The sequence below is a fragment of the Callithrix jacchus genome, chromosome 9 (genome assembly GCF_049354715.1).
Source record: "Callithrix jacchus isolate 240 chromosome 9, calJac240_pri, whole genome shotgun sequence".
NCBI classification, from domain to species: domain Eukaryota; kingdom Metazoa; phylum Chordata; class Mammalia; order Primates; family Cebidae; genus Callithrix; species Callithrix jacchus.
The window spans coordinates 135967286-136246581 of NC_133510.1; the positions used below are offsets into that span (position 1 = coordinate 135967286).

Here is a 279296-nt window from a genome sequence, read left to right on the forward strand (position 1 = left end):
CAGCAAGCTAATTTTTGTTTAGTAGAGGTTGGGTTTCACCATGTTGGCCAGGCTGGTCTTGAACTCCTGACCTCAGGTGACCCACCCCCTCAGCCTCCTGAAGTGCTGGAGTTACAGGCGTAAGCCCGTGCCTGGCTACGCCTGGTTAATTCTTATTGATCAAAATCAAAGTACGGATGACAAAGACAAGAGAATCTGGGAAGTCACATTGCTGAGGTGTGAGAGTCATGACCCACTGTCCCCAGGGAGGCCCAGAAGAGGCCAGCACCTGGAGGATGAGGCCTAGTTCAGGAGGTGCTGCACAGAGTGGCCACCCTCCATCCCCGGGTTCACCAGGAAGCTCTCTTCCCTCCGTTTCTACTCCTGGCTGATGGCTACAAGTGAAGTGGGGGCTGAGGGGGAGGAGGCGGTACCATCTTCTGCCATGGCCACTAGTCACAGGCTTCCCGCGCTGCCTGAAACTGGCAGGACAGGAGAATCTGATTTTAAAGAAAAGAGTTGAACAGAGTGTGTAGTAACATGAGATTAAAAGGTTACTCCCAAAATGACAAAATATAAATATTAAAATGAACTTTCCAATGAATATGAACATCTTTACCAAAAAATAGTTTATTGCACAAAATTTAAGGAATTCCCAAGCACACTTAATTTGTAAAAAATCAACGTGCTTTTTAAAGTTACACTGTCAGACATGGTGACCCCTTTCTCCAGAACCGCCACAACTTGAGAACTCTCTTTAGTGAGGAATTTTTAATACAAATGAGTAACTCAAAAGCAGTGCATTTTCCAGACCCTCTAAAGCATCTCCCTCAGGACCTCTCAGAGCCTGAGACCACGGCAAGGTGAGACTTGCCGGGACCTTCTGGTCAGTGAGCTTGCGGGAACCAGGCTCAGAACGTCTCACCCCACAGAGGCTCCTCGAAGGGAGGCCCCGGGACGTTCCTCTCAGATCTGCTGGTCCCCTCAGGCCCTCCTAGAATCTTTACACACAACATTCTGTTTTTGTTTAAAAACCTCGTGAAAGTGGGAGTCGATGTGGTGGTGACTACAGGCCCATGGCTTTGGTGGTATCCTTGTGCCAAGGAAGAGAGTTGAGGCAAGCTCGCTAGGGCAGCCCAGTGCCCCACAGGCCGTGTTCTGGTGGACCCAGCCTGAGGAGAGTCAGTTTCACATCCTGTCAAAAACACTGCCTGATCCACATTCCAAAGACTGGGAAGACACCCGTGGCATCAGTCTCACACACACCATGGAAAAATACATGAAAACCACGTTACATTTTTTTGGGGGAACATAAGAAAAACAAGAAATGACATTATGAAGTGCCCAAGCCAACATTCCCGGCGAGGCTGTGACACTCGGCGTGGGGATGAACACGCTGCATAATTCGATGGGGACCCTGTTCTATAAGCAACACGCCCAACTTGACTGCTTTTTCCATGAGGCTATCATCATTTCCACAACAACAATTCAAACTTTACTCACAGAAGAATCTAACTCTGGGAGGTAGAAGTGCCAGGCGAGTCCCTTGGAGAGAAGAACATAAAAATCCTCAACAATAAAGAAGGCAATTTAAAAATCCAACTTTGGCCAGGGGTGGTGGCTCACTCCTGTAATCCCACCACTTTGGGAGGCCCAGCTGGGTGGATCACCTGAGGTCAGGAGTTGGAGACCAGCCTGGCCAACATGGTGAAACTCCACCTCTCTAAAAATGCAAACATTAGCCAGGCGTGGTGGCGGGCGCCTGTAAAACCAGCTAGTTGCGAGACGGCCACAGGAGAATCAATTGAACCCAGGAGGCGGAGGATGCGGGCAGCGGAGACTGCGCCACTGCACTCCAGCCTGAGAGAGAGTGAGACTCCGTCTCCAAAATAAAAAAAATTCAAAAAAAATCCAACTTCCTCTAGCCTGAAGGCAGTATCTGCATGAACACAAGAGGCCTCTGATCCAGAACCACCAGCCGTGCATGAAAACACCAACAGAAAACAGAAGATTCACAGCAGGGAACAAAGGCAGCCAGGCCCCGCCAAATTGGAGGGGGCCCTGGCACGGGTGGCGACAGAGCGCCGGGGGAGGCACTGCGCCGGAGGGCACACACAGGAAAGCCGGCGTGAGAAACGTGGAGCTGCCTTCACTGAGTATTTTCAGAATTAGTTTGTCCTCAGAGAAAACAAACACATGGTGAACACCACTCACTTGGGGACTTTCCACAAGCAAGAAGTCGCTCCCCACCGAATGTCTGTGTGATTTCTTGATTTTATTTATTTTTGTCTAGACAGACTCTCGCTCTGTCACCCAGGCTGGAGTGCAGTGGTGCAATCTCGGCTCCCCACAACCTCCGCCTCCCGGGTGCGAGCAATTCTCCTGCCTCAGCCTCCGAACAGCTGGGATGACAGGCTCGTGCCACCACGCCTGGCTAATTTTTTGTATTTTTAGTAGAGACGGTATTTTGCCACGTTGGCCAGGCTGGTCTGGAACTCCTGACCTCAGGTGATCTGCCCACCTTGGCCTCCCAAAGTGCTGGGATTACAGGCATGAGCCACCACGCCCAACCCGATTTCTTGATTTTAAAATTAAAACAAAGAGGCAGTACAGCCAAAATAAATAAGAACGTAAATTACCATATTTTTTCTCTCATAATACATGAACAATTTAGTAAATAACATCTTTAACTTAAGATAAAAAGTAGGATATGTTTATAATGAACTTTTCAAGTATTATTTCAAAATTAACCCTGTACAAGTGATATATCTATTTTGGAAGTTCCAATACTTGCTAGAGAATATTTTTTAAATACCAAACATCTTTGCGGTTGATGCTACCTTAAGCTTACCAATTAACCTTCTAAAAGTATATGACAACAGAACAGTAATAGCTTAAAAACTCCATACCATTTTCTCCACAAAACAGACACATCTGGACTTGCCAGTGACACTCAGAACCTCATTCAGACCAGCACAACTGCAAAGAGGCCATGTGGACCCATTCTCTCTCTCTGTCTACTAACTCAGACAATAAATTATTTTAGATTTTCTTAGCAAACTAGGGGACAACTTACAGACCTCAGCTCTCCCGGCCAGCCAGTGTATACAATGTTTCAGGACTTGGAGTTGGAAACAGAAGATCTCACACACTAAGCGCTGATTTTAAATAAGGCATCTGTTTCTGAGACACCTTGGGAGACCACAGCCACCTTCCTCATGGTGCTGACCTGTGTCTTCCAGAAAGTGTCTCTGCTCTGCAGACGATGCTGGTACAGCCACAAAGGACCCAGGACTTCTCTCGATGACTGCACCAACACAGGCATTCCTACACACCCTGGTAAAGATTTTCACTTGGGGCATAGAAGTTCGAGGCCTGCAGAAAGGCTTGTTACCACCTGTGGTCTATGCCTGGCTGTGGCTCCAGGGGAAACCGCAGGAGTCCCTGCCAGCTCTCCTCCTCCTCCATCCTCCTTCCTCTCCCTTTGGCCTCTCCCTGTGCCCCCCAAATGCCAGGTCAGACACGGGGCCTCAGTGTCTTTGTGTCTCTGGATGGCCATCAGGTCTGATCAAGGGTCTGAGCTGCCCCTTCCCAATGGCCAGTGACCTGAGAGGAAGAGACTGACAGGAAGGAAAGGCCCTCAGCAACAAAGTAAAACCACAACAACAAAGGACCCTTCCTGGGTAAGAATATTTGGCTTTAGAAGGTAAATAAATTATCGTTCTTAGAATTTTCTGACTGATATCCCTACATCCTACAGGTACATATTCCCAACAACAAATTTTCAAAAGGCAATCAATAAGAAAACAAGTAGGTTCACCTTAAATACTATGAACATTTGCTTCTTAAAGACTGGGTTACAGGCCAGGCACGGTGGCTCAGCCTGTAATCCCAGCACTTTGGAGGCCAAGGTGGGCATATCACTTGAGGTCAGGAGTTTGTGACCAAGCCTGGCCAATGTGGTGAAACCCGTCTCTACTAAAAATACAAAAATTAGCTCGGCGTGATGGTGTGTGCCCGTAATCCCAGCTACTCAGGAGGCTGAAGCAGGAGAATCATTTGAACCTGGGAGGCAGAGGTTGCAGTGAGCTGAGACTGTGCCACTGCCCTCTAGCCTGGTGACAGAGCAAGACTCTGTCGCAAAAGAAAAAGCTTGGCTTACGATCTTCAGTGTCAGTGTACACATCCTATGGTGGGATGGGTATCAAAAAAACCAATAAAGTAAAAAGCCAAAGGTGCAAATAAAATTTCATCTGCAGAGAAGTAAAGCCCTTGCTGAAGGGACAGGGAAGTGTGCGGGTGCTGGTGCCAGACCCCGTCATTCAGAGCTTCTCCCAGCCACCGGCTGCGGCACCCCGCAGAGAGCAGCGACCCAGGCAGAGATTCTCTCCTCCCAGCCACCGACCGGCACCCACCGAGAGAGCAGCAGCAGCTGCTACTCAGAAGACAGGTCCTTCGGCAAATAACCTTCACACACGTTAGAAACTCTTCACCGAGAGCCTCCTGGGCTTGGTCATTCCATGGGAAAAGCTAATTGTGATCTTCGAGTGTGTTTCTAATCCTCGGCTCTCATTCTGTTATATACTTTACTCCTTGTTAAATTCCATCTCTCAGAAAAACATGGATCACACAATCAAATAAATAACATTGCTAAGAGCATTCCTGGGCAGCAGCAGTCACTGTCCTGGCCCTTCTTTGGAAACCCTGCTCTGGCTGTGTCTCTGAGTGTCACCCCGGGGGTTGGCATGATCCCCATGGGGTGCAGGGCTGGCAGTGGCAGGCTCTGCGAGTCGGCCTTCCACCTGGGTCCATGAGGACAGGGACTCATGCACTGTGAGGGTGTGCTCCTCCATCTGGCGCTGCAGACTGTCCATCTCCTGCCTGGGAGACAGAGGCAAAGAAGGCACAGGTCACACGAGTACCAGGTCTCAAAACACACCAGCAACAAGCCTGACCCCGACATGCCCTTGCTCGCTAGCATCTGAGTGGACATGGTGCCTTCAGGGACCCACACACCAACCGAGGCCACAGAAGCTCAGCGTCCATGGCACTGTTCTCTACACTGTGCACAGGACAACACATGTGGCTCTGGCTTCTGCTTCCACGGGGTGTGTGCAGAGGACACAGGCTCAAGGACCAGTCCTGACCAGGCCGCCACAGAGCTGAAGCTGTCACCGAGGCCAAGCACAGACTTCTACTCCCTGTTAACCTGCCCTCGGGATGCCACCTGGCCCCGCCCTATACACACTGCCTCAGCCTCAGGCTTCCAGGTGTGCAGGATGTGGCCTTCCAGCTCCCAAGGGCCTGTCAGGGTAGTTTAACGGCAAGCAGTTTCCGCCTTGCCATCTGAGTTCAGAGACTGCATGAGTTACCCCCCACTCTACATAAACCTGCTCAAACTCTGCTGGGCATTCAATCAATGCTGGCATGAGGAGAGTCCTCCCAGCTCAACAGGGCATGAATCTTGAAGACTAGCTGAAGCACAGCATGGAACATGGTCATACTTGAGCTGCTGGAGGCAGCTGTTCAGGTTCTTGAGGGGCTCCTTGCTCACAGCGGGTGGTGGCCGCAGCAGCTCCTCCAGCAGTGAGGCCGGGACAGGGCAGTCAGGGATCTTGATGGGCGTGGCGGGGCTGGAGGAGCTGGCCTCGCCTTTTGGCTCCTTCCTCTGTTTTTAAAAGCACATGGTTAGACTTCCCACCATCCCCTCCCTCATCCCGTCCCTCAGGTCAGACACTCTAGCACAGCATGTGGCAGACGGGCTTCCCTAGCTGGATGGATGCGGGGCCTCTGGGAAGGGGACAGTCCTGGCCGCCACAGCAGCACAGCCTGACAGTCCCTGGAGCTCCCGAAGAGCTGGCTGAGTAAACACCTTTATTCTTAAGGCACAAAACCATAGCAAAGCAGAGACAACCTGAGTCCTGGGTCTGCAGGAGGGCGGAGCCCAGCCGTAAACTACAACTCTCTCAGAAGCTTCCCATCAGAGACACAAGGCCTTGACTTGAAATTTTCCTCAAAATTAAATAAATTTCCAGCTTAGGCTCCCTTTTCTCGGACTTAAAACTTTTTCCACTGGGCACGGTGACTCACATGCCTATAATCCTAGCACTTTGGGAGGCTGAGGCAGGAGGATCACGAGGTCAAGAGATCGAGACCAGCCTGGCCAACATGGTGAAACCTCGTCTCTAACAAAAATTGAAAAATCAGCTGGGTGTGGTGGCACATGCCTGTAGTCCCAGCTACTCGGGAGGCTGAGGCAGGAGAATCGCTTGAACCTGGGAGGCGGAGGTTGCAGTGAGCCGAGATCGAGCTAATGCACGATCAGCCTGGCGACAGAGCGAGACTCCATCTAAAAGAAACCCAAAAACAAAAACAAAACTTTTCCACAGATAGACACAGGACACTAAGTGGCCTCTGAATCCCAGCGCTGCCCTCCCTCCTGCCTCCTGGGAAGCATGGATGTGGACCGAGCACAGAAGCCACCAGGCACCTGGGCACTATTCCCGGGCCCCAGCCCTTCACACACAGCAGGGACTGCCTAACATACACAGCCAAGTCACAGAGCAGCCTCTCATCTGCTTTACAAAGCACGTGATAGCAACGTGGCATTGAATTCACGGGATGAGGCAAACATTGTCGGGAAAGGAACCAGAGTGAAATGATTTCGTTTGTCGTCCAAGCAGGGTTCTCCATTACCATTTACCTTACACAGCAGCTGCTCAGTGCTGGTTCGACATATCCATTTACGTCTGAATGACTACGACCTCTGCCAGCCTCGCCTCCCAACCAATCTACAGCACACGGTCCCCAGAAGGGACGCGGGCCTGAGCAAACGAATCTACAGCACACGGTCCCCAGAAGGGACGCGGGCCTGAGCAAATGAATCTACAGCACACAGTCACCAGAAGGGACGCGGGCCTGAGCAAATGAATCTACAGCACACGGTCCCCAGAAGGGACGTGGGCCTGAGCAAACAAATCTACAGCACACGTCAGCCACCCCGGAAGGGACGCGGGCCTGAGCAAACGAATCTACAGCATACGTAAGCCACCCCGGAAGGGACGCGGGCCTGAGCAAACGAATCTACAGTACACGTCAGCCACCCCGGAAGGGACGCGGGCCTGAGCAAACGAATCTACAGCATACGTCAGCCACCACGGAAGGGACGCGGGCCTCAGCAAACGAATCTACGGCATATGTCAGCCACCCCGGAAGGGACGCGGGCCTCAGCAAATGAATCTACGGCATATGTCAGCCACCCCGGAAGGGGCGCGGGCCTGAATACCGTCTTTGCTGTGCCACGGCGCAGATCCAGCTTGAGCTGCTGGTTTTGCTGGAGCAGGGTCTTCATGTTGTTCTTTAACTCCGACACTTTCGCCTGGAGCATAAATTTATCCTTCTGGGTCATAGACAGATCTTCCTGGGCCAGCTCCAGCTCAGACTTGACGTTCTATGGAAAATGAAGTCAGACATTTAAAAGATCCAAGTTGGTATTTTCACAGGTCAAGTGCACACGTGTCCTCCTCGTAGCCATCTAGACAGTGCCAGTCCAGCTGTGATCACACCCTTCACATTCTCACCCACAGTCCACGGCCCAGGCCTAGGAGCCTGCAGTGTCCCCATGACCACATTCTACACAAACTCCAAAGTCTCCTGTTCAAATTCCAGCCTTCCTACTAGAATAAGCCTCACTATGAGTAGGGCATACAGGCTGAGCGGCCCTGATCCAAAGTGCCAGAAGTGTTTCAAATGCTGGGTTTCTGAACATTTGTATTACACCCACCTAATGCCTTGAATAGCCCTAATCCAAAATCTGAAATGCTCCAATGAGCATTTCCTCTGCCATGTTGATATTCAGAAAGTTTCAGACTTTGGATTTTCGTTTCTGTTTTGTTTTTTAGGACAGGGTCTCACTCTCACCCAGGGCGGAGTGCAGTGGTGCCACCACAGCTCACTGCAGGGCTCGAGTGACCCTCCGGCCTCGGCCTCCCAAAGTGCTGGGACTACAGGCATGAGCCACTGCATCTGGCTGGATTTTGGATGATGGACACTCCTCTGCCTGTGTCTGTAAGTAAATTCTCACGGTGACTCAAGCCCCTCATTTACAAGGAGGACTCAGCAATTAGGCTCCTTTCCCAAGCGCTCAAGACCAAACCCTGAGCTCTCCATAGAGAAGCTTATGGCAAATCGGCAACCTTTTCACACGCACCCTCCCATTGCTGGACTCCATGAAATCACGTTCTTGGTCCATGTCACATAGCGCAGCCACGGGGTGGGAGCCAGACCAGCCCTTCCCCTGTCCTGCCGCATGATGTGGACCAGATGACTCTGTGAGGGTGCCGGCGAGCCGAGAGCACCACCTGGCCTCAGGCTGCACAGCGCAGGAACCAGGGGCCACCTGGGGAGGTGCTGCTCCCACCGCGCCACAGCCTTGCATGCAGGTACCTGCAGCAGCTGCTGGAGCCCTTCCAGTTCCTTTCGGCCCTGCTGCTCTGTCAAGTCCAGCTGCTGCTTCAAGGACTGGATTTCTCTCTCTTTCTGATCCACCTCCCATTTGAGATCTTCCATCTAAAAAGGGGAAAGCCACATGACCAAAAGAATGTTAATGGGGCTTCACTGCACTAGAAAATGGCTCTAGCTGTGTTTCGGCTTATCTTTTAACGTCATAGTAAGAAAACCATCAAGACGGAGAGAAGTCACCCAGGCCACCCCACACAGGCTGGCCCTGAGAGCCGTCACCTCTTGGTTTCCCACGGGCTGTTTGTTGAGCTGCTCGTCCAGCTGCTTCTGTAGGAGCTGGAGCTGCGCCCGGGCCTCGGCCAGCTCTGCCTGGAACTGTGCAATCTCCTGGGAATGTTTCCCCTCCCGAATCCTAGCGTAAAAAAACAAGGAAGAAGGGAACTGCCGCACTCCTCCAGCGTGCTGTGCCCTCCCGCTGGGAAACACTCTCCATGGAAGGCGTCTGCCCTGGCAGACATTCTGCTGTGCGCCCTGTGCTGCAGCCAAACTTGGCTCCCCTGACATACACTTGGGCACTCCTCACAGAGCCTCTGAGGCCCACATTTCACCAGCACCCCTCAGAGTCTAGAGGGTGCCGGCCGCGAGACCACCTCACATGGGGGCCCCATAGAGCCATAGCATCAGCCCCGCACCAGCACCTTACCTGAAGCTGAGCACGCATCCTGGGCGCTTGTTTTGGGGAAGGACAGGCAAGGTGGGGAGTGGACACAGGGCAGTGAGTGAAGCTCAGGCTTCTGGAGACAGAAGCCGGGTATCTTCTACCCCTATGATTTACACTCAGGTACTCAGTAATTTGCAAAATGCAGGGGACACTCGCTGTGCTGAAGGTGCTGTCAGACCCCACCCGCTGCCAGCACAGCCATGTGTGAGCCCTTGTGTGGCCAGGGACCCGCTGTGCATGGCCCAGGACTCACTGAAGGCCGTCAGCCTCGGCCTGCAGCTTCTGCACCAGGTGTTCCTTGGCCTGCAGCTCCTTCTTCACCTCACTCAGCTCCAAGGAGGCCGCCTTAAAGTGGCGGCGGTTGTGCCCGGCTTCCACCTTGGCAGCAGCCACCTAGGAGGAAGGAAGCCATGTTGTCCATTCCCAGAGTGTCCTGCATGACACCTGGAGCTTTACGAGGTGCCAGGCCCAGAGGGCAAAGCCACTCCTGGCCCCACACACATCCTGCTGCTGGCGTGTGCTTCTGCACAGGCCTGGCATATTCCTTGTAAAGATTGAAGCACCTGACTCGGAGCTCGGCACACATGCATGTGGTATGGCTGCTGCCATCTGTTGAATGAACATGTTTATTTGGGATTTCTTGGCCTAAATAGATTTTGTAGTTTTCTTCCAGTGTGTCCACAGCCTGGACAACATAGCAAGACCCTGTCTCCACAAAAATAAATAAATTAGCAGGGCACGGTGGTCCCGGCTACTCGGGAGGCTGAGGCAGGAGGGTCACTTGAGCTCAGGAGTTCCAGGCTGCAAGGAGCTGTGATCACGCCACTGCACTCCAGCCCGGGTGACACAGTGAGACCTGGTCTCAAAAATAAACCTAAGCACAGAGTGAAAGCTAGAGAGCTGGGGGACTGTGTGAGCCAAGCCTGAACCATGGGCCTAGAACCACAGCCCAGCAGGTCCCAGGCAAGGGGTGCTGGGCAGATGAGGGCTGTAGGGCCAAGAGCAAGCTGTTAACTGCTCGGATTACAGTGCTCCCGCCACATCTTAAAATTAATTCTATTTATAAAGAAGCTTTATTGTCTCACCCCCCAAAGAAATCAAAAAACTTTTTCATCTCAATTACATTACCATAGAGAAGTTCTTAAAGGATGTGGCAAAGCCAGGTCATAGGAACTAAAGGAGCTTTGCTGTTAGGCTAAAAGGTCTGAACTGTGAAGCAATTATAACCTGTTTTTACAAGTTCAATTCCGATGAGATTTAAAGGAAAAGTGATGTGTTCTTTCCTACCTTTCTCCAGAGACAACCACAGTTATTTCTTGTGTTCCTCCTAGAAATTTTTTTTTTGAAACAGAATCTTGCTTTGTTGCCAGGATGGAGTGAAGTGGTGTGATCTCGGCTCACTGCAACCTCTGTTTCCTGGGTTCAAGCAATTCTCCTACCTCAGCCTCCCAAGTAGCTGGGACTACATGCACCCAACACCATGTGTGGCTAATTTTTTGTATTTTAGTAGACACGGGGTTTCATCAGGCTGGTCTCGAACGCCTGACCTCATGATTGAGGCCTCAGCCTCAATGGAGACCTCGGCCTCCCAAAGCACTGGGATTATAGGCGTGAGCCACTGTGCTCAACAGAAATGTTCTACATATACATAAGCATCAGCTGCACGCACACACATCACACTGTAGGCACACAAATGCACGGACACACCACAGCCCTTGCACGCATATCCACCTGCGCACAAAGCCACATCACACCCCAGGTGCACACACGTGTGCAGACATCACGACTCTTGTACACACCCATGTGCACACACACAACCCTCGCATGCACATCCCCCATGCACACACACCACACCCCAGGCACACACCTGTGTACACACACCACAGCCATTGCACACACACCCCATGCACAAATACCCCACCCCAGGCACACCTGTGTGCACACACCAAAGCCCTTGCACACCCCATGCACACACACCACACCCCAAACACCTGTGCGCACACACTACAGCCCTTGCACACATCCCCCATACACACACATCACACCTCAGGCACACACCTGTGCACACACACCACAGCCCTTGCACACATATCCCCATGCACGTACACATCACACCTCAGGCACACACCTGTGTGCACACACCACAGCCCTTGCACACACACCCCCATGTGCGCACACACCATACCCCAGGCACACACCTGTGCACACACCACAGCCCTTACACACATACCCCCATGTGCACACACGCCATACCCCAGGCACACACCTGTGCGCACACCACAGCCCTTGCATGCACATCCCCCATGCACACACATCACACCCTAGGCACACACGTGTGCAAACATCACGACCCCTGCACACACAGCTCCATGTGCACACACACCACAGCACACGTGTCCATGCACACAGACCACAGCCTATGCACACACACCCATGTGCACACAACCCAGGCACATGTTGCATGCACACATACCACAGCCTATGCACACACACACATGCACACCACACCTCCAGACACTCAAGCACGTGCACATACCACAGCCTATGCATGCAAACCCCCACATGCACACACAGACCCCAGGCACATGTGTGCGCACATTCATACCAAAGCCTATGTACGCACGTACCACCCAGGCACACGTGTGCACATTCGTACCAGAGCCTATGTACCCACACTCCCCCATGTGAACACACACCCCAGGCACAAGTGTGTGCACATTCATACCAGAGCCTATGTACTCACACCCCACGTGCACACACACCACACCCCAGGCACATGTGTGCGCATTCATCCAGAGCCTATGTATGCACACCCCACGTGCACACACACACCACAGGCACACGTGTGCACACATACCAAAGCCTATGTATGCACACCCCATATGCACACACCCCCCAGGCACACGTGTACGCACATACCAAAGACTGCACACTCCATGTGTACACGCACCACACCCCAGGCACACGTGTGCACATTCATACCAGAGACTATGCACACCCCATGTGCACACACACCACACCCCAGGCACACGTGTGCACACATACCAGAGCCTATGTATGCACACCCTCCATGTGCACACACACCCTAGGTACACGTGTGTGCGCATTCATACCAGAGACTATGCACATCCCTCCACATGCACACACATGGCAAGCATGCTCTGTGCCTGGCATGGGGAGGTGGCCAGCAAGCAGCGTTCTAACGGAGGAGCAGGCCCGGACAGGGCATGTGAAGGTCAGGATGGGCCTTTGCTGACAACCTGACCAGTGTGACAGTGAACACCTAAGGCAGGGAAGGAGCCGGCCATGAAGACAAGTCTCTACACAGCTCTCTCCTGTCTGCCAAACACAAATGGGATCATATGCTATCGTAAAGTTTGCTTTCACAATAAAACACTACATACAGGGCACAGTGTCTAGCACAGTATGAACACACATGCATGCACAGCTCATCAGCCCCAGGCCCCCATGGCTGCGTCACCATTTAATCTAACACCACCTTCTAAGGACCAGACAATGTGCTCTGCAGCTTCAGTCACTGACAAGTGCAAAGCACCTCTGCTCTCAGTGCCTAGAAGGAGATTTCTAGGCACTGGAGTGCACTCTGGAGGGCTCTGTGAGCCAGAAGGCGGCACGCACCTGCTCCTTAAGACTGTTCACCTTCTCCTTCTCTTTCTCTAGTGAGGCCTGCAGGGCCTGGACAAGCTGCTTCATCTGGCGATCCTCCTCTTCTTTGCGCTGCAAAACTGCCTGCACCTAGATGGTATTGTAGGAGGATAGGTAAGGAAGAACGTCAAATTCGACACACAAGGCTGCTACAGCCAGCAACATAACACAGCAAACCACAGATGGCACAAACAGGGAGGCAGAGGAAACTCCACTTCTGAAGGATCTGTGATTAAAAACAATCTGAGGTATCGGGAGCACCATCACAGGGCCGCATTCAAGATCGCGCCACACCTGTGGGCCCCACTGCTCCAGAGGCCGAGGCAGCAGTGAACTATGATGGTGCCACTGCACTCCACTCCACTATGGGCAATGGAGCCTGACCCTGTCTCAAAAAATAATAATAATGTGGCTGGGAACCCAAAAGATATACATAAATCAGGGGTCACAGCCAGGTACAAGAAGAACAGAAGTGGTGGGAACTAGAACAAATATGGAACTCTCTAGGACGGGAGTGTCAACACCAGCAGCTCGATTTGGCCCCTGGCTGCCACCTAAAAGGTTTCCCTGAAATGCCCAGCCTGGTCCGCAATCCACAGAGGCTGTGGCCTGAGCAGCTGAGCGAGACCCAGGCCAGGGTTCGAGTCCCTGTTCTGCACTGCATGAGCCTCCTGTTAAGTGCCCCTACATACAATGTCACTGCCTGGGACTGAAGTCAGAGCAGCTGCATGGAAGTAAGCAGGTGAACTGAGCAAATGCAGCTGCTCCGGCCTCACCTCAGAGAGCCCAGCCCTGTAGCCACAGCTGGGGACCCAGTCTTGTGGGTCACCCCAACACCTGAGCCGTTCCTCACCCTCGAGAGCCCAGCCCTGCACCCACAGCTGGGGACCAAGGCTTGTCGGTCACCCTGTCCCCTGAGCCTGTTTTCTGCTGCAGGCCAGTGGGGCTAGGAGTCAGCACAGGTAACTGAATCTGTGTGAGATTCTTAGAGCACACGCAACCTCAGCAACTCTCACACTGCTGCTGGCAGACGAGTTTGAATACCTGAAGGTTCAGCTGAACTAGGTCTGCCTCCCTCTTGGCCAAAGCTGTTTCTAAGACACTGTTGTGTTCCCGCAGAGCTGCGTTGGACTGTCCGAGGCCTGTAAGCTTCCCTTTCTCGTGCTCTAATTCGAGAGCCAACTTCTTGTTTGACTCTTCGAGGCGTTTTATCTTCTTCCTGAAGCCTCTGGATTCTTGAAGCTGAAATATACCAACGTCGCTGTGAAATTACACACACTGGTGAGTGGAGTTCACACACCCCAGAAACAGGTGAATTTTCAACAAGGAACAGCAAAAACTTAGGCTGGGCGCAATGGCTCAAGCCTGTAATCCCAGCACTTTGGGAGGCCAAGACAGGTGGATCACTTGAGGTCAGGAGTTCGAGACCAGCCTGACCAACATGACAAAACCCCGTCTCTACTAAAAATACAAAAATTAGCTGGCATCGTGACGCACGCCTGTAGCCACTGCACTCCAGCCTGTACAACAGAGCGAGACTCTGTCTTACAAAAAAAAAAAAAAACAGTGAAAACTAAAACATAGCAATGAATGGGCTGGGTGTGGTAACTCATGCCTGTAATCCCAACACTTTGGGAGGCTGAGGTAGGTGGATCACTTGAGGTCAGGAGTTCGAGACCAGCCTGGCCAACATGATGAAACTCCATCTCTACCAAAAATACAAAAATTATCCAGGTGTGGTGGTGGGCACCTGTAGTTCCAGCTATCCGAGAAATTGAGGTGGGAGAATCACTTGAACCTGGGAAGTGGAGGCTGCAGTGAGATGAGATCATGCCACTGCACTCCAGCCTGGGTGACAGAGTGAGACTGTCCCCAAAAACCAAACACAACACAGCAATGAATGCCACACAACCATGCTTGCTTCATGATCTGAAGTAGTTGTGGTCGTGGTCAGTTGCTTCCCCAGGCCCCTCTCCTTCCTCCTCGTAGCCAAGAGCCTCTAGAGAAGTCTGTCCAGTGACTGAGCCCTGGCCAAGCCACTCAGCAGGGTGGGCATGAGCAAAACCATTTCAGGACAGAAGAAGGATGGTGAGTAGAACAGGCAGCCCCTGGGTGACGGAGCTCCCCAGGGCCGGGCTGAGGAGGCAGAGGTGGGCCGGGACACTACTGGTGGGCCAGAGAGCACTACCAGCACCACTGAAGCAAGAAAGCTCTCACTGAAACTGGGAGTTCTGAGTTCTTTCAAAGGCTTACATTGGGTTTTTATGTTTTGTTTTTGAGACAGAGTCTCGCTCTGTCACCCAGGCTGGAATGCACTGGCACGATCTCCACTCACTCCAACCTCTGTCTCTCGGGGTTCAAGCAATTCTCCTGCCTCAGCCTCCTGAGTAGCTGGGATTACAGGTGCTGCCCACCACCACACCTGGCTAATTTTTGTATTTTTAGTAGAGACGGGTTTCACCATGTTGGCCAGGCTGGTCTCAAACTCTTGACCTCAGGTGATCTGCCCACCTTGGCCTCTCAAAGTGCTGGGATTACAGGCGTGAGGTGCCTGGCCTTTCTTGTTTGCAACCAAAGCATTCAAACTGAGAAGGGTTCCCCTATGAATTCCATAATCATTCTGCCACAGAGGCTGTAAACACAATGGTCCTCCCCAAGGGCTGGAGTCAGAGTCTGTGCCCAGCAGAGCCAGAGGCCACCAGGTCAGAAGGAATGATCCTCCCCAGAGGGCTGGAATCAGGGCCTGCCCCACCAAATACAATGGTCCTCCCTGAGGTCTGGAATCAGAGCCGTTGCCGCACCCTACCCCGACCCCCGCTGCCACAGCCAGAGGCCCGTGGTCAGAGGTGGCAACAGCAAGCAGCATTGCTGGGCTCATGTGAAGTTTTGACAGTGTGGCCAGGGCTCATGTGACTGGCCCATGCTGCCACGACAGCAGATGCCCAGACCTCACCTCGTCCTCCAGCTCCAGCACCTTCTCCCGGGACTCCTCTAGCTCCTGGCTGGTCAGTGCAATGACCTCTTGCAGCTCTTTCTCCAGCAGCATCTTGCTATGGCCGACAGTCTGCAGCTCCGCCTCTAGGGCCTGGATCCTCTCCTAAGGGCCAAGACGGAGCGGGGCCTTGGTCAGAGGACAGGCCCTGACCCCCACTTCCCGTGGCACTTGCAGGCGTGCAGCTGTGCGGCTGCACAAACCAGACGGCGGCTGTCGGATGCAGTCTCACGATACTTCCCTTCTGTTAAAGAAGATGAATTAACCAACCACAGCATGCACCTGGCGACACACCAGTATAATCAGGACAAACAAGATCATCTCTTCAGCTCAACGCTTCAAAAACACAGAAGAAAATCTTACCTGCAGACAACCATCTGTGGCAAGCACGCAGCACCAGGCATAATAAACACTACAAGTGTGTTCACGCACCACACTTCACATACACACACACGTATCACATAGCACACGCATACCAGGCATGCTGATGTACCACACACATGCTTAGGTAACACACACCACACATGGTATGTGCTCACACCCCACACACTGCACGCACATCCTCACACCTCATACATATGTCCCACACACTGTGCACATGCACTCCACACACCACGCAGACACCCACACTACGCACATGCACTCACACCCCACAACACGCACACACGTGTTCACACACCACATACACATGCTCCACAAAGTGCACCCACGCACACACCCCACACCGTGCACACACATGCTCACACCCCACACCATGCACACACTTCACACCGCTCACACTCCACACTGCACACACACGTATTCATGCCCTACACACCATGCACACATGCTCCACACCACGGACACACCACACTGTGCACATACACCCCACACCACGCACACACGTGCTCACACCCACACCACACTGCTCCACACCGTGCACACACATGCTCATGTCCTACACACCATGCACACACACCCCACACTGCACACACACGCTCACACCCCACACGTGCAGGAATACACGCAGGCACAGGCGTGCTCTCAGACGCCACCACTTGCTGCCGATGGTCCCAGCCCTTCCCAAGCACATTCCAGTGCCACTTAACCCTCACATGAGGAGGTTCTCATTCACCTCATTTTGGCTTAATTTCGCCGAGGATTAAAAAGGTGAGCAATTTGCCAAAAGCCACCACTTGCAAGTGCTAAAGCCCAGACAACGCAGACATTGGCTGGCGGCTGCACTACTCCTCAGCTGCAACAGTGCGGCGAGGGGCTGGCTCTGCTGCCTTTGCACCCTCCCCACCCCAGCCGTTCATGAGCCCAAGGAAAACGGCGTCTAAATCAAACTCCCCAACATTTTACAAAGCAACCAGGTGAGAAGGAGCATTTATTTGTTTCATTTTAAACACAGAGTCTCACTCTGCTGCCCAGGCTGGAGTGCAGTGGCAAAATCACGGCTCACTGCAGTTTCTGCCTCCCATCCTGGGCTGAGGCCATCCTCCCACCTCAACCTTTCAAGTAGCTCGGACCACAGGCACATGCCACCATGCCCAGGTAACTTTTTTTGTATTCTTCATAGAAATGGGGTCTCATTATGTTGCCCAGGCTGCTCTCAAACTCCTGGGCTCAAGTGATCCTCCCGCCTCAGCCTCCCAAAGTGCTGGGATTACAGGTGTGAGCCACCATGCCTGGCCTAGTTGGTTTGACAAGAAAACCCCATGTTATGATACATTCTCTTCCTCCCCATAAACTCTTAAATGGACAAGAGACAGAAACAAACTACACATAAGAAATACTAAGTTGTCAGTGCAAGGACACAAATTGGAGGATAACAAAATGAGGATGAACTCAGAGAGAATTTTATGCCTACTATGGAAAGTAAGAGAGTGTGGCAGGCCGCGGCCTCCACAGAAGGCCCTGCTCAGAGAGCCCTCCAGCGAAGCCACCCTGAACCCTGCCAAATGTGGACCCCCACACCCTCACTCCAGCTTCTAAGTGAATGTGGAGGCTGCTTTTCCTCCTGAGATGCGAGGAGGTGCAGAGGAAGCCGGAACGTGGTGGACCAGGGCAGGCCCTGCATCTGCCCCTTGGGAGCAGCTAAACTTCTTTGAGCCAAGAAGGTTTCTTGAGGAAAATGGGGTGAATGCCACAGACCCCAGACTGTGTGGGGTTCACAAGGCAATGCTCAGCCACTGCGGGTTCCCAGCAACCGACGCTGAGCGGCAGTTGAGAAAGATGCCACTTCACGTAAGCTCGGCCCCACTAGCCTTTAGGGGACAATCACTGACAGAGAGCCCTTCCCCGCATTGAGGGGCTGGCGCTGACGAAGGAGGGCACCGTGTTACCTACTTGTAGAGCCAGGCTGCTATCAGTGCTGCCGCCCTGGGCTCGGAGCTGGCCCAGCTCTGCATCTGCAGCCTCCTTGGCCGCAAGGGCCTCCTGCAGGCGGCGGCTAAGAATGCCCACGGCGCTCTCGTAGGCCTTGTGCTTGGTCTTCATCTCCTTCTGGGCGCTGGTCAGGTCTGAGCCCAGCCGCCTCATCTTCTGCTTCTGTTCCGTGATGGCTCTGGGGTGTTAGGAGGGAGACACGGGAGAAGCTGAATCACCCTCTGACGCGACCCTCCGGCATTCTGGTTTGCAACATCGGGCAACAGGAAGTGCGTTTTGGTGGCTGAGACCCTGGGCTCCTGGAGGCTGCCTCTGCTGAAGCCCCACCCTGTTTCCCCAGAACCCAGCCGCCCCTAGGAAAGCCAGGTGAGTTTGGGCCTGTCCTGCGGGGGGCTCATGCAGCAATGGGTCAGGCTGCGCCAGCTGCTCCCGCAGAGCCAGGCCAGTGGAAGCACTCAGTGAATTTAACCATTTCCACCACCAGCATCAGACCTGCCCTCCTCTAGGAGCAGCTTATAATCGACCCTGTGAATGCAGAGAAACAGTCTGCTCCTACCAGAAACGTTCTTGAGTATCAGTAAGAATTCCAACCATCAGATTCTGAGTAAACCACCAGCTGATCAAAGCAAAGCAGTACAGGCACTCACGCCTGCGATCCCAGCACTCTGGGAGGCCCAGAGCACGAGACCAGCCTGGGCAACATACTGAGACCCCATCTTGACAAAAAATAAAACAAAATTAGCCAGGCATGGTGGTACACACCTGTGGTTCCAGTTACTCCAGAGGCTGAGCTGGGGATCACTTAAGCCCAGGAGGTTGAGGCTGCAGTGAGCTCGGATGGCACCACTGCACTCACTCTAGCCTGGGCAACAGAATGAGACCATTTCAAAAACAAAACAAAAAAACCCCAAAACTCTGCATTTAGGTGGGCATGGTGGTTCACATCTATCATCCCAGCATGTTGAGAGGCTGAGACAGGAGGACTGCTTGGGCCCAGGAGTTCAAGACCAGCCTGGGCAACATGGTGACTCCCTATCTCTACAAAAATAACAAAGCAGCAAAGGGCATAGCACTGGAGAAGGAAGAAGACTCCCACGGCGTCTGCACACAAGTACCACGGGCGTGTGCGGGCAAAAGGCTCCTACGGCGTCTGCACACAAGTACCACGGGCGTGTGCAGGCAAAAGGCTCCTACGGCGTCTGCACACAAGTACCACGGGCGTGTGCGGGCAAAAGGCTCCTACGGCATCTCCATACAAGTATCATGGGCGTGTGCGGACGAAGTCTGTGTGTCCGTGTTTATGTGAGCATGAGATGTGAGGATGAAGCTACCACAGGCATGTACGGGCAAGGCCTGTGTCCACGTTTATGTGAGTGTGAGGAGGTGTGAGGATGAAGCACACATGTACCACGGGCATGTGCGGGTGAGGCCTGTGTCCACGTTTTATGTGAGCGTGAGGAGGTGTGAGGACGAACATGGGAGCATCTTTCAGGGGAGGGAGCTGGAACAGAGAGGGTGCTGCACAGAAAGTCAACCATAGAAACGCACAGGACCTTCTGTTACAGGAGCTTTAGCAAGTCCACGATAAACTCAGATTATTTTGCAGATAAGCCACCAAACCACACGGCCTCCACACCTGAGCCTTAACATTCCAAGCCGCTATGCTACCTCCCAAAGAGGGTGTCCCCCACAACCCCAGCAGACCCCAAGGCTCTCCTGCCTCCGCCAGGCACACGCAGACTTACTTCCGTGCTTCTTGCTGCAACTCTTCAATTTGTTTCTTCAGCGCCTCGTTGGCCTCTGTGACCGCGACCATCTGGTCCTTATCGAACTGCAAAGACTTCAGAAGGGAGGGAGGGAGGGAGTGCGTGAGGAGCAGCACCACCGTCCCAGCCCCGCTCCCCTCCGCAGCTCCAGCCCATCACCCCCGCCAATGGCACTGCTCAGGCCTGCCCTGGAAGACTTGGACCTTGAGAAAAACCCTGAGAGGGTATCTGCCTTCTTACAAACCATCCTTGACTGAGGCCAGCACGTGTTTCCAGACACTGTCCAAAGCATCAGAGGCACAACAGAGCATGACTGGGTCACAAGAAAGCCTGTGGACCCAGGACCCCTCCCTCAAATCCCCTGGACCCAAGATCCCTCCCCAGGGCCCCAGGACCCCTCCCCTCAGAGCCCCCAGGACCCCTTCCCCAGAGCCCCCAGGACTCCTCCCCCAAGTTCCCGGGTCCCCTCCCCTGGAAACCCCAGGACCTTCCTGAGCCCCCAGGATCCTTCCCTGGACATCACAGGACCCCTCCCCGGAGCCCCCCAGATGCCCTCTCCAGGCTCAACTGTGATTGCTGAGGGCCAGATCCCCCACCTGCTCCTGCCCTCACAGCCTTTCCCCAGCTCCTGTGTGCTAGGCGAGTCCCCAGAACCAGCCCAGGCCTGCAGCAGTGGGGTCTGAACATGCTGTGACTGCATTGCTGAGTCCTCCAGCCTTCTGCAGCCTCAGCTGCCGGCCTCCCTGCCCCACCCCGGCGTTCCATCAACCCCTGGCCCACCCACCTCACCAACCCAGCACTTCCCCATCAGCCCCCAGCCCACCTCCCCACCCTACCCCACGCTCCTCCATCAGCCCCTACTTTCCCACACTGATGGCACCTGCCTCACCACTTCAGCACCAGCTACTCACAGGCCTCAGCCTGGCTCCTACTGAGCCAGACACGCCGACCGATCTGGGACCTTGGCTTGGTCCTCTCGGGCAACTTCAGAAACATCATGGCGCCCTTGGTCTAATGTCCGTCCAACCACCCTCCCCAACTTACTGCTGCTCTCCTGATTCCTCATCTCACACCCCTTCCCCTCACCTCCCGCTCACCCACTCTGCCACCTGCATCCGAGAAACCATCACCAGCATCCCCAGTACCCACTGCGTGCAGAAGCCACACCAGGCTCAGTTTCCACAGGAATGTGACTGGCTCTGGCCAGTCCCAGCTCTGCACCCACAAGGGACTCCCAGGGTCCCCGGGCCCCAGTGTTCTGCCCTGACGTGGGGTCTCCACAGAACCCTCACCCTTGCTCTCTGCATAGCGGTCACTCTCCTCTCACACACTGGATCCCGGGGGCCCGTGGCAATGGAGGGAAGCCAGGTACCTCACGGAGCCTCCTTACTCCCTCCCTTCTTGCAATGTCACCACCTGGACCTAACAGGCCTTACCAGACTGCCCCTCCAGGACCTACCGAGCCTCACCGGACTGCCCCTCCAGGACCTACCAACGAGGCCTCACCAGCTCCCCTTCCAGGACCTACTGAGCCTCACTGGAATGGCCCTCCAAGACCTACCAACCAGGCCTCACCGGCTCCCCCTCCAGGATCTACCAGGCCTCACTGGCTGCCCCTCCAGGACCTACCAACCAGACCTCACCGGCTCCCCCTCCAGGACCTACCAGGCCTCACCAACTGCCCCACCAGGACCTACCAGGCCTCACTGGCTGCCCCTCCAGGACCTACCAACCAGGCCTCACTGGTTCCCCCTCCAGGACCTACTGGGCCTCACCAGCTGCCCCTCCAGGACCTACCAACCAGGCCTCACTGGTTCCCCCTCCAGGACCTACTGGGCCTCACCGGCTGCCCCTCCAGGACCTACTAACCAGGCCTCACTGGCTGCCCCTCCAGGACCTACCAACCAGGCCTCACCGGTTCCCCCTCCAGGACCTACCAGGCCTCACCGGCTCCCCCTCCAGGACCTACCAGGCCTCACCAGTTCCCCCTCCAGGACCTACTGGGCCTCACCGGCTGCCCCTCCAGGACCTACCAACCAGGCCTCACTGGTTCCCCCTCCAGGACCTACTGGGCCTCACCGGCTGCCCCTCCAGGACCTACCAGGCCTCACCAACTGCCCCACCAGGACCTACCAGGCCTCACCGGCTGCCCCTCCAGGACCTACCAACCAGGCCTCACTGGTTCCCCCTCCAGGATCTACTGGGCCTCACCGGCTGCCCCTCCAGGACCTATGCTCCAGGTGGGCCTTGTTCTGGGCTGTTCCTCCAAAAGCCTCTCCTCACCTTGCCCCCGCCCCGCCCCAGACACAGTGGGCCCCCAAGTGCTTTGGCTGAATCCTCCCCAGCGAGTGAGTCAATCTGACACTGGCAGACCTGCAGGTGTGTCTCCATCTCGTCTCGCTCCTTCTGTGCGGCCTGGAGATGCCCTTCAAGGTCCGCCATCTGCTGCTGGGCCTGGGACGCCTCCCTGTGCAGGCGTGAGAGCTCCGCCTCCGCAGCCCGCTTCTCCCCCTGCACGTGCATTAGCTCCTGCCGCAGCTCTTTCAGCTCCGAGTCCAGCCTCTTCCTGGTGGCCTTCAGCTCACTGATGAGCTGGTCTTTGGAGGTGGTGTCGCGCCGGTAGGCCTCCACCATCACCTGCCAGAAAGACCAAGCTGTGAGCCTGCATTTGGGGGCCTTCCTGGGGGTCAAGGTGGCTTCAACAGAAATGTTTACCACTTATCGGAGGCATAACTTTTTTGAGGTAAAGATACATTTCATCAAATCTAAGACTTCACCGACTGAGACACATCATTATTTATTCACAGGTGACATCAGTGCCCAATCAAGAGTCTGTGATGCACGTGGCAGGCACACCGGCCTGCTAGGCATCTCCTTTATCACAGGGAATCGCTCTCTCCTGCCTTCAGTGCACTGCTTTGCTTCCAACAGGTCCTCCCCTTGCTTGGGGCTTGGTAATAAAACAAAATTAAAGCAGCACTCACAACACCGCCTCAGGGGTCGCCCTCGCTCAGAAATAAAATACAGCAGGCTGGGTGCGGTGGCTCATGCTTGTAATCTCAGCACTTTGGGAGGCCGGGTCACGACGTCAGGAGTTTGAGACTAGCCTGGCCAATATGGCGAAACCCCATCTCTACTAAAAATACAAAAATTAGCTAGGTATGGGGCATGTGCCTGTAGTCCCAACTACTTGGGAGGCTGAGGCAGGAGAATCACTTGATCCCAGCAGGCGGAGGTTGCAGTAACAGGGACAGCACTACTGCATGCCAGCCTCAGTGACAGAGCCAGACTCCATCTCAAAAACAAAACACCAGCACTCACACCGCTGCTTTGGGGTGGCCCTCGCTCAGTAATAAAACACGGCAGCACTCACGATACAGATCCAGGGGTGGTCCTAACTCAGAACCCATAAACTCCAACAAGAGGGAGAGTTCAACAGCAGGTTTCCAAGATGCCGCCCAAAGGAAAAAGTGTGGTTCTGGAAAAGCAGGGAAAGGAGGAGCAGCCTCTTGGAGTGACAGTGCTGACAAGAAGGCTCAAGGTCCCAAAGGTGGTGGCAATGCAGGAAAGGTCAGACACATTCTACGTGAAAAGCACGGCAAAATCATGGAAACCGTGGAAAAGTTAAAGGGTGGGGTGGCTGCACGATGTAGTGAAGACAAAGCCAGGCGAGGGGGTGACTTGGGTTGGGTGACCAGGGTCCCTCCATGGTGGGACCATTTCAAAAAGCAGCATTTGCCTTGCCTGTAAGTGGGATGGATAAGTCTGTGTTTACACACCCACCAGTTAAGACAAAATTTGGATATATTACTATGGCTGAAGTAAGAAAAAAAATCATATGAAAGACTGAAAAAAAAATCCAACAAGAGGTATTGGCTTCACCGACACAAAATTTACATATTCCGTTTCTTTTTGGGTGACCATAATTTGTTTCAACGCTGGAACTCCATGTAAATTTTTCAAAGACATTTTAAACGGCAAACCCAACCTGCATGGTAACACCACCACACAACACATACAGCTCCGTGGAGCAAGCAACATCTGCTCCAATAACAGCCGATCCTGGAGATCTGAGGGCCAAGACTCCCACCCTGCTGTGGAAGTGTGTCTTGACTTTGGAGATTAAGTTTCTTTAAAAAAGTTAAAGAGATCTGATGAGGCCAAAAAAGAAATCATCTAATGAGGCCAAAAAAAAAAAAAAAAAAAAAAAAACTTAAAGAGAATCTGAGATGTTAGATTCTCAATTTCAATTAAATTGGAATTGCTAAGCAATTAAACCACACAAAACTGTTCATATGCTTGCTTCAAGAAATCAACAACACATTTTTACCTTTTGTTGAATAAACTGTTCCTTTATTTTTTGCGTCTGTTTTTTCAGAGCGGCAGTCTCCTGCTGCAGGTGTTCCACCTATGGGGGACATGTGAATAGATGTTACACTGAGGGCTCCAGGAGGTGACACATCTGCAGAGAAGTTACACTGAAGGCTCCAGGAGGGACACGTCTGCAGAGAAGTTACACTGAGGGCTCCAGGAGGGAATTGTGTCTGCAGAGAAGTGACTAAGGGCTCCAGGAAGGGGGGCACATCTGCAGAGACTTTACACTGAGGGCTCCAGTAGGGGACATGTCTGCAGAGAAGTTACACTGAGGGATCCAGAAGGGGGTGGTCACATCTGCAGAGACTTTATACTGAGGGCTCCAGGAGGGGAATGTGTCTGCAAAGATGTTACACTGAAGTCTCCAGAAGAGGAACACATCTGCAGAGACATTACACTGAAGACCCCAGGAGGAGGACACACCTGCAGAGATGTTATACAGAGGGCTCCAGGAAAGGAATGTGTGATACACTGAAGGCTCCAGGAGGGGAATACATCTGTGCAAATGTTACAGAGGGCTCCAGGAGGGGACACATCTGCACAGATGTTACCCTGAGGGCTCTAGAAGGGGACACATCTGCACAGATGTTCCACTGATGGCTCCAGGAAAGGACACATCTGCAGAGATGTTATATGGAAGGCTCCAGGAGGGTAACATGTCTGCACAGACGTTACACTGAGGTCTCCAGGAGGGGGGCACATCTGCAGAGACATTACACTGAGGGCTCCAGGAAAGGACACATCTACAGAATTGTTACACTTAAGGGCTATAGGAGGGGAATGTGTCTGAGGGCTCCAGGAGAAGGATGCATGTGCATAAATATTACACTGAGGGCTCCAACAAGGGGACATATCTACATAGATGTTACACTGAGGGCTCCAGGAGGGTAAGTCATCTACACAGACATTACACTGATGGCTCCAGAAGGGGACACATCTGCGCAGATGTTATAGGAAGAAGTGTTTGTGACCTGATGGGAACTGGTGATTCCTAAGGTCTGGGCTCTCCCTCCTCACCACTGAGAGCATGAAGCTGCGGTGATGGGGAAGGAGGTGGGAGAAGGGATGAGGCCAGGGGACACTCCAGCCCAGGGCTTGGCAAACCTTTCTTGGAGACACCTGATAGGAAACGACTGCTCAGCAATGCTCTTGCAGCACAGGAGCAGCTCCAGGCCACCCACAGGCAAACGAGCAGGGTTGTTCCAGTGACAGTTTACAAAACCGTGCTGGGCTGTGTCCACAGGCTAAAGGTGCTGACCCTAGGCTCTGGTCCTCGTACTGCAAAGTCTATCAAGCCTATCTCATTCAGCACGGGAGCTTGTGAGAAATGCAGAGCCTCGAGTGCAGACCCACCACACAGGATGCGTACTTAGAGGGCCCCACACAGACCCTCCACACATGACGCGTGCTTAAACTGTCCCACACAGACCCACCACACAGGACGTGTACTCAGAGGGTCTCACAAAGACACACCACACAGGACGCGTACTCAGAGGGCCCCACACAGACACACCACACAGGACCTGTACTCCAAGGGCCCTACACAGACCCACCACACAGGACCTACACTCACAGGGTCCCACAGAGACCCCACTGCACAGGACCTATACTCCGAGGCTCCCAAACAGAGCCACCACACAGGACCTACACTCACAGGGTCCCACAAACAGACCCACAACGCAGGACCTATACTCAGAGGGTCCCACACAGAGCCACCGCACAGGATCTACCCTTGGAGGGTCCCACACAGACCCACCACATAGGACCTACACTCAGAGGGTCCCACACAGACCCATCGCACAGGATCTACACTCACAGGGTCCCATAGAGACCCACCGCACAGGACCTACATTCACAGGGTCCCACACAGACCCATCGCACAGGATCTACACTTGGAGGGTCCCACACAGACCCACCGCACAGGACCTGCACTCACAGGATCCCACACAGACCCACCGCACAGGACCTGCACTCACAGGATCCCACACAGACCCACCGCACAGGACCTACACTCACAGGCTCCCACACAGACCCACCGCACAGGACCTACACTCGGAGGCTCCCACACAGACCCACCACACAGGATCTACACTCACAGGGTCCCACAGAGACCCACCGCACAGGACCTACATTCACAGGGTCCCACACAGACCCATCGCACAGGATCTACACTTGGAGGGTCCCACACAGACCCACCGCACAGGACCTACACTCACAGGATCCCACACAGACCCACCGCACAGGACCTACACTCGGAGGCTCCCACACAGACCCACCGCACAGGACCTACACTCACAGGATCCCACACAGACCCACCGCACAGGACCTACACTCACAGGGTCCCACACAGACCCACCACACAGGACCTACACTCACAGGGTCCCACACAGACCCACTGCACAGGACCTACACTCACAGGGTCCCACACAGACCCACCGCACAGGACCTACACTCACAGGATCCCACACAGACCCACCACACAGGACCTACACTCGGAGGCTCCCACACAGACCCACCGCACAGGACCTACACTCACAGGATCCCACACAGACCCACCGCACAGGACCTACACTCACAGGGTCCCACACAGACCCACCACACAGGACCTACACTCACAGGGTCCCACACAGACCCACCGCACAGGACCTACACTCACAGGATCCCACACAGACCCACCGCACAGGACCTACACTCGGAGGCTCCCACACAGACCCACCGCACAGGACCTACACTCACAGGATCCCACACAGACCCACCACACAGGACCTACACTCGGAGGCTCCCACACAGACCCACCGCACAGGACCTACACTCGGAGGCTCCCACACAGACCTACCACACAGGACCTACACTCACAGGATCCCACACAGACCCACCGCACAGGACCTACACTCACAGGATCCCACACAGACCCACTGCACAGGACCTACACTCGGAGGCTCCCACACAGACCCACCACACAGGACCTACACTCACAGGGTCCCACACAGACCCACCACACAGGACCTACACTCACAGGGTCCCACACAGACCCACCACACAGGACCTACACTCACAGGACCTACACTCACAGGGTCCCACACAGACCCACCACACAGGATCTACACTCACAGGCTCCCACACAGACCCACCACACAGGACCTACACTCACAGGGTCCCACACAGACCCACCACACAGGACCTACACTCACAGGGTCCCACACAGACCCACCACACAGGACCTACACTCACAGGCTCCCACACAGACCCACCACACAGGATCTACACTCACAGGGTCCCACACAGACCCACCGCACAGGACCTACACTCACAGGGTCCCACACAGACCCACCGCACAGGACCTACACTCACAGGATCCCACACAGACCCACCGCACAGGACCTACACTCACAGGGTCCCACACAGACCCACCGCACAGGACCTACACTCACAGAATCCCACACAGACCCACCGCACAGGACCTACACTCGGAGGCTCCCACACAGACCCACCGCACAGGACCTACACTCACAGGATCCCACACAGACCCACCGCACAGGACCTACACTCACAGGCTCCCACACAGACCCACCGCACAGGACCTACACTCACAGGATCCCACACAGACCCACCGCACAGGACCTACACTCGGAGGCTCCCACACAGACCCACCGCACAGGACCTACACTCGGAGGCTCCCACACAGACCCACCGCACAGGACCTACACTCGGAGGCTCCCACACAGACCCACCGCACAGGACCTACACTCGGAGGCTCCCACACAGACCCACCGCACAGGATCTACACTCACAGGGTCCCACACAGACCCACCGCACAGGACCTACACTCACAGGATCCCACACAGACCCACCGCACAGGACCTACACTCGGAGGCTCCCACACAGACCCACCGCACAGGACCTACACTCGGAGGCTCCCACACAGACCCACCGCACAGGACCTACACTCGGAGGCTCCCACACAGACCCACCGCACAGGACCTACACTCACAGGATCCCACACAGACCCACCGCACAGGACCTACACTCGGAGGCTCCCACACAGACCCACCGCACAGGACCTACACTCGGAGGCTCCCACACAGACCCACCGCACATGACCTACACTCGGAGGCTCCCACACAGACCCACCGCACAGGACCTACACTCGGAGGCTCCCACACAGACCCACCGCACAGGACCTACACTCACAGGATCCCACACAGACCCACCGCACAGGACCTACACTCGGAGGCTCCCACACAGACCCACCGCACAGGACCTACACTCGGAGGCTCCCACACAGACCCACCGCACAGGACCTACACTCGGAGGCTCCCACACAGACCCACCGCACAGGACCTACACTCACAGGGTCCCACACAGACCCACTGCACAGGACCTACACTCACAGGGTCCCACACAGACCCACTGCACAGGACCTACACTCACAGGGTCCCACACAGACCCACCGCACAGGACCTACACTCACAGGATCCCACACAGACCCACCGCACAGGACCTACACTCGGAGGCTCCCACACAGACCCACCGCACAGGACCTACACTCACAGGATCCCACACAGACCCACCGCACAGGACCTACACTCACAGGGTCCCACAGAGACCCACTGCACAGGACCTACACTCACAGGATCCCACACAGACCCACCACACAGGACCTACACTCACAGGGTCCCACAGAGACCCACTGCACAGGATCTACACTCACAGGGTCCCACAGAGACCCACTGCACAGGACTTACACTCACAGGCTCCCACACAGACCCACCACACAGGACCTGCACTCGGAGGGTCCCACACAGACCCACCACACAGGACCTACACTCACAGGGTCCCACACGGACCCACCACACATGATATACACTCACAGGGTCCCACACAGACCCACCACACAGGACCTACACTCACAGGGTCCCACACAGACCCACCACACAGGACCTACACTCACAGGGTCCCACACAGACCCACTGCACAGGACTTACACTCACAGGCTCCCACACAGACCCACCACACAGGACCTACACTCACAGGGTCCCACACGGACCCACCACACAGGATCTACACTCACAGGGTCCCACAGAGACCCACTGCACAGGACTTACACTCACAGGCTCCCACACAGACCCACCACACAGGACCTACACTCACAGGGTCCCACAGAGACCCACTGCACAGGACCTACACTCACAGGCTCCCACACAGACCCACCAACAGGACCTACACTCACAGGGTCAGCAAAACCTCTGCCCCCACATGGATACTGCCGTGTCAAGATGCCTAGGAACCGAGTGGCTAATGCCTGTAATCCCAGCACTTTGCAGGGGCTGAGGCAGGCAATTTACTTGAAACAAGTGTTTGAGACCAGCCTTGGCTACACGGCAAAACCCGTGTGTATTAAAAAAAAAGATGGCCAGGGACACATGCACATTCCACAAGGCCAGGTGGAGTAGCCAACACCAGGCAGGCGGTGACCAGGAGGCCATCCATCTCCCAGCTGGGCTGACTGTGGTCCCCAGGGCAGGAAAACAGACTTCAAGCTGGGAAAGCAGCTTCCAAGACGAGGTCACCACTGCCACCACCTTCATCTGTCCTGGGGAAACAGCCTAACCCAAGGTTAACTTGGATTAAATAACTACCAGCAATGACAACATGGGTAAAATTCCAATACGAGAAGTAACACCTGCTCGTTCCACCAGCCTCTCCCACAGTCTTCCAGGTATCAGCTGATGTTTCTTACTGAGCTAACGGTCAGTAAAATCAAGTTCAAATTCATCAAAAGAATTTGGACAGTTCCTCTAAACTAACTCCCCCAACACTGCAAACAGCAATGACCTGTCGGAATGCATGTTTCCCAGAAAAACCACTTTGTAGAGTTCAGTATCTGTAGGGACAGCTTCCTTAGGAAAGAGGGAAAATACTAGGGATTTCCTCTTGCCCTTGATCCTTATACAGTGGGATTTAAAGACAGAATAATTCTCTGATACTCTGCTTCTCCCGTATCCTTCTTCCATTTTCCCATTCTGTGTATATTTTTCAACAGTTCTGCCTACATCAAAGCCACATCAGAAGGGCTTTCCCCAGGTCTGACATGCCTGTAGGTGACGCTCTGATGCAGCAGGACCCGAGGCATGTTGCCCTCAGGCCACGCCGGGCTGCTCCCCTGTGCACTGGCCCCCACGACCGTGCAGCCAAATGCCCAGTGGGTGCCACATGCAGGCAGGCACACATAAAGGATGGCAAAAGGAAAACCCACGTTTCCTGCAGCTTCTCCTAAATGTGAGCTCCACATCATCAGTGAACAGAAACCGATGTTTCTTGGTAGATTACTTTCAAAAGTCCCCAAAAGAACTCTAGTTTCCCACCCAGCAGCCAGTGCAGGGCCAGGAGCGCAGCACAGCTTGTGTAGTTCTGTCCTCCACAAAGCCCCAAGCCCTGCCCTGAAAGTATTCTTCCTCAGGTCACACAGTTACAAAATAACACGTCCAAAGAAAAGACCCAACGCCCAGGCAAGGTGGCTCATGCCTGTAATCCCAGCACTGTTTAGGCCAAGGCAGTTCAATCACTTTAGGTCAGGAGTTCAAGATTAGCCTGGCCAACATGGCGAAAGCCCGTCTCTACTACGAATACAAAAATTAGCCTGGCATGGTGGCACACACCTGTAATGCCAGCTACTCGGGAGGCATGAGAACCACTTGAATCTGAACCTGGGAGGTGGAGGCTGCAGTGAGCAGAGAACATGCCACTGCACTCCAGCCTGGGCGAAAGAGGGAGACTGTTTCAAAAAAAAAAAAAAAAAAGACAGGACCAAACAATCAGCATCATTCCTGCACGAAAGGTTCTGATTCAAATCAAAACACACGGACTGCATTACCTGGCTGGACTTGATGGCAAGTTCTTCTCTTAACTTCTCTAAAGTTTCTGCCGTTTCCTCGGTACCTTCCCCCAAGCGCCTTGCTCCTTGGTCGAGCTCCTCCTTGCCACTCTTGGCTGCCTGCAGAGCTGCCTCCAAGATGATCTTCTCATTCTGCAGGAGGCAGATCGTGTCCTCCCTGGAGGCGGCCTCACCCTGCAGCTCCCCCAGCCTGGCCTGCAGCTCGTCGTACTGTGTCTGCAGGGCATCGAGAGACTGCTCCCTGCTCTGCAGACCCTCCTGAGTCAAGGTGAGCTGCTTCATCAGGTTCAGGTGCTCCTGCTGCAGAGCCTCCAGCTGTTGGTCTCGGTGGAGCAAGGTCAGCTTCACCTGGAGAAGGAATGAGGTGCACATGGCTGCGCCGAACCCTGCTCCGAGAACGTATGCCCTCCTCCTGCTCAATTTCCCTATCTGGGAACGTGTGCCCTCCTCCTGTTCAATTTCCCTATCCGAGAACATATGCCCTACTCCGAGAATGTGTGCCCTTCTGTTCAGATTTCCCTATCCGAGAACGTTATACTTTACACTGAGAATGTGTGCCCTTCTGTTCCGATCTCCCTATCCGAGAACGTATCCCCTTCTCCTGTTCAGATCTCCCTATCCGAGAACATATGCCCTTCTCCGAGAATGTATGCCCTTTTTCTGTTGAGGTTTCAAATAATTTTTACGGACACTTCGGAGTGTCTTTTTGTAATGCAAGATCCTGGTGAAGAACCAGCAGGGCAAACACCTGGTCAGGTCCGCAGCAGCAGCAGCAGCATGTCACCGACAACCCAACTCCCGCCTGTTCTGACGAGGCCCCACAGCAGAGGACTGCCTGGGCTCTCTGTGTGTGGACCTGGGTGCTCGGGAGAGCCTGGGGCCTGGGTCCAGCCTGAAGGGCCGCAGGGACTTGCCTGCTCCAGCTGCTGCTCTAGGGATGCCGCTGAGTCCACCATCCTCTGCAGCCGCTCCCTCTCGCCTTCAAACTCTTCCAGCCGCCTCTGGAGGTCCTCCTCCACCATTGTCTTTGCCTCCTGAATCTGCATGAAGGCTGCTTCCTGATCCAACATGTCAGCCTGGGCCCAGGAAAGAACGTGTTTTTATAAGGCAGGAAACCTTAACAGTGAAGAGCAGCCTCCAAGCCCCGTGTTCTGTGGAGAAACCCACCACCCTGGCAAGAGGCCCCCATCCACTTACCCACCCTGTCTACCAACTGCAGACTGAGGGCCCAGGGTGGACTGCTGGGCTACCCACCAACCAGGAGACAGAGCCCAGGCCCAGCCCAGGCCAACCACCCTGTGAGAGGGACCTGGATCCCCTGATGAGCAGAGCTTCCCTGGCCATTTCTCGTGTGACGACGGGTGGGCAGCAGGTACCTTCTTTCAGGTGTGAGACTCCGACATGTTTTCACAAGAGCAGTGCTTGGCACCGCTGGGTAAGATGGGTAAGAGACCAGAGGACCCTGCAGCAAACACGGCCTGCATTCTGGCTATGGATGAGCCCTCACATTTGGGTGTACTTCTTGGGGAAAACACAAACTCGTAACTTGAAAGTCTTTTCACTGCTTCTCTACTAAGCCCTGAAGCATGATGACTGACACAACACAACTCTTGTCCATCATCCCAGCCAGGCACCCACCTACTGCCACACAGGTGGGAGCAGTCGCAGGAGAGAGAAACCAAGTGAGGCTGCGTAGAGCTCCCTACACGCCTAGAAAGGTTGGTAAGGAGACTGGCCCAGCAGCCTCCAGGACAGAACCTCCCTTCATACACTGTCTTGGCGTTCTACGCCATTTCTTCTTCTTTAATTTTTCCATAAGGTTATTGAGTAGGTGGTACTACCTCCATTTTATAAAGATGAGGTTCATGCCTATAGTCCCAGAACTTTGGGAGGCCAAGGTGGGTGGATCACCTGAGGTCAGGAGTTTGAGACCAGCCTGGTCAACATGGCAAAACCCCATCTCTACTAAAATTTTAAAAAATTAGTCAGATGTGGTGGCGGGCACCTGTAATCCTAGCTTCTCTGGAGGCTGAGGCAGGAGAATCACTTGAACTTAAGAGGTGGAGGTTGTAGTAAGCTGAGATTGCATCATTGCACTCCAGCCTGGGCAACAAGAGGGAAATTCCATCTCAAAAAAAAAAAAAAAAAAAAGGAAGATGAAGCTCAGAGAGGTAAGAAATTGTTTGTCCAGGGCCCCACAGCTAAAGGAGAACAGCTACCAAGGCTGCTGTGTTTCCATCCTCTGGAGATGGCCTGTGCAGGCAGCGCCTGTCACCGGGACTGCGTGTGTTTGCTGGAGGATTAAACAGCAACACAGGCTGAGTGCTCAGAAGCAAAGAAAATGCTATCACAGCCAGGCTTCGATAGGCTGTCAGGCCCAAAGCACTGGCCCTTCCTCCTTACCCACTCTGCCAGCACCATCCCTGACTGGCATTGACTGACGGCCTCTGCCCAGCACCATCCCTGACTGGCATTGACTGGCGGCCTCTGCCCAGCACCATCCCTGACTGGTAATGACTGACGGCCTCTGCCCAGCACCATCCCTGACTGGTAATGACTGGCAGCCAGGGGCCCAGGCCCAAGGTGGGGCTTGGAGAAGAACCGCAAGTGCCCACTGCACTAAGCCCCCACAGATGAGGAGGGGCAGTCCCAACGCCTTCACAAGCAGTCACTGCAGGCCATCCGTGGGAACATTTAAGAGAGACACTCAGAGAAGTACAACATGCAGAAAAAACACATGGTCTGTGGGTGTGTTCTCTTCACCTTACATGGCCCCGGCCGCAGCCTCACCTCAATGCCCTGCAGCTGTGCTGCAATGCGCCCTTTCTCCTTCATGGACCTGTGCTGAGTTTCCGTCAGCTGCTGGGACAGGGACACATTCTCGAGTTTCAGGTGCTCCAGGAGACCTGCCTGGGTCATCTGTCCAACCTTAAAAAAAAAAAAAAAAAAAAAAAAAGACGCAAAAGGTAAAAAGTTGCTCAGTTTCAAGGAAGAAATGCAGACTAGCCTGTCTGAGTCACTGGCTGACCCCTTAGTATCTCCAACACAGGCCCCACGACCCACCACACCCCCTCAGTGTCTCCCACACAAGCCCCACGACCCACCCCCCCCCCCCACCGTCTTCCCTCCTAGAAATGCGGGCCATCTAGCAAGGCTGACAGGCCATTAGCAAGGGCTCACCCTGCAGCTTGCAGCTCATCAGACTGCAGTTTGCAGCAGGACCTACCCAAAGTCCCCACTGATAGGGCACCTGTGAGCCTCTGTGGCTGAGGAGCCCTTTCTTTTCTTTTTTTTTTTTTTGAGAAGGAGTCTCACTCTGTCACCCAGGCTGGAGTGCAGTGGTGCCATCTCGTCTCATTGCAACCTCCGCCTCCCAGGTTCAAGCAATTATCTGCCTCAACCTCCCAAGTAGCTGGGATTACAGGCGCCCGCCACCACGCCCAGCTAATTTTTGTATTTTAGTAGAGATGAGGTTTCACCATCTTGGCCAGGCTGGTCTTGAACTCCTGACCTTGTGATCCACCCACCTCAGGCTCCCAAAGTGCTGAAATTACAGGTGTGAGCCACCACACCCAGCCGAGGAACCTTATCTTAACTGACCAAATCCAGCCAGACACACACCAGGGCCTGCCCTCAGCTTGAAGCACAGCCAGGGCCCGGCCCAGACCCACAGGTGGTCAGGCCCACCCTGGCCAATGGTCTTGTGGAAAAGCCCCAGTGCCACAGCCCGGAGGAGGATGGCGTCAGCCAAGGGAAGTAAGAACTGGAAAGGAGGCACGTGGACAGCCTGGGATCTGCGGCTGGACCTGCCCACATGGCCACTAGTTGCAGGCTGCTTCCTGGAGTCCACAGTGCCTGAGATGACAGAAGCCACGGGCTCTGGGACCTCCACGGAAGGTGCACAGAGCAAGGGAGACAGCCTTTGTGGGGTCCAAGCCTCAAGACCATGAAAGAAGACAGAATGCCTGGAACTATCCTCCTTTCTGAATGTTACTGGGAATGTTTAGGTACCAAAAAAATGTTTTAAAAACTCTGATTAAGGAATGCTGAAACTGGTTCCAGAAGCATTTGAAAAAAGCAGGGAGGGCCTGGTGCAGTGGCTCATGCCTATAATCCCAGCACATTGCGGGCAGGACAATCACTTGAGCTGAGGAGTTCAAAACCTGCTCAGGCAACATAGCGAGACCCTGTCCTCACAGAAAACTTTTAACTTTTTTTTTTTGAGACAGAGTCTCACGCAGCTGTTGCCCAGGCTGGAATGCAGTGGCACAATCTCAGCTGACTGCAATCTCCGCCTCCCACATTCAAGCTATTCTCCTGCCTTAGCCTCTTGAGTAGCTGGGATTACAGGCACGTGCCACCACACCCAGCTGATTTTTCTGTCTTTTTTTTAGTAGAGACAGGGTTTCACCATGTTGGTCTGGTTGGTCTCGAACTCCTGATCTCGTGATCTGCCTGCCTCAGCCTCCCAAAGTGCTGGGATTATAGGCGTGAGCCACTGCACCCAGCTTTTCTCACAGAAAAATTTTAAACAATTAGCCAGGTGTGATGGTGTTCACCTTACCCCAGCTACTTGGGGGGCTGTTTGAGCCCAAGAGGTCAAGGCTGCAGGGAGCTGTGATCGTACCACAGAATTCCAGCAGCCTGGGTGACAGCACAAGACCCTATCTCCAAAAACAAATGCTGTTAGAGCTCCAGAGCCACCATCACTTTGAACCTTCCTCTCTTTGTTGTCCAAGCTACAGCACCACACTTCCTTTCTGTTTTTTTGAGACACAGTCTGGCTCTGTTGCCCAGGCTAGAGTGTAGAGTGCAGTGATGCGATCTCAGCTCACTACAACCTCTGCCTCCTGGATTCAAGCACTTCTTGTGCCTCAGTCTCCCAAGTAGCTGGGACTACAGACACTCGCCACCACGCTTGGCTAACTTTCACATTTGTAGCAGAGATGGGGTTTCACCATCTCAGCCAGGCTGGTCTTAAACTCCTGTCCTCAAATGATCTGCCCGCCTCGGCCTCCCAAAGTGCTGGGATTATGAGCTACCACACCTGGCCCAAACTATACTTCTAAAATACACCTGGCTTACTTCTTTAAATATTGCCTCATATAAATGCACTGTAGCTTTTAAAAAGCATATTAATTTGTATACTGATTTGTTTCCAAGTTATGTTGTAAGTAGAACAAATGGTTTTCTGCACGGTTCTTTGGCTTAAAAAATATATAAAAGGCCAGGCGCAGTGGCTCAAGCCTGTAATTCCAGCACTTTGGGAGGTCAAGGCAGGTGGATCACAAGGTCAGGAGTTCGAGACTAGCCTGGCCAATATGGTGAAACCCTATCTATACTAAAAATACAAAAATTAGCTGGGTGTGGTAGCGGGCACCTGTAGTCCCAGCTACTTGGAAGGCTGAGGCAGGAGAATCACCTGAACCCATAAGGTGGAGGTTGCAGTGAGCCAAGATCATGCCACTGTACACCAACAGAGAGAGACTTCGTCTCCAAAAAAAAAAAATGGTAATAAAAATTGAAGAAAACTTCTGTGTATATTTGTAAACTCTAGGTATAAAAGGAACATATGGTGGAATTAGTATTTCACATTCCTCTCTGGACAAATAGTTTTAATAAATCAATAATATTTTATCTAGAAACAAAAATCTCACAGCTAATAAAAAAGTAACAGGCCAGGCACAGTGGCTCAGGCCTATAATCGCAGCACTTTGGGAGGCTGAGGCAGGCATCACTTGAGCCCAGGAGTTCAAGACCAGCCTGGGCAACATGGCAAAACCCCATCTCTGCAAATACAAAAATTAGCTGGGCATGGTTGCCCATGCCTGTAATCCCAGCTACTTAGGAGGCTGAGGTAGGAGGTTCACGCAAGCCTGGGAGGTTGTGGCTACAGTGAGCTGAGATTGCACCACTGCTCTCCAGTCTGGTGACGGAGTGAGACACAGTCTCAGAAACCCGAAAAACGAAAACATGGAGGCTGACCAAAGGTGCTCTTCAGTATCTTCAAGGTTGACCTCTAAATTAGTCCAGGTGCTGGGATTCAGATCAAGGTGCTCCTGAGCCACCTGCCAGTCGGTCTGGGCATCTCCAGTACACTAAGCAGCTGCTGTAGGCAAAGGGGCAGGCCTGGACCCACACATGCTCCCACATATGCAGGACCAAGGTGGACACAGGCTGTGGCCACTAACGGGTGGAGGGGCAAGGAATGTGTTTCCTATAGGATGCAGAAAATGCAAGCCACGCTGGAAAGATGCACCTGTGTGTCACTTGGAGCTCATACAGCAGAGAAAGGAAAAGCTCCAATCAGGAAGAGAAGCCCTGTGGCGCCGCATGCCTGTGAGATGTCACAGCAGAGTGGGATGCAGAGTGGGGAGGCTGGGGTGAGATAGGGGGATTTACAGGCATGCACCACCGTGCCCAGAGAGACAGGCTTTGGAATTGAAAATGTCAGCAGAGGCTGTGGGATGCCCGTGTCAGAAGGTCGTGCAGGAGGCCATGGGACATGTCCTGCATGGGACATGGGGTGGGCTAGATAGCAGGTTAAAAGCGAAAACACATGTGTGAACTCTAAAAACAGAAACATCTTGGGAAAAAGCCCCATTCCACAAGAAGACAGGAAGCATGGCCTGTCCTGGAAGGTAGACTGCAGCCATACCTGGATGTGGGCCATCTCGCCTTGTAGCCTGACGCGGGCCTCCTGTGCCAGGGCAAGCTGCTGCTGGTACCACTGCCGGACACTCTGCAGGGACGAGATTTCTGCCTGCGAGGCCTTCAGCTTGCTGGTCAGTGTTGCACGCTCCAGCTGCACCTGCTGCAGCTGGCTCTGCAAGGCTGTCATCTGCTGTCGCAGGTCGTGCACTGAAAGGGGGCAAGCATAATGGCTCAGGCCAGCAGAAGCGAACAGGGGAGTCCACAGCTCTGCACACATGGGACACAAAGCAGGACTCCCAGGAGACCAGTCCATTCCGGTTATTCCCGTAGTTTGCCCCATGTGGTCACCGTGAACGCTGCATGAGTGGACGCTGAGAGACACTGCTCCTGGGAGAAGTGCAGGTGAGGCTCCTGCGAGCCTCTGTGCACAGCCTCTTCACCAGCCAATCAACACATTACCTGGGAGAAGTGCAGGTGAGGCTCCTGCGAGCCTCTGTGCACAGCCTCTTCACCAGCCAATCAACACATTACCTGGGAGAAGTGCAGGTGAGGCTCCTGCCAGCTTCTGTGCACAGCCTCTTCACCAGCCAATCAAGACATTACCTCTGTGCAGTGTTTCTGTTTCAAGACACCGATTCCATACATTTTGTCAACTCATTAACCCTGAGCTCATGACCAACAGCAACTCGGCCAACGAGCCTGAGCAAAGCTTCTCTAAGAAATAACAATGGCAGGCCATGGGGTACAGGGGGCATGGGGGTGCAGTCCCAGGAGATCCAGACCAGCCTGAGCAACACAGCAAGACCCCAAAAAGAAAAATATAAAATTAGCCGGGCGGGGTGGTATGCACCTGTGGTTCCGGCTACTTGGGAGGCTGAGGCAGGCAGATCCCATGAGCCCAGGAGTTTGAGGCTGCAGTGAGCCATGACTGCACCACTGCACTCCAGCCTGGGCGACAGAGTGCGGGTAGCACCCCCCCATGGACACCGAGGAAGGAGAACTGTGCAGACCCCAGGCACAATTAGTGCCTCAAGTATAACTCACTGCTTACTTATATCTGGCTTATACATATAATCATACTTAGTCCCATATAATCTTTCTATATAATCGTATAACGGATGTAGTCGGAGCTGTACCGACACATTTAGTGTGATTTATACAATCCTTCCATAGAACCATATAGCAGTCTGTAGTAGGAGGAATGTCCAGAGCAGTCACAGAACAGAAGCAGCACATGGGAAAACAGCCAGACCAGGACGAGAACCAAAGCCCCAGGCGGTGGCGTCCCTGCCTGAAAGGGCAACGCTGTATGGCAGGCTTGGAGCAAGAGCCTCTCCTCCTGAGAGAGGAGCTGTAGCACCTGCATCCAGTTCCTGTGGCAAGTCGGCCTCAGGCCTGAGATCCCGGAAGTAACCGAGGGAGAAGAACCCCTCTGATGTGGCCAGTCACAGCGGCTGTTCACCCTGTCAGTCTTTTCTCACTTCTGTGCTAGCTCAAAGAATCATCCCATAAATATCTTAAGAGGAGAGCACAAGTCTGTCAGCTCCCACTGCACTGGCTTACAGTATCCTTCTATTAGAAATCCGTTGAGGTCTCCAGCCCTCAGATAAGAAGTGTTATGCCCGACACCTGTTGCACACAGCCCACCTCCTTGCCTCGGTGACCTAATGAGGGTGGACCCCTTTTCTGTACACGACCCTCTACTACTGCGCACGGCACGGCCCCCTACTGTGCACAGCCCACCTCTCTGCCCAGGTGACATAACGGGGTGGCCCTTTCACTTGTGACTCACACGATTATTACCCTATCACTAAGCCTACAGATGATGACCTCACTTACGATCCTTTCCCCTACTTGTACCTAATAAATGCAGACGCTTCTGGGCATTCAGGACCTCGCCTGTCTCTGCTCATAGGTGGCATGGCCCCCCTAGTCCAACTGCTCTTCTCCAGTTCTTCAGTGTCCTGTCTCTTTACTTCTCAGATCCTGCACCTCAGCACAGCATAAGGGACACCCCACGACCCTGTGGGGCCAACAGCCCTACAACAGAGCAACCCATCTCAAAGACAAATGAATTTTTAAAAACAGAAATAAAATTTGAAAAAAATAAAAACAGGATGAATTGAAAACAATAAAAGAAAAAAATGAAGTATATCTGGCCAGGTGCGGTGGCTCACACCTGTAATCCCAGCACTTTGGGAGGCTGAGGTAGGCGGATCACAGGGTCAAGAGATCGAGACCATCCTGGCCAACATGGTGAAACCTCATCTCTACTAAATATAGAAAAATTAGCTAGGTGCAGTGGTGCATGCCTGTAATCCCAGCTACTCGGGAAGCTGAGGCAGAAAAATCACTTGAACCTGGGAGGCAGAGGTTGCAGTGAGCTGAAATGGCGCCACTGCATTCCAGCCTGGGCAACAACAGCAAGATTCTGTCTTAAAAAAAAAAAAAAGGTATTTGGTGCCATGTTAAATTGCAAAATTACCCCCAAAAGCACAAAAATACAAACATGCCGTGGCCTGCCTGCAGCCCGGCTGAGCACAAAGGCTGGCAGAGTGTCCTGTCCTCCTCAGCGGGCACCTAGGGTGACTCGCTTGCTCTGCTGCTATGCACGTGTCTATGAATACTGAGTCTGGGGTTCAAAGAGATTTAAGCAAGTCAGCAAATTCACACATGAAATCTCTGAGCGCCGAGGATCAGGTGCGGGTCCGTAAAACCGTCGTGGATGCCGAGGCTCTCGCCTCTGACCCAATGATGTCTACAGCCATCACCAAACAGCAAGGTTTTCTGTGCGGCTACTTCCACCTGAAACCCACCAGCCAGGACCAGGCAGCCTCACCAAAGTTCAGGTTGCTTTTGCCGCCCAGCGAGCACTGGTCAGATGGAAGCTGGCAACCCACAGGGGTCCCCAAACGACTTCAGTGTTGAGAGGTTTCTGAGTCTCATAGTTTTTCCTAAGGGACGGGGTATCACAAAGTGCTCAAGGACTAAAATATGAAAGCGATTACAAGAGTGCTACTGCCTCTCAGCCAGCTTTCTCTTTCCTGGTATTAGAATGCAGCCCCTGTGACGCTGGCTTGTCACCTTCCTCTGTGTCATCAGATCCAAGAGCCAGTCTCACAGCCTTACCAGCAAACTGGCTCACACAGACTTGGCCCTCACGCTGGCTGCCCCCCTCACTCAGGCAGTCCCAAGTCCTGAGAGATGAGCCCACCAAGCAGCCTCCTTGGTCCTCTGGACCCAGGTCACTGCACACCCCTCAGGCTTTATGCTTAATCTTCCCACCCTGCTTCACCCTCTCTTTCCCACTCCTGTCCATGCTTGCTCTGAGCAGGCCAACCAGGGTCTTCTCTGTGCCTGTTGGAAGCTGGAGTATCAGCTCTGGGACTGGCCCAGGCAGGGACTGAGGGGGCCCCGGAAGGCATGCTGCCAAGCCACATGGAGCCCCACTGCCCCACTCATACTCACTGGGTGCAGGAAGGCAGCTGGACCAACACACTGCGTTCAAGGAGAAAAAGTTGCCAGACCAACAGTCAAGGAGCTACTCTTGGCCAGGCGCGGTGGCTCAGGCCTGTAATCCCAGCGCTGTGGTAGGCCAAAGTGGGCAGATCACAAGTTCAGGAGATCAAGACCAGCCTGGCCAACATGGTGATACCCTCTCTCTACTAAAAATACAAAAATTAGCTGGGCATAGTGGCAGACACCTGTAATCCTAGCACTCTGGGAGGCCAAGGTGGGTGGATCATGAGATCAGGAGATCAGGACCATCCTAGCCAGCATGGTGAAACCCCCGTCTCTACAAAAATACAAAAATTAGCTAGGGATGGTGGCAGACGCCTGTAATCCCAGCACTTTGGGAGGCTGAGGCAAACAGATCTTGAGGTCAGGGGATCAAGACCATCCTGGTCAACACTGTGAAACCCCATCTCTACTAAAAATGCAAAAATTGGCCGGGTGCGGTGGCTCAAGCCTGTAAACCCAGCACTTTGGGAGGCTAAGGCGGGTGGATCACGTGGTCAAGAGATCCAGACCATCCTGGCCAACATGGTGAAACCCCGTCTCTACTAAAGATACCAAAAATTAGCTGGGCATGGTGGTACGTGCCTGTAATCCCAGCTACTCAGGAGGCTGAGGCAGGAGAATTGCCTGAACCCAGGAGGTGGAGGTTGCGGTGAGCCAAGATCGTGACATTGCACTCCAGCCTGGGTAACAAGAGCGAAACTCCATCTCAAAAAAAAAAAAAAAAGCAAAAATTAGCCAGGTATGGTGACGGATGCCTGTAATCCCAGCTACTCAGGGGGCTGAGGCAGGAGAATCTCTTGAACCAGAGAGTCAGAGGTTGCAGTGAGCCAAGACTGCACCACAGCACTCCAGCAGGGGCAACAGAGAGAGACTCTGTCTCAAAAGAAAAAAAAGGAACTGCTCCTGTAATCTGCAATTCTGTGGAAGAAGCGGGCAGCTCGACACCATCATGTAATCCTGGACTTCTGAGGCAGAATATGTGGAAATGATCACCACAGGTAGTCCAGAGTCCAAGACTTAATTAATTCCCTGGATGTGCACACAAATGTATACGATTCCAAAAGTTCAACTAAAAATTATATTTCCTTTAGAAAAGCAGCCTCCTTATGTTTAAGTTACAAACCAATGAAACCCGGACAGCCACAGGCCGACACAGCTGTCAGCACTACCCACCAGCAAAGCGGCTTCTGGACTGGGGTGGGGAAGGAGAGCGTGGCCTGGAAAGGAGGGGGCGTGGCAGGTTAGGAAGGGGCGTGGCCGGGGAAGGAGGGGGCGTGGCCGGGGCCCAGCCTCACCTGTGTTGTCCTTGCTGAGCATGCTTTTCTGCATGTCCTCCACTTTCGCCATGAGCCTCTGGTACTGCTCCTCCGCCACCTGCAAGTCATTGTTGGACGACGCCAGGCTGGCATTTTTGGCCTCCAGCATGTTCTGCAGGTCGGTCATGGCTCGCTCCAGGTCCCAGCACGACTGCTTCAAGGTGTCCACCTCTGAGCTGAGTGAATCCTGCCGCTGCTGGCTGCTGTGGCTGCACTCCACCTGTGCCTGCAGCTTCGTGCTGAGGGCAGCCAGCTGGGCCTGCAGCTCAGCCTTCTCTTTAAGTGCCTGAAAGATCCCGACAACCAACTTTCAGAAAACCAGTCACTTCCGTCCAGTGTATTCACAGGAACACACCAGTGAGTCAGTGAGGGGCCTGACAGGGGGCCCTGCACCAAAGCCCCGTGTTCCACACCTCCGGACACTCTCCCAGCACGGCTGTCCCAGAAGGCGACCTTCTAACAGGCCCAGGACGCACACAAGAGCCTGCACTGGTTTTGAGCCAGCTGCAGCTGTGCAGGGCTGCGCTCAAGCAGGGCTAGGAGGCACCCTTCTCCTACGAGGATGCTGGAAACGTGAACATGGGTGCACACACAGAATTCCAGATGTGTAGAGGGACCCCGAATTAAAAGCAGATTCAGATCTGGGGGGAAATGGGCAGAAAACGCAGGCAAGGAAAGGCAGCTGCTTCTGCAGTGTAGCTCCAGGGGCTCCAGCCAGGGCCACAGGACACAGCGCAGTCCTGAGTGCCCACGGCGTGCTGTGTGGCCCCGGGGCAGCAGAGAGTTGCCACTGGAAATCGCCCCACCACGCGCCACCCACGCTAAGACCTATGCGGGTGAGGATCCAGTTCACACGTCACCAGGACAACGAACACCCAGAGCAATCGAGGAACTCCACAAACTCAAGAAGACCCCAGAGCAAGGGGCCAGCAACCACCACATGAAACAATCCACTCAGACAAAGCACCAATCTGATCCCAGGAGGACAAGGAGACAGTGCAGCGAGAGCAAGATACCCTTCGCAGAGTGGCTGCAGAAGAAGGGAAACGCATCTGATGGGAGGCTCATGCTCTAACACTGTGGAAGTGACGACTGTACAGCCACAATTGGCCTCAACACCCCAAATCACCTCTTCCGTAGACACCCCTTTAGATGTCACAAACTGCTTGGTTTGTGTCCAAAGACCATCTGGTATAAGAAAATCGTCTTAAACATGAGATGAGCATTAGTAAGGCAAGCTCCCGGTGTGGGAACATCCCGAGGCAAGCTCCTGGTGCGAGACTGGCTCCGGCCCTGCTCTGTGGCCTTGCTCACTGGAGAAAGCTCCCTCAGCTGTCACCTCAGGGTGACATTCTCACGCTCCATGCCAGAAGCACACAGCTGAATCCCACTGAACAGATTTACTCAACTGTCGACAGAAGAGCTATCCTAGCTCTTCACTATGGATGACAGGTCAACTTACTCTGATAGAGATGGAGGGAGAAAAGGACCCAGGCACGATCAGATGGAAACTCACACCTCTTTCTAAGGCTGACAGGTCAAGTAGACAAAGAACGTGAAGATGCAGAGCACTTGGCTGCCATGGATGTGGCAGGTGATTCCCAGGATCTCTGAAACTGCACCCAACAGAGAGGCCACACATGCTTTCCGAATTCACTGCATGCTACGACGTCAATCCAAAGTCCATTACCTGACTCGCCTCCAGTGACAAGGCTTCCAGCTGTCCTTCGAGCCTCATTTTCTCTTTGAGCACCTGCAGCATCTCATCCTGTGTTTCTGTAGCAGAGCTCTCCAAGGACACACTGGGGACAAAGGCATGGGTCAGACCTGTACGGCCCATCCTTATTTTTCCCTTCACACTCCTCCACACTCACCAAGTCCCACACAGTCCTGCTGCTCTCTCCCCAATTTTAATTAAGAGATTTAAGTAGAGAGCTAAGGCTCGCATGAATGCATGGATGAACGCTCCTGCACCTCACACAGTGGGAACACTGCTGTGGAAATGTGAGACATCCAAGCGTCGTGCAGCTTAGTGATAAGCCTACATAAACATGGGAGTAGGCATTTTAATAACAAAGACGACTGCTAATTAGATCTAATTCTGTTAAAAAGCAGCAGAGTTGTGTATGAATGAAATGTTCATGTCAAGACTAAGGACAGTTAGGAAGAAAAGCCGAGTATTGCTGTTCCAGCATGGAGAGCCGTGTGTCCCAGGGAAGCCCTCTGCCTGCCCTGCCCACTTCTACCCGCCCCACCCACCGCTGCCGTGGGCCCCCACCTGCTGCAGAAGCTGTCTCTGCGGCTCCGCACCTCCCCATTGACCTCCTGCCCCTGGTCTTGGTGCTCAGCAGCTGCGGCCTGGAGGACATCCTTAATGGAGGGGAACTGGCCCAGGGTATCCGCAGCAATCTCCTGGCCGTTAACCACATAGGAGGCGTCCTGCATGCCCGCCGTCTTCAACAGAACGCCGTAGGTCCCTCGGATGGAGACGCTGCTATATGAAGAACTGTCGCTGTCATTTCCATCTGCCTCAGACACACTGTCTCCAGTCAGGGAGGCGTTCTCCAGACGGTCGTCAGTGTCAGGGGACAAGCTGATCTCAGACACAACAGACGCTGCGCTGCTTCTGTTCTGCTTCAAGGAACCCTTGGTAGAATCGGGAGCTGGCACATTTCCCCCAGAATTCCCAGCATTTGAATCTTCAGTTCTGTAATCAGCCAGAGACCGGATTTTGCTTGATTTGGAATTTTTCTTCTCCTTAGGATGTGCTGGAAGCCCCAGGCTGCCCACCTTAGGCCCCCGAGGGACACTCGTGCGCAGGAAGGAATATTCTTTAGTCAAAGCTACGGTACTGGCCCTTGGTAAGTTTTCTGGGTTTAACATGAGCTCAGGATCAAGTGTGCTAGAAAGTCTCGTTTTGGCTGCAGGTTGACTGGACTGAGAAGAAAACAAAAGTACAAAACTTACATTTAAAATTCACAAGCAACATTCTTAAAACTGCCATTCAGAAAGGTTGCACAAATTATTATTCCCTCCGCTGACAACCAGAGAGTGAGGCGTCCCCAGGCCCTCGCCACACAGGGTGCGGCCAGGCCTCCGGTCCTTGGTCTCACTGCCGCAAGGCCCCACTCTAGTGACCACATGACCACCCCTGGCCTAAAGCACTCTCTCCAGTGAATGTGACCTCAATATGTACAGACACACCTCACAGCAAGTACCTCCTCATCAGACTTCCTCAACAAAACTTTCCTGCCTACTCTCCAGTTTATTTATTTTGGAACAGAAATTTTCTTCAAGGCCACGCACGGTGGCTCACACGTGTAATCCCAGCACTCTGGGAGGCCGAGGCAGGCAGATCATTTGAGATCAGGAGTTCAAGACTGGGCTGGCCAACATGGTGAAACCCTTCCTCTATTAAAAACACAAAAAAATTAGCTGGGCATGGTGGTGGGTGTCTGTAATCTCAGCTACTCAGGAGGCTGAGGCAGGAGAATCACTTGAACCCAGGATGTGGAGGTTGCAGTGAGTTGAGATTGCACCACTGCACTCCAGCCTGGGTGACAGAGTGAAACCCTATCTCCAAAAATAAAAATAAAATAAAAAGAAGAAATTTTCTTCAAGAAGAAAGAACATTCTGTTAAACCATAACCACCTTAAATCCATAATTTCCTCCGACTGCCCACATCCACTTCGAGCCCTTCACAGAGTAGCCACGCCACGCCCCCTCTAGAGCCTGAGCCCCTCTGCTGCCATTCTGACTTCTCAGTTTATCCTTTTTGTTATAAACGTTGTATTTCCCTTTAATCTTATAACTGTTAGAAAAACTCTTGATTTTTCATACTTAAATCTTTATTTTTCTTTCTTTATTTTGAGATGGAATCTTGCTCTGTCACCCAGGCTGGAGTGCAGTGGTGCGATCTCGGCTCACTGCAACCTCTATGGGTTCAGCGATTCTCCTGTATCAGGCTCCTGAGTAGCTGGGATTATAGGTGTGTGCCACCATGTCCGGCTAATTTGTTGTATTTTTAGTAGAGATGGGGGTCTCACTGCATTGGCCAGGCTGGTCTCGAATTCCTGACCTCAAGCAATCGGCCTGCCCCAGCCTTCCAAAGTGCTGGGATTACAGGTGTGAGTCACTGTACCCAGCCAGATTAAAGTATTTAAAAACATATCCCTAACGGAACAGAACAAAACAAAACAAAACAAAAACATAACCCTTTAAATCATAACATGCTGGTGATTTTACTGATCTTCTTCTACTGAAGAGATTCTTCTGAAATATGACACAGGCTGGGCGCAGTGGCTCACACCTGTATAGTCCCAGCTACTCAGGAGGCTGAGGCAGGAGAATCACTTGAACCCAGGAGGTGGAAGTTACAGTGAACTGAGATCACTCCAGCCTGGGCGACAGAGACTCTGTCTTTTAAATTTGCCAAGTATGTTGGTGGCACTTGCTTTTAATTCCAGCTACTCAGGAGGCTGAAGCAGGAGATTCGCTTAAACCTGGGAGGCAGAGGTTGCAATGGGCCAAGACCACAGCATCACACTCCTGCTTGGGTGACAAAGTAAGATTCTGTCTCAAAATACACACACACACACACACATGCACGCACACATATATATATATATAACTGCTCACTGACAGTGGACCTGGTCCCATGAGCTCTGATGGAGGGGTACAAGGAGGTGAATGCTGCTTTCCTGCCCGCGGACACATCCATTCTGCAGCCCATGGAGGAGTAATTTTGACTTTCAAGTCTTTATTACTTAAGAAATACCTTTTGTAAGGCTACAACTGCCACAGTCATGGTGACTCCTCTCATGGATCTAGGCAAAGTAAAGTGAAAACCTTCCGGAACGGATTCACCGTTCTAGATGTCATTAAGAACAGTTGTGAGTCATGGGAGGAGGGGTCAAAATATCAACATTAGCAGGAGTGTGGAAGAAGCTGATCTACCCTCACGGACAACTGTGAGGGATTCCAAACATCTGTGGAGAACCTGACTGCAGATGTGGCAAAAACAGCAAGAGAACTAGAATTAGTAGTGGAGCCTGAAGATGGGATACAAAAATGGAATGGGTAAAATGCTATCACATAGCACTGCGTGTTACAGAGAAACCTTGCATACAAGCGTGAATCGCCATGGCAAACTTCAGTGCTGTTTGAAGAAACTCCACAGCCACCCCAATCTTCAACAACCACCACCCTCATGAGTAAGCAGCCTTCAAACTTGAGGCAAGATCCTCCAACAGCAAAGAGACTACAACTTGCTGAAGGCTCAGGTGACTGTTAGCACTTTTTGGCAGCGAAGGATTTTTAAATTAAGCTGGGTACAAGAGTTTTACTTAAGACACGGTGCTACTGCACTACTGCACACTTAGTAAACCACAGTAGAGCATACATACAACTTCTTTATGCACTTGCTTTATTGCAATATTTGCATTGCTGTGGTGGTCTGGGACTGAACCCACAGGATCTCTGAGGTGACCTGTGTTTGCTTTATTTGCTTTTCAATTGGCAGATTTAGAAATAAAATGTGCTTGTTCCAAAAGCAGCAGGAGCAGGCAGGGGGCACGAGCCAGGCTCCTGCTGGACTCCCCTAGAGGTGGAACCCCCACGACGGGAGCAGAGCCGCTGCAGAAGCCCTTGAGCCCATCCCAGCTCAGAGAACCCAATGGCAGGCAGGTCCCAGGGTTATGTGGGACCAGCAGCTCTCTCTGGCACAGGAAGCTTTCAAGGACCGTGTTCGGGAGAGGGAGACTCACTCTCTCTTGCTGGCGCTTCACCCTGTACTGCTTGAGCTGCTCTTCCAGCCGCTTCCGAGCCTGAAGTCGGACCTGCTCCTCCTTCTCCAGGGGCAGGGAAGACTCTGTAGAGCCTGCAGTGGGAAAATGCCCATTTGGAAACTCATAAAATACCAGGACACAGAACAATCAGGCACAAGAACTTGGTCATTTTGCACTTAATCACCCGTACGTTTTACAACTAAATGTTGCCCAGCCATCTTGTTTGGAAGGACAATTTCCAGATCAAGAGAAAACTGTGAACCCTGGACTCAGAGCATAGGCAGAATATACCTCACAAGAGACACACTGGCCGGGTGCTGGGCCTGTGTCTCCATGACGGGCACACCACTGCCTGAGGCATGCCACTGCTAAAACAGGAAACCACAGCAAGTGCCATTTTGTTTTTTTTGAGATGGAGTTTTGCTTTGGTCACCCAGGCTGGAGTGCAACAGCGCAATCTTCACTCACTACAACCTCCACCTCCGGGTTCAAGCTCTTCTGCCTCAGCCTTCTGAGTAGCTGGGACTACAGGCATACGCCACCACACCCACCTAATTTTGTATTTTTTAGCAGAGACGGGGTTTCTCCATGTTGGTCAGGCTGGTCTCGAACTCCCAACCTCTGGTGATCTACCCACCTCAGCCTCCCAAAGTGCTGGAATTATAGGCATGAGCCACTGCAGCCAGCAGCAAGTGCCGTTTAACAACAGAAAAAACTGGGTTCAAAGCTGGAGCCACGCTGAGCACTGTGAGGCAGGCTCAGCTCTCACCATGATGCAACTCTGTGCTGGCTTCACAGCAGGTTCTCATGACCTTGCTGTGAGGAGCATGTGAAAAGTTGGCATTGTGGAGTTACAGGCCCCGGGGTTACAGGCAGTGCTGAGCAATAGCTCAGCCGTCACAGGGTCATGAGACCCCAAGAGCATTTTCTTTATGCAGTTCTATTTGGGGGTCCACTTTGAACCACAGCTCGTCTCAGTTCCTGCAATAACAAGTCATGTTATGACAAGGCTTCATATAATCACGAGTACCTGTATAAGCTAGAGGTACTCAAATGGCTGAAGCCTAGCAGAGTAAAGACTGCACAGGCATCTGCCCTCCAGGGCTGGGAACTCGTCACCTCAGTTTCCAGACAGACCAATCCGAGGTCATGCTCCAGGACAGGAGGGTAAAAGTACAACTTTTTTGCCAAAACCAGAATTTAAAATATCTTGTAAGATTTTTTTTTTTTTTTTTTTTTGAGATGGAGTTTCGCTCTTGTTACCCAGGCTGGAGTGCAATGGCTCGATCTCGGCTCACCGCAACCTCCACCTCCTGGGTTCAGGCAATTCTCCTGCGTCAGCCTCCCAAGTAGCTGGGATTACAGGCACGCACCACCGTGCCCAGCTGATTTTTTGTATTTTTGGTAGAGACAGGGTTTTACCATGTTGACCAGGATGGTCTCGATCTCTCAACCTCATGATCCACCCGTCTCGGCCTCCCAAAGTGCTGGGATTACAGGCGTGAGCCACCGTGCCCGGCCCCAGAATTTAAAATATCTAAAAGCCAGATCTTTCATTTTGGGTGATGAGAGGGTTGGATGGTGTGTGCTAATTCAGCCCTTGCATCACCCAAATGAAAGGCCTGGGTTACAGTTACAGTTACAGACCCAGGGCACCACTCCCCGGGGCTGAGTGTGTGGGCTTGTCCTTCCTAACCCATCAGCAGATGTGGCCAGATGGCTGGGTGCTGACCAGGGCAGGGAGGTGTGATCACACAGCAACGCTTCACACATGGCTGCTGCAGAGATGGGCAGCTACTGTCCTGAATCATCCTTAAAATCTGAGCAGTCACTAAGAATTCACCGTCAATGTACCATTGTCATTATTAGTTTGTACATTTTGTCACTGAAAAGATCTCTAGTCCTTTTCACAAGGCAAAGTGGTCCAGATGGCTAAACCCTACCTGGCAAATTCAGGCCTACGGCCATCAGGCAGATACATAAGCTGTCAAAATGAGCAGTGTTTCAACTAAACACCAACGCAGGAGACAGGCTCAGGGCCAGGCGCCAGCAGGAACAGGTGAGGGGACGTCTCACAAAGGCGTGCACGCAGACCCAGCACTGCTGCCACACAGGCACCTGAGCCAGAGCTCACACATCTGTAACTTTGGGAACCCAAAAGTAAACAAATAAACTAAGCTGAAAAAAATCAGGACTCTAGGCTTTTTTACATGCTACTTCCCAGCTTAAATGCTGGCAGCGCGTTTTCAGAATTTTTTAAAACACATGTGAAATACAATTTGATTTCAGTAATTTTTTGGGGGGGGGTTGTTGTTTTTATTTAGCTTTAAGAAATTTTTAAAAACACACTGCAGGCCAGGCGGGGCGGCTCAAGCTTATAATCTCAGCACTTTGGGAGGCTGAGGTATGAGGATCACTTGAGCCCAGGGGTTCTAGACCAGCCTGGGCAACATGGTGAGATTCCATTTCTACAAAACAAATTAAAATTAGCCAGGCACCTGCGGTCCCAGCTACCTAAAGGCTGAGGTGGGAAGATCCCTTGAGCCTGGGAGGTAGAGGCTGCAGTGAGCTCTGACTGTGCCACTGGACTCCAGCCTGGGCGACAGCAACATCCTAACTCTAAGAAAGAACAAAAACAGACAGATGCCTCCGGTCTGCTTACCAAGCCCCTGGGTGACACAGGACAGGCAGGCTGGCCTTTAACATGAGAGCGTCAGCCCTGCTACCAGTCAGACCGCAGCGCAACCCCGGCTCCAGGCTGGCCTTTTACACGAGAGCGTCAGCCCTGCTGCCAGTCAGACCGCAGCGCAGCCCCGGCTCCAGGCTGGCCTTTACATGAGAGCGTCAACCCTGCTACCAGTCAGACCGCAGCACAGCCCTGGCTCCAGGCTGGCCTTTACATGAGAGCGTCAACCCTGCTACCAGTCAGACCGCAGCACAGCCCCGGCTCCAGGCTGGCCTTTACATGAGAGCGTCAACCCTGCTACCAGTCAGACCGCAGCGCAGCCCCAGCTCCAGGCTGGCCTTTTACACGAGAGTGTCAGCACCGCTGCCAGTCAAATCATAGCACAGCCTCAACTCCAGCTGCATCTTCACTCTCTCAAGTGAAGCTCTCCTTGCCAAACACACCGCCCTGCCTGGGACGAGGAGGGCACACAGTAGGCACAGGGACACAGCCGCTCAGACAGCGAGTGTGGAGGCACCTGCTCCTGAGGTGCTGAGTGATGCGGATGTGGAGGGGTGGGAAAAGCGGTGGGAAGGGATGCTTACACAGTTGCGTTTCTTGCATAGGAAGACTGAGTCTGAGAGACTGCAAAGCTTCTTTTCTAACACTGCCCTCAGCACTAGTTCCCTGAGACTTCCTTAGGTTGTCATGGAAACCAGCCACACCTGGAGAGGCATCAGGGCCCACTGGGCTTGTGATCGGACCGAGAGACAATGGAGCGTCTGGGAACTGTGGCGTTGGCCCGTTCTGACAGAGGCCTCCCTGGCCAGCTCCATCCGGGCTTTCTCCTTCCGTGGAAGCTCTGTTTACCTCGGCACCTAGAAAGACAGAGCACGCTGGACCATGATGACTTTAACGACACGATGACATCATTTTTCAGACACGCAGCCGGAGTAGGAGAGAAGAGGATCCTAACTCATGAGCACCACACTTTCTCATCCCACAAAGACATTCACTGAGAAGTGCAGGCCATGGGCCCCTTCCCATAGGCAGGGTGGCCAGGAAAAGGCCCACAGCCCCCTCTGGTGTCAACGTTCCCCTATAAGGTGAACTCACCCTCCGTGCCGTCACACTCGGGCTGTAGAATTTACATAATAACGATAGTAACGTTTCCTTTTTTGTTGTTGTTTTTTTTTTTTTTGAGACGCCCGCCTTGGCCTCCCAAAAGTGCTGGGATTACAGATATGAGCCACGGTGCCCAGCCTCCTTTTCTTTCTGAGATGGAGTCTCGCTCTGTTGCCCAAGCTAGAGTGCAGATGCACAATCTCAGCTCACTGCAACCTCCACCCACCAATTCAAACAACTCTCCTACCTCAGCCTCCCGAGTAGCTGGGATTACAGGCACCCACCACCACGCCTCGGCAGGGAGGCAAGTGGAGGTCACACCCTGCACTCTAGCTTGTGTCAAAGAGCAAGACGAGACCCAGTCTCAATAAAAGAAGTTAACTGGGTTAATACCACTTTCCAATGAATTTATAGGTCCAGGAAAGTTTCTAAACCTTGCAGTTTATATAACAAAATAGGTTTTTGAACATCACACTGCACTTAAAAAAAAAAATCTAGAAGTAAAAAGGTCCAACAAACAGTGAAACTATACTGTTCCAAACACAAGTCTAATGATGGATAAATCACCATGATGACAACGAAAGTAACCACCGGCACCCCAGACATCCACCAAGCACCTGTGCTTGCTATGCACCATTTCTTTAAACCCTCACGACCACCCTATGATGCAGGGCAAAGTCATCTGTTTTATTTAGAAAAGAGGGCCAGACGCAATGGCTCACGCCTGTAATCCAGCACTTTGGGAGGCTACGGTGGGCGGATCACTTGAGGCCAGGAGTTCAAGACCAGCCTGGCCAATGGTGAAACCCCATCTCTACTAAAAACACAAAAATCAGCTGGGTGTGGTGGTGGGCGCCTGTAATCCCAGCACTTTGGGAGGCCAAGGTGGGCAGATCACGAGGTAAAGAGATCGAGACCATCCTGGCCAACATGGTGAAACCCTGTCTCTACGAAAAATACAAAAATCAGCTGGACGTGGTGGCAAGCGCCAGTAGTCCCAGCTACTAGGGAGGCTGAGGCAGGAGAGTCACCTGAACCCAGGAGGCAGAGGTTGCAGTGAGCTGAGATTGTGCCACTATACTCCAGCCGGGGCAGAAGAGCAGGGCACCATCTCAAAAAGAAAAAAAAGGTGGAATTTGAAGCAGGAACATGACAAAGACGCACAGATGCCTACAGGGAAACACTGCTGCTGCCCCACAGGTGTCTAATGGAGTCTGTCTAGTAGGAATGGTGCCTGACTTAAAGGCAGCATCATCAAGTGACTAAAACACACGCTGAATCATGTGAAAAGGTAACGAGTGTCTCCTCCTGTGACCAGAACACAGAGGAACCTGACGACTTACGCTGGGCTTTGTCCTGCTGGTCAGGTGGCACCAGTGGGCCCGAGGACTTCTGGTGAACCTCGGGGAGAGCCGAGGGGCCACTGTGGGATCTGTCCTCCTGGAGGCCATCTTGCTCGGCCGACGCGCCATCCATGGTCGGGACGCCGCCGGCTGAGCGGACGCTGCAGGGCTATAAGTGAACCTGAGGCAAGCTTGGTTTCTGCCATCAGCACCAGCCAAGAGCTCCTGGGAGGGGCCCCACTGTGCCTCCCATTTTCAGAAGATCTAATGACTCACAAATGGCTTGAGGTCAAACCAGCTAATATCATGATACCTGGCAGGAGAGAAAGAGAAAAAATGTGTTATAAAACTTTACTCATCAGATTTCAAGTATCAGTTACAAAATTAACATTTGGTTCCCAATTTGCATAAGTACAAGAAACACATACAGACATTTTCATTCAGCAAAATAATCCATGAGCACCCATAACATCCTAGGTTTTGGGGATAAATGTTGACCCTGCCTCACTGGGCCCTTTCTTGAAGGTGCTTAGTGTCTGTGTTGGTGCCAACTAAAGACCATTCTGCCAGGACAGTGCCACTCTGTATCTGCTGTAGCTGACACACAGCGCAACCAAGGAACTGAGATTTAAATTTTATTTAAACTTAATTAATTTGGGCCAGGCATGGTGCCTCGCCCCTGTAATCCCAGCACCTAGGGAGGCTGAGGCAGGCAGACCACGTGAGGTCAGGAGTTCAAGACCACCCTGGCCAACATGGTGAAACCCAGTCTGTACTAAAAAGACAAAAAACAACTGGGTGGCCGGGCATGGTGGCTCACGCCTGTAATCTAAGCACTTTGGAGGCCAAGGCAGGCTGATCACCTGAGGTTGGGAGTTCAAGACCAGCCTGACCAACATGGTGAAACCCCGTCTTTAAATAAATAAATAAATAAATAAACAACTGGGCATGGTGGCAGACACCTGTAGTCCCAGCTAGTTGGGAGGCTGAGGCAGGACAGTAGCTTGAACCTGGGAGGCAGAGGTTGCAGTGTGCCAAGATCATGCCACTGCACTCCAGCGTGGGTAATGGAGACTCCATCTCAAGAAAATTTTTTTAATTCAAAAATTAAGGCCAGGTGTGGTCGCTCATGCCTGTAGTCCCAGCTACTCAGGAGGCTGAGGCAGGAGAATTGCTTGAACCCAGGAGGCGGAGGTTACAGTGAGCTGAGATTGTGCCCCTGCACTCCAGCCTGGGCAACAGAGCAAGACTCCATCTCAAAATAAAAGAAGATAAATAAAAAATTAAAATAAACGTAATTAATTTGAATTTGAACAGCTACATGCGGCGGGTGGCCACATGATGTAGACATCAGGCTGGCAGGCCTAGGTGTGCCCAGGGCAAGAGACCCTCCTTCGCCTTGTGAAGTGACAGTACCAAGGCCATGGCTCCTGCAGGCAGCCCCACCCTTCAGGCTGGACAGCTCCAATCTGGAGAAACAACTTAAAAAGCGGATGCCTCGGGATGTGGTAACTGTACACAGGAGGTACAAGGACACCAGGGAAGGCGGCGGCCTTGGAGTCGGGGTGCAGCAAGGGCATCCTGCAGCAGGCCCCCGTTCATGTTCTTCTCTAGTTGGGTTAGCTCTCTCTCAGCTTGCCCTGCTGGGCTACATTCAGGGGAGAACTTTGCCCAACATTTGGCAACTGACTATCCACCTTGAAATGTACTGGTGATATTATTAACTCACTTCTTTATCAACAGATATGATTCTAGCATGAGCTTCTATTCATTTTGCAGAAATCCTGGCATGTATTCCTTTAAAACCAGTTTCCTGTTAACCTACACTATGTTCCGTGTTTAACACTTTTCATGACAAACATTATACAGCCTTCACTTCTAGCTTACAGATTCCTCACAGAAGGTACATGCCTATAATCCCAGCACTTTGGGAGGCCAAGGCAGGTAGATCACCTGAGGTCAGGAGTTCCAGACCAGCCTTGCCAACATGGTGAAACCCCATCTCTACTAAAAATACAAAAAACTAGCTGGGTGTGGTGGCAGGCACCTATAATCCCAGCTACTCAGGAGGCTGAGGCAGGACAATCACTTGAACCCAGGAGGCATGAGCCAAGATTGCATCATTACAGTCCAGCCTGGGGAGTAAGAGTGGAAACTCTGCCTCAAAAAAAAAAGAGGGGGAGGGGTCAGGCACCGTGGCTCACGCCTGTAATCCCAGCACTTTGGGAGGCCAAGGCAGGCGGATCACTTGAGGTCAGAAGTTCGAGACCAGCCTGATCAACATATTGAAACCCTGTTTCAACTAAAAAGAAAAAAATTAGCCAGGCATGGTGGCCCATGCCTGTAATCCCAACTCGGGAGGTTGAGGCAGGAAAATTGCTTGAACCCAGGAGGCAGAGGCTGCGGTAAGCCGAGATTGCACCATTGCACTCCAGCCTAGGCAACGACAACAAAAAAAGCTACTCCTGTGTGCTGAATTCTCAATCTCATTTTTGTCTCTTCAATCATTAGTAACATCTTTCATACCTGGATTTTCCAGGTGGGTGGGTGATAAGTGGGCCTTAGAGCCTGGGCAGGATGTGAGCTACACACCTGTCCTAACACACAGCACAGAACTCTCTGAAAACCACTTCTCAGGAAAACCACTTCACTGCCCACCGAGCCTGCCCCTCAGCTACAATCCCTGACACCCCCCGGGAGAGCTGGGGTCAGTCAGCCACGCCCACTTGGGAATGATGGAGAAGACACCACAAAGCAAGGGGAGGAGAATCAGTGAAATGACGGCCACGGCGGCCCCTCAGCACAGCCCTGACATTACACACAGCTCGGAGGGCGAAACACGGTGGAACGTGGCCTCTACTGCACCACTGAATACTGGTACACTGTAAATCTGGTCCTCCTGAAAATTTCCTAGCAAAAGAAGACTCGCACTTTGCTTTGTTATGTCTTTGCTTCTGCCTTGTGGGGGTGGGGTGATGATATGGAAACCACCATGTGTGCCCACGTGTGCATAGTCTTTCCTAGCCGCTCAGGTAAAAAGTGCCTCTTCCACCTCCCCTCATCATCCCTACACCTCATGTGGCCTCCACCACAGCACGTCATGTCTGCCACTGTGTGTGTGCCCATTACATGGCGAGATCCTTGAAGGCAGAGACCTGTTTCACATCTGCCTCCTACCAGCTCAAACACTCCCAACTCCTGGAGTGCCAGTGTGGGTTTAATATGCCCAATTAAATCTTCACTTCTGCTGAGTACATTCCTCGGCTACAAAGCTAATGATTCCAAAACAAAGTGATAAAGCATTTGACTCCTTGAGCATCAACACTGTCTTTTAAAGTACAGAAAATTCTTAACTATTCCAGCTGAAAACATCTGAGAGCTTCAGCTCCAATGAGGGAGTCCAGGGAGTTAGAAACGGGATGAGCAGCATCACAGTCACAGCCCAGACAGGCACCACCACCAGAACAGAAGGAAGGATGGGACGACCAGCAGGCCCAGCTCAGCCATTACAGACAGAACATGCAGAGGACTGCTGCGGAGCCCACAGGGATAATGCCTCAGCGTCACACTGACCAGGAAAGAAGCATCAGCCAAGGACGTTCAGGTTCCACCGAGAAGGCACGCCAACACACCAAGCTCTCCGAGCCCAATGTAATCACAGATTCTGCTTACTTAATTCCCCTTCTGATACAGTCCTACCCTCCAGAATGGAGACCCTGTAACTGTGACTGTAAGGCTCCTGTTTATATGTGGCTTCTCCTGAAGCGGGACCAGAGACAGAATTCACTGACTGCCTGAAGCGGAGTTTGGTGACAGCGCTACTTCTCCCTGCAGGGCCATAAGCTGGCAATGTCAGTCTATCCTCAGTCTTGGTTGATTTTTAGTTAAAATTTAGAATGACTCAGTCATTCAGGACGTCATAACCACAGACTACCAACAAAAGCCGATCTCCAGGCTGCAAGGAGGAGGGCCAGAGAGTTGCCCGTGCATCACAGAAAGCTGTTATTAGGAACATGACTCCATTTTGTGATTTTACTTTTTAAATAAAGAGATCAGTCTAATCAGAGTCTCACTTATGATCACTTGCACATCTATGTCTCTAGAGAGAAGAGACAGGACAAAGCTACCATTTAGAGCTTCGAAAGGTACACACAACCATAGGTTCACAACTGGCTAACATCAAGGGACTTCATACTAAGAAACCACCACTCCAGGCACCACAGGACTTTTTGCTTCCCCCACACCTGAATTCCGTCTACTACCGAGTTCCGTGGGTTCTGCAGTTCCTATTGGCAATTAGAACAACAGAGCATAGTCAAAGATAAAGCAGGATTTCCTCTGGAAGATAATACCTGGTTGAGGCAACATCCAAAAGTAAACAGATCTATATACCAAGTGAAAACCAAAAGAAAGCCTCCTGTCATTGCGGAGATGTGTAGGGCAGGCTTGGAAGTCGGGACTCCGGCCTCAGCTCCTGACTCTCCACCACTGAGCTGTGAGATCTTGGACTAAAGATTTCTTTTCTTTTTTTTTTTTTTAGAGACGGGGTTTCACCATGTTGACCAGGATGGTCTCGATCTCTCGACCTCGTGATCCACCCGCCTCAGCCTCCCAAAGTGCTGGGATTACAGGCTTGAGCCACCGTGCCCGGCCGGACTAAAGATTTCTTAACCATTTTTAGCCTGTTTCCTCGCCAGTAAAAAAAAGGAGAAAATAAAGACAAAATTCTGTCAGGATTAAATACAACAAGGCACAGGGCGTGTCCCGTGTCCTCAGTAAAACGGCAGCAATTATCGCTATTATCTCCCTTTTAGTTGTTGCTTGTCAAATTGCTAGGTAAAAGCCAACTGAAGGCACTCTCACTTGAGAAAGTACACTACCACTTCTTAAGGCAATTGGTCAAAAAGAAAAAAAAAAGCTCCTCGTGAATCTGAGTAATGTCAGATGATTTATTTCCTTCTTGCTATTTCAAGTATACTGCCCGGAAAGCTATTAGAGGGTTGTAAAGGGCTACGTTCATGTCGTTTAAAAGACAATTCAAAATAATCCATGACGACAGGTGTGGCTGCTCACGCCCTTAACCCCCAGCACTTTGGGAGGCTGGGGCAGGAGGACTGCTTGAGGCCAGGAGTTCCACACCACGGGACAACACGGCAACACGGCGACACCCAGCAACACCCAGTCTCTTTAAAAGGAAGGAAGGAAGGAAGGAAGGAAGCAAAAAAGGAAGGAAGGAAGGAAAAAAGGAAGGAAGGAAGGAAGGAGAGAGAGAGAGACAGAGAAAGAAAGAAACCCATGAGTCACCTGTAAATGGCTTACACTGTCCCACTGACAATAAACTCCAACCTCTCAGCAATCCAGCACCTGCCTACACCGACACCCTTACCTCCGCTGCTTTCCTCCTTTTCCATTACACTCTAGTCACATTCTCTGCCTGAAAACGCCAAACTTCCACCTCCCTCAGGGGCTTCAAACTTTCTGTTCATTCTGCCTGAAACGCTCTGTTCCCACAATTTTGCCGGGCTTGCTTCTCGTCATAGAAGCCTCAGCACGGAAGTCGCCCGCCCCACAGGCCTTCCCACACAACTTGAAGGAGGGGACCCCACCCAACCACCGCCCAGTACCCTCGCGGTGGCGACCTCTGTGCCCTGTGCTGGGTGAGCTCGGCGAGGGGAGGGACCCAGGCACGGCTGCGCCCTTCGTAGCCCAGTGACAGGGACCCGCCATACGACTGACGTTCCCCGGGTTCATACCCGGGACAACGCCCGGCCCCACTCGGTCCAGGCACCGGGAACCGAGACGAGTCTGCCAGGGGCAGAGGCAAACAAGGAAGGACCCCGACTCCTGAAACCCCGGCTTCCCACGAACCACGCCACACCATGTCACGCTTGTCAGCTGCAAAGGGCCAAACTAAAGACAAGCACCGCTCGGGGGTGGCAGTGGACAGCTTCGGGACAGGCCACGCTCGCCGGGCGCAGACAGCATTGGGAGGGCCCACGGGCACGCGGGTTTACAGAGCCAGCTCCGCCGCAGCCGAGGGCGGGCGCCCAGGCCCGAGGCCACCGCAGCGAGGTGACTGGAAAGCGGCCGTCCCGCATCGCTGCAGGGACGCGCCCAGCCCCGCCGCCCCCGCCCGGCCTCCACGGCCGCCCCTCGGGCCTCCCCGGCCCACGCAAGGCGGGGGCCCGAGCCCCGAGGCGCGCAGCCCCCGCAACCCTCACCCTGCTGCTGCGGCAGCCCGGGAGGCAGCCCGGATACTCCGGCGGAGACGTGGCCGTGCGGGGGGGCGGGGCGAGCGGTGTAGCGGCCTCAGGTTCCCCGGAAAAAGCCTGCACGCGCTGCTTTCGTTCCGGAACCGAGAAAGTTCGCCTCTTCTGCCAGCGGCCACTCTATGGCCGGGGACACTCTGGCCGCAGGGTCCGGATCGAGCTCACCTCAGACTGGCCTGAGGCAGGTTTCAGAAAGTGACTTTAAGACTTTGCGGACCTTTCCCTGGAAACGCAACTTCCGGATTGCAGGACCAAACCCTTCAGGAAGCTGAACTGAGCTTCCGGCGGAAGTGGCGTGGCCGGGGCTCGGCGTGGGTGCGGCCGGGCTCGGTGTGGGCGTGACCTCTCCGCCCGCTCTCGTCTGGGGCGGCTCGCAGAAGGCGGAGGGTCCCGCCCCAACCTCGCGCCTCCACCTGTCCGGCTCCCTTCGCGCTTCAGATGGCAGTTCAGTTCTATTTGCTTCCTCTTTAAAAAGCAAAGTGGGATGGCGTAGGGCTCAAGGAGAGGGGTCGGGTGGGGCCGGCCGCTGGGGAACCGCTTTCCACCTTCCCTCCTCCGCCAGGCCGCTCTTCCAGCTGTCAGGAAGGTGGCGGCTTGGAGGGCGCCTCACGTCCTCTGTGATGTTGCGCTCTTCCCTGCGGATTTCAGAATAAGCTTGGCTACGAATCTTTCTGGGATTTTGATGGGAACTATAGGAAACCTGCAGATCGTTTGGGAACACGACATCGCTGACTGGATCCTTCATCTGCGTCCGTAGTGGCCCCTCCATTTATTTAGGTCTTTTGATTTCTTCCACCAGTATTTTGTAATTTCAGCATACGGAATCTGCACCTGTTAAGTTTATAGTATTTCACGTTGAGCGACTATGACATTGGGTCTTTGACGTTGTTTTCCACATATTCGCTGTTGGTCTACACAAATATGATGAATTCTATGTTGATGTATCCTGAGACCTCGCTAAACTCATTAGTTTGAGGGTTTATATGGTGTGTGGTTTTTTTGTTGTAAAATCTTTGTATTTTCTACATGGCCCATCATGTTATCTGAAAATCCAAATTCTAACTCAAAATGATCACAGACTGAAGTGTAAAATGTATAAATAAAACTACACAACTTTTAGAAGAAAACAACTTCTGACATCTAGCGCTTGGAAAGAGTTCTTAGATCTGACCAAAAAAAGCACAATGCACAAAAGAAATTGACAGAATAAACTTCATGAAAATTAGAAACTTTTCACTGGACGTGGTGGCTCACACCTGTAATCCCAACACTTTGGGAAGCCAAGGTGGGCAAATCAACTGAGATGAGGAGTTCAAGACCAGCCTGGCCAACATAGTGAAATCGGTCTCCACTAAAAATAGAATAATTAGCCAGGCGTGGTGGTGCACGCCTGTAATCCCAGCTACTCAGGAGGCTGAAGGAGAATGGCTTGAATCCAGGAGGCGGAGGTTGCAGTGAGCCGAGATAGTGCCACTGCACTCCAGCCCGGACAACAGAGTGAGACTGTCTCAAAACAAACAAAACTTCTGAGAAAGACCACATTGAAAGGATGAAAAGATGAGTTACAGACTGTGAGAAAATATTTTCAAACCACGTTTGTAGAAGAACAAGTAGCTTAGAATATATAAAAAAACTCTCAAAACTTGACGTTAAAAAAAAAATACAATTAGGCCAGGAACAGTGGCTCACGCCTGTAATCTTAGCCCTTTGGGAGGCTGAGGGGGCAAATCACTTGAGGCCAGGAGTTCAAGACCAGCCTGGACAACATACAGAAGCCCTGTCTCTACTAAAAATACAAGAATTGGGGCCCAGCGCGGTGGCTCACGCCTCTAATCCCAGCACTTTGGGAGGCCGGGGCAGACAGATCACGAGGACAAGAGATAAAGACCATCCTGACCAACATGGTGAAACCCTGTCTCTACTAAAAATACAAAAATTAGTTGGGTGTGGTGGCACATGCCTGTAGTCCCAGCTACTCGGGAGGCTGAGGCAAGAGAATCGCTTGAACCTTAGAGGTGGAGATTGCAGTGAGCCAAGATCATGCCACTATACTCCAGCCTGGGTGAGAGTGACAATCTGTCTCCCAAAAAAAAAAAAAAAATTAGCTAGGCCTGGTGGCACACGCCTGTAGCACCAGCTACTTGGGTGGCTGAGGCACAAGAATTGCTTGAACCTGGGAGGCAGAGGTTACAATGAGCTGAGATTGTGTCACTGCACTCCATCCAGCCTGGGTGGTAGAATGAGATGCCATCACACACACACACACACACACACACACACACAAAAAACAGAAAAGACAAGCAAAGGACATGAAAAGGATATATGAATGGCAAGCCTCACTAGCCATTACAGAAATGCACATTAAGACTTGAGGCCAGGTGTGGCGGCTCACACCTGTAATCCCAGCACTTCGGGAGGCCAAGGAGAGTGGATCACCTGAGGTCAGGAATTCGAGACCAGCCTGACCAACATGGTGAAATCCAATCTCTACTAAAAATACAAAAATTAGCTGGGTGTGGTGGTGGGTACCTGTAATCCCAACTACTTGGGAGGCTGGGGCAGGAGAATTGCTTGAACTCAGGAGGCAGAGTTTGTAGTAAGCCAAGATTGAACCATTTCCAGCCTGGGTGACACAGCAAGACTGTCTCAAAAAAAAACCAAAAAAAACTACCTTGGGATATCACTATACACCTATTAGAACAGCTGAAATAATATACAGCAATATCAAATGTGGGGAATAATGTGGGAAATGCTGGGAATAATCTAGTTTCAGAGTAACTAGATCTCTCACACGCTGCTCATGGTTTACTAATAGTGCAGCCACTCTGGAATACAGTTTGACAGTTTAAGAATTTTATGACTCGGCAACTGCATTCCTAAACATTTATCTTAGAGAGATAAAGGTATATCCACACAAAAGCCTGTACATGACTAAACCAAACTGGAAACAACCAAATGTCCTATGATACATGAATGGTTAAACAAATCGTGGTTCAGCCATGCCATGGAACAGTACTCAGCAATAGAAAGGACAGTACTCAGTACTAAGCACTGACATGTGCAATAACCTGGATGAACCCAAAGGCATTAACTACACCAGGGAGGAAAACATCTCCAAAGGAGGACACTGTACCAACTGTTCGATGTACGTCCACTTACGTCACAGAATGACCGAATCACAGAGTGGTTGTGGGAGTCACATGACTAAAAAGGGATAGAAAGAAGGAGAGAGAGTCTTGTGCTGGAGCTATTCTGTATTTCAATTGTGATGGTGGTTACATGAATGTCTTCATGTGATAAAATGACCCCAGACCAAGGCCAGTTTCGTGGTTTTCACATTGCACTGTCCTAGGGTGTAGAAATAGGGAAAGCATTTAATTAGCATAAATAAGACCTAGTGTTTGCCAGCACAATGGGTGAATATAGTTAATAATAGTGTATTGTATGTTTTTAATCACAAAAAGAGTAGAATTGGAATGCTCCTAACAAATAACAAAGGCTTGAGGGGATGACTACCCTAGTCACTGAGAGTAATGATACACGGTACGTCTGCATTAAAACATCAGCGTACCCCATAAATAGATACACCTTTTATGTACCCACAATAATTAAACATTAAAAAAATTTAATTAGCAAGCAAAATGTGACAAACGCTGAATACAGGCAGAAACAAAGGAATCAAATATTAAATTGACGGCACAGTGTGGCAAAGTGCTCATTAAGTGAAATTCTTGACAGCTTTATTAAGATACAATTTATATGCAGTAAAATAAACCCATCTTGCGTATGCACTTCAGTGATTCTAGTACATATGCAGAGCTGTGCACCCATCACTACAATCCAGTTCCCGCATAGTCCATGCCTCAGAAAGATCCTTCTGGCATTCAGTCCCCGCCGCCCAGCCAGCCCCTGACCACCACTTATCTACCAATGTGATATAGCTGGCCTAGAATGAGAACCAGTACAGTGCCATTTTAAAATGGGAAAACTGTTTCCATTCTCCTCACAATGACTGCTAGCCATGGCTTCTGTAAACTACTAAGATTACCTTGCAAAATGCAAAGAGAGGAAAAGCTGCACACTTTCTCTTATCTGTAACTGCCAGAATTGCTGGCCTTTGTTTACCAAAGTAAGCACCCCCAGATAATTCCATCCTGGCGCTAAGTAACCTAAAATTATGTGGACCCCACACCTGTCCAAATAATGTATAAACTAATGTTTATCTTGACCTCTGTAAACCACTTAAGTGGCAATCGGAATGACAAAAGTCCCCTGGCCCTTGGAATGTCTGGAGCCCCCTCACCCTCGTCTCAGCCTAGGAGGTGACTGACAGCTTTCATTCCCATCTCCGCTCCTCACCCCCACTCCCAAGGTGGTTTTGTGGGTATAAAAAGGTCTTGTCACTCTTCTTTCTCTGCCACGGGTTGGAGAGACGTGAGTCCTCCGTGGTCGCCGGCAATAAACCCTGCAATTTGGCATCCTTTTGTTCTGGTGTTGACTTTCTGTGCTCAGTTCGATGCAACACCTTCTGTCTGTATGCCTCCTCGGGCCGTGTCATATGAATGGGATCATATAGAACGTGGCCTTTGGTGGCTGCCTTTTCACTTAGCCAGCTGTCCTCAAAGTCCATCCACACTGGAGCATGTTCCTGGCTGCACAGTACTCCAGGGTCTGGATACACCCATTTTGTTTGTCTGTTCATCAGTTGATGGACACATGCAGGTAAGCCAGCCCAGCACTAGTCTACGTGCAGAAAGCCCTTGCTTTGGCCCCGCTTCGTGTGTGTGTGTGTGTGGAGACCTTCAGAACGCAGTAACCGATGTAAAGGAAAGAAAACTGGGTGGCGTGTTGGAGTGGGAGGGGCTGCCCTGTGCATTGGGCTGCCACTCATACCTATCGTGGCTTACTCTATTCCACGTACTATTCTAGACACTGCCCAAATTCTTGCCCTTACAGAACGTATATTCTAGTGGGGACCGGACAACAGTCACCGAATATTGAGTTGAGAGACAGAGGCAACCATGGGGAGGCGCGTTGCTATTACCTCTCAGGTGAATCTGAGCCAAGAAAGAAAGAGGCGAGTCCCCAGGCACGGTGGCTCACGCCTGGAATCACGGCACTGTGGGAAAAGGGGGCGGGCAGCTCGCTTGAACTCAGGAGTTCAAAACCAGCCCGGGCAACATGGTGAACCCTATCTTTATTAAAAGTAGAAAAATTAGCTAAGCATGGTGGTGTGTAGCTATAATCCCTGCTTCTCAGGAGGCTGAGGTGGGAGGATCATCTGAGTCCAGGAGGTGGAGGCTACAGTGAGCCAAGATTGCACCACTGCCCTCCAGTCTGGACAACAGAGCAAGACCCTGTCTCAAATGAAAAAAAAAAAAAGGAAAAGAAAGAAAGGGAGTCGTACAGGTACCGGTGGGAACGGTGTCCCAGGAGAGGGAAAGGCAAGGAGAGCGGGCAGTCAAAGCTACCTCTGAGGAAATAATCTTAGAGCTGAACTTGCATAACGAGGAGGAGCCGGGCACACACAGATCCGGGAGACCACTGAGGCGAGGGGGCAACAATCAGAGCCACATGAAGACCCTGAAGGGAAGCCTGGGAACTGAGGACCGCCAACAGGGATGACTCCTGGGGTTTGGCCTGAACCACAGGGAGGCCCTGCCACTTTCCGATAGTGGAGAGGGCAGGGCTGTGGGGCATATGTGGCGGGCCTAGGGTCCCGCCGGAAACAGCTCTCTTTGCCAACATGAATCTGTTTGAACACCAAATGGAAATATCAGGCCAGCAGTTAGAGCTGAGTGTCTGCCACATGCAGACCTAGAGCTACAGGGTGGAGGAACATGCAGGGGAGCGAGAAGAGGGTGTCATTCCCTGGTGCAGCACCTGGCCAGAGTGGGTGCTCAGCCACGCCTCACTCCACCTCCTACCACAGCACCTCTGAGAACAGACTGGACCCTTCCTGAAACAAAAAACAAAGGGGAAGAGAGTGTGGGGGTGGCGAGCTTCCCGCAGCTGCCTTAACAAGTCACCACCCACTCTGCTGCTTAAACTACATTTATTCTCTTGCAGTTCTGCAGCTCAGAAGTCCAAAATGAAGGGATGGGCAGGGATGGTTCCTTCTGGAGGCCCTGCAGGGAGGTCTGCTTTATCAGTTTCAACACCTGCTCACCTCTCCTGGCTAGAAGCCTTTGCTCCCTCTGCGAAGCACATCCCTCCGGCCTCTGCTGTGCCACCAAACCTCCAGCCTCTGCTCTGCCACCAAACCTCCGGCCTCTGCTCTGCCACCAAACCTCCGGCCTCTGCTCTGCCACCAAACCTCCGGCCTCTGCTCTGCCACCATCCCTCCGGCCTCTGCTCTGCCACCAAACCTCCGGCCTCTGCTCTGCCACCAAACCTCCGGCCTCTGCTCTGCCACCAAACCTCCGGCCTCTGCTCTGCCACCAAACCTCCGGCCTCTGCTCTGCCACCATCCCTCCGGCCTCTGCTCTGCCACCAAACCTCCGGCCTCTGCTCTGCCACCAAACCTCCGGCCTCTGCTCTGCCACCAAACCTCCGGCCTCTGCTGTGCCACCAAGCCTCCGGCCTCTGCTGTGCCACTAAACCTCCGGCCTCTGCTCTGCCACCAAGCCTCCGGCCTCTGCTGTGCCACCAAGCCTCAGGCCTCTGCTGTGCCACCAAACCTCCAGCCTCTGCTCTGTCACCAAACCTCCGGCCTCTGCTCTGTCACCATCCCTCCGGCCTCTGCTCTGCCACCAAACCTCCAGCCTCTGCTGTGCCACCAAACCTCCGGCCTCTGCTGTGCCACCAAGCCTCCAGCCTCTGCTGTGCCACCAAACCTCCGGCCTCTGCTCTGCCACTAAACCTCCGGCCTCTGCTATGCCACTAAACCTCCGGCCTCTGCTCTGTCACCATCCCTCCGGCCTCTGCTCTGTCACCATCCCTCCGGCCTCTGCTCTGCCACCAAACCTCCAGCCTCTGCTGTGCCACCAAGCCTCCAGCCTCTGCTGTGCCACCAAGCCTCCGGCCTCTGCTCTGTCACCATCCCTCCGGCCTCTGCTCTGTCACCAAACCTCCAGCCTCTGCTGTGCCACCAAACCTCCGGCCTCTGCTCTGCCACCATCCCTCTGGCCTCTGCTCTGCCACCATCCCTCCGGCCTCTGCTCTGCCACCAAACCTCCAGCCTCTGCTGTGCCACCAAGCCTCCGGCCTCTGCTCTGTCACCAAACCTCCGGCCTCTGCTCTGCCACCAAACCTCCAGCCTCTGCTGTGCCACCAAGCCTCCGGCCTCTGCTCTGTCACCAAACCTCCAGCCTCTGCTGTGCCACCAAACCTCCAGCCTCTGCTGTGCCACCATCCCTCCGGCCTCTGCTCTGCCACCAAACCTCCAGCCTCTGCTGTGCCACCAAGCCTCCGGCCTCTGCTCTGTCACTGGCAACTTCTCCTGCCTTTGACCTTCTTGCTTCCCTCTTATAAGGACTCCTGCAATTGCACAGAGGGCCCACACGATAATCCAGGACCTCCCCTCATCTACAGGTCTTTAATTCCACTTCGGCACAACCCCTTTTACTGTGCAAGGTGACACGATCACAGGCTCAAGCGATCAGGACACGGACATCTGTGCTGGCAGGACAGGGAGGCGTGACTCAGGCCACCACAGGGTGTAAACGGTATCCAGGATGTGGAGTTTGCCAAACAGCAACAAGCCACCCAATTCTTATAAAACCCTGTGGTGTGCGATGTTTGATGGCAGAGTCATGACCTGTTCAAGTCTTAAATCCCAGAAGGCACTGCATCTGCAGACATGTTTGCGTGTCACGCCTGCACGGGGGCCACACTAATCTCTGCGTTGGTCCAGTTCTAGTACAAGTGGTCTTTAAGGAGGGGATGAAGAGAAAATGAGGCCACTGGGTTGAGCCCTAATCCTACTCTGGTGTCCTCGCAGGAAGAGATTAGGACACAGACGCGTGTGAAGAGAAGATGATGTGAGGACTCCGGGGGAAGATGCCGTCCAGGAGCCAAGGTGAGAGACCAGAGAGGACCCAGCCCCGCTGACACCCTCGCCTCAGAGTTCCAGGCCATGTAACTGAGAAGATACTCTGATGTTTAAGTCGCCCGTTCTGCCGCATTTTGATCTGGCGGCCAAGCCCTTCCTGGGCGAGGTGTGGCTCATAAAGCTCGAGCTCACAGCACGGCGTATGGCTCTCACTCCTGGTCTGACTGGCCATCAACATTCCTTCCTGCATCCATTCCTTCCACAGACACGCATGACCAAGTGTCTGCTCTGTGTGAGGAACAAGTCACGGAGATAAAAGACCCCGTCCAGACACACTGCCTGGAAAGGAGACAACCATGAACGCTGAGTGACAGGGAGGAGCAGCTGTCTGTGCCACGGGAAACAGCTCATCAGGGCCTTCACCTTCAGCCAGTCACAGCCATCCGTAGATGCTGCCCTGGGGCCAAGCATTTCAGCCAAATAAACCACAGACAAGATCCTGCTCTATCTTTTGAAGGGAGGACACAAACAATAAACAGCTATTTTATTTCTGATAGTGACAGGTGCTGGGGGGGCGGGCAGCTAGACTGGCTGGTGGCGGGGGTAGCCATGTAGGAGCCGGGCTGAGCTGGGACCCCAATGTGACAGGCGGCAGAGGGAGAGACCAGCGCCTGAGGGGCTGGTGTGGGAATTAGCTGGCTGGATGCAGAAGCAGAGGAACACCCCAGGGACTCCCGGAGGAGCAGGGAGGGAGAAAAGGTTTTCTGAGGGGTGGAGGCAGGGGTCACCTGTGCTGGGCCTTCACGGGCCTTGAAATGGTTACTGATTGCTGTGTTATAAACCCCCTCAAAAGCAGTGGTTTCAACGGCTACTCATTGTTTCTCAGGACTATACTGGCTGCCTGGTGCAGCACTGTGCTGGTGTTATACTACCTTCTCTACAGAAAAAAAACAAAAACAAAATTAAAAACCACCCTGATTTGAAGCGTTTACCAATTTCCACAGTGAAGACACTCCTCCCAGGGCCTGTTCCGACCAGATGACCAACTGAGCTGAGTGGGTGAGGCTGGAAGGCAGCAGCGCACACCACAGGCATGCAGGTAAGAGGCAGGTGCGCTGATCTAACCGGAAGGCCATGTGTCCCGAGCACTCGTCACCTTTGTTTTAAATGTAACTCAATTCTAAGTTGATACGATGCTTGAATAATGGCCGTGTCTACCTGTTACCAGCTTGAGGCGCTCCTGGAGGTGGCTCCCCGGAAGATCACCTGGCTCCGTGGTGCTGCCGGTCAGCACATGGATCTGCAGGGCTGGGCTGCGCTCTGCATACAGCCCTCCATCCTCGGGGGGGCACAGCCGGCTTCTATACACAGCTACAGCCCACGTGGAGCCCACGCAGAGGGAGGCAGAGGGCAGGGATGGCCGGGGACAGCGTTTTGTTTCCCCATCAAGCCCAGCCTCCTAAAGCACCTCCATTCTCATACTTCCCTTCCCTTCCCGGTGCGGTGAGGGGCTCCCAGTGACCTAGTGGTCCTGGTAGTGACGTTGTCGGGGCCTCTTCGGGGAGCCGGCTGCAGCTGCCTCGGGGCCAGCACTGCTCCTCTCTCTAGGCTGCCAGCCCAAAGCTGGGGGCTGTCACTAGGGAGCCCTCGCCAGCACGGGCCCCTTCCAGACCCAGCTGCCTCTCTGCTTTGGGCACATGCCTGGGGTGAAAGCCACGCTGTGCTGGGAGCAGCCCTGGACCCCTGCCTCTTTCAGACCTGGGCCCGACCACTGCCTTCCCACAGGCCCGAGGGCATTAAGATGACTTAAAGCAGATTTAACAGTCTTTGTAGCTGACCTTAGGAGGAGGGTTGGCCTGAATCCCCAGTGTCTGTTTTAAGCCAATCTTCCCTGCTTTCCTGGCTGCAGTCAGGAACCCTGACAGAGGCCATCCCAGTGAGGCATCAGAACCCGAGGCGCCCTTCCCCAGCTTGGAGCCTCGGAGCTGATGGGTGGGCAGGGCTGACCCCCACTTCTGAGGGGCACCAGGAGGATGAGGTGCCCTTCACTGCACCAGGGAGCACAGAAGGAGCCGTGGGTGGGTAGCGCGTGGGGAGACGGTCAGTGGGGCCAGCGGGCAGCAACAGCCCTGCCCTGGGTGTCACTGGGGCCAAGGTGCCAGGCAGAAGCAGTGGGATCTGTGGCTGCTGCCAGGCTGTCCTCCAGGAAGCCTGTAAATGACCCAGACAGCCACTCCACGGGGAGAGCAGGGCTCTAAAACAGCCACAGGGTGTGGGTCCTTCTGGCTGGGATGGCTGGGTATTGCGGAACAGGAAGTACAGAAGCTCATGAAACATGGCATGAGTTCACAGCCACCTCCTTCCATAACGCACAGCTCCTTACCACGCCTGGGGAGTAACTACTCAGGTCCTTGCTTCCATAACACAAGGCTCCTTACCACGCCTGGGGAGTAACTGCCCTGATCCCTGGTTCCATAAAACACGGCTCCTTACCACGCCTGGGGAGTAACTGCCCTGATCCCTGGTTCCATAAAACACGGCTCCTTACCACACCTGGGGAGTAACTGCCCTGATCCCTGGTTCCACAGCACAGGGCTCCTTACCACGCCTGGGGAGTAACTGCCCTGATCCCTGGTTCCATAAAACACGGCTCCTTACCACGCCTGGGGAGTAACTGCCCTGATCCCTGGTTCCACAGCACAGGGCTCCTTACCACGCCTGGGGAGTAACTGCCCTGATCCCTGGTTCCACAGCACAGGGCTCCTTACCACACCTGGGGAGTAACTGCCCTGATCCCTGGTTCCATAAAACACGGCTCCTTACCACGCCTGGGGAGTAACTGCCCTGATCCCTGGTTCCATAACACACGGCTCCTTACCACGCCTGGGGAGTAACTGCCCTGATCCCTGGTTCCACAGCACAGGGCTCCTTACCACGCCTGGGGAGTAACTGCCCTGATCCCTGGTTCCACAGCACAGGGCTCCTTACCACGCCTGGGGAGTAACTGCCCTGATCCCTGGTTCCACAGCACAGGGCTCCTTACCACGCCTGGGGAGTAACTGCCCTGATCCCTGGTTCCATAAAACACGGCTCCTTACCACGCCTGGGGAGTAACTGCCCTGATCCCTGGTTCCACAGCACAGGGCTCCTTACCACGCCTGGGGAGTAACTGCCCTGATCCCTGGTTCCACAGCACAGGGCTCCTTACCACGCCTGGGGAGTAACTGCCCTGATCCCTGGTTCCATAAAACACGGCTCCTTACCACGCCTGGGGAGTAACTGCCCTGATCCCTGGTTCCACAGCACAGGGCTCCTTACCACGCCTGGGGAGTAACTGCCCTGATCCCTGGTTCCATAAAACACGGCTCCTTACCACACCTGGGGAGTAACTGCCCTGATCCCTGGTTCCATAAAACACGGCTCCTTACCACGCCTGGGGAGTAACTGCCCTGATCCCTGGTTCCATAACACATAGCTCCTTACCACGCCTGGGGAGTAATTGCCCTGATCCCTGGTTCCACAGCACAGGGCTCCTTACCATGCCTGGGGAGTAACTGCCCTGATCCCTGGTTCCACAGCACAGGGCTCCTTACCACACCTGGGGAGTAACTGCCCTGATCCCTGGTTCCACAGCACAGGGCTCCTTACCACACCTGGGGAGTAACTGCCCTGATCCCTGGTTCCATAACACACGGCTCCTTACCACGCCTGGGGAGTAACTGCCCTGATCCCTGGTTCCACAGCACAGGGCTCCTTACCATGCCTGGGGAGTAACTGCCCTGATCCCTGGTTCCACAGCACAGGGCTCCTTACCATGCCTGGGGAACTGCCCTGATCTCTGGTTCCATAACACACGGCTCCTTATCACACTCAGGAAGTCACTGCCCTGATCCCAAGGCCTCCTCCCTTACATCAGAGCCAAACCCAAGCTCTGTTCCAATTGCTCCACACAGAAATGCCCTTCTCGGTGAGGCAGGTGTTGGATTTCTCTGAAGGACTGAGGAAGTAGGAGTGAGTCCCCAGGACACCTGGAGCCCCTGGGCTCTGTGAGCTGCCCTGGCCTCCCTGGACAGGTGCAGCTGGTCCTGAGAAAAGCTCTGCATCCTCTATGTTCTTGGAGATGGGAGCAGGGAGAGTGCTCATCTCTCTAAGACACACTCACAGGGCCGCTCCAGCTCACTTTATGGGCAAATGCTGGCCTCCCCCTCTCAGCCTCACCCCTGCAAAAACTCAGGACCTACCCTCTCAGCCTCACCCCTGTACCAACATGGGACCTCCCCTCTTGGCCTCACACCTCCACAAACTTGGGAGCTCTCCTCTTGGCCTTACCCCTGCATAAACTCGGGACCTCCTCTGTGGGCCTGGGCACTGCACAAACTCAGGACCTCCCCTCTCAGTCTCACCCCTGCATAAACTCGAGACCTTCCCTCTTAGCCTCACCCATGAACAACCTCAAGACCTCCCCCTCTCGGCCTCACCCCTGCACAAACTCGAGACCTCTCCTCTAAGCCTCACCCCTGCACAAACCTGGGACCTCCCTCTCTGCCTCACCCTTGCACAAACTCGAGACCTCTCCTCTAAGCCTCACCCCTGCACAAACTCGAGACCTCTCCTCTAAGCCTCACCCCTGCACAAACTCGAGACCTCTCCTCTAAGCCTCACCCCTGCACAAACTCGAGACCTCTCCTCTAAGCCTCACCCCTGCACAAACCTGGGACCTCCCTCTCTGCCTCACCCTTGCACAAACTCAGGGTTTCTGTATGGCAGCTTCATCTGGTGGTCTGCCAAAGACAAGGCCTCCACGTTGAATGAACAGGTTGTGGCTTTCCAGAATTGGCGGAATGAAGAGACACTGAGTAGGTTTCACCAGATGCTGAGACTTCAGGCCCCAAACCCCGATCAGGCATGACTCCATGGAGTCACTGAGGGACAGCAGGCGAGAGTAGCCATCACTAGCATGAGGCTCTCGGAGCTCCCCCTGCATGGGGCCTGGCTCCCTGACGTGGGAAGTGAGGCAGCTCCACACACGAGCCCAACACGAGGGGGAGGAGCAAACGCGGCTCATTTATTACAATGCAAAAGAGAGGACTTTCCTCCACAAATACAGAGTGCTGCTTCTCAGTTTCTATCAAGAGCAAGACAGTTGAAAATTATATTCCTGAGAAGAAGCAAAAAAGTGATCAGTTTGCAAACAAGGGTAACAGGTGACTTCAACAAAAGATAAAAATCTTTTTTTGCCCCAGAAACCAAAATTTCAAGTATTATTCCAGATGACACAGAAAACTTAGCGCAGAAGGAAGCCAAGGTGCCCTCAGGCTCTGCAGAGTCTCAGAGGAAACGCCCGGGAAGCATGAGGGAGCGGCATGTCCTGCGGCCAGTCCCAGGCTCGGGACCGAGGTCACTCACAGGAGGGAGCGGCGTGTCCCGGGACCTCAGGGTCGGGACCGTGGTCACTCACATGAGGGAGCGGCGTGTCCCGGGACCTCAGGGTCGGGACCGTGGTCACTCACACGAGGGAGCGGCGTGTACCGGGACCTCAGGCTGGGGACCGTGGTCACTCACACGAGGGAGCGGCGTGTCCCGGGACCTCAGGGTCGGGACCGTGGTCACTCACACGAGGGAGCGGCGTGTACCGGGACCTCAGGCTGGGGACCGTGGTCACTCACACGAGGGAGCGGCGTGTCCCGGGACCTCAGGGTCGGGACCGTGGTCACTCACACGAGGGAGCGGCGTGTCCCGGGACCTCAGGGTTGGGACCGTGGTCACTCACACGAGGGAGCGGCGTGTCGCGGGACCTCAGGCTCGGGACCGTGGTCACTCACACGAGGGAGCGGCGTGTACCGGGACCTCAGGCTGGGGACCGTGGTCACTCACAGGAGGGAGCAGCGTGTCCCGGGACCTCAGGGTCGGGACTGTGGTCACTCACACAAGGGAGCGGCGTGTCCTGGGACCTGTGCCCAGCCCCAGCTTGGGACCATGGTTGCTCACACATTAGCAAGGAGATGCTAACCTGACGGCCACATCAAGAGTTAACAGTTTTGGACGTTTGAAGTTTTTTTTTTTTTTTTTTTTTAATAAACAGAAGCATATGTTTATTCTTTCAAATACCATACTATACCCAGTTTTAGTGAATTTGTAAATTATAAATTATATTATTTGTGCTACAGTTTGTGATATTTAAATCTTATTAGAAGATAAGCACCAAACCTATTCAAATAAAAAATATATAAAATGCTGTGGTTTTCCCAGCAGCAGAACATTCTGCACATCTGGTAGGCTGTAAACTTGCGCTCCTTCTCCTGAACCAACAGTTCTGATAAACGTTCCCCTTTCTCCCTTGACACTTTCACTTTTCCTGAAAAGAGATTTCTGCTTTAACTGTAGCGACAGAAAAGGTAAGGAAGAGCAAACCTGCGCTGCCCCTCTCGGCAGGATGGCTGTGTGCAGCGGGAAGGGCTTCGTCTCCGTTCACACAAGGACGAGCCCTGCCCTGTGCTCACCAGGAGGACGGGTTGTGGCCCCCAGGGCTGTGAGGGAGGGTCTCACTCAGAGGATAAAGCTCCACAGAAGAAAGAGTCACCCCAGAGCACCTGCTAGAGACCCTGCACCCCTCAGGGGACCGTGGAAGCGCCCTGACATGTTTGTCTCTGTATTTTAAAAACACGCTCTCTCCAGCTCCAGTGCTGAAAGCTGCTCGGGACCTCTGGATCTTAGTTTTTGAACCTTGTCTGTTCACAGATATGATTGAATTTCCTGCAGGGAGAAAATGGCCAAATTACACAAGAGAGTACCAGAGACACATTCAAATAAATTATGCAAGAGAACATGAGAGAGGCATTCAAATAAGCCCATGCTGAAACCATACACTGGAAGAGATCCTGAGAAAGAGTGTCTGTGTTTTTTATAACATCAAAGAAACTAACCCCCAAAGGCAAACTTATTTTTCTTTTGAAAATTTTGAAACAGAAGTGAACACATCTGGCTGGGTGCAGTGGCTCATGCCTGTAATCCAGCACTTTGGGAGGCCAAGGCAGGCAGATCACTCGAGATCAGGAGATCGAGACCAGCCTGGCCAACATGGTGAAACCCTGTCTCTACTAAAAATACAAAAATTAGCCAGGGGTGGTGGCAACCGCCTATAATCCCAGCTACTCGAAAGGCTGAGATAGGAGAATTGCTTGAACCCGGGAGGCAGGAGTTGCAGTGAGCCGAGATCATGCCACTGTACTCCAGTCAGGGAGACAGAAAGAGACTCCATCTCAAAAAAAAAAAAAAGAAGTACGCCAGGGGCAGTGGGGCATGCCTGCAGTCCCAGCTACTCGGAAGGCTGAGGCAGGAGTTCTGCACTGCAGTGCACTATGTCGATCAGGTGTCCGCACTAAGTTCAGCATCAATATGTTGACCTCCCAGGAGCGGGGGACCACCAGGTTGCCTCTATGGAAGGGTGAACTGGCCCAGGTCGGAAACAGAGCAGGTCAAAACTCCAGTGCTGATTGGTAGTGGGATCGCACCTGTGAATAGCCACTGCACTCTAGCCTGGGCAACATAGCGAGACCCTAACTCTAAAAAATAAAAATACACCAAGCTGGATGGCCTGTGGCCACCTTCCCTCTCCACACCCGTGGGCAAGGAGGACCAGCGCGGCTCTGCTCTCCCAATGCACACTTCTTCTGGAAAGCGTCTGCCAGTCAACAGTGAAATCATTTTTTGTAACAACACAGTCACTTCCATGTGCTGTGTGTGCTGAAACAGAAAGCAACATTTTTATTCCACAAAATCTCAGAGAGGGAGGCGCCTTTATCTGAGTCCTCACAACATCCTCGTCCTGAGGGTCCCATCTCCATCACTTACATCTGAACTCCTCAGCCACACCTAACCTAAGAGAGGCCTCCGGACCTACGCCTCCCAGGGCAATGCAGATGGTGCCGTGAACCTCCTTTAGAGACCAGGGAAAGACACCACGTGACAGTGACAAGGTGACAGTGATCACAAATGCCTGCTCAAGGCAGGGACGAAAACCCAGCTGTGCAGTGCTACACGAGGAGGGGGCCTGAGGCTTGGGATGAAGTTCTCAGTGACCGCAGCCTCTGACTTAGACACTGCAAAGCCTCAAACAATGGGTGTGCCGCAGATGCCTCGGGCGACACATCAAGCAACTCCAGCCAGGAAGACACAGAGGTGAGAGATGGGGGCAAAGTGCATGAAATGAAGGGATGAAGGACGAGCAAGATTTCTAAATGAAGACGCCGGTTCATAAAAGACACAGCTTGGCTGGGTGCGGTGGCTCACACCTGTAATCCCAGCACTTTGGGAGGCAGAGGCTGGCAGATCACAAGGTCGAGAGATCCAGACCATCCTGGCCAACATGATGAAACCCCGTCTCTACTAAAAAATACAAAAATTAGCTGGGTGTGGTAACGCATACCTGTAGTCCCAGCTACTCAGGAGGCTGAGGCAGAAGATTCACTTGAACCCAGGAGGCAGAGGTTGCAGTGAGCAGAGATCATGCCACTGCACTCCAGCTTGGGTGATATAGCAAGGCTCTGTCTCAAAAAAAAAAAAAACTAAAAGATACAACGCAACAGAAGCATAATGACCACATCAGCATGTTTATAAGCAGACGGTTAACTCATTCACTGCCTTGCAGCTGATGCCTATGCTCCCAGCTGCACTCACATGGCGTGGTGAGCCTTCACCTGAGTGCGGCAGTTACGGCCCCAGTAGCAGTCAGGACGGGACGTTACAGCCACTGGAAAAAGAAAAGTTACGCATCTATTAGATGTATCGCACATACCCAGCAGAGATCCAAAAAGAGAAAATGTGGCTGTAATGCACGGCCTCTGGTCTCTCTCTATAACTAGTTTCCTTGGACCATTCTAAGACTTCAGGAAAGGAAACATGTTTAACTAAAAACCCAACTGAGGGTCAGGCAGGGTGGCTCACCCCTGTGATGCCAGCACTTTGGGAGGCCGAAGTGGGCAGATCACTTGAGGTTGGCAGTTTGAGACCAGCCTGGGCAACATGGTGAAACCCCATCTCTAATAAAAATACAAAAAATGAGCCAGGTGTGATGGTGGGCGCCTTAATCCCAGCTACTCGGGAACCTGAGGCAGGAGAATCGTTTGAACCTGAGAGAGAGAGGTTATAGTGAGCCAAGATTGTGCCACTGTACTCCAGCCTAGGAAATAAGAGCAAGAAACTCTGTCTCAAAAATAAATAAATAAATAAAAATTAAAAAATAAGGGCCCAATTGAGGAAGTGAAACAACCCCAGCTGTCTACTGGATGTCTTTATGTATCTCTGTTTTACAAACCCACATTACACTCATGAGTAATCGCAAACAGACCTATGGCTTAAGACAACCAAGGCCCTGCGTGGCCTGCCTGTCCTGCGGGCTCTGGACTGAGGCCAACTTCTGCTGAGAACACAGAGGAAAGGGCAAACTGGGTGTCTGTTAAGAAGAGAGTGCAGGCAGGGCATGGGGGCTCACACCTGTAATCCCAGCACTTTGGGAGGCCAAGGCAGGTGGATCTCCTAAGGTCAGGAGTTAAGAGACCAGCGTGGCCAACATGGTGAAACCCCGTCTCTACTAAAGATACAAAAAATTAGCCAAGCATGATAGCGGGTGTCTGTAATCCCAGCTACTTGGGGGGCCGAGGCAGGAAAATTGTTGGAACCCACGAGGCGGAGGTTGCAGTGCGTCGAGATTGCGCCATTGAACTCCAGCCTTGGCAACAAGAGTGAAACTCTTGTTTCAAAAAAAAAAATTTTAAAAGCGAGTAAAGAAGCCAATCCAGACAGAACTAGAGACATAGGGGTCCTCACCTGGCAATTCGGAAGCAGGAATGTTCTGCCGATACTGATAGGTCAGCTCGCGGAAGCTGCGCAGGCCACAGCAGTAACACAGCACGGTGTTCCCAGTGACTCTGTAATCTGGAAGGAAACAGCCTCATGCAGACAGAGCCAGCTACCCAGCAACCACCTCCTTCTAACAGCAGAACACACATGGACTTCACAGCAGGGGGAAACGAATGCGCTGATCGTGAATGGGGCAGAGAAAACAGGCTAAACATCCGGAAAGCAAGAACAAAGCCAATCTCAACACAAAACAATCCCACGTGGATACAGCATTTATTTATTTATTTATTTTGAGAGCACGTCTTGCTCTGTCACCCAGGCTGGAGTGCAGTGGCACAATCTTGGCTCACTGCAACCTCCACCTACTGGGTTCAAGGAAGTCTCCTGAGTAGCTGGGACTACTGGCGTTAGCCACCATGCCCAGCTAATTTTTATATTTTTTAGTAGAGATGGTAAGGCCTGCCTCGGCCTCCCAAAATGCTGGGATTACAGGCGTGAGCCACCACACCCAGCCCCACATGGATATAAATTTAAGTATTAAAACTCCCCAAAAATTACTAGGAAGAAAATGAGAAAATTAGCTATTTCTAAGTATGTCTTGAAAATCAAATTGCACATAGGAAAGGATCTGTACACTTGACTACCTATAATTTTAACATTAAAATGAAAATAAACACAACAAAAGTGAACTACTACTACAGTAGAAACATATTTGCAACAGAAATGAAAATGGGCTATACCCTTTATTAACGAAGACACCAGTCGGGTGCAATGGCTCACACCTATAATCCCAGCACTTTGGGAAGCAGAGGAAGGCCGATCACTTGAGGTTGGCAGTTTGAGACCAGCCTGGGCAACATGGTGAAACCCCATCTCTACTAAAAGAATAAATAAAAGAAAAATTGGGCCAGGCATGGTGGTTCACACCTGTAATCCCAGCGCTTTGGGAGGCTAAGGTGGGTGGATCACTTGAGGTTGGCAGTTTGAGACCAGCCTGGCCAACATGGTGAAATCCCATCTCTATAAAAAATACAAAAAATTAGGCTGGGCATGGTGGCGCACGCCTGTAATCCCAGCACTTTGGGGGCTGAGGCAGGTGGATCACCTGACGCCAGTTTGAGACCAGCCTGACCAACATGGAGAAATCCTGTCTCTACTAAGAATAGAAAATTAGCCGGGCATGGTGGTGATGCCTGTAATCCCAGCTACTCAGGAGGCTGAGGCAGGAGAATCACCTGAACCCGGGAGGTGGAGGTTGCAGTGAGCCGAGATTGCGCCACTGCACTCCAGCCAGGACAACAAGAGCGAAACCGTCTCAAAAAATTAAATAAATAAATACAAAAAATTAGCCAGGCATGGTGGCATATGCCTCTAATCCCAGCTACTCGGGAGGCGAAGGCAGGAGAATCTCTTGAACCCAGGAGGTGGAGGTTGCAGTGAGCTGAGATCATGCCATTGCACTCTAGCCTGGGCAAGAATGAAACTCCGTCTCAAAAACAAACAAAAACAAAAAACAAAATCAGGATCTTTCTCCTGTTTCTTCCAGGGCGGGTGAAGGTCGATTGTGACTGGGAGAGCGGATGGGGAGCACGGTCCAGGTCTGCCAGGGTCTACTGCTTTCCAGGGCAGGGGCAGCCCTGAAAACTGACATGCACCTTAGAGCAGGAGGTGAGGGAACTCACCAGACAGCAGAAACACTCCGCGCTGGAGAGCCACAAGGCTCTCGGTCAACATGTTTTTCCATGTCAAACCCCTGGTTGCCAGGTAATTCTGTGACACGAAGAAAAAAACAGAATAAGAAACATTCGTTTAGGGGAAGAAACACTGACATGACGAGTGAGAGAACATTTCCGAAAACGCCCCTGAAGGTGTGGAAAGCCGTAGCCCAGCCCCTCACGAGTGGCACGTTCAGACGGCCGCACATTCACACCCCGCGGCACGAGGAGTCTTGTCCAAGAGCCTCCTCCAAGTCCCAGAAGGAAGGCTAGCTTTGAACCTTGAGTACAGGAGTTCCCAGATTCTCTCAGAAGTTCTGCTGAGACCTTCACAGCCCAGGGTGTGACTGAGACACTAAAGCCTGGCCACAGGGCCCACAGCCCCATGACAGGCCCAGTCTGTTTGACAAGAAAAGCTGAGTACTTGGCATCTGATCTCTGTGCCCTTCAAAAACACAGAGCTGTGTAGCTCCTTTTGTGGGCATCAAAGCAGAGTATAGGGCTGGGTGGGCAGGCCTGCCAGCTGTGTCTGTGCCCAGCATCAGGCCCCACCATTGTGTGTGCTGTCAGCAAGGTGCTTGGCAAGAGGGCAGACGCGCATGTCCAACATATAAATCCTAGAAGCCAAGATCGCTTCCTAGACACGGGGAGGCAAGTGGCCGGACAAGGAAGGGACCAGAGAAAAGGCCCTGGTTCTGCCAAAGGGCACTTTCAAGAAAAGTAGCTCCTACGGATTCACGGCAGGAGGCACAAAAAGGAAAGACCCAGTTTTGGAATACGGGAAAAACAGATAAACACCATGGAATGCAGAGAACTAGCCGGCTGCACTAGTGAGAAAAGGCTGCTCCCGGCTCCCCAGCCCACAGCAAGTCGGTACCTTCAAGATGTCTGACTCGTAGCTGTTGTTGTTCAGCACCCCGTCCAGACACTTGTCACCCAGGTTGAGCTCTGCCGAGATGAAGGGGCAAGGTTATCTGTTTATAAAGATGTCGCAGGAAAGCACTGTCTGCCCGACACTGAGGATAAACACATTTCTTTTCATTACAGATTCTAGAAGGAATAAGAAGTTCAATGATAAAACTCAATTTTAAACAGAGGACAAGTAGAAATGCTTTCCATTCCACTCCCTCCTTAAAAAGACCAGCTCTCCAAGTCTCCCCAGCACCTGGTCTGATACCCTGACATCAGAACCCTGCAGCAAGGATTCCATCTGGGAGTATTTCCCCTAACCCTTCTGTTAATGCTTGATTTTGAGCTAACATGAATTTGACACACCTCTGCAGTTCAGCAGGAAAGGGTCAACATTTGGTGACCAACAGTGGCCTCCCCTCTCTACACAGCAGGCTATGGATGCCACGATCACCTGCCCTCAAGTGGTTCACCAAGAGAACATGCAAAGGTCAAAGCAACTCGGGCCTGAAGAGCCAGTATTACCACAGAATGGGGCCAGGCAGCCGAAGCAGCCGGTCCGGGTGCAGCCCCAGTACAGGTGACAGAAAGGCTGCAGGCAGACCGCACCTGTGGAGAGAGGACACCAGTCAGGCGCGCCCAGCTCTGCAGCCCATCTCCAACACAATTTGCCAGTGCCAGGCTCAGGAGCTCAATTCCCTTTGGAATCATTGTTCAGGAGGAGTCTCCATGGAACTCAGGGACAGGGGACACATCCCAGCTAACATCACCCAGGTTGTGACTAAACTATGAGGATGAAGAGTTATGACCCTGAAAAAAGGCCAGGCTCGTATTTTTTAGAGATGGAGTCTCACTCTGTGGCCCAGGCTGGAACACAGTGGCACAATCACAGCTCACTGCAGCCTTGACCTCCTGGGCTCAAGTGATCCAGCGCCCTCAGCCTCTTGAGTAGCTAGGACTACAGGTGCACACCACCATGCCCAGCTAATTTTTTATTTCTCCCTAGAGATAGGGTCTCATTATATTGCTCAGGATGATCTCAAACTCCTGGCCTCAAGTGATCCTCCCACCTCAGCCTCTCCCACCAGCTGCATATGCACATGTTTATGTGACTTTTTTTTTTTGAGACGCTCTGTCCAAGTGCAGTGGTGCAATCTTGGCTCATTGCAACCTCTAACTCCCAGGTTCAAGCGATTCTCCTGCCTCAGCCTCCCAAGAAGCTTGGATTATAGGCACCCACCATCGCGACCGGCTAAATGTTGCATTTTTAGTAGAGACGGGTCTCACCATGTTGGCTGGGCTAGTCGCAAACTCTTGACCTCAGGAGATCTGCCCACCTTGGCCTCTCAAAGCCCTGGAATGACAGGAGTGAGCCACTGTGCCCAGCCTAAATGGCTGTTTTCTACTGGAGTATTTTTCTATGTTACTAGCTTGGTTTGTAGACTTTTTTTTTTTCCCACCAACTGTGCATATGCAGTTGGTGGCAAGCATGTTGCATGTTCAGAGCTAGAAGGAAACCCATCAAAGCCGTGTTAGGGTGGTGTAGCAGGTGAGAGTTTTTCTTTTGTGCTTTTCACTACTTTCCTGGGATGAGCATGTGTTTTCACTGTAAGAAACAATATGGGTCTGAGGCCGGGTGCGGTGTCTCATGCCCGTAATCCCAGCACTTTGAGAGGCTGGAGTACAGTGGCGTGACTGCGGCTCACTGCAACCTCTGCCTCCCAGATTCAAGCAATTCTCCTGCCTCAGCCTTCCCAGTGGCTGGGACTACAGGTGTGTGCCATCATGCCCGGCTAATGCTTTGTATCTTTAGTAGAGAAGGAGTTTCACTGTGTTAGCCAGGATGGTCTCGATATCCTGACCTCATGATCCACCCGCCTTGGCCTCCCAAAGGACATTATTTTTAATTCTTTCATATTCTACAGAATGGAAATTCCTAAAATACAGTATTAAGTAAACCCTAGCTAAAATTCTCACAGGGTTGAGTACTTAAGTCTTTTAACGCCTACCCTCACTTCACAAACGTATCTGTATATGAAGCGCTCTCTATGAAGTTAGAGTCAAGAGTGAGGATTACCGAGGAAAAGCCGGCCTGATGCCATCTGCTGACCACCTGTGTGTGAGGCACAGGGCGAGGTGTTCTCTGAGGGTTCCCGCCTCCCCTCCCATGTGCAGTGGGCACTCCCATCAACAGTGGGCAGTGTCTGCCGTGGACCACCCCCAAGGCAGTGACTGCCTGGGTCAGCGGCTGCGTCCCACGGCGGCACGTCACAATGTGATGCAGCAGCCACACCCCGAGGATGCGGGCCAGGCCCCACCCCTGCACGTTCAGTCAGGGCACAGCCTCCAGAAGTAACCCATTTGGTTTCCTGAGTGCCCAGAACATTTTTAAGCCATTCCAGAGAGAACCAGTGCCGTGGCCCTGTGTGCTGCTCAACAGGGCAAGGGCTGTCTTCACTTAACACTGTCACAAATAAGACAGTGCTCTGACAAATAAGGAAGTCATAAAGAAAAAAGGCAGAGGACATAAACAGACATTTCTGCAGGAATAACTTAAAACTGCCATTAAATAAAGGAAAGCTGTTTTTAACATAAGCACGCACACACACACAAACACACCCTACACACACCACACACACACCACACACACACAACACACACACACCAAACACACAACACACACACAAATACACACCACACACACACCCCACACCCACACACCACATACACCACACCCAACACACACAAACACACACCACACACAACACACACACACAACACACACACACCACACACACACCACACACACAAACACACCACACACAACACACCACACACACCACACAACACACACACCCCACACACACACACCCCACACAACACACACAAACACACCACACACACCACACCACACAACACACACAAACACACACCACACAACACATACACACAACACACAACACACACACACACAACACACACACACACTTTAAAAAAATTTTTGGAAACAGGGTCTCCATCTGTCACCCAGGCTGGAGTGCAACAGCAGGATCTTCGCTCACTGCAACCTCCTTCTCCCAGACCCAAGCCATCCTCTGGCGACAGTCTCCCGAGTAGTTGGGATTACAGGTGCACACCACATCTGGCCAGTTTTTGTACTTTTTGTAGAGATGGGGTTTCACCAGGTTGCCCAGGCTGGTCTGAAACTCCTGGACACAGAAGATCTGCCTACCTTGGCCTCCCAAAGTAGGTGAGATTACAGGCGTTAGGCACTGTGCCTGGCCAGAATTATATATTAAAGCATCAAAATTCATCTAGGAAGAGTGACACATCATAAAGCAACCATGGTGCTGGCCAGGGCACAGACCCAGGCCGAGCCCCCGCTGGATGCAGACGCAGCCTGTGAAGGGGCGGTGTTATCAGCAGGTGGGAAACGATGGATTATTCAATATGGTGATGTGGGGATGACTGATCATACAGATGGAAAAGGAGAAACTGCATCCTTACTTCACAGGTTACCTTACAGCCAACACCACTTTAAAACCTGAGCCCCAGGGGCCAGATGGGAGTGTCTGCGTGCGGTGGCGCAGGCACTCACACTGCTGAGGGGCGACACTCGGGTCCTGCTCGCGCTCCGCTCTCCGGTCGGGCATGGGCTGGAAGCAGCAGGTGCACAAGGCATGGCTTCCTTGCAGAGGGCACACGTAATCCTGAACTGCTGAAGCACACACACGTTCAGCCGGAGCACATGGGATCCAGGGCAGAAAAACAGCAGGTTAGAGACGTACATCTAAAGAGGCCACCAGGAAGCACACACGAGGAGAGGTGGACCTGAGACAGCCAGGGAAGATGCAGACCTCTCTCTGAAACCGCTAGGGGACTTTCTGCCACTCACACTAGGGGCATTCAAACAGATTAACAATAACCAAAAATGATCTTTGGAGGAAGAATTCAAAGATCTGTTGAAGGTTTTCTATTATTTCCTACAGAGAGGACAGGCCCATGGAGCATATGACCTAGAACAAAACAAGCTGTGTACTCAACTTCTGCTCAGGTGAGAGAACAGCTATCTCCTTCAAATAAACAAGGACAGGCAAGGTGCACAAGACCAGTTGACGTGGCAGCAGGAAGCCTGAGCTCGCCCCGCCAAGCTCCCTGCACCCTCACCATCCACACAGGAAAGACCACAGGGAGGTCACCACAGCGGCCAGCAGGATGGCAATTTCACTGCCCAGGTTCACTGAGGAATCCAGGACCTCAGAAAGAGGTGCTGGTCCTGCCACAAAAACAAAGGAATTTGTCCAGTGACCCAGACAGAGCTACTGAGTGGCAGAGGCAAACCCAGGCTGGCAGATGGGCATCCACACCAAGGCCAAGCACTGCTTTGTGCACTCAATCCACAGGTTCTACAAGAAGCCACTGAGAACGGCAGCACAAGGACGTGGCTCTACATCAATCCCAGGCCAGTGGCCTCCTGATGTGCTCAGACCACCCGTGGCCAGGAAGCCAGGACCCTTGAGGGCCATCTTCACCTTCTATGTGTACTAGAGTGAGCAGGGTGGAGAAGTGCAGCCTTCACACCCCATGCCCGGCTCTCCTCTAACTTCCTTGATGGCACCTGTGGCCCCTTGTTGGAAATAGGCACCTAACGGGAAAGCGTTTAGCATCAAGGCAACTCTAGAGATGCAGGGCGACTTGTGGTGACAATACCACAGCTGCTGGGGAGAAGCCCACCTCTTACTTGAGGGACAGATATATGCAGTCATCACTGGGTCTGGCAAACCCACTGGGGGACATCAGCTGCTCTATGCATGGCTAGGAAGAAACCAAATATTAAGGTCGGGGCTGTTAATTCCCAGCAGTCCTCAGGAGGGGCCATGAATGAAGTTACTCCTCTGATTTCCAAGCCCCAAATCAGTCACGAAAAGCAACGAATTAACACAGGGAGACCTCTGAGGCCAGGGCCCAAAGGGGGCGAGGGGTGCAGAGAGGAGACAGGCAGAGTGAGGCTCACCTGTCATGAGGCTGGCGGATGTGGAGGGTGTGTCCCCGAGGGCCTGTGGAGCCCCTGGCTCGCCCTCGGGTGCTGGGCAGCGGGGAGGCTGCGCCGCCTGCCTTCTGTACTCAGGACACTGCCGGCACACGACGTACGGCTGGCTGCAAGGAAGCACACGCTGAGCTGCATGCAGGCCCCCAGCCTCTTTCAGGCAGGGCTGGTGCAGCACGGTCTGCAGCTGTCACACCTCAGCTCCACCCTCACTCAGCTGCTTGGTATGAGGGGAAGGGCTGGGCCCCCTTCCTGCCCAGCACCCCACTGCTGGAGGATGGGACCAGGAGTTGAAGGGCAAGGACGTGCTGCTCTGCGTATCCAGCTTAGCTCCCACGCTTTGGAATGCCATCCCCAGGGCCACTCAGTCCCCACTGACGTGTGCTCCCAGAAGACAATGCCAGCACAGGGCTCAGGCCAGCACGTGCAAGGCACACCCCATGCTCCTCGAGACACCACCTACTCTCCGGTGACAGGAGCACAGTGCACAAGGTCCAGGGGCCCCACATCAGGCGCCTGCACAGCCCCAAATCACTTATCTTTCTATGCTTCCCTTGTACTTCCAAAAACTAGTAGAGAAAAATGTAAACTACAAAAAAAGAACTTCCCTGTAATCCCAGCACTTTGGGAGGCCAAGGTGGGCAGATCATGAGGTCAAGAGATTGAGACCATCCTGGCCAACATGGTGAAACCTTGTCTCTACTAAAAAATACAAAGGTTAGCTGGGCATGGGGGTGTGCACCTGTAGTCCTAGCTACTCGGGAGGCCGAGGCAGGAGAATTACTTGAACCCAGGAGGCAGAGGTTGCAGTGAGCTGAGATCGCACCACTGCACTCCAGCCTGGCTACTGGCGACAGAGCAAGACTCTGTTTAAAAAAAAAAAAAAAAAAAAAAAGAGACTACCTATTTATCCTACTAAACAGGCAAAAAAACTCCATCGTGGTGCAGACCTTGTAGAGTGCATTATACACGCCCTTTCTGATCGGTGTCTGGAGAACAAACTTATCAAATGTCTATCAAGGTGAATTCCCAGTCACACCCCGTGACTTGACTGCTTCACATCTAAACATTTGTCTTCATGCCATCACCGGACATGTGCACAAGTATGGATGTAAGAAATGCACAGCAGCCTGTTTGCACAACAGTGCAAATGCCCATTGCAATCACCTGTGGCTGACGCTCTGTTAGCTGCCAGCCTAAGTATTCACCAGTCCTTGCCACACCTCTCAGGCCTTTGCTGCTAAGGGGCAGAACTAGAACTCAGAACCCATGTGGTCCACCCGGTAGCACGCTCTCAGCCATGGTGCTGATGTTCCTCCAGCTGCCACACTCTGCTCTGAGCCAGGGGCATGATTTACCTAATGTCTGAGGACTCACTGTCAACGTCCGACAGCTCCAGCAGGTCCTCTGAACTCCCGTCTTCATCGGAGAAAGACCGCCTGACTTTGGGCTGCAGCATGTCTTGAGTGATTTTATTCCTGGCATCCATACTTTGCACATCTTCTTCACTGCGACTCTTGTCTAGAATTGAAAGAACACAGCACCATTCACCGGCAGTGAGACACACCAGGCAGACACAGCCCACACTGCGTGCCCAGTGACACAGAAGGAGAGGTCTGGGTAAACCACCCTCACTTGCCTGGGTGCTGGATAAGGTACGCTTCCACGAGGTTGTTGAGGATGTGGTTTTTACAGATCCGCTCCACGGGACAGCGGCAGGTGGGGCACAGGGATGAGCGCTCCATCCAACCAGAGTAGCAAGCCGCACAGAACGTGTGCATGCAGGGCTGCAAACTGAAACCGCGAGAGGGAGCCATGTTCACACAGAGCCGCACACACGCAACCATCACTCTTGGGCCAAGGTCTGCAGCAGCCCTACCACACAAGGGCCTGCAGGGTCCAGCCATCATTCAGCCTAAAACCCTTTAGCTTAGTCTTTGTTAATGAGAAGAAATCAGAGACCACAAGCCCTGTGTTTTCAGGAGGAACGGAGGTGAGTACCTTATGACTTCAGGAACACAAACAACAGAGACACCAAGTGTTTCTAGCCTGGGAGTCGGAAGCTTCTCACTCTTAAGTTCCCATGGAAAAGCAAGGAGGCCCTTCCTCAGCTGCTCCTGCGTTCATTCCATGCTTAAATACACTTTCCTAGCTAAAAAACATTTAAAATGTGCATAGTTCCTTTCTTTTTTTTTTTTGAGACGGAGTTTCGCTCTTGTTACCCAGGCTGGAGTGCAATGGCGCAATCTCAGCTCACCGCAACCTCCGCCTCCTGGGTTCAGGCAATTCTCCTGCCTCTGCCTCCTGAGTAGTTGGGATTACAGGCATGCGCCACCATGCCCAGCTAATTTGTTTGTATTTTTAGTAGAGACGGGGTTTCACCATGTTGACCAGGATGGTCTCGATCTCTTGACCTCATGATACACCTGCCTCAGCCTCCCAGAGTGCTGGGATTACAAGCGTGAGCCACCGCGCCCGGCCAGTTCCTTTCATCTATCTGCAGTGTTCACTGGGTCACATACGACTCACACTCCCGAAACCTTGTGGGGTCTACAGCCTCCGGCTCTGAGTTCCAGGTTTCCTCCTTGATGGTGCCACAAGTAAAATGAAAATGGTGGCCAAGCACAGTGGCTCATGCCTGTAATCCCTGCAATTTGAGAGGCTGAGGCAGGAGAATAAGTTGAGGTCAGGAGTTCAAGACCAGCCTGGGCAACATAGCAAAACCCTGTCTACACAAAAAATACAAAATTAGCCATGTGGCTGGGTGCGATGGCTCATACCTGTAATCCCAGCACTCTGAGAGGCTCAGGTAGGCGGATCATCTGAGGTCAGGAGTTCAAGACCCGCCTGGCCAACATGGCAAAACCGTGTCTCTACTAAAAAATATTAAAAAATTAGCTGGGCGTGGTGGCACATGTCTGTAGTCCAGCTGCTCAGGAGGCTGAAGCAGGAGAATCGTCTGAACCTGGGAGGCACAGGTTGCAGTGAGACAAGATTGCACCACTGCACTACAGCCTGGTGACAGAGTAAGACTCCGTCTCAAAAAAAAAACCAGAATAATAAATAAAAACGACAAAATCAGAACATTAAAAAAAAATCAGCCAGGCATAGTGGTGGGCACCTGTAGTCCCAGCTGCTCAGGAGGCTGAGGTGAGAGAACCACTTGGGCCAAGGAAGGAGAGGTTGCAGTGAGCTGAGATGGCACCACTGCACTCTTACCTGGGTGACAGAGCCAGGCCTTGTCTAAAAAGAAAAATACAATAGTAACCTCAGCAGATTCTATGGCAAACAGGACCCGGAGGCTGGTTTCATGCCCACCCCCCTCCCCACACCAGATGAGGAAACTGCAGCGCCAAGGGTGAACGCAGCCGCACCTCACGCAGTCATGCAGCAGGTCCTGGCAGATGATGCATGTCAGCGTCTCCTCCATCTTGTCTGGCTTCCCAGCCGCAGCTCTGACGTCGTCGTGGACAGTTTGGGTGTTTCTACACGGCTGTGCAACCAACACCTCTAGGTTCAGGTCGAGGTCCCCAGCTGCAAGGGAACGGGATGTGTTCTGACTCTCGTAAACAAGGAGGGAACACATGTAGTATTTTCAGTTTACAAACATCTTCACCTGCAGACACAGAAAGTCTCCAGGCCTCAGTTGTCCAGAACCAGAAGCAGAAAACACACAGGCCTTGCCTTATATTTGTATTTCTAACGGGTATTTTTCACCAGGCATCATGGCTTACACCTGTAATCTCAGCACTTTGGGAGGCTGAGGCAGGCAGATCAACTTCAGGTCAGCAGTTTGACACCAGCCTGGCCGACATGGTGAAATCCTGTCTCTACCAAAAATACAGAAGTTAGCTGGAAATAACTTGAACCTGGGAGGTGGAGGTTGCAGTTAGCTCAGATTGTGCCACTGTACTCCAGCCTGGGCAACAGAGTAAGACTCTGTCTCCAAAATAATAATAATAAAAATAAATAAATAGAGTATTTTTAAGAAGGTCCAAAATAAATCTCCTATTCCAGTAGGTTTAAGTTTTGTATTAGAGGAATGGTTCATAACATTAAAAAAGAAATTCAGGCTGGGTGCGGTGGCTCAAGCTTGTAATCCCCAGCACTTTGGGAGGCCGAGGTGGGTGGATCACGAGGTCAAGAGATCGGGACCATCCTGGTCAACATGCTTAAACCCCGTCTCTACTAAAAATACAAAAAACTAGCTGGGCGTGGCGGTGCGTGCCTGTAATCCAGCTATTCAGGAGGCTGAGGCAGGAGAATTGCCTGAACCCAGGAGGTGGAGGTTGCAGTGAGATCACGCCATTGCACTCCAGCCTGGGTAACAAAAGCGAAACTCCGTCTCAAAATAAAAACAAAAACAAAAAAGAGTTGAAGGCCAGCTGTCAGTGTGTATGATGTCATTTTCTTTAAACACAAACTGTAACTCACGTACACAGAGGAAAGTGCTAAGACTGAAGATGTCACCAGCTCAAAATTTTTTTCTTCTAATGTGTTTTTATTTTTCTACAATGCTCAGATGTTGGTAATCATTAGTTAATTTTTATTTTTAAAGAAACCGCACAGAATTTAAAAAGCCAAATATTTAGAAGAAGCCAGGTGCAGAGGCTTACACCTATAATTCCAGCACTTTCGGAAGTTGAAGCGGGCAGGTCGCTTGAGCCCAGGAGTTCAAGACCAGCTTGGGCAATATAGTGAAACCCCATCTCTACAAAAAATACCAAAAAAAAAAAAAAAAATTGGCCGGGTGTGGTGGTGCTCACCTGTGGTCCCACCTACTAGGGAGTCCACGGTGGGAAGACTGTCTGAGTCCAGGAGGTGGAGGTTGCAGTGAGCCAAGACTGCACCACTGCACTCTAGCCTGAGTGACAAAGCAAGACCCTGTCTCTTTAAAAGTGTACACATATTCAGAAGAGAACAAAGGGAGTCACCCTCTGCCTCAGCTTCTCCGCACCCTATCTCCCTCATCTGAGGAAAACTACTTTCATGTCTGTGAGCTGTTTCTTCTGGTATTTACCTCTGTGTTTCTAAGTCATAATGATACATATTAATTTATCAATTTTAGGCATCATCCCTGACACCTATTAAAGTCAGGCAAAACTCTACCTGAGTCTCCCCTGCCAACATTCCTGAACACAACTGTTAGTTTATTACGTTATATTTATATTAGCATGCTATGTAAGTATCCGCTGCTGAGCCAAGGAATGTGCTAGATTACGTTGTGTGACTTGCAGTTTTTCATGTTTGCTAGAACTAAAATTTCCTCACTCCTGTGCTTATTTTTCCTATGTAACTGTTGCTGATTCTTTCCACACCTTGCCCATGCCAATCGACTCAACCTGTCAGAGAACGGGATTTCTTTCCCTGGGGATCCTCCGGGAGCCTTTCTGCCAGTGCCCTGGCCTGTGGGCTGCTCTCAGACTGTGCACAGCCAGCCTTCTACCACAACATTCCCAAACCTTTTCTAATAACCTTTTAACTCTGGCTTTCAAAGTGCAGACTTCTCTCTAAATCATCTTCAGTGTGAAGATTTAAGTTACATTTTTAGAAATTATTGTCCTACTAGGACAGAGGGCTTTCTCTTTTGATTTTTTTTTTTTTTTTTTTGAGACAGAGTTTCACTCTTGTTGCCCAGGCTGGAGTGCAGTGGCAGGATCTCAGCTCACTGCAACCTCGCCTCCTGGGTACAAGCAATTCTCCTGCCTCAGCCTCCTTACTAGCTGGGATTAGGTACCCACCATCAGGCCCAGCTAATTTTTGCATTTTTAGTAGAGACAGGGTTTCACCATGTTGGCCAGGCTAGTCTCAAACTCCTGACCTCAGGTGATTCACCATCCTTGGCCTCCCAAAGTGCTGGAATTAACAGGTGTAAGCCACAGCACCCAGCTTGATTTTTACTTTTAGAGACCAAGTCTTGCTCTGTTGCCCAGGCTGGTCTCGAACACCTGACCTCAAGTTATTCTCTTGCCTTGGCCTCCCAGTGTTAGGATTACAGGTATGAGCTAGTGCACCTGGCCAGGATGGAGGACTTTCAGATTAATTCTTCAATTCAGAATGGACTATTTCCAGACCAAGAGAACAGTCTGTAGTAAACCACAGTTCTATGGGGATTATGCAAACAGCAAAAAACAGGACCAGATTTTCATTCAGAAAATGTCGGAGGTGTTACAGGCATTAGCCTGAGGCAGGGTCCACGTACCCCTGCAGGAAGTAAGGCTTCACAGCACAGAGCATGGCAGCAGCCCCTGAACGCCCCAGGAGATCACGAGAGGGCAAAGGACCCACAGAACCAGACTCTGACCTCCTTTCATTTTCTTTCTCATGGGCTCCACATCCTCCTGATCCTGGGGTTCCAATGAAGAAGATGACACGGCCTTTCTGTCTGGGAGAGCTGAGGCAAAGCTGGAGACTTCATCACTTGTCACGGAAGGACCACCTCCTTTAGGGAAGTTGCCAACGCCCTCAGACCCTGTGAGAGGAATGAAACGAGACAGTACTGACCCGTCCACCTCAGGAGAGAACCACACCTGTAAGATGTCACTGACTGAACAGTGCAGCTGGCAACCTGAGATGCCACAGTTTACGGATGACAAGTGGCTTGCCAGGAGTGTGTGCTCACTGAACCAACACCTTCACTGTACCTGTGCCCATCTCTGTGTGTGGTGGAGCTGGGGGCAAGCAGCACACCGGCAGAGAAACAAATGCAGAGGCCTGTGACCAGGCTTAGCCCTTGAGCGCTGAGTCCTAACGTAGGACAAATCCACACACCGGTGGCCAGATGATGCACACCCTATTGTAAACAATGTGAAAATAGAGGTCTGGGGGCTTGGCTCCCTGCCTATAGGTGGCTCATGCCTATAATCCCAGCACTTAGGGAGGCCAAGGTGGGGCAGATCACCTGAGGTCAGGAGTTTGTGACCTCCTGACACACATGGAGAAACCCTGTCTCTACTAAAAAAAAAAAAATTAGCCAGGTGGTGGCACATGCCTGTAACAACAGCTACTGGAGAGGCTGAGGCAGGAGAATTGCTTGAACCTACCAGGTGGAGGTTGCAGTGAGCTGAGATAGCGCCACTGCACTCCAGCCTGGGCCACAAGAGGGAAGCTCTGTCTTCAAAAAAAAAAAGTCTGTAATCCCAGCACTTTGGAGGCCAAGGCGAGTGGATGTCCTGAGGTCACGAGTTTGAGACCAGCCTGGCCAATATGGTGAAACCTTGTTTCCTTTTTTTTTTTTTCAGATTAATTCTTCAATTCAGAATGGACTATTTCCAGTTTCACTGTTGTTACCCAGACTGGAGTGCAATGGCAAGATCTCAGCTCACCGCAACCTCCGCCTTCTGGGTTCAAGCAATTCTCCCGCCTCAGCCTCCCGAGTAGCTGGGACTACAGGCGCGCACCACCATGCCCAGCTAATTTTTTTGTATTTTTAGTAGAAACGGGGTTTCACCTTGTTGACCAGGATGGTCTCGATCTCTTGACCTCGTGATACACCCGCCTCGACCTCCCAAAGTGCTGGGATTATAGGCGTGAGCCACCGCACCCGGCCGTGAAACCCTGTTTCTACAAAAAATAAAAAAATTAGCCAGGCATGGTGGCAGGTGCCTGTAATCCCAGCTACTTGGGAGGGTGAGGCAGGAGAACTGCTTGAACTTGGGAGGCAGAGGTTTGCAAGGAGCCAAGATTGCGCCACTGTACTCCAGCCTGGACAACAAGGGCAAAACTCCTTCTCTAAAAATAAAAATAAAAAATAGAGGTCTGAGGCTGGGCATAGGGCTCACGCCTGTAATCCCAGTACTTTGGGAGGCTGAGGTGGGCAGATCACTTGATCCCAGGAGTTTGAGACCAGCCTGGGCAACACAGCAAGACCCCATCTCTACAAAAAATGCAAAACAAAAAACTTAACAGGGTGTGACAGTGAGAGTTTATGGTCCCAGCTACTCAGGAGGCTAAGGTGGGAGGATCACTTGAGCCCAGGAGGTCAGGGCTACAGTGAGCTAGGATCACACCACTCCCAACCTGGGCAACAGAGCAAGACCTCATTAAAAAAAATAAATAAATAAATAAACAACCAAACCCATATATGTATGTGTCTGTGTAAAGCACAGACACAGACAATTCAGTGGAGAGATGCATGGTACTGTGTGTGAACTATTTTGTAAGAGGTATGATAACAGGAAGGAGACAGAGCAGTGACCTGTAGGGAAAGCTCTATCTCCAGGAGCAAGAAGCCAGAGTTGTAACGACTAGAACGACCTTGGCAGAAAAACAGGCAAACTTTCTAATCACCTTTTTTTTTTGAGACAGGGTCTCACTCTTCACCTGGACTGGAGCACAATGGCAAGAGCTCCACTGACTGCAACCTCCACCTCCCGGGCTAAAGCGGTCCTCCCACCTCTGCCTCCCAAGTAGCTGAAACTACAGGTGTGCACCATCATGCCTGGCTAAATTTTTTTTGTATTTTTGGTGGAGACAGGGTCTTGCCACGTTACCCAGGCTGGTCGCAAACTCCTGAACTCAAATAATCCAACCACCTAGGCCCCCCAAAGTGCTGGGATTACAAGTGTGAGTAACCTATACCTTACTAAGGATCTAGTTTATAATACTGTAGCATAATATGTATCTAGCTTACAGTATTCAAGCATGTTATTATTTGAAAAAACAAACTGGCTTATAACAGCTGAAAGAAAACAGAATAGTTTGGGGAACAAATCATCTCATATACCAACAGTAGGAAAGAGGCAGCCTGTGGGCTGGCTCCCAGGTGGCACCCACTCAGGCCATGATCGCCAGCACCCTGTGCTCAGCTGGGCATCTCATCCTCGGAATGAAGGGGATGACAATGGCGCTTCTGTGGCAGTAACTAACATGGTGAGGAGCACCATCTTATCACTTACAAAACGCACCTAGCACACTGTCTTACATTTAGTGGCTCCTCAGTAAGCAGTAACTATAATTGTTTTGTTAGTATGCATACACTTAGGCATACAGATAGAAGAATTCTTATTTATTATTATTATTATTATTTCATTATTTTATTTTTTTGAGACGGAGTTTTGCTCATTACCCAGGCTGGAGTGCAATGGCGCCATCTCAGCTCACCGCAACCTCCGCTTCCTGGGTTCAGGCAATTCTCCTGCCTCAGCCTCCTGAGTAGCTGGGATTACAGGCGTGTGCCACCATGCCCAGCTAATTTTTTGTATTTTTAGTAGAGACAGGGTTTCACCATGTTGACCAGGATGGTCTTGTTCTCTTGACCTTGTGATCCACCCGCCTCGGCCTCCCAAAGTGCTGGGATTACATATTTTTTATTATTTTATTTTATTTTTTTGGTGGGGAGACAGAGTCTTGCGCTGTCGCCCAGGCTAGAGTGCAGTAGCACCATCGTGGCTCACTGCAACCTCCGCCTCCTGGGTTCAAGCGATTCTCTTGCCTTAGCCTCTCAAGCAGCTGGGAATACAGGAAGGCAACTGCCAACCATGCCCAGCTAATTTTGGTATTTTTAGTAAAGATGGGATTTCACTGTATTGGCCAGGCTGGTCTCGAACTCCTGACCCCGTGATCCTCCAACCTCGGCCTCCCAAAGTGCTGGGATTACAAGCGTGAGCCATCATGCCCAGTCTCTCTCTTTTTTTTTTTTGAAACAGGGTCTCACTCTGTCATCCAGGCTGAAGTGCCGTGGCAAGCCCTCGGCTCACTGCAACCCCTGCCCCCTAGTGTCAGGTGATCCTCCTGCCACAGCCTCCCGAGTAGCTGAGACTACAGGCACCCGCCACCACACCTGGCTTATTTTTGCATTTTTAGTAGAGACAACAAGGTTTCACCACGTTGGCTAGGCTCGTCTGAAACTCCTGACTTCCAAGTGATTTGCGTGCCTTGGCCTCCCAAAGTGCTGAGATTATAGGTCTTGTTTCTTTTTTTGAGGTAAGTTCTGCCTTTGTCTCCAAGGCTGGAGTGCAGTGGTGCAATCTCAGCTCACTGCAACCTCCACCTCCCAGGCTCAAGCAATCCTCCCTCCTCAGCCTTCCAAGTAGCTGGGATTACAGGCACACGCCACCATGGCCAGCTGATTTTTTTATTTTTTGTAGAGACAGAGTTTCACCATGTTGCCAAGGCTGGTCTCAAACTCCTGGGCTCAAGGGATCTGCCCATCTCAGCCTCCCAAAGTGCCGGGATTACAGGTGTGCACCACTCTGCCCAGCACTGGAACATTTTCATCTTGAAGTGTTATTTTCTTCCACTCACACATTTAAGGTTACGATGTTAAAACAAAACTAAATTAAAGAGGCTTTGAGAAGTTGGGGTTGTGTTTAGAGTCTACAGGAGACAGGCCAGTAGGAAATGTTTGTCACGGATTTGGTCTAAGCAGCTCCTCTTATCTCCAGAAGTAACGGGTAAAAACTACACAGCACTCACTCTCCACAGTCTTGTCTGCAACTTAGTTTCCCTAATTAGCACCTGAGAAGCCCTCCCAGGTGTGTCCTGAATTCACATCCGAATGTTACAAAACATGTGAATGTTACTCTTCAGAGGTTGGGGGTGTCTTGTCAGAGTGCGGCGGCACGCTTTTAGAACACTCTGCTGTTGGTGACCAGCCTGGCCAACATGGTGAAACCCCATCTTTACTAAAAATACAAAAATTAGCCGGGTGTGGTGTCGGGCGCCTATGATCCCAGCTACTCAGGAGGCTGATGCATGAGAATCACTTGAACCCAGGAGGCAGAGCTGCAGTGAGCTGAGATTGCGCCACTGCACTCCAGCCTGGGCAACAGAGTGTGACTCTGTCTCAAAAAAAAAAAAAGGCCAGACACAGTGGCTCACAGCTGTAATGCCAGCACTTTAGGAAGCCAAGGTGTGTGGATCATAAGGTCAGGAGTTCAAGACCAGCCTGGCCAATATGGTGAAACCCCGTCTCTACTAAAAATAGAAAGATTAGCTGAGCATGGTGGCAAGTGCCTGTAGTCCCAGCTATTCGGGAGGCTGAGGCGGGAGAATTGCTTGAACCGGTGAGGAGGAGGTTGCAGTGAGCCAAGATCACACCACCACACTCTAGCCTGGGTGACAGAGCAAGACTCCATCTCAAAAAAATAAAAATACAAAAATAAAATAAAGTTTAAAAAAATTATATGTATAGGGCAACCCAATTTAAGGAAAACATATGTCCACATATTCCACAGAACACCTACATGAAAACATTCCCGTCACACTGCACCCAGATGGAATTCTTCTCAATTACCAGGGAGGAGGTAAAAGAGTTCATGCTATAAGAAACAGCATCTGTAAAACTAGTTTTAAATACACCCTCTTTGGCCAGGTGCGGTGGCTCACGCCTGTAATCCCAGGCCTTTGGGAGGCCGAGGTGGGCGGATCACCTGAGATCAGGAGCTCGAGACCAGCCTGACCAATGTGGAGAAACCCCACCTCTAAAAAGTAAAAATAAAAATAAATAAATACACCCTCTTCTGGATAAACTCTGAAAACATCATGCTAAGTGAAAGAGCCCAGTCACAAAGAACCATGCTGGATTCCATGTCCCTGAAATGTCCGGAACAGACAAATCTCAAGACCAAAAGCACATGCAGCTGCCAGGGGTTGGGGGAAGGGGATGGGGGTGACTGCTGGTGGGCACCAGTTTCCTCTGGTGCTAGGAAAATGGTGATGGTCCCACAACCTTGTGATGTACTAAAATCCACTAAAATGTATGCTTTATCTGGATGCCTTTGATGGTACATAAATTATAATCTCAATGAAACTGTAAAACACACCATGGTACTGGAGTCCCTAACCTTCACTTCTCTTAGGGATGGAACAACACTGTCAATATTGACTACCACGAAATCTTACTACTGAGAACCTCATGCCAGTCCTCGGTCGTTTATCTGTCTCTGCAACAACACAGTAAAGAGTAGTGAACAAAAGCTATGCAACCAGCACGAAGACCTCATGAGATGGAACCTCACCGCAACTGGAGGAATGCTCTCGCCCTGCAGGAGGCGGCTCCATGGAAGAGGCAGAGGCTGTGGGGAAGAGGTCTGATGTCGATGTTGATGGCTGTGGTTCCTCAAAGCACACCTGAGCGGCAGGTGACGCCGGTGGGACCCGGGGATCGGCCCCTCGCCCTGCACCTGAGGTATCTTTGGTCCCATGGAACACATTTTCCTTATTAGCTTCTGTAATCCAAAAGGAGCAGAAGAAGAACACATCCAGGGCTCAGGCAGACACTCTAGGGACTGAAACGCTCTTAAGAATTCAACAGCCCCAGAGGGGCATGGTGGCTCACGCCTGTAATCCCAGCACTTTGGGAGGCGAAGGCAGGCAGATCCCAAGGGCAGAAGATCGAGACCATCTTGGCTAACATAGTGAAACCCCGTCTATACTAAAAATACAAAATATTAACCAGGTGTGGTGGCACACACCTGTAATCCCAGCTACTCGGGAGGCTGAGGCAGGAGAATCGCTTGAACCTAGGAGGTGGAGGTTGCAGTGAGCTGAGATTGCGCCACTGCACTCCAGCCTGGGTGACAGAGCGAGACTCCAACTCAAAAAAAAAAAAAAAAGGATACAAAAAATTAACCGGGTGTAGTGCTGCACGCTTGTAATCCCAGCTACTTGGGAAGCTGAAGGAGGAGAATCGCTTGAACCCGGGAGGTGGAGCTGAGATTGCGCCACTGCACTCCAGCCTGAGCAACAAGAGGGAAACTCTGTCTCAAAATAAAAAAGAATGCGGCAGCCGCTAATATGCATCTGTTTCTTTGCTATAATCCTACTTACCAAAGGATTCTTGTGTCATGCCTTGCTTTTCATTTAAAGATTCATAGAGATATGCCACGTCTAAAAGAAAAGTAATCAAGTCAGGGAAGTGATAGCCCCTGCTCGAAGTGAGAACTCAAATGTTTCTGTTCCCCCCAGTCATTTGTTTTGTTGATTATTTTGACTCATCAGCTAGTAACAAATTCATCCAAACCAGGTATCTGAAACATCTTTACAACACAAAAGAAATAAGCCTCGGGGAAAAATGACATCAGGAGGCAGACTAAGGTGAAGAATCTATGCCTCACTTATAATTTCACACCACAAAAAGGAGCAGATACAAGATCCTTCTGTGCGGCAAGGGGATGGTTAAGGTTATGCTGAAGATGCCTAAGACATATTGCTCCATTCTTCCTCACCATTGTGGTCTTTAAGTATTTCAGGAGTGGCTGGGTACAGTGGCTCACGTCTGTGATCCCAACACTTTGGGAGGCCGAGGCAGGCGGATCCAGGAGTTTGAGATCAGCCTGGCCAACAGAGTGAAACACCATCTCTACCAAAAACACAAAAATTAGCTGGGCGTGGTGGCGGACGCCTGTAGTCCCAACTACTCAGGAGGCTGAGGCAGGAGAATCGCTTTAACCCAGGAGGCAGAGGTTGCAGTGAGCCAAGATTGCGCCACTGCACTCCCGCCTGGGCAAGAGTGAGACTCTGTCTCAAAAAAAGTTAAAAAGGCCAGGCACAGTGGCTCACACTTGTAATCCCAGCACTTTGGGAGGCCAAGGTGGGCGGATCACGAGGTAAAGAGATCAAGACCATCCTGGCCAACATGGTGAAACCCCATCTCTACTGAAAATACAAAAATTAGTTGGGGGTGGTGGCACATGCCTGTGGTCCCAGCTGCGTGGGAGGCCAAGGCAGGAGAATCACTTGAACCCAGGAGGCAGAGGTTGCAGTGAGCTGAGCTTATGCCACTGCACTCCAGCCTGGCGACAGAACAAGACTCCGTCTAAAAAAAAAAAAATTAAATAAATAAATATTTCAGGGTGACCTTTGAAGGACTCCCATAACTTTCCTTATCCTATACCACCTCCAAAAAACAAAAACACAGACACCTGGAGCTGAGAAAGTCTTACTGGAATCCAGTCTAACCTCCGGTATTTCTCATAAGGTCTCCAAAAACAGGACCATCAATGGCCTCCAGACCCCTGGTCCTAGGTTTTACTCCCCATAACTCAAGTTCCTCTCCTGTATAACCTAACCCAACTCCACTAGTTCCTCCTTGGCTGCCAATTTGAGATCTGCTGCTCATGGCCATAGCGGTATTCCTGAGGAATGGCTGGGACTCAGGTTGCAAAGTCAGCACTCCCATTCCTCAGCAGGTACTACTCACGTCGGGAACCTACATGACCAGTGAACGGAATGTTGCCAGGAGGAACGTTCCTACGGGACGGATCTGCTGCACAGACTCTCTGAAGATGCCTCCCAGCCTCAGCAGAGCGCACTCCCGAGCGGGTCTGACCCCAGCAAGCCCTCCCCTCTCTTACTGTGTTCTGGCTCATTCTTCCTGTACACCAAGTAGATGACATCCCCAGTCCGTAGAGGGCAAGTCTGCTTCTTAACAACCTTCAGCTTGTTAATCACTGTTCCATTGGTGCTGAAAAAAAGCAAAAACACAATTTATCCTACTTAAAATAACTTGGAGTTACAAGATTTTTTTTCTAGCACCATTAGCAAAGAGGCTCAATATGACTGTTCTGGAAATCCTCGTAGGAACGGCATGGGTATTTAACGATGCATGCACGCACGCATGCACTCTCACCAATCTCTTGAGAAATGGCTTGCCCACTTCTCCCTGACTGACAGCCTAACCAGCAGCCACACCTCCTCACGCGCTTGGCACCTGTGCTGCTGCAGGGCCGGGTTCTCTCCCATGTGCCTCCTGCTGAACTCTGAGGCCTCGTCCTGCAGTATGGTGCTTCCACCTCCAGCCTCCCTGAGTTGGACCTGTGCTATCCACAGTTCCATTCCCTGGGGACATCATGACCCCAGAGCTCATGCCTCAAACAAGTACTGATCCCTTTCCAAGAGACTGGCTCTGGGCATCAGAGTAAGTCCTGGGCCATTAGCTGCAACACGTAGCCCTGTGCTCAGAACCTGTGCTCTGGTTGTCAAGCCCCTCGAGGCGATCTGTCTGGGGAAAGGCCAATGCAGATGCTGCTGACCCCAGGACAGACAGGAGGAGACCAAGTCGATGGGGCAGGAAGTGCCTCCTGGGGACTTCTGAACAGAGACCTGACAGAAAATCAGGCACTGGCTGGGTGGTGAAGGTCCAAGAGCACAGCATACTGACACAAAACCACAACCGAGCAAACCGACCCACTTCAGTCAAAACACACAGCCTCAGCTCTGCAGCTTAACTCTTGAGGCCCCAGCAGTGGACAGAATTCACATCTGAGTGGCCACTACAGTTTGCTGAGGTACGAGAGTGGCAAACGAGTTCTGCAAACAGATGGTAAACAGTGTAGGTTTTGTGGTCACCTGGTCACCAGTCACCACTGCTGCTACTCAGCTCTGCCACCTGTAGCAGGAAAGCAAACGCAGACAGTGAGCAAATGAACTGCCATGGCCATCTCCCCGTAAAATCTTCAAAACCGGGCAGTGGCTGTGTGTGCCCGAGTTCTGCCATTGCAATGCAAAGCTGACCCTGGAAGACGCAGGTTTGAGCTGTGCAGCACTTATATACGGGCTTTTTTCAACTGGAGGGACGCGAAACCCACACATCTGCTGGAACGACTTTCTGTATCCTCGTGTTCCACAGGGCTGGCTACAGGGCGTGAGTGCACACGGGTCTGGGTGCATGCAGGAGTGCAGGAGCCAATCCCCCGGGATGCCAAGGGGTGACTGCAGTCATCACTCATCCTCACGCTCTTTCCAAACCAACAGCTGCTTATTTCACTTCTCTCAATGACTCCTCACTGCCCTCAGGCTAAAGCCCAAGCTCCCTCTGCTGCTCACCACGCACTCTGACCACATGGCCCCTGCTCACACTTGGGGGTCCCCATACATGTGTTTCTTCTGCCTGAGCATCCACCCCTAAGCCCACCTCTGCTGAGGAACGTAGCACCTCTGGAAGCTGGAAAAGGCAGAGAACAAATTCTCCCCTGAAACCTCAAGAAGAAACCAGCCCTGTACAGAGCTTGATTTTAGCCCCATCAGATCCACGTTGGACTTTGGACCTTCCTAACTCTAGTAAGAAATAAATTTGTGTTTTTTAAATCCACTAAGTTTGTGGCAAGTTGTTACAATAGCCACAGGAAACTAGCACCCCCATACAGTCAGCCCATGGAGGCTAAGCCCTGGTACAGGTGGGACGGCTCAGGACCAGCTTCCAGCCCAGGAAAGCCAGGCCCTGGTACAGGTGTAATGGCCCAGGACCAGCACCCAGCATGGGGAAGCCAGGCCCTGGTACAGGTGGAACGACCCAGGACCAGCACCCAGAACAGGGAAGCCAGGCCCAGGTACAGGCGGGACGACCCAGGACCAGCACCCAGCACAGGGAAGCCAGGCCCTGGTACAGGCGGGACGACCCAGGACCAGCACCCAGCACAGGGAAGCCAGGCCCTGGTACAGGCGGGACGACCCAGGACCAGCACCCAGCACAGGGAAGCCAGGCCCTGGTACAGGCGGGACGACCCAGGACCAGCACCCAGCACAGGGAAGCCAGGCCCAGGTACAGGTGGGACGACCCAGGACCAGCACCCAGCACAGGGAAGCCAGGCCCAGGTACAGGTGGGACGACCCAGGACCAGCACCCAGCACAGGGAAGCCAGGCCCAGGTACAGGTGGGACGACCCAGGACCAGCACCCAGCACAGGGAAGCCAGGCCCAGGTACAGGTGGGACGACCCAGGACCAGCACTCTGCCTTCGCCATTGTGCTGAGAAATACAGAACTTGGTCTGACACCTACTAGACTAGGAAAAGGAGCATCAGTTCTCCCTAAAAAAAACCTACTTCCTAATCTTCTATCCCTGAAACTATCAGTTGCCTAAGAATCTCATAAAGCCTAATCTTTATCAACTAAAAAACATCCTGCAGTGAGAAAAGCACACTCTCAACATACTGCTAGAAGACCACCTGCCACTTATAGCAGATTTAAATTAGGCACGTTCTGACAGGGTGCAGGAGCTCACACCTGTAATCCCAGCACTTTGGGAGGCCAAGGTGGGTGGATCACCTGAAGCCAGGAGTTCAAGTCCAGCCTGGCCAACTTGGTAAAACCCCATCTCTACTAAAAAAAATATATATATACAAAAATTAGGTAAGCGTGGTGTCATGTGCCTGTGATCCCAGCTACTTGGGAGGCTGAGACAGGAGAATCACTCAAACCCAGATGGCAGAGGTTGCAATGAGCGAAAATCATGCCACAGAGTGAGACTTCGTCTCAAAAAAAAAAAAAAAAAAAAAGGCCAGGTGCGGTAGCTCACATATGTAATCCCAGCACTTCAGGAGACCAAAGCAGGTGGTTCACGAGGTCAAGAGCTCAAGACCATCCTACCCAACATGGTGAAACCCCATCCCTACTAAAAATACAAAAATCAGCTGGGTATGGTAGCGTATGCCCGTAGTCCTAGCTACTCAGGAGGCTAAGGCAAGAGAATCGCTTGAACCTGGGAGATGGAGGTTGCAGCGAGCTGAGATTGCGCCACTGCGCTCCAGCCTGGGCCACAAGAACAAAACACTGTCTCAAAAAAAAAAAAACAAAAAACTACAACCGCCAGGCGCAGTGGCTCTCACCCATAATCCCACACTCTGGGAGGCTGAGGCGGGTGGATCACCTGAGGTCAGCAGTTCAAGACCAGCCTGGCCAAGATGGCAAAACCCCATCTCTACTAAACATATGAAAATTAGCCAGGTATGGTGGTAGGCACCTGTAATCCCAGCTACTCGGGAGGCTGAGGCAGGGAGAATCGCTTCGAGGTTGCGGTAAGCCAAGATTATTACCCTGCACTCCAGCCTGGATGACAAGAGCAAGATTCCATCTCAAAAATGAATAGACACATTCTAACACAGGCTTCCCTTCCAAGAAAACAGACATGAAGGCAGAGTTTGGGAAAGAGTCACTGCAGTGTTATTTATAAGAAAAGTCAGGGTCGGGCGCGGTGTTTCAAGCCTGTAATCCCAGCACTTTGGGAGGCCGAGGCAGGTGAATCACGAGGTTAAGAGATCGAGACCATCCTGGTCAACATGGTGAAACCCCGTCTCTACTAAAAATACAAAAAATAAGCTGGGTGTGGTGGCGCGTGCCTGTAATCCCAGCTACTCAGGAGGCTGAGGCAGGAGAATTGCCTGAACCCAGGAGGCAGAGGTTGCGGTGAGCCGAGATCGCACCATTGCACTCCGACCTGGGTAAGAGCGAAACTCCGTCTCAAAAAAAAAAAGTCAAAACAATAACTGGGCGCGGTGGCTCACGCCTGTAATCCCAGCACTTTGGGAGGCTGAGGTGGATGGACCACCTGAATTTGGGAGTTCAAGACCACCCTGACCAACATGGAGAAACCCCATCTCTTAAAAGTAAAAAATAAAAAAAGTCAAAACAATAAATACCCACCAACAAGGGAAGTGACAAACTATCATAAAACAATGAGAAACAGTGACATATGAAGCGCTACATAAAACACTAAGCAAAAAAAGCTGGCCAGATGCGGTGGTTCACGCCTGTAATCCCAGCACTTTGGAAGACCAAGGCAGGTGGATCACCTGAAGTCAGGAGTTCAAGACCAGCATGGCCAACATGGTGAAAGCCCTCTCTACTAAAAGTACAAAAAAACTAACCAGGAACAGTGGTGCATGCCTGTAATCCCAGCTACATGGGAGGCTGAGGGGGGAGAATCGCTGGAACCTGGGAGGCAGAGGCTGCAGTGAGCTGAGATTGCGCCACTGCATTCCAGCCTGGGCAAAAAAAAAAAAAAAAAAAAAAGAAAAACGCTGACACCACAACAGTATGTGCAGTGTAATCTCATTTATGTGAAATAAATCTACCTACACATGCATTTTTTTTTTTTGAGAGTCTTGCTCTGTTGCCTAAGATGGGAGTGCAGTGGCATGATCTCGGCTCAATGTAACCTCCACCTCCTGGGTTCGAGCAATTCTCTGCCTCAGCCTCCTGAGTAGCTGGGATTACAGGTGACCGCCACCACTCCTGGCTAATTTTTTTTGTATTTTTAGTAGACACAGAGTTTTATCATCTTGGCCAGGCTGGTCTTGAACCCCTGACCTTGTGATCCACTTGTCTCGGCTTCCCACAGTGCTGAGATTACAAGCATGAGCCACTGCGCCCAGACCTACATGTTCATTTTTAATGTATAAATGGGATTATGGAAAGCTTTCCACTTTCTTTTTTTTTTTTTTGAGACAGAGTCTTGCTCTGTAGCAGGCTGGAGTGCAGTGGCGGGATCTCTGCTCACTGCAACCTCCACCTCCCAGGTTCAAGCGATTCTGCCTCAGCCTCCTGAGTAGCTGGGACTATAGGTGTGAACCACCATGCCCAGCTAATTTTTGTATTTTTAGTAGAGACGGGGTTTCACCATGTTGGCCAGGATGGTCTCGATCTCTTGACCTCGCGATCCACCCGCCTCGGCCTCCCAAAGTGCTGGGATTACAGGCGTGAGCCACCGCGCCCGGCCAAGCTTTCCACTTTCTAGCCGAATATTCCTAACCTGAATGTCCCTCATCAGAAATCTCAAATCTGAAACTTTCTGAGCACCAAAAAGACACTCAAAAAAAATACTCACTGGAGCATTTCAGATTTTTGAATCAGATATGCTCAACTCGTAAGTATAATGCAAATATTCCGAAATTTGAAAAAATCCAAAATCTAAACATTTTATTCTCAATCATTTCAGACATGGGATACTCAACCTGTACTTAGGATGTATAAGAACAAGAATTTAGGGGCCGGAGGCGGTGGCTCACGCCTGTAATCCCAGCACTTTGGGAGGCCAAGTTGGGTGGATCACGAGGTCAAGAGATCCAGACCATCCTGGTCAACATGGTGAAACCCTATCTCTACTAAAAATACAAAAAATTAGCTGGGCACGGTGGCGCGTGCCTGTAATCCCAGCTAATCAGGAGGCTGAGGCAGGAGAATTGCCTGAACCCAGGAGGTGGAGGTTGCAGTGAGCCAAGATCGCGACATTGCACACTCCAGCCTGGGTAACAAGAGCGAAACACCGTCTCCAAAAAAAAAAAAAAAAAAAAAAGAACGAGAATTTATTAGTTTTTAAAAAAGATTTTTTGATTTGGGGAAAAGAGATCAAACTTGAATAGGCTTGCAAGAACCAAAAATGATCAGTATATTTTAAATCTTATTTCTGAGACACATTTAATTTGAATATATTCAAGAAGGGTCACAGACACCAAAGTGTCACCAAGTGTCCCATCCTGGAAACCAGGAGATATATCTTCTCAGACCTTGGGAGGCTAATTAACTACAGTCATGCCCCAGATAATAATGTTTCGTTCAACAGACTGCATATACGATAGTAGTACCATAAGATTAAAATATCACATTTTCACTGTACTTTTTCTATGCTTAGATAGATACTCTCATCATTGCGGTACAACTGCCTACAGGATTCAGTATAGTAGCACGCTGTACAGGTTTACAGCCCAGGAGCAACCGGCCAGACCATAACCTGGGTGTGGAGTAGGCCATGCCAGCCAGGTTTGTGTAAGTACACTCTATGATGTTTGCAAGATGACGGAACTGTCTAACGACACATTTCTCAGACGTCTTCCTGTCACTAAGCGACACGGGCCTGTGCTATGTGATAAAAATGAGTCGCTGTCATCACTAAAGTCACGGCATTTCTCCTCCTCCTCAGCCATGGCACACAGTGCGCTTCTTATGCACAAAGTCAGGCTTCTTAAGCTACTGGAAGAAACACCAAAAGAAGCTCAGAATGTACTCACCTGGTATCTTCCAGTGTCACTTGACCTGATTTTTCATCCACTACAATCTTACAGTGATCTCCAGAGACCAGTTTATTGCTGGGGAATGAAAGGTCGCAACCTAAAAATGAGAGGGTGGGACAGAATGGAATACGATCATGGGAACTGTGACCATTACTGCCCTTTGCTTTACTGAAGTATGTGGTTCAAACTCAGGATTCCCATTGCACATACGTAAAAACACACTTAAGCAAGCAACGTATGAAGAAGTTTTAAAAGTATTTAAGTGCTAACCCAAAGTAAAGGGGCAAGGACTATGTCCTGAACCTTTCTGAATCCCCATCCTCAGGACACCCCATCAACACCTCCAGCTACACACAGACTCTTAAATAGCAATTTTACAATATGCACACATACACAGCTAACCTGGTAAGTATTATTGGAACTTTAAAAAAACTCAGGGGCTTAAGTAATTCTTCAGTATCTTAATTTAGTCCTGAATTTCTTTCCTGTATAAACTTAGGTTTTATAAATCACCATAAAAACTGAAGCAACAACAGTCACAGAAAAAGTGACTGAGCCAATTGTTTATAGGCATACGTACAAATGTAAGAAAATGCATCTTATATACAGGGATGCAACTGTACCTGAGTACAATAATTCTATCTTCATTAAATGCATGAGGGAAAATCCTCAATACCTGCTCTCTCCTTAAAAGAACAAAGGCTTTTTAATATCTCATAATTAACCTTTACTGTTTCATATAATCTGTAAGGATATATAAAGATAGTGTAAGACACCAAAGGCGATTAAAAAGCAAAGGATCTGTGCAGGAGACAGTGACCATGCAAATGTTCTTTTCCTAAATGTTCCCCACAGAATGACAACCTGAATCCGCTACAGCCTGAGCCTTGCTCCCATCACTGACCTATGGGTGTGTGAATCACAAGACAATATTGTTAAGATGCCAGCTCTCCCCCAGATTGTTTCATAGATTCAACGCAATTTCAATCAAAATCCCCAAGGGCTTGTAGAAACTGACAAGCAGATTCTAAAGTTCATGGAAAAAATTGCAGGACAACCGAAGCAATTTTGAAAAAGAATGAAGTTGGAAGACTCACATTACTTAACTGACTTACCATCACACTATAGTAATCAGTACAGTATTGCAGCCGCGTGTAAGGATGGGCAGACAAACAAATGTAACATCTAAAACTATGAAACTTCCAGTGGAAAAGAGGAGGCGAAAATCTTAGTTCCACTGGGTCTGCGCATGGACTTCACAGATAGGACACAAAAAGCATAAACCAGAAAGAAAAAATGATAAACTGAGGTTCATCAAAAATAAAATCTGGGCCAGGCCGCAGTGGCTCACACCTGTAATCCCAGCACTTTGGGAAGCCAAGGCGGGCGGATCATGAGGTCAGGAGTTCAAGAGCATCCTGACCAACATGGTGAAACCCCGTCTCTACTAAAAATACAAAAATTAGCTGGGCTTGGTGGCACACACCTATAATCCCAGCTACTCAGGAGGCTGAGGCAGGAGAACTGCTTGAACCTGGGAGGCAGAGGTTGCAGAGAGTGGAGATAATACCACTGCACTCAGGCCTGGGCAACATGAGCAAGACTCCATCTCAAAAAAAAAAAAAAAAAAAGGAATAAATAGCTCTTTGGGAAGACAAGGTTTTTACATCACTTCCTACACGTTAACTAGGCTTTCCCTTTTCCCCCAAATAATGTCTTGCATGTGGCAGGCACATCGTTGCTTTAAAATAATCAAGTTCTGGCTGGCCACAGTGGCTCATGCCTATAATCCCAGCACTTTGGGAGACCAAGGCAGGTGGAACATTTAAGGTCAGGAATTCAAGACCAGCCTGGCCAACATGATGAAACCCTGTCTCTACTAAAAAAATACAAAAATTAGCTGCCTGTCATCCCATCGACTCAGGACGCTGAGGCAGGAGAATTGCTCGAACTCAGGAGGTGGAAAATGCAGTGAGCCAATATCGCATGCGCCACTGCACTCCAGCCTGGGCGACAGAGAGAGACTCTGTCTCAAAAAAAACAAAAAAAATTAGCCTGGTATGGTAGCACACACCTGTAATCTCAGCTAGTCTGGAGGCTGAGGCAGGAGAATCACTTTAACCTGGGAGATGGAGATTGCAGTGAGGGAAGACCATGCCACTGTGCTACAGCCTGGGTGACACCGCAAGATTCCGTCACAAAAAAATACATAAATAGGCCTGGCACAGTGGCTCACGCCTATAATTCCAGCACCTTGGGAGGCCAAAGTGGGTAGATCACGAGGCCAGGAGTTCAAGACCAGTCTGGCCAATATAGTGAAACCCTGTTGCTACAAAAATATGAAAATCAGCCAGGCGTGGTGGCACAAGCCTGTAATCCCAGCTACTCGGGAGGCTGAGGTGAGAGAATTGCTTAAACCCCGAAGACGGAGGTTGCAATGTGCCGAGCTCACGCCACTGTACTCCAGCCTAGGTGACAGAGCAAGACTCTGTCTTAATATAAATAAATAAAATAATTAAGTTCTACAATAGTTAGGAACTGAGTGTCTGTATCCCCCTAAAATTCATATATTTAAGTCCTAATCTGTAGGAATGAAGATCCCATTAAGTGCCAGGCAGGAGCCAAAAGCCTCAGCCTATTTCCATATCAATAAGGAAGTAGTAGAAATATAACCGTAGCAGTTATTAGCTATTCATAGGTAATCCTAGTTAATCACAGGTGATCTTAATTCTTTTACTAATGCCTCTCAGGCCGGAAGTGTGAGCCTGGAGCGACACTGTGAAAAGAATGACCCTAAGGCAAGCTGCTTTAAGCCTTCAGTCAGGACTGCTGGAGGGCGCCTTGGCTGAGCCACAGCACCAGCGCTGGGAAAGCGCTTACTGTTTAGCCAGCTAGAGAAGGAGGGGTCTCCTTCCTTGGAGGAGTCAGGAGAAAGCTTCGCTTCTCCAAGCTCTTGTGGTAGGCCTGCCGCTGTCAGACAGTAGACCCACAGACATGTGGGGCCTTAATTATCTCTGTGTGATGCTGTGCTTCAGTGGCCACGTTCCATGTCAATCTCATGTTCTGCTTCTGCACCTGTTTTCTTTTTTCTTAGAAGAGATCATCAGTAAAAGTAACATAAATCTTAACGTCTGGTTCTTTCTTAACAAGTACAGAAAACTGCTGATGCACTAGGCTCCTCACCTCATCTCGGCTGCTGAAAATTCCTGAGCCCCTACCTGTATGACAAGTGATGTACTTGACCCTATCACTGCCATGCCCTGCCCCCAGGCACTGACCAACAAGGCCACGCCCTACTGACACCCTACCTTCCCTGCCCTCAGCTGTGTACTCAATCCAAGTCAGAATGCGCTGACACTCCAAGATTTGGTTGGCAGTGGATCCCCGGGCCCAAACTCTCTTTTCTCTATCTCTGTGCCTTGTGTCTTTTATTTCTACAATTTCTCGGTCTCCACGCCGGCAGAGACGGGCTCACAGAACCCAGTAGGGCTGGACCCAATGTGACTGTATTTGGAAATGGGGCCTGTGAGCTGATAAAGGTTAAATGAGGTTACTTGATGTGAATCTGCCCTCTTAAGAGGAGACATAGAGGCAGAGTCCTCCCTCTCCACCATTGGCAACAGAGCAAGAAAGTGCCATCTGCAAGCCAAGAAGAGAGCCCTCCTGCCAGGACCTTCATATTGGACGTCCCAGCCTCTGGAACCATGAAAATAAATTTATGGCCAGGCACAGTGGCTCACACCCGTAATCATACCACTTTGGGAGGCTGAGGCAGGCGGACTGCCGGAGCTCAGGAGTTCGAGACCAGCCTGGGCAACATGGTGAAACCCTGTCTCTACTAAAAGAGAAAAAATTAGCTGGGCATAGTGGTGCGTGCCTGTAGTTCCAATTACTCAGGAGGCTGAGGTAGGAGAATCACTTGAACCCGGGAGGCGGAGGTTGCAGTGAGCAGAGATCACACCACTGCAGTCCAGCCTGGGTGTCAGAACAAGACTGACTCAAAAAATAAATAAATAAAATAAATTCTTGGTGCTTAAGCCACCCAGAACGTAGTATCTTGTTATGGCAGTATGAACAGATTAGTACAATAATCTTTAAGTCTATGCTGGCAACATTATTTATAAATTCACTAAGATCATTCCTATTAAGGAAAAGACAGGCCGGGTGCGGTGGCTCATGCCTGTAATCCCAGTACTTTAGGAGGCTGAGGCGAGTGGATCATGACATCAGGAGTTCAAGACCAGCCTGGCCAAGATGCTGAAACCTTGTCTCTACTGAAAAAAAAAAAATTAGACGGGCACCGTAGCAGGTGCCTATTATCCCAGCTACACGGGAGGCAGGGAGGCTGAGGCAGGGAATCGCTTGGGCTCGGAGGGAGGAGCTGCAGTGAGCGGAGTTCACACCACTGCACTCCAGCCTGGGACACAGAACAAGACTCCATCTCAAAAAAAAAAAAAAAAAAAGGAGGCCGGGCACGGTGGCTCAAGCCTGTAATCCCAGCACTTTGGGAGGCCGAAGCGGGTGGATCACGAGGTCAAGAGATCGAGACCATTCTGGTCAACATGGTGAAACCTCGTCTCCACTAAAAATACAAAAAATTAGCTGGGCATGGTGGTGCGTGCCTGTAATCCCAGCTACTCGGGAGGCTTAGGCAGGAGAATTGCCTGAACCCAGGAGGCGGAGATCGCACCATTGCACTCCAGCCTGGGTAACAACAGTGAAATTCCATCTCAAAAAAAAAAAAAAAAAAAGGAAAAAAGGGAAAAGATAAACTTGATGACTTATTTTTGCTCCTTGTCTTAACATGCATATCCTAACATGTAATAACATGTATATTTCAATAACAATAGTCAACATTAAGTGCTAACCCTAAAGTTCCCTCTAAGCAGTTCGTGTACGATCTCATTAATTTCTCAGACTAACTCTATGAAATAGGTACAAAGGCACAGAAAGATATGCTGTTAGCTCAGAGTTATGTGGTGACAGGTTCGTTAACACGTAATTTATCTCTAGAGTCTGCTCTTCACCAAACCTAGTCTATCAAGTAAGGACAAAGGGAAAAATCCTCAAATACTTCCTCTTATCTTAAAGGAATAACTTTGATATGCTGTAATGATATCAAAATACTTTCAAAGTTGTAAAATAAACTTTAACTTGATACTGGAATTTAAGACTGCCAAATCTCGGAACACAGTGGTTCACGCCTGTAATCCCAGCACTTTGGGAGGCCGAAACAGATGAATCACTTGAGCTCAGTTGTTCAAGACCAGCCTGGGCAACATGGCAAAACCTCGTCTCTACTGAAAATACAAAAATTATCCAGGCATGGTGGCGCACACCTGTAGTCCCAGCTACTCCACAGGCTGAGGCAGGAAAATCATTTGAACTGGGAGGCAGAGGTTGCAGTGAGCTGAGACTACACCACTGCACCCCAACCTGGGTGACAGAGCAAGACTCTGTCTCGAAAAACAAACAAAACAAAACACAAAAAACATTTCATGCTGTGGGCAAAGAAAAAAAAAAACAAACAAACAGATGCAAGCATATTGTAAGGGGCTAAATTAACCAAAAAAAAATTGCTTCTAAAGAGCAAATATTTCCCATCCTCACTCCTTTTTAAAGTATAATGTCAGGCTGGGAGCGGTGCCTCACACCTGTAATTCCAGCACTTTGATAGGCCAAGGCAGGTGGATCACCTGAGGTCGTGAGTTTGAGACCAGCCCGACCAACATGGAGAAACCCCGTTTCTACTAAAAATACAAAATTAGGCCAGGCGCGGTGGCTCATGCCTATAATCCCAGCACTTTGGGAGGCCGAGGCAGGTGGATCACGAGGTCAAGAGTTCGAGACCATCCTGGTCAACAAGGTGAAACCCCATCTCTACTAAAAATACAAAAATTAGCTGGGCATGGTGGTCCCAGCTACTTGGGAGGCTGAGGCAGAACTGCTTGAACCCAGGAGGCGGAAGTTGCGGTGAGCCAAGATCGTGCCATTGCACTTCAGTCTGGGTAAAAACAGCGAAACTGCGTCTCAAAAAAAAAAAAAAGAACACAAAATTAGTCAGACGTGGTGGTCCATGCCTTTAATCCCAGGTACTTGGAAGGCTGAGGCGGGCATCACTTGAACCCAGAGCGGGAGGTTGCAGTGAGCCGAGATCGCGCCACTGCACTCCAGCCTGGGAAACAAAAGTGAAACTCCATCTCAAAAAAAAAAAAAAAAAAGAGGTATAATGTCAGAATGCTAATTTATTAATTTTCAAAGTAAACGTTTCTGTTGACATGACCACTGCATTTCTCTTCCCGTACAAAGGCTACAGGGGAAATCACACTACCAGATGATCACTTAGGAGCATGGAGGCAGTCAATGTGGAGGGTGAGGGAACTTCCTCTGACTTTGTTCAAGTTCTTACCTTTCAGGTTCATTAGTAAATAAATATTCTAGGGGCTGCAACTTGAGATCGTTTTTAATGTAGGCACTACAGCTATAAATTTCCCTCTGAGTACTGCATTGGCTGCATCCTAAATACCTTTTGGTGTATTCTATTTTTGTTTCATTTGTCTCGAGATATTTTTAAAGGTTCCCTATGAGGACTTCTTTGACCCATCGGTTGCTTTAAGGGCGTGGTGTTTCATGTCCATTTATCTGTGAATTTTCCACTTTTCCTTCAGTTACTGATTCCTAATTTCGTTCCACTGTAGTCTGAAAATATACTTTGTATAGCAACGAACTTGACAGTATTGCATTCTGGAGGATACATCACAATATAACTAGTTTATAAAGTTGTAATGAGAGCTAAACGATCCGCATGACTCATGCAGGCAGACACCCAAATAAACAGCAGTGCGGAATATCCGGCGAGCACACTGCCCCGGCGCCCCAGAGGCCTGCCGCCAACGGGTGGCTCAGTCCGAGACCGGCCCGCCCCCCCCCCCGCCCCGGGCCCCGCACCTCGTCTCCGCCCGATGGTCCACTCCGGCTTCCTCAGGAGGACGTGTGGCTCGCCGTCCTCGGCGCCCAGGCGCAGGAGCCGCCCCCAGGGCTGCGACGGCGGCGGCTGCTTGCCTTCCTCGGGCCGCTCCATCGGGATTCACATCTGCGGAGACCCCGGAAACGCCCGTAGAGACTCCGGACCCCAGAGGCCGAGACTCGGCGCCCGCCCCACCCCGCGGGCCCCGGCCAGGCCGCCCGCGCCCAGGCGCCCACGCGGCCCCGCGGCCCGGCCCGGACGCCGGCGGCGCCCCCCTCCCAAGGGCGCAGCCGCGTCCCCCGTCGCCGCCCAACGCAGCGCCCTCGCCAGCCGCGCTTACCCCCTCCCCGCGCCGAACCCGGAACCGGCTGCGCTGCCGCCGCTGTCAACAGACATTGCGGCTCCCTCAGCTGATCCGCGGGGCGGGGCCAGTGGCGTCTGCGCCCCGCGATTGGCTGGCGGCGGCGCTCACCGAGAGCGGCGGCTAGAGCGGAGCCGGGAGTGGCCGGGGAGGGCAGGCGCGTGGGGGTGGGGGAGGGGGCGCGGCCATCTTTGATCCTGGCGGGCGGACTTCGTCGCCTGCTGATCGCGGAAGTGGCTGCGGTCGGCGCCATGCTATGTTTGGGCAGAAGGGACGGCGAACTTCCGTATTGGAAGCCCAGGGGCTTCTGAAAGCCCCGCCGACCTACAGATGACTTCGAGAAGTAGGAGAGGGTCCGCCTTAGTTGTCACGTGAAGACCCTTTCGGGTGCCATTTCTCTTCGGATCACACGGATCCGAGGTCTGATGGACAGGGCGCGCTCCGCGAGTGGGAGCCGCTGCGCTGCGGGCCGGGCGGACTGGGGCCACGTCTGGGCGGGTGTTTTCCGGGGTCTTCCCATTCTGAACGCGCCCACCCTTTGCATCAGTACCCACTTCTTGGAGTCCCGCGGCGTTCGCGTGTGTGCTCCAGAGAAGGGCGCCAGAGGGTATTCCCTGAAAGTGAACGATCTGGGAAAGCGGAGGCAAGACGGCAAAGCGCGTTCCGCGCAGGGGAGGAACGAGCCCAGGTGTGCACTGAGGAGGAGCCCACAAGTGCCCAGGAGTTCGAAATTAGCCTGAGACCTCATCGCTACCCAAAAAAAAAAAAAAAAAAAAAAAAGTAGGCATCATTTGTGTAGAACAAACCATACAGACACACATATATACATAAACATTTTTTATATAGGTATAGGCATAGTTATCTATACCTTGTAAACCAAAAATAAAATTCCTGAAGAAGCGGTTCAGTCCCTGGTGGAAACCAGGCTTTGGACATGTCCCATTATACTCACCACCCTTTGGAATTCAGGTATAACTGCCCAGCATCAACATTAAAACAGATACCTTAAGACTGACCAAACAGACTGTAGCATTGAGATACATCACATGATAGCAAGTCCTGGAAACAAAAGTATGTCACCCTGAAATGTAGACCTGCAAAACTGTCTCCTGGGGAAAATCTATTTTGTAGAGAATCTCCTTCCATGTCTTTTCCCAATCCAGGAGAAAATGTAAGAGTCTGGCACCTTTCTAACTCTGGTAAGAAGCGTTTGCAATATATTCTCTCCGAAGCCTGCTACCTGGAACCGCATCTTTCTAGGAACCTTGGCCTGGGTGGTGGCTCATTCCTGTAATCCCAGCACTTTGGGAGGCCGCCAGGAAGTCCAGGCTGCAATAAACCACAGATTGTGCCACTACAATCCAGCCTGGGCAACAGAGACCCTGTCAAATTAAAATTAAATTAATTTAAATAGAACCTTGGTCTCCCTTATCTTAACCCAGACATTTTATTAACTCCAGGTCTTTTTTTTTTTTTTTTTTTTTTGAGACGGAGTTTCACTCTTGTTACCCAGGCTGGAGTGCAATGGCATGATCTCAGTTCACCGCAACCTCTGCCTCCTGGGTTCAGGCAATTCTCCTGCCTCAGCCTCCTGAGTAGCTGGGATTACAGGCACGTACCACTCATGCCCAGCTAATTTTTTGTATTTTTAATAGAGACAGAGTTTCACCATGTTGACCAGGATGGTCTCGATCTCTTGACCTCATGATCCACCCGCCTTGGCCTCCCAAAGTGCTGGGATTACAGGCGTGAGCCACCGATCCCTGCCCATCTCCAGGTCTTTAGATAATAACTTACCTCTTTCAACCAAGTTCCAATCAGAAAATCTTTGAATCCATCAAGTTCACAAACGTTCTGGAGGAAGGAAGAAAAAGAAAAAAAGATTAAAAAAAGAAAAGAAAAGAAAATCTTTGAATCCATCAATAATCTATGTATAAAACCAAACTGTAGTCTCACCATCTCGGGCACAGGATCTTAGGAGCTCTTGGGACTGTGCCTTGGGCCATAATCACTCATTTCTGGCTCAGAATAAACCTCCTCAAATATTATAGAATTTGACTTTTTTTTTTTTTTTTTTTTTTAGATGAAGTCTTGCTCTGTCACCAGGCTGGAGTGCAATGGCACGATCTCGGCTCACTGCAACCCCTGCCTCCTGGGCTCAAGTGATTCTCCTGCCTCAGCCTCCAGAGTAGCTGGGATTGGCTAACTTTGTATTTTTAATAGAGACAGGGTTTCTCCATGTTGGTAAGGCTGCTCTCGAACACTCAATCTCAGGTGATTCGCCTGTCTCAGCCACTCAACATCCTGGGATTTCAGGCATGAGCCACCACACCCAGCTGAGTTTGATTCTTTTAATTGATAACGTGTACATACAAATATGTTTATGAAAATATCTCTAGAAGGATACACAAGGAAATGCAGTGGCTTCCTCTGGAACATGGACTTGAAGTCAAGGGGATAGGAAGACTTACTTTCACTATGTATTTGTCTCAGTCTGAGTTATAGCAGAAAAACAGAACCAGTAGGATGATGGAGAGCAGTGCATGACCCCTGAATTTCATGAGCATGGGCCCATGGTGTATTTCATTTACTGTGAAGTGGGTGCCTTGATCAGTAGCTATGCCGTTGCTACAGGAAAAAGTAGTCCCCGTCCAGACTCTAAGAAAGAGTTCTTAGATCTTACACAGGAAAAATTTGAGGCGAGTCAAACTTGCGAAGGAAGCAAGTTTATCATAATTTACTCTGTTCCAGAGTGGCATCCTCAGAAAGCAGGAGGAGGAACATTGTACAAGAAATGAGAAGGCGCTACCATTAAACCCGGGATGTGCAGATATGCTGACTAAAGGTGGGGCTGTTGGTGCTGTCAGTGACCATTAGTCCTTCAACCTCAGCCTGCTCATCAAGGTTCTAAGTAAAGTGGGCTCCACTCTTAGGACACCCGGACATTCTGCAGGCTTGGTGGGAGATGTCCTGTATGACCATAAATATTCTGCAGTTATAATTGGTGGGCAGCTTAGAATGTGGCTACTTTCAGACCGTAACAATTAACTTTACAGATGCCTTGTAAGAAAGAACCCTTTCTTGGAGTCTGGACTGGGACTTCTTTTTCCTGAAGCAACGGCATTGCTTATGATCGTGGAACCCACTTCACAGTGAATTAAGTACACCACGGGCCGGTGCTCATGGAATTCATGGGTCCTGCAGTGTTCTCCATCATCCTACTGGTTCTGCTAGCTACTCATCTTCAGACAGACTCACTCTGGTCATGTTTTATTAAACCAGAGGCCTGGTAAACAGGTTTCTCTAAGACTGCAACCATGGATAAGACATTCTGTGCTGGGTGCAGTGGCTCACGCCTGTAATCTCAGCACTTTGGGAGGCCGAGGCAGATGGATCACGAGGTCAGGAGATCGAGACCAGGCTGACCAACAAGGTGAAACCCTGTCACTACTAAAAATACAAAAATGAGCCAGATGTAGCGGTGCACGCCTATAGCCCCAGCTACTCGGGAGGCTGAGGCATGAGAATTGCTTGAACCCAGGAGGCAGAGGTTACAGTGAGCCGAGATTGCGCCACTGCACTCCAGCCTGCCGCCTGGCAACAGAACAAGACCCTGTCTCAAAATAATAATAATAAATAAAAAACTTTTTTGTTTTTAGACGGAGTCTCGCTCTGTCACCCAGGCTGTAGTGCAGTGTCCTGATCTCAGCACTGCAACCTCCGATTCCTGGGTTTAAGCAATTCTCCCGCCTCAGCCTTCTGAGTAGCTGGTGAGACTACAGACACCCGCCACCACGCCCGGCTAATTTTTGTATTTTTAGTAGAGACGGGGTTTCACCATGTTGGCCAGGATGGTCTCGATCTCTTGTGATACACCAGCCTCAGCCTTCCAAAGTGCTGGGATTACAGGCGTGAGCCACCGCGACAGGCCAAAAAAATTTTTAAAAGTTAAATAACTCTAGAGACCACCCTCCTCCCGGCAGAGTTCCTCTGGGAAGCTTTTTCCTCACCGACGGCGCAGCCCCAGGTCATCCCCAAGCCGCACCCCTGGCGGTTCCTGGGGAAGCCAAGCTCCCGCACCCTGAGGCAAAGCCGCGGACGGAATGTGCACACGAGCCACGAAGCCTCAAAGGAACGCTCGGGTGCCCCCTGCTGGCCTCCAGGGGTAGCGCAGGACGGTCTGCGCTCCCCAGCAGCGGAAGCAGCGCGTTCCCTCCGCTCTTCTATGATTTTGGAAACTGAAAGCGAGGTGAAGGGTGGGGCGCGGTGGCTCATGCCTGTAATCCCAGCACTCTGGGAGGCCAAGGCGAGCGGATCACGAGGTCAGGAGTTCGAGACCAGCCTGTCCAACATGGTGAAACCCCACCTCTACTAAAAAGACAAAAATTAGCTGGGTGTAGTGGTGCATGCCTGTAATTCCAGCTACTCGGGAGCCTGAGGCAAGAGACTCGCTTAAACCTGGGAGATGGAGGTTGTGGTGAGCTGAGATTGCGCCTGGGCAACAAAAGTGAAACTCCGTCTCAAAAAAAAAAAAGAAAATGAGGTGGAGCCTCCTCTCCCTGGCTTGATAGGAGTGGGGAGATAACAAGAAGCAAAAGTACAAGGCCAATATATTAAGTCCACTGAAACTGGAAAACTTTAAAAGCCTGTCATTTGCAATAAAGCAACAAAAAGAAGTCCTTGTATACAAATCTAACAAAATATGAATTATAATACGAACCTGTCTGTATCCAGAAAACTATGAAACACAATTAAAACGTAGTACCAGCTCTCTGGAAGGCCTGGGAGCCAGGAGGGGTCACCTGAGGTCAGGAGTCCAGATGAGCCTGGGCAACTTGGCCAAGCCAAACCCTGTTACTAAAAATACAAAAATTAGCCTGGCATGATGGTGTGCACCTGTGATCTCAGCTACTAGGGAGGCTGAGGTGGAAGGATGGATTGAGCGCTGGAGATGGAGGCTGCAGTGCCATGATCCGGCCAATGCACTCACTCTGACTGGGGAAACAGATGGAGACCCTGTCTCAAGAAAGGGAGAGAGGGAGCGAGGGAGGGAGAGGAGGGAAGGCAACGAAGGGGAAGAGAGAAAAGGAAGAGAAAGAGAAAAAGGAAAACCTAAATAAATGGAGCATACTCCTTTTTCATTATTGCAGTGACAATATTGGTAAGATGTGACTTCTTCCCAGCTATAGAGTTGGTGCTGCTCCAACGAAAATACCCGCAATTTATTTCGTAGATATTGACAAACTGTTTCCGAACCTAGAACTGTAAGCACAACCTGAATAATAATAAACTTGAAGAACTCAATTTCCAAATCCAAACTTTTAAAAGCTACCAAAATCAAAAGCGCATGATCTTTGCAAAATAATGGACATTCTTTCACATGAACAATATCATTTTATCTTATTTTTAATTTTTTTCAAGGTGTTGCTGTCACCCAGGCTGGAGAGCAGTGGCACCATCATAGCTCGCTGCAGCCTCAAACTCCTGGGCTCTAGGGATCCTCCCAGCACAGCCTCCCAAGTAGCTGGGACTATAGGTGCCGCCACACCCGGCTGGAGAAATATCATATAAACGAAGCTTACATAGAATGTATTAATAATATAACCAAAGGCAAGGATCCTTACTTCAAATGTCTTAGGAAGCTGCAGAATTGAGGCCAGCCAAAACAGAGAAACCACATCATACATTTCTAGCTTTAATTTGCTTCCTATTTTCACAGATGGTGATTTTCAGAATGATAATACATGAAGTGGTCCTTATCATAATGAGATTCTACAGAGATGTGTATTGTATCAGCAGTCACCTGGTGTAGCATGCCACTTCCACTTCCATCACAGCTACTGAACACAATGTTATCTACAATCAATTTAAAAAATTTCAGAAGCCAATTTCCCCAATATAACAAACTTCAGTATTCAATGATGTACGGAAAACTTCAGCAATAATAGATTTTCGGGTAGTTCTTATTAGGACAGGATGGTTTTTTTGTTGTTGTTTTTTTATTTTTTTTGAGATGGAGTTTCGCTGTTGTTACCCAGGCTGGAGTGCGATGGCACTGTGATATAGCTGGCCTAGAGTTAGAACCTGTACAATGCCATTTTATAAAGAGACAAAACTGTTTCCATTCTCCTCACAATGACTGCTAACCTTGGCCTCTGTAAACTGCTAATTTACTTTGCAGAATGCAGAGAGGTAAAGCTGCATACCTTCTCTTATCTGTAACTGCCAGAATTGCTGGCCTTTGTTTACCGGTACTGACCAGAGTAAGCACCCTCAGATAACTCCATCCTGGCGCCAAGCAACTAAAAAATCTGTGGACCCCACACCTGCCGAATTAATGTATAAACTAATGTTTATATTAGCTTCTGTGAACCTCTTAAGTGGCAATCAGCATGACAAAAGTCCCCTGGCCCTTGGAATGTCCGGAGCCCCCCTCACCCTTGTCTCAGCCTAGGAGGTGATTGACAGCTTTCATCCCCATCTCCACTCTTCAACCCCACTCCCAAGGTGGTTTTGCGGGTATAAAAACGTCTTGTCACCCTTCTTTCTCTGCCACGGGTTGGAGAGACGTGAGTCCTCCGTGGTCGCCAGCAATAAACCCTGCAATTTGGCATACTTTTGTCTTGGTGTTGACTTCCTGGGCTCGGTCCGATACAACGGCACGATCTCGGCTCACCGCAACCTCTGCCTTCTGAGTTCAGGCAATTCTCCCGCCTCAGCCTCCTGAGTAGCTGGGATTACAGGCGCGCACCATCATGCCCAGCTAATTTTTGTATTTTTAGTAGGGACGGGGTTTCACCTTGTTGACCAGGATGGTCTCGATCTCTTGACCTCGTGATCCACCCGCCTCGGCCTCCCAAAGTGCTGGGATTATAGGCGTGAGCCACCGTGCCCGGCCTAGGACAGGGTGGTTTTAATATTGAGGATAGCCAGGAAGTTTCAGTTGAGCAGGTTCTATTTTGTTTGAGTGGGTCCATTAAAAAGATTGTTATTATTGCTCGGTGTGATGGCTCCTGCCTGTAATCCCAGCACTCTAAGAGGCAGAGGCAGGACTGCTTGAGCCCAGGAGTTTGAGACCAGCCTGGGCAACCTAGGCAGAGCTCATCTCTAATAAAAATACAAAAATCAGCCTGATGCGGTGGCACATGCCTGTAGTCTCAGCTACTTGGGAGGCTAAGGCAGGGGACCACTTGAGCCCAGGAGTTTGAGGTTGCAGTGAACTATGATGGCACCACTGCACTCCAGATGAGGCGACAGAGACCCCCCACAACCCCTCTAATAAATAAAAAAATGAAAAATTTAAAAAGGATTACTTGTTGACTGTCAGGGTGATTTATTCTTCTAATGAATATCACGTTTACTTACAAGTGTACACTTTCTCATTAGTGCTCCAGTTCTAGTTATGAACTGGCAAAAAATGAGATAAAATAATGGAAATAACCAGAAAAACATTGACCTGCTAAAAAAAATAGAATCCGGGCCGGGCCTGGTGGCTCAAGCCTGTAATCCCAGCACTTTGGGAGGCCAAGGAGGGTGGATCACGAGGTCAGGAGATTGAGACCATCCTGGTTAACATGGTGAAACCCCGTCTCTACTAAAAATACAAAAAATTAGCTGGGCATGGTGGCGCGTGCCTGTAATCCCAGCTACTCGGGAGGCTGAGGCAGGAGAATTGCCTGAACCCAGGAGGCGGAGGTTGCAGTGAGCCGAGATTGCGCCATTGCACTCCAGCCTGGGTAACAAGAGCGAAACTCCATCTCAAAAAAAAAAAAAAAAAAATAGAATCCGTAAAACCACTCAGAAAATATTTGCTATAGCAGATTACACTCTCTGTTAAAGTGTCCCATGTAGAGAAATTTCTATGACTATCTAGCAGTTAAATAAAACAAAAAACTGAGTGGGCAGGGACAGGGAATTCAGATTAATCAAAAGCAACATGGGATTCAGGACACTATGGTGAGACACAATCTTTAAAGCACAGACTAATAGCTTTGCATGCAGAAACTTGATCTCCAGTCTCTCCTTCCAGAGAAAAGCCAGTGCGGGGGGCGCACCGTGTAGCTTCCTGCCCCCACTCCACCGCCCCTCCTGGCTGCTGCCCGCCGTCCCTGAGAAAAGCTCAGACTTCTCTCTCTCTCTCTTTTTGATATGGGAGTCTCGCGCTATCTCGAAGGCTGGAATGCTCACTACAACCTCTGCCTCCTGGGTTCAAGCAATTCTCCTGCCTCAGTCTCCCGAGTAGCTGATATTACAGTCATGCACCACCACGCATTGTATTTTTAGTAGAGATGGGGTTTCACCACCAGGCAGTGCGGCTCACGCTTGTAATCCCAGCTCTTAGGGAGGTAGAGGAGTGATAGCTTGAGCCCCGGAGTTCGAGACCTGCCTAGGCAATATAGTGAGACTCCGTTCTCAAAATAAAATAAAATAATAAAGAGAGAGAGAGAGAGATGGGGTTTCGCCATGTTGGCCAGGCTGGTCTTGAACTCCTGACCTCAGGTGATCCGTCTGTCTCGGCCTCCCAAAGTCCTGTGATGACAGGTGTGAGCCACCGCGCCCGGCCTCAGACGCTTCTCTCTAGGTGGAGCTGCGGGATGAACCAGCCCCTGTAGAAATTTAGAAATCACGTCGTCAATTTCTGTATGAAAAATACACAGATCGGTGACAAGTCTTCTAGGAAGGAAAGTCGGCTAAACTCGCCGCCACGAGTAGACGAACACATTCGGTTTGTCGCTCGGAGGAAAACAACGCCAAGGACACAAATGACCCAAGCGCTGGGTGAAGCAGCGACCCAGGAGGGGACGGGGACTGGAACCGGAACCGAGACGCCGGCTGGGAAGAATCCCGCGGGAACAGGGACAGGAGAGGACTCGGGCGTCAATACGGAGACGAGCAGGGAAGCCCGGGCCGGGGGGCGCATGCCCCAACGGTGCACTGCGCAGTGGCCACGCCCGCAGTCTCGCCAGCGCGGGCGCCTCTTGCGCGGACGCGCTCCCCCCAAGTGGAGACCCCTTCTCCACAGCGAATGCCGAAGACTCGGCTCCGCAGCCCGCCTGGCCGCACCTGGGCGCAGACCCCGGCGAGTCCCAGCCGGGCCGGGCCGGGCGGGGCGGGGCCGGGCGGGGCGGGGCGGGGCGGAGAGGCGCGGCCAATGGCAATGGAAGCCGCGCGTTACTAGGCAACATGCTGTCTCCCGGCAACCTAGAGGCGGGGAATTCGCCAACTGTCTAAAACAGACAAGGATTTTAACCAACGGCTGTGTGGGCCTTGGGCGTCCCGGCCAAGGGGAATAGCGCGGGGGGGCCTGTCACTAAGATAGGGTCCCTAAGCAGGGCGCAGGAGGGTGGAACCCACAGGCGCCGACCGAGCCGCGGTGACGGGCGGGAGTGCACGACCTGTGAGCCAGACTGAAGAGTGGCGTTTCCTCCCTAAGCTTTCGGCGTTCTCCAGCCTCGCCACGCCCCTGCCGCGGGCCGCCCACTCTCGGACGCTCCTCCCGGCGGGAAGCTGAGCGCTCGGGAGCGAGCCCGCCGGAGGCCGCGGGGAGGAGGCGCCGGGCCTGGACACGCCCGTCGGGAAGCTCGGGCGCCAGCACCAATTCTGCGTTTCTTTCTGCTTTATTTTTACTCTTTCCTTGGCTTAAAAGTCAAACGCCGACCCGAGGCGTCAGATGGGCGGCCGTTGGGCGCAGCGGCGGCCCGGGGTGTGCGTGGTGGGACTGTGGGCTTGGAACGTGCGGACGGGAGCGTCGGAGCTGCGAGCCCCGTCAGGCCGGGGCTGGGCCCGCGCGGTGCTGCGGTCTCCGCTGCGGGTCACGGGGACCTGCAGGCCTCGTCCTTGGGGTGTGTCAGTGACGTGGGGTCTGCCGGTGACGTGGCCTCCTGGGCAGTGAGGTCTCTCGTGGGAGGCCACTCCCACTGATCCCCTCTCCCAGCTGCTTCCCTGAGAAAAGCCATCTTTGACGTGAGACAACTTGATGAAAACAACCCCAAGCGATTTTATATCCAGCCAAAATATTCATGTTCCAGTTTTTTTTATTGGAATATACATTTCACTTATAGGTACAGTTCACATATATGTGACTTTTGAAAGTACACTTAGCTTCAAACACGTGGTACAGCTGTGCAAATATGTTTTCCCTATTTATATACCTATTCTACAAGCTTTTTTCTATTAAAAAAAAAAAAACAAAAAACTGGGGGCCGGGCGCAGTGTCTTCACGCCTGTAATCCCAGCACTTTGGGAGGCCGAGGTGAGTGGATTGCCTGAGGTCAGGAGTTCAATACCAACCTGGTCAACATGGGGAAATCCCATCTCTACTGAAAATGCAAAAATTAGCCTGTCGTGGGGGCAGGCGCCTGTAATCTCAGCTACTCGGGAAGCTGAGGCAGGAGAATAGCGTGAACCTAGGAAGCAGAGGTTGCTGTAAGCCGAGATCGCTCCACTGCACTCTAGCCTGGGTGACAAGAGCGATACTTCGTCTCAAAAAAAAAAAAAAAAAAATTGGGAGGCCACGTGCGTGGCTTACGTCTGTATCCCAAAACTTTGGGAAGCGGAGGCAGAAGGATCGCTTTAGCTCTGGATTTGGAGACCAGACTGTGTAACACAGAGAGACCCTGTCTCTACAAAAAATTAAAAATTAGCTGAGTGCGTAGTCCTAGGTACTTGGGGGCTGAGGTGGGAGGATATTAGTTTACTTCTTAAACAGTTTTGTTAAAAAGTAAGACACACACACTAGCCTATTGGCCTAGACTTACACAGATAATCAGGATCACTCATCTCTGCATCCGTTCTGTTACACTTTTATGGCTCAACCATCATTTATTCAGCTAATCGTTGATACGTTATTCTGTAGTTCATGACTATTTTGTTTACTTATAATTTGTTCATATATATATCTACATATACATGTCTGCATATTTCATCCAGTGTATGTGTGAGAGAGATCTCACACTGGATGTAATGTTTAGATGAATGAAAAGAAAAGCTATGAAACCAAAAATAACCCCCCAAACAGGATAAAATGTAAAACTGAAACAAAAAGAAACAAAAAATAGCCCCCCAAATAGAATAAAATGTAATGACTATGGTTATTACTTTTTTTTTTTTTTTTTGAGATAGGGTCTCACTCTGTCACCCAAGCAGCAGTGCAGTGGCACAGTTTCAGCTCACTGTAACTTCCACCTCCCAGACTCAAATAATCCTCCCACGTCAGCCTCCCGAGTAGCTGAGACTACAGGCACATGCCACCATGCCAAGCTAATTTTTTTTTAAGATGGAGTCTCCCACTGTCACCCAGGCTGTAGTGCAGTGGTGCGATCTCGGCTCACTGCAATCTCTGCCTGCTGGGTTCAAGCAATTCTGCTGCCTTAGGCTCCCGAGTAGCTGGGACTACAGGTGTGTGCCACCATGCCCAGCTAATTTTTTGTACTTTTTAGTAGAGACAGGGTTTCACCATGTTGGCCAGGATGGTCTCAATCTCCTGACCTTGTGATCTGCCCACCTTAGCCTCCCAAAGCGCTGGGATTAACCTGGCCTTTTTTTTTTTGTAGAGATGGGGGTGTCACCATGCTGGCCAAGCTGGTTTCCAACTACTGAGCTCAAGCATCTGCCCACTTTGGCCTTCCAAAGTGCTGAAATTACAGGCATGAGCCCCGCAGGCCATTACTCCCATTTTATATCAGCATTTTATTTAAGTTTCTCATTTGTTTTTATTATACTAATTAAGATTAATTTTTTTTTTTTTTGAGACAGAGTCTTGCACTGCCACCGTGGCTGGAGTGCAATGGCGCCATCTCGGCTCACCGCAACCTCCGCCTCCTGGGTTCGGGCAATTCTCCTGCCTCAGTCTCCTGAGTAGCTGGGATTACAGGCACGTGCCACCATGCCCAGCTAATTTTTTGTATTTTTAGTAGAGACGGGGTTTCACCATGTTGACCAGGATAGTCACCGCAACCTCCGCCTCCTGGGTTCAGGCAATTCTCCTGCCTCAGCCTCCTGAGTATCTGGGATTACAGGCACGCGCCACCATGCCCAGGTAATTTTTTTTTTTGTTTGTATTTTTAGTAGAGACGGGGTTTCACCATGTTGACCAGGATGGTCTCGATCTCTTGATCTCGTGATCCACCCGCCTCAGCCTCCCAAAGTGCTGGGATTACAGGCGTGAGCCACCACACCCCGCCCCTAATTTTTGTCTTTTGAGCAGAGATGGGGTTTCACCATCTTGGCTAGGCTGGTCTCAGACTCCTGAGCTCATGATCCACTGGTCTCAGCCTCCCAAAGGGCTGGGATTACAGATGTGAGCCACCACGCCCGGCCAAACAGTCTCCTTCTTAAATAGGAAGACACGGTTCTGTGTACAGGAATCACCCTCAGGTTTGGAATGTGAAGGGTCCAGGCCCCAGCTTCCTTGGAAACTGCAAAGTTAAGAGGAACGCTGGATGCTGTGTCCAGAAAGCCCTTCTTTGAACCTCCACCCCTGGGTGGGACATGAGGGCTGCTTCTCTGGGTCGAAGGACTAAGGCAAGAGTGGGATGTTTTATTTTTACTGATATAATTTCAACAGCAATGTTTCTAATAGTCTATTATTTTGGATATAAAGTTTTCTCAGTGAATGAGAAAGGGTGAGGAGGGGACCCAGCCCCCCACCCATGATGCATATTTTTCCACACCAGCAGATTAGCAGACCTTCACTCAAGGCAGTCCACCCTGTTTCCTACATGGCCACAAGACCAGGGAACGACGGCCTTTGCCAGTGCGTCATTATCAACTAAGACCTCTGCAAGGGAGGGGCCTGTTGCCCTTCCCTGATGATCGGATGCACGTGTCAGCATGACCCCCCACTACCCTGTGCCTGTGGCGCTGCCCATCATGAACTGCACGTGGTTTCTTCCAGGCACTGCTCTTGTTGCCCAGGCTGCAGAGCAGTGGGGCAATCTTGGCTCACTGCAACCTCCGCCTCCCATGTTCAAGCGATTCTCCTGCCTCAGCCTCCTGAGTAGCTGGGACTACAGGCGCCCATCACCACGCCTGGCTAATTTTTGCATTTTTAATAGAGTCAGGGTTTCAACATGTTGGTCATGATGGTCTCGATCTCTTAACCTCATTATCCACCTGCCTTGGCCTCTCAAAGTGCTGGGATTACAGGTGTGAGCCACTGTGCCCGCCCTATGCATTTCTTCTATAAACATATATGTGGAATATTTTAAAGCATACTCGGACTTTTTTTTTTTTTAAAGATGGGGTTTCACCATGATGGCCAAGCTGGTCTTGAACTCCTGACCTCAGGTGATCCACCCACCTCGGCCTCCCAAAGTGCTAGGATTACAGGCGTGAGCCACAGCGCCTGGCCCAGACATTCTTTAAGTTGATGAGGTTATGTGAATTGTGATTCTTGATACAATTAGGTTTATTTCTATCATTTTACTTTTTGTTTTCCATTGCCCTTGCATTTTTTATCCCTTACTCCTTATTTTCCATCTTCTTTTGAATTTAATCAAGCTTTCTCAATTCCCTTTTCAATATCTATTCTTTTAGTGTTAATGTTAAGATGCTGCAATGTATACAAGACTTAACAAAGCCTAAAGGTAATCACTTAATGCGCTCTCCATAAACAATAGAGAGATATCCCAACTTTCTTTTTTTTGAGATGGAGTCCTGCACTTTCACCAGGCTAGAATGCAGTGGCACAATCTTGGTTTCACCATATTGGCCAGGATGGTCTCGATGTCTTGACTTCCTGATCCACCTGCTTTGGACTTCCAAAGTGCTGGGATTACAGGCGTGAGCCACTGGGCCCGGCCGGCCTACTGTAGAGTTTTAAAGATGAATTACATTGATGTATTTTGAAACTTACCCTTGTATACCTGGAACAAATCCCACTTGGTCATCGTGCATACTTCTTATATATTTTGAATTTTGTTTTTAAATATTTTGTTGAGGATTTTCATATGTAGTGCATGTGTGTGGGTGTGCGCACGTGTGTACACACTCATGCTGTCTTGGTTTGGTATCAGGGTAGTGTAATTTGGGCCTCATAAAATGAATTGAGGCATAGTTCACCTCTTCTACTTTTTTCTGGAATATAATGTAAAACTGGTATAAATTCTTTAAATGACTGGTACAATTATCCACCGAAACCATCTGGGCCTAGAGCTTTCTCTTTGGGTAGATCATGAGTAGTTCAATTTCTTTCTTTTTTTAGTCTTAGAGTAGTTCAATTTCTTTACTGGATATAGGGCTATTCAGATAATCAACTTTATGATGGGTGAGTTTTGGTAGTTTGTGGGGTTTTTTACATTTTTATTTCTTTTCAGACAGAGTCTCACTCTGTCAGCCAGCCTGGAGTGCAGTGGTGCGACCTCGGCTCACTGCAACCTCCGCCTCCTGGGTTCAAGCGATTCTCCTGCCTCAGCCTCCCAAGTAGCTGAAACTACAAGTGTGTGCCGCCATGCCTGGCTAATGTTTTGTAGTCTTAGTAGAGGTGGGGTTTCACTGTCTTAGCCAGGATGGTCTCAATCTCCTGACCTAGTGATCCACCTGCCTCAGCCTCCCAAAGTGCTGGCATTACAGGTGTGAGCCACCTCACCTGGCCTAGTTTGTAGCTTTTAAGAAATTAGTCCATTTCTTCCAAGCTGTTGAATTCATTAGTGTAAAGGTGTTAGAGCTCCTTTGTTATTTTTTATGTCGACAAGCTCTGTAATAAAATATTTATTTCATTTTTTTTTTTTTGAGACGGAGTTTCGCTCTCATTACCCAGGCTGGAGTGCAATGGCGCGATCTCAGCTCACCGCAACCTCCGCCTCCTGGGTTCAGGCAATTCTCCTGCCTCAGCCTCCCGAGTAGCTGGGATTACAGGCACGCACCACCATGCCCAGCTAATTTTTGTATTTTTAGTAGAGACGGGGTTTCACCATGTTGACCAGGATGGTCTTGATTTCTTGACCTCATGATCCACCTACCTCGACCTCCCAAAGTGCTGGGATTACAGGCATGAGCCACTGTGCCTGGCCCCTTATTTCATTTTTTAATACTGGTGATTTGTGTCTTCTTTTTATTTTTGTCAGTGTTGCTATACGTTAATCATTTTGTTAATTTTTTTCAGAATGAGTTTTTTAGCTGTCCTATTTTCAATCACTGACTTCAGTTCTTTATCGTTTCCTTCCTTGTACTTGTTTTGGATTTATTTTGCACTTGTTTTTCTAGTTTCCTGAGGTAGAAACCTAAATTATTAAAATCTTTCTTTAATAATTTAGGTTTCTACCTCATGGCTGTGGTGGGAACCCTCCATTGTTTATGGAAATGAATCTAACACCTCATGGCTGCACTGGGAACCCTCCATTGTTTATGGGGATGAATCTAACACCTCATGGCTGTGGTGGGAACCCTCCATTGTTTATGGGGATGAATCTAACACCTCATGGCTGCACTGGGAACCCTCCATTGTTTATGAAGATGAATCTACACTAACACCTCATGGCTGCACTGGGAACCCTCCATTGTTTATGGGGATGAATCTAACACCTCATGGCTGCACTGGGAACCCTCCATTGTTTATGAAGATGAATCTACACTAACACCTCATGGCTGTGGTGGGAACGCTCCATTGTTTAATGGGATGAATCTATACTAACCCTCATGGCTGCGCTGGGAACCCTCCATTGTTTATGGGGATGAATCTACACTAACTCCTCATGGCCGTGGTAAGAAGACGCCATTAAGTGCTCCTTTTATATGACCACTCTCTCATGAAAATTAATTGACTTCCCCCATGCCCTATGGTAAGCTTAAGCTTGATTTGGTTTTTGTAAGTGTTTTTCATGATAGGAATGCTTACTTTCTTTATGATTTTTGTGGAGAACAAAATCCCACTATGTTGCCCAGGCTGGCCTCAAACTCCTGGATTCAAGCTCTCCTCCCACCTTGGCTTCCCCACGTCCTGGAATTGCAGGCATGAGCTTCCACATCTGGCCAGGAATGCCTTAAATGAGAAATTCAAGTTACAAATGTCCCTTCACTTGTATTTCTTTTTATCTTAGCAGTGAATGCTTCAACAGCTACATTCTTGCTGCTGGGCACATTTAGAGGTTTAGCTATCACTAAGTAAGTTCGGTGTTCCCTGCTTTTGTTTGTTTTTTTGAGAGAGTCTTGCTCTGTTGCCAGGCTGGAATGCATTGGCACAATCTTGGTTCACTGCAACCTCTGCCTCCTGGGTTCAAGCAATTCTTCTGCCTCAACCACCTGATTAGTTGGGACTACAGGCACATGCCACCACACCCATCTAATTTTTGTATTTTTTCTCTTTTCCTGAGGTGGAGTCTTGCTCTGTAGCCCAGGCTGGAGTGCAGTGTTGCAATTTCAGCTCACTGCAACCTCTGCCTTGCAGGTCTCGGTTCAAGCAACTCTCCTGCCTCAGCTTCCCGAGTAGCTGGGATTACAGGCACATGCCACCATGCCCCATTAATATTTTTGTACTTTTAGTAGAGATGGGGTTTCATCATGTTGGCCAGGCTAATTTAAACTCCTGACCTTGTGATCCGCCCACCTCAGCCTCCCAAAGTGCTGAGATTACAGGCGTGAGCCACCGTGCCCAGCAATTTTTGTATTTTTAGTAGAGAGACAGGGTTTCACCATGTTGGCCAGGCTGGTCTTGAACACCTGATCTTGTGATCTTCCTGCCTTGGCCTCCTAAAGTGCTGAGATTACACAGGCATGAGCCACCGTGCCTGGCCCCTGGTTTATTTAATGTTCGCATTCTGATAAGACGTTAAATTACCTGGATACATGAATAATAATTGTATTCTAAGTTGCAAAGATCCCATAAGATAAATAAATAATTATTAGATAGCATCACCAAAGTCACAGATTTGGCTGCAAAATAAACCTGCTACTTACTAAGTAATTTAAATTAATATGGTGATGGAGTGTGTGGTGTTAGAAGAAACTTGTTGAAGAAAGTTTATTTTTTTAAGAGGCAGGGTTTCACTCTGTCACCCAGGTTGGAGTGCAGTGGCTCCATCATGGCTCACTGCAGCCTCAAACTCTTAGGCTCAAGTGATCCTTCTGCCTCGGCCTCCCATGTAACTGGGATGACAGTCACTCACCATCAATGGCAATGTTTTTATTTTTGAGATAGAGTTCTGCTCTTGTTGCCCAAGGTGGAGTGCAATAGCACGATCTTGGCTCACCACAACCTCTGCTCCCAGGTGCAAGTGATTGTCTTGTGTCAGCCTCCAAAGTAGATGGGATTGCAGGTATGTCACCACATCTGGCTAATTTTTTTGTATTTAGTAGAGATGGGGTTTCACCATGTTAGGCTGGTTGAGAACTCCTGACCTCAGGTGGTTCACCCGCCTTGGCCTCCCAAAGTGCTGGGATTTACAGGCATGTGCCACCACACCCAGCCCATCATGGCTAATTAAAAACTTTTTTTTGTTAGCGATGAGTCTTGCTATGTTGTCCAGGTGGTCTTGAACTCCTGGGCTTAAGCAATACTCCCAACTTGGCCTCCCAAAGCACTGGGATTACAGGTGTGAGATACCACCCCCAGTCGAAAGCTTACTTTGGATATAACTTACTTGAATTTTATTCTTGTGAGTTAATGATAATATTTTATATTGTCTACTTCTAAGCTGCAGACAGCCATCATGAGGAGAATAAGATTTTCTCAAGTAATGAGTGAGAATAACCTTTCCCTTAAATATACAGCAAAATGAGGATCCAAGATGGCAGTTTTGGAGCAGCTCAGGATTGCAGCTCCCAGAGAAAGCGCAGAGGGTGAGTGGACGCCGCATATACAGATGGATATTTATTGCCCACAGACCAGGAGATTCCCAAGCAAAGGAGCCCCATGGGTCACCAGCGCGGCTATTTTGCCAGCGCCCCAGGCGGCGATTCTCCGTACAAAATACACTGGTCATGCTGCCCTTCTAAGCTAGTGATTGGAACTCCAGGAAGGCAGAGTCGCCCAGTCATCTGATTAAACGGGACAGAAAGAGGGAGCCAGGCCAGGAGATTCCCGGGCAGTGCCATTGTTTCAGCCAGCGCAGTGGGTCGCAGCATGGGAAATCACACATATGCCAGTGCCTTCTCAACAGGTAACTGGAACACTTGGGAGAGTAAATGGTTCAACTTAAAAAAAAAAAAGGCTCTGAGGCAGGGAGCCAGGTGATCAGGCTTGGTGGAACCCACATCCCACCCAAACAAACAAACAAAAAAACCCCAGCAATTGGAAATGCCCTAGGTTGAGAGTTTCACGGCAAGCACAGCTGAACCCAAGATGGTCCAGCTCTGTGGGGGAGGTACTCCACCCCTACGGAGGTAGTCCGCCATTGCTGAGGCAGCCCGCTGTTGCCGAGGCAACCCGCCACTACAGAGAGAGTCTCCCATTACAGAGGTGGGCCACCATTGCTGAGGCAGTTCTAACCACACCCAAATAAACAGGACTGCAGGGAAGTTCATGCAGCAGTAGGGCAGAGCCCACAGCAGCTCAGCAAAGCCTCTGCAGGCATACAGTGACTAGGCTGCCTCCTGCCTGGTCAGGGCAGCCCTGAAAAAAAAAGGCAGCAGCACAACGGAAACTCGTAAATAAAGCCCTAACTACCTGGGACAGAAAAAAAAGGGCGTTTATGAGTTCTGCTGCAGCAGACTTAAACGTACCTGCCCAGTGGCTCTGAACAACAGAGTTCACAGCTCAGCACTTAAGCTCCTATAAAGGACAGACTGTCTCCTTAAGCAGCTCCCTGACCCTGTATATCCAAAGAGTCACCCCACAAAGGACTGATCAGACTGACATTTGGCAGGCATCATTCTGGGAAAAAGAGCAAAAGAAACTGGTAGCAACCATTACTGTTCCGCAGCTGCTGAAGCTGATTCCCCAGGCAAGCAGAGCCTAAAGTGGACCTCAGCAGTCCTACAGAAGAGGGGCCAGACTGTTAGAAGGAAAAATAAGAAACAGAAATAACTTCGTCATCAACTGGACATCCACTCAGAGACCCAATCTGAAAATCAGCAAACTACAAAGACGACACATGGATAAATCCACAAAGATAAAAAGAAACCAGCGCAAAAAGAAGGAAAACACCCGAAACCAGAACACCTCTCCTCCTACAAGGGATCACAACTCCTTCAGCAAGAAAACAAAGCTGGATGGAGAATGAATATGATGAAATGACAGAATCAGACTTCAGAGGTTAGGTGCAGTGGCTCAATCCTGTAATCCCAGCACTTTGGGAAGCCGAGGCGGGTGGATCACGAGGTCAAGAGATCGAGACAATCCTGGTCAACATGGTAAAACCCCATTTTTACTAAAAATACAAAAAATTAGCTGGGCATGGTGGCGCATGCCCGTAATCCCAGTTACTCAGGGGGCTGAGGCAGGAGAATTGCCTGAACCCAGGAGGCGGAAGTTGTGGTGAGCCAAGATCGCACCATTGCACTCCAGCCTGGGTAACAAGGGTGAACCTTCGTCTCAAAAAAAAAAAAAACAAAAAAAAAACCAGACTTCAGAAGGTGGGTAATGAGAAACTTCTGTGAGTTAAAAGAAAATCCAACCCAATGCAAAGAAACTAAGAACCTTGAAAAAAGATTTGACGAAATGCTAATGAGAACGGACAACTTAGAGAGAAATATGAGTGAATTGATGAAGCTGAAAAACACAACACAAGAACTTCGCGAAGCATGCACAAGTTTCAACAGCCAAATTGATCAAGCAGAAGAAAGAATATCAGAGGTCAAGGATCAACTCAATGAAGTAAAACGAGAAGGCAAGATTAGAGGAAAGGGCATAAAAAGGAATGAACAAAGTCTCCAAGAAATATGAAACAATGTGGGTGCCGCAGTGGCTCCGGCCAGTTGTCCTGCCGTTTGAAAAGGCGAGGCTGAGTTCAAGGCCAACCTGAGCAATATTACAAGCTCTCACTGATTAACAACAACAAAAAAAGGCAAAGCACGGTGGCTCAAACCTGAAATCCCAGCATATTGGGAGGCTGAGGAAGGTGGATCATGAGGTCAAGAGAACAACACCATCCTGGTCAACACGGTGAAACCCTGTCTCTACTAAAAATACAAAAAATTAGCTGGGCATGGTGGCATGTGCCTGTAATCCCAGCTATTCAGGAGGCTGAGGCAGGAGAATTGCCTGAACCCAGAAGGTAGAGGTTGCAATGAGCCAAGATCGGGCCATTGCACTCCAGCCTGGGTAACAAGAGCGAAACTCCATCTCAAAAAAAAAAAAAAAAAAAAGAAATATCAGACTATGTGAAAAGACCTAATCTACATTTGATAGCTGTACCTGAATGTGACGAAGAGAATGAATCCAAGCTGGAAAATACTCTTCAGGATATTATCCAGGAAAACTTCCCCAACTTAGCAAGGCAGGCCAATATTGAAGTCCAGAAAATACAGAGAACACCACAAAGATATTCCTCAAGAAGAGTAACCCCAAGGCACATAATTGTCAGATTAGGGTTTAAAGAAAGGAGAAAATGCTAAGGGCAGCCACAGAGAAAGGTTGGGTTACCCACAAAGAAAAGCCCATCAGACTCACATCAGATCTCTCAGCAGAAACCCTACAAGCCAGAAGAGAGTGGGGGCCGATATTCAACATCCTTAAAGAAAAGAAGTTTCAACCCAGAATCTTATATCCGGCCAAACTAAGCTTCATAAGTGAAGGAAAAATAAAATCCTTTGTGAACAAGCAAGTACTCAGAGAGTTTGTCACCACCAGGCCTGCTTTACAAGAGCTCCTGAAAGAGGCACTACACATAGAAAGGAACAACCAGTACCAGCCACTCCAAAAACATGCCAAATGGTAAAGAGCATCAACAAAATGAAGAATCTGCATCAACTAACGGGCAAAACAGCCAGCTAGCATCAAAATGGCAGGATCAAACTCACACATAACAATATTAACCCTAAATGTAAATGGACTAAATGCCCCAATCAAAAGACACAGACTGGCAAATTGGATAAAAAGCCAAAACCCATCAGTCTGCTGTATCCAGGAAACCCATCTCACATGCAAGGATACACAAAGCCTCAAAATAAAGGGATGGAGGAAGATTTACCAAGCAAATAGAGAGCAAAAAAAAGCAGGAGTTGCAATTCTCGTCTCTGATAAATTAGACTTTAAAGCAACAAAGATCAAAAGAGACAAAGAAGGACATTACATAATAGTAAAAGGATCGATGCAACAAGAAGAGCTAATGATCCTAAATATATACTGACCCAATACAGGAGCACCCAGATACATAAGGCAAGTTCTTAATGACTTACAAAGAGACTTAGACTCCCACACAATAATAGTGGGAGACTTTAATACCCCATTGTAAATATTAGATCAACCAGACAGAAAATTAACAAGGATATCCAGGACTTGAACTCAGACCTGGAACAAGCAAACCTAACAGACATTTACAGAACTCTCCATCCCAAATCCACAGAATATACAGTCTTCTCAGCTCCACATCACACCTACTCTAAAATTGACCATATAATTGGAAGTAATTCACTCCTCAGCAAATGCAAAAGAACGGAAATCATAACAGTCTCTCAGACCACAGTGCAATAAAGTAAGAACTCAGAATTCAGAAACTAACTCAGAAACGCACAGCTTCATGGAAACTGAACTGGCTCTTGAATGTTGACTGGATAAACAATGAAATGAAGGCAGAAACAAAGATGTTCTTTGAAACCAACGAGAACAAAGACACAACATACCAGAATCTCTGGGACACATTTAAAGCAGTCTCCAGAGGAAAATATATAGCAGTAAGTGCCCACATGAAAAGCAAGGAGAGTTCCAAAATTGACACCCTATCGTCAAAATTGAAAGAGCTAGAGGAGCAAGATCAAAAAAACTCAAAACCTAGCAGAAGACAAGAAATAACTAAGATGAGAGCAGAACTGAAAAACATAGAGACACGTAAAACCCTTCAAAAAAATCAATAAATCCAGGAGCTGGTTTTTCGAAAAAATCAACAAAATAGACAGACCACTAGCAAAATTAATACAAAAGAAAAGAGAGAATAACCAAATAGATGCAACAAAAAACGATAAAGGGGATATCACCACAGATTCCACAGAAATTCAAACCATCATCAGAGATTATTAGAAACAACTCTATCCACATAAACTAGTAAACATAGAAGAAATGGATAAATTCCTGGACACTTGCATCCTCCCAAGCCTAAACCAGGAAGAAGCTGAAAACCTGAACAGGCCAATAACGAGATTTGAAGTTGAGGCAGCAATTAAGAGCCTACCACACACAAAAAAGCTCAGGTCCAGATGGGTTCACAGCCGAATTCTACCAGACACAAAAAGAGGAGCTGGTACCATTCCTTCTGAAACTATTCCAAATATTCCAAAAAGAGGGAATCCTTCCCAAATAATTTTTTGAGACCAACATCATCCTGAGACCAAAACCCGGCAGAGACTCAACAAGAAAAGAAAACTTCAGGCCAATATCCATGCCGAACATAGACACAAAAATCTTGAATAAAATACTGGCGAGCTGATTGCAACAGCACATCAAAAAGCTTGACCACCATGATCAAGTAGGATTCATCCCGAGGATGCAAGGTTGGTTCAACATATGGAAGTCTATAAACATAATTCACCACATAAACAAAACCAAAGACAAAAACCACATGATTATCTCAATTGATGCAGAGAAGGCCTCTGACAAAACTCAACAGTCCTTTATGCAAAAACCCTCAATGAACTAGGTATTGATGGAATGTATCTCAAAATAATAAAATCTATTTATGACAAACAATATCATACTGAATGGGAAAAAACTGGAAGCATTCCCTTTGAAATCTGCCACTAGACAAGGATGTCCTCTTTCACCACTCCTATTCAATATAGTACTGGAAGTTCTAGCCAGAGCAATCAGGCAAGAAAAAGAAATAAATGGTATTCAAATAGGAAAGGAGGAAGTCAAAATTGTCTCTATTTGTAGACGACATGACTGTATATCTAGAAGATCCCATCGTCTCAGCCCAAAAACTCCTGAAACTGATAAGCAACTTTAGCAAAGTCTCAGGATACAAAATCAATGTGCAAAAATCACAAGCATTCCTATACACCAATAACAGACTTAAAGAGAGCCAAATCAAGAATGAACTACCATTCACAATTGCTACAAAGAGAATAAAATACCTAGGAATACAACTAACAAGGAACATAAAGGACCTCTTCAAGGAGAACTACAAACCACTGCTCAACGAAATAAAACAGGACACAAACAGATGGAGAAACATTCCATGTACATGGTTAGGAAGAATCAATATCGTGAAAATGGCCATACTGCCCAAAGTAATTTACAGATTCAACGCTATCCCCATCAAGCTACCAATGACCTTTTTCACAGAACTGGAAAAAACCATCTTAAACTTCATATGAAACCAAAAGTGAGCCCACATAGCCAAGTCAATTCTAAGAAAAAAAAACAAAAACAAAAACAAAAAAACACAGCAGGAGGCATCACCCTACCAGACTTCAAACAATACTACAAGGATACAGTAATCAAAACAGCATGGTACTCATACCAAAGCAGTGATATAGACCAATGGAACAGAACAGAGGCCTTGGAGGCTACACAACATATCTACAACCAACTGATCTTTGACAAACCTGACAAAAACAAGCAATGGGGAAAGGAATCCCTGTTTAATAAATGGTGTTGGGAAAACTGGCTATCCATGTGCAGAAAGCAGAAACTGGACCCCTTCCTGACACCTTACACTAAAATTAACTCCAGATGGATTAAAGACTTAAACATAAGACCTAATACCATGAAAACCCTAGAAGCAAAACCATTCAGAACATAGAAGTAGGCAAGAACTTCATGACCAAAACACCAAAAGCATTGGCAACAAAAGCCAAAATAGACAAATGGGACCTAATCAAACTCCACAGCTTCTGCACAACAAAAGAAACAGTCATTAGAGTGAATCGGCAACCAACAGAATGGGAAAAAATTTTTGCAGTTTACTCATCTGACAAAGGGCTCATATCCAGAATTTACAAAGAACTAAAACAGATTTACAAGAACACAACAAAGAAGCCCATTCAAAAGTGGGCAAAGGATATGAACAGACACTTTACAAAAGAAGACATACATGAGGCCAACAAACATATGAAAAAATGATCATCATCACTGTTCATTAGAGAAATGCAAATCAAAACTACATTGAGATACCATCTCACGCCAGTTAGAATGGCAATCATTAGAAAATCTGGAGACAACAGATGCTGGAAAGGATGTGGAGAAATAGGAACACTTTTACACTGTTGGTGGGAGTGTAAATTAGTTCAACCATTGTGGAAGACAGTGTGGCGATTCCTCAAGAACCTGGAACTAGAAATTCCATTTGACCCAGCAATCCCATTACTGGGTATATATCCAGAGGATTATAAATCGTTCTACTATAAGGACACATGCACATGAATGTTCATTGCAGCACTGTTTACAATAGCCAAGACCTGGAAGCAACCCAAATGCCCATCGATGATAGACTGGACAGGGAAAATGTGGCACATATACACCATGGAATATTATGCAGCCATCAAAAATAATGAGTTCGTGTTCGTTGTAGGGACATCAATGAACCTGGAGACCATCATTTCAGCAAACTGACACAAGAACAGAAAATGAAATGCCGCATGTTCTCACTCATAGGCGGGTGTTGAACAATGAGAACACATGGACACAGAGAGGGGAGCACTACACACTGGGGTCTGCTGGGGGGAATAGGGGAGGGACAGTGGGGGGTGGGGAGTTGGGGAGAGATAGCATGGGGAGAAATGCGAGATACAGGTGAAGGGGAGGAAGGCAGCAAATCACACTGCCACGTGTGTACCTATGCAAGTATCTTGCACGTTCTTGACATGTACCCCGAAACCTAAAATGCAATTAAAATATATATATATATGTGGCAAAATAAAGGGGGGCACGGGAGAATCCTGGTGGTGCAAACCATTTTATTCTCATACATAGGTTATTACAGCACAATTATGAAGAATCGGTTACAGGCAACTCACAATGCTACATTCAAATTATGCCAAGGTTCCACCATATTCGTTTTGTTTGCTAGTTAATTTCTAGAAGAGCAGAGCAGAGTGACACAAGAGTATATTAACATAGACTACAATGGGAATGAAGCCTCCTGGAGCTGTCCAAAATAGAAAACATATATAAAGATCTTCACAATGCAGGTTGAAATGCAAATCCAAGTGAAAAAAAAAAAAGCACTGCAGTGAAGCCCAATGGCCGTTATTTCCCTTCAAATGAGGTTTATGTGCCAGCTGGAGGGAATGACTGACAGAAGATAAAGGAAGGCAAAATTCTTACAGGAGAAATTCAGAAAATGATAGGGGATGCTGGCCTCTGCTCTGGGCCTCTTTGGTGGGTCTACATCAATTTAATTTATTAGCGCCATTAAGATTGTAAGTGAAGCAACTCTGGTTTGACCTTATAAAAGCTGACTTTCTTTCTGGCATAGTATTTGTGGTGAGAACTATGCCAGATGGGAAAGGTGGTATAAAGCCCTTGACAAAGTCTCTACAGTAATCCTGACTAGTGAAGTGTAAAGACTTGCCCACAGATTACAGATTACATGAATTATACACAATGAATAACAGCAGATGATGGGACACGGACATTTTTATTGTGCAGCATAACACTTTAGAGAGCTGGGAAATATGGTACATCATTCCCTTCTTTCTTCACTCAGTAACTGATTATCTTGTTTCTTGTCCATGCATACTTAAATAACAATACATTTTGAAGGTTGTTTGGCTAACCCAGAGGTAGTGAAAGACTTCAGAAGTGTTTTGGTTTCTATACTGAAGAGAGGCTTAGTCATAACTGCAAGTCCATGTACATATGCAGCAGATGGTAACGATCTCCAGAGCCATTGACATATGCAGCAGAAAAGCACAAAGAACTTTGTATTTGTTATAATTTCTACTGCATTGTCAAAATACAGATAGAAAATACTGGTATTTAATGTGGGGAATCTTGAGACATGTCAGCCTATGCACTATGAGGCACTTGTACCGAAAACGATTATCACAATTTTATTAAATGCTCATCATTTAACAGATGGCACCAAAAAAAAAAAAAATGGCACATTCAAAAGATTAACTCAAGAATAGTCAATAAAGGCACTATTTACAAAAGTGTGTTCACAACGAACGAAGCCCACCTAGTGGGCTGGGGAAGCACCAGTAGTAGTTAAGTCTGAGGATCAGGGAGAGAAAATGGGGCCAGCTGAAACAGAGAGCTCTACCACCACAGATGGGGGCTTCCTAAAGGGAGCTGTATCCTTACGAGAACACAGAAACTGCCTGATCCATGGTCCAGGCAGAAGAAAGGGAAAGGTAATCAATATTTTTTTTTCTCCTCTCACCTGATCTCTATCTGGTATCTCCCATTGTTAAAACCTATGAAGAAACCCCAGTGAAGTAGTCTCTTTAGAAGACAGCCTCTGGGGGAGCAGAGCATAAAATGGGAGAAAAGGGATCTGAAGAAATAGGGAATATTCAGCACACATGCAGATCCACAGTACATACCATTTTTGTCATGTGCCTGCTACAAATTCAAGTGACCCTGAGCCCTGAAGGAATAGGCTTCTGAATCAGATGATGCAGTCTACTGAATTATATTTAAAAATTCACGGCTGGGTGCGGTGGCTCAAGCCTGTAATCCCAGCACTTTGGGAGGCTGAGGCGGGTGGATTATGAGGTCAAGAGATCAGGACCATCCTGGTCAACATGGTGAAACCCCGTCTCTACTAAAAATACAAAAAATTAGCTGGGCATGGTGGCGCGTGACTGTAATCCCAGCCACTCGGGAGGCTGAGGCAGGAGAATTACCTGAAACCAACAGGCGGAGGTTGCGGTGAGCCGAGATCGCACCATTGCACTCCAGCCTGAGTAACAAGAGCGAAACTCCGTCTCAAAAAAAAAAATTCACACAGGCTGAGTGTGGTGGCTCACGCCTGTAATCCCAGCACTATGGGAGGCCGAGGCAGGCAGATCACCTGAGGTCGGGAGTTCAAGACTAGCCTGACCAACATGAAGAAACCTCGTTTCTACTAAAAATACAAAATTAGCTGGGTGTGGCAGCACATGCCTGTAATCCCAGCTACTCAGGAGGCTGAGGCAAAATAACTGCTTGAACCCAGGAGGCAGAGGTTGCAGTGAGCCAAAATCGTGCCATGTTGCACTCCAGCCTGGGCAACAAGAGTGAAACTCCCTCTCAAAAAAATAATAATAACCACATGTAAGTGTTATTGTCATCACACTTTACTTGTAACTATATCATAAACTCCAAACATGTTAGTTATTACTTTGGCTTTAAGCAGCCATCCCTTTTTCAAAGATTTTAAAAAGACAAAAATACCTTTTATATTTACTCACATTCACCATGTTCAGAACATCATTCTTTTGTACAGACCCACACTTAAGCTTTGCATTATTTTCCTGCTGCCCTCAAACTTCCTTTAATGTTTCCAGAAGACAGGTCTACAGATGATAAAATTACCTTTGATTTGGATTGTCTGAAATGGTCGTTATTTGCCTTCATTTTTGATAATGTTTTTGGATGAAAACAGAATTATAGGTTGCAGGGTTTGTTATTTCATAAAGTGATTTAGAGATAATACTCCATTGTCTCATAGCTTGCATGGTGCTCACCAGAAGCATGCTGCCATTCTTTGTTCAGGTGCATGTATTTTTTTTCTCAAGGTGTTTAAAAATTATTCTGTTTATCAGTGCTTTTTCTGAGGTGCACTATGATATAAATTATGTTTTTCTGAGGTGCACTATGATATAAATTATGTTTATTCTGCTTCAGGTCATTTGAGCTTCTTGAATGTGTGGGGGGTATTGTTTTCGTAAGATTGGGAAAATTTTTAGCCATTGTTTATTCAAATACTTTTTCATGCCTCTTCATTTTCTCCTCTCCTAATGGGTCTACAGTTACACATACATTACACCACTGTAACTGTTTTCCTATTGTAAGTCTTTTTTTTTCTCTTTGTATATCCTTTTGATAGTTTTTATTCTTACCCTTCAAGTTCACTAATTTCTTTATTGATAGTTTTTATTCTTACTCTTCAAGTTCACTAATTTCTTTTTTCCTTCTTCTGTATTTAATCTCTCCATACAGGATTCTAACAAAATCATCTCTGTCTTCATCTCTGTAAGTTCCATTTGGGCCATTAAAAATATCTTTTTGGGATTATTTTTCAGTATGGCGGCGGTGGCAGCTCCTGGGATCAGGGCCTTTGGTTTGGAGTGGCTGCAGGGAGGCCCTGGAGCGGCGAGGCCGCTGGCCTTCCCCAGCTCGCTGGGTCCTGGCCGCCCTTCATAGGGGTGGGCCCCGCCCCCCTGGGCCGGGCATCGCTTCAGGCGCCACCGACCCGCCCTAGACCCGCCCTGCCCGGCCTGAGGGGAGGAACCTGCCATGCCTCCGTGCGGTCCAGCCACTACTGGAGTTGCTGCCTCTGCTCTCAGTGCTTCCGACCCAAGGCCGTCCCTTGCCCCTTGGGCTGATGCCATGAAGAAGAAAGATGCCAGGAAACCCTCTTTCCCCTGGTTTGGCATGGACAGTGGAGGAACTCTAGCAAAGCTCTCGTACTTTGAACCTACTGATATCATAGCAGAGGAAGAAAAAGAAGTTGCTGAGGGTTTAAAAAGTATTCGGAAATATCTGCCTTCTAATGTAGCATATGAATTCACCGACATTCGGGATGTACATCTTGAACTAAAAGATTTAACACTTTTTGGTCAAAGAAGGAACTTGCACTTTATCTGGTTTCCAATCCAGGACCTGCCTACTTTTTCCAAATGGGAAGAGATAAAAACTTCTCAACATTGCAAATGGTGATGTGTGCTACAGCAGGTGGTGCTTACAAGTTTGAAAAATATTTTCGCAGAATTGGAAACCTCCACCTGCACAAACTGGATGAAATTGACTGCCTTGTAAAGGGCTTGCTGTATAGAGACTGTCAGTTTCAATGGACAAGCAAAATGCTATCATTTTGCTAATGCCTCAGAGCCTGAGTGATGCCAAAAGGTGCCTTTGAACCTGGATGATCCTTATCCACTGCTTGTAGTGAATACTGGCTTAGGACTCAGTATTTTAGCAGTCCATTCCAAGGACATAAACGAGTGACTGGGACGAGCCTTTGAGGGGTACCTTTCTGGGTTTATGCACTTTATTGACTGGCTGTGAAACTTTGGAAGAGGCTCTTGAAATGGCATCCAAAGGTGACAGCACACAAGCTGACAAGCTGGTCTGTGATATTTAGGGAGATTATGAAAGATTTGGTTTGTCAGGTTGGGCTGTAGCATCTAGTTTTGGGAATGTGGTTTATAAGGAGAAGCGAGAATCTGTTAGTAAAGAAGATCTGGCAAGAGCTACTTTAGTTACTACCACCAGCAACACTGGTTCTGTGGCACGAATGTGTGCTGCTAATGAGAAAATAAACACAAGTTGTCTTTGTTGGAAACTTTACGTGTCAGTACCCTCTCAATGAAACTTTTGGCATATGCACTGGATTGCTGGTCAAAAGGTCAACTGAAAGCATTGTTTCTAGAACATGAGGGATACTTTGGAGCAGTTGGTGCACTTCTTGAGCTGCCAAATTTCAGCTAAAGAATCAGGTCTCTCTCTGCTAATAAATGTCATCCAAGAGGAACTAAAACCAGAGGCATTATTACTGCATTGTTTGTCACTGGGAACCAAAGGATAAAAGAGTAGCATAAGCTGCTGAATGCTGCCATATTAAAGGGGAGAACTTAGTAATGTGAAGTCTTTCTCACTGAAATGCTTTCCCTTTTGTATATAGCCAGTGTTAAATCCTTAAATACAGCCTCTGATTATTAAGCTTCCTCTCAAAAACATTTTTTTATTTTACGAAGCCAACACTGCAGTACTGTATGCTCAAACACAAATCTTAAAGTTGTGGAAATGTTTAGCTTATGAAAATAACCAACTCTGAATATGTGTTACAAGTCTGTTTTATGTGTTTTGATTACTAGTGAGCAGAAAATAACATCCCCTGTATCCAAAATTATTGAAATGGCAATCATAGATGACCATTTTTATGTGATTTTAGAAATGTTAAGGCAATACTTCTAATTATTGTAGTTTTTTTTTTTTTTTGAGATGGAGTTTCGCTCATCACCCAGGCTGGAGTGCAATGGCGCGATCTCGGCTCACCGCAACCTCCGCCTCCTGAGTTCAAGCAATTCTCCTACCTCAGCCTCCTGAGTAGCTGGGACAACAGGTGAGTGCCACCATGCCCAGCTAATTTTTATATTTTTAGTAAGATGGGGTTTCACCTTGTTGACCAGGATGGTCTCAATCTGCTGACCTCATGATCCACCCGCCTTGGCCTCCCAAAGTGCTGGGATTATAGGCGTGAGCCACCGCGCCTGGCCGTATTGTAGTTTTTTGTTTTTTTTTTTGTAACATATCGCCCCAGAGCATGTTTATGTGATCTTTCCCCATAAGTAGCTTTTCTCAAATCCCATAATTACTGAAATACCATTATTAAATTTTAACGTGAATTCTAAAATGAATCCTAGGAAATGTACATTTGGTGACATTGCACTTTCTGCATTTTACAGGAATTAAAAAAATACATGATAAAATGTTTAACATTTAAAAAAAAATCTTTTTACCTCAGGTTTCATCAACATTGTTTTCCTCTATTTTATTTTATTTTATTTTTTTGAGACAAAGTTTCACTCGTTACCCAGGCTGGAGTACAATGGCGCGATCTCAGCTCACCACAACCTCCGTCTCCTGGGTTCAGGCAATTCTCCTGCCTCAGCCTCCTTAGTAACTGGAATTACAGGCACGCGCCACCATGCCCAGCTAATTTTGTATTTTTAGTAGAGATGGGGTTTCACCATATTGACCAGGATGGTCTTGATCTCTTGACCTTGTGATCCACCGCGCCCGGCCTGTTTTCCTCTATTTTATATTTATAACAGCTATTTTAATATACTTGTCTACTATCCCATCACCTCTGTGTTTTCTGGGTTTCTGTTGATTTTTCTCCGAGTTATAAGTCATATTTTCTTGCTTCTTTGTATGCCAGATGTTTCTTAGATGCCAGACATTATGGGTCCAGAGTAGCTTTTAATCTAGAGCTAATTAGTCTTACTACTAAAACAAAACCCTTCTAAGAATGCAACCTGATGCTCCATGTGTTAGAATTTGTTTCCATACTGGCTGCTGAGAACATGAGTTCCAGGAATTGTTCAGACGACTGCTTTCTAGTGCTGGCCTCACTGGAAGTCAGCACTAAGCCAAAGGACTCAGGGAAATCCCAGAAGACTTCTGGAGCCATTTCTAGGAAGATTCCATCTCTCCAGTACTCTGCCTTGCAAATTCTAGCTGCTATGGCCTCCCCAGCTGCCAATCCTGTCTCTTCAGTTCAGCAACCTTACTGTTTCCCTTCCCTGAACTGCAACCTAGTAACTGCCACTAGGGAGTTGGCTGAGAAACCATGGTGCTCACCTCACTCTGTCTACAATCTCCTGGTGATCACGAATCTGTGCTTGTCATATGTCTAAAAACCATTATATATTAATTATGTAACTTCTAGTTGTTTAAGGCAAGAGAGGTAATTCGATGCTTGTTATTCCATCACAGCAGAAAGCAGAACTCCTCACACGTAAGTCAACACACCTAACACTAAAAATTGACTGCTTTTTATAATAATTTATATATAAAGAACACCACTTCCTTACAAAACTATTTCAACAGCATCATGCTTGTCAAATTCTTTAAATTATTAAGACTACTCTTCAGTATGAACCTCTAAAACAAAATTCAGTATTCCCTTTCTGTAGGCATTCTCAAGTGTACAGTGAGTTCGCCTTTCTTGAAATCTTTCATTTGCTTGTTACAACAGGATTTTCTTCCTGGTTAGGTCTTCTGAACATTTAATAAGCTACCTTGACTAAAAGCTTCTGTACTATCAAAATACTAATAAGGTTTTCACCTCAATGAGTCATCCAATATGTAGCGAGTAGCGTCTTCAGAGAGATGACTTTTTTACATTGTTTACTTTTTAAAAACTTCTCTCCTTTCTAAATTCTGCTTGGTGACTCTTGACTCCTCAATTAAAGCTTTTCAACAGTCAATAGGGGTTCTCTCCTATATGCATCCTCAAAAGTGTTAAAAAGTATGACATCTGATAAAAATCTTTCTACATTCACGAAACTCATGATTTTTATATTATATGATTTCTCCGATGTATCATAAGCTGTGACTTCCTGTTGAAGGTGGTCCCACATTCATTGCATCCATAGTATGTATCTCCTGTATGAATTCTCTGATGCCTCATAAGGTGTGACTTTCTAGTGAAAGACTTCCCACATTCACCACATTTATATGGTCTCTCTCCCGTATGAATTCTCTGATGTATAATGAGCTGTGCCTTCTCAAAGAAAGCTTTTGCACAATCACCACATCCATAGGTTTTCTCTCCTGTATGATTTCTTTGATGCTTAATGAGCTGCACTTTCTGAACAAATGCTTTCCCACATTCACTGCATTCATAGGGTTTCTCCCCCGTATGAATTCTCTGATGCCTAAGAAGTTGTGGCTTCCAGGCAAAAGCTTTCCTGCATTCACTACATTCAAAGGGTTTTTCTCCAGTATGGGTTCTCTGATGATGAATGAGACTTGACTTCTCACTGAAGGTTTTCCTGCATTCGCTGCATTCATAGGGCTTCTCACCTGTATGTGTTCTCTGATGTGATATCAGGCTTGACTTCTGGGTGAAGGCTTTCCCACATTCACTGCATTCATAAGGCTTCTCCCCGGTGTGTGTTCTGTGATGTGTTAGGAGCTGGGATTTCCCAAAGAAGGTCTTCCCACATTGAATACATCCATATGGTTTCTCTCCTAAATGAATTTTTTGATGTCTTATTAACTCTGACTTCTTAAAGAAGGCTTCTTCACAATCACTACATTGATAGTTCTTCACGCCTGTGTGAGTTATCTGATGTTTAATAAGCTGTGGTTTTCTGATAAAAGCTTCACCACATTCATTGCATTCATAAGGTTTCTCTCCTGTATGAATCCTCTGATGCCTAATGAGAAGTGAGTTCCTGCTGAAGGCTTTTTTACACTCACTACATGCATAAGGTTTCTTCCCTGTATGGGTCCTCTGATGAGTAATAAGCTGTGACTTCCAAAAGAAGGCTTTTCCACAGTCACTACATTTATAGGGTTTCTCTCCTGTATGCGTTCTCTGATGTGTAATGAGTTTTAATTTCTGGGAGAAAGCTTTCCCACAGTCACTGCAACTGTAGGGTTTCTCTATTGTGTGAGTTATCTGATGCCTTTTAAGCTGTGACGTCCTACTGAAGGCTTTTCCACATTCACTGCATCCATAGGGTTTCTCCCCAGTATGAATTCTCTGATGTAAAATGAGGAGTGACTTCCTACTAAAAGCTTTTTGACATTCACTGCATCCATACGGCTTTTCTCCTGAATGAGTTCTTTGATGAATAGTAAGCAGTGACTTCTGTGAGAAGGCTTTTCCACATTCACTGCACTGATAGGGCTTCTCTCCTGTATGAGTTCTCTGGTGGATAATAAGTTGTGACTTCTTGTTAAAAAATCTGCCACATTCCATGCATAAATAGACTCCTGTATGTGTTATATGATTTGCAATGAGCCATGACTCTTTACTGCTGGTTTTTCTACATGTATTGCAATCACAGTGTTTTATTCCACCATGGGTTCTGTCAGGTTTGATACAGAATAATAATTTCTTATTGAGCTCAATTTTCTTTCTTTCACAGTTATTTTTAGAAATAAGCACATCAAAAGGATGTTTCAGATTTTTTTCTCCCGTGCCACATGTATGGGATCTCATTCCTAAATGAACAAAGTTTATGCTTGACTTAAATATATTTCCAAAAACACCATATTTATTGCCTCTCTCCATACTTTTAAGGTTGTCTTGATTATCTTGGAGCCACATTTTGGGATTATCTAGCCAGACTTCTAAAAAGAGAAAAAATGAACCATACTGTGTAATTCCTTCAATTATTGTGCTTATTGCATAAAGCTTCTGAAATGGCACCATAATCCCAGTTTTAAAAAAATTCCTCAAATAATGTGTACTCACTGCACATTGACAATTTTAACAGAAAAGAAAATCAATTTTTAAGTTACAAATGTTTAAACAAACGTTTAAATAAGAAATATTAAATATACTCAAGGAACAGTGATCATGAGATGATGGAGCCTGGAGCAATTTCCAATCAAATGCTGAGGTGATTAGTTTACTTTTTTGACTATAATCTATGATTATCTACGATGTGTCCAGAACTTAGTAGCAGAAGCTCAGAGAAGAGACCTAAGTACATCACCATCAGAAAGCTTCACAATGTGGTTAAGAATGTGAATAATAAGAACATAAAAAAGCAACATTAGTATATACTGTTGAATGGTATAATAGAAAAAGGGATATAATGCAGAATAAATGTACAATATCAACTTTACACCTGAAAGATGAGAAACATTAATTTTTTGTACTATTGTTGCATCTATAAAATATCCTTATTCGAGATCATTATTTACATCAGTGATGTCAGTAACTTTACCATTATCACTAAAACTTCCTTTTTGAATTATCCAAGAGTTCTCTAGAGCTCAGTATCAACACTTATTTAACTTCCCTTTAATTGGATCTACAATTGAATCTATAAAGCATATATTGTATCTGTATGTAATGCTATCATTGGAAATTACTCCTAATCACAATATTTTCTTGTATAATAGAAGGACAGATTTTTTTTATCCAATGAGTACAACTGTTTGTGATTTCTACAAGAGTATTTATTGAATATTTAAAAAGTTGATTTACTTTTGGGTGATATTCTTTATTAGCAATCGTAGGGTAATATTCTCAGGAAGTACTCTGCAAGATGAAAAGATCTGACATGGTCTCAAACATAAAACAAGGCTGGGCCTGGTGGCAAGTCACACCTACAATCCTATCAGTTTGGGAAGCTGAGGTGGGACGAGTGCTTGAGCCCAGGAGTTCAAGACCAGCCTGGGCAACATAAGGAGAACGTGTCTCTACAAATTTTTTTTTTCTAAAATTAGCCACATGTGGTGGTGCACACCTAAAGTCCCAGCTACTTAAGTGGCAGATACGGTGGATCATTGGAGCCTGAAAGGTCCAGGCTGCAGTGAGATGTGACTGCATCACTGCACTCCAGCCTAGGAGACAGAGTAAGACACTGGCTCAAAAAAAAAAACACAAAAAACAGAAAACAACAACAACAACAACAAAAAACCCTACTCTTTTCTAAGGAGGAAAATGCCTCATCCGATTCTCAGACATCAGAATTTCAGATGAAGCAGGCTGGTTGCAGTGAGCGACTAATGCCTGTAATCTCAGCACTTTGGGAGGCCAAGGCAGGAAGATCATAAGGTCAGGAGTTCAAGACCAGCCTGGCCAACATGGTGAAACCCCATCTCTACCAAAATACAAAAATTAGCTTAGTGTGGTGGTGCATGCCTGTAATCCCAGCTACTTGGGAGGCTGAGGTTGGGGAGATCACGTGAGCCCAGGCGGCAGAGGTTGTGGTTGTGCGAGCTGAGAGTGCATCACTGCACTCCAGGCTGGGTGACTAAGACCCCATATCAAAAAGAAAATAGAGGCCGAGTACAGTGGCTCATGCCTGTAATCCTAGCACTTTGGAAGGCCGAGGTGGGTGGGTTGCCTAAGCTCAGGAACTCAAGACCAGCCTGGGAAACATGGTGAAACCCCATCTCTACTAAAATACAAAAAATTAGCCAGGTGTGGTGGTGGGTGACCGTAATCCCAGCTACTTGTGAGGCTGAGATAGAAGTTCCTGAACCTGGGAGGCAGATGAGCCAAGATTAAGATTGTGCCACTGCACTCCAGCCTGGGCAACAGAGTGAGTCACCATCTCAAAAAAAAAAAAAAAAGTCTATCTAAATTAATGAATTAAATGATAAACAATAATAAATAGCGTATGTATAGACTTAACAGTAATATTTTATTACTACCAATAAAATACTACTAGAGACAGGATATCACTGTGTTGCCCAAGAAGTGCAGAAGTGGGGTGATACTTCACTGCAGCTGCAAACTCCCAGCCTCAAGTGATCCTTCTGTCTTAGTCATTCAAGTGGCTGAGACTGCAGCTGTGTGCCACCATGCCTGGATAATTTTTAATTTTTTTTTTTGTAGAGATCGTGTCTTGCTATGTTGCCCAGGTTGGCCTCTAACTCCTGGCCTCAACAATAGTTCTGCCTTGGCCTTCCAAAGCAGTGGGATTACATGTATGAGCCACCATGTCACATGCACCAAAATGTCATTTTGATGGCACTCTAACAAATACCCTTTCTTTCCTTCCTTCATAGTACTTATCAAATAGGTAATCCTCTCTTACTTCTGTCTCTCCATAGAATGCAAACTGTATGAGGGTAGGAAACAGATTTGTATTTTTCACTAATGTACCCCCACTGCACAGCACAAGTTCTCAATATATGTAGGATAAATATTACTCACTTACCACTGAGCTTCTAAAGTAGTTCCTTTCTGTATCATTCTCTCAATAATTAATTTTGCACTTTAACACAAATGCTGCATGTTCAAATACTGAATTGCTGAATACTTTATGGTTTTATATTATCTTCTAAATTAAAATCCTGTGCTCCTAAAAAGTTATTTCATGACTCTTATTTCCTTTCATTTCTTCTCATTCCATGTGAGAAGCAGTTCTATATTAATAGGGGAACATAAAATCTATCTTTACAGCTTCTCCCAACTACATATACTCAGAGCTAGAAAGCAATGTGAATGGTGTCTAGACATCTGTAATGTGAAATAGTTCTCTGCTGTGCATTAAGGCTCCCTCCTGTAATCCCAGCCCTTTGGGAGGCCAAGGCAGGAGGATCACTTGAGCCCAGAGTTTGAGACCAGCCTGCGCAACATGGTGAGATCCTGTCTCTCAAATAAAAAAAAAAAATTTTTTTTTAAATTAGCTGGGTGTGGTGGTAGTCTCAGCTACGTGGGAGGCTGAAATGGAAGGAACTCGTAAGTCCAGACAAGCCGAGGCTGCAGTGAGCTGTGACTGTGCCAGTGTACTGCAGCCTGGGTGACAAAGTAAGACCTTGTCTCAAAAAATAAAAAAGTAAAAATAAATTATTTCCCAAGGTAGATGCTAAGATGGAAACTTTTCTACTAAAGTGACATCTGATAAATAAGGCCTTTCCTTATCTGGCTCCATAATAACCAATTTTTAAAAATCAAATAAGTGCATACCAGAAATTCCACAGAGAACATAGACTACGTTACTTGCCATCTCTCTTTATAGGGAAAAATACCTTAGGACCTAGTTGCTTTAGCAATTTTGGATAATGTCTTATCAGGCCTGAGTTACTATATTATAGGTGCTAAGTGGGTAGAGATTTCAGAAAAATCTGTGAGTCAAGGAACATTCACTGGAGTTGAAAAAAAAAAAGGCTCAAAGTGAAGTCTACCATAGGAAAAGTATACCATCATCAAAGGCACAGGTGCAGAGAAAAATTTCAGAAGAGTAGTAAGAATCTAGTTCAACTGGAGTTATTAATGACATCTGGGCACAGAAAAATAACTGGATAGATAAAATGTTCCCATACCATGAGGTTCTTCAACATAAACGGAGATTAAATATCACCCAGCAGGTAATGGGGAACTTAAACCCACCTGACTATTTGATGTGATAAGAGAGAAGCTTTAGAGAGGTTAAACATCAAATGTACCAGAAAGATGCATTGGGAACTGACTTGAAAATTCTTAGTCTGTACAGAGGAAGGCAAGAAGCAAAATCTCCTTACTATATTTAAGGTAGCAGGGTTTTTCTGAGTGTGTCTTTTTTTTTTAGAAACAAGGTCTCACTCTGTTGCCTAGCACACTCATGGCTCACTGCAGATTCCACCTCCTGGGTTCAAGCAATCTTCCCACCTTAGCCTCCCATGTAGCTGGCACACACCACCATATTTGGCTAAGTTAGCAGCAGTAGCAGACATGGGGTCTTGCTTTGTTGCCCAGGTTGGTCTCAAGCTCCTGGCCTTAAGCGATTGTAGCGCCTTGCCCTCCCCTCAGCCCCAAAAGCATGAGGATTACAGGCATGAGGTACTCTGCCTGGCCTCCTAGACTTTCATTCTATATCAATGGGTTCATCTTCTACTCTCTGTGGGTTTAAAACAGAAATATATCAAATGAGAAGAGAAGAAAAATAATAAACATTTCAAGTTTAAATAAACTCAAAGGTAATCAGTGTTATCTAAAAGAAGAAAAAAACCATAAATTCATATAGAAAGTGTTGACCAAGAAAGCAGGGTTCTAAATGGCCACCCATCTGTGCCACTGAATAAGAGGGGATACATTTCATCATAAACTCCATGTAGAAAAGACACATCCTGATGTGGAGCCCAGGATACAGAGCGCATCCAATAAAACTCACGTCACCGATCTTGAGTCAACTCTAAAGATTCAGGAACTTTAAACACAGGTTTATAAGCAACATTTTAAAAGTGCCCACCTGCCATCAAAAACCTGAGACTAAATTTCACTGTATCTCATATGCCTAGTTACTCCTCTCCTGAAAAGTTCTGACTTAGGATTTCTTGATCTATTATCCATGGATCTTGCTGTTCCCATTTGGAAATTGCATCAGGTTTGATAATTTGATAACCTGTCAATTGGAAATACAGAGGACTTGGACCTTACTGCTTGGGCTAAGAGACTTAAATATGAAGAATGTTTTCTTACAAAGGCTGTGAAATAAAGCAAGTGAATAAAAATCTTTCCATTTAGTTTAAAAGTCAGATAATCTCTGACATGTAAAACTTACATCCAAAATCAACAAACACCTCACAGGCCAAACGGTTAATGGCCACACACTAAGTGACATAAGAAGAAAGTTCTTACCCAAGAAAACCAGATTGCTATAGTTCTCCAACATCACCTCTCTGTACAAGTTCTTTTGAGTAGGATTAAGTAGCTGCCATTCCTCCAACGTGAAATCCACAGCCACATCCTCAAAAGATATCTGGAAAAGCACAATCCCTTGTTAAGCCTGAAGTGGTTCTCATTGGGTCTTGTACAATATTTTCTTCTGTATTTGTGTAGGCAGCCTCCAAGACAGCCCCACTGACCTCTGGCTCTGATATTCATGCTTTTGTGTAATCTCTCCCTGTTGATTGTGGGCTGGACTCACTGACTCACTTCTCTTGAAGAGAACAGGGCAACACGATGAGATGCCACTTCCAAGATTAGGTTCTAAAGGAATGCAACTTCGAACCCGGGCACTCTCAGTCTCTAGAGGAGTCTGGCTGCTGTGTTGTAAGGCAGCCATGTGGAGCTCACGTGCATGGAACAGAGTGGGCCTGGAGGGCTCCTCGCTGCACCTTGTGATGACTGCAGCCCTTCTCACCACCTTCATCACTGCATCATGTGAGACCCTACACCAGAACCAACTGGGTAAGCAACTGGCAGATCCCTAAGCCCGGACACTGTGAGATAAATGTTTGTTGTTTTCAGCCCCTGAGGTTTGGGGTAATTTGTTACACAATAATGAATATAATAATCTTGCATTAGACTCTGAGGAAGAAATGTTTTTAAAGTATTTATCATTGTGAATTCATTCATCCATCTACCTACGCACTGAACAAGAAACCAAAATACGTTGTCTTTTAAACAATATAGTGGTTTTCAAAGAAGGTGCTACTGGTATTTGAGAACAATTCTTAACTAAGCAACATTGTCCCATGCAGTTAAGCCCTTCAGCATGCTTGGCCTCTGCCAGCAATATCTCTCAGTCACTGGCTGGGCGCGGTGGCCAACACCTGTAATCCCAGCACTTTGGGAGGCTGACGTGGGATCACCTGAGGTCAAAAATTCAAGACCAACCTGGCAAAACCCCATCTCTACTAAAAATACACAAATGTGCACACACACACACACACACACACACACACTTAGCTGGGTGTGGTGGGGGGGGCCTGTAATCCCAGCTACTAGGGAGGTTGAGGCAGGACAATCACTTGAACCTGGGAGGTGGAAGTTGCAGTGAGCTAAGATTGTGCCCCTGCACTCCAGCCTGGGCAACAGAGCCAGACTCTGTCTCAAATAAATAAATAAACAAACAACAACAACAATAAAATCACCCTATTCCCTCTGGGAGCCATTCTGCTCCCAACTGGCCAACTATTTCAGATATCTTCCAATATACACATATTGAGCAATTAAGGTTCCAGGAGCCGTCCGGGCATGGTGGCTCACACCTGTAATCCCAGCACTTTGGGAGGCTGAGGTGGGCACATCACCTGAGGTCAGGAGTGGGAGACCAGCCTAGCAAACATGGAAATACAAAAATTAGCTGAGTGTGATGGCACATGCCTGCATTACCAGCTACTTGAGAGGCTGAGACAGAAGAATTGTTTGAATCCAGGAGGGGGTTGCAGTGAGCCAAGATTGTGCCACTGCACTCCAGCCCAGCCTGGCGACGGAGCGAGAGTTTGTCTTTAAAAAAAAAAAAAAAAAAAAAAAAGGAGGCTGGGCGCGGTGGCTCACGCCTATAATCCCAGCACTTTAGGAGGCCGAGGCAGGTGGATCACGAGGTCAAGAGATCAAGACCATCCTGGTCAACATGGTGAAACCCCGTCTCTACTAAAAATACAAAAAAAATTAGCTGGGCATGGTGGCGCATGCCTGTAGTCCCAGCTACTTGGGAGGCTGAGGCAGGAGAACTGCTTGAACCCAGGAGGCGGAGGTTGCGGTGAGCCGAGATCGCGCCATTGCACTCCAGCCTGGGTGACAAGAGCAAAACTCCGTCTCAAAAAAAAAAGGAACTAGCATTTACAGAATATAGAGACAAAACAGGAATAAAAACATTGAATTTGACAACACTGGGTCAGGTGCTATAAAGACAAGTAAGGCTCATGAAGGGTCTTTAGAGAGTCCTGGTTACAGAGGGGGATGAGGAAAAGGACACTCTCAAGGCAGCAGTAGGAGCAAAGGCACGGAAACAAAGTGTATTATCTCAGAGAGGAACAGCTCAGAAACCTAAGAGGGAGCGAGAGTGGTGGGAACAACCCTGGTCTCTAAAAGCGAAAAACCTAGACATGTAAGCAGAGGCCAGCCTTTATTTGGACTCAAGTAACTTTGAGCATTCTAGTCCCAACAGGTACAAAGGACACAGAAGAAAGGAGGAAAGCTTAGAATAAGACCAAGCATAGGGGACTCATAGGTTGTTTTCCCTCACAAAGCTGGAACGTATAAGGAGTACCCTGTGTTTGGGTCAGTGAAAAGCAGAAATCAAAGAAAATTAATTTCTTGCCTCAAATGTTGGTGTCACACAAAGATGTCAAAACTGTCCTCTGAGAATTATAACAAGCTAGACTGATGTGGGTGTGTGAGCTGAACTCCAGTAGAGATGTGTTTTGCCAAAACCGTACGCACAGAGAAGTGTGTTGAGGTAGAAGTGCATTCGGCATCTGGCAGAAACAAATGCATATTCTAATTAGAGAAAGAGGTCCAAATAATGCTCACAAATAAAGTTCAAGGAAAATGAGTAGAATAAAAGAGAAACCAGAATGCACACATAAAAAATAAACATCAGTCAGGCGTGGTGGCTCATGCCTGTAATCCCAGCACTTTGGGAGGCCGAGGTGGGTGGATCACCTGGGGTAAGGAGTTCGAGACCATCCCGGCCAACATGGCGAAACTCCGTCTCTATTAAAAGTACAAAAATGAGCCGGGCTTGGTGGCTGGCAACTGTAATTCCAGCTACTCGGGAGGCTGAGGCAGGAGAATCGCTTGAACCTGGGAGGCGGAGGCTGCAGTAAGCCAAGATCGCGCCATTGCACTCCAGCCTGGGCCACAATAGCAAAACTCTGTCTCAAAGAAAAAAATCATATTTTGTTTTGGAGACAGAGTCTCGCCCCACTGCCCAGGCTAGAATACAATGCTGCAATCTCGGCTCACTGTAACCTCCACCTCCCGAGTTCAAGCGATTCTCCTGCCTCAGCCTTTCGCATAGCTGGGATTACAGGCATGTGCCATGACGCCCAGCTAATTTTTGTACTTTTAGTAGAGATGGGGTTACGCCATGTTGGCTGAGCTGGTCTCGAACTCCTGACCTCAGGTGATCTGCCCACCTCAGCTTCCCAAAGTGCTGGGATTACAGGTGTAAGCCACCTTGCCAAGCCTGAGAAATATAATTTTTAAAAAAGACAGGAGAGGTATAAAAGACTTGAGATATTTGAACTGTCAGCACAGAATATAAAATAAATATATTTAATATATTCAAAGAAATAAAATACATTAATGAAAGTATAAAAAAGAATCAAAAGACTATACAAATGAATAAGCAGAATTTGAAAAAGAATGAAATATAACTCCTACAGATAAAATGCATAATAAGTAAAGAAGTCAATGGATGGGCTTAAGAGTAGATCACAAAAAAAGATGAAAAGTAAATCAATGAATTGGAAGGTAGAAAAAATTCATAATGAAGCAAAAGCACAGAAGTGGAAAATATAAAGCAACCATATGCTGCCTACAAAAGAGGCACAATTATGTTCAAAATAGTTTAAACATAAAAACGACTCACATTACTTGATCTCAAGACTTCCTGTACAGCCACAGTAATTACCACTCTCTGGCCTTTGTGAAAGGGTAAAAACACAGATTAATGGAACAGAACAGAGAACTTGGAAATAAGCCCCCACAAACATACTCAATTGTTTTACAAAAGTACAAAAACCAATTCCACAGTCTTCTCGACAAATAATGTCAGAATAATTTTATAGTCAGGAGCAAAAGAAGTGATCTCAACACATACCTCTCACCTCGTATCAAAACTAGACCTAAACATAAAAAATGATAAAACTTTCAGAAGAAAACCAAAGAAAACCTGTAGGACTCTGGGTTTGGCAATGAGTTAGATACAACACCAAAATCCTGATCAATTTAAGAAAAAAATTTGATAAATTGGACTTTCTCAAAATTAAGAACTTTTGCTCTGTGGAAGACAATGTTAGGAAAAGAAAAAGACACGCACAGACTAAGATAAAATTATTTGCAAATTACACACCTGCCAAAGCACTCATATTCAGGATATAAAGAACTCTTAATAAGAAAATAACCCCATTTTAAAAATTAGCAGAATAGGCCGGGCACCGTGGCTCATGCCTGTAATCCGAGCATTTTGGGAGGCCGAGGCAGGCAGATCACCTGAGGTCCGCAGTTTGAGACCAGCCTGACCAAGACGGAGAAATCCCGTTTCTATTAAAAATATAAAAATTAGCCAGGCGTGGTGACATACACCTATAATCCTACCTACTGGGGAGGCTGAGGCAAGATAATTGCTTGAACTCAGGAGAGAGAGGTTGTAGTGAGCTAAGACTGTGCCATTGCCCTCTAGCCTGGGTGACAAGTGAAACTCTGTCTCAAAAAAAAGAGAAAATACGTAGACAGAAAGCAAACGTATGGAAAGATGTTCAATATGGTCCATCGAAAGGTGGATGCAAATTAAACTACAATGAAATACTACTACATACCTATTAGAGAGCTAAACACACACACACACCCCTGACAACTATCAGTGAAGATTCAGAGAAACAGTAACTCATTCATTGTGGCAGGAATGTAAAACATACAGCAGCTGTGGAAAACATTTTGGCAGTTTCTTACAAAATTGAACAGTGATTTACCATACAACTCGGCAATCTCACTCCTAGGTGTTTACTCAAGTAGTGAACTGAAAACTTACGTTCACCTGAAAATTTACATTCAAACCCACATGCAGATGAATGCTTTATTCAAAACTGCGAACAACCGAGATGTCCCTCAGTGAGTGGGTAAGGAGTCTCTGGCCCATCCATCCATCCATGGGACACCATTCAAGGGAACCACATGCCAAGGAAAAGGAACAAACTACTGATAAGACATGAATGGCTCTCAAAGGTATACTGAGTCAGAAAAACCAGTCAGAATATCACATACATGATTCCATTTATTTTTTTTATTTTTAATTTTTTTTAGACAATCTCACTCTGTTGCCCAGGCTGGAGTGCAGCGGTGCAATCTCAGCTCACTGTGCCTCTGCCTCCCATGTTCAAGCAATTCTCCTGCCTCAGTCTCTTGAGTAGCTGGGACTATAGGTGTGCACTACCCCACTTGGCTAATTTTTGTATTTGTAGTGGAGACGGGGTTTTACCATGTTGGCCAAGCTGGTCTCGAACTCCCAACCTCAGGTGATCTGCCGGCCTCAGTCTCCCAAAGTGCTGGGATTACAGGCATGAGCCACTGTGCCTGGCCGAAATGATTCCATGTATAAGACATTCTGGAAAAGGCAAAGCTATAGTGACAGAGAACAGATTAGTGGTGGCCAGGGATACGGGATGCACGGCTACAAAGGGGCAGCACAGGGAGTTCCTGTGGGGTGACGGAGCTGTTCTGTCCTGACTGTGATGTCGACCACATGAACTTGGACATGTTTAAACTCCTCTGAGGAAGCCGGCTCCTGGTTAAAAAGCTGTGTGTGAAATTTCATGCCCAAAGATAAACAACTACAAAGCCTTTACCTTTTTGGCCTCATGGAGGAAAACTGCACTCCCTACAACAGATGTGGTGTGCTGCCAATGTACTGTGGGTGTTACGGGACTACGATGTGGTCCCCATTACTGAATGTATCGTTGATACTGATGTCCCGTCGATGGGCACCCCGCTAGCCTTCGCCTCAATCCCTGACGGGAACTGCTGCAGTTAGGGCCACTACAGGGCAGCATACAGGAGATGAATCCACCTGACTCGCAGGCTATTGCTAGTTTCCTGGCCGTTTGATCAGGCCGTCGGCAAGCCTTAGACTGGCAGGTAAAACAAGCCTCCCTGTGGAGACAAGACTTTAAAAAAAAAATAGCGTCAGCTTTTCCTTTATTTTAATGAGTCAGAGGTACATGTGCAGGTTTTTTCCGTGGGTACACTGCCTAATGCTGAGGGTGCGGTGTGACTGATCCTGTCACCCAGATGGTGAGCACAGAACCCGACAGGTAGTTTCTCAGCCCTTCCCTGCCTTCTCCCTCCCCATGTCTGAGGGCTCCAGTGTCCACTGTTCCCATCTTTGTGTCCACGTGTACCCAATGTTCTGCCCCTACTTATAAATAAGAACAGAGAACATTTGGTTTTCTATTCCTGAGGACAAGACATTTAGATAAAAATCAGTTCTGCTCCTAACAAGCATTTTACCAGATGGGTGCACACCAAAAAGGCTCCAGTGCTGACCTGGGAAACACAACTGACTGCTTTGCTAAATGCAGACTAAAATGCACTTGCTAAATGCAGACTAAACTGTCTTCCACTCCAGAGCAAGTAGAGATGGAACTGACCACCTCCTGGAGCCACAGGAAATGTCCCATGGAGATGCAGCGTGGTCTAGGCCGAGCCTCCACCTGTGCTGCCTCTGCTCTCAGAAGATGGTGAAACTGCCGGGCACGGTGGCTCACGCCTATAATCCCGGCACTTTGGGAGGCCGAGGCAGGTGGATCACGAGGTCAAGAGATAGAGACCATCCTGGTCAACAAGGTGAAACCCGTCTCTGCTAAAAATACAAAAATTAGCTGGGCATGGTGGCACGTGCCTGTAGTCCCAGCTACTCAGGAGGCTGAGGCAGGAGAATTGCCTGAACTCAGAAGGCGGAGGTTGCGGTGAGCCGAGATCGTGCCATTGTACTCCAGCCTGGGTAACAACAGCGAAACTCCATCTCAAAAAAAAAAAAAGAAGATGGTGAAATAGCACAGGAAATGTTGTCCCGCTTTCTAGACCGTAGTCAAGGGCAGATCCCAGGTCCATAGGCTGTGACATTCTTGGCAGGTCGAGTCATGTTTCGCTGTTTCCTGTGGTTTGGCCCAGGCAGACCCACACACTCCACTGACTTGGGCACAGCATCCGGTCCAACAAGAGCAGACCCGCTTCCTGTTCAGGCTTCCTGGACACACTGCATCTGAGAACAGCCCAGCCCAAGCTACACATCAATGGGCCAATCATGTGATGTCTGAGGAACCGTATCTCCCACAAGCAACAGGGTGACTGAGTGTTTTAACGGACAGCTTTTGTGGCTGCTGGGAGGAGACAAGACAACCACATCCTGGACTGCGCAGCTCAGGCCAGTGGCCTCGGGCCTCATGCAGCCGTTCCTGAAGGGTACTTCCCATGGTGCCACCAGGCTGCCTTGCACTGCGCACCCTTCTACAGTTACTGGCACCTCGCACTCCACGGGCCACTGTGCGAGGCCCTTTCCTCCCCTTTCTGAAGACTCAAATAGACCGAGATTATGGAAACCCATTTTTAAACCTTTTAAAAGTTCAGGATTTTGTGCTCACCAATTCTTAAACAGGATACATCTTTTTGGTTATGTTACATAAAAATATTTCGTCTCTCTTGTATACAACCTTTCCAGACAGTGGGTATGGATGAAGATGGGAAATTTTGTTCTTAAGTTTTGATTACTATATGGGACACACCGATAACAGAAAAACCAAACAAAACTGGCACCTGGGGAGGCTCAGGTAAAGGGGAAAAATAACAACGATCTTTATTTTTCAGATCTGCTCCTAAAAGCTTTCCCCTCCTAAAAAACCAAAACTCCTCACGCTGCCTTTCCATGCACCTGTTGCTGCTGGGTGCACACCTCGGCTTCCTCAAGGTGCTGATGAGCAGAGACGCCGGACTGCCTCTGCTCCTGAGCTCCTGCGCAGACTCCTCCAGAGACGTCCCACGCTCTGATAAGGTGTGGACTAACAAACTAATGTCACGGATCAACAAAACCCACTGCCCAGGCAGGGCCTCTGAAGCCAAGGTCTGCCCCAGTTATCCACTAGACAGAGACGCTACGATGGGAAGCCACCTTGGAGCCCTGTGAACCTAACACCTGAGGCGTGCGCTGCCACGGTGCCTAACTCTGTGAAGTCTTTGTTTCCGGGGGACCACGCATGCTTGCTGGGACTGCACTTATGACACTGTCTCAGCCTGGGAGACATTTGGGTCACGTTCCGCTTTCTGGCCAGAGCTCTGCTATGCCTGATTGATGCCGCAGGCCAGGTAAAGAACAGTCACACAGATTCTTCTGGCTCCCCAGTGGGCTGTTAAGGCGTCTTTCCCGGCATGGCGATGGCCGAGGTGACTGCTGAGACCACGTCCAGTCCTCCAGGCCCGACCATCCTTCTTGGTGTGGCTTCATCACGGCCATGTTCTGCTGCTGCCTCAGACGATTTACCTGGTTATTGTCATGGTCCCTCAAAGTCTGACCTATTAGGGTCTATGATGAGGTAGCCCGTTTCACCCTTAGGTCCTAAAAAATCAAGGAGTAGAGTCAAGGAGTTCAGCTCCTGGTTAAAAACCTGTAGTGCATGTTCAGGTGCAAGCAGAGGCAATTACGCAGGCTTCACCTGGCAGGCCTCTGGGGAAAGCTGCCCTCCCCACAGACTTGGCGCACAGCCAGCACACTCTGGTCTCTAGGGGAAGCTGAGGTCAAGGATGGGGAATCTCACACGTTTGCCCTTCTTACCGAGGCACCTGCACGCCTAGGCCTCCTGAGGCCTCTCAGGCGCTTACGCAAGACCTCCCTGTCGGGGTGGGGAAGAACCCAAGACACTTTTCCCCACTCTCACTCAGTACCCGGTACTCTTCTACTCCCAGCCCCACCCCCGTCCCCAGGGTCCAAAAAAATTGTTGGAGCCTTTTGTTCAGGACTCCCTCAGCTGAGGACAGAGACGATCCTGACGTCTGCACTGATGCACCTGGCCCTTTGCCAGAGGCATTCCAACCAAAGCAACTCCATCCTGAGTGAGGGCAAGAAAAAGGAGGCTGCGATCTGCTGGGCTGCATTCCCAAAGTGAGGTATCCCGAGCCTCCAGATATTTATGGTTAAAGGAACAGATTAATCACATTTACTAAACAGACCCATGCCCAGGAATGTCCTGCTATCCCCATGTCTGGGGAACGAAAGCATTCCTAGTTTTCCTTTAAAAACAGTAATATTGATTCTTACAGAATACAGTAATTAAGAAAATTAATCCTTTATCACAAACCCCTGTAGCTGAGCACATCTCCCTATGATTGCTGTTGTCCCGCATATACACAAGCGTTGCACCCAGGGCGAGCACGTTCCTCCTCCCTGCGGAAATGTTCCGCTCTGCCTATGGAATGACCATTCTTTATTCCTTTCCATCTTAATAAACTGGTTTTCACCTTACTATATGTGCTCGCCCAGAATTCTCTCTTGCGTGAGATCCAAGAGCTCTCTTGTGGTCTGGATCGGGACCCTTTCCGGTAATGCCTTGACCAGTGTGAGATGCTGCAGCTAAGGCCACTGAGTTAAAGGAGCCAGTGAGACCTGCAGGCGTGTTAGTGCCCACCACCCCAGTAACAACAGAACTGAGACATAAAAAAGAGGAACAACACTGGGCTACAGGTCAGGGTCTAATTCACAACCCTTCAAGATTCAAGATGGGAGAAGTGGAACGAGGGTGTCAGCACTTTCCCTGCTCTAGGCTCTTGCTTCCACCATCCCAGTAAAGTGATTCAGGTTCCACTGTGACTTTCACTTCGGCTATGTTAACTGACTCTTAACATCCAGAGGCTCAGCATCTTCTCTTACTTCAGCCCAGCTCCTGGCGTAGGACTGAACATCAGAAAAAGAAAATATCAGGAAGAAAGGAAAGAAGGCGGGGAGAGGCTAGCTAGGTGGTAAGAATTCCTCTGAAAGGTGAGGAGACGGCAGCCTGTTTGCTGAGTCAACGGAGTCTAGAAATAGAGCTGAACGCAGATCCTTGCACGCCATGCCTTTGCCGACAGAAGCAGCGTTTCTACCCGAAACACGTCAAAATTCCAGTGGAGAGAATATTTATGGGGCCCTTTGAAGGTTTTGTAATGATCAATTTTGCCAGAGGATTTAAGTTTCTTTCCTAAAACTGGAGTCTAGGTAGATGCGCACTCAAGACCCCGTCTCAGTTCTCAGAGAAACTGTGTCCTGAATTCTTTGGATTCATGCCTTTAGCTGACATTGAGGAGCTTCAAGAAATAGTCCGAGGAAACACATTTATTACAGGCTGCTATTTAGGATCTTGCGAGTATGCCATCTATATAAATGATTATCAAAACATTTTCTTTACGTGTAATTATCAGGAAATACTTGCTTCTCCAGAGTTATCTGATCTGCCTTTTCCTTTTGACAGAGGAAACTATGTTAACTATTCCCACTTCCCTCTCTGTTACAGCTTCTGGGAATAACTGAGAAAAGCCTGCAGTTCAACTCTGTAACAAGGAAGGGTCCTATTTCTTAGTTATCTGTTCCAACTTTAAGACTTTGGTATAATTTTTTTTTTTGAGACAGAGTCTCAACTCTGCCACCCTGGCTGGAGTGCACTGATGCGATCTCAGCTCACTGCAACCTCCACTCCCTGGGTTCAAGTGATTGTCATGTTTCGGCCTCCCAAGTAGCTGGCATTAATGGTATGGGCCACCACGCCCAGCTAATTTTTGTATTTTTCAGTAGAGACGAGGTTTCGCCATGTTGCCCAGGCTGGACTTGAACTCCTGGCCTTACGTGAGTGATCCACTTGCCTCAGCCTCCTGGGCTGGGATTACAGGCATGAGCCACTGTGCCCAGGTGAGACTTCTGCATGATTCTATAATCTACTTTGTGCTTCTTTTGACATCGTCTTTCCCAAGTTTACATTTTCTCTTATTTAAATGTATTTAGACCCTCTGTTTGTTGCAGAAATTTCTGTAAGCCTCATCACAGCCACTAAACAAGATAAACAAGTAACTCACCTGTAACTGGATCATTTTCTGCTGCTCTTGGGAAATGTGCTGTTCTGTGACTTCTCTTAGTCCTCACACCCTGGAGTGGCCTCCGGTCAGTGGTCTGTCAACTGAGAATCCATTCTTGGTCTTGTGGCCTGTTCTTTCTTATCTCACATGAACTTCTCGTTCCTGAGGGGTACTGCCCTATGGGCTCCTGCAGTGGACATTTTAGATGATCTAATTAATTTGGGAACCTAAATATTGGTTTTCTCTTGCTAGGAGCTCAGATTGTTTAAAGCCTCAAACTAGACGTTGGTTAGACTCACATCAGGGCTAGCAGGTAAGAAACAGGGTGGGTCTCAATTGGGTCTGCCCAACATCTAGGCCAGGTCTGCACCACACACTGAACTGAACAGCCCTGGGTCCCACCCAAAAATGCCAGATTAAAACCACTCACCTGGCTGGCTCAAGCAAACGCCCCGAGGAGCACCACTACACCAAACTGCTCAGCACACACGCCATGAAGCTCTGAGATGAACGAGCGCTTATTCATTCCGCAGCCGTATTTCCTGGAGGCACCCAAATCAAATTATTTGTGGTAAGTGCTACAGAGTAAAATGCAACTTATTTCTAGGAGGGTAAACAGAAAACGGCCTTTAGAGGAGATGGTGAATCAGCCTGGGGTTCTGGCTCTCTTCCTCCACATCAGCCCAGGAACAGAAGGAAAATGTACATCAGAGGAAGTAATTTAAGAGTAAAACAAGAAAAGGAAAAGAGACACCCCTGGGCAGACGCAAGCTGGGGTGAAGTTCATGCGCGGGTTTCAGGCTGAGCAGGGCCTGGCTGCGGCCTACAGCAGATGGGAGCCAGAGAGGCAGCACGACTGAAGGCTGGGAACGTCTTACGCTGCCTCTTCCTCAGTTCACACTGGGACATATTCCGCCTGCACTTTCCCTCAGAAATCAGCAGTAACAGCCCAGGCCATAGGTTTCAAGGGGTACCTGAGGCAGAGCCCAATCCCTGCAGAAGTGAGGAATCATGGAGGTGGTAAGGGCTGCAGCCATCTTTGGGTATTTTCTGACCTCCTACCTCCAGCATCCCAGGAAGGGAGTTGGGGGAGTGGCAACTCATGAGCTGCAAGGAGAGGGCAGCACACAGCCGGAAGGGGGGCCCCCGATTCCTAGGTCTCCCTCAGCCCTGGGTCCCTGAACGCCCCTCTGCTTCAACTCATCAGAAGCTTTAGAGACTAAAGCCTGGTCTTTAGCCCTTCCCTAATGCCCATTTCCAGACTGTGGGAGAACAGCTGACATTTGGAGGGGAATGAGAGCTCATCACAGGCCTGTAAGGGCAAATCTAGATTTAAAAGGAGGAAAAAAAACCCCTAATTTTCCCTCGTGCTAAAATGAGAAAGAGATTCATCCCCTCTGCTTTTTTATTTTTTTGAGACAGGGTCTTACTCTGTCACCCGGGCTGGACTGCAGTGGCATGATCTTGGCTCACCACAGCCTCGACCTTCCTGGGCTCAGGTGATTGTCCCACCTCAGCCTCCTGAGTAGCTGGAACTACAGGTGTACGCCACCATACCCAGTTAATTTTGTATGTTTTATAGAGATGGGGTTTTGCCATGTTGCCCAGGCTGGCCTTGAACTCCTGGGCTCAAGTGATCCACAGGTCTTGGCCTCCCAAAGTTGGGACTACAGGTGTGAGCCACTGTGTCCGGCCTGGTTTAATTTTTATTCAATAATAAAAGTGTTTTTCTTTATTTTCAGCTTTTCTGGACAGGTATTCTGGGTTGCCAGATTTTGGGTTTATTTCCCCAACAGTCCAAATAATCAGATAACTAAGTATAACCGTTATTTTTCTTTCTTTTTTTTTTCTGTTTCCTTTGCTAAAAAGTACAACCATTATTTTAAAAACTTTTTCAAAGACCACAAGCTGCACAAAAGGTATCATCTCATCTTAGCAGAAGATGGAAAAGACTGACTGAGGGTTAAAATCAGCATCATAAACTCAAAAAGTACTACATCCTGGCGCACATAAATGCTTACACTTCAAATTTCTTCACTGCCCATGAGCCAGGCCACTTACAGTTTGCCAGACATGGAATCAGAGCCAAAGACTTCAAGGACACACAGCTGCACAGAGATGTTCTTTCCTTCACAAGAATGAATCTGAAAGGAAATGTACAAAAAAAAGTTACCTGCAGGCCAGGTGCGGTGGCTCACACCTATATTCCCAGCACTCTGGGAGGCCAGGGTGGGTGGATCACGAGGTCAGGCATTCAAGACCAGCCTGATCAATACGGTGAAACCCCATATTTAGTCTCTACTAAAAATGCCAAAATGGCTGCACACGGTGGCTCACGCCTGTAATCCCAGCACTTTGGGAGGCCGAGGCGAGTGGATCACCTGAGGTCAGGAGTTCGAGACAGCCTGGCCAACGTGGCAAAACCCCATCTCTACTAAAAAATACAAAAATTAGGTGGGCTTGGTGGTGGGTGCCTGTAATCCCAAGTTCTCGGGAGGCTGAGGCAAGATAATCACTTGAACCCAGGAGGCAGAGGTTGCAGTGAGCTGAGATTGCACCATTGCACTCTAGCCTGGGAGAGAGAGCAAGAATCTATCTAAAATTAATAATAATAAAACAAACATCAGCTGGGCATGGCAGCGTCCACCTGTAATCCCAACTACTCAGGAGGCCAACGCAGGAAAATCACTTGAACCCGGGAAGCGGAGGTTGCAGTGAGCCGAGATTGCCTTACTGCACTCCAGCCTCGACGACAGAGCAAGACTGTCTCAAAAAAAAAAAAAAAAAAAAGAAAAAGAAAAGGAAAACAGTTTCCTGTAAACTTGGGGACAAGAGGGTCAGAAATTCTACCTTATGTAACAATCTTGCCAAGCAAAATGTGTCCAGCACTTGCCATCTACACCTGTGGAGCGAGGGCACGTGGCCTGGGAACGGCTGCTGGGCAGCTCCGAAGCTCCCAGGTCTGAAGCAGGTGACTCCCAGGCACACACAAGGCTCCCACAACAGGCAAGGGGCTGACAGGCTAGCCAGGAAGACAACGTGCAGCACGAGGCCAGCTTTCCAGAAAGTGAGTAAACTGAGTGAGAAGATCTATAGCAAGAGCCCTTTTCTTGCCTTTGTCTTCACTGTCCCACATAAATAGAGTGTGCTATGACTGAAGTCTCCACTCCCCTGCCTAAAGTGAGGGAAGAAAGTTAGGACTGGGTATTGGCAAACTGCCGGGTTTTGCCCCAGGGCAACTGAATTAAAAGAGCAGGGTCAGACACCACCCCTGTGCATAGCCTCCCACTTGCCCCAGATGTAGGCTGAGGTCCGGAGAACAGCCAAGCACTGTCCCAGGTGACCCTGTGCTCAGGAACCCCGCGGTGCACAGCCGGCAGCACCCACACCTGCAGGGAACAGGAAGTGGAGACCAGTGTAACTCGTGCCTGGCATGGGATCCCGTGTTCTTAACGTCTCTTTGTCATTGAGAGAATCAGGGTAAGGTTCAGGCCAGGGAGACAAGTCACAATGTCAGCAAGGATCGTTAACCACAGTCACTCTGGAAAGACTGGCTGAACTCTGGATTCTGACCCAAAACCATGGTGGATGGCAGAGGAAGGACACTGAGGCAGGCGCAATTCCTAGAAACTGGAAAAGGAGAAGCATGGTGTGGGCTTTGCCCACTCACAGGAAGCAGACATAGAGGCCAGAGGCTCTGAGCGGACTCTTCTAGTCCACAGTGTGAAGGGTCTGTAGCTTGAGGCAGATTTCTCAAGAAAAAACATCCTGGAATAGCTCAGAGAGGAGCATCCAAAGACGCAGCTCCTCCTGAGATGCCTGGAGCTCCTTCAGGCTTGTGGCACAGGCTGGGGCTCCACAGTTTAGGAAGCCCAGACAGGAGCCCTGACTAAAAAGAGACCCTAAGGTTACTTGCATCCAAACCTGGGGTCCCTGATTGAAGCTTAGACCCCACAATTACTGGCATCCAAACCTGAGGTTCCTGAGATCAAGGTCCACCTGCCCGGAAGCTTCTAATTAGCTTGGAACCTTTTTGAGTTAATGCAGACGGGACCTGCTCTAGCTGCTTCTCTGGCAAAGGGAATGTGCCTGTCGTCCTGATGTCCACAAGCAGCCACCCTGGCCTCCCGGTTCAGCGTCCTGAGTACTCACCCCTCCGCTCTCACAATCACACTAAACCTCTCTCACCCCACACACACTCAGACACACACAGATACATATACTCACAGATGTACAGTTACACACGTACATACATGTACAAAGACACACAGACATGTACACACACTGATACACTGATGCACATGTACATCACACATACACACACGTACATACTCAGACACACACACTGATACATGCATCACACTCAAACATGTACACACACTCACATGGATAAGTCCGTCACACATATACATACAAACATGCACACACACTGACGTATATGTACATCACATACACAGACATGCACACACACACTGATGTACATGTACGTCATATACACACACTCACAGATACCGATGCACACATACATCATACATACATGTAGACATGCAGATACACATATCGCACATGCATACACTCAAACATACACACACAGACACATACACATGCATACATCACACTCATGCATACATCACACACTCATACACACACCCACACACATACATCACACATACTTGCACACATACACTCCAATATACATACATACTCATACACACATACACATTCATACACACATCACACAAATTCAAACATAGGTACATCACACATACACATTCCCAGACATACATACACCTCACATGTTCACACATGTACATACATCACATACATCTATGTTCACACACATTACATACACACTCTACATGCATCACATACACAGTCTCATTTACACACTAAGAAAGCAGCATTTGTTGACTTCCTATTACACACCAGGCACTGTTCTGAGCACGTGAAAAACAACTAAACAAGGTGTACAGGGTCTCTGCCCTCTAGGGAAACAGATAACCCAGTACATAAATGATTTCTGGGCCAGGCGCGGTGGCTCACGACTGTGATCCCAGCACTTTGGGAGGCTGAGGCGGGCAGATCACGAGGTCAGGAGCTGGAGACCAGCCTGGCTAACACAGTGAAACCCCGTGTCTACTAAAAATACAGAATATTAGCCGGGCGTGGTGGCACGCACCTGTAGTCCCAGCTTGAACCCAGGAGGCGGACATTGCAGTGAGCCGAGATCACCGCCACCGCGCTCCAGTCTGGGAGACAGAATGAGACTGTCTCGAAACAAACAAACAAAGGATTTCTGACTGTGAGCACTCAGAAGAAATTAACTGTGGGCGGGGCGCAGTAGCTCACGCCTGTAATCCCAGCACTTTGGGAGGCCGAGGCTGCAGGTGGATCACCTGAAATCAGGAGTTTGACACCAGCCTGGCCAACATGGTGAAACCCCATCTCCACTGATACAAAAAAAATTAGCCGGGCATGGTGGTCGCTGCCTGTAATCCCAGCTACTCAGGAGGCTGAGGCAGGAGAATTGCTGGAAACTGGGAGGCGGAGGTTGCAGTGAGCTGAGTTTGCACCATTGCGCTCTAGCCTGGGCAACAGAGTGAGACTCTGCCTGCAAAGCTCTGGGTGGGGGAGCGGAGGTCATCGGGAAGATGGAACAGTGCCATGAGGTACAACAGCAAGGGGGAAATTCTAGAAGGGGAAGACTTTAAAGCCAACACGGTCACTGAGAACTTTTGAAAAAGGAAATAATCATGTAAAAAGAGCAGCCACTGATCAGCGGCCACATGCTACAAAGAGCAGCCAAAGGGCAAAAAGACTTGTCGCACAAGAGGCTTGCCTGAGCCAATCCACAAGCCACATGCATTCAGATCTGCTTCCAGACCCACCAACGCGGCCCTCACAGGCCCCTCAATTACCAAGTCCCAGAGAGGGCCTCACACACACCCCCCAGCCACGAATGCCTGAACTCCGCAGCTACAAGCCCAGGCTAACCTCCAGCGTCCCAAGGCCCCTGGTCACTCGGGGTGACCACCCAAGAATTCTCCAGCTCCACATCCCAAGACCTCCCCAGATCACTGAATCCAGCAGGTCTGCTTCAGACCTCCAGACCACACAACCACTGAACCCCACAAACTCCACTATCGCTGTCCCCATGTGCCCCATCACTCCCACAGAACCACAACGACTGACTTCACAGGCCACCCAGTCTCTCTCCCCAAGAGGCCACCCCTCCAGGGCCGGCAATGACACACACTATAGGTTCTCCAGTGACTGTCCAACAAAGCCCCCAGTCAGTAACTCTAGTGGCCTAACAATAGCCAGCCTCCAGAAACACCTGACCACTGACCGCACAGACTGTAACATTATTGGCTCCCAGAACACCAATTACAATACCCAAAGGCCACTGACTTCTTTTTTTCTTTATTTTGAGATAGAGTCTCACTCTGTCGCCAGGCTGGAGTGCAGTGGCACGATCTCGGCTCACTGCAACCTCCACTTTCTGGGTTAAAGCAGTTCTCCTGCCTTAGCCTCCTGCGTAGCTGGGATTACAGGTGTGCATCACCATGCCCAGCTAATTTTTGTATTTTTACTGAAGACAGGGTTTCGCCATGTTGGTCAGGCTGGTCTGGAACTCTTGACCTCGAGATCCACCTGCCTTGGGCTCCCAAAGTTCTGGCATTACAGGCATGAGCCACCGCGCCCGGCTTTAGGATTTTATTTTATTTGGAGAGAGTTTTGCTCTGTCACTAGGCTGGAGAGCAGTGGCGTGATCTTGGCTCACTGCAACCTCAGACTCACAGGTTCAAGCCATTCTCCTGCCTCAGCGTCCTGAGTAGCTGGGATTACAGGTACGCACCACCACACCCACCCAAGGCCACTAACTTCTAACTCCACAATCATTTACCACAAATGGCAAACAAACCATTAGACCCCCCCAGACTTCCCCCTCACTGACACCCACAGGCTTCCGAAGTTCTCACTCTCACCTACCGCACCATCAATCATAGATGCTTATAGGCATGCTTGGCATTCATCCCAAACATCAAACTCCCAAACCCTACGAACGTTCCTCCTCACAGACCTCACTGTCTACCCTGCCAGTCATTCAGGCATCTCTGGTACCCGGCCACTAACACAACAAGCTCCTTCTCACCTGGTTCGAACACCCTCAGGTAACAAAGCCAATGCACAGGGCACGAGCCAATAAAACCGTCCCCATTCAATGATGCACACCGGACCCTTTATTCCTAATCCTCCACAGGCCCCCAAACACTTACCCTGGTGTCGGCCATTCCTATGTCACATCACAGACCCCATGGGCCAGGCAGGGTCATCCCTACAGGCCCCAACTGATTATTGGCCCCCAGTGACTCCCACACGTTTTCGTTTTTTTTTTTTTTTTGAGACGGAGTTTCGCTCTTGTTACGCAGGCTGGAGTGCAATGGCGCGATCTCGGCTCGCCGCAACCTCTGCCTCCTGGGTTCAGGCAATTCTCCTGCCTCAGCCTCCTGAGTAGCTGGGATTACAGGCACGCGCCACCATGCCCAGCTAATTTTTTGTATTTTTAGTAGAGACGGGGTTTCACCATGTTGACCATGATGGTCTCGATCTCTTGACCTCGTGATCCACCCGCCTCGGCCTCCCAAAGTGCTGGGATTCCACCGCGCCCGGCCTCCCACAGGTTTTTTAAATACAGATGCCCAGACACCATCACCACCAGCACTCCCAAACCCCGACTTAATAATCATCACCACAGACTGAAACCCCCAAACACCGAGTCCCAAAGGACCCCACAGAACTGCAGTCACTCCTGCAGGTGAGGTGGAGAAGGGGAGGAGAAGGGGCTTCTGTCCCAGGAAGAACACGCCCAGTCTCCATTCACTCACTTCCACACGGCAGACCCCCGCAGAAGCCTCAGCGTTCACCCCGCTGGCCGCCAATGCTCAGAGCCATAACCGCTGCAGACAAATCCACACGGCCTCGCAGGAGCCCCTCTCCCCTCGGGCCGAGGCCAGCTTCGCGTCCCCTTGCTCCGCCCGTGCTGCACCCCGAGTCTACAGCGACCCCCGTAAGCCCCCACTGAACCGTCCAGCTGACCCCAAATTTCCCCTACACCCACATTCAGGGCCCGCCGCCGCCGCCCGCCCTACAGCCCACGGGCCCTAGCCCCGCGCGCCCCCAGGGCGCCCGCCCGAGGCCCACCGTCCGCGCATGCGCCCAGACCGCCCCGCAGGCCTTTCTCGCCCCGGCAGTTAGCCAGCTCCTGCGCGCTGGGGTCATCGCCAGCCGGTCCGCAGAGGGGTCACCGCGACCCCCGGCGCGGACACAGAGGCCGCCCTCAGCCCCGCTGCCTCGTCGTCCCGCCCCCGCCGCACCGTCCCTTACCCCTCGGACCTCGCAGTGCCGAAGCGGATAAGGTCCAACTGCGGAAGTGAACGCGCAGAACTACATTTCCCAGAGTCCTTCTCGCGCTGGAACTACACCTCCCGGGGGGGACCGCGGCGCACCAGACGGGGGCGCGGATTGAAGGTTTCCGGTTGGAAAAGCCCCTGGGCGACTAACTGGCGAGGACTGAAAGAAATATAGTATGGAGCCCGCACTGCTGGCCCAACATTATCTATGAGAGAACGTAAAGGTGCCTCCAGGAGGAAACGGCTGCATCTTTTCCTGGCTTTTTTTTTTTTTTTTTTTTTTGAGGCACGGTCTCGCTCTGTCACCCAGCTGGGAGTGCAGTGGCGATCACCACTCATTGCAACCTCAGACTGGTCTCCAACTCCTGCCTTCTGCCCTAGCCTCCCCAAATGCTGGAATTACAGGCACGTCTGGCTTCTTTTACATTTTTGATCGTAGCTGTAAGTAATATAGGTAAATTTTAGTACATCTAATCCAGCAGTATTGAACAACAGGAAGGAAAATAAACCAGATAAGGACGTTAGACGGAAATAAAATATATTTATGGATATATAAAGCAGGGGATTGGTCCCAGCTACTGGAGGCTGAGGCAGGAGGATCGCCTGAGCCTGGGAGGTTGAGGCTGCAGTGAGCTTTGATGGCACCACTGCACTCCAACCTGGGCCACAGAGGGAGACACGTTCTCTTAAAAAAAATTTGTTGGCTGGGCCGGTGGCTCACGCTTGTAATCCCAGCTCTTTGGGAGGCCAAGACAGGCAGATCACCTGAGGTCAGGAGTTCATAGACCAGCCTGGCCAACATGGTGAAATCCTGTCTCTACTAAAAATACAAAAAAATTAGCTGGGCATGGTGGCGCGTGCCTGTAATCCCAGCTACTCAGGAGGCTGAGGCAGGAGAATTGCCTGAACCCAGGAGACGGAGCTTGTGGTGAGCCGAGATCGTGCCATTGCACTCCAGCCTGGGTAACAAGACCAAAACTCCGTCTCAAAAAAAAAAAAAAAAAAAAAAAAAATTAGCTGGGTGTGGTGGTGGGCGACTGTAATTCCAGCTACTTGGGAGGCTGAGGCAGGGAGGATTGCTTGAACCCAGAGGCAGAGGTTGCAGTGAGCCAAGATTGTGCTACTGTACTCCAGCTGGGACAACAGAGCAAGATTTTGCCTCAAAAAATATATTTTTTTTGACTAGGCACGGTGGCTCATACCTGTAATCCCAGCTACTCAGCAGATTGAGGCAGGAGAATCACTTGAATCCGGGAGGCGGAAGTTGCAGTGAGCCGAGATCGTGCCGTTGCACTCCAGCCTGGGCAACAGAGACTCTATCTCAAAAAATAAAATCTGTGTTTCCTGGGCAGCTATCCTGAAACTTTATACTTGAGTAAACTCTCTTTAAACTTGATTCTGACTCTTGTGATTAGGCTGACATTTTGGTGACCACGAGGGGACCCAAAGCAAGTCTCTAGTTATCCCTGACATTTTGCCAACAATAAGAGCCTTAGTGCTGTGGGAAGTAGAAAAGATCCTTTTTAAAGTTTCTTTTCTTGTTAAAGAATAAGTGTGCTAGTAGCTCTTTGTTATTCTATGTACCTGTTAGACATACTTACAGGCACATAGTACGTTCTGTGTCCTTGTACTTTAACCAAGATATCTGTGCTGGACATGCTCACAGGCATGTCCCAGCCATCTATTGCTTTTACCTGTTTAGAAAAGTTTTAAGTTGTTAGCCAATCGGGTTTTAGTTTAAATTGTGAGGTCTGGCTCCAGCCAATGGAGATTAGACACAACGGTAAGGATGATGCCAAATGCGTATGGGATAAATGAGTCTGCTTTCCTTTGTTCATTGTACTCTTGCGGCAAGATGGCTGGTGAGAGTATGCTTCCTGCAGTCCAGGAAGTAAAAATTGCATTGCTGAAAGATCCTTTGTCTCAGGGCTGACTTTTCTTTGTGGCACCAAGCATCTATTTCCAACAGGAAAGATATGAACATTTATGTGCAAGAAGCTCAAAAGTCCCTCAGCAGGTAAGAAAATATCACCAAGACATGTTATAATCAAATCATCAAAAATCAGACAGGCAAGGCATGGTGGCTCATGCCTGTATTCTCAAGACTTTGGGAGGCTGAGGCAGAAGGATCACTTGAGCCCAGGAGTTGGAGGCCAGCCTGAGCAACACAGTGAGACCATGTCTCCACACAAAACAATAAGCCAGATGTGATGGCATGTGCCTGTAGTGCCAGCTAATTGGGAGGCTGAGGTGATAGGATCACTTGAGCCCATGATGTTGAGGCTGCAGTGAGTCATGATCTTGCCACTGCACTTTCATCTGGGTGACAAAGCAGTCTCTGCTTCCAAAAAAAAAAAGAAAGAAAAAGAAAGTTAAAGACAAAGCATATCTTGAAAGTGGTAAGAGAAAAGGATAATAAGATAAAGTAGCAAGAGAAAATTACTAAGGATTATCAGTGGATTTCTCAGCAGAAACTTTGTAGGCTAGGAGACAGCGGGATGATATTTTCCAAATGCTGAAAAAACAACATTGCTAATCAAGAATACTTTACCCCTAAAGCTGTCCTTCAGAAATGAAAGAGAGAAAGATTTACCCAAACAGAAGCTGAGGGAGTATATCACCACTAGGCCTGCCTTACTAGAAATGCTAAAGTATGTTCTTTAAGCTGAAGTGAAAAGTTGTTAATTAGTAACATGAAAACATGAAAGTATAAAACTAGTAAAAGTATACAGTCATATTCAGAATACCCTAATGCTATAATGATGATGTGTAATTTATTTATTTATTTCTAGTATAAAGATTAAAAAACAAAACTATTTTGTTTTTTTTGAGAGAGAGTTTTTTACTGCCCAGGCTGGAGTGCAGTGGTGTGATCTCAGTTCACTGAAACCTCTGTCTCCTGGGTTCAAACAATTCTGCCTTATCCTCCCAAGTAGCTGGGATTACAGGTGCCTGCCACCATGCCCAGCTAAATTTTTGTATTTTTATTTATTTATTTATTTATTTATTATTTTTGAGACGGAGTTTTGCTCTTTGTTACCCAGGCTGGAGTGCAATGGCGCAATCTCGGCTCACCGCAACCTCCACCTCCTGGGTTCAGACAATTCTCCTGCCTCAGCCTCCTGAGCAGCTGGGATTACAGGCACGCACCACCATGCCCAGCTAATTTTTTGTATTTTTAGTAGAGACGGGGTTTCATCATGTTGACCAGGATGGTCCTGATCTCTTGACCTCGTGATCCACCCACCTCAGCCTCCCAAAGTGCTGAGATTACAGGCGTGAGCCACCGCAACTGGCCAATTTTTTGTATTTTTAGTAGAGAAAGGGTTTCCTCTGTTGGCCAGGCTGTTCTCTAACTCCTGATCTCAGGTGATCCACCCACCTGGGCCTTCCAAAGTGCTGGGATTACAGGTGTGAACCACCATGCCAGGCCGACAAAACTACTAAAAATAACTATAGCTAAAACCATTTGTTAGTAGATACATAATGTAAAAAGATGTAAATTGTGGCTGGGCACAGTGGCTCATGCCTGTAGTCCCAGCACTGTGGGAGAACGAGACAGGCAGATCACCTAAGGTTAGGAGTTCGAGACCAGCCTGGCCAACATGGTGAAACCCTCTCTCTACTAAAAGTACAAAAATTAGCCAGGCATGGTGGCAGTGCCTATAATCCCAGCTACTCAGGAGGCTGAGAAGGGAGGATCACTTGAACCCAGAAGGTAGAGGTTGCAGTGAGCCAAGATTGTGTCCTTGCGCTCCAGCTTGGGCAACAAGAGTAAAACTCCATCTCAAAAAAAAAAAAAAGTCAACTGAACACAAAAGAAGACAGCAATGCAGGAAATTAGAGATAAAAAAGATTATAAGCCACTTCAAAAACAAAGCAAAATGACAGAAATGTCTTCCTCATTAGTAGTTAATTTAAATGTATATGACTAAACTTTTCAATCAAAAGACTTACATTTGAAGATTGAATAAAAATACATAGTTCAACTATATGCTGTTATAAGAGACTCACTTTACATCCAAAATCACAAATAGTGAAAGTGAAAGGATTGAAAATGATGTTCCATGTAAATATCCCAAAGAAAGCAGTGATGCTTGCATCAGACAAAATAGTCTATAAACCAGAAGAGATTACAAGACAAAGAGTGACATTGTAGCTTAATATTCAGTGTAGGACCTTATAAATCTAATAACTGATCATTAAAATATATAAAGAAAAAACTGACAGAATTAATGAGAGCAATATTCTAGAATAATCATTGAAGACTCTGATTATGACTTAAGATATTTGCATCACTGTTGACAATGGAAATCAATCTTTTGTTTTTATTTTCTGTGATACATTTTTAGGTTTACATATTATTGTTATAATTGTTCCAGAAATTTTGAATTTTTTTTTTTTTTTGCTTTGTTTAGTTTTTTGAGATGGAGTCTCACTCTGTGGCCAGGCTGGAGTGCAGTGGCACAACTGCAGCTCACTGCAACCTCCGCCTCGTGGGTTCAGGCAATTCTCCTGCCTCAGCCTCCTGAGCAGCTGGGATTACAGGCACGTGCCAGCTAATTTTTTGTATTTTTAGTAGAGACGGGGTTTCACCATGTTGACCAGGATAGTCTTGATCTCTTGACTTCATGATCCACCCGCCTCGGCCTCCCAAATGATTGTTTCTTTAGCTGTGCAGAAACTCTTAAGTTTAACTAGATCCCATTTGTCTATTTTGGCTTTTGCTGCCATTTCTTTTGGTGTTTTAGTCATGAAGCCCTTGCCTATGCCTATGTCCTGAATGGTGTTGCTTAGGTTTTCTTCTAGGGTTTTTATGGTGTTAGTTCTTATGTTTAAATCTTCAATCCATCTGCAGTTAATTTTTGTATAAAGTGTAAAGAAGGGGTCCAGTTTCAGCTTCCTGCACATGACTTAATTGTCCATGACTAGCCAGTTTTCTCAACGCCATTTATTAAACAGGGTTTGCATTTTCTTTTTGCTGGATTAGAATACCTAGTTGTTTTTTATTTTGTTAATGTTCTTCAAAAACAAATGTTTTTTATTAATTAGTTCTACTGTTGTTCTGCTTTCAACCACATTTATTTCATTTCTGCTTTTATCTCTCTTATTTCCAACAGTCAAACTCAGTGGCTTTAAAAAAGTTTTATTGAAATACAATTGACATTCCACAAAATTTATCAAATGTAAGTATTCAATTCAATGACATTAGTAAATTCATAGCGTTGTACTACCATCACCACAATGCAGCCCTAGGACATTTTCATTACCTCCCCAAAGTTCTGTATTCCCATTTACAGTTAATCCCAGCTCCTACTCCTATCCATAGGCAACATTGATGTGATTTTTTTGCTCTACAAATTTGCATTTTCTAGACATTTTATATCCATGAAATCATACACGTGATGACTTTCGTGTCTGGCTTCCTTGTTTTTTTTTTTTGCCAATCAGTTTGAGCTTATGAGGTTGCTCAGGTTAGCCTTGAACTGATGACCTCGCCTTCGCGAGCGCCATGACCTCCGGCGGGAGCCACTTTGGACCCCGCTTCCTTGTTTTTGAGGTTTATTCATGTAGCACGCATCAGCACTTTTCCCCTCTTTTAATTGCTGAATGGTATTCCACTGAATGGCTATACCACATTTATTTATTCATGCATCATTTAATGGATATTTGAGTTGTTTTCATGTTCGTTTATCCAGTCACCAGTTGATGAGATTTTGGGTTGTTTTCAGTTTCTGGCTTTTAAAATAATATTGCTATAGGGCCGGGCGCGGTGGCTCAAGCCTGTAATCCCAGCACTTTGGGAGGCCGAGGCAGGTGGATCACAAGGTCAAGAGATCGAGACCATCCTGGTCAACATGGTGAAACCCCGTCTCTACTAAAAATACAAAAAATTAGCTGGGCATGGTGGCGCGTGCCTGTAATCCCAGCTGCTCAGGAGGCTGAGGCAGGAGAATTGCCTGAACCCAGGAGGCGGAGGTTGTGGTGAGCTGAGACCGCACCATTGCCCTCCAGCCTGGGTAACAAGAGCAAAACTCCATCTCAAAAAAAAAATATTGCTATAAACATTATCTTAAATGACCTTATATAGACATATTTCCATTTTATCTTAGATACCTAGGAGTAGAATTGCAGAGTCATGTGATAAGTTTATGGTTAACTTTTTAAGTAATGGCCAAACTGTTTTCCAAAGTGGCTGCCATTTTACATCTCACTAGCAATGCATGAAGGCTCAAGTTTCTCCACATACTTGCCTACACTAGGTATTCTCTGTTTTTCTTATTACAGCCATTCTAGTGAGTTTTTACTGGTATCTCATTGTGGTTAACGTTGCTGTTCCTTAATGAATAATAATATTGAGCATCTTTGTATGTGTTTATTAGCCTTTTCTATATCTTCTTCAGTGAAATGTGTATATTCAGATATTTTGCTCATTTGCAAAATTGTGTTGCTTGTCTTATTCTTGAGCCATAAGTGTTCTGAATACAAGTCCTTTATCAGATAAATGATTTGCAAATATTTTCTTTCGGACTGTGGCTTGTCTTCTCATTTTCTTCATACTGTCTCTTGAAACATAAAATTTTTTATTTGTTTACAAAGTTCAATTTATCAATATTTTTATTTCTTGGATCACGCTTTTGTTGTTATGTCTGGAATCTCTTTATCCAACCCAAATTTATAGCAATTTTCTATTGTATTATGGTTTTAGCTCTATGACCCATTTTCATCTAGTTTTCATGTATGATGGGTAAGGCGAGGCTCCTTCTCCTTTGGCATGTAGGCATCCATTTGTTCAGAATCACTTCTTAAAGACAACCTTTTCATCATTGAATTATATTGGTAACTGTGTCAAAAATTAATTGTCCATAAATGTTAGAATGTATTTCTAGATTCTTTTTTCCCTTGATCGATTTAGTTATCCTTGTGCTAATGTCACATTATCTTGTGGCTTCATAGTAAATTTAAAATTAACTAGCGAAAGGCTTCCAACTTTATTCTTTTTTTTATTGCATTTAGGTTTTGGGCTACATGTGAAGAACATGCAAGATTGTTGCATAGGTATACACGTGGCAGTGTGATTTGCTGCCTTCCTCCCCTTCACCTATATCTGGCATTTCTCCCTATGCTATCTCTCCCCAACTCCCCACGCCCCCGCTGTCCCTCCCCTATTCCCCCCAACAGACCCCAGTGTGTAGTGCCCCCTCCCTGTGTCCATGTGTTCTCATTGTTCAACACTCGCCTATGAGTGAGAACATGCGATATTTCACTTTCTGCTCTTGTGTCAGTGTGCTGAGAATGATGTTCTCCAGGTTCATCCATGTCCCTACAAAGGACACGAACTCATCATTTTTGATTGCTGCATCATATTCCATGGTGTATATGTTCCACATTTTCCCTGTCCAGTCTATCATCGATGGGCATTTGCGTTGATTCCTGGTCTCTGCTATTGTAAACAGTGCTGCAATGAACATTCGTGTGCATGTGTCCTTATAGTAGAATGATTTATAATCCTTTGGATATATACCCAGTAATGGGATTGCTGGGTCAAATGGAATATCTATTTCTAGGTCCTTGAGGAATCGCCACACTGTCTTCCACAACAGTTGAACTAATTTACACTCCCACCAACAGTGTAAAAGTGTTCCTTTTTCTCCACATCCTCTCCAGCATCTGTTGTCTCCGGATTGTTTAATGATGGCCATTCTAACTGGCGTGAGATGGTATCTCAATGCAGTTTTGATTTGCATTTCTCTAATGACCAGTGATGATGAGCATTTTTTCATATGTTTGTTGGCCTCATGTATGTCTTCTTTTGTAAAGTGTCTGTTCATATCCTTTGCCCACTTATGAATGGGCTTTTCTTCTTGTAAATCTGTTTTAGTTCTTTGTAAATTCTGGATATCAGCCATTTGTCAGATGGGTAAACTGCAAAAATTTTTTCCCATTCTGTTCATTGCCGATTCGCTCTAATGACTATTTCTTTTGCCGTGCAGAAGCTGTGGAGTTTGATTAGTTCCCATTTGTCTATTTTGGCTTTTGTTGCCAATGCTTTTGGTGTTTTGGTCATGAAGTCCTTACCTACTCCTATGTCCTGAATGGTTTTGCCTAGATTTTCTTCTAGGGTTTTTATGGTGCCAGGTCTTATGTTTAAGTCTTTAATCCATCTGGAGTTAATTTTAGTGTAAGGTGTCAGGAAGGGGTCCAGTTTCTGCTTTCTGCACATGGATAGCCAGTTTTCCCAACACCATTTATTAAACAGGGAACCCTTTCCCCATTGCTTTTTTTTTTCTTTTTTTTTATTGCATTTTAGGTTTTGGGGTACATGTGCAGAATGTGCAAGACAGTTGCATAGGTACACACATGGCAGTGTGTTTTGCTTCCTTTCTCCCCTTCACCCACATTTGTCATTTTTCCCCAGGCTAGCCCTCCCCAGCTCCCCCCACCGCTGGCCCTCCCCTTTTCCCCCCAATAGACCCCAGTGTTCAGTACTCCCCTCCCTGTGTCCATGTGTTCTCATTTTTCATCACCCTCCTATGAATGAGAATATGCGGTATTTCATTTTCTGTTCCTGTGTCAGTTTGCTGAGAATGATGTTCTCCAGATTCATCCATGTCCCTACAAACGACATGAACTCATCATTTCTGATTGCTGCATAATATTCCATGGTGTATATGTGCCACATTTTCCCAATCCAGTCTATCATCAATGGGCATTTGGGTTGGTTCCAGGTCTTTGCTGTTGTAAACAGTGCTGCAGTGAACATTCGTGTGCATGTGTCCTTATAGTAGAACGATTTATAGTCCTTTGGGTATATACCCAGTAATGGGATTGCTGGGTCAAATGGAATTTCTATTTCTAAGGCCTTGAGGAATTGCCACACTGTCTTCCACAATGGTTGAACTAATTTACACTCCCACCAACAGTGTAAAAGTGTTCCTTTTTCTCCACATCCTCTCCAGCACCTGTTGTCTCCAGATTTTTTTTTTATGTTCATTCATCAACAAATTTTAATTTTCAAGTTCTGATTTTTTTTTAATATTCAGCATACGTAGCCAGGTATTCAACTTCAATTCCCTAGCATCAGTTTATCAAATATACAATCAAGATTAAGTATAAAATTTGGGACAAAACAAGACACTGGATCTCCTCTCACGGAGTGGGGAGCCAGAACATGAATATATCTCTGGAAACAAAATAAATATAATTTGCAATTATCAATTTGATGAGAATATAAGGAATTCTTAGAAAAGAGGCATTTGACCCACTCAGACAAATTTATTTGAGGAAAATGTTTCCTTGAGAAAAATCACACTTTAGATAAAATGTATGCATAAAGAAGGAAAATGTGAGCATTCTAGGCAAAGAAGCAAATATAAAAAAAGTAAAGGACGGAAAAAAGGCAGCAGTTTGGTGCCTAGAGTCCAATGTCAGTAACAACAATGAGAAAGATGCTGCTGGGGGTGAAGAAAGAAATGAGGAACTGCAGACAAAGAACATCAGGGGAATTATTGTTACATTAAGATGCTTATAACTTGACCTCAAAACTAATAAGAAGCCACTTTTTAAAAAAATTTTTTATTGGATTTTTTAATGATTGCCATTCTAACTGCCGTGAGATGGTATCTCAATGTGGTTTTGATTTGCATCTCTCTGATGACCAGTGATGATGAGCATTTTTTCATATGTTTGTTGGCCTCATGTATGTCTTCTTTTGTGAAGTGTCTGTTCATATCCTTTGCCCATTTTTGAATGGGCTTGTTTTTTTCCTGTATATCTGTTTGAGTTCTTTGTATATTCTGGATATAAGCCCTTTGTCAGATGGGTAAACTGCAAACATTTTTTCCCATTCTGTTGGTTGCCGATTCACTCTAGTGGCTGTTTCCTTTGCCGTGCAGAAGCTGTGGAGTTTGATTAGGTCCCATTTGTCTATTTTGGCTTTTGTTGCCAATGCTTTTGGTGTTTTGGTCATGAAGTCCTTGCCTACTCCTATGTCCTGATGGTTTTGCCTAGATTTTCTTCTAGGGTTTTTATGGTGCCAGGTCTTATGTTTAAGTCTTTAATCCATCTGGAGTTAATTTTAGTGTAAGGTGTCAGGAGGGGGTCCAGTTTCTGCTTTCTGCACATAGCTAGCCAGTTTTCCCAACACCATTTATTAAACAGGGAATCCTTTCCCCATTGCTTGTTTTTGTCAGGTTTATCAAAGATTGTATGGTTGTAGATATGTTGTGTTGACTCCGATGCCTCTGTTCTGTTCCATTGGTCTATATCTCTGTTTTGGTATGAGTACCATGCTGTTTTGATTACAGTAGCCTTGTAGTATAGCTTGAAGTCAGGTTGTGTGATGCCTCCCACTGTGTTCTTTTTACTTAGAATTGACTTGGCTATGTGGGCTCTCTTTTGCTTCCATATGAAGGTTAAGGTGTTTTTTTCCAGTTCTGTGAAGAAGGTCATTGGTAGCTTGACAGTGATAGCGATGAATCTGTAAATTACTTTGGGCAGTATGGCCATTTTCACGATATTCATTCTTCCTAACCATGAACATGGAATGTTTCTCCATCTGTTTGTGTCCTCTTTTATTTTGTTGAGGTTTGTAGTTCTCCTTGAAGAGGTCCTTTATGTTCCTTGTTAGTTGTATTCCTAGGTATTTTATTCTCTTTGTAGCAATTGTGAATGGCAGTGTTTCTTGATTTGGCTCTCTTTAAGTTTGTTATTGGTGTATAGGAATGCTTGTGATTTTTGCATATTGATTTTGTATCCTGAGACTTTGTTGAAGTTGCTTATCAGTTTCAGGAGATTTGGGGCTGAGACGATTGGATCTTCTAGATATACAATCATGTAGTCTGCAAATAGAGACAATTTGGCTTCCTCCTTTCCTATTTGAATGCCCTTTATTTCTTTTTCTTGCCTGATTGCTCTGGCTAGAACTTCCAGTACTATATTCAATAGGAGTGGTGAGAAAGGGCATCCTTGTCTAGTGGCAGATTTCAAAGGGAATGCTTCCAGTTTTTGCCCATTCAGTATGATATTGGCCATGGGTTTGTCATAAATAGCTTTTATTATTTTGAGATATGTTCCATCAATACCAAGTTTATTGAGGGTTTTTAGCATAAAGGGCTGTTGAATTTTGTCAAAGGCCTTCTCTGCATCAATTGATATAATCATTTGGTTTTGGTTTTTGGTTCTGTTTATGTGGTGAATTACGTTTATAGACTTGTGTATGTTGAACCAGCCTTGCATCCCTGAATGAATCCTACTTGATCATGGTGGATAAGCTTTTTGATATGCTGTTGCAATCGGCATGCCAGTATTTTATTGAAGATTTTTGCATCTATGTTCATCATGGATATTGGCCTGAAGTTTTCTTTTCTTGTTGAGTCTCTGCCGGGTTTTGGTGTCCAGATGATGTTGGTCTCATAAAATGATTAGGGAAGGATTCCCTCTTTTTGGATTATTTGGAATAGTTTCAGAAGCAATGGTAACATTTCCTCCTTGTGTGTCTGGTAGAATATGTCTGTGAACCCATCTGGACCTGGGCTTTTTTTGTGTGGTAGGCTCTTAATTGCTGCCTCAACTTCAGATCTTGTTATTGGTCTATTCATGGTTTCGACTTCTTCCTTGTTTAGGCTTGGGAGGATGCAAGTGTCCAGGAATTTATCCATTTCTTCCAGGTTTACTAGTTTATGTGCATAGAGTTGTTTGTAATATTATCTGATGATGGTTTGAATGTCTGTGGGATCTGTGGTGATAGCCCCTTTATCATTTTTTATTGCATCTATTTGGGTATTCTCTCTTTTCTTTTTTATTAATATGGCTAATGGTCTGTCTATTTTGTTGAACTTTTCAAAAAACCAGCTCCTGGATTTATTGATTTTCTGAAGGGTTTTTCGTGTCTCTTATCTCCTCCAGTTCTGCTCCAATCTTAGTTATTACTTGTCTTCTGCTAGGTTTTGAGTTTTTTTGATCTTGCTTCTCTAGCTCTTTCAATTTTGATGATAGGGTGTCAATTTTGGAACTCTCCACTCTTCTCATGTGGGCACTTACTGCTATATATTTTCCTCTGGAGACTGCTTTAAATGTTTCACAGAGATTCTGGTATGTTGTGTTTTCGTTGTAGTTGGTTTCAAAGAACTTCTTTATTTCTGCCTTCATTTTATTGTTTATCCAGTCAACATTCAAGAGCCAGTTGTTCAATTTCCTTGAAGCTGTGCGGTTCTGAGTTAGTTTCTGAATTCTGAGTTCTAACTTTATTTCACTGTGGTCTGAGAGACTGTTATGATTTCTGTTCTTTTGCATTTGCTGAGGAGTGATTTACTTCCAATTATGTGGTCAATTTTAGAGTAGGTGTGATGTGGTGCTGAGAAGACTGTATATTCTGTGGATTTGGGGTGGAGAGTTCTGTAAATGTCTATCAGGTTTGCTTGTTCCAGGTCTGAGTTCAAGTCCTGGATATCCTTGTTAATTTTCTTTCTGGTTGGTCTAATATTGACTGTGTAGTGCTAAAGTCTCCCACTATTATTGTGTGGGAGTCTAGATCTCTTTGTAAGTCATTAAGAACTTTCCTTATATATCTGGGTGCTCCTGTATTGGGTCCGGATATATTTAGGATCATTAGCTCTTCTTGTTGTATCAATCCTTTTACCATTATGTAATGTCCTTCTTTGTCTCTTTTTGATCTTTGATGCTTTAAAGTCTATTTTATCAGAGACGAGAATTTCAACTCCTGTTTTTTTTGCTCTCCATTTGCTTGGTAAATCTTCCTCTATCACTTTATTTTGAGCCTTTGTGTATCCTTGCATGTGAGATGGGTTTCCTGGATACAGCATAGTGATGGGTTTTGTTTTTTTATCCAATTTGCCAGTCTGTGTCTTTTGATTGGTGCATTTAGTCCATTTACATTTAGGGTTAATATTGTTATGTGTGAATTTGATACTGCCATTTTGATGCTAGCTGGCTGTTTTGCCCGTTAGTTGATGCAGATTCTTCATTTTGTTGATGCTCTTTACCATTTGGTATGTTTTTGGAGTGGCTGGTACTGGTTGTTCCTTTCTATGTGTAGTGCCTCTTTCAGGAGCTCTTGTAAAGCAGGCCTGGTGGTGACAAAATCTCTGAGTACTTGCTTGTTCACAAAGGATTTAATTTTTCCTTCACTTATGAAGCTTAGTTTGACTGCATATGAAATTCTGGTGTGAAAGAAAGTTCTTTTCTTTAAGGATGTTGAATATTGGCCCCCACTCTCTTCTAGCTTGTAGGGTTTCTGCTGAGAGATCTGCTGTGTGTCTGATGGGATTCCCTTTGTGGGTAACCCGACCTTTGTCTCTGGCTGCCCTTAGCATTTTCTCCTTCATTATAACCCTGGTGAATCTGATTATTATGTGCCTTGAGGTTGCTCTTCTTGAGGAATATCTTTGTGGTGTTCTCTGTATTTCCTGGACTTGAATATTGGCCTGCCTTGCTAGGTTGGTGAAGTTTTCCTGGATAACATCCTGAAGAGTATTTTCCAGCTTGGATTCATTCTCTTCGTCACATTCAGGTACACCTATCAAACATAGATTAGGTCTCTTCACATAGTCATAGTCCCCCATTTCTTGGAGACTTTGTTCATTCTTTTTTGTGCTTTTTTCTCTAATCTTGCCTTCTCATTGTATTTCATTGAGTTGATCTTCGACCTCTGATATCCTTTCTTCTGCTTGGTCAATTCGGGTGTTGAAACTTGCGCATGCTTTGCAAAGTTCTCGTGTTGTGTTTTTCAGCTCCATCAATTCACTCATATTCCTCTCTAAGTTGTCCATTCTTGTTATCATTTCATCAAATCTTTTTTCAAGGTTTTTAGTTTCTTTGCATTGCGTTAGAACATGTTCTTTTAGCTCACGGAAGTTTCTGAATACCCACCTTCTGAAGTCTGATTCTCTCATTTCATCACACTCATTCTCCATCCAGCTTTGTTCCCTTGCTGGCGAGGAGTTGTGATCGCTTGTAGGAGGAGAGATGTTCTGGTTTTGGGTGTTTTCCTCCTTTTTGCACTGGTTTCTTCCCATCTTTGTGGATTTGTCCACCTGTCGTCTGTGTAGTTGCTGATTTTCAGATTGGGTCTCTGAGTGGATGTCCAGATTGTTGATGATGAAGTTATTTCTGTTTCTTAGTTTTCCTTCTAACAGTCTGGCCCCTCTGCTGTAGGACTGCTGAGGTCCATTCCAGGCCTTGCTTGCCTGGTAATCACCTGCAGCAGCTGCAGAACAGTAAGGGTTGCTACCAGTTTCTTCTTCTGCTATCTTTGTCCCAGAATGATGCTTGCCAAATGTCAGTCTGATCAGTCCTTTGTGAGGTGACTCCTTGGATATACAGGGGTCAGAGAGCTGCTTGAAGAGACAGTCTGTTCTTTATAGCAGCTCAAGTGCTCAGCTGTGAGCTCTGTTGTTCATTAAGAGCTGCTAGGCAGGTACGTTTAAGTCTCTGTAGCAGAACTCATATACCCCCCTTTTTTTCCCCAGGTGCTGTGTCCTGGGGAGTTACGGCTTTATTTATGAGTATCAGTTGTGCTGCTGCCTTTTTTTTTTTTTTTTTTTCAGGGCTTCCCTGCCCAGCAAGTCACTGTCTGCCTGCAGGAGCTTTGCTGAGCTGCTGTGGTCTCCACCCTGCTGCTGTGTGACCTTCCCTGTCCTGTTTATATGGGTGTGATTAGAACTCCCTCAGCAATTGTGGCTCACCTCTGTAATGGCGGACTCTCTTTATTATAGCGGGTTGCCTTGGCAATGGCAGGCTGCCTCAGCAATGGCGGACTACCTTGGTAGGGGTGGAGTGCCTCGGTAATGGCGGACGCCACCCCACACCAAGCTGCACTATCCTGGGTTCCGCTGTGCTTGCTGTGAAAGTCTCAACCCCGAGTGTTTCCAATTATTGTTTTTTTGTTGGGGTGGGACCCGCCGAGCCTGATCACCTGGCTCCCTGCCTCAGAGCCTTTTTTTTTTTTAAGTTGAACGGTTGACTCTCTCCCAGGTGTTCCAGTCGCCTGCTGAAAGGGCACTGGAATATGTGTGATTTCCCGTGTGGCGACCCACTGCACCGGCTGAAACAACAGCACTGCCCAGGAATCTCCTGGCCTGGCTCCCTGTTTCAGACCTGTTTATTCAGATGAATGGGCAAATCTGCCTTCCCAGAGCTCCAATTGCCAGCTTAAAAGGGCAACCAGGCCAGTGTATTTTGTATGGAGAGCCACTGTGCCTGGGTGCCGGTAAAACAGCCAGGCCAGCCGAAACAGCCGCGCTGGCCAAAACAGCCATGCTGGCGACCCATGGAGCTCCTCCACCTGGGAATCTCCTGGTCTGTGGGCAATTAAGTTCTGTCTGGAAGTGTGGCATCCACTCACCCTCTGAGCTTTCACTGGGAGCTGCAATCCTGAGTTGCTCCTAAAGGGCCATCCCCAACTTTATTCTTTTTCAAAATTATTTTGCTATTCTATGTCCTTTGCAGGTAATTATAAATTTTAGGTTCAGCTTGCCAATTTTTAACCACAAAGTCTGATGGGATTTTGACAGGAATTGCATTGAATTTATAGATCAATGTGGGGGAGAACTGCCATATTGATAGAATTCAGCCTTTCAATCCATTAAGATAAAATGTATTTATATATTAAAATAATTGTTAATATCTGTGAGCAATATTTTGTTCTTTTCAATATACACATTTTTGCTTTTTTTTTTTTGAGACAGAGTCTCTTGCTGTCACCAGATTCGCATGCAGTGGCACGATCTCAGCTCACTGGAACCTCTGACTCCTTCTTTCAAGCGATTCTCCTGCCTCAGCCTCCAGACTATCTGGGATTACAGGCATGCGCCATTACACCCAGCTAATTTTTTTTTTTTGAGACGGATTCTCGCTCTGTCACCAGGCTGGAGTGCAGTGGCATGATTTTGGCTCAGTGCAACATCTGCCTCCTGGGATCAAGCAATTAATTCTCTGCCCCAGCCTCCAGAGTAGCTGGAATTGCATGCACCTGCCATCACACCCAGCTGATTTTTGTATTTTTAGTAGAGACAGGATTTCACCATCTTGGCCAGGATGTTCTTGAACTGCTCACCTCGTGATCCACCTGTCTCAGCCTTCCAAAGTGCTGTGATTACAGGTGTTAGCCACTGTGCCTGGCCCCTAATTTTTGTATTTTTAGTAGGGATGGGGTTTCAGTATGTTGGCCAGGATGGCCTCAATCTCCTGAGCTTGTGATTCGCCCACCTCGGCCTCCCGAAGTGCTGGGATTACAGGTGTGAGCCACTGCACCAGCCACATTTTTACTTCTTTTATTACATTTATTACTATTATTCTTTTTGATAGTGTGAATGAACTTGTTTACTCAACTTCATTTTAAGATTCACTGCTAGTATATAGACATATAATTTTTGAGCATGCTAATATCATTTATTAGTTTCAGTAGTTCTATTATTATTGATTCCTTGAATTTTTTTTTCTTTTTTCATTTTAGGCAGTCTCACTCTGTTGCTCAGCTAACTGCAACCTCTGCCTCAAGTGATTCTCGTGCCTCAGCTTCCCAAGTAGCTGGGACTACAGGTGTGTGCCACATCCCCAGCTAATTTTATATACTTTTAGTAGAGATGGGGTTTCACTGTGTTAGCCAGTATGGTCTCGATCTCCTGACCTTGTGATCCACCCACCTCGGCCTCCCAAAGTGTTGGGATTATAGGTGTGAGCCACAGCGCCCGGTGATTCCGTGAAATTTTCTATATACAGGATTATGTCATCTGTGACTAAAGGCAGTTTTAGTTTTTTTCCAATTTGGATGCTTTCTTCTCTTTTACTGGACTGCACCAACTAGAACATCCAGTCCAATGTTGAACAGAAGTGTTGAAAGCAGACATCCTTGCTTGTTTCCTGTGATAGAGGAAAAACATTCAGTCTTTCACCATTCTATAGGATGTTAGCTAGGGTTTAAATTTTTTTTTTTTTTAAGTTTTTTGAGATGGAGTCTTGCTCTGTTGCCTAGGCTGGAATCTAGTGGCACGATCTTGGCTCACTGCAACCTATGCCTCCCAGGTTCAAATGAGTCTCTTGCCTCAGCCTCCCCAGTAGCTGGGACTACAGGCATGTGCCACCATGCCCAGCTAATTTTTGTATTTTTAGTAGAGACAGCGTTTCACCATGTTTGCTAGGCTGGTCCAGAACCCCTGACCTCGTGATCTGCCAGTCTTGGCCTCCCAAAGTGCTGGGATTACAGGAGTCAGCCACCATGCCTGGCCTAGTGTTTTTTTTAATGCCCATTATCAGGCTGAGGAAATTCCCTTCTATTCCTAGATTGTTGAATTTTGCCATGAATAGATGTTGGTTTTTCTAAATGCCTTTTGCTGCATATATTGAAATATTCATATAGTTTTTGTCTTTTATTATGCTGATTTTCAGTGTTGAACCAATCTAACATTCTTGGTATGTATTCCATTTGGTCATGTTATAAAATCCTGTATGTATGTTGCCAGATTCAGGTTGCTAACATTTTTCTTAAACAGCTTTAATGAGTTATAATTGATATAGAATAAGCTACATGTATTTAAACAATTTGGTAAGTTTTCATATGGGTAAACACCTGCAAAAGCAGTTTGAGGAGAAAAAACGTTTTCTCAAGCCTGTTAAGGATGTTTGTGTCTATGTCTACGGACAGCACAGGAATATTGGTGTGTGGTTTTGTTTTTCCCTTGTGAAGTCTTTGTCTGGCTCGGGTATGAGAATAATACCGGTTTCACAGAATAAGTTGGAAAGTATTCCCTCTCATCTATTTTCTGAAAGAATTTCTGAAGAATTATCCTTTCCTCTTTAAATACTTGATGGAACTCACTAGTGGAGCCATCCACTCCCAGATTTTCTCTGTGGGAAAATTTTTAATTAATTAATTTCTTTTTTTGAGACAGGTTTCATTCTGTTGCCCAGACTGGAATGCAGTGGTGGGATCATGGCTCACTGCAGCCTAAACCTCTCTGGATCAAGCATTCCTTCGCCTCAGCCTCTCAAGTAGCTGGGATTATAGGTGTATGCCACCATACCTGGCTAATTTTTTTAAGATTTTAAATGATCATGACTATATAGTAGGTGTATATATTTATGGATTACGTGAGATATTTTGATATGAAATGCGTATTATAATGTAATGTTGGAAATAGATGCTTGGTGCTGCAAAGAAAAATCAGCACTGGAACAAAGAATCTCTCAGCAAGGCAATTTTACTTTCAGCAGAAATGATGCTGTCCATCAGCAATCTTGCCATGAAAACACACTGAACAGCAGGAATATTTATCCTTTATGCATTGGGTCCTCACTGCTGTGTCCTATTTCCATTGGTTGGAGCTGGACCTCACAGTCTAAGCTAAACCCAATTGGTTGGCAACTTAAAACGCTCCTGAATAGGTAAAGGTGATGGAGAACAAAAGGGGAAGAGGAAGTTGCTTGTGAAAGGGCTTAGAAAAGTAGTAACGTTTTCAAATAAGGAAGGGGCATAGGCTGTGAGCTGGAATGTGCCTGTGAGCATGTCCAGCACAAATATCTTGGTTAACGTACAAGGATATAGAATATACTTATTCCCTTATATTTAACAGCTACAAAGGATAGGACTTAACAAAGAGTTACTAGCAAAAAAGCAAGAAGGTTTTGAAGAAAGACTTTAAAATAAACTTATTTCTAATATTGATTATTATTATTCTTTAACAAGAAGGGAAACTTTGAAGAGGAACTTTTTACTTTCTATAAATGATTATTATGCAATGCATAAAAATGACATCAGGGAAAATGTGGTATCCTCAAGCAGCTATCCTTTGTGCTATAAGAAATCCAATTATACTTTTAGTTATTTTTAAATGTATCATTATTTTTGACTATATCCTGTTGTGCTAGAAAATACTAGGTCTAAGTCTTATTCTTTATGTATTTCTACCCATTGACCATTCCCATCCCCCCTCAGTCTCCCACTACCCTTCCCAGCTTCTGGTAACCATCTTTCCACTTTCTATCACCATAAGTTCAATTGTTTTAATTTTTGGTGCCCACAAATAAGTGAGAATATATGAAGTTTGTCTTTCGGTGCCTCCCTTATCTCACTCAATATAATGATCTCCAGTTCCATCCATGTTGTTGCAAATGATAGGATCTTGTTCTTTTTTATGGCTTCCTAGTACTCCATTGTATATGTACCACATTTTCTTTATTCATTAATTTGTTGATTGACACTTTGGTTTACTTCCAAATCTTGGCTATTGTGAATAGCACTGCAATAAACATGGGGGTGCAGATAGCTCTTGGATATACTGATTTTCCTTCTTTTTGGTATATACCTAGGAGTGGGATTTCTAGATCGTATGGTAGCTCTATTTTTATTTTTTATTTTTTTTGAGACAGAGTCTCACTCTGTTGCCCAGGCTGGAGTGCAGTGGCGTGATCATGGCCCACTATAACCTCTGCCTCCTGGGTTCAAGCAGTTCTCCTGCCTCACCATCCTGAGTAGCTAGGACTACGGGTGCGTGCCACCATGCCCAGCTAATATTTGTATTTTTAGTAGAGACGGGGTTTCAACATACTGGCCAGGCTGGTCTCGAACTCTTGATTTCATGATCCACCCACCTTGGTCTCCCAAAGTGCTGGGATTACAGGTGTAAGCCACTGAGCCTGGCTCTATTTTTTATTTTTTTTTTGAGGACCTCTAAACTGTTCTCCATAATGGTCACACTAATTTACAATCCCACCAAGAGTGTACAGGGGTTCCCTTTTCTCCATATCCTCACCAGCATTTATTGTTGCTTGTCTTTTGGATAAAAGTCATTTTACTGGGATAAGAAATCGCATTGTAGCTTTCATTTACATTTCTCTGATGATCAATGAGGTTCAGTGCCTTCTCATATACCTGTTTGCCATTTGTATGTCTTCTTTTGAGAAACATCTATTCAGATGTTTGGCGCATTTTTTTTTTTTTTTTTTTTTTTTTTTGAGACAGGGTTTCATTCCTGTCATCCAGGCTGGAGTGCGATGGTGCAATCTTGGTTCACTGTAACCTCTGCCACATGCGCTCAAGCAATTCTGCTGCCTTAGCCTCCCAAGTAGCTGAAACTACAGATGCAGGACACGTATGCGGCTAACTTTTGATATGTTTTGTAGAGACGAGGTTTTGCTATGTTGCCCAGGTTGGTCTCCAACTCCTGGGCTCAAGTGATCCACCCACCTCAGCCTTCCAAAGTGCTGGTATAGACGTGAGTCATCTTGCCTGGCCATTTGGCACATTTTTAAATCTCAATAGGCCAATCTACAATAGGGGTATTATTTGTGGGACTAATTGGGGAGGTTGTATATCTTGTGACCAATCTACACCTTACCAGAATTCAGGCTCCTCTCCTCCCCCGAGCCTGGTGGTCTCTCATAGGTTTTACAAAGACAGCTGAGTGTTGGAAAAGGACTATCATTGAAACTATAATCTAAATGTCTTCCAAAGTTAGCTTGGCCTAAGCCCAGGAATAACTAAGGCAACTTGAAAGCCAAAGGCTCGCGCGGTTGGGGGTTTGGTTAGGTTAAGACCTCCCCCTCTGCTATAATTTTCTCACTGATAGACTTTTTCCGCAAAGGTAGGTTCATTATTGGTGTGGTTCTATTTATCTATCTTTAACATCTATAGTTTCTCCTTTATGAAGTTGGTTACTCTATTATTTGGTGTACCGATATTCAAAATTGTTACCAAGCCTTATGAATTGCAGCTTTTAGCTTTACAAAGCCTCCTTTTTTGCTGTGCCTTCTGGTCTGAACCTACCTTGTATGATATCAAGACCTCAGCACACCTGCGTCTCTGCTGGGGTCGGACTCTGAGTCAGTTCTACAGGGCCTGGGAAACTGGGAGTCCGGGCTCCGCGGCTGGTACTAAACCTGGCGCAGCCGGGGGATGGGTGAACCCGGTGCCGCTGGCGGAGCCCTCTTCCAGCTTTCTGTTCTCGTCCGCGGTGCCCACTCTAGATCCGCTGCAACTGCAAGCCGGCCGGTTAACAGGGGAACCTTCTCAGAGGATTGTGGGAGACGTAGTTTTTCCGGCGCCGTCGCGTCCTGGCTTCTGAGGCATGACGCACTTCCGCGTGCGCCTCACTCCCGGCCTTAGTCGGGTGCGCTAGTGCAGGGCTGTTTCCGGCTTAGACTCAGTGGACCGGAGTCTGGCCAGCAGGTGCACTTGCGTAAGTGTCTGTGGCCGCCGAGGCCCGGAGCTAAACGGCTTGGATTATCCTGGGCAGACACGGACTTGACCAGCTCAACACCACCGTCGATCGGGGGCGTGGACGGAGCCAGGATAGACTCCTGCTCTTCTGAATCAGGGCCGCGGCACAAATCCATCAGTGCGACTCCTGGTACCCAGACCGGGAGGCTGTCTAGCCACGCGCGGTCCGTGTTGGGCGAGAGCTGAGGAGCCGGCGTCCCTGCGAGCGACTCAGCCCCGGGACGGTCAGGTGTCGGGGGCCCGGGGCCCGGGGCCCGCACCTGTCTGCGGGCGGACGCATCCCTCAAGGTCTCTTGCAGCTCACGGACGTGGACGTGGGGATGGCCACCAGTTTCCGGATAGCTTCGTGGTGGGTAAGTAGAGACTTTCAGTGTTTAAAGGCGACTGGACACTAAGGGTGGCCACGTTCATTTCTTCAGGGTTCCTCCGGGAATTGAACTCACCCCCTCACCCAAGCTGTGGTCCTCCAGAAACGTGCCTCGTGGTATTTATTCTGTGACGGGCAGTTACACTGCACTTCACTGCCAGCTGCGGGCCCTGAAGTCTGGAAGCCTCCATCATTTTATGTTTTCTGCATAAAGTTGTCTCATGCAGACCCTTAGAACTTCGTTGGAGAAATTATCTTCCTCCTTTTTCGTTTGGCCAAATGCTTGTTTATGGAGTTGCTTTTGTGTGCTGGACTCTAGGGCTGGTGCTGGCAATGGAGAGATAAATTATGTATTTTCTGGCCGGGTGAGTGGCTCACACCAGTAATCCCAGCACTCTGGGGGACCGAGGTGGACGGATCACGAGGTCAGGAGTTTGAGACCAGTCTCGCCAACATAGTGAAACTCACCTCTACTAAAAATGCAAAAAGTTAGCCGGGTGTGGTGACGTGCGCCTGTAATCCCAGCTACTCAGTAGGCTGAGGCAGGAGAATTGCGTGAACCCGGGAGGCGGAGGTTGCAGTGAGCTGGGATCGCGCCTTTGCACTCCAGCCTGGGTGACAGTGCGAGATACCGTCTCAAAAAAAAAAAAATTATGTATGTTCCTAATTTTAGAGGAGCTTTGGATTGGCAGGGAGGATAGTCTAGTGAATCATGGACACAATTACATGTGAAAGAGGCTAGGAGCGGAGCTCCAGGGTCCAAGAGGTAAGGGGCGGCCCAGTGGATCATCTGGACTTTATGAATGATTGATGGAGTGAACCAGAGGGGAGACTTTACAAGTGATTTGATTGCCCAGTCTCTTGCAGGTGAGTGGTGGTGACGACGTTGCCCCGGAGACTAGCAATGCTGTTAGAAGAGGAAACTGGGAAAGACTTTGGCGGGTGTTGAATATCCAATGCCTGTATTTTAGCCTGTAACTCACATGGGAGGTCTAAACTGGAAATATATAAAGATACCTTATTATATTCATGGAAGCTCAGAGTGTGACCAGCTAGAATCCTTAAGAGGACCTAGGTGAGTACTCAGGTTAATGAAAGGAAAGGACAGACGGTGAAGAAAGGCTGTTGTGCTAAAGAAATGAAAGTTAGGAGTGGATTTTTTTCCCCCTTTGAGTTTGTTCCTTTGTCAGAGATCAGTTGAGTGTATTTATATGGGTCTATTTCTGGGCTCTCTGTTTAATTCCATTGCTCTATTTGTTCTTTCACTAATACAACACTGCCACACTGTCTTGATTTTTGTAGCTTTATAAGAGTCTTTTTTTTTTTTTTTTTGGAGATGGAGTCTTGCTCTGTCACCCAGGCTGAGATGGAGTGCACTAGCACGATCTTGGCTCACTGCAGCCTCTGCCTCCCGGTTCAAGCGATTCTCCAATCTCAGCCTCCTGAGTAGCTGGGATTACAGGCACATGCCACCCTGTCTAGCTAATTTTTGTATATTTTGTAGCAATGGGCTTTTGCCATGTTGCCCAGGCTGGTCTCTATAATGTCTTTTGGTTTTTTTTTCAAGGCAGTGTCTCATTCTGTTACCCAGGTTGGAGTACAGTATAACAGTCGCAGCTCACTGCAGCCTCAAAGTCCTGGCCTCAAGGGATCCTCCCACCTCAACCTCCTGAGTAGCTGGGATGACAGACACGTGCCACTACATCTGGCTAATTAAAATCTTTTTTTGTACAGACAGGGTCTCACTATGTTGCCCTGACTGGTCTCCATCTCTTGGCCTCAAGCACTTCTCCGTTCTTGGCCTCCCAAAGCATTGTTGGGATTACAGGCATGAGCCAACATGCCCAGCCTATAAGTCTTGAAGTCAGTTTAATTCCCCCAACTTTATCCTTCTGCTTCAGTATCCTGTTAGCTAATGTAAGTCTTTTGTCTGTCTAAACTTTGTAATCGCTTCATCAACTTCAACAAAATAATTTGCTGGGATTCTAATTGATACTGCATTGAATCTGTAGATCAAGTTGGGAAGAGCTGAAGTCTTGAATATTGAGTCTTCCTGTCTGTGAACATGTCATATCTCGCTATCTAGTTCTTAGTTTTCATTAAGCAGTGTTTGGTAGTTTTTCTCATATAGATTTTATTTCGTATCATCAGATATTTTATTAGACTTATACCTAAGTATTTCATTTTTGTGGGTGTTACTGTAAATGATATTGTGTTTTTTATTTCAATTCAACTTACACCTGTGTACAGGAAAGGGATTGACTTTTATATATTAACTTTGTATCCTGCAACCCTGGTATAATCACTTAGTTTCAGGAGATTCCAGGTGTGAGCCACAAGCTGAGGAAGATCTTTATTCCTAAATTATATGGTATATCTTTCTTCATTTATTTCCTTTTTTTTTTTTTTTGAAGATAGAGCCTCGCCTTGTTGCCCAGGCTGGAGTGCATTGGTGCAATCGTGGCTCACTGCAGCCTTGACCTCCTGGGCTCAAGTGATCCTCCCACTTCAGCCTCCCAAGTAACTGGGACTTACAGGTGCATGCCACCACACTAAGCTAATTTTTAAATTTTTTGTTGAGACAGGGTCTTACCATGTTGCCCAGGCTGCTCTAGAACTTCTGGGCTGAAGTAACCCTCCCACTTTTGGCCTTCCAAAGTGCTGGGATTGCAGACATGGGCCCCTGTGCCCAGCCCTTCTGTGGTTTTAATTGAGCATTTCATATGATTCCACCATTTTTCTCTCCTAGGTTAGCATGTTAGTTATTTTTGTTGTTGGTGTTGCTTTTTGTGGTTGACCTAGAGGTCGTATTATACATTTACAGTTAATTCAAGCCCAGTTTCAAATAACACTTCTGCTTCACAGGTAGTAATTTTTAATAATTAAATAATATTTCTTCCTCCCTTCAGGAGGAGTATATTCCTAATAACATTGCTGATATTCATTTAACTTATATGTAAGAATACATACCGTATGTAATTGAATACATTGTTACTATTGCTTTTTTTTGAGATGGAGTCTTGGTCTGTTGCCCAGGCTGGAGAGCAGTGGTGTGATCTCAGCTAATTGCAACCTCCATCTCTTGAGTTCAAGCGATTCTCCTGCCTCAGCCTCCTGAGTAGCTGGGACTATAGGTGTGTGCCACCATGCCTGGCTAATTTTTGTATTTTTAGTAGAGACAGAGTTTCATTATGTTGGCCACTGGTCTCAAACTCCTGACCTCAGGTAATCTGCCTGCCTTGGCCTCCCAAAGTGCTGGGATTACAGGGGTGAGCCACTATGCCCAGCCACTGTTATTATTATTATTATTATTATTATTATTATTATTATTATTTTGAGACGGAGTTTTGCTCTTGTTACCCAGGCTGGAGTGCAATGGCGCAATCTCGGCTCACCGCAACCTCCACCTCCTGGGTTCAGGCAATTCTCCTGCCTCAGCCTCCTGAGTAGCTGGGATTACAGGCACGCGCCACCATGCCCAGCTAATTTTTTGTATTTTTAGTAGAGACGGGGTTTCACCATGTTGACCAGGTTGGTCTCGATCTCTCGACCTCGTGATCCACCTGCCTCGGCCTCCCAAAGTGCTGGGATTACAGGCTTGAGCCACCGCGCCCGGCACCACTATTATTATTTTGAACAGACTAGGTCAAGTAGGAATAAGAAAAATATCTGGGCATGGTGGGTGATGCCTTTAATCCCGGCACTTTGGGAGACTGAGGGCAGGAGGCTCACCTGAAGCCAGGAGTTTGAGACCAGCCTGGGCAACATAGAGACCTTGCCTCTACAAAAAAAAAAAAAAAAAAAGCTAGGTATGCTAGTGTGCACCTGTAGCCCCAGCTACTTGGGAGGCTGAGGTGGGAGGATCACTTGAGTGTAGGAATTTGAGGCTGCTGTGCCAGTGTACTCCAGATTGGGCAACAGAACAAGACTGTCTCAAGAAAAAAAGATAAGAAAAAAGCTTTGATCTTACTTTCACTTATTCTTTCTTTGATGTTCTCAATTTTGTAAATGTATATTCGTGGTCTGACATGGTGGATCATGCCTGTAATCCCAGGACTTTGGGAGGTTGAGGCAGGTGGATCACTTGAGGTCAGGAAAAGACCAGCCTGGCCAATGTGGCGAAACCCGTCTCTACTACATATACAAAAATTAGCCAGGTGTGGTGGTGCACGCCTGTAGTCTTAGCTACTTGGGAGGCTGAGGTATGCGAATCGCTCGAACCTGGGAGGCAGAGGTCACAGTGAGCTAAGATTGTGCCACTGTACTCCGGCCTGGGCGACAGAGCAAGACCCTATCTAAAAAAAAAAGTATATCTGTGATTCTGACCTGTATTTTCCTTTTCTGCCTAGCCAAGGCAGGTTTACTTGCAATAGTAATAAATTCTCTTAGTTTTTGTTTGAGAAAGTCTTTCTTTACTTTTGAAGGATAATTTTGCAGGGTACAGAATTCTGTTGTGATGGAATTTTTTTGTGATCTGCCCACCACAGCCTCCCAAAGTGTTGGAATTACAGGCGTGAGCCACTGTGCCCGGCCTGCCCATCTGTTCTTGCATGCTGTCTACTTGATTCACTAGAGCCCATAGCATATTAATCATGGTGGTTTTAAGTTTTGTCTGATACCCCTGACATCCCTATCATGTCTGGTTCTGATGCGTGCCCTGTCTGTGTTTTTTTGCCTTTGGGTATTGCCTTGTCCCTTTTCGTTGGTAGCTGGACATGATGGACGGAGTAAAAAGAATTACTTCTACTAATACTTTACTAATGTGGTGGTAAGATGTCAGGAAAGGGTGAGCATTCTGTAGGCCTATGAGTAGGTCTGTCTTTTTGCGAGCTTTTCCCCTGGAGTCTCAACCTCACAAGTGTTTCCCAGGCCACTCCCACCCCCTCTCTTAGATGGGACCGTGTGGATGGACGAGGGTGGATTTGGCATCTCTTTCTTCCCTCAGGTTAGTTAGGCTCTGACAAAACCCCAGTATATTAGGCTCCGGGAACCTGGTTGAGCTTCTGAAAATAAATCTCAGAAAAGCTTGGGACCTCATCTCCCCCCGCTCCCACCATGACTGGGTCCCCCTGGACTTTTTAACTTCAGACATGTACACACCTAGCCCCTAGCAATTTATCAATTGCAGTTCAGGTATTTCTATCCTGACACTGTTTCTCACAGAGGTTTGTGCTCTGGTGAGTGCTGTGTATTTGCCTGTGTCTAATTTTGGGGACTGTGCTTTGCCCTGTACCTTCACTTCTCTTTCAGATCAAAGAAGACTTGTTGATTTTTCAGTTTGTTAAGCTTTTTACTTGTTAGGACAGAGTGGCTACTTCTAAGCTCTTTACATGTAGAACTGCAACTATTAATTTTTGATGATACATTTGTTATTTTCCTACATTCTCTTAGAACACAATTCAGTCTCTTACAACCACCCACCCATCCCAATCCCCTCTTTCTCCTTGGAGGAAATCAGTTCAATATATGTTCTTCTAGGTCTTTCCCCATACATTTTTAATGCAGATGTTTGTATCCTTAAAAGGTTTGTGTTGGCTTATTTTTGTGAAGTTGTATGAGCATTTCATAATTTATCTGTTGTCATCAACATGAGTGTTTAGGTGGTTTTCAGTTACTGGCTATCACTAGTATGAACATTTTTGTATGTTTCTGTTGGTAGACATCAGCTGTCATTTCTGTTAGGCATATACCAGGATTTTTCAGCCTCAGCACTGTTGACATTTTGGACTGAATATTTCTTCATTGTGGAGGGACGTCCCGGGCACTGTGTGATGATGAGCAGCACTCCTGGCTTTATCTATGTAGGCGCCTGTAGCACTGCCCTGCTGTGACAGCTGTAAATGGCTCCAGACACTGTCAGATGTCCCCTAAGGGGGCAAAATCTCCCTCCCACCCATGAGAACCACTGGGCATATACGTACGAGTGACATTGTTGCAGAGTCACTGTATACATATGTTTAAATTTAGTACATACTCAGTTTTCAAAAGTGGTGAAATGACTTCATGTTCCCAGTGCCAGGAATGGACAGTTACATTTACCCTACATCCTTTTTTATTTTCATGGAAAAGGGGTTTTCCATTTTTCAAAAAGTTGTAATGGTAGTTGATGCAGGTGTGTTGTGTAGGCTTTTGCAGCCTTGCCCTCTCCGTGAACTCATTGGACAGTAGCGCAACCCCGCAAGAAGGATGTTGTGTTGGCTCTAATTACCAAGGAGAATGGCCAATACTGACAAACTTGTATTGGCCATTCTGGTGATGCTCATTTCAGGTATCAATTGCTTATTTCTAAATGTCTCCTTTTTTTTAAAATTAACTTTCAGTTCTTCTTTTATTCCCTTTAAACAACTTCTCTGTATTTTAAGTATTTACATAGTTATGTATGATATTTGTAATATTACTTGTTTGCTAACATTATCTGGATCATCAGTCCATCTGTATCAATTATCAGCTTATTCCTTTTGTCTGTCATATTTTCTTGCCTCATGTCTCAAAGTTTTTAATTTTTTGCTGACATTGTTTTAAAAGGAATAAACACAGAGACTGAAGTTTACCATTGTGTGCGTGTGTGTTTTTTTGATGGAGTCTTGCTCTGTTACCCAGGCTGGAGTGTGGTGGTGTGATCTCGGCTCACTGCCACCTCTGCCTCCTGGGTTCAAGTGATTGTCCTGTCTCAGCCTCCTGAGAAGCTGGGATTACAGGCGCCTGCCACCACACTTGGCTAATTTTTGTATTTTTAGTAGAGACGGGATTTCACCCTATTGGTCAGGCAGGTCTCAAACTCCCGACCTCAGGTGATCCATCCACCTCTGCCTCCCAAAGTGCTGGGATTACAGGCGTGAGCCATGGCTCCCAGCCTTACTGTTGTTTTATATCAGAGGATGTTTTTCCTTTCTCTGTCCTGCAGTAGGGGGAATGGCTGATCACTTCAATCTAAACAGGAATTAGCTGTTTGGGGGCTTGGTTGCTGCTTTAGTTAGACTCCATCACCTGGGGCTTCAGGTTTCTGGAAGATGTATTTATTGCAGGCTCCTCTCTACTGGTACTTTGTGTCTGGAGCACCTGAAGGCTGTGGGAGACTCATTCTGCCGGCAGCTTCTTGCACTGACCAGCACTCAACAGATGTCCCATGGGGAAAACTCACTGTCCACGGGGGCTCATCAAAACCTTCACTGGTTTCTCTTTCCCTTAGAATAGTCCTCCCTCTGGGCTGAGCCCTTCCTTCACTGTTCTCGAGCTGAGCAAATGGCCCAGGGAAGTAATAGCCAGCCATTTAAACTCACCTGAGAGGAGCTCTTTTCTCTCTGCAATTTTAGTTTATTTAGTCCTCCTTGCTTCCACAGGTCTCTGGTTTTTTAAAAAGATAAGAGTATTTAAAATTTTCTAGTTGTAGCAGTAGTAGTTCAAGCATATGATTTTATTTTATGCTAATGAGAGTTATAATTATTAGATGAAATAAAAAGAAATATTTTTGGTATTTTGATTGAGAATTTATCAAATTTATAAATTGTGGAAAATTAATATCTTCACCATATAATTCTACTCATGATAAACATGGTGTATTGTTTCAGTCTCTTCTGTACTTATATATTTTATCATGTATTTTTTTTCTGCATTTTAAAGCTTTTTATTCCTAAGTACTTTCTAGATTTGTTATTACGATCATACAGGCATTTTCCTATTATATTTTCTAGTTGGTTATTGCTAATGCAACAAAATGCTATTCCTTATTGATTTGTTTAAAACTGTTCCCCTGTTGACTTTTTTTAACTCTTTCTCATGGTTTTTTGTTTTGTTTTGTTTTTTTCCTTAGAAAGAAACATTTAATAGGGACTTCCCAACAGAAGCCATGTCTGTGTCTTGGGCGGCAGCAAGACAAGATGGTGGATCCCTGCACCATTCCCCCCAGGCCCAGGGCTTACATACCATAGGGAGGGGTGGTTCAGAAGGGATGTGTAGGACAATTGAAGTACTGTAATGTCCAGGTCGTTTGACCTAAGGGCAGGATTTGTGGTAAGTACCTGCTCTTACACAAGGAACAACAGATAAACGGGAAGTCTTAGAGGCCCTCCCCGACGGGTCAATCAGAAGCCCACATGGTAGATCAGCTTCCAAGACGGCCTTGCTTTGGCCTTCACACTCCATCCCCCAGTCCAGCTTTTGTATCTCATGCGCCCTCCTCCGAAACTTTAGGGAGGATGCTTGACATTGCATCGCTTTAGCAGCAGTCCATTGGCAACGGAAGACAGATCAGGCCCAGCAGGATTCCACATTAAGGAGATTCACAGGCTGTTGAATCATGTCTAGGCTTCCGAGTACTATGACTTTGGTTTTCTCAGAAGTAAAACAATGACAGGTACATAATATTATTTGAATAGTAAAAATATAATACACTCAAGGATTACAATCGAGAGAACGTTTGATTGTGCCTGAACAGCAGCAACAACAAAGAATCCATTTCGATAAGGGGCCGACTAAAAGTATCCTGGAACAAATGAAAATGTGGTTCCTTTTTAGGGACTTCTTGCAGCCAGGAAATAATTAAGAATTAGCCCAAATTGTAGGCAAATAATAAAAACTCAGAACAATGGTCAGGGTTAGAATCTAAGTTTTTCTCTCTCCAGTTTCCCTACTTCTACCAAGAATAAATCATAGTAGGACCAATTTATTTACAAAATGAATTTTGGTCTCATTATACTTGGCCTACTTATTTGCATAAAGTATAGCAAGTATAGTGACCAGCCATGTAAGCTCCTTTTAAGTTGACTTTGCTGAACCTTTTTTTTTTCTTTTTTGAGATGTACTCTCGCTCTGTTGCCCAGGCTGGAGTGCAGTGGCCTGATCTCAGCTCGCTGCAACCTCTACCTCCCAGGTTCAAGTGATTCTCTTGCCTCAGCCTCCTGAGTAGCTAGGATTACAGGCGTGCTGGTACCACCACACCTGGCTAATTTTTTAATTTTTAGTAGAGATGGGGTTTCACCATGTTGGTCAGGCTGGTCTGGAATTCCTGACCTCGTGATCTGGCCGCCTTGGCCTCCCAAAGTGTTGGGATTATAGGCGTGAACTACCATGTGTGGCCTTGCTGGAACTTGTATAAGGAATTTTGGATTTGACTTTTTATTTAATTAATTAATTTATTTAGAGACCGAGTCTCACTCTGTCGTCCAGGCTGGAGTGCAATGGTGTGATCTTGGCTCACTACAACCTCCGCCTCATGGGTTTAAGCAATTCTCCTGTCTCAGCCTCCTGAGTAGCTGGGATTACAAGTGTGTGTTACCCATCTAATTTTTTGTATTTTTAGTAGAGGTGGGGTTTGACCATGTTGACCAGGCTGATCTTGAACTCCAGACCTCAGGTGATCTTCCCGCTTCGGCCTCCCAAAGTGCTGGGATTACGGGCATGAGCCAGCACGCCAGGCCTGGATTTGATGTTTTAAAAGCTTAGAAGGCCAGAAGCTAAGCCAAGGATTTGCCACTTGACTGTGCTTGTAACGCTTGTATGAATTCCTATCTTATTTGATATCCAAAAATACTTAAACTTCCTGAGCCTTCTAGAAAGTGACATTCTTTACTTACCACAGGTCAGGAGCCTGTAAGGTGGACAAGGTACCAGGCCAGTCTTTTCAAGGGGCTTTTTATCAGTTCTATAAAGCCAACCTAAATTTCTCAGAACAGTCTGGTTACATCTGAAAATATGCCATTCCATTTGAAGCCTTGATAAAATAACCAGTCTGTCCAGTTTTATCCTTTTACAAAAGAAAACAGATTTTTACTGAACTTATGCAAATAACTGTTGCCATAAAATCAGAATACTCACGAATAGTTTGCGAATTTTGGAGAAATCAGGTAGAGAGAAAGGTAAATTTCGCTCACAAAAACATACTTTACCCAGTTGCTCTAAGCTATAAATAACTCAGAAAGCTTTTATTGACTCTTCTTTAATCAGAGCAGCAGGCCTCCAAACAAGATGTCATTTGTTCACCTTGGAACTGCCATTCTCAAATCAAGCAGCTCTGTGTCAGTCAGGTGAGAGCTGTTTACCGGGGACAGTAGAATCCAACAGCTGTTTACACAGTTCCAGAGTCAGTGGAACGGAAGCCATGTCTGTGTCTCAGGCAGCTGCAAGACAAGATGGTGGATCTCTACCAGTTCTCATTTTATCTCCACTGGTTCTCTTAGTTTTATAATTAGACAACCAGATATTTAGAAATAATGACAATAGTTTTCTTCCTCGTTGAGTGATTATTATTGGCACTTTGCTCCTATTTTGGCAGGTCCTCTAGGACAGGGCTGGCTAGTGGCATTGATTTCAGCATCCTTGTCTTGTGTTTTTAAAGGGAATGGTTTTAATGGTTCACACAAAGTATGATATTTTCTATAGGTTTAGGGAAGAAACACTTTATAATGTCAAGGAAATTCCTTTTACTTTTAGTTTGCTTTAAATTTTGATTTTTGAAAGTATTGAATTTTTTTTTTTTTTTTGAGGGGGAGTCTTGCTCTTGTTGCCCAGGCTGGAGTGCAGTGGTATGATCTTGGCTAACTGCAGCCTCCACCTCCTGGGTTCAAGCGATTCTCCTGCCTCAGCCTCCCGCCACCATGCCCAGCTAATTTCTTTTTATTTAGTAGAGATGGGATTTTACCATGTTGGTCAGACTGGTCTCAATCTCCTGGCCTCAAATGATCCACCCGCCTTGGTCTCCCAAAGTGCTGGGATTACAGGCCTGAGCGACTGCACGCAGTCAAAAGTGTTGAGTTTTATCATGTTCCTTTTGTTGTGTCTATTGAGATGATTGGGTATTCTCCACTGATGTGCTAATGTGGCTTATTTTATTGCTTTTTGTTTTTGAAAATTGTGGACTATCCTTTAATTCATTGGATAAACTCAGTCTGGTTTGCTATGTATGTATGTACATAGACATGCTATGTATATATGCACAGAATTAGTTTTACTTTACTAATATTTTTAAGTATTTTAATCAGTGTTAATCATAAATGTGGTTAGACTACAGTTTGTGCTGTCCTTATTTTGTCTGTAGCGTTGTGTAACTTTGATGCATCGTACGGCTTTACATCAGATGAGATGTACTGGGAATTTTCTGTTCCTTGGATGGTGTTAGAACTTTTAATAGTGTGGGACTGTTGCCTTTTTGGGAAGAGTGTGCCTTTTCAGTTTTTTAAATGATCATCAGCTAGTCTATTTTTCCTCTTTTTTTTTTTTTGAGATGGGGTCTCACTCTGTCATCTGGGCTGGAGTGAAGTGGCGTGATCTCTGCTCATTGCAACCTCCGCATCCCAGACTCAAGCAGTCCTCCCACATCAGCCTCTCGAGTAGCTGGGACTACAGGTGTGTGCCACCATGCCCGACTAATTTTTATAGTTTTTTATAGAGATGGGTTTTCACCCTGTTACCCAGGCTGGTCTTGAAGTCCTGGACTCAGGTGATCCACCCATTTCTGCTTCCCAGAGTACTGGGATTACAAGCATGAGCCACCATGCTATGGCCTAGTTTTCCTAATTCTTGCTGGGCTAATTTTTGGTTACTTTTATTTTCAAATAAAAATTTCCATTTTGTCTAAGTTTTCCAATTGATTGAAGCAAAGTTGTAAATACATTCCTGCTATTTTGTTGCTTTGACACCATGAATTTGTTTCCATGCTATTGCCATTTTAAGGAAAAATGTGAGCTTTCTGTCTGATTTCTTTCTGAATGAATTCTGTCTCTTTCCACCACTATGTAATAACTTTGGTCATTTTCAAGGAAAAGTGACATGTTTATTGTAGTGTTTATATGTTTGTTAACCATTTAGCATGTATGAAACTGCTACTGCTTTTGTCAGGTTCTAGGTTTTCTTTTTGTGTGTTGCTGGTATTTTATATTTACCCACTTTCCCCATAAGCCCTGTGGTTCTTTATGCAACTTTGTATGGTCTGATGTTTTTGCAGCATATATGTCCCATTACAGTATAACTGTTTATCGTAATCTCTTGTAAAATGTTAAATCTCTTAGAGTTTTGGACCGCTTCCTGGTCACAAAATTTTCTTTTTACATTTTCTTTTGATCATGCCAAGTCAATTCAAAATTTTAACAGTTATTTATTTATTTATTTAGAGATGGAGTCTTTCTTGCTCTGTCGCCCGGGCTGGAGTGCAGTGGCATGACTGCAACCTCCACCTCCTGGGTCCAAGTGATTCTCCTGCCTCAGCCTCTTGAGTAGTAGGTACTACAGGTGTGTGCTTCTATACCTGGCTAATTTTTGTATTTTTAGTAGGATGGGGTTTTGCCATGTTGGCCAGGCAGGTCTTGAACTCGTGACTGCAGGTGATCCACCCGCCTCGGCCTCTCAAAGTGCTGGGATTACAGGCATGAACCACCTTGCCCGCCCTATTTTTATTCTTATCAAGCTTAAAGAAATAGTAAAAGACTTTAAACAAAACAGGCAGCAAGCCTCCTGGTCACCTGCTGTGTGGTCTGCACCTTTCCTCTTCCATCCTGTGTCCCCAGAAGCAGCCGCTTTGGGCTATGTTTCCTTCTCTGGTGTCCATCTCCAGCTTCTCGTATGGCCACATTGGCGTGACTTGTTTCATGTTTCTGCTCCCTCCATTTTAAAGTAACCAGCTTGCTGAATGGCCTGAACTTAGCGTACAAGTTGTGGCTTCATTTTTCTCCACCACAGCCTCAGGCTTGCACTGTCAGCTCTTTCTTCCCTTGTGGTCATTGCAAGGAGAGCCCACGATGCTTTGGTTACGGCCTTGTTTGTTGTTAACTCTCAGTTACTTTCGTTTGGGAAAGTTCAGTACACACTCCAGGCTCTCGTACCCCCCTCACTCTAGCCTGCGGAGGGAGATGGAGGAGGCCTGTCTGTATTCCCACTTCATTTCCTTGTCGCCCTCTGCTCGGGGCTCCTTCTGGGTTGGGATAGGAAGATCAATGATTAGAGGGAAGGACACAAAGGCTCCTGTGGTGTGATGGTCAGTACCCAGTGCTGTGACAGCCATCTGTGGGGATCATGGGACTTGGTTAGAGCCTCTGACGGGGTTTTGCTCGCAGTTCCATGATGTATGTGATTCTTTGTCTCACCACCTGTAGACTCACCCAGAAGTCCACTCACGACCTCTTACCCTGGGGTCTCCCTCCTTGCAGGTAGTGCTGCTGAGGAGGAGCCTGCTAATGAGCTCAAGTCTCACGTTCAGGAATCTTGGGGGTACTCCCTGGCCCCAGGGAAACAGCGCCCTGCCTGAGGTGAGCTGCTGAGCCCTCACTCCCCAGCTGTCTTTTAAAGTCCCCCTGTAGTCTCTGCCTTCGAATTTTTCAGAGTAAAGCAGTTATGGATCCTTGTTTACTTAAATTCTTAAGCACATGTCAGTTCCTTCTGAAAATTTCCCAGAATTAGCCTTGGCCGGTGGGCTCTTGCAGACATCCAGGTTGTGTATAGGATGCTTATACAGTCCCCTTTTCCTGGAGCCCCTCCTGTTTGAGAGGATGGATACCCACTTCCTTTTCTTCCCATGTGTTCTTAACAAGGTCACTTTGCTCCTTCAGTGACTCACTTCTGTGGACTCTTTTCTAGTTGGATCTCCACCAACTTCCATCATGCATTGAACAGTTATCCACTCTTGTTTCCTCCATTTCTTATCCCCGGCGTCTCCACCTCCATGACGGGGAAGTGCTTTACTTTGCTTGGCCAGGTTGCTTGGTGTCCTCCTGGCCCCCATTCTCTCTCAGCATGCCATGCCACGTCTCCATCAGGTCTCTCAGCATGCCATGCCACGTCTCCATCAGGTCCTCATGGATGCCCAGAATCTAGCCACTGCTTATCGTCCCCATCGCTATCACTTTGGCCCAAGCCACCTTCTTCCACTGGACTAACGCAGTTGTCTCCTACCTTGTCTCCCTGGTATCTCCTCTTCCACAACCCCTCCCTCTTCCACGGCAGTCAGGATGATCTTCTTGAAATGTGAGTCAGAGCCCTTTCAGTGGCTTCTCACAGCACTTTGGTTTCTGCCTAGATATCACCTCATCAGAGAGCTTCCCTGATCACCCTGTGTATGTGAAACAGTGCCTGTACCTCCGTCTCATCACTCTGTCCCTTATCCCTTTTACCTGCTTGGATTTTTATTTTTTTTAGATGGAGTCTTACTGTGTTGTCCAGGCTGGAGTGCAGTGGTGCAGTCTCCGCTCACTGCAACCTCTGCCTCCTGGGTTCAAGCGATTCTCCGGTGTCAGACTCCCAGGTAGCTGCGGTTACAGGCATGCACCAGCATGCCAGGCTAATTTTTGTATTTTTAGCAGAGAGGGGGTCTCACCATGTTGGCCAGACTGGTCTCTAACTCCTGACCTCAGGTGACCTTGGCCTCCCAAAGTGCTGGGACTACAGGCTAAGCCGCCACACATAGCCTGGATTTTGTTAAGAGTACCTAGCACCATTGGTGTGTTACGTAGTGGTGTGTTGACGGAGTAACACCCTCCCCGGAGACCCTAGGTAGGTGGGACCTGGGAGTCTAATTCGTATACTGCTTTTAGCTGTTTTCAGTTCACACCTCATTCTTGTCTTGCAGGATGACTGCTCCCAAAGCTCTTGGGGCTTCTGTGGGAGAGATGGTTTGCTATGCGTCAGCTTACCTCTGAGAGAGTTTCTGCTCAGGGAAGTCAGTTACCAGATTTTTGGCTTACTGTTTATTAAAGATCAAAATATCAAAATATTGGCTTCTGTTTATGTGGTTCACTTTTCTTTTAGAGGTCTGTTTGTGCATACTATATTTCTGTAATGTAGTTTAAATGGGTCTCAGCAGAGGATACTGATAATCATGTTTAAATCTCTCCATTCTCTCTGTTCCTACTTTCAAATCACGTTTAGTCTCCATCTCAACCTCCCTAATGGGCATAAATCTTATAGCATTGTAGGTGTTTTTCTCTTTTTTCCCCAGAAGTCATTACAATGTTTAGATGTTTGATTTATGAAATTAGATATTGTAGAAAAACCATCTAGCATAGAAGAATAGTGGCGGCTACTCTGCATAGCAGCTGAGTACTACTGAGCCAGGAGGAGTAGCAAGCTGCACGGAGGGGCCTGGGCAAGAGGAGCCTTTGGGTGTAGTGAGACCATGCTACTTGGGATACATAAGAAATGCCTTTAGTTTCAGTCCCTTGAGCTAAACTGTTATAAAAATGCAATTATTTTGTGCTAATTCTGTGAGTATCAGCTTTCGTTTATTTAGCATTTACCTGATACGTTTTTTCATTTCTTCATTTTCTAATTTGTATTTTCTCTTTGGTGTATCTCATGAGTTTCACAGTGTCTTAGTTATGTTTTCAGTATGTTTCTTCTAACAACATATTGCTGTGTGTGTCTCTCCTGGTGTGTTTTTGATCACAGCAGTTTGAATTATGGCTGCTGTCATGTTGTTTGTCGTGCATTTTCCATGCTATCTTGTGCCTTCCAGTTGCCTTGGATTTGTTGGATTGAATATGTTCTTTCTCGGTCTGGCTTTCTTCTACTGTTTTGGAAGTCATTCTTACCCTCTTCCCCGCACTCTCCCTACATTTTCAGTGCTTGACTGCTTTTAGGTGGTTCACAGGCACACTGAGCTTTCCCCTTAAACCAGAGTCTAAACAGTGGCATTTTCTCTTTTCCCAAATGAAAGATGTTTCTTTATACCTTCATTTTCTGTGATTCTCATCTGTTTGCATCACATACATGCTTAAATCATAGCTGATTATAATTTTAGTTCAGATGTGTTTGAAGCAGTATTTAGGTTTATGTTCTGCTGATTTCAGTGCTCACCATTCTACCCAGCTTCCCACTAAATCTGTGTCTTAATGTAGTTCCTATAGGATGTAATTTTTTAAATTTAAAACAATTGTTCCATTTTTTTTTAGAGACGGAGTCCGGTTCTGTTGCCCAGTGTAAAGTGCAGTGGCACAATCATGGCTGACTACAGCCTCCAACTTCTGTGCTCAAACAGTCCTTCCACCTCAGCCTCCTGAGCAGCTGGGACTACAGGCAGGCACCGCCATGCCCACAGATTTTTTGTTATTTTTAGAGATGTGGTCTAACCATGTAACCCAGGCTGGTCTCAAACTCCTGGCCTCAAGTGATCCTCCCACCACAGCTTCCCCAAGTGCTGGGATTACAGGCATGAGCTGTCACACTCGATGAATATGAATTCTCCAGGGAAAATGTCTCTTATTTTCCCCATTTTTGCCTTTGAGTTTGGCTGGTATAAGATTTCAGAATCAGCATTATTTTTTCTCAGTACTTTATTTCTCTCCCACTTTCAGGCAGCATTGTTTTTCCTTTTAGTTAGTGATCTGGTGTTCTCTTTACACGTTATTTTCAGAAGTTTCATTACTGTCTGCTTAAATTTGGACCTTTTATTTTTTGTTAACTTATCTTGCATTTCAATGTGAATTCACATATTTGTCTTCACTCCAGGAAAATTTTCAGGTCATATTTCTTCGAACATTGCCCTATCACTTCTCTTATTTATGTAAACCTACATTGGCAATTCTTCTATAAACCAGGAAAATCATTCCGGGTTTATTTTGTTCTTACTTGTTCACCCATTATAGCCATCGCTGTGGTTTGAGTGTATCTTCCAAATTTCGTGTGTTGGAAATGTAATTGCTAAATTTATTTGTTGGTGGTATTTGGAGGTGGGACCTCTGGGAGGTATTTCGGATTAGATAAAGTCTTCAGAGCAGGGCCCGTATGATGGGATCAGTGGCTTTATAAGGGTAGGAAGAGAGACCTGAACTGGCATGCTCCCTGCCTCTCATCATGTAATGCCTTCCGCCAAGTTATGACATGGCAGGAAGGCCCTTAGCCGATGCCAGCACCATGCTCTTGGGTTTCCTGGCGTCCAGAACCTTGAGCTAAATGAATATTTTTCTTTATAATTTACCCAATTTCTGATATTCTGTTTTTAAAATAGAAGATAAAGACAGCAATCTTTTCTGTTTCTGAAATCTTTGCAGTTACTTGAATTGACCAGGTTCTACCGTGTGTTCTGTGTGATGCTTCCTCTTGGTACAGGGACTGCAAATTATGTCCCAATCTATTTTTTTTCCTTTCTTTTATAATAGATTTGCCAGTTTTTCAGTTGGGCATATACAGAAATAGAGACTACATTTCTGAATTTCCCTGCCGTTGCCTCCCAGCCCCCACTCTCTGCTGTTCCTTAGAATGCTGATGTGATGACTAGAGCCATCTCAGACTGGATTACGCTGGAAGTGGAAGCCATGTCAGGTGGAGCAGGAGATGGAAGCCCCAGACCAATTGCCTTTAGATTCCTACAAGTAGAAGGAGAAACTCTCGTTTATCTCCCGGTTGTTCTCAGTTGAACCCCGTTCCAAATACCTCCTGAATTGCCCTTTCCACCCCAACTTCTTGAGGAACACATCGTGAATCTTCTAAGACCACTTGAGTGTCTGTACTCATTTCTGTCAACAATGTACCCTGGACATGTTTTTACAAAGGACTCAGAACCTTATTTTATTTGCATGTATAAATGTTCATTTCCATCTACATGATAGAAAGCTTCTCGAAGACACAACTGGATTTTATTCATCCTGAAATCTTCAGGACCCAAAACAGTACTGGCAGATAGGAGCACCTTGATTGATTTTTAATTCTCTCACAAAGTAAATGCTGGACCAGGCACAGGAGATAGTCTGTAGAGGAACATTTATCCTTTCCCAGTTCCTCTACATCTTTTCCATGTCACCTAATGTAATTGCGTCTAATTGAATAGGGTGTGTATTATTTCAGGGATGGTTGTCATTCAAGGATATATCTATGGAGTTCACCTGGGATGAGTGGCAGCTACTGGATTCTACACAGAAATACCTGTACAGAGAGGTGATACTGGAAAACTATCATAACCTGATCTCGGTGGGTGAGTACTGCTTCTCTGCTTACCTCAGATAGTGAGTAATACATTGCTATCCCTTTTTTGTTGTTGTTGTTGACCTACTCTGGGACCTCTAAAGTGCTTAAGGATTATGAACTTCAACTTCAGAGGTTAAATTTTCTTAGTCCCTGTTTGGCCCTCACTTTCTAGTCATGGTCTTTCTCCAAGTGAGATGAGCAGTTTGGTTCTGTAGCTCTTGCTTCCTCGGTCCTGTCCCTGACCCTGGTCCACAACCTTTGTGATTTCCCATCAACAGGGTATCATGGTGCCAAGCCTGACTTAATCTTCAAGTTGGAACAAGGAGAAGATCCGTGGATAGTAAATGCCAAAATTTCCAGGGAAAGCTGTCCAGGTGGGTGAGTGAGAACAAGGAAGGTGGGAGGAGTGGGAGTGAACTGATGAGTCCCTGAGGAGTGGGCACTTGCAGCGTTGTCTACAGAAATGCTTCTGGACGTCCTTGAACTAATGGAGCTGACTCAGGATGAAGCCATGAGCTCCTCAGATAAGGAAATCACCATCACTCTTCATATATTTTGGTTTTTCTTCCCCTTTATTGTTGAGAGGGAGGCATGTCCCCTGTTCCCTGAACTCTGCTCAGGATTTGCTTTTGGGTCAGTTTCCCTCCTTCCCATGGTCATGGGTGTCATTGGGGAATCAAGACCTTCAGGGGATTTCTTTTTCCTCTCACTTGGTGTGGCTCATGGCCCTCCATTTCCTTCCATTTCATCTTTAGTCTTCTGCGGTTAAATCCCCTTTAAGTGAGTGATTTTGCACACCTTATGCTTCCCTTCTGTGCTGTCCAAAGGGGCATTTTTTCCAAGTTCGGCTGTCCTCTCCTATGTTGTAACTTTCGAAAGGCTCTTCCATTCTGAAGGTTTAAGCTTTGCCCCCAGTGTCCGTCTTTCTCTTCGGCACTTGAGTCCTGTGTTTTACATGCTGAGGGGTGAGCTCCCCCATGCTTTCCCAGACTTCACTTCCAGTGTCGGAAATGGGGATTTCCTTTTAAAATTACCATTCTTCCTCAGAGGAAATGGCCAGAGTCCTTTGTTTTCTTCCACAAGTTTCTTTCTTAGTGTTTCCATCTCTGAGGAGCAGGGCACCATGCTGGTCAGGCTCTTGGTTCCTCCCCTTCTCTGCTCCACGTCCAGTCCCTCAGCAGATCCTCTTAGTTCTCTCTCCCATGTGCTCCAAATTTCCTCAGCTCCAGACACGTGTTAGGCCATTCTTGCATTGCTATAAAGAAATGCCTGAGACTAGGTAATGTACAAGAAAAGAGGTTTAATTGGCTCACAGTTCTGTGTGGTGTACGGGAAGTACAGCAGCATTTGCTTCTGGGGAGGCCTCAGGTAGCTTCCAGTCATAGTGGAAGGCAAAGGGGGAGCAGTCACGTCACATGTGAAAGCAGGAGCGAGAAGGAGGCGGGGGGGGGCTGGGGATGGGCCACATACTATTAAATGACCAGATCTCACAGGAACTCATGTCACACGTGAAAGCAGGAGCGAGAGGTAGGTGTGGGGGGGATGTGCCACATACTATTAAATGACCTCACAGATCTCACAGGAACTCACTGTCATGAAGACTGTGCAGCCATGAGGGATCTTACCCCGTGACTCAGATACAGACACCTCCCACCAGGCCCCGCCTCTGGCATTGGAGATTACAGTTCAGCCTGAGACTTGGGCGGGGACAAATATCCAAAGTATATCAAGTGTAGTTCAAATTATTATCTCATCCTGGACTGCTACAAGAGCTTTCTAAAGTATTTCTCTGCTCATTTCTTACTCAGTTTTTACAGAATAGTCAACTGATCTTTTATATGCAGAAGACTGAGATTTTCTGAAATTAAAAACCTTTAGGCTGGGCACAGTGGCTCACGCCTGTAATCCCAGCACTGTAGGAGGCCAAGGCGGGCAGCTCGCTTGAGCTCAGGAATTTGAGACCAGCCTGGCCAACAAGTGAAACCCCATCTCTACTAAAAATACAAAAATTAGCTGGGCATGGTGGCATATGCCTATAGTCCCAGTTTCTCAGGAGGCTGAGATGGGAGGATTAACTTGAACCCAGGAGGTTGAGGCTGCAGCAAGCCAAGATTGAGCCACTGCACTCCAGCCTGGGTGACAGAGTAAGACCCTGTCTCAAAAAAAAAAGTCTTAAAAATGTAAACAACTTTTTACCATGGTTTTGAGTAATTTGGTTCTGCTTTCATTCCATTCACTCAGTGGGTTTTAGCTGTCCTGGCCTTTTTCTATTTCTTAAACCCTGCCAATCAGGCTTCCTCCTCAGGAACTTTGTACTTGGTATTCCTTCTGTTTTCTTTTCTTTTTTGAGACAAAGTCTCACCCTGGCTGGATGAGTACAGTGGCATGATCTCAGCTCACTGCAACTTGTGCCTTCCGGGTTCAAGCAATTCTCCTGCCTCAGCTTCCTAAGTAGCTAGGACTACAGGTGTACGCCACCATGCCCAGCTAATTTTTTGTATTTTTAGTAGAGATGGGGTTTCACCATGTTGCCCAGGCTGGTCTTGAACTCCTGAGCTCAGGTAATCCACCTGCCTCAGCCTCCCAAATTGCTGGGATTACAGGCGTGAGCCACCTCTCCAGCCTCAGTTTCATCTTTAATGTCTCATTCTCACCCTACCTAAATGTCATGCTGTAGTTATTTTGTATCCTATGAATTCATTTTTTAGTTAGGTAAAATCTTGCAATAATAAAATTCAGATATAAAATAATCAGCAATTGGCTTCCAAGTACCAACTTTATTATTGTTGTTGTTATTTTTTGAGACAGTGTCTCACTCCATCACCCAAGCTGGAGTGCTGTGGTGCGATCTGGACTCACTGCAGCCTCTGCCTCCCAGGTTCAGATGATTCTCCTGCTTCAGCCTTCCTAGTAGCTGGGATTATAGGGGCCCGCCACCACGCCCAGCTAATCCAAGTGCCAATTTTAAACCTCTATTTTGAAAACTGTTTTTGGTTTCTGGTAATTTGCCACCAGTTTTCATGGGGAGGCCTGCTTTGGTTTGTTTTGATCCCGTTCCCTTGCCCCCATGCTTGCCCGATATTTCTTTTGAACCAGTGTCATGCGCTTGTTATGAAAAGAGAAAGATTGATGACATGGCAGTCCTAAAGCTCTTTAATTCCATGTCAGGTTTATGTGATGATTCAGAAAGTTATCTTTCGTTTGTTTTTTTCTAGATGGCTGGGAAGAATGGTACCAGAAAAACCAAGATGAGCTTGAAAGTGTTGAAAGAAGCTATGCTTGTAGTGTGTTGGGAAGACTTAATCTGAGCAAAACCCACGATTCTTCAAGACAAAGATTCTATAACACACATGGAAAAAGTTGGACACAAAACTCAGCTTCAAGCAGAAGTTGTTTAAGAAAGAATCCTGATAAGTTTCATGGTTATGAAGAACCATATTTTCTTAAGCACGAAAGAGCTCATAGCATAGAAAAAAACTGTGTGTGCAGTGAATGTGGGAAAGCTTTCCGTTGTAAATCACAGCTCATTGTACATCTCAGAATTCATACAGGAGAGAGACCTTATGAATGCAGTAAATGTGAAAGAGCCTTCAGTGCCAAGTCAAACCTTAATGCTCATCAGAGAATTCACACAGGAGAAAAGCCCTACTCATGTAGTGAATGTGAGAAGGTCTTCTCCTTCAGGTCACAGCTCATTGTCCATCAGGAAATTCACACAGGAGGGAAGCCCTATGGTTGCAGCGAGTGTGGGAAAGCCTACAGTTGGAAATCACAGCTGATTTTACACCAGAGAAGCCATACAGGAGTGAAACCCTATGAATGTAGTGAATGTGGGAAAGCCTTCAGTTTGAAGTCTCCATTTGTTGTGCACCAGAGAACTCATACAGGAGTGAAACCCCATAAATGCGACGAATGTGGGAAAGCCTTTCGGAGTAAGTCCTATCTTCTTGTTCATATTCGAATGCACACGGGAGAAAAACCCTATCAATGCAGCGATTGTGGAAAAGCCTTCAATATGAAGATGCAGCTCATCGTACATCAGGGAGTTCACACAGGAAATAATCCTTACCAATGCAGTGAATGTGGGAAAGCCTTTGGTAGGAAGGAACAGCTCACTGCACATCTGAGAGCTCATGCAGGAGAGAAGCCCTATGGGTGCAGCGAATGTGGGAAGGCGTTCAGCAGCAAGTCATACCTTGTTATACATCGGAGAACACACACTGGAGAGAGACCCTATGAATGTAGTTTGTGTGAGAGAGCCTTTTGTGGAAAATCACAGCTAATTATACATCAGAGAACTCATTCAACTGAGAAGCCCTATGAATGTAATGAATGTGAAAAAGCCTATCCTAGGAAGGCATCGCTGCAGATACATCAGAAAACTCATTCAGGAGAGAAACCTTTTAAATGCAGTGAATGTGGAAAAGCCTTCACTCAGAAGTCATCTCTCAGTGAACATCAGAGAGTTCACACAGGAGAGAAACCATGGAAATGCTCTGAATGTGGGAAATCCTTCTGTTGGAACTCAGGGCTTCGTATACATCGGAAGACTCACAAATGAGAAGTCAGGATGATGCACCTGTGAGAAACTGTCACAGAGGCTGATTTCAGGAGACTTTAGATAATAGAGACAGGATTTACAAGCAGGAGGCCCTAAAACTACACTCATGTCAAAAATCATGTAGGAGAGAGACCAACCATATTTGGGATGAGTGTAAAAGCCTTCAGAAAGGAGTTGCAAATCTTTGTAGATGAAAATAATTGAGGGAATGAGGAGCAGTAAATGTATGAAATGTTGTAGCTTATTATGAAAGTAATCTGGTATCTGGTAAAGGATACCAGAGTATCCTTTTCTTGCTAAGAAATCCACATTTCTAAATTATCCACATGAATAAATTAGGGAAGCATTTTCCCATGGAAAGCGTGTTCCGTGGAAAGTCACATTCCAGATTTGAAGCTATGTTTTTGTAAAATAAAGAAAATCTCAGTTATAAACAGTTGACTTTTCATGGTGGAGTTTAAAGGTTTTTTGTTTGTTTGTTTTAATATGTAAATAAAGTAATGATCAGGAAAACTGCAGGGAATAGATTCTTAAGGGATATTTAATGTGACTTCCCAGGGTTAACACTGAATAGCATTTCTAAAATTTTTAGTATTTTATTTTTTAATGTAACTTGTTCTGTCTCTCTCTATATTTGATAGTTTGTGGAATAACATCCCCCAGTATTTTCCATATTAAATACGAATTGTCTTTTTATTTCTTTTTCATAAGCAGAACTGGCGGTTTACTACAGAGCTGCTGCTTGAGAAAACACATTATAATGACCATTTATTATATGTTGGCAGTTCTGTGTCTGTTCTCCATTAATTGAGCTGAGCACCCTGTTTTCTCTGGAGAAATACCTCCCCTCTCTGGGGTGCTTCCTGTGGTGTCTTTCAGGGTATCCTTTCCACTAGCTACAGGTGAGCATTTTACCCATTGCTGGATAATGGTAATCTCTTTTTCAGAATTTGGAGTCTGTAATTCATTCACACATGAACCAGAAATGTCAGAACTCATTCATTCTTGTCCCAGAATTCTGTTGAGACCATCCATTCATTCTGACAAATTGATTACAAGAATAACTGTGGATGCTATCCCTTCAGAACCCGCTTCTCTTATCTTTGTGCTTCCTTACTTCTCAATAAAAATGTCTTTTGCTTTTTGTTGTTTGGGTTTTTTATTTTGTTTTGCTTAATTTAAGGAGAATGACTTTCTATTTCTTATAACCTAAGGGCTTTAATTGGTAAGTTTTTGCCTTGGTAGGGTGTAGTTAGCAAAGTGGGATATATGATTTAGGTTTTTCAAATATGTTCAAATATAAACATATTCTTGTTTATATTTGAAGGTAGGAACTTTTAGCCCATCATGTGAAATAGTGTTACTGATTCTGTACACCTAGAACATTGTAGTCCCTGATGGTGAGATTTTGGAAACACTGAAGAACTATATAGCCTTATGAGAATTTTAAATTTATGAGAAAATCTGGGGCAGGAAAGGAGATGGCTGATTTTGATCATGGCAGATCTTAGGCCATGAGAATGACAAGCTTGAAGCCCTGAGATCACATCTCAAGGTGGAGTATCAGAGTCAGCAACTTGGACGTTGCTGAAATAGTTTCATCGTTAAAGGCCGAGGTACAGTACATGCAAATGCTGTATGTAGCATAACATCATCGTTAAAGGCCTAGGTACAGTACATGCAAATGCTGTATGTAGCATAACATCATCGTTAAAGGCCGAGGTACAGTACATGCAAATGCTGTATGTAGCATAACATCATTGTTAAAGGCTGAGATAAAGTCAAACCTCTCCTGAATTCCTGACAAACAGAAACCATCAGAGATAACACCACCTTTGTTGCTATTTGTGGTATAAATTTTGAGGTGATATTTTAGACCATAGCAGTGATTGGAATAGAAATTTAGTGTTGGAAGTGGGGTGCTATCATTTGCATCACTGGCCTTGGTACTGGATGATGAGCAGAATCTGAAAGGCCCTTTCAGAGCACAATTTGAGTAAAATATCAGTAAAGCCCAACGGGCTTGGGGGAGGGTGTTAGAGTCTAAAAGTCATCAAGGAGGTTGCTGGTGAGGGCTTGAAGGAACACAAGGAAAGCATTATTGAAACGTGGAGAAAATGAGACTTTGTTATGCAGTGACAGGAGGTTTATCCACACTGTTACCTACTGTAAATTGAAAATAGAAAATGTACCTAATGACCTCAATGATATAGCTAAGTGTTTTCTAAGCATAGTGTTCAGGATGCTACCTGGCTTCTCATTGCTTATAATAAAATGAGACAGGAAAGAGAACTAAAAATGAACCATTCCATGGAGGAAATAATTAAATGGGCCAGAACAGCCTTTTCAGCTTGTAAAGTAAAAAAGCTCTTCAGTGAGAAGATGGAATCCAACGTTGGCTACAGGACTCTTGTAAGATTTCAGAAAGATCTAAATAGGTACCTCCTGACTCTCTTCAATGAATAATCGGAAAGAACTTCTAAGGACTTGAGGGAATGCTTCCATGGGCCCTCTCTGATAAGCAACAGAACTGCTAAGAATTTTAAGGGTGAGGTCCCACAAAAGGCCTACAGAGAGCCATGGTAGAGAAAGTCTTATTTCTTTCCTCCCTCTCTCTCTCTCTCTCTTTTTTTTTTGGAGATGGGAGTTTTGCTGTTGTCACCCAGGCTGGAGTGCAATGGCGCAATCTTGGCTCACTGCAATCTCCACCTCCCAGGTTCAAGTGATTCTCCTGACTCAGCCTCCAGAGTAGCTGGGATTACAGGCACCCACCACCATGCCCAGCTAATTGTATTTTTTTTTTTTTTTTTTTTTAGTAGAGACAGGGTTTCTCCATGTTGGTCAGGCCGGTCTCGAACTCCTGACCTTTAGTCATCCACCCGCCTCGGCCTCCCAAAGTGCTGGGATTAAAGGCATGAGCTACCGTGCCCAGCTGAAAGAAATCTCTTATTTCTTAAGAGATTTTTGGGGTATGGCTTTTGTTTAGTGGAATGGGTTGCACACAGATAAAAATCCCACACATTTTTAAAAACAGTGATACTACTTGACAGGGCAAACTGCATAAAAAAAGGTATTTGAACTCTCAACCTTTTTGCTCAGGAAGGAGGTTGAGAAGGATACTCAACTACAAACATGTTCACATTTTATGAAAAACAATGGATGACTCAGCAGAACCAAGATCCAGAGGGTGGAACAAAGAGCCATGGAGAACTCCAAGAAAGCAGAGCCAAACCCTAATCACTCAACTGGTATTGGGAACCCAGCAGGATTCAGGGGTTTCTATGGAAGAGTGGCTACTGTGTGCCTCCTCTTATTGATAGTTTTTCTATGTCTGTCCCACTGTTATGGGTGTATACGATGAAAATAACTTGTCTCATATTTCACAGGCATTCAGATTGGGAGAAATAGCACCTCAGGAACTGCGTCCGAGGGAGCAATCCTGCAGAGCCCCGTCGGCACGAGACCCTGGACTTCAATCTGATAATATAACGGGATGAGACATCAGGGATCTGGGCTGACTGTTTCCAAAGATGGCAAAAGCAGTATCTTTTACTGCACCTTCTCTTCTACAGCATAACTGCTATTTCTCCCTTGAGACTTGAGGTTGACACCAGCTCCTTGAATCTGGGTGGACTCGTATTTGCCTGTAGCCAAAACAATACAGCAGAAATAGGAAAGGTACAGTGGCTCACACCTCTCATCCCAGTGCCTCAGGAGGCCAAGGCAGGAATATTGCTTGAGCCCAGGAGTTTGAGACAAGCTTGGGAAACACAGTGAGACCCCATTTCTATTTAAAAAAGAATGCAGCAGAGACGAAGCTGTGTAATTTCCAAAGCTAGGTCATGAAAGGACCTGGAGCCCCGACCCCAGGCTGCCAGGAGGCTGCAGCCAGGGCTGCCTGCACACCACAAAGCAGGTGGGAGCCCTGCCCCCCCAGGCGCAGGACCTGGGCATCTCTGAACTCTGCACCCTCAGGCCCGGGTAGGACCCCTCCTCCTAAAGGCTTGTGGGTATCTGCTCCCGCTGCCCAGCCTCCTCCTGCTCCCAGGACCCACTCCAGTCTTGGTGAGGGGTTGGAGTTGAGCTCAGGCACTGTCACAGCCCAGCTGGATGTACATGTGCTCAGGGCAGCACTGACACACCAGGCCCCAGCCACCTCAGACCCTCCAGACTTTGGTGCCAACAAGTGCTGGGGGAGGCCAAGGGGGGCCTGAGGGCAGCTCGGTCCTGGCCTACAGGTGCCCTTTGGTGCAAGTAGCCTAAGCTCCATGGGCAGTGGCAAGAGACAGGCTCCTGGGAGGAAGGGGGCAGGTCCCTGGTGAGACCCCACCTTCAGGCCTGGGAGGGCCTGAGGCTGGGGGCCAGGCTGCCAGTCCCATGAACCGGGAGTGGGAACTTATGGTTCCTTTTCCTGGCTGCCCATGGCCATCCATGAACCAATTGGCAAGCACTTCCTCCTCTCTGAGACCCATAAAAGCCCCAGGCTCAGCCAGAGGTGAACAGATGGTGGGACCACTTGCCTGCAGAGAGGAGCCACTCACTCTAGGGCCTCCTCTCTGCTGAGAGCTGAACACTCACCAGGACAACAGCTGCAGAGAGGAGCTTCCCTCTGTGCTGGGAGGTGAACGCTGGAGGGACACCCTGGCTGTAGATAGGAGATGCCCCGTGGGTCTCCTCTGAGCTGTTCTGTCACTCAATAAAGCTCCTCTTCTTGCTCATCCTTCACTTGTCTGCATACCTCCTCCTTCCTGGCTTCAGGAAAAGAACTCAAGCCCCCCCCAATGGCAAGGCTGAAAGAGCTGTAACACAAACAGGACTGAAACATGCCCCTTGCTCACTACGTTGTGGGTGATGAGAAAGAAGAGTTTCAGTCCCTCAAGGAGCCCAGACCTGGGAGATCCTTGAGCCAGGGCTGTGACTCCCTCTTTGGGGCCCTGTGGTTCTTGGTGTTTCCAAGCTTCTGGGCACCACCGCATTCTCTAGTGCCAGCCATGGAAGCTGCTCGTGGTGTGCCTAGTCCAGCCGCAGCCTCACAGAGAGCTGGCACCCATGCCAGCACCTGAAGCTGCCTGCCCCACAGCAGCAGCCAGCGTGTCTGACTGCACAGTGGCTGACGGCCATCCTTGCTCACACACCCCTTGCTGCTTCACACCTGACTCACAGTCTCCCTTTGAGGTGTGGGATCTGGGTTGGTGGTGTGAGCTGAGCACAGCGTAGGAGGCCAAGTGGGCAGAATCAGCCCATCGGGCACGAGCAAAACTCAGGCAAAGGCACCACCGGCCACAGAGTTTTCTGACCAGAAAAGTGACACCCCAAAGATCCCATAACATCTTTTTTTTTTTTAAGATGGAGTTTCACTCTTGTCACCCAGGCTGGAGTGCAGTGATGCAATCGACTTACTGCAACCTCTGCCTCTCAGGTTCAAGCGATTCTCCTGCCTCAGCCTCCCAGGTAGCTGGGATTACAAGTGTCCACCACCATACAGCTAATTTTTAGTAGAGATGGGGTTTCACCATGTTGGTCAGGCTGGTCTCGAACTCCTGACCTCAGGTGATCCACCTGATTTGGCCTCACAGAGTGCTGGGATTACAAGCTTGAACCAACATCATCTTATAAGAGCACTAAACATATTGGATCAGGCCCCCCAATCTCATGACCTAATTCATTAATTATTTTGAGACAGGGTCTTGCTCTGTTGTTCAAGCTAGAGTGCAGTGGCATGATCATAGTTCACAGAGGTCTCAAACGTCTAGGCTCAGGTGATCCTCCCCCTCAGCCTCCTGAGAAGTTGGGACTACAGGCATGCGTCACCATGGCTGGCTAGTTAAAATAATTTTTTTTTTGAGATGGAAATCTTGTCACCAGGTTGGAGTGCAGTGGTGTGATCTCGCTCACTGCAACCTCTGCCTCCTGGGTTCAAGTAATTCTCCTGCCTCAGCCTCCCTTGTAGCTGGGACTACAGGCATCTGCAACCACACCTGGCTTATTTTGTATTTTGAGTAGAGATGAGGTTTCACCATGTTGGCCAGGATGGTCTCGATCTCTTGACCTCATGATCCGCCTGCCTAGGCCTCCCAAAGTGCTAGGATTACAGGCATGAGCCACTGTGTCTGGCCAAGAATTTTTTTAGAGATGGGGTCTTGCTATGTTGCCCAGTCTGGTCATGAACTTCTGGGCTCAAGCAATCCTCCTGCCTCAGCCTTCCGAAGTGCTGAGATTATAGGCAGGAACCACCACTCCTGGCCTCTCATGACTTCATTTAGCCTTCATTATTTTCTTTTTTGTTTTGTTTTGCTCTGTGTGTGTGTGTGTTTTAATGCCTTAATTATTTTCTTAGATATTCCACTTCCCAATATAGCAACACTGGGGGTTAGGGCTTCAATATATGACTTAAGGGGCACATTCAGTCCATGAAACCACCAACATCCAATAAGAAAACATACTATAGGCCAGGCATGGTGGCTCACACCTGTAATCCCAGCACTTTGGGAGGCCATGGCAGGAGGATCACCTGCGGTCAGGAATTCAAGACAAGCCTGGCCAAGATGGTGAAACCCCATCTCTACAAAATACAAATTTAGCTAAGCATGGTGGCATGTGCCTGTAATCTCAGCTTCTTGGTGGAAGAATCACTTGAACCTGGGTGGTGGAGGTACCAGTGAGCTGGAGTTGTGCCATTGTGCTCCAGCCTGGGCAACAGAGTGAGACTTCATCTCAAAAAAAAAAAAAGAAAAAAAGAAATCATACTATTAAAAACCCTCATATTCATTATAGCAGGAGAAATGATAAGCTAGTTAGAAATATATCTCATAAAATGTTAAAATGAGAACTATCTGGAAATAAATCTTCCCAAAACCACATATAAACTGAGAATTTCTGAATACAGTAGTTTTTTAAAATTTGCAAAAGAGAAACTAAAAAACGGAAAGATATATTTGTTACTGACCAATAGGCTTACTTCATGACATGCACAAAAGCCAACATTATGGTTCCTTTTTTTGAGGGAAAAAAAAAGCTTTATTCCAAGTCAACTCAAAGAGACAGGAGGCAATGCTCAAATCTGTCTCTCTGATTAGAGGTGGGTCAAGTTTCTATGGCGTTTCTACCTAGGCTCAGATGATGCCAATGCAGCTGGCTTGCCAGGCTAGTGATGATAACAATTAGAATTTAAAGCTTTTGCATTGCACATGCCAAGGCAATTTTGGCTCTGTGTTTACCTGCAACAAGTTAAAAAATGGTTAGGCCGGGTGCAGTGGCTCACGCCTATAATCCCAGCACTTTGGGAGGCCAAGGCGGGTGGATCACGAGGTCAAGAGATTGAGACCATCTTGGTCAACAAGGTGAAACACCGTCTCTACTAAAAATACAAACATTAGCTGGGCATGGTGGTGCGCGCCTGTAATCCCAGCTACTCGGGAGGCTGAGGCAGGGGAATTGCTTGAACCCAGGAGGCAGTGGTTGCTGCGAGCCAAGGTCACGCCATTGCACTCCAGCCTGGGTAACAAGAGCGAAACTCCGTCTCAAAAAAACCAAAAACCAAAAAACAACAACAAAAAGAAATGGTTAATTTGTTTGAGCTGGTTCCACAGTTACAGGTACCCCCACCCCATTTTTTGTGCATTCCTCAATCTTGAGGGGAATGTGGTGATGACCATTCTAGCTACTTCATACTTTCAAGGTGTGCAGGTGTGAGCACCAAAAGAATGCATGAGTGGGGCTACTGACATATGAGATAGCTCTGCTCCATCTGTACCTTGACAAAAAGGACAAGGAATCCCAACAGACATAGAACTATAGTTCCTAATTAGACCCTCAAAAATAGATCTTATCCATGATGGCAGTAACAGAGGCCTGGTTGCCATCCTGAGTGAGCTGTTTCCTTCAGCTGCCATCTGCTTCTGGCCTCCCAGTTTCATCAGGCAGAGGATGGTTTTAGACTCCAAAAAGGAATGAAAATACAGATAAATGGCTTTTCATTTATCTGGAGACCCAAGGGCCCTTTCAGTCTTACTGTTTTTTTTTTTTTTTTCTGAAAAGTAACTGAAGATCAGTTAGGGGTTCACAAGTGTATTCCTGGGTAGAGAAATTCGTTGTGGGCTTCTACAGTCCTTTGGGTTTTGGATGACTTGGCCCCACTGCTTCCTTTTGTCTGTAATAAGTGTAACCTGTATGGTGATTCTAAATGGGTTGAGAAGAGTTTTAAATATTATCAGATATTACTTTTTTTTTTTTGAGATTGGGTCTTGCTGTCACCCAGGCTGGAGTGCAGTGGGCAGGTACAATCTTTATTGGTGAATGGTGAACCCAGGGCTTAACTCCTTTTAACTTTATGAATGAATGGGTTACCAGGAGAATTTCAAAAAGATCCATTTCATTTGGGCTGTAATTGGTCCTCAGGGTTGTGATTTTTCTAGATTTGAAGGGGTACTTGGTCTCCTGCGCTAAGGTATTGTAAAAGAACATCTATAGGAACAAAGTTGCTCCCAGAGACTATATATCTTTACATGTAGCTAAATAATATATATATTATATAAAAATACATATTATCTATAAATATTCTACATATATATCACTCACACACATGCTCACGCTTTTTCTTTGTCATAATAAACTGTCCAGCCCCTGCAGAGATCTATGGGAACACGCATTTTCTCATCACTCACAACCCCATCAATGCTACTCCAAGTTCACAGAGGAATGTGAGGAGTAGACTGACACTTGGTTTGAGTGTGTGATGCTACATTTGGTAGAATTCCAGCTGAAAAAGAAGGAATCCACATTTTACATTGGCCGTTTAACAATGGAGCTCACCACCTAATCAGATAGCAGATGATTGGCTGAAGCTGTTAAGCACCGATTTTCGTGAAAAGCCAGGTTGCTGTGTTGCAGTGCATTGTGTTGTGGGATTGGGAGGGAAGGGCACCTGTGCTGGCTGCACCTGCTCTGACTGAATATGGAATTATGTATGAAGACAGTTTGGTTTATAAGACGAAAAAGAAGGGCAGCATTCTATTCTAAACAGCTGCTTTACTTGGAGAAATACCGACCTAAGATGCGATTACACTTCAGAGATACCGATGGGCATTGCTGTGTTCAGTAGAAACGTAAATGAAGGCTGGCTTGACTGTGGCATTTTAGAGGAACTGTCAGTACCAGTAAACATGAATCTGCAGTCTCAGCTGTGTCCAAGTAGGGATGGGCTCAGCACTCTTCAACCACTCTCCCAATGGCTGGAAAAATGCAAACAAAAAAAGAAATCCCTTTATAAAACAGTAAAATGTTAAGAAAAGAAAAAAATTAAAATTGTATCCATTCAAGGTGACAACATGATATTTTTACATATATTGATTGACACAATCAAGCTAGTTAATATATCCATCACCTCACAGTTACCTTTTGGGTATGTGTGATGAGAATATTTCATCATATTTTACACTCACTCTCAGTAAATTTCAAGTATACAACACATTATTAACTATAGTCACCGTGCTGTCCATTAGGTCTCCAGAACTTGTTCATCTTATAACTGCAAGTTTGTTCTCTTTTTAAAACATCTGACCAACATCACCTCATTTCTCACCCTTGCCACCTGACCTCTGGTAACCACTCTTCCACTATTTCTACGAGTTCAATTTTTTTAAGATTCCACATCTAAGTGAGATCATGTGGAATAGTCTTTCTGTATCTGTGTCTATTTGTATTTCAGTTTGCATCATGTCCTCCAGGTTCATCCATGTTGTAGTAAATCACAGAATTTTCTTCTTTTTTGAGGCCAAGTACTATTCTATTGTGTACACATGCCATATTTTCTTTATCTTTTGATAGATGCTTAGGTTGTTTCTATATCTTCACTATTGTGAATAATGCTGCAGTGAACACGGGAGTGCAGCTATCTCTGAGGTGGTAATTTTATTTCTTTTGGATATATACTGTTTTTTTTTTTTTTTTTTGAGACGGAGTTTCGCGCTTGTTACCCAGGCTGGAGTGCAATGGCACAATCTCGGCTCACGGCAACCTCCGCCTCCTGGGTTCAGGCAATTCTCCTGCCTCAGCCTCCTGAGTAGCTGGGATTACAGGCACGCGCCACCACGCCCAGCTAATTTTTTGTATATTTTTTAGTAGAGATGGGGTTTCACCATGTTGACCAGGATGGTCTCCGTCTCTTGACCTTGTGATCCACCCGCCTCGGCCTCCCAAAGTGCTGGGTTTACAGGCGTGAGCCACCGCGCCTGGCCGGATATATACTGCCATGATTTGAATGTGTGTCCCCTCTGAAACTCATGTTACAATTTAACCTCCATTGCAATAGTGTTAAGAGAGTAGGAAATCTGCCTGTGGCAATTGAAAGGTAGGACCTTTGGGAGGTAACTAGGATTAGATGAGTTCATGAGGGTGGGGCGTTAGTGGTTGATTGATAAGAGGAGAAAGAGAGAAATGAGCTAGAGTGCCTGATCCCTCCTCACCATGTGCACCCTGGGCTGCCTCGGGACTCTGCAGAGGGTCCCTGCTGACAAGAAAGTCCTTACCAGAAGTATCCCTCAACCTTGGACTTCCCAGTCTCCAGAACTGTAAGAAATAAATTCATTTTCTTTATAAATTATTCAGTGTCAGGTATTCAGTTACAGCAACAGAAAATAAACTAAGCCAGAAAATTGGTACTGAGGAGTGGGCCTATTACTAATAATAAATCCTGAAAATGTGGAAGTGGCCTTGGAACTGGGTAATAGGCAGAGTTTGGAAGGCTTTTGAGGAGTAGGCTGGAAAAAAGCCTAGATTCTGGCGAGGGATTAGAAGACAAGAAGACTGGGGAAAGTTTAGAACTTTTTAGAGACTATTTAAGTGGTCATGACCAGAATGCTGACAGAAATACGGACAGTAAAGCCCATTCTGATGAGGCCTCCGATGAAACTAAGGAACAAGGAGCTGGAAACTGAAGCATCCTTGAAGCCATCCTTGTCATAAATTGGCAAATAATTTGGTTGGATTGTACCCACGTCCAAGGGTTTTATGGAATGCAGAATTTAAGAGCAATGGATTAGGATAGGTGGCAAAGAAATATCTAAGAAGCAAAGCATTCAGGCTTGGCTACTTCGAACTGTTTACATAAGGCTGCAAGAGTAAAAAGTGACATAAAGACAATTTATAATCAAAAGAAAAGCAAAACAAAAAGACTTGGAAAACTCTCAACCTGGCCATATAAAGAACAAAAATTTTTGTTTGAGAGAATAAAAGATGGGTTTGGCCCAGCAAGTGGTTGCTAAGGGGATTAATACAGCTAGAAAGGAGCTAGGTAGTAATCATCAGGACAGTGAGAGACCCTGAAGGCATTTTAGAGATCTTGAAGGATGCTCCTCCCATCACAGGCCCAGAACCCTAGGAGGGAAGAATTTTTGTGCTTGCTACAGGCTCAATGCTGAGAGCCACTTCAGGTCTCTACTCCCCAAATTCTGGCACGAAGGTCCTTGACTGTCTCAGCTGTGGCCTCAGGTGTGGCTCAACCTTCTGCTCCAGAAGACACAAGCCATGTATAAGCCTTGGTGGTATCCATATGGTGCTAATTCTGATACCACGTACCATCCACATGTGCTAATATCCACATGGTGCTAAACTCAGAAATCTAGAGCTGTGAAAGCATGATGAACTCCATCTAGGTTTCAAAGGTTGTATCAGACAGCCTAGAGTCCCAGGCACAGACTCTTTGCAGGGGCAATGGTAATAATAGGGCAACGCTGAGTGAAAATGTGGGGTCAGAGCTGCCACAGGGTTCCCACCGGAGAACCTCCAATGCCTGGTGGAGCCAAGGCAGTTGAACCACCATCAAGACTCTAACTATAAGGCCACCAGCATGCAACACAAGCCTGGGAGAGCTGCAGACACAAGACCCCAACTCATGAGAGCTGGATGGACTGAGGCCATCAAAGCCTTATAGGGGAGACTGCCCAAGGCCTGAGGGGCCCAACCACACTGCACCTGTGTGCAGAGGCCGCTGAGCATGGAGTCAAAGGAGATTATTCCTCACCTTTAACATTTAAGGTCTGTCCTGCTAAGTCTCAGGCTTGCTTTGGCCTGGATACTCCTTACTTGGGGTGTATTGCTCCCTTTTGGAATGGGACTGTGTACCCCTATGCCTGTCCCACCATTGTATCTTGGAAGTAGATAGCTTGTTTTTATTCCACAGATTGAGACTCTCATCTTTGGATTTCTGAGTTGTACTGAAATAGGTTAAGACTTTGGGGGGCCAGGCATGGAATGCTATGGTTTGAATATTTGTCCCCTCTGAAACTCATGCTGAAACTTGACTTCCATTGTAACAATGTTAAGAGGGTGAAAACTCTGACTATGGTGTTTGAGAGGTGGGATTTTGGGGAGTTAATTAGGATTAGATGAGGTCATGAGAGTAGGGAATTAGTGGCTTTATTAGAAAGAGATGTGGACTAGCATACTTGAGCCCCCTTGACATATGAGAACCTGTACCCCGTCTCTGGACTCCACAGAGAGTCCTCACTGGCAAAAAAGCCCTTACCAGATGTAGCCCCTCACCCTTGGATTTCCCAGCCTCCAGAACTGTAAGAAATAAATTCATTTTCTATATAAATTATCCAGTCTCAGGTATTCAGTTACAGCAACAGAAAACAGACCAAGACACATGCCCATAAATGTTATTGCTGGATCACATGGTCATTCTATTTTCAATTTTTTGAGGAACCTCCATGCTGCTTTCCATAATGGCTGTTCCAATTTGCCTGTCACCAACAATGTATGAAGTTTCCCTTTTCTCCACGTGTTCACCAAGACTTAACCTTTTCACATTTTGGTAACAGTCATCCTAACAAGTCTGAGGTGATATCGCATTGTGGTTTTGATTGGCATCTCCCTCATACTTAGTGATGTAGAGAACCTTTTCATGTATCTATTGGCCATTTGTATGTCTTCTTTGGGAAAATGTCTGTTTAGGTCCTTTACTCATTTTTCAATAAAGTTATTTGTGGTTTTTTTTTTTTTTTTTTTTTTTGAGACGGAGTTTCACTCTTGTTACCCAGGCTGGAGTGCAATGGCGTGATCTCGGCTCACCGCAACCTCCGCCTCCTGGGTTCAGGCAATTCTCCTACCTCAGCCTCCTGAGTAAGCTGGGATTACAGGCACGCACCACCGCGCCCAGCTAATTTTTTGTATTTTTAGTAGAGATGGGGTTTCACCATGTTGACCAGGATGGTCTTGATCTCTTGACCTTGTGATCCACCCACCTTGGCCTCCCAAAGTGCTGGGATTACACACCGCGCCTGGCCCTCAAGTTATTTGTATTTTTCTGGCTGTTTAGTTGTATGATTTCCTTGCATATTTTAGATATTAACCACTTTCAGCTATGCGGTGTGCAAATATTTTCTCCCATTCTATGGGCTGCTTTTTAATTTTGTTGTTTCCTTTGCTTTTAAATTTGATGCAAGCTTTTAAATTTGATGGACTCCCACTTGTCTATTTTTGCTCTGTTGCCTGTGCTTTTGATTTCATATCTAAAAAAATCATTGCAAGCACCAATGCCCTGGAGCTTTCCCTTATGTTTTCTTCTAGGAGTTTTACAGTTGCAGGTGTTCTATTTGTCTTTAATCTATTATGAGTTGATTTTTATGTATGGTGTAAGATAGAATCCAATGTCCCTTTTTTACATTTTAATAGCTGTACCAGTCTTATCTGGCCATACTCTGTTGATAACGGAATAGCCAGTTATGTTGCAGGCACAGAGCTAAGAAGTTGTGAAACCATGCCCCCGAAGAGTTAAAGAAACCAGTGGCTGACAAATTCTTGGGCTTACAGGATGGCAGATATGAAACAGTTTGCTGACGCTCCCTCTGTTTGTAAGATAATACAACTGGCTGAAATCAGTTGAAACCAATATAACCAACTGGAGTCCATGCAGAATGAGCTTGCTGATGTTGCAGCCTGAATTTCCACTGCAGTTTTCACACTAACTCTACCTTAATTAGCACATGCAACCCAAGAGGCTTGAAGAGACAACTGCACATGCTCGGGGATTTCCAGACCTCCTCTTTCCTTCCACCAGTCACCTGTGAATCCAGAATCCACCCCCGAAATCTTTTTTCATGAAAGTGCTGCCTTAAGGCCAGCAGAGATACAAATTTGAACTAAATTCCTGTCACTTTGTTGGTCAACTTGCAATTAAGCTTTTCTTTTCTCAAACAGCTGGTGCCATAGTGTTGGCTTCTGTGCACATCGGGCAATGAGCCCTTTTGCTCGTAACAGTATTTGGATATCCAGCTTCCTCACACTATTGAAGCGAATCCTTTCCCCATGTGTATTCTTGACACAAGATTACTTGCTTTGCCGAAGATTAGCTGACTATACGCACGGGTTATTTCTGGTGTTTCTATTCTGTTCCATATTGATCTATGTGTCTGCTTTTATGCCAGTACTTCACTGGTTGAGTTCTACCTCTGGGAATATTTAAATAGAAAGAATTCTCTAGTCACTGGATGTTTGAAACAATTCACTGAGCAACGCAATAATGATGCTTTCTGGCAAAGGATCTCTGAATTTGTTTCCAAATTGTGCATTAAATTGGGTCAAATTTGGTACATCTTGTCCTGGAGTATGTTATTTGTGTCACAAATAATCAAATTTATTAGTATAGAACGGGTTTTCATGCAATTTCCTATTTGTCTGTGGTTATTTCTTTTTTCATCTCTCCTCTCTCTCCATCCCCCACCAGCCCCATCTCCCTATCATAAAGATAGTGACTTACCTATAATTTTCCCTATGACGCGAGTTATGGATCAACTTTACCTTTTTCTGTTGATTAATGTTTACCTCTTTTCCATAAATATATTTAATATTTTTTCTGGTTTCAATTGTCTGAAGTATTGGTGGGCCGGGCGCGGTGGCTCACGCCTGTAATCCCAAAACTTTGGGAGGCCAAGGCGGCCGGATTGCTCAGGTCTTCGAGACCAGCGTGGGCAACATGGTGAAACCCCATCTCTACTAAAATACAAAAAATTAGTCGGGCTAGCGGCGGGCGCCAGCAGTCCCAGCTGTTTGGGAGGCTGAGGCAAGAGAATTGCTTGAACCGGGGAGGCAGTGAGCCGAGACCGCGCCACTGCCTTCCAGCCTGGGCGACGGAGCGTCACTCTGTCTCCAAAAAAAAAAAATTATAAATTTTTTAAAAAGTATTGGTAGATTCGATTTCCCTTTATGTTTCTCAGAAAACCGTATGAGCCCGTTTGGTGTCACCGCGTCTCCGGCTGACAGGCGCTTCCGGACGCGGGGCACCCTGGGAAGTTGAGTTCGCGAGGACTCTGTCCTTGGCGCATGCGCATATACACTCTTGGCAAAGCTTGCTGGTTGCGCTTTCTTCCTCTTTGTCCTTAGCTGCCACGTGAGAGGGGAGTGTGCGCGTGTGCAGTCCGCGACTCTTCCCGGCCGGTTCGGAGCCGCCGGGGAGCGCACAAAGACCGACGGCTCGGGCGCGTGCGCGGGGCGCGGGGGGGGGGGGGGCCTGGTGGCGTCACGTGATCGCGGGTCGCGGGCGCGCGGGCGTGGGCGCGAGCGCGCGAGCGACTCGGCGGCGGCGGCGTCTTTTGTGAGTTCTGTGCGTTCAGTGCGTTTAATGCGGGGCTGGCGCTGGGGTCTTCGCGGATGGCGGGGGAGGCGCGCGGGAGTGGCCGCGGGGGCTTTCGGCTTCCAGGCCCTGGGCGTCCGCCTTGGACGTTCGCCCGCGGATTCGGGGCTGGGGCTGGGGCTGGGGCTGGGGCTGGGGCTGGGGCTGCGGCTGGGTGGGGCTGGGCCGGGTAGTGAGGATGCCGTGGCCCGCGGAGCCTTGCGGCTTCAGGGCTGTGTAGCGGACACTGCCTTTCCGGAGGCGCCGCTTCTGTGCGTCCTTTCAGGCGGGCCTGGCGGCGCCGGCGTGGGCCTTGGGTGCGTTCGGCCTGGACCCCGGGCCAGCCCCGTTTCCTAGCCGTTCCCCTAAGGAGCGGCTGCCCTGCTCGGCCGCATCCACGCGCAGCCTGCCCCTGCCGCTGTCGAAAGAGGTTTTTAAAGCGCTGGGGTTACAGGTGTGAGCCACCAGACCTGGCCCTGTATTTTTTAATGGTTACATATGACTATTTAAAAAATTTTTAATGCTTTTCCCTTTTGTGTCGGGTGTAGCGAAATCTCCCCTCAAATTATACATATATTCATTCACCTGTGGCTTAAGGCATTCTTAGGGTTTCCATTATTTTTAAATTTAACCCATCTGTAGGTGGTTGTAATGTATGAAATAACATCTTTATTTTCTTTCAAATATTCTCCTATTCATTAAATAATTTTTACTCATGGCTTTGAGATGCTATATTTATTACATGCTAAGTCTTGCATAGATAGTTCCGCTTTTTTCATCTGTATAACCTCTCTTGAGCCAGTGTCACATGTTCTGATTATAATTTATATGTTTTAAAGTGGGCTTGTTCACACGCATTATTTTGTATTTCCAAAAGTGCCCAGGCCGGGCGTGATGGGTCATGCCTGTAACCTACTCTGTAGGCTGAGGTGGGAGGATCACTTGCGCCCAGGAGTTCAAGGCCGCAGTGAGCTATGGTTATGCCATTGCACTTCAGCCTGCACGGCAGAGTAAGGCCCTGTCTCAAAAAAAGTGTCCACACTGTTCCTGAAGCTTTTTCCTTACACATAAACTTTAGAATTGCTTGTTAAAGAAAAAAATTTTGAGATTATGGAGTTGAATGAGTTACGTAAATCATCTGAGGTCAAATTATCTTTACATATGAAGTCTTCCTATCCCACAACAAAATCTAATTATAAATTTCTTTAATTCAATTTTTATAGTTCTCATTGGTGTTTTCAGTATGCTTCATATGGGTCTTGATATTCCTACATATTTATTTTTTAAATTATGGGTAGGATTTTACTTTTTTGTTATTTTATATAAGTTGTTGATATTATAGAAATAAGGTTATTGGCCTGGAAAGATGTTCTTCACATAGTGGGGAAGAAAACAAAAACAGTTTTAAAATGTGACCGTATACTTCTGTTTTATGAACAATATCATAATAGTTTCTGCCATCTCCAGATTGGTTACCTGTGGTGAGATCATAGATAATTATTTCTTATTTAACTTGTATAGATTTTTTTATATTTTGCCGTCATATTTTACTTTTATAATAGTTGTGTGACTGTGTGCCAGCTTTTCTGTTCTAAGATATATGTGTGATAAGGTGTAAAGGGTTAATTTCTTGTATAACGAAGAAAATGCTGTGTTTTTCTGAGTTGGCACTGAAGTTTGAATCACAGAAAGGCATGAAAAAGAAGTGCTGCTTGTTGGTATGATGCAGGATTGAGGCAGGCTGTCCTTCATTTGTGTTTTTGTGGAAAGTAGTGACTGAATGTGTGCATGGGAATAGGAGCTGATTCCAGGATTTATGTTGTGTGTTTGTGCATGTAGATATACACAAATGACATTATGATTTTAGTAGTACACACTTTGAATATAGCGAGATAGAGAAGCAACATTTGAATTTTGCTTCTTTTTTTTTTTTTATGAGACAGAGTTTCGCTCTTGTTACCCAGGCTGGAGTGCAATGGCGCGATCTTGGCTCACAAACAACCTCTGCCTCCAGGGTTCAGGCAATTCTCCTGCTTCAGCCTCCCGAGTAGCTGGGATTACAGGCACGCGCCACCATGCCCAGCTAATTTTGTGTATTTTTAGTAGAGACAGGGTTTCACCATGTTGACCAGGATGGTCTCGATCTCTTGACCTCGTGATCCACCCGCCTCAGCCTCCCAAAGTGCTGGGATTACAGGCTTGAGTCACCGCGCCCGGCTTGAATTTTGCTTTTTACTAAATGTGCAATCACAGACATTTTACGATCACTCTGTGTCCCAGTTTCTCTCTGTAAAGTGGAGATTATGTTAAATGCCTTATAGGGTTGTGGATAAGAGTTCAATTTAAAATGGTTAGTATATTGTCTGACACGTAGAAAGCACTGGAATGTTAGCTGTAACAGTTATTACAAGGCCCTAGTCACTTTCCTTTTAATATCTCATTTGTTTCTTAGAATCTTATTGTGAGGTCTATTTTATCCTTACCATTTTAGCAAATACAGAAATTGAGGCTTTGAAGGCAAGAAAGGAGGGGGAAAAACAATAACCACGGTAAACATTAAATGTATTCAGTTTATCAGTTAAAAGACAGATTGGACTGGACTCGGTGGCTCACGCCTGTAATCCCAGCACTTTGGGAGGCCGAGGTGGGCGGATCATGAGGTCAAGAGATCGAGACCATCCTGTCCAACACAGTGAAACCCCGTCTCTACTAAAAGTACAAAAAAATTAGCCAGGCATGGTGGCACGTGCCTGTGGTCCCAGCTACTTGGAGGCTGAGGCTGAAGAATTGCTTGAACCCTGGAGGTGGAGGTTACAGTGAGCCAAGATTGCGCCACTGCACTCCAGCCTGGTGACAGAGTAAGACTCTGTCTCAAAAAAAAAAAGATTGTTGGTTTGGATTTTTGTTGCCTAGGCTGGAGTGCAATGGCGTGATCTTGGCTCACTGCAACCTCCACCTCCCAGGTTCAGACAATTCTCCTGCCTCAGCCTCCCGAGTAGCTGATATTACAGGGGCATGCTACCTTGTCTGGCTAATTTTTGTGTTTTCAGTAGAGACAGAGTTTCACCATGTTAGTCAGGCTGGTCTTGAACTCCTGACCTCAGGTGATCCACCTGCCTCGGCCTCACAAAGTGCTGGGATTATAGGCGTTAGCCATCGCACCTGGCCGGTTGGAATTTTTTTTTTTTAAACACCAATACATTTGAATTTTGCTGCTCATAAGAAACAAACATAATGATGCTGAAATTTTAAGTCTAGTTGAACAGATGATAACGTACCAGGTAAATACCAAAAGAATGCTAAAGCCAGGTGTGGTGGCTTATGCCTATAATCCCAGCACTTTGGGAGGCTGTGGTGGGAGGATTGCTTGAGCCCAGGAGTATGAGACTATCCTGGGCAGCATAGCGAGATCCTTTCTCTACAAAAGAAGAAAAACACAAAAAGTTGGCCGGGCATGGAGGCACACACACCTGTAGTCCCAGCTACTTGGGAGGGTGAGGCAGGAAGATCCCTTGAGCCCGAAGTTTAAGATTGCAGTGAGCTATGATTGTGCCACCGCACACCAGCCTGGGTGAGAAATCAAGACCCTACCAAAAAAAAAGAAAAAAAGGCTTATGTCGCAGACTTCATCTAAGATAAAATAGATTTTAAGGCAAAAAACATTATTTGGGGTATGGAGCATTGTTACAAAATGATTGTTTTTACATCCTCTATTTAACCTCCGTGCATCAAACAACGTAGCCTTACGCATATAATCAAACAACGTAGCCTTACGCATATAATTCGAACGTCGGCAGAATTATAAGGAAAAACTGACCAATCTGTAGTCATATTGTGAAATTTTAATCCATTTCCTTCTGAAATGGATAGAATTGGCAGACAAAAGTTAAGGATGTATTAATAGAAGATTTTAATAGGAAACTAAGGCTCAGAATGGTGAAATTTGTATTTTTGCCAAAAATCTTCTAGCTGGTAAAGGAAAAGGGTTGATTGAAATTCAAATCTGTTTTAATACAAATCATATAAACTGTATTTTTTCTAACAGCACCTGTTAAGCTGATTTGCATTTCAGTGTTCACAGTGAATATTGAGTGAATCTCACAATTATTTTATTTCTGATATATGTATAGATTGTGTGTGTGTGTGTGTGTGTGTGTGTGTGTATATATATATATATATATATATACATATATTAAATTTTTTATTTTTTTCTGAGGCGGAATCTTGCTCTGTCGCCCAGGCTGGAGTGCAGTGGTGCTGTCTTGGCTCACTGCAACCTCCGTCTCCCAGGTTCAAGCAATTCTCCTGCCTCAGCCTCCTGAGTAGCTGGGATTACAGGTGTGCGCCACCACACCGGCTAATTTTTGTGTTTTTAGTAGAGACGAGGTTTCACCATGTTGTCCAGGCTGATCTCGAACTCCTGACCTAGTCGGTCCACCCACCTCAGCCTCCCAATGTGCTGAGATTACAAACACGAGCCACCCCACTCAGCCTCCGATATTTCTTTATCTGTTTGCAGAGACATAGGCTTCCACTGTTCTATTTTACTATATTGTTTCCCTGAGAACCCTGTTTCAGTTATATAGCAAGCATACCTCTGGCCTTAGGTAGTCATAAATTCCAAGTTCCTAGCAAGAGAGAAAAAGATTCCATGTGCAATGTGAATATACCAGTTGAAGTACATTTGTCCCAAAGTCCACAGATCCTGGTCCCTACAAATAAGCCTGCTCATGTGAGATAAGAAAGGAGGAACCAGGAATTCGTTCTCAGTGTAGAAGACGTAGCCAAGACCTCACTCCAGAGTCTCGGGTCAGATTTCAGACTGGCTAAGCATCTCGTACTGCAGCAGAAAATGACCATGTTACAGGTGAGTTGATTGTTTAGTTCTTATTTTTTTTCCCAGGGAATTAGAAGAGATGTGTAAGCCTTCCAGTGAAAAAGAGAAGTTTAAATAGTTAAGAAATCAGAGGAAAATAGGCTCAGAATAGATGATCAGGATTGGAACAAAATTGGCACAGTGATATATTAACTATTGGACCATAACAGGTTCTTAGGGTTGAATATTTATAGCATATTTAAAGCCACAACATCTTACATAATCATTGCATTGAGCCACTGCACCTGGCCAGGTGGATGATTTTAGTGGAAGCTGCAAGATGGTGACATGCTACTTTTATCATTTCTTCTTATCAGCTAGAATACTGTTTTCTAGCATGACAAAATATATCTGGGCACAGTTTTTAATTTTTTTATTCCAGAGCTGCAGTTAGCCATTTCTACAATAAATGGTATCTGAAATTTTGTTAATTAGAACAATTTTCCTGCCAAACCATGGAAATACACTATATTTTTGCATATTGACTTTGTATACAGGAACTTCTTAAGCCCACTTATTCGTTCCAGTGATTTTTCTTTACATTTGATTAGATTTTTATATTAACAAAAACATCAGAAATAACTTTTTTTTTCTTTTTGTTTTAAGAGACATGGTCTCACTCTGTCACCCAGGCTAGAGTGCTCACTGGAGCCTTGAACTCCTGGGATCAAGCATTCCTCCCACCTCAGCCTCCCAGGTAGATATGAGTGCAGACATAAACTACTAAGTCCAGCTAGTTTAAATATTTTTTTCTTTTGTTAGAGATAGGATCTCACTGTGTTGCCCAGGCTCGTGTGGAACTCCTGGCCTCAAACAGTTCTCCTGCCTCAGTCTATCAAGTAGCTGAAATCATAGGCATGAGCCAGCGCATCTGGCTGAATTATTTTATGTAAATGCTTGGAAGTATTGCCACTAAACCTGCCTGGATCTTGTATTTCCTTTGAAGGAAAGTTTAAAATTGTGGGGTCAGTTTCTTTAACAGTTAGAGGATTAATTCAGATTTTGTCTCTTCTTGTCACTTTGGGCACGTTGTTTTTCAAAGAATAGCTATTTCATCTATATTGTGAAGGATGTTGGCATAAGTTTAATAGCTTTATGGAAGTATGGCCTCAATACATTCCACCATTTTAATGTATAATTCAGTGATTTTTATGTAAACGTATGCTATATAACCATTCAGCACAATCTAGTTTAGAAGATTTCCATCACCTCAAAACAATCTTTGTGACATTTTTGGTCAGTTCCTCTTCCCACCCCAGCCTAAGACAGTTATTAATTTGCTTACTCTTGGCCGGGTGCATTGGCTCACGCCTGTAATCCCAGTACTTTGGGAGGCCAAGGTGGGTGGATCACCTGATGTCAGGAGTTCGACACTAGCCCGGCCAACATGGTGAAACCCCATCTGTACTATAAATGCAAAAACTAGCCAGGTGTGGTTGCAGGTGCCTGTAATCCCAGCTACTTAGGAAGCTGAGGCAGGAGAGTTGCTTGAACCTAGGAGGCAGAGGTTGCAGTAAGCCAAGATCACACCACTTCACTCCAGCCTGGGTCACAGAGCAAGACTGTGTCTCAAAAAATTTCACTGGGTGTGGTGGCATGCACTTGTAATCCCAGCTCCTCAGAAGGCTGCCATGGGAGGATCACTTGAACCCAGAGGGCAGAGGTTGCAGTGAGCTATAATCCTGCCACTGCACTTCAGCCTGGGTAACGGAGCAAAACTCTCTCAAAAAACAAATAAATAAATTTGCACTATCTGAATCGCCTTTCCCTTTAAGTGATGTGATTTTTTTTCTTTCTAGCTTTTTATGATTTGTCTGGGTATGGATTTCCTTACATCTATTATCTAGCATTCACTGAACTTCTGGAGTTTGTTGGCTTATATCTTTTGCCACTTTTACAGAATAGTCAGCTATTACTTCTTGGGAATTTATTTTCACCATGCTCTTTCTTTTCTCTTTCCTGGACTCCTGTGACACTCATGTTAGATTCTTTGGTATTATTTGATAGTGTCCTGAGCTCTGTTCATTTTTTAGTCATTTTCTCTGTTCAAAACTAACAGTTTCTATTGATCTGTCTTCAAATTCACTGACTCCTTTTAAAGTGTATCATGTGCTATTAGGGTTAAACTTATTTTTTTATTTTCCAGTGGCATTCTAGATTTTTTAAAGATGTGTGCTTATGTTTTCTTTTTATCTTAGAAGACTTTGAGACAGAAATCTATCTTGATCCAAAGTCTAGTCACCTTTCTAAAATCTGTGTTTGGTTATGTCACTCCTTTCTTGTGAAGTCTTTCATGGCTAACTGTTGGCAACAAGAAAGTATCCTAGCCAAGTTAACCACATTCTGCCCCAGCTCCTACTGAGGCCTTTAATCTGATCACTGTCCCATTCCTCATTAGCCTTTCAGACTGAAGTGTATGCATCTCCTCAGTTCTCAGTTTTTTGTTTTTTCTTTTTTAAATCAGAGCTGCTGCCTCCCTGAATGCCTTTCCTTCCTTTTCTTTGTGGAAAACAACTAATATTCTAAAACCCATTTAAATGTTACCTTTTCCATAGAGCCTAACTTTACACTCAACTAGAGCGAAGCTCTCCCTGCTTTGTATCCACACCGTAGTCTCACTTCTCTTAGTTATTACAAGTTTATTTTATTTGTAAGTGTGCATGTTTGCAGCCCTCTGTAAGACAATGGAACTTTCCAGAGTATTATTTTATTATCTTTCTCCTTGGTATTTTTTTGTATTGGTTTGTTTCTGAGATGGGGTCTCACTGTCACCCAGGCCGCAGTGCAATGGTGCAGTCACAGCTCATTGAAGCCTGGGTTTTCCCACCTCAGCCTTCCAAGTAATTGGGACTACTGGCATGTGCCACCATACCCAGCTAATATTTATATTTTTTATTTTTGTAGAGACAAGGTCTCACTATAATACTCAGTTTGGTCTCAAACTCTTTGACTCAAGTGATCCTCCTGCCTTGGCCTCCGAAAGTGCTGGGATTATAGGCGTGAGCCACCTTGACTATCCTGTTCTCTTTCTTTTGCCAGATTTGAGGTTCAGTAAATATATTATTGGTGGTTCAGGGTATTTAAAGTCACCTATTCCAGTTCTTATGTCTTCTGTGAAAGTTGTCAGATTGAAAATGGAGTCACTAATGTTATTTTTTTTTTAACCCTGACAAGTAGAGCTGGGAAACCTGTGAAAAGAGGGTTCTCACACTTGCATGCCTGATAAAAATTATCACAAAAGACTGCAAAAACCACAACCTTGCACAAAGGCCATTGAAGCCTTACACAAAACATACCTTTATTGGGACGTCTGCCCAGCAGCTGCCTGTCCATCTTTGGACTGGTGTCGCCCTTATTATCGGTCTTTGTAGCCAGGGATAACTGTTTCAAACCAATTATGTGATGTTCCTCATTGTTTTCTTTAAAAACTTTTGTCTTCCTTTACCTCCCTGAATACACATACAGTTTACTGTGGCATGTGTCTTCCCATTGCAATACTCTCTTCCCAAATAAACATCGTTTTCTTCTGCAGAGCCTCTCTTTTTAATATTTAGGTTAACAGTTGTAGAAGGATGGAAGGATGCACAATGACGTTTTATCACACAAAATATACAAAGGTAGGGACATAGTAGGCATTTTGCATAACTTATTATGAGAATAATGTGCTCAAGCTCCAATATTTTTTTCTCACGTCATACAGTGTTAACTGCTTCAGATTTACTAGGATTGTGCTCTTACAGGACTCATTTTCATTTGACGATTTATCTGTGGACTTCACCCAAAAGGAGTGGCAGCTGCTGGATCCCTCTCAGAAGAATTTATATAAGGATGTCATGTTGGAGAACTATAGCAGCCTGGTGTCATTGGGTAATAAAAGCTTTCTCGAGTACCTGGGATTATGCCCAGTGCATTGGCTTTTATTTGTAGTTGCTGGGAAGTTTCAGAGGCCTATAGTTACGCTTTTGAAATTTTTAATGATTTTGGACCAATTTAGATCACAGTTGCTTGGACTATGACACCAAGACGGTATTTGGGTCTCAGCTTTCAATAATGAAGTCTGAAGTGTGTTATGCAGCCTCTGAAACTTAAGTATTAATAGTTTGGCCTAATGCATATAACTTCCTATATGTCACATATTATATGAAGTGCTTTACATGTATGAACTCATTTAATCACCAGAGCAATCCTGTGTGGCAAGTATAATTATTACTCATTTTTCCTGATGAGAAAATAAGAGGCCAAGATAAGTAACTTTCCCAAGAGTTAACAGCTACTAAATTAAAGAGCCTGGATGTAAACCCAGACTTACTAGCGCCAGGCCCTCTGAAGTGTTTAATGGCTTTGTACTAGACCCTGTTAGCCACCAGGGAGACCATGACTGTAACTTTGAGAATTACTTACCCTTTTGAGGTACAGCTCTATCAGGCTAAGCCTGATGTGAACCCTTGCTCATCTTCAGAGGCCCTAAAGGGCAAGCAGTTGGGCCTAAGGCCTTTGTGATTTTCCCCGAACAGGGTATGAAGCTATGAAGCCAGATGTCATCTTCAAGTTGGAGCAAGGAGAAGAGCCATGGATTGGAGATGAAGAAATTCCAAGTTCATGGTCTCCAGGTGAGTGTCTGAGAACCAGGCAGGTGGGAGAAAGTAGAAGTCCCATGCAGTCTTCTCAGTGATGGGTTGGCATCTCTGAAATGTGCGTTAGAGATCTCTTCAGCATCTCTAACCTTCGGTGGTGCCTCAGAACAACTGACATTAGCTCATTAGCTACTCAAGTAAGTCACATTTAGACGTAGCTTCTTTGTAGCTTATAATGAAATGCATCCTGCTTATTTTGGCCATGACTTTATTATTCTCTGTAACATCTGGTACCTTAACTTCTTGTTTGGTATTCTGTCCTCTCACATGTTTATCCCCTTCAGTTCCTCCCTCCCCTGTGGTCAAAGATATCTCCTTTTGTACACTGAAGCATCTTGATTTTGTCCTCAATTTGGGTATCTCTGATGGCCAAAGGACCACTTTCCAAAGCCCAAATCTGTTTAGTCTCATTATATTAGAAAATGGAGCCATTATTTCTCCCATCTTATCCTTATCCTCTTTAAAATTAGGTTCCTTTGTGTGTTTTTTTATACAGATTAGACACCATGGAGTATGTGAATAATCCCTTTCTTTTTTTCTTTCTTTCTTTTTTTTTGAGATGGTGTCTCATTCTGTCACCCAGGCTGGAGTAGAGTGGTGTTATCTCTGATCACCGCAACCTCCAACTCCCAGGTTCAAGCAGTTCTCCTGCCTCAGCCTTCCAAGCAGCTGGGACTACAGGGGCATGCCACTATGCCTGGCTAATTTTTTTGTATTTTTAGTGGAGATGGGCTTTCACCATGTTGGCCAGGCTGGTCTCAAACTCTTGACGTCATGATCTGCCCAGCTTGGCCTCCCAAAGTGCTGGGATTACAGGCGTGAACCACCACGCCCAGCCGAATAATCCCTTTTACTATCGTTTCATGTTGTTTTAAAGTTTTTTTCTATTTGGAAAGTATCTTCTTAATTTAATTTTATTTTTTTTGAGACAGAGTTTTGCTCTTTCACCCAGGCTGGAGTGCAATGGCACAATCTTGGCTGACTGTAACCTCTGCCTCCCAAGTTCAAGCAATTCTCCTGCCTCAGCCTCACAAACACATGGGACTACAGGTGCCTGATACCATGCCCAGCTAATTTTTGTATTTTTAGTAAAGATGGGGTTTCGCCATGTTGGCCAGACTGGTCTCGAGCTCCTGACCTTGTGATCCACCCGACTTGGCCTCCCAAAGTGGTCGGATTACAGGTGTAAGCCACTGTGCCTGGCTGGAAAGTATCTCTTAAAAGCCTTCCTGCCTCAATTTTCACTTAAAAGTAGATCCATGATGTCTCATTTCTGAAGTTCTCAAATTGCTAGATAGATCCAGATTCTAATATTTTACAAGCTGTCTTAATGATGCCACCATATTTTATTTCCTAAAGCATCCCACACTGCTCTGATCAGCTGAACCTCTTTACTCATTATCTGCTATGTGACATTGACTTACTTCAGATTCCCTCAAAAGCAGACCTTAAGATACGTATGCCAGTATAAGAACTTACTGGGGACATGGTCCCCACAAATGTGAGAGAATGGACAAGTCAGACCAGGAAGTGCTGGGAGCATTAATGCCCATGAAGGATGGGCTGAGCGCCTTCTGAGGCACTGTGAAAATATTCCTCAGTCTTGACACTCTGAGGTACTAGGGAGCCCAGGTATTTATATACTCCCATCTCAGTGTTGAGGTTTGCTCGGCCATAGATAATATGGATATGCCTGGACATATCCAGGATGTCCAGGGTCCCTGCATACAGACCAAACTTGTGCTTTCAGCCCAAGAAAGTTCCTGTTAGAGAGTTGTGAGTGCCTGGGGTAGACATCATGTCAGAAACTGTCCATCAAAGCTGCAGGTATCCTCTGAATTTAATTGATGGGTGTGGGTGAGACAGTGACAGCATCTGCTATAGACTTGTAATCTCTTCTCTCTGGGACCTCCTTTGTATGACACTATTGTTGTCTGTTCAGTAATTTCTTCCTTCCCCCCATTCACAATCAATTCTCATGTGTTTTGAGATATGTGACATCTTGAACTTTTGATGGTATTATGCTAGTTACCTAGAATTTCTTAATCCTTTTAATAGGAACTTGGTTTCCACTGCAGTTTTATTTATGAAACGTTTCTTAAATCCCCAGCCTAAATTTTTCTCACCTTTTTCTGGAGTCACATCTGTGACCTGATCATAGTATATATAATATTTGGGACCAGCCATCTAAAAAATACTATAAGGGGCTTAAATTTAATATCTTCACTTCAGTTATAGAACATGCAATATTAAATAAATTTCTTTCCAAAAACTTTGTCTTTGTTTTTATAGACAGGGTCTTGCTCTGTTGCCGAGGCTGCAGTGCAGTGATGTGATCATAAGTCACTGTAGCCTCAAATTCCCGGGCCCAAGTGATTCTCTTGCCTCAGCCTCCTGAGTAGATGGCACTGCAGGTGTGTGCCACCATGCCTGTTTCTTTTTTTTTTTATTTTTTGTTTTTTTAGTTTTATGTGGTAAGACTGGGATTTGTAATTTGAAATACTTCTTGTAGTTTTTATGTGCCCTTTTTAGTTGAGATCCACTCACCTAGTGGGTTTTATCTTTTACTGAAAAGGATTACAAAGTAAGATAAAAAAATAAGTTTCCAGAAGCATACAACTTAGTTAAGAAGATGAGACATTTGCGTTTATTTAAAAATTCAGCACTTAAACATTGAGCATTCATTTTGTTGTAAGGCAGTGCAAAGCTAATTATCAAGATTACACAAATTGGGACTGTGTGTGTCAGGGTCCTCAAGATCCCCCCATGTTCAGAGTCACCAGGAAGACTCATGGGACTCAGCATATTGTTGTACTTATGACTAAGATTTATTACAGTGACATTTTAAGTACACATAGCTGGATCATAAATGAAAAAGGTACAGACAGAATCTGGAAGAATCCATGTGCTCCCTCCCTCCCATAAGGGTCAGAGTTTACTATCCTCTGCAACAAAAATGTAGTAGCATGTTTTTGATATTTCTGCCCAGGAAAGACCATTAGAGATGAGTGCCCAAGGTCTTTACTGAGAGCTGGTCATGTAGGTATTCTCTGCCTAACGTGTACTGATCATATTGTTTGTATGCAGTCTTGGCATAGTAAGCGACTTTTATCAGTTAGGAAATAGTAGGGATATTCCTGAAACCCACATTCTCAGATGCCAGCCGAGGGCCAACCTTGCAAGCAGGGCTTTCTGTGGATAGTAGTTTTGGACCCGATGCTCTTTTCTGCACAGACTGCTTTAGGAGTTCAGAGAAAATGGGGTATTTATTGACTTCTTTTATTTTTATGTTACTGTGCTAGGTACTGTGGGTATAATAAGGAGCATTAGAGATATATTTCCTGCCCACATAGTGGTTACTTGCTAATGGGAGGATAAAAAAAGAACAGGGTAGCAAGTAAGCATGAAAAATTTCAGATCCTGCTAAGGGTTATTGAAAAAGTAAATAAGATGAGAGAATCTTCTGTTAGTCTGCTCAGGCTGCCATGACAAAATACCATATTTGGGGGAGCTTACACAACAGAATTTCTCAGTTTTAGTGATGGAAAGTCCAAGATCAAGGTACCAGCATGATCAAGAGTTGAGGGCTCTCTTCCTGACTTGTAGACAGCCACCCTCTCACTGTACATTCACATGGCCTTTCCTCAGTGTGTGCATGTAGAGAGAGAGAGTAAGTAATCTCTCTGGATTTTCTTTCTTTTTTGAGACAGGGTCTCACTCACCTAGGCTGGAGTGCAGTGTCACAATCACAGCTCATTGCAGCCTTAACTTCCTGTGATCACCTCAAGTGATCCTCCCAAGCAGTTGGGACCACAGGTGTACAACCACCACACCTGGCTAATTAAAAAAATTTTTTTTGGTACAGAGTTTTATCATGTTGTCCAGGCTGTTATTGAACTCTGGGGCTCAAGTAATCTGCCCACTTCAGCCTCCCAAAGTGCCGAGATTACAGAGGTGGGCCACTGTGTCTGGCCTTCTATCTAATTTTATAAAGACAATAACCCTATTTGATCCGGGTCTTACCCTTATGACCTCATTTAACCGTACTTCCTTAGATGTCCTCTCTCCAAATACAGCCATACTGGGAGTTAATCTTCTGTATACAAGTTTTGAGGAGACACAACATGGAAAAACTAATTGTAAACATGAAAGATGTGAAATGAGCATGGGGAAAGTGTCTCCAAAAGGAATGATAAGAATATGTTAAGTCAGAAAATGGCTGTTAATTTAAGAAACAGAAAGGAAGTCCATGTGGCTGAGGTCAGTATTGCCAGAGAGATACAGGTAAGTTGGAGGGAACTAGATCATATCTCAACTTGTAGGCAATACAAAGGTGTTATAATTGAGTGAAGAAATTTTTAAAAGTTAAACCTAATTTAAAATTGTGAAAATTTAATCTGACTGCCGAATAGAAGATGTAAAATTGGAAGCAGGTAAACCAATTAGAAGGGTATTTCAGGCCAGGCGCGGTGGCTCACTGCAGTAATCCCAGCACTTTGGGAGGCTGAGGTGGGCAGATCACAAGGTCAGGAGTTCAAGACCAGCCTGATTAATATGGTAAAACCCTGTCTCTACTAAAAATACAAAAATTAGCTGGGCGTGGTGGTAGGTGCCTGTAGTACCAACTACTTGGGAGGCTGAGGCAGGAGAATCGCTTGAACCTGGGAAGTGAAGGTTGCAGTGAGCTGAGATTGGGCCACTGCACTCCAGTTTGGGCAACTGAGTGAGACTCCGTCTCAAAAAAAAAAAAAGATATTTCATTGAGATAATGTGACAGTTTAGAGCAGAGCAAGTGATGGAGAGTGGGACTATTTGGAATACACCACAAGTGAGCAAATATAAGGCAATTTCATTTTTCTATTAGGAAAACAATAAAGATAAGGGGAAGATGTAAATTTCAAACACATACTTAATAGTTCAATAATGTGATTATATTTAACATGAGTATAAGTTTATAAGTATTTCATTTTCTGCTCTGGTATTTTCTGCTATCATTTTATTGAAACTTCCCATACATCTTAAAATTAATAGATTAGACCTAACACAATGTCTGCAATCCCAGCAATTTGGAAAGCTGAAGTAGAATGACTACTTGAGCCTAGGAGTTTGAGACCAACGTGAGCAACATGGTGAGACCCCATCTCTACAAAAAATTCTAAAAATTATCTTGAGCGTGGTGGCATGCACCTGCAGTCTCAGCTACTCAGGAGGCTGAGTTGGGAGGATCACTTGAGCTGCATTGAGCTATAATTGCACCACTAAACTCCAGACTGAGTGAGAGGACAAGACCCTGTCTCAAAAAACAAAAAATATGTTTATAGTGAAGTCTTGATTTCAACTCATATTTCTCCCTCAGTCTTCCTGAATTCATTAACACCATATTCTACCACATTGTTCAAACGCTAACCTAAGGATCATTCTTGATTCTCTTTTTCCCTTAATTTTCTCCATACCAAATACATCAGGAAATCTTATTGATTCTACCTCCGCCATATAATCCTACAAATATATTAATGACCTTCAGTTGACATTTAAATTTGTGAATTTGTGGAATGTTTTCACATTACTGATTATCTTTTTTTTTTTGAGACGGAGTTTCACTCTTGTTACCCAGGCTGGAGTGCAATGGCGCGATCTTGGCTCACCGCAACCTCCGCCTCCTGGGTTCAGGCAATTCTCCTCCCTCAGCCTCCTGAGTAGCTGGGACTACAGGCATGCACCACCATGCCCAGCTAATTTTTTTTTTTTTTTTATTTTTAGTAGAGATGGGGTTTCACCATGTTGACCAGGATGGTCTCCATCTCTTGAGCTCGTGATCCACCTGCCTCGGCCTCCCAAAGTGCTGGGATTACAGGCATGAGCCACTGTGCCTGGCTATCTTTCTTACCTCTAGGTACAATGTTACAAAAAGTTCTAAGTATAGATTTTTATTGAAATATGGGCCCAGCATGTTGGCTCATACCTGCAACCCCAACACTTTGTAAGGCTAATGTGGGAGAGTTGCTTGAGCCCAGGAGTTCAAGAGCAGCCTGGACAACATAGGGAAACCCTGTCTCTACAAGAAGAACAGCAAAACTAGCTAGTTGTGGTGGTAGCATGCCTGTGTATTCTGGCTACTTGGGAGGCTTATGTAGAAAGCTCTCTTGAGCCTGGGAGGTTGAGGTTGTGGTGAGCCATTATCATAATACCACATTTCATCCTGGGCAACAGAGCAAGACCCTGTCTCTAAAAATATGTGTTTTGAAGTGAATTTACAATAGTATAAATGGTTATATCATGAGGATAATTGGAATAGAGCTATATAACAAATGACTGTCAAACTGTCAGATTAATTTTAGAATGGGAACTTGGGTCTTGGGATAGTTCTAATGAAAGTACATGTGGATTTTAAAGTTCTGTGCTTGAACAGTTTAGATGAAAGATGATATGGTTTTCAAAATGGTTTGCATTAAATGGCTTTCTTAGTAGTAATGTGAAGATGTATATGGCAAGTTTAAATAAAACTTTCGAATGAGAAAAATGCAAACTACTTCTCATTCGTTAAGCTTGAAATGACTACCTAAATATGTTCATTTTCTTCTTAGTATTTACTACAAGCATATGGTTTTGTTGTTTAAAAAATATTATTTATCTTTTCCATTACAATGTAAGTTTTATAATGACAGGACTTTATTTTTTCTCTTGTGTCTCTTGTACCAAACACACTACTTGGACATAGTATATACTCGGAAAGTGTTGAATGGATTAATTACTCAAAACATTGGGTCAAAGCTTCTTCCATCCTTTTTGCTTTGCTTCTTATTGCTCTTCATGTGTTTTTTACATTCCTCATTTAATAAACATATTTGTCAACAACCAAAGGTGACTTAATCTTCAGATACTTTCCTGTTTCTGTTTTTAGCATGTCCCTGACATATCTCGAAGATAGTTATTATACTTGGAACTTATTTCAGACTAGGAAACTAAGCCTTAAAAGCAGCCAACCCCTCAACATAGCATTGCTAGTTTTTTTTTTCCCACAGAAAGCACAGCCAAATATTTTTGTTTGTTTGTTTCCTTTATAGACATCTGGAAAGTAGATGATAACATCATGTGGCACGAGGATAACCAAGACCAGCTTAAAATTATAAAGAGAGGTCATGAATATGATGCATTTGGAAAAAATTTCAATCCGAACATGAACTTTGTTCCTCTAAGTAAATCAAACAATGAAGGTGACTTAGATGGATTGATTTTAAAACATCATTTAGATTTGCTTATTCCAAAAGGAGATTATGTAAAAACAGTATCAGATGAGTTTAATGTGTTTGATAATTTTTTTCTCCATTCCAAGCCTGAGGATACTGATACTTGGTTAAAATACTATGACTGTGATAAATATAAAGAGAGCTATAAAAAGTCACAGATTATCATATATCATAGAAATCGTTTAGGGGAGAAACTGTATGAATGCAGTGAATGTAGGAAGCGCTTCACTAAGAAACCAAGTCTCATTAAACATCAGAGCAGACATATAAGAGACATAGCCTTTGGCTGTGGTAAATGTGGCAAAACCTTTCCCCAGAAGTCTCAGTTTGTTACACATCACAGAACTCATACAGGAGAAAAACCTTATAATTGTAGCCAGTGTGGGAAAGCCTTCTCCCAAAAGTCACAGCTCACATCCCATCAGCGGACACATACAGGAGAGAAACCATATGAATGTGGTGAATGTGGGAAAGCTTTTTCCCGGAAGTCACATCTCATATCACATTGGAGAACACACACAGGAGAAAAACCCTATGGATGCAATGAATGTGGGAGGGCCTTTAGTGAAAAGTCAAATCTTATTAATCATCAGAGAATTCATACTGGCGAGAAGCCTTTTGAATGCAGGGAATGTGGGAAAGCCTTCAGCAGGAAGTCACAACTTGTTACCCATCACAGAACTCACACAGGAACAAAACCCTTTGGATGTAGTGATTGTAGAAAAGCCTTTTTTGAGAAATCAGAGCTTGTTAGACATCAGACAATTCATACTGGAGAGAAACCCTATGAATGCAGCGAATGCCAGAAAGCATTTAGAGAAAGGTCAAGTCTCATTAATCATCAGAGAACCCATACAGGAGAGAAACCTCATGGATGCCTTCAGTGTGGGAAGGCCTTCTCACAAAAGTCACATCTCATATCACATCAGATGACACACACAGGAGAAAAACCCTTTATATGTGGTAAATGTGGGAAAGCCTTCAGCAGGAAATCACAGCTTGTTAGACATCAGAGAACTCATACAGGAGAAAAACCATATGAATGCAGTGAATGTGGGAAAGCTTTCAGTGAAAAATTAAGTCTCACTAATCATCAGAGAATTCATACAGGAGAAAAACCATATGTATGCACTGAATGTGGGAAAGCCTTTTGTCAGAAGTCACATCTAATATCGCATCAGAGGACACATACAGGGGAGAAACCATATGAATGCACTGAATGTGGGAAGGCCTTTGGTGAGAAGTCAAGTCTTGCAACTCATCAGAGAACTCATACTGGAGAAAAACCGTATGAATGCAGGGACTGTGAAAAAGCATTCTCCCAGAAATCACAGTTAAATACCCACCAGAGAATTCACACTGGAGAGAAACCCTATGAATGCAGTCTTTGCAGGAAAGCTTTTTTTGAGAAGTCGGAGCTAATTAGACATCTGAGAACTCATACAGGAGAAAAACCTTATGAATGCAATGAATGTAGAAAAGCCTTCAGGGAGAAGTCTAGTCTCATTAATCATCAGAGAATACATACAGGAGAGAAACCCTTTGAATGTAATGAGTGTGGCAAAGCTTTCTCTCGGAAGTCACACCTTATACCACATCAAAGGACACATACTGGTGAGAAGCCCTATGGATGCAGTGAATGTAGGAAGGCCTTCTCTCAGAAGTCACAGCTGGTTAATCATCAGAGAATTCATACAGGAGAGAAGCCTTATCAGTGCAGTGCATGTGGGAAAGCTTTCTCACAGAAGTCACAGCTCATCAATCATCAGAGAACTCATACAGTAAAAAAATCCTAGGAATAATAGGAGTCTTTGATCATATCTTGGACTTCAGGAAATACAATTATAACAGTTTTAGGCAGTCACATTGTGTTATGTGTCTCTACTCCATTAGGATGGGAATTCTATAAATGAGGTGGTGTATGGAAAGCTGGTCAGAATTTATAGAGAATGACAGATTGCAGTGTATCTCAAAAACTTTCAAAACCCTAGTCAAGCCTTATAGAGTAGAACATTCACAGCAAAGAAGAATCCTATGAATATCAGAAAGCCTTCCAGAAGTCAAGTCTGCTAAGCTATTAGAAATATTCCCACTGGGGATATGGGAAAACCCTATGAATGCAGGAAATGAGGCAGTATTTTTAAGAAATGACAGTTCATTTTACATAAGAAAATGTCCTTAGGAATGGAATTCTGTGAAAGTACTCAACATGGGACAGTGCAACAAGTAACTGTTTTGTATTTTGGAGAATTCATATTATGGAGAACCTAACAATTTAAAGACACTGGGAATACTTGCCCTTCAATATAGTACTAGCAAGGGAAGCCATATACCTTTTGTGGACATAGGTACCAGAAATACCCAATTTTAAGTGGTTGGTAGATGTTCACTTTGAAGTATTAAAAATTTGTGAATAAATTGGTCATTGAAACATCTAAGAAATTTCTTCCTGTTATTTGTGGCCTATCTTGCAGTGTCACATAAGCTTTGCATTTGGGCTTACATATAATTTAATGTAATTGGGAGTATGAAATGCACATGCCTTATAGTGCCTCTGATGTCTGAAGACACACTACATACTACTTGCTTTTATTTTTTAAAAATAATACAAAAAATGGAAACTCATGTAACATGGATTACTTGGATAAGTAGCTTAACTGATGACATTTCTTTTTCCTTATTATAGACATATATAAGGGGGTATTTTGTTTTTACTGATCTTTCTGTTCAGTAACTGAAGCCAACATTATATAAGCTGTCTGCATCCTCAGAGACTGAGTAATAGTTTATATAAAATAAATATGCAAAGGCAGGAACCACAGAATAACCATAGTGATACATAACTGAATGAGCAAAATAAAGATGCGTCAACGACATTGCAACACCCAAACTAAATGAAATAAAGTAGTAATGTATCAAATCTTTTTTTCATTTAGTGAGATGCCTCCATACATTATATAAATGTATCTTAAGTCATGTGTAATCCAAATACCACTATTTTAGTTTACTATGATAAGGTTTCATAGATATTTTGCGCTGCTATTATGGTTTTTGTGTTGCATAAAATATCTTTAAAAATTAGATGGATAAGTGAATTAAAAGTCACATTAATGAAGATGTAAAGTATTAGGGAATTTTGTGCTAAAAAAACATTTTTGACATTCAAGAAAATGTGTTTTATCTTCCAGCAAATTTCTTTGGTTGCTGGAAAAGTACAGAAGCTCCTGGACTTACAATGGGGTTACATCCCAATAAACCCATTGTAAGGTGAAACATTGTAAAGTCAAAAATGCGTTAATACACCCAACCTAGCAAACGTCATAGCCTGGCCTAGCCTACCTTAAACATTCACAGAACACATTCTAATGTGTATTCTGTTTTGTAAAGAGGTGTTGAATATCTCATGTAATTATTGAATACTGAAAGTGAAAAACAGTAGTTGTATGGATACCATTGTAATGCTGAGCAACTGTAAGTCACATCATCTTAAGTCAGGAACTGTCTGTATTAGGAAACAAGATTTCCATTATTTTATCATTTGAAATATGTTTCACTTTCTTTCACTAGTTGCATTATCTCCATGGAAAACTTCATATTGAGAACTTAACCATTGTATAAGTATGCCTCCAGTAAAATGCATGAGCCATCCCTTAGCTAAGTATGGATTTTTTAATGATCTCTCAATAATGTTGCTTGACAAAGTTCATGTTTTTTGTATGCTGATGAAATTTAGAAAAGTCCAACATTGAGCTTGATTCCAAACTTAGGAAAAATGAAGACTTCTTTTGTGTTCAAATTGTTATATCAATATGGTATATTGCATCTTTACCTTGAACAGTATTTTCTTGATTTTGCAACATTTTGGTTAAGTTGGAATTTTAAATAAATGAGAATAATTTTCTACACCAGCATACCGGGAGTTCAACAGCCATATAATTCTGTCTTTCCATGCTGTAACTTGAAAGCATCTAATTTTCCAACTGTTATTCATACTTAAGTGTATGAACTTCCTGGCCAGGCACAGAGGCTCACGTCTGTAATCCCAGCACTTTGGGAGGCTGAAGCGGGTGGATCACTTGAAATCAGAAGTTCAAGACCAGCCTGGCCAACATGGCGAGACCCCATCTTTACTAAAAATTAAAAAAATCAGCCAGGCGTGGTGGCACATGCCTTTAATCCCTGTTACTCAGTAGGTTGAGGCAGAAAAATCAATTTAGGAGGTGGAGGTTGCAGTGAGCCAAGATCGCGCCACTGTACTCCAGCCTGGGCAACAGAGTGAGTCTCTGTCTCAAGGAAAAAAAGTCTTCCTACTTTTTAATATCTTGAAGTCATTTTACTAAATGTGGGAGACAGACTTCTGCAAATGAACAGTTACAGGGTGATGTTGTATTTTGTGATTTTTGCCCTATTTTTTCTTTCCATCTATTATCATTCTCTTTCCAACCCCAGTGATTGATTCATTAGGTCTTGGAAATTATAGATTATTCCATTAACTATTAAGCAGTTAAACCTAATACTTCCTACACTGGATAATGGAACTTCACCACTAGCCTATTGATTCAATGCCCCAAAGCAGAAATTTTTTCTAAACACCACGTGTTACAGGGAAGATTGATGCTGACAACAGAGGTCAAGCTAAGAACTGATGGGGAGGTTCAAATATATTGTGCACTAATCACTGGAACTCACCATTCTGGTGTCATGAGAGCTCTGATTCTAAAATTAGAGATTTTTAGTGTGTTTTTGAAATTACCTTGGAAACCATGAAACTATGTCTCTGCATTGCCACTTACTGGTTCCTACCACAAATCCTACATCAAGAAGAAAGTTTCAAAGTTAGAGTGGATTTTTTATTTTATCAAGCACAATAAGGTACATTGAGGTAACATACTGCAGGAGGCTAGATACAGGAAGCATCACCTTTTCTTGTTCTCTTACCATCCGGGTCTACCTAGTGACCTGTAATTGTGCACACTTCTACAAAGGACAGTTTACATTGTTTTCCTTTTACTAGGTAGTGGTTTTTCTTTGAGGTCCAGACTGAATTATGAAACCTGTACCAGGATTGCTTTCTGTTTGGTTTTTTCCTTGTGTAATCTGGCATGAGTATCTATGGATCCGTATATTTGTGGTACTTTGGTTTCAAGAATATCACTTTTAGAATGTTGAGATAAAATGCACCCAGAGAATGCCAGATTTATCAAAAGTAACTTTATAGCAGAATCTAGAGCAATAGGCATTTGGAATCTACATTTGAGACCTCAGTCATTTGGTCGTTCCAGCAAAATGCGTTCAGGTTGCGCTTTGAGAGGTCGTGTTAGTGCATACATGTATCAATAAGATTTCAGATGTTCGATATCTATCCCTGGCCTAACTGCTGATAAACTTGACCACCCATAACCCTTGCAGATGCATGCATGTTTTCTGTACCTTGCGGTAATTTTTTAGTCCATTTTTCATATGTATACGTAAGTGACTATTTTTAAATGCAACTCTGATTACACATGTCTCATGTTGAAATATCATGTGCCTCATTGTGGACTTAAAAGTGTAATATTCTTATGGAATGCAAGGACTTTTGTACAAACCAATGCCTATTCACTGGTCCCTTCTGAAACTTTTTCCTCCTATGCAATATTTTCTGGCCTCTGTGAACAACTTGTAGTTCTTTGAAATTTCTATTATGTCTTATGCTTTTGCAAATCTGCCATTGAAATGCCCTTGTTCCTTGTTAATGCCTATCAAATTTATATGAACCTGTACATGTGTATCTCACTGTGATAATATAATCATTGCATGTTTTATCTTTTCCACTATAAAGCTTCTAGAGAGCTAGGACTATCTTTTTTTGTCCACATAATTTTAGCATCACAAGCTGTATTTAAATGTGGGTGCAGTGAGTGGCTATGTTTTCTACCACATGGAGAAACATGGTCTGCAGTGAGAGAAGAATGAAGCCATCATGGAAGCAAAATCAAGAGATTCCTTATTGTGTTCCAGTACCTGGTTCTTCTGGTCTCGATGTCCAGGTCCACCTCTGCCCTTTTCATACCTTAACTGTTGAATTCTTCTCTGGGATACTCCAAATATCCTAATAAATTCTCATGTTTCTTCATCTGTTTCAAGTTGTGTTTGTTACAACCCAAATATTTCTAACAGAGGAAATCAGGCTATGTCATAACTTGTTCTCTGGAATTAGTTATGGAGAAGTTTGGGTGCAAGACATCTATTTAGGATCAACAGCTGTGAAATGATAGAAGAAGAAATAAGAAAACATTGAGCTAAGGAAGATGTCAATTTGCACGGATTTCGAGCCAGCAGGGAATTCTGAAACATGTAGTGCTCATCAGAGTCCCTCAGATTGAACCAAGATGTCCAGGTCTTTATAACCCTGCATTGCTCACTTAGTCGCCCAGAATCAGACTGCCGTGGGAAGGAAGCAACCCTAGGTGAAGCAGGTCTTTTCAGCTTAGTCCAGCTTCACAAGTGGAGGCTTTCTGCTGATGACTGTCCCTGTTCTGGGCAAGTCCCTCCTTGAGGAACAATCTTGAGTAATAATGCATGTTTGTGATCACACAGTCCATCCTTTCCACTGTTTAGATCCCCTTATCTATGTTACATTTGGGAAGCTGCTGCTCTAGGATTATGGTGGGGTGCTGTCTGAGGAGAGACTTATGAAAAGGCAGATTTGTAGGACAATCCGCAGCCCCTAATGTTTCACTTGCTCTCTGTTATTCACTGTAGATGCTTGTCACACTCCATTAGCCTCTGCTGACATAAGTGGCTTACCTAATAGTTTGTTCCAGACCCTTATTTCTTAGGGGGTAAGGGCTCTGGATATCATGTCCTTTTCAGATCTAAGTTGCCATTTGTCCATTTACATCACATTGTGGCAGGGAAGTTCAAAGAGGCACCTAGGAGGACCACCTGAGTCCCACTCCTTTTCCCTCCTGCCCTGTTGTGTGCCAGCAGCCGTACCTTCTGCTGATCAGTGTCAATGCCCCTCTAAAGAGTGGCTTTTCTGGAATGCCAGTTCCTAGACAGAAGGGGTACAAAGTTCCATGTTGTATCTGTAGCTTATAATTTAGAACGCTCACCCTGTCCTCTGGTAAAAAGTGCCCCCCTTGGGACTAATCCTCGATGTTTGACTTTCATACAGTGCTGTGCTTCCAAAGAGGAAGAACACATGGGTTTGGGTATCACAGTGTGGAAGCAGGAAGGGCCTCACTTGCCACCATCACAAATGATCCTCTTGGACTTTTTGTTTCCCATAACGACAACTCTGGGTTCCATAGGGGTTGAGAGAGTGAATACTGCCCTGGGAGCAAAATTGTAGTTCTGTTGTTGTTCATTTCATGTATATTGTTTATTTCATTGCCCACTTTATTTCACTTGATGTGAATGCAAATGTACTTATCCTCTTTTCTGAATCAGAATAGAAAAAGATGCATTTACTGGATCAGTAGCCGTATATCATGTATCTGAAGCTGTATTAATTTCTTCTAGTGGAAATATCACATCTGGCCTAATGGCTGTGATCAGGACTACTACCTAGTTGAGCTTGAAGTTGAACTGCAGTTACGAGTAGTTTTTACTAGAGATATGTTGGGAACCATGACTCCTACATCTTTTATATCTGGAAGGGTGACTGTAATCTCTATTATCCCCCCAGAGATTGTTTTTATGTACCGTCTTGTGGGGATTGTAGTTTGAGGCGTCCGCATGGCTTTTCCTTCTGCAATAGCTCTTTTTCTGCAAGTCAAGGACCTGATGCCACTTGTGATACAGCAGATGTGAGCTTTTTGTGCAACCAAAGGCCCTCTAACTTTCACATCTACAATCACTTCTCTATTGCCCTTGACTCTTTGTATCTTTATGTATAACATCAGTACCTTTTAGCATTAGCCACTGTATTAGTCCGTTCTCATACTGCTATAAAGAAATACCCCAGGGCCAGGCCCTGTGGCTCACGCCTGAAATCCCAGCACTTTGGGAGGCCAAGGCAGGCAGATCACGAGGTCAAGAAATTGAGACCATCCTGGCCAATGTGGTGAAACCCCGTCTCTACTAAAATACAAAAATTAGCTGGGCGTGGTGGCTCATGCCTGTAGTCCCAGCTACTCTGGAGGCTGAGGCAGGAGAATTGCTTGAACTGGGAGGCAGAGGTTGCGGTGAGACGAGATTGCACTCCTGACGAGATATATATATATCTCCCACGTTGGGAACCAGCCCAACCCTGTGTGTCAGTGCTCCATGTCCCGGCGGTGATGAGGGAGTGAGAAAAGGAAATAAAGACACAAGAGTAGAAGTTCACAGCATGGGTCCAGCGCACTCTTGTGTGGGGTGAGCTGCGTTGGCACTGAGAGCTGGGCTCCACATACTTTTATTAGGTGTATACACTTGTTAATTCAGAGGTGAGTGATCAGGGAGGGATGATCAGGGGAGGCCTTGAAACTATTGGGAGAGGCCTTGAAACTAATGTGGGCAAGATAGCCAAGGGGGAGAGGTGTGGTCTGCAGTATTCAGCAGCAGATGTGATTCTTATGCAAACCTAGAACACTGAGTTCTACCACAGGCTGCTATCAAGGTGCATTTGCATTAGAAGCAAACCACCAGGTTTGACTACACCCAATGCATCACGGGGCTTTTATCTTCTGAGCATTGCACACACCGAGCAATCAAGATTACTCCATATTCTGAGAACCTAGGCAGAGCCTGTGGTATCCCGGTAATCTCTCCTCTACAAGGCTTTTCCTCCTTGCAAGCTCACATCTGCAAATACCCTCCCAGATCTTGTGAACAGAGGTTGCCTCCCTTCTCAGAGGTCCCTCCCTTGCACAAGTCCTTTTTATGAGATCCTCATGCAGCTTCCATGTCGAGAAGGCATTTGTGGGACCAAAGCAGTATTTTCTGCTCTGCAACCACGCCGTCGTGGTCCAGGTTTTACAGCACTCTCTGATGGTCTTTACCTTAGGCCTCCTGTTGCCACTTGATTTCTATTTTACTGCACCAGTATTTGTTATAGCTGTTTGAGGTATAAACGTCAGTGTACAATAAGCAAAACAAGCTTGTAATTATTTAACTAGAAATAACATAGGTCTGCCTCTGGCCATCTTGACCCACAATCCCAGACTGGGTAATTTATAAAGAAAAAGAGGTTTAATGAACTCACAGTTTCATATGGCTTGGGAGGCCTCACAGTCATGATGGAAGGTGGAGGAGCAAAGACACATCTTACATGGCGGCAGGCAGGAGAGCATGTACAGAGGAACTTCCCTTTATAAAACCATCAGACCTCATGAGATTTATTCACTATCACAACAATAGCACAGAAAAACCTGCCTCCTTGATTCAATTACCTTCCACAGGGTCCCTCCCAAGACATGTGGGGATTATGGGAGCTATAATTCAAGATGAAATTTCACTGGGGGCACAGCCAAACCCTGGATCAGCCACCTAAACCTGTTATTTGATAATAATCTATCTCCTAAGTTCAAACATCTGTTACATAACACAGACACTGCCTCTTAATTTACTCCCGGTGAACTGTATAATGATGGAGCCACCTCCTTATGCCAGGGCCTCTCTATTCTCCACCTGACACAGTGCTGAGGTTTGTATGTCAGCTGGATAACGAGTAATCCAACTCCGAAACTTTGGCCCGTCTTTTACTATTTTGGAGCTTCTTACTAATGGCACAAGCTGTAAACCTTTGGGTTTTCTGGACGTGGACTCTGAGATATACTTTGGGGGGATTCACTATAGTTCAGTATCTGAAAGGAAAGGGAAGGAAGTAGGATTAAGCAGAAGAGAAGGATTTGCAATGCAAATCCTCCAACACTGCTCCCACCTCAGCACGGACCTCTAGTGAGTGCTGCCTGTCAGGCTTCAAGTGTCAGGCAAGCATGGTCCAGTCTGTGTTCACACCTATTTCAGTCACTGGATGCAGTCTGATCTGGGAAGGTGGGTGGCCTCGGTCGAAACTCTTCTGCAGCAAGGCTGACCATGAAGGGCTTGACAGGTGAAGGCCGTCTGCTAACTAAACTTCCCGCTCTTGTGCTACAAGCCTTTCCTTGAAGGGAGATTGAAACATTACATCCCCATGCCTGGTAAGGCACACTTCCCCAAATTTGAGGCTCTCGGATAAAACCTTCCCTTGGGAAATCTTATTTCATTGATTAACAGTTTTAAAAATAAAAGCTAACTTCTAAGTTCTCTTTAGAGGACGTTCAGGTGAAAAGATCACTTAACTAAGGACTCCTCCAATAACAGACATGCAGTGTAGGATAGGTCTGTGTGAAAGGAACGTCCACATTATGGGAATAAGGGTGAAATTAAATGACATAAAATAATGTTATGTGTGTTTCTTTTTTGCATTGTTAGTAGAGACGAGGTTTCACCATCTTGGCCCGGCTGGTCTTGAACTCCTGACCTTGTGATCCACCTGCCTCAGCCTCCCAAAGTGCTGGGATTACAGGCGGGAGCCACCGCACTCCACAATTTTACACGTTTTGTAAAAAATATAGAGGCATTCTCTTAAGTTGCTGGTTTGACTCGGATGCAGGAGGATATTTCAAATAATGGTGTCTAATACTTTGGGATCAGCTGTGCTTCACAGACAAGGATGGCTGCATGTAGATGTCTGTGATGGTTGCTAGAAGGCTTCTCAATTTGATGAGAAGCACTTAAGCTGTGATATCTGTTTATATAGCTCAGTTTATATCCTGTGGCTCGAGAGTTACCAGGGACACTTTCCTAATACACAAGTGACCGAACATTCAGTTCTGCTGTTTCGGTTTTTCCGAATCTCTATACTAATTGTGGTAGTCTGAATGGCTTCCTAAAGATGTTGGCATATGAATTCCTGGGACCTATAAACATGTTACCTCATATAGTAAAAGTGACTTTGCAGATGTGATTAAGTTAATGATTATTAAATTGAGAGATTATCCTAGATAATCTGGGTGGAGTAGATGTAATCACAGCAGTGTCTTTATTAGAGGAAAGCAGATGAATATTTGACCACAGAGGTGTCAGAGTGATACAGTGTTAGAAAGACTTGGCCGGCCATTGCTGGTTTTGAAGATGAGGGAAGAAACCACAAGCCAAGCAATCAGGGCGGCCTGTAGAAGCTGGAAAAGGCAAGGAAAAAGATTGTCCCCTACAGCCTATGAAAGGAATGCATCTCTTGTTACACCCTGCTTTTAGCCTGCTGAAACTCCTGTCAAAATTCCAGACTTGAGAAGTGTAAGATAACAGATTTATGTGGTTTTGAGCTGTGTCACAATTTGTCGTAACACTGATAAACTAATGCACTGATGTAAAGCTTAATGAGCTTATTCATTTAGTGAATCCTTTTGTCACAGTAAACAGTGTTCTTTCCCTACATTATATTGGCTGCAAAGAAAGAACACCCAGTTGGAGAGGCAGTCAAGCTTTATTCAGTGGCTAAAGAATGGAGAATGGGAGCTCGCACTCTAAAGGTACCGTCTCCCTGGGCAATGGGAGGAAGGGGAGTTGTTTTTTCTCTTTGAGACAGGGTCTTACTCTGTCACCCAGGTTGGACTGCAGTGATGTGATCTTAGCTCACTACACCCTTGACCTCTCAGGCTCAGGCATGAGAGCTGAGTAGCTGGAACCACAGGCATGTGCCACCATGCCCAGCTAATTTTTGTATGTTTTGTAGAGGCGGGGTTTCACCATGTTGCCAGGCTGGTCTCAGATTCCTGGGCTCAAGTGATCCTCCCACCTTGGCCACCAAAGCTGCTGGGATTACAGGCATGAGCCATTGTATGTGTCCACTGAGAGTTTTAAGCAGTTAGATGCAGGGCAGGAGAGGTATTTAGGCATGTACAAGGAAGAGTTCTGATGTGCAGGCCTAGTTCATGAACATGCTTCTTCATATATCACATGTACATAAAACAGCAGAAATCTTCTCTTAGAGAAGGGTTTTTAGTATTATAATGATGTGTTTATGACTTAAAGGGAGAGGTCCCCTGTTCTGGTCTGCAGCAGTTTTGCATGCATCTGGTCTCCTGATACCCCACAGGGAGTCAGGAGGTTACCTGTGACATCCAGAACATCTGGTTTCCTCAAGAAGCTGTGTCTGTAGATAAAGAGACTAAAGAGAAACTGTTAAAAATGGAGCCATTCTGGTGACACTTTCATTTCGAACAGTCTTTTACATTGTCTGTGGCCAACTTTATCCAATCGTATGTTCACCCACACTTTTTCAGAAATCTCTTCTTAATCTCTAACACATAATCCAGGGGTACCAAAAATCCAAATTTAAAATCACTGAATTATGCAGCTTCTGTACAGCTAGTTTTCTCACATGGCTACGTTCTACTCAGCAGAAAAACATGCATTCATTTGGATTTTGATAATCCTTAGAGGAGCAGTATAATTATAAGTCAAGGATACTAAGAGCATAAATTTCAACAAAAAGAAAGAAAGAAAATGGCACACAGGCTATTAAGAAGTTACTATAGGAAAGGAAAACAATTTTCTCCCTATCCTTCATAATTCTTAGCTGGGACTCTGTAACAGAAGCCAAACAAGAGAAAAACGGAAGTTTAATAACATGTGTACCTCCTGTATACAGGAGCAATAATACAGAGAAATGAGTGAATCTCTAGAGTAGGTCTCAAAGAGTTGTCTTAGACTTCAGGGTTAACCACTATACTTCTCTGAAACAAATACAGAAGGCTGTGGGTCAGGGCCCTGGTAACCATGAAACAAGGGTAATGATTGATATGCAGACTTAAGTTGATGCCCTCCCCTACTGACCAAATCTCTAGCGATTTAGAGTCATCCTTTTCTATCTGGTGCAGAGAGGGAAACAATTATAAATGGAGATTTACTTTCCTGATGATATCTTACAATAATATTTTTTTAAATAAATAAAGACTTCCTGTATAGATAATTTCTCTTACAAAAGCATAACTTCTCAGAGCATCTGTGTCTTCAGTTTTTCAAAATAATACCTCAAAATATGCCAAAAAGACAAATTTTGGAGTGGCATGTCCTGGACCCCATTGTTATTTTCATCTTCCATTTGCCTTCTGAAGAAGGTGAGGACCTGATAAGGCCTTTAGAAATATGGAGCTGGAATTGTAAACTATCTTTGCCTTCTGAAAGTTCTCAAGTCTGCTTAAATAAGCTCTCAATATACAGACTAATAAGAGAAAAAGCACGCAAATTCATTATTTTTATTTTCCTATTATTTTTTAACTTTTATTTTAGATTCAGGGGTACATCTGCAGATTTGTTATATAGGTAAACCTCTGTCTTGGGGGTTTGGTTTAGAGATTATTTCGTCCCCAGGTACTAAACATAATAGCTGATAGGTATTTTTTTCTGATCCCCTGCCTCCTCCCATACTCCACCATCAAATAGGCCCCAGTGTCTGTGGTTCCCCTCTTTGCATCCATGTGTTCTTATTATGCTGCTCCCATTTATAAGTGAGAACATACAATATTTGATTTTTCGTTCCTGTGTTCATTTGCTAAGTATAATGTTCTCCAGCTCCATCCATGTTTCTGCAAAGGACATAATCTCATTCTGTTTCACGGCTGTATAGTGTATATGTACCACATTTTCTTTATCCATTGTACCATTGATGGGCATTTAGGTTGATTCTCTCTCTTTGCTATTGTGAACAGTGCTGCAGTGAACATATGTGTACATGTGTCTTTTTTTTAACCTTTTACTATTTATTTTTATTATACTTTAAGTTCTGGGGTACATGTACAGATCTTGCAGGATTGTTACATAGGTATATACATGCCATGGTGGTTTGCTGCCTCCATCCCCCCACCACCCACATTAGGTATTTCTCTTAATGTTATCCCTCCCCAACATCCCCACCCATGCTATCACTCCCCTGGTGCCCCAACAGACCCCAGTGTGTGATGCTCCCCTCCTTGTGTCCATGTGTTCTCGTTGTTCAACACCCACTTATGAATGAGAACATGCAGTGTTTGATTTTCTGTTCTTGTGTCAGTTTGCTGACAATGATGGTTTCCAGATTCATCCATGCCCTTGCAAAGGAAACGAGCTCATCTGTTTTTATGGCTGCATAGTATTCCATGGTGTATATGTGCCACATTTTCTTTATCCAGTCTATCATTGATGGGCATTTGGGTTGGTTCCAAGTCTTTGCTATTATAAACAGTGCCACAATGAACATACGTGTGCATGTGTCTTTATAATAGAATGATTTATAATCCTTTGGGTATATACACAGTAATGGGATTGCTGGGTCAAATGGTATTTCTATTTCTAGATCCTTGAGGAATCACCTCACTGTCTTCCATATGGTTGCACTAATTTACACTCCCACCAACAGTGTAAAAGCATTTGTATTTCTCCACATCCTCTCCAGCATCTGTTGTCTCCAGATATTTTGATGATTGCCATTCTAACTAGCATGAGATGGTATATATTTTTTTGAGACAGAGTTTCACTCTTGTTACCCAGGCTGGAGTGCAGTGGCGCGATCTCGGCTCACCGCAACCTCCGCCTCCTGGGTTCAAGCAATTCTCCTGCCTCAGCCTCCTGAGTAGCTGGGATTACAGGCACGCGCCACCATGCCCAGCTAATTTTTTTTTTGTATTTTTAGTAGAGACGGGGTTTCACCATGTTGACCAGGATGGTCTCGATCTCTTGACCTCGTGATCCACCTGCCTTGGCCTACCAAAGTGTTGGGATTACAGGCGTGAGCCACCACACCCGGCGAGATGGTATCTTGATGTGGTTTTGATTTGCATTTCTCTAATGACAAGTGATGATGAGCATTTTTTCATGTTTTTTGGCCACATAAATGTCTTCTTTTGAAAAGTGCCTGTTCATATCCTTTGCCCACCTTTTGATGGGTTGTTTTTTTCTTGTAAATTTTAGTTCTTTGTAGATTCTGGATATTAGCCCTTTATCAGATGGGTAACTTGCATTTTTCCCCCATTCTGTTGGTTGCTGGTTCACTCTAATGATTGTTTCTTTAGCTGTTCAGAAGCTCTTCAGTTTATTTGGATCCCATTTGTATATTTTGGCTTTTGTTGCCATTGCTTTTGGTGTTTTAGTTATGAAGTCCTTGCCTATGCCTATGCCCTGAATGGTTTTGCCTAGGTTTTCTTCGAGGGTTTTTATGGTTTTAGTTCTTATGTTTAAATCTTTAATCCATCTGGAGTTAATTTTAGTGTAAGGTGTCAAGAAGGTGTCCAGTTTCTGCTTTCTGCACATGGCTAGCCAGTTTTCCCAACACCATTTATTAAACAGGGAATCCTTTCCCCATTGCTTGTTTTGGCCAGGTTTGTCAAAGATCAGATAGTTGTAGGTATGTGGCATTACTTCCAAGACCTCTGTTCTGTTCCATTATTTTATATCTCTGTTTCGGTACCAGTACCATGTTGTTTGGATTACTGTACCCTTGTAGTATAGTTTGAAGTCAGGTAGCATAATGCCTCCAGCTTTGTTCTTTTTGCATAGGATTGTCTTTTCTATGGAGACTCTTTTTTCGTTCCATATGAAGTTTAAGGTGGTATTTTCCAGTTCTGTGAAGAAGGTCAATAGTAGCTTGATGGGGAAAGCATTGAATCTACAAATTGCTTTGGGCAGTATGGCCATTTTCACGATATTGATTCTTCCTAACCATGAGCATGAAATGTTTTTCCATCTGTTTGTGTCCTCTCTTACTTCATTGAGCAGTGGTTTGTAGTTCTCCTTGAAGAGGTCTTTCATGTCTTTTGTTAGTTGTATTCCTAGGTATTTTATTGTGTTTGTAGCAATTGTGAATGGGAGTTCGCTCATGATTTGGCTCTCTGTTATTGGTGTATAAGAATGCTTGTGATTTTTGCACATTGATTTTGTATCCTAAGACTTTGCTGAAGTTGCTTATCATCTTAAGGAGTTTTGGGCTGAGATGATGGGGTCTTCTAAGTATACAATCATGTCATCTGTAAATAGAGACAATTTGACTCCCTCTTTTCCTAACTGAATACCCTTTATTTCTTTTTCTTTCCTGATTGCTCTGGCTAGAACTTCCAGTATTATATCAAATAGGAGTGGTGAAAGAGGGCATCCTTGTCTAGTGCCAGTTTTCAAAGGGGATGCTTCCAGTTTTTGCCCATTCAGTATGATATTAGCTGTGGGTTTGTTGTAAATAGCTTTTATTATTTTCAGATACATTCCACTGATACATAGTTTACTGAGAGCTTTTAGCATAAAGTGCTGTTGAATTTTGTCACAGGCCTTCTCTGCATCTATTGAGATAATCATGTGGTTTTTGTCTTTGGTTCTATTTATGTGGTGGATTACGCTTATAAACGTGTATATTGAACCAGCCTTGCATCCTCAGGATGAAGCCTACTTGATCGTGATAGATAAGCTTTTTGATGTGCTGTTGCACTCAGTTTACTTGTATTTTATTGAAGATTTTTGCATCTATGTTCATCATGGATATCGGCCTGAAATTTTCTTTTTTAGTTGTGTCTCTGCCAGATTTTGGTATCAGGATGATGTTGGTCTCATAAAATGAGTTAGAAGGATTCCCTCTTTTTGTATTGTTTGGAACAATTTCAGAAGTAGTGGTACCAGCTCCTCTTTGTACGTCTGGTAGAATGTGGCTGTGAACCCGTCTGGACCTGGACTTTTTTGGTTGGTAGGCTATTAATTGTTGTCTGAACTTCAAACCTTGTTATTAGTCTATTCAGGGATTCAACTTCTTCCTGGTTTAGTGTTGGGAGGGTGTAAGTGTCCAGGAATTTATCCATTTCTTCTAGATTTACTGGTTTATGTGCATAGAGTTGTTTGTAGTAATCTCTGATGGTAGTTTGTATTTCTGTGGAATTGGTGGTGATATCCCCTTTAGCATTTTTTATTGCATCTATTTGATTCTTTTTTTTATTAGTCTGTCTAGCAGTCTATTTTGTTGATCTTTGCTAAAAACCTGCTCCTTGATTTATTGATTTTTTGAAGGTTTTTTTTTGTGTGTGTCTCTATCTCCTTCAGTTCTGCTCTGTTTTTAGTTTTTCTTGTCTTCTGCTAGCTTCTGAACTTGTTTGATCTTGCTCCTCTTGTTCTTTTAATTTTGATGATAGGGTGTTGATTTTAGATCTTTCCTTGCTTCTCATGTGGGCATTTGTTGCTATAAATTTTCCTCTAGACGCTGCTTTAAATGTGTCCCAGAGATTCTGGTACATTGTGTCTTCATTCTCATTGATTTTGAAGAACATCTTTATTTCTGCCTTCATTTTATTATTTACCCAGTAGTCATTCAGGAGCAGGTTATTCAGTTTCCATGTAGTTATGCTGTCTTGCCTGAGTTTCTTAATCCTGAGTTTTAATTTGACTGCACTGTGGTCTGCGAGACTGATTGTTTTGATTTCCATTCTTTTGCATTTGCTGAGGAGTGATTTACTTCCAATTATGTGCTTAATTTTAGAGTAGGTGTGATGTGGTGCTGAGAAGAATGTATATTCTGTAGATTTGGCATGGAGAGTTCTGTAGATGTCTATTAGGTCTGCTTGGTACAGATCTGAGTTCAAGTCCTGGATATCCTTGTTAATTTTCTGTCTCATTGATCTAATATTGACAGTGGAGTGTTAAAGTCTCCCATTGTTACCGTGTGGGAGTCTAAGTCTCTTTGTGGGTCATTAAGAACTTGCTTTATGTATCTGGGTGCTCCTTTATTGGGTGTGTATATATTCAGGATAGTTAGCTCTTCTTGTTGCATTGATTCCTTTACCATTATGTAATGCCCTTCTTTCTTTTGATCTTTGTTGGTTTAAAGTCTGTTTTATCAGAGACTAGGATTGCAACCCTTGCTTTTTTTTTTCCTCTCCATTTGCTTGGTAAATCTTCATCCCTTTATTTTGAGTCTATGTGTGTCTTTGTATGTGAGATGGGTCTCCTGAATACAGCACACCAGTTGGTCTTGACTTTTTATCCAGTTTGCCAGTCTGTGTCTTTTGATTGGGGCATTTAGCCCATATACATTTAAAGTTAATATTGTTATATGTGAATTTGATCCTGCCATTTTGATACTAGGTGATTGTTTTGCCCATTAGTTGACACAGTTTCTTCATTGTGTCAATGGTCTTTACCATTTGGTGTGTTTTTGCAGTATGATACTGGTTGTTCCTTTCCATATTTAGTGCTTCTTTCAGGAGCTCTAGTAAGGCAGGCCTGGTGGTGATGAAATCTCTGAGTAATTGCTTGTTCGTAAAGGATTTTATTTCTCCTTCACTTATGAAGCTTAGTTTGGCTGGATATGAAATTCTGGGTTGAAGGTTCTTTTCTTTAAGGATGTTGAATATTGGCCCCCACTCTCTGCTGGCTTGTAGGGTTTCTACTGAGAGATCTGCTGTGAGTCTGATGGGCTTCCCTTTTTGGGTAACCTGACATTTCTCTCTGGCTGCCCTTAGCATTTTCTCCTTCATTTCAACCCTGGTGAATCTGATGATTATATGCCTTGGGGTTGCTCTTCTTGAGGAATATCTTTGTCATGTTCTCTGTATTTTTTGGATTTGAACGTTGGCCTGCCTTGCTAGGTTGGGGAAGGTTTCCTGGATAATATCCTGAAGAGTGTTTTCCAGCTTGGATTCCTTCTCCCCATCACATTCAGGTACACTGATCAAATGTAGATTAGGTCTTTTCACATAATCCCATATTTCTTGGATGCTTTGTTCATTTCTTTTCACTCTTTTTCTCTAATCTTGCCTTTTTGTTTTATTTCATTGAGTTGATCTTCAGTCTCTGATATCCTTTATTCTGCTTGATCGATTCTTGATCAGATTTCTTCTGATTGAAACTTGTGTATGTTTTGTGAAGTTCTTGTGCTGTGTTTTTAAGATCAAGTTGTTTATGTTCTTCTCTAAGCTCGTTATTCTAGTTAGCATTTTGTCTAACCTTTTTTTCAAGGTTCTTAGTTTCTTTGCATTGCGTTAGAACAGTTCCTTTAGCTCAGAGAAGTTTGTTATTACCCACCTTCTGAGGCCTGCTTCTGTCATTTCCTCAAAGTCATTGTTAATCAAATTTAGTTCCCTTGCTGGTGAGGACTTGTGATCCCTCTGCGGAGGAGAGGCATTGTGGTTTTTGGTGTTTTCATCCTTTTTGTGCTGGTTTCTTCCCATCTTTGATTTATTTACCTTGGGTCTTTGAAATTGGTGACTTTCGGATGGAGTCTCTGAGTGAATGTCCTTTTTGTTGATATTGAGACTATTTTTTTCTGTTTCTTGGTTTCCCTTCTAAAAGTCAGACCCCTCTGCTGCAGAATGGCTGGAGGCCCACTCCAGACCCTGCTGGCCTGGGTTATCACCCGTGGGGGCTGCAGAACAGCAAGGATTGCTGCCTGTTCCTTCTTCTGGTAGCTTCCTCCCAGAAGGGTACCTGCCAGATGTCAGCCAGAGCTTTACTGTATGAGGTGTCTCTAGGATAAACGGGGGTCAGGGAGCCACTTCATGAGGCAGTCTGTCCCTTATCAGAGCTCAGGTGTTGTGCTGGGAACTCTGTTGCTCTCTTCAGAGCTGCTGGGCAGAGACATTTAATTCTGCTGCAGCGGAATTCACAACCACTCCTTTCCCTAGTGCTCCGTCCTAGGAGGGTGTGACTTTAAGTCCATGGCAGGTTGCTACCTTTTTTCAGAGATGCCCTGCCCAGCAAGGAGGGAATCTAGTCACAGTCTGCCTGAAGAGGCATTGTTGAGCTGCCGTGATCTCCCCTCAGCTGCTGTGTAAGCTTCTTTGTGCTTTTGTTTACACCAGTGAGGTTAGAGCTGCCTCAGTAATGGTGGATGCTCCTCCCCCACAGAGCTTGACCATCCAGGGTCAAGCTCAAACTTTTGTGCTGGCTGTGAAAATCCCAAGCCAGTGGGATTCAGTTTGCTGATCTCAATGGGAGTGGGACCTGTTGAGCCAGATCACCTGGCTGCCCGTGTTCAGCCTATTTTCTCTCAGTGGTATGTGTGACTCTGTCTCACCCGTGCTCCAGGTGCCAGTCAAAACAGCTGTTCAGATTTTTGCTGGGAACTTGGAATGCCAGCTAAATCAGCTGCCCAGATTTGCCCTGGAGACCTGCAGCTCCTGTTGGCAGGTGGGAGTCTCATGGTCCGTGGGCTGCAAAGACCCTGGGAGAAGTGCAGCATCTGAACCAGAGCTCTGGAGTGGCCAGAGACTTCCCAATGGCCTCCGTTGGGTAGGAGGAAGGGCCCTCTGGCCCATTGCACTTTCTGGGTGAGGCAGCATGCCACCCTGCCTTGATTTGCCCTCCTCGGGCTACACCCACTGTCGAACCAGTCCCATTGAGATGAACCTGGTGCCTCAGTTGGAAATGTAGATCACTCTCCTTCTGCATTACTCTCACTGGGAACTGTGCCCTGGAGCTGTTCTATTCGGCCATCTTGGCAGAAGTCCCTCACATGTATCTTTATGATAGAATAATTTATATTCCTTTGGGTATGCCCAATAATAAGATTGCTGGGTCAAATGGCACTTCTATTTTTAGTTTTGTGAGGAATCACCACACTACTTTCCACAATGGGTGACCTAATTTACATGCCCATCAGCAATGAATAGGCATTACCTTTTCTCTGCCACCTTGCCACCATCTGTTTTTTTTTTTTTAATAATAGCCATTCTGAGCGGTATCAGATCGTGTCTTTTTATGGTTTTGATTTGCATTTCTTTAGTGATCAGTGATGTCGAGCATTTTAAAATATGCTTGTTGGCCACATGTATGTCTTTTCAATAGTGTTCATGCCCTTTGCTTATTTTTTTTATTGTAAATAAACAAGTATTTATTGTAAAATAAATGTGGATGAAGATGTAACGGTGTATAGAGAAGTAGTGGGTGACAATAGGAATAGATATTATTATTTTTAGGCTTTAATATTTAAAAAATATAAGTTTAAAGGAACCACTAGAAAAATTCAAAGAAAATTTGAATCTTTCACACATTTTTAAACTCTTATTTTACAAGTCTACATAACAATATTATTTTCAATGTATAAAAGTATTAATATGTGAATTAAAACATAAAACATGCCCTAATATCTAAAATACATATTGATTTAACTTATCATTCATACATTTGGATGATATGCTACTACATTATAAGCACAATCACATAGCATAAAATTAAATTTTCACATGTAATAAATATAAACTTTATTCCCAAATAAGGGGTGTCAACCATATGAGAAAATGAAGCATTGCTTTTTAAGCATTTTATCAAATTTAAAGTTCTGATTGGATTGATCTTAAATTTGAGATAAGCTAAAGTAAGACAACTGAGCATTTAGAATGCTCAGAAAAATTATAGGAGATAGTTTATGTTTAAGCTCAGTGACTTATTGATCCGTGATATTCTCATTTGAACATTGTTTTTACTATAGAAGATACACTTTTGAAAGAATAGGCTTCTCCCCAGTATTATGTGCTTACCACGTGGTACAGTTTATGTAGGAAACACAAGATAAAGCTTGCTACTTTTCCTTTTTTTACCAAATTTTTAAAAGAATTGGGCTGGGCACGGTGGCTCAAGCCTGTAATCCCAGCACTTTGGGAAGCCGAGGCGGGTGGATCATATGGTCAGGGGTTCGAGAGCAGCCTGGCCAACAGGATGAAACTTCATCTTTACTAAAAATACAAAAATTAGCTGGGCTTGGTGGTGGGCGCCTGTAATCCCAGCTACTTGGGAAGTTGAGGCAGGAGAATCATTTGAATCTGGGAGGCAGAAGTTGTAGTGAGCTGAAACTGTGTCCTGTCACTCCACTCCAGCCTGGGTGACAATGCGAGACTATGTCTCAAAAAAAAAAAAGAAGCTCTTTAATTATACCACATTTGTCAATTTTGCTTTTGTTGCAATTGCTTTTGGTGTCTTTGTCATGAAATCATTGCCAGTTCCTATGTCCAGAATAATTCCTAAGTTCTCTTCCAGGGTTTTTGTAGTTTTAGGTTTTACATTTAAGTTTTTAATTCATCTTGCGTTAATTTTTGTTCATGGTGTGCATGAATTACTTAACATGAATGTTATATTTTATTATGTTGTTAATTTTTCTATCATGTTAATTTAAGTCATTTCCTCATTATGTGGAGGGGGTATGGCTTGAGTTTGAAGTCCAGTTTTGTCTGATTTCAGAACCTAAGCTTCTGTTTAAGTTGTACTATTTATGTAAAATGCCTAGTTTCTTCAAAATGCTTTAAATGTGCAAGGGAATTTTTCATAGCCCAAGACCCAGAAAAAGTTTGAGAACTGATAAGTTCACATAGGCTTGAAGGGCATATTTTATTTGCCCCATTTATGTAACAATTGCCATGCAGATTTGGGCAAGTTTCTTCAGTTTTTTTAGTCAATTTAGACCATTGAGAGAATGGAGGTTTGGGGATTACATCTGTCTAGTACCTCTTTATTTTAGGGAAGCAGTTATTCACCATTCCATGTGACAGCAATAGCTGAAAATTACGGCATTCCCAATTATATAAATGGTTATGTGGTCCAGGATATCCAATAATTATGCTCTCCTGTGGCCATAATGCTCACCCAGGATTTGTGTATCCTCTGAGTTGTTTTATTTTTAATACAAGGTTCTATTCTGTTGCCCAGGTTGGAGTGAAGTGGCATGATCATGTCTCACTGCAGCCTTGACCTCTGCAGGCCCAGGTGATCCTCCCACTTCAGCCCCTCAATTAGCTAAGACTACAGATGCATGCCACCACACCTGGCTAATATTTGTATATTTTTTTATAAAGATGGGATTTTGTCAAGTTGCCCAGGCTTGTCTCAAACTCCTGGGCTCAAGTGATCCGCCTGCCTTGGCCTCCCAAAGTGTCAGGATTACAGTCATGAGCCACTGTGCCTGGTCTCCTCTGAAATTTTGTAAATAGATGTTGGAAGAGAGAGTTCTCTTGCCCAGGGACCAAGAGCTATTAGAACAGCATTAAGTGGAGCTATTTGTGTTCCACTCCTTTGCTTGCAAGGACGACTGAAAATGAAGGCGAGAGAGTGCAGTTGAGAGACAATGAACAATGGAGCCTAATTATTACTTGAGTGCCTAGTTCCAGTCATGCCACCTTTGAATTTTCCGTTATTTCCTTTGCAGCCATAATTATACCGGCTAGAAAGCTGATGAACTCAAGCCTATTTTTCAGAATTATTAGAAGACATATGAATGTATTAGAAATGCACAAAGGTCATTATGTTATTTGACTTAAGGTCACTATTACTCTGAATTCAATCCTGACGTTGGTTCCATGCCAAAGTCTACAAATAAGATCTCCTTGCCTTCTTATCTATTTCTGTGACTGGAACCAATATTCAGTTATTTTTCCAGACCAGAAATTTCAGTCAACCCTATTTTCTTTATCCTGTGCCTCCTTATCTCACCTGTGACATTGGGAACAATGTCTCCAAGCCACAGCCTTCTTTGAAATCTCTGTCACCTACAACTTCTTATTTACTCCCACTTCCAATACTATTATTCCTCATTTCTAGACTACTGTAATAATCTGTAACAGAAGGATTCTAGTGTAATAATTAAGACCACATATTCTGGGACAAGAATACCTGGGTTTGAATCTTGGTACTGCCTTTTACTACCTTCAAAAAACTGGGAAAATTATGTCTGTGTTTCCTCATGTGAAAACTGAATAATAACAGCATCTACCTGTTAAGGTTGTTGTCAGAATGAAAGGAGTGAATACTTCGACTACTAAGGACATAGTAAGCACACAGCACATGCTGTTATGAGTAATAACTCGTGTTAGAAGGTTAGTAGCATGTATTGATTTATACTGGCTGTGTTTAGCAAAGTTTTAGAAAGAAATTAACTCAGGCTAGAATTTAACAGTTTGCCAGCCCAAATGAAAGAAAATGGTAAAAGCCCATGATTCAGAGGATTGTTGTTTGGAAGAAACGACTGCCCATCACCTCTAATCAGTAAAAGTTGGAGTTTTGAAACATTTTTTGTATAACATGGGCCACTAGAAAAATCAGGCTTGTCACACACACATTATTAAAACGCTGAGAGAGTTAGTATGATCCCCAGTAAAGACATTTAAATTTAGAAAAGAAAAACAAATTAAAATTCTGGCATTAATGCAACTTATCAATCACTGACCAATTTCATCGTCTTTCTCTGTATTACTAACCCCTTCCTTCCACACTTCCATACCTTTTAGATGCCTGAGTCATCACACCAACCAGGGCGTTTCCTCTATTAGGACATTTTCCCGGGTAACTACCAGTGAAATATGTAGCAGTTGGGCTGCCACCTTCGCCAGAGTCTATCTGGAATGGGATACTTCTTGTCAACTCGAAATAAAATGCAAGCACAAATATTTACCACAGAGGAGTTCCACGTTGGACAGAAATGATGCCAGGCTCTCATATCCCCCATGATGTTCACTCACTGGCTGGGAGCTGCCTGAAAAGGCCACAGTCTCCAATACTGTGGTGATTCTCAAAGGCCCTGAATCCCGCTAGGTGAACGAGAAGTGTTTTCCTGAAGGGTATCTGGAGCATCACACATGTAAGGATCTCACAATTGAAGGAAGAGGGGCTGCTGGTGGGTCTTAACTGGCAGAAGTCAGAGATTCACATTTCTTATAGTAAATAGTAAGGTCAGTGTGATGGCCAAGAGGGTTTGACAGAGGAACTTGTGAAGATGGTGAGTGAAACATAACTTCCCTACGGATACACTAGAGAGGCAGCCAGGAAACTTGTTAGTACACATGATCAAAGAAGATGAGATTGGGTGGACAGGAGGCTAAGGGCAGTTGCCTCAGCAAAATGTCATGATCTTGAACTCAAGCTAATATTCAGATCAGAAAAACACTAAAGATGTAGGTGGGTCCCCAAGAGGAAGGACCCCACAACACTATGGCAAGTATACACCGTGACGATGCTCCAGTCCTTCGTCAAAGACTGATGGCCACTTACTTGGTTACTATACATTGGGTAAAGGGTAACATCCAGAAATGTTAAAGACTCTAATATACAAAGTCTGAGTTGATACTGATACTCAGACTTCCATAGCATATCATGCCTCCTGTTAGCATGGGAGCATATTAGGGTCTGCTAATAAATTTAAGCTTACTGTAAGTCCAGAGGTTCCAGTGACCCTGACCCATGCATTAATCATTTTCTTGGTCTCTGTATATATAATTTGGATTGACATTCTTGGCCATTGAAGTTCTCTCTACATTGGATTCTTGGTCTTTGTTTAAAAGCCACCATAGTGGAGAAGGCAGGTGAAAACCTCTGAATCTCATCCACAAGTGAGATCATAAATTAAAAACAATATTGCATTTTGGGGAGAAGAGTGGGAGGAGGGTGACAGAGGTTAGTGCTAAAGACCTAAACGATGTGGCAGTAGTGTCCCTATGACATCATTATTTAATAGCATAAATCTTGCAGTGACCTGACAATCCTAGAGTATGACTACAGATTAGCTCAACCAAGTGGAAGTCCCATTTGCAGACATGACATTGTTTCTAAAGCAGATTTAAGTGGTCTTGGGTATGTGGTATGTGGCCTTTGATTTGGAAAATCAATTCTTTTTATCCCATTAAGGAAAAAGAATCAGAAAATGTCTGCATTAACATGGGACGGACAATAGTGTGCATTCACAGTTTCACCCCAGGGCTGTCATAACATAATCTGAGTAGAAGTAGACTGCACATTTCATAGAACAGCACAGTAATACAATATGGCAGCAAAATCATGTCAGTCAGGCAGGATAAGTAAGAAGTGGCGAGCAGGCTGGCGACACCACATGCATTCCAGAGGATTGGTGACGAACCCTATACAAATCTAGCAGGTTATCACAAACAATAGCATATAATTCACAGTTTTTCCACACTGCTTTATAAATTCTTGAGGAGTTTTTTGTAGATGTATTTCCTACCAATTTTATATATTTATTGATAGGAAATTATAGGTATGTTATTAATTTTAAAATTTCAGCTGTGTGTGCTGGCTTATCCCTGGAATTCCAGCACTTCGGGAGGCCATAGTGGGAGAATCGCTTGAGTCCAGCAGTTCTAGACCAGCCTGGGCAACATAACAAGTGAGACCCCATATCTACAAAAAATTTTAAAAGTTAGCTAGGAGTGGTGGTGCTTGCCTGTAGTCCCAGCTGCTTGAGAGGCTGAGGCAGGAGGATTGCTTCAGCCTGGGAGTTCGAGGTTGCAGTGAGTCATGAACACACCACTGAACTTTAAGTGGGTGACAAAGTGAACCCCGTCTCAATAAAAACCCCCAAATTTGATATCTCTTCTATATTTGTAGTTATATTGCTTTTCTCATTAATAATATTTATTCTTTACTTTTCTTCTTGTTACTTCTTGGAAAAAATTTATTTATTAGCTTTTACATAAGACTTTGGTTTTACTGACCTACTTGTATCTTTGTTTCTATTTAGTTGATTAGCTGAAAGATGGAATGAGAAAGGCCAATAATAGGGTAGAGATGTCAAAAATTTCTTGGCATAAATCTAGGGATTTAAGGAAATATTGTTAATACAGATTTGTCATAAGTAATCCAACTCACTAATTCCTCCAATTTTGATGCCCAACAGGGGCCAGAGAACACTTCTTTCACCGCGAGAAATTACTTGTTAAAGGGAGAACCAGCCTCCTATAAAAATGTGGATATAGTTGTGTGTTATTTATTTATTTATTGCATTTTAGGTTTTGGGGTACATGTGCAGAACGTGCAAGACAGTTGCATAGGTACACACATGGCAGTGTGTTTTGCTTCCTTTCTCCCCTTCACCCACATTTGTCATTTTTCCCCAGGCTATCCCTCCCCAGCTCCCCGCCCCCACTGGCCCTCCCCCTTTTAGTTTTAATGACATACCGTCATTAAAATGAGATTTCTGCTATCAAAGGGGATGATAGGCTCTGGACTGGAACAGTTCTCATAGTAGAATTTACTCACAAGAGGGAAGATAGGCATGGTTAGTGCAGTAGGTTCATAGTCACATGGTGATCACAATTGTTAAACCTACATAGACCATTGGAAGTGGTTAACTGATCATGGGATCTTACAGACCAAAATAGATGAACAACTTGTGAAGGTCTTACCTTATCTTTAGAACCGAAAATACAGAAGAAACTAGATATCTTTGAAAATGGACCTTGCAATTGCATCACGAGTATATACTGTATAACTTGGAATCCATCAAGAGGACTATTTGTTAGAATAGAATTTCCAAGTGTGTTCTATGCTGCTTTCCAAATCCAAAGAGGTCTACCTAACAATTTACCTTTGCATGTGTAGAGTGCAAAATTTAATCACTTGTGTGTCCCCTGAAGGGAAGTCTTAGCATCCCTCAGGTCACTGAACTACTTCATTAATGTCGGGCCCTTAAATCTTCAGCACATACGTGTATTATTAGGCCACTTTGGGTACTTTCTTTCTTACATAAAAATTACAGATTTGTTCTCTACAGGGCCCAGGCCACTATCTCTGATTCAACTGTTGCTTTCTGTGGGGTCAGACACCTTATGTTCTAAATATTCCTTTAACAAAATTTAGGCTATTTATTTGCTTTGCTTTCCTTTTTTTTTTTCCTCAGACAGGGTCTCACTCTGTCACCCAGGCTGGAGTGCAGTGGCGCTCTGGTTCACTGCAGCCTCGACCTCCTGTGCTCAGGTGATCCTCCCACCTCAGCCTTCTGAGTCCTGGGGTATAGGAATGCACCATCATGCCCAAATAATTTTTTGTAAAGATGAGTTTCACCATGTTTCCCAGGCTGGTCTCTAACTCTTGGGTGCAAGCAATCTGCTTGCCTTGGCTTTCCAAAGTGCTGGGATTACAAGCTTGAGCCACTGGTATTAATTCTTATTATTTCTTCAAAACACTTAACATTTTTATTGATGTAATTTCCATGTATCCAGGTATGGTGGCTCACGCCTGTAATCTCAGCACTTTGCAAGTTTGAGGCAGATGGCTCACTTGAGGCCAGGAGTTAAAGACAAGCCTGGCCAACATGGTGAAACCCCGTCTCTACTATAAATACAAAAAATTAGCTGGGTGTGGTGTAAGGCACCTGTAATTCCACCTACTCAGGAGGCTGAGGCAGGAGAATCACTTGAACCCAGGAGGTGGAGGTTGCAATGAGCTGAGATCTTGCCACTGCACTCCAGCCTGTGTGGCAGAGCGAGACTCTGTCTCAAAAAAAAAAATGCATACAAATAAGCATACTTACTTTTCTTTTGTTCTTTAGAGATTGGGTCTCACCTTGTTTCCTAGGTTGGACTTGAACTCCTATGCTGAAGTGATTCTTCTGTCTCAGCCTGCCTCGTAGCTGGCACTACAGATGCACACCACCACATCTGGCTAAGTGTACATATTTTTAATGTATAGTTCAAGTTCTATGAGTTTTGAAAAATGTCTGGCTATGCAACCACAGCTACTGTCAAGATGTAGAACATTTCCACTACTCCGCAATATTCCCTTTTTTTCCCTTCCCAGTCAAATCTCACTCCCATTAACTCACCCCAGGTAACTACTAATCTCCCTTCTAACACCAGAGATTACTTTTATCTTTTCTATAATTTTATGTAAATGGAAATTATGCAGTAAGTATTTGTTTTTGTCTGGCTACTTCCACTCAGATATTTTTGGGATTTGTGCATGTTTTATGGGCATCAGTGGTTTGTTTCTTTTTATTGCTGCATAATCCTTTGTATGAATATACCCCGTTGTCTACTGTGTACCTGTTGGTAGACATTTGGGTTGTTTCAGATTTTTGGTTATGAAGAATAAAGCTGAGATACCACATTACACCCACCGTAATGGCTAAACAAAACACTGCCAATACGAAGTGCTGGCAATAATGTGGAGGAACCAGAACTCTCAGACATTGCTAGCAGGAATTTACAAAAATAAAACCACTTTGCAAAACAGTGTGGGAGTTTCTTAAAAGTTAAATATATAGCCTGGTGTGGTGGCTCATGCTTGTGATCCCAGCACTTTGGGAGGCCAACGCGGTGGATGACCCGAGGTTGGGAGTTTGAGACCAGCCTGACCAACGTGGTAAAACCCCATCTCTACTAAAAATACAAAATTAGTTGTGTGTGGTGGTATATGCCTGTAATCCCAGCTACTTGAGAGGCTGAGGCAGGAGAATCACTTGAACCTGGGAGGCGAAGGTTGCAGTGGGCCAAGATCGTGCCATTGTACTCCAGCCTGGGCAACAAGAGTGAAACTCCATCTCAAAAAAAAAAAAAAAAAAAAAAACAGTTAAATATGTGCTGGCCATATGGTTCAGCAATTCTGTTCTTCTGTATTTACCAAAGAAAATGAAAATATATGTTCCCAATGACTTACTCACAATATCATTTTAAGAAATGTTTAGGTTGATCTCTTTTGAGCTTTGCTGCTGAAGCTATAAATTTAGGTCAGAGAAAAGGAAAAAAATGAGTCATTAAGAAGACAACCTTGAGGGGTTCTTCAAAACACATAACATTTTTATTGATGTAATTTCCATATATCCAGGTGTGGTGGCTCATGCCTGTAATCTCAGCTCTTTGCAAGGTTGAGGCAGATGGCTCACTTGAGGCCAGGAGTTAAAGACAAGCCTGGCCAACTATAAAGCACAGATTTCATCTGTATAAAACTCAAGGTTATAGAAAACAAAACTGTCTCCTGTAAGTCTTTAATCTACTGGCTAATTTACGATAAATGCATACAATAAAACAGTGCACAGACATTTACAAAAAAATTGAATATACTCATTCAAAATATATTTTATGAACCTTTATTTACCATGTACTACCTAAAACGTACCACTGCTCTGGGCAATAGGGTGAAAGTCTAAGTCAAAAAGATTTCTTCTCTCACAGAGTCTATATCTTTATAAAAAGAGACAAATAAATATGTATATATACATATGTACATATATGTACATACATACAGTTTTTAATATTTGGATAAATGCTATGATAAAAATGAAAGAGGGTAATATGATACTGATTGATTTAAATGTGAGAAGAACCACAATTGGTAGTTTATTTTTAAATCTTATTCAAGCTTATTTACAAATTTTTTTTAGATGGGTGTCTTGCTCTGTCGCCCAGGCTGTACTGCAGTGGCATGATCTTGGCTCACTGCAATCTGCCTCCCAGGTTCAAGCCATTCTCCTGCCTCAGCCTCCTGGGTAGCTGGGATTACAGGTGTGTGCTACCACATCCAGCTAATTTTTGTATTTTAGTAAAGATGGGGTTTCACCGTGTTGGCCAGGATGGTCTTGATCTCCTGACCTCGTGATCTGCCCACCTTGGCCTCCCAAAGTGCTGGGATTACAGGCATGACCCACAGTGCCCGGCCTTAATTTTTAATTTTAAATTTAATTTTATTTTAGACTCAGGGAGCACATGGTGCATGTTTATTACCTGGGTATACTTCATTCTGGTGGAGTTTGGGCTTCTAGTGTAGCCATTACCTAAATAGTGAACACTGGTAGTTTAATAGACCTTTTTAAAAGGTGAATTTGAGTGGAAACCCTACAGTGTTCTAGGCAGAGAGGAGTAACTTGTGAGAATTATCTTAGTATGCTTAAGAAACAGAAAGAAGAAAAAACAAGAATATACAGTATACTCACAGTTAAATATATGTGTGTCTGTGTGTGTACTGTTTTTATACATAAGCATTATGTGGGACTTTTACTTTTTATCTTCTGTTTCTTATTCCTCTTTTTCTATTGTCTTGCTTTCCTGTGGGCTACTTGAACTTATTTTAGAATTCCAGTTTTTAGTTATTGAAAGTATTTTTGAATGTAACTTTGTGGGTTTTTTTTTTTTTTTTTTTTTTGAGAAGGAGTCTCACTCTGTCACCCAGGCTGGAGGGCAGTGGCATGATCTCGGCTCACTGCAACCTCTGCCTCCCGGGTTCAAGCAATGCTCTGCCTCAGCCTCCTGAATAGGTGGGATTACAGGCACCTACCACCGTGCCTGGCTAATTTTTGTATTTTTAGTAGAGACTACATTTCTCAATCTTGGCCACGCTGGTATTGAACTCCTGACCTTGTGATCCATCCGCCTTGCCCTCCCAAAGTGCTGGGATTATGGGCATGAGCCA

General features: G+C 46.6%; 5 protein-coding genes, 2 long non-coding RNA genes and 3 pseudogenes across 43 annotated transcripts; 5 read left to right on the forward strand and 5 right to left on the reverse strand.

Annotated features, from left to right (window-relative positions):
• Window positions 1-593: 593 nt before the first annotated feature.
• On the reverse strand, window positions 594-60166 carry GOLGA3 (golgin A3). 4 transcript variants are annotated; one of them, XM_035258283.3, is made up of 24 exons: window positions 60070-60166; window positions 53636-53948; window positions 51773-52045; window positions 48482-48594; window positions 44994-45652; window positions 44406-44517; window positions 42695-43001; window positions 37882-38084; window positions 34014-34151; window positions 32138-32299; window positions 31203-31571; window positions 24285-24362; window positions 22328-22591; window positions 19934-20028; window positions 18150-18366; window positions 15780-15923; window positions 13871-14068; window positions 12800-12916; window positions 9414-9553; window positions 8719-8851; window positions 8425-8547; window positions 7265-7429; window positions 5484-5647; window positions 594-4860 (listed from the first exon to the last, which is right to left on the reverse strand). In XM_035258283.3, exons 2-24 carry the CDS (start codon window positions 53766-53768, stop codon window positions 4656-4658), a joined length of 4512 nt encoding a protein of 1503 aa, XP_035114174.3. In that variant the 5' UTR covers window positions 53769-53948; window positions 60070-60166; the 3' UTR covers window positions 594-4655. The 4 variants fall into 4 exon arrangements, with proteins under 4 accessions (XP_035114174.3, XP_035114175.3, XP_035114172.3 ...); XM_035258284.3 differs by lacking the exon at window positions 60070-60166 and adding an exon at window positions 59857-59896 and having other exon boundaries at window positions 51893-52045; XM_035258281.3 differs by lacking the exon at window positions 60070-60166 and adding an exon at window positions 59857-59896.
• LOC118144404 (peptidyl-prolyl cis-trans isomerase NIMA-interacting 4 pseudogene) lies at window positions 23381-23927 on the forward strand (annotated as a pseudogene).
• A 13767-nt stretch (window positions 60167-73933) lies between the features above and the next one.
• CHFR (checkpoint with forkhead and ring finger domains) lies at window positions 73934-114176 on the reverse strand. Of its 28 annotated transcripts, none has more exons than XR_013522232.1 (18): window positions 113462-113533; window positions 113103-113247; window positions 106152-106251; window positions 99724-99833; window positions 98198-98257; window positions 97387-97560; window positions 91731-91898; window positions 88801-88960; window positions 87066-87220; window positions 86785-86947; window positions 85394-85536; window positions 83978-84094; window positions 80746-80988; window positions 80348-80418; window positions 79438-79525; window positions 77723-77830; window positions 76574-76646; window positions 73934-74650 (listed from the first exon to the last, which is right to left on the reverse strand). XR_013522232.1 is itself a non-coding variant. In XM_054239163.2 (18 exons), the coding sequence occupies exons 2-18, from the start codon at window positions 113233-113235 to the stop codon at window positions 74608-74610; spliced, it is 1989 nt and encodes a 662-aa protein (XP_054095138.1). In that variant the 5' UTR covers window positions 113236-113247; window positions 114033-114176; the 3' UTR covers window positions 73934-74607. The 28 variants fall into 28 exon arrangements, 21 of the variants coding, with proteins under 21 accessions (XP_054095138.1, XP_078193966.1, XP_078193965.1 ...); XR_013522234.1 differs by having other exon boundaries at window positions 80348-80486; window positions 80905-80988; window positions 83978-84097; XR_013522229.1 differs by having other exon boundaries at window positions 80348-80520; window positions 80905-80988; window positions 97387-97596.
• A 497-nt stretch (window positions 114177-114673) lies between these two features.
• LOC144577708 (uncharacterized) lies at window positions 114674-122930 on the reverse strand. Of its 2 annotated transcripts, none has more exons than XR_013522236.1 (4): window positions 122878-122930; window positions 121977-122088; window positions 115280-115336; window positions 114674-114811 (listed from the first exon to the last, which is right to left on the reverse strand). It is a non-coding gene; the product is annotated as an uncharacterized LOC144577708 (long non-coding RNA). The 2 variants fall into 2 exon arrangements; XR_013522235.1 differs by having other exon boundaries at window positions 114728-114864.
• A 19675-nt stretch (window positions 122931-142605) lies between these two features.
• Window positions 142606-143293, forward strand: LOC128928659 (pantothenate kinase 3 pseudogene; annotated as a pseudogene).
• An 897-nt stretch (window positions 143294-144190) lies between these two features.
• Window positions 144191-171825, reverse strand: ZNF605 (zinc finger protein 605). Of its 3 annotated transcripts, none has more exons than XM_078337851.1 (6): window positions 171787-171825; window positions 165451-165533; window positions 163820-163931; window positions 163390-163576; window positions 152485-152605; window positions 144191-147533 (listed from the first exon to the last, which is right to left on the reverse strand). In XM_078337851.1, the coding sequence occupies exons 4-6, from the start codon at window positions 163402-163404 to the stop codon at window positions 145747-145749; spliced, it is 1923 nt and encodes a 640-aa protein (XP_078193977.1). In that variant the 5' UTR covers window positions 163405-163576; window positions 163820-163931; window positions 165451-165533; window positions 171787-171825; the 3' UTR covers window positions 144191-145746. The 3 variants fall into 3 exon arrangements, with proteins under 3 accessions (XP_078193977.1, XP_078193976.1, XP_078193978.1); XM_078337850.1 differs by having other exon boundaries at window positions 171778-171825; XM_078337852.1 differs by lacking the exons at window positions 163820-163931; window positions 165451-165533; window positions 171787-171825 and adding an exon at window positions 156170-156222 and having other exon boundaries at window positions 163390-163579.
• Window positions 171826-173695: 1870 nt separating this feature from the next.
• Window positions 173696-216994, forward strand: ZNF26 (zinc finger protein 26). Of its 2 annotated transcripts, XM_035258307.3 has the most exons (6): window positions 173696-173820; window positions 176924-176989; window positions 188278-188363; window positions 211169-211295; window positions 211567-211662; window positions 214504-216994. In XM_035258307.3, exons 4-6 carry the CDS (start codon window positions 211196-211198, stop codon window positions 215847-215849), a joined length of 1542 nt encoding a protein of 513 aa, XP_035114198.2. In that variant the 5' UTR covers window positions 173696-173820; window positions 176924-176989; window positions 188278-188363; window positions 211169-211195; the 3' UTR covers window positions 215850-216994. The 2 variants fall into 2 exon arrangements, with proteins under 2 accessions (XP_035114198.2, XP_009003188.2); XM_009004940.5 differs by lacking the exons at window positions 173696-173820; window positions 176924-176989; window positions 188278-188363 and adding an exon at window positions 192964-193391.
• Window positions 188084-192816, reverse strand: LOC128928660 (uncharacterized). Its single transcript, XR_008474092.2, has 2 exons — window positions 192586-192816; window positions 188084-188684 (listed from the first exon to the last, which is right to left on the reverse strand). It is a non-coding gene; the product is annotated as an uncharacterized LOC128928660 (long non-coding RNA).
• Window positions 216995-224461: 7467 nt separating the features above from the next.
• LOC103795500 (protein tyrosine phosphatase type IVA 2 pseudogene) lies at window positions 224462-224949 on the forward strand (annotated as a pseudogene).
• Window positions 224950-231399: 6450 nt separating this feature from the next.
• Window positions 231400-254331, forward strand: ZNF84 (zinc finger protein 84). 3 transcript variants are annotated; one of them, XM_078337832.1, is made up of 6 exons: window positions 231400-231441; window positions 236155-236326; window positions 239890-239952; window positions 240076-240202; window positions 240850-240945; window positions 248034-254331. In XM_078337832.1, exons 2-6 carry the CDS (start codon window positions 236312-236314, stop codon window positions 250010-250012), a joined length of 2280 nt encoding a protein of 759 aa, XP_078193958.1. In that variant the 5' UTR covers window positions 231400-231441; window positions 236155-236311; the 3' UTR covers window positions 250013-254331. The 3 variants fall into 3 exon arrangements, with proteins under 3 accessions (XP_078193958.1, XP_078193959.1, XP_009003187.1); XM_078337833.1 differs by lacking the exon at window positions 248034-254331 and adding an exon at window positions 246001-246130; XM_009004939.5 differs by lacking the exon at window positions 239890-239952.
• The last annotated feature ends 24965 nt before the right edge of the window (window positions 254332-279296 follow it).

Excerpts from the sequence above, each read along its gene's own strand:
- GOLGA3 (XM_035258283.3), bottom strand. The coding sequence starts at position 53,768 with ATGGATGGCGCGTCGGCCGAGCAAGATGGCCTCCAGGAGGACAGATCC. Across the intron at positions 32,300-34,013 it reads CACAGCTGCAGGGCATTGAG|GCTGACATGTTGGATCAGGA; the intron begins GTGAGGCTGCGG and ends TCCTGGGCCCAG. Across the intron at positions 22,592-24,284 it reads AACAGTTTATTCAACAAAAG|GTGATGGTGGAGGCCTACCG; the intron begins GTAAAAATGTGT and ends TCTTTCTGGCAG.
- CHFR (XM_035258288.3), bottom strand. The coding sequence starts at position 113,735 with ATGGCGCCGACCGCAGCCACTTCCGCGATCAGCAGGCGACGAAGTCCG. Across the intron at positions 80,419-80,904 it reads CTGCCTGGCCCCATTCTGTG|AGCTCAACCTGGGTGACAAG; the intron begins GTAATACTGGCT and ends TCATCTCGGCAG. Across the intron at positions 76,647-77,722 it reads TCCTGCTTCCGAATTGCCAG|TGGCTGTAACGTCCCGTCCT; the intron begins GTGAGGACCCCT and ends TTCTTTTTCCAG.
- ZNF605 (XM_078337851.1), bottom strand. Across the intron at positions 147,534-152,484 it reads TAGCAATCTGGTTTTCTTGG|AAGTCTGGCTAGATAATCCC; the intron begins GTAAGAACTTTC and ends TTCTCTTTTTAG.
- ZNF26 (XM_009004940.5), top strand. The coding sequence starts at position 193,359 with ATGGCCACCAGTTTCCGGATAGCTTCGTGGTGG. Across the intron at positions 193,392-211,168 it reads TCCGGATAGCTTCGTGGTGG|GGATGGTTGTCATTCAAGGA; the intron begins GTAAGTAGAGAC and ends GTATTATTTCAG. Across the intron at positions 211,296-211,566 it reads TCATAACCTGATCTCGGTGG|GGTATCATGGTGCCAAGCCT; the intron begins GTGAGTACTGCT and ends TCCCATCAACAG.
- ZNF84 (XM_078337832.1), top strand. Across the intron at positions 239,953-240,075 it reads ATCACACAAAATATACAAAG|GACTCATTTTCATTTGACGA; the intron begins GTAGGGACATAG and ends GTGCTCTTACAG. Across the intron at positions 240,946-248,033 it reads TCCAAGTTCATGGTCTCCAG|ACATCTGGAAAGTAGATGAT; the intron begins GTGAGTGTCTGA and ends TTTCCTTTATAG.